General features: G+C 38.3%; 3 protein-coding genes and 1 long non-coding RNA gene across 11 annotated transcripts; 2 read left to right on the top strand and 2 right to left on the bottom strand.

Annotated features, from left to right (window-relative positions):
- Nucleotides 1–35537: 35537 nt before the first annotated feature.
- LOC120509279 (guanine nucleotide-binding protein G(t) subunit alpha-3-like) lies at nt 35538–64403 on the bottom strand. Its single transcript, XM_039723729.1, has 9 exons — nt 64395–64403; nt 61720–61837; nt 54248–54290; nt 50229–50370; nt 45655–45812; nt 41555–41683; nt 36848–36977; nt 36499–36652; nt 35538–35817 (listed from the first exon to the last, which is right to left on the bottom strand). The coding sequence occupies exons 2-9, from the start codon at nt 61835–61837 to the stop codon at nt 35627–35629; spliced, it is 1065 nt and encodes a 354-aa protein (XP_039579663.1). The 5' UTR covers nt 64395–64403; the 3' UTR covers nt 35538–35626.
- Nucleotides 64404–66829: 2426 nt separating this feature from the next.
- LOC120509304 lies at nt 66830–80980 on the top strand. 3 transcript variants are annotated; one of them, XR_005629227.1, is made up of 4 exons: nt 66830–66969; nt 67555–67673; nt 70657–71567; nt 71702–73795. It is a non-coding gene; the product is annotated as an uncharacterized LOC120509304 (long non-coding RNA). The 3 variants fall into 3 exon arrangements; XR_005629228.1 differs by lacking the exons at nt 70657–71567; nt 71702–73795 and adding an exon at nt 76910–80980; XR_005629226.1 differs by lacking the exon at nt 71702–73795 and having other exon boundaries at nt 70657–71677.
- A 21718-nt stretch (nt 80981–102698) lies between these two features.
- On the top strand, nt 102699–138188 carry CD36 (CD36 molecule). Of its 4 annotated transcripts, none has more exons than XM_039723658.1 (14): nt 102699–102808; nt 115289–115525; nt 123095–123255; nt 125243–125387; nt 126558–126740; nt 126881–126972; nt 127412–127458; nt 129767–129836; nt 131476–131663; nt 132482–132600; nt 133872–133945; nt 134657–134711; nt 134913–135077; nt 135783–138188. In XM_039723658.1, exons 2-13 carry the CDS (start codon nt 115406–115408, stop codon nt 135075–135077), a joined length of 1419 nt encoding a protein of 472 aa, XP_039579592.1. In that variant the 5' UTR covers nt 102699–102808; nt 115289–115405; the 3' UTR covers nt 135783–138188. The 4 variants fall into 4 exon arrangements, with proteins under 4 accessions (XP_039579592.1, XP_039579590.1, XP_039579591.1 ...); XM_039723656.1 differs by lacking the exon at nt 102699–102808 and adding an exon at nt 111923–112099 and having other exon boundaries at nt 115292–115525; XM_039723657.1 differs by lacking the exon at nt 102699–102808 and adding an exon at nt 111923–112156.
- A 19584-nt stretch (nt 138189–157772) lies between these two features.
- On the bottom strand, nt 157773–274627 carry SEMA3C (semaphorin 3C). 3 transcript variants are annotated; one of them, XM_039723750.1, is made up of 19 exons: nt 274520–274627; nt 274254–274339; nt 270949–271089; nt 209881–210041; nt 207441–207503; nt 206010–206129; nt 201635–201725; nt 197741–197860; nt 195784–195926; nt 193681–193795; nt 191465–191534; nt 188662–188806; nt 183601–183823; nt 173151–173239; nt 171043–171084; nt 169589–169746; nt 166253–166320; nt 163281–163411; nt 157773–161429 (listed from the first exon to the last, which is right to left on the bottom strand). In XM_039723750.1, exons 3-19 carry the CDS (start codon nt 271049–271051, stop codon nt 161016–161018), a joined length of 2256 nt encoding a protein of 751 aa, XP_039579684.1. In that variant the 5' UTR covers nt 271052–271089; nt 274254–274339; nt 274520–274627; the 3' UTR covers nt 157773–161015. The 3 variants fall into 3 exon arrangements, with proteins under 3 accessions (XP_039579684.1, XP_039579685.1, XP_039579686.1); XM_039723751.1 differs by adding an exon at nt 272329–272489 and having other exon boundaries at nt 274254–274619; XM_039723752.1 differs by having other exon boundaries at nt 270949–271088; nt 274254–274619.
- Between the last annotated feature and the right edge of the window lie 13731 nt (nt 274628–288358).

The following is a 288358-nucleotide window of genomic DNA, read 5'->3' as shown; positions in this document are numbered from 1 at the left end:
ATGGTGTGATGCTTCTGCCCTTGAGCACTCTTTTCCTTCTTTGATGTCTTCTATCTATTTATAAAGTACTCTGAGATTACAAGGATGAAGCACTCCATATAAAGTACAAGGTCATTGTCTGTCTGCATTAAAAAAAGGCAAGATAATTTGTGTTTTAAAAAGAGGGGGAAAGAATTTGGCAAACAAATCAGCTTGCCATGTTTTGTTATAAAATCCAAGAAAAATTGATAAAGCTGACACACTTTTCCATTAAAGCCTAAATTACATACATAGCTTCAGAAAGATTCATCTGGTTTTCTACTCAGAGGAAAAGAATTTGAAAAAATAGAAACTAAATCTTAACAATGAAAAAAAAAATTGCTGAAAGTTGAAATGCATGCAGAATTGTGGGTTCTGGGCTGTAATTACAGTCTAATTCAGGCAAACTGCAATTATACATAAATAATAAGTTGAAGTTTCACTGCCCTGTGGAGATGAAGTACTGAAAGCAATCTCTGTTTAAGGGAAACTTGCTATGCCAAGGTGGAATAAAACATGCTGAAACAACCATTAAAACTGCTTGGTCTGTGCAGCAGACTTTATTTTGTTAAACATGTTGGAAGTGATACACCTAAAAATATCTAATATAATGGTTCTTCTGGCTGGTATAATGGATTTTTAGTTTTAAGGAGCAAACCAACACACAGAAGATAACTCCATGTTCAGTACCATGTGACTTTTTTATGCTGTTTCCAAGGTATGTGAATCCACACATGCAGGTAACCAGGGTGACCACCAAACCACAGCTGAAATGCAAGGAGTAAGTAGATTTATTTCATTACCTTATTAACAACATCAGGTGGCAGAGACACATGGGGACACAGGCTCCATCAGGCTCAGTTCATCCTAGCAATGTGTGGGTGTGAGCCCCTGCCTGCCCCACTGCATCACAGGGCTTCATGAATGTGCAGTTTATCACAAGACTGTGCTTTTCTCATCTCTGAGTTGTTGATTTCTCTCTCTCTCTCCATCAGGAGGCCCAAGTGTGTCCGTGACAGTGTGTTATCTCTACACAGGAATTCCACTTCTGAAAACAGGGAGAGGATGAGCAACACTAGGCATAATAACTGGGGTTTCCCCACTCTGGTATTTTTAGCAATTTCAGCTGCAAGGTCACTTGGGTGAATTTACCTCTTTGACATCCTTGTGCTTTCAACCCTTTCCTCCCAACACTATGTTTTTGTTTTGTGTTTCTAGGCTAGACCACTTCTATGGTGCCCAGGTCCTCTTTGGCTGAGGACAGCTTTGGAATTTAGGAGTCCTACAAGGCCTGGCAGGAGTCTTGACTTGGCTGAGTTTATACAATCAGGCTCTTAACCCCTGCCCTGTGTCACTGAGGTTGGCAGGCTGGGTGCTCTGCACTGGCTGCAGCGAGTCCTTGAGGAGGGCCCCATCCTGAAGTCCATCCCGTGCTGGATTCCATCTGCCAAGAGGTCCATGGAGCTCCTCCTCCTCAGCTCAGTGCATCCACTGGCAAGACCTTTGGGGCAGTCCACCTTCAAAAGGGCTTCAAGCACATTTGAACTACACAGTCCCAATCCAGCAGAGCTGCCAAGCCCATCCTTCACTGCCCGGCTGAATTACGAGTGAGTTCAGCTGTCGTGTTCCTTTGTGCACAGAGGCCAATGAGACTGTCACACTGCCTGCTGTGCCTGGTTAGAAAGAGAAGATTAAAAATGACACTCTTTTTGCTTGTGTCCCACAGATAAGAGGTTTTCCAGTTCCTTTATTCTCAGGAGTTTAGGAGCTGTTTGAGACTGGCTGTTACGAACAAATCCAGTTAGCTGATTATCTGCTGAAAAACCACCCTAATAAATACCAAAGATTTGGGAAAAAAAACCCAAAAAAAACCCCCCAGCCCCAAGCCCTTGTGTTGTCTTTCTTTGTATTTGAATTTAGCCATCACTCCTCTGGCTGACACATATATTACATCAAGTAGCAGAAACGAGTGAATTATTGGACACGGTGTTAATTTATACTTGCCTAACTCTGGGCCCTGCATGAGGGCAGCAATTGCTCTGTACATGGCAGATATTTGATATTGTGTGTGTCCTGCTATTGTGACTCTGTAAAGCTTCTGAGGATTAACTATGAAAGGATGTAGAAATATACTGCCTGAAATGTCAAACACAAAAGTGAAATAAAAAGAAATATATAGGAAAAATGTGCACATTAGTACCTAAACCTTCCGGGGAACCAGATAATGTAGGTTCAATTTCTGATTCCACTATCCGTTTTTTATGCGACCTTGGGCAAATCATTTAACTTCCCTCTCACTATTTCTCTTCTGTAAAACTGAAACCAGGCTTTGTCAAAGGAAGGGGAAAGTGATAAGCCTTATTTCAGCACAGAGATCGTCTCATGTGGACAGTAGAAGTATAAATCCATTTCTTTGAAGAAAATAATTTATATGTTCCTCCTGATCTAGACATACAATATGCAGTGCTTAAATTTTCACTCTTTTCTGTTGTAGATCTCATATCTGGATAAAATAGATTGTACTGAAAACTAACTGCCCACACCTTCCCAAAGCCATTCACTGAAAGCAGATATTTGAAGCATAAAAATAAGCATTCTACTCAATTTCTTCCCCCCATTAAACTGATAGAGTTTTTCTTAGAAGAATTACCTTTGGCAAAACATTAATTTGTTGTAAATCTTCAGAAACTGTAGCAGAAATTGGATCAGAACAGTGTCTTACACATTTCAACAGCAGCCATAATAATATGGAGAAGATTAAGGTATACCTCTTGTCACCAGTAGACTTTTGCTAGACCTCCCTTGAGCTGACAACACTTTTAAATATTTGCATGGCCTATGATTTATATCCTAACTGTGTGCAAGTAAAAAATTACCCTAATTGGTATCAAAAAGTCTTAGTGAATGTATTATTTTGGAAACCATTTATTTTGTTTCATGCTGAACTGAAATAATAAGTTCTGCCTTGAAGAACTGCTTCTGTTCCACAGTTTACATACAGTGAATTTTACAGTGAATAAATATTTAAATCACTCTTTCCTGTGAGCAGAGCTCAAAGGGGAAAACTTGGCCACTCTTTACTGAAGCCAGGAGAGATGTGGTGCTGCTTTCCAGCTCCTGAGGGCTCACAGAGAGCTGAGCTTCATCCTGGTCCCACCATGCTGTGGTCAGGAGATGGCTTTGTGCTTGGATTGCTCTGTAACCTTCTTGCTGTATATTTCAGAATTACCAGGGATCTGACCTGCAAAACAAAATGCCTCAAAGCAGAATCAAATTGATTATAAAGAAAGCAGGTGGTTTTGACTTCTTATAATGTGGCTATCTGGAATATCTGGGTGGGGGTGTTGGGGGGGAAGCATAGGATTATATAATTAAAATTATCAAATATTGTACATACATAAAGGCATTGAACAGGGTTATTTACCTATTTCTGTCACTTCCTAACTTTTCTGTGTCTAACTTGGCATCGTTGGTTGTATCCTTTACTGGTCATGAATCATCTGGGCAGCACATGCTCTCTGAATGAACAGATTTTAAAGACGTCATTATTCATATTTTTGTGAGCAAAACCTCCTCCTCAAACATCAGTATGTACAAAAATCACAGTCATCTGAGTATTCATGGGAAAGGGACTGGAAGGGTATGAAATGCAGAAGTTGTGCTCTATCTTACCTTTCATAAACTCATTCTATCTGTAGTTTCTTATTTGCGAGTCTCAGGTCTGTCTAAATACCTGCTAATTCAGAGAAAGTACAGCTCCACTGTTTTCTCAACACTAATGAAAGAGATATTTTTATGTGTTCATCATAATAAAATATTCTCCAATATTTTTTAACAATGATTCGACAGCCCCTTTCTTTGCAAGAGTTCTTTCTCTTAGAAATTGTCTTTCAATGTGTCCCTGAATTTTTTAGCATTATGCACTGATGTGGTATGGGAATAAGGCTGAATTGAAGGACTTTATTCTAGGAAAATACAGAAGGTATTGTCTCTTTTCTGTCCTGGAACCATTTTAAAAATTCCTTTCACATTTAAGGGTCAAGCCCTGAGGAATACTTAAGGTAATATGCATTATGAATTGCACATGGCATGCTGACCTATTTTTCAATACACTCTATTTATTAGTAGACAAATACCTTTTTTTTCTTTCTTTTTTTTTTTTCATGTAAAGTTTGCATCCAGGCAAAGGATACAGCAGCACTTGGTGATCCAGGACAATGAGTTATTCTGCCAGGTTCTGCCTTGTTAAATTTACACACACCACATCATCTTCTTGACCTCATTTACCTCTCAAGAAGCAAATGCCTGAAGCAAAGGATATTTAGTTTTAAAGCAGTTGTTTTTGCTTCATATGTTTAAAATGATTGAATAAATGTCTCTCTGTAAAAAGGCTTGTGTCCCTGCAATGACTCTTTGGTATATAGAAAACACCAGAAAGTATTATACTCTGCTGGAACAGCAAGCAGGCAACCTTTGACAAAAACATGAGGAGACAACAGATATGTTAGTAACAAACATTCATGTTCTTAACCTTTTGTTTCATTGCTCATAAAGAAAAAAAAAACTTTTTTAAAGGAGTGCATGAATGGCATAGACACAATGGTTTCCTGAAGGCTGTGAGTCTAAATATAGATGTGGGTGCTGGCAGAGGTCTGTTCCCCCTGGAATGCAGATGGTCCACTAAATTCCTTGGAGAAATGCATTGAACTTCTCTGGTCAGAGAGGGTTTGGTTACATGGACAAGGTGCTCAACAGTGTTTCTGTTTGAAAAGGGACTGGTACAAATAAAGAGATAGGTATGGAGCACTGAAGTGCAGGTGAACTGCAAAATAAATGGCATACTTCAAAATAGCTCAGATGACACACAGCTTATTTCCCTCTCTCAAAATGTTACTTCAGTCTCTGCAGCAGCTGGAGGGCTAAAGGCTTCCAGCTCCATCAGAAGAATTTAATCGGTCCAAGACAGGTGGGCATATGTATAAAACAATAGGTACAGAAAAGGTGGTGTCTACAGATGTGGTTTATTTCTATGAAAACACATGTATCTGATTCTGTGTGATTGCAGTGCTACTTCTCAGCTCAAGGCATTGACTGACACTGAGGCTGAGGTGTGACCCCCCTTTTGGAACTGCTTACTAAATGTGTGTAAAATCATGTAGATCCTTCCTTCCTTCCTTCCTTCCTTCCTTCCTTCCTTCCTTCCTTCCTTCCTTCCTTTCTTCCTTCCTTCCCCTCTGTTCCTCCCTCTGCCCTTCCTTCTCCCTGATCACACATTTTGGTTTGTATTCTGAGTGTCTAAGTCTTTCTCCACATTAATGAAAGCCAGAGCATTTAATTAAAAAAAAAAGGAAGAAAAATGAAGTTACACAGAAAAATGAAGTTACACACCCTCCAACGTGAGCCACAGGAACTGGGGCTAAAAAAACAGTGTACCACTTTGTCCAGTTTAAGGGACAAACTTGTGTATAAATCAGATTCACTGGAGAGAGTCACACACACTTTTCAGGAACTGAAAGTGTGTGTGACTCTCTCCAGTGAATTTGATTTATACATAAGTTTGACATTAGTTGTGGAATCAGAATTAAATTGTGTCACATTTTTGACAAGGTCTTTGAGGGCAGAAGAAAATTCCAGAATTTACTCCTAATATTTTTTCTTAAAATTTTTACTTCCTTAAGTATTAATACATCTCTGCTATTACGCCACATAAATTATTCTAGTTTATTGCTGATGCAATAAACTGGTTCTTGGTGTCTGATGCTTAGACATATTTTTTGTGGTTGAAATCTCATGGGCATGCAATGCTTGCCTGAAATCAATAATAATGAGACCCACTGACTCAAGGCTTTTCTATTCCTACTCAGTCTGTGCATCACGTGCTTTTTCTTTGAAGGACTTTCACTCAACAGTTGAGCTGGTGACATACTTCTGTAACAAAATACACCTTGACCACCTCCACACCCATCAGACTGTGGGAATAATCTGGAAGTAAGGTTTCTGTGACTAAGAAGAATTTTTGGGAAACATCAGGTTCTGTCACTGAGAGATGAGTGTATATGTTCAATGTGCTGCCAAAACCTCAGGGTTTCAGCAAAGGACACTTAGTGGGAATTTTGGGACCTCTGATCATTATTAGAAGCATGGCACTTATGCAAACAGCCTGGCTTTGGCCTCAGCCAGCATTCACAGAGCGTTTGCCATCAGAAGCTGTGTGCCTTTGGCAGTGCTCCTGTTCCATGCACACAAACACACTTTGCCAAGTCCTGGCAGCCCCTGCCTTGCTGGCTGCCACCACCTACACACGGAACAGCAGAGATTGCCTCCTCTCTGGGCTGGGCTGCTGAGTCAGGAGTACATTTCCCTCTCCTGCTCCCAAACCCATCCATGGTGCTGTGAACCACTGCTGGGACTTGCTTTCTATGGATGCTGGTGAAGAGGAAACTCTTCTGAGAAAAGTGGTGGTAAAAAGTCACTCAACCTTTGTCCCTCCATCTGAGGCAGATGTTTGTCATCCACACTGTGATCCTTCAGGGGGACACACAAAAGTCATATTACTCTCAGCCATCTCTGGAATGTCCTTCTGCAGTTTGGTGGCCTTTTTTTGCTCCCTGTGTCTTCTCACACATCCTTCTCTTAGAAATTACTGGGTCCAAGTAAAGTGAGAATTAGGTGTTGAGTGCCCCACTTGTCAGCTTTCTTTAGGTCTGCATTCTAGCACAAAATACTGACTATATACTCTGATATTTCTCAACTGCACCCTAATCTACTGCAGGCTAATTCACAGATTTGAGGAGAACAACAAACCACATGCACTCAAATCTAATTCAGTCTTTTTGCTATTTTCATAAAACCAGTGTGTGATTCATGGAATACTAACTACATATTTTCTTTTGCAGCCACTCATTCTATGCTCACTTATGGAAGTAATTTCCACTTAAGACTTGCTTCCACAGCAGTGAATTTTCTGGTTTCCCTGTCTGACCCTTTGTTTGTGGTCTCCCAACACCCACCCATTATAAACACCAGCTTTACAAGCTCAAACACAAGCTCCCCATGAGCCAGCATCCACTCTTCCACAATGGAACAATGAAGAAATCGATATATGTTTATTATTGCATTGATGATCTGTCTTCAAGATTCTTTTTTAATAAATTCTGCACAATTTAGTCTTTTATTGAAGTTCAGCTTCATTACATTTATCACATTTCTTCTAAATATTGTTTCTGTAGAAGGAAGGAAGAAAGTGATGAGATCATCTGTGTAAAAGTATGACACTCTGGGAGTGTCATTATTGCTTTGAGATTAAAAAAAAACCAGAAGGGAACCAACTGTAGGGATGTTTCATATCCCTACAGGTATTTCATCATAGTTTCATTCCATGGGTGTCACAGTTCCCAACATCTTCCCTTCCAGGAATGATCAATTATGAACCTGTCAGTGATATAATGAATTTACTGCATTTCAAGAGCATTTCTAGAGATGAAAAGTTTCTTACCCCTTATGTAATTTTTGGTTTTTCTAGAATAGCTTTTTTTCATGTCTTTTTTCCCAAATTTTTAACCTAAAATTGGTTATTTTAATAGATGGGTGACTTTAAGAAGACATGACATTGTTAATTGTGTAGTAAATTATATTAAAAAGCAAGATTGTTGATAATGATAAGGAGAAAATACTATTTATGTATTCTAAAGGCATACAAATCTTATTTGAAAGTATTAATTAATGATTCTGCTGTTGCTAATATTTAGCCTACAAAGAGATATAATTTTATGCAGTGCACAGGAAGTGATTAAATTAAAGTTATAAAATATTGATGTCCCCGGGCCCTGAGCTGGTACTGTAGGCTAGAAATAAAACATGAAATGTGGAGGCTGATAATTGTAACTCAGATAATTTTACGGTGAGTTTTTTGTCCTTCTCTACGGCTTCCGTTTTTCATCCTGTTTTCCGATGGTTGCCTGAAGAATGTAAACACAAATGTAAAGGTGGTCATGAGTCAGTACGAGAGTGGGCTCCTGTTGTTTACAGAAAGACACTTCCCAAACAGGCAAACATGTCAGCAAGATCTCACAGCCTTGAATCTGTGAGTTTTTTAAGTAAATGGCAGGTAGTGACCAAGTCAGTACTGAAACGATAACAGCAGCAGTGCTCTGGGGGAGGTGACCAAAAACACTCATGATGCAGAAGATGTGTGGAGTAGGTTATGGTAATCACATTGACCTCTCCTGTGCAGTACAGAGATGAAAGTGGCTGTGTCACAATTCAAGGAAACACGATTTCTTTCCCAGCACTCTGATTGCAGCCCCAGCTCAGGGATCAGCTCTGCCCCCAGCACTCTCCCAAAGAGTGGCTGCTTTGGCTGACATTGACTGAAATGAGGCTGGAAAGAAAAGGATGAGAGGATTATTCTAGTCACAGACATGTAACAGTAGACATTTAAATTACTAGGACTCCAGCTCCCTTCCAGAGTCCTTTTTTTGGGTATTGGGATGGTCTTTGTGGATACAAAAAGAGTCAAGATGTGATGCGAGGAACTGGGTTAATCAAGACTTACAGCTCATCTGTATTTCAGAGATACCTATTGCCACTTTCAAATTTAATGGAGTCCAGACTCTTAAAGATCAAGGTATTAATATTTTCCAAAATACAGGTTAAAGATTAAGTCTTATCTTGATTTGTAAAAAAAAATATAGATAACAAAAACTTCACAAACACACTTGGCCTCTTTCAAAATAAGACTTTTTATGACCTTACCTGCAATGTAGATGTGGTGTGTTTATGAAAACCAGATGTGGTGCATGTGTATGTGATGAAACCTTCAGTTGTGAATTTACAGGCACCAGTAAAGGGTGAGCACTTAGTCACTGACATCAACAGTATACTTTTGCAGCTTATTTGAGATTCAGACTTTCATGCTTGTGAGTCTCTACCAACTGAGGATCTTCCATGTTTTATGATTCCATGACTCAGTAATGCCTGTGAGCAATGCTGAGCCTGTTGCACTGTACCTGTAAAAATATGGATGCTTGTACACACAAAATATCTCTTCCTTTACATGCTTTTTCAGTCTCATTTTCAAATTATGTCATATTGCAGAGTGCTTAGAAAGATAGCCAAAATTCTGTTATTACTGTTTGCACCTCATAGTTTTGTTACTGGGGCAACTGGGGACTTTTGCTATGGAAATGCTGTTTTCAGACTTTGAGATATTGGCAGTGCTGCACGGACTTATTTTGATTCTTAAATAATTTTAAGATGACACTGGAATTAATGGGTATGCTTTGAGAGAGGGCTGCAATACCTTGATGTAAAAAGCTAGACTAACTACAGCAGCAAATTAATAAAATGGCAGTAAAATGATCTTCCAAACATTTCAACATAAATAAGACTAACTGTCAGAAGGGAGAAAATCTGCATTGGTAATTTGCTGGACCAAGATTTCAAATGCAAATTGATGTCTTGAAACTGATGGCTCCTGAAAGACAATGTGGACGTTGAAAGAACATGCAGAGTGCCTCCTAGATCAAGACCTGCACTAATCTTTCATGATCCTCTGTTTTATGCTTCATTCCCCCCTTTTTATTTTCCTTTGGTCTGATACTGATTTCTTATACATCATGATGAGTTAAGAACCAAATCTCAAAGCTCAGCTTCTTTCTGATGTGCTTTGATTGTGTGACAGAACAGGAGCAGCAGCTTCAGAGCATCAAAACTGGAGCCCTAACTTGCTGGTATCACTGAAGTCCAGGCAGACCTCCTGCTGTCCTCCTTCAGCTGCTGTTAGAGGTCTGACAGAACAGAACTGTATGTGATCCTCCTGGATCTTACTGGACTGCCAAAGTCTTTCCCAGGATGCTGACTTGGGACCCACAGTGCACTTCTCTGCTGATATTTGCCATTACTCCAACTGCTGTCTACAGAGGCTTCTCCTTCTCCTTTGGAGGAATTAAATATTCTGTACAGAGGAAGGAACAGAGGTGAGGACTTTCACATTTTTTTCCCTGCATCCTTTTCGCATTATGTTCCCACAAAAAAAGGTGTCTTGACTTTAAATACAGATCTGTTCCTAAGACACTGCTCAAACTGAGCTAAGTCATAGGTATTTGAGGGGATAGGAGAAAATAAGGAGCTATCTCATCTCAATTTATTATGAAAAACAATGTGATTAGTATAAACTGAGCTAAGTCATAGGTATTTGAGGGGATAGGAGAAAATAAGGAGCCATCTCATCTCAAATTATTATGAAAAACAATGTGATTATGAAAAACAATGTGATCCTCTTACCCTTGTTGTCTTCAGTTCAACTGCTTCCATGACAGCTGGTTACTCTTGGAGTTCCTGCAAAAACCATACTGGGAAAATAGGCACTTCTATAGCTGCCACCTGGCCTATTTTATCTTCATTAGACTGCTTCAAAAGTGATTCTTTCTCTCCATGAACTAAACAGCCTCAGTGACTGGCTCTGTGCCTGAGATGCCTGCATTTAATGAGAAGAAATCCAGTGTTTCTGACATTTTTTGCCACGTAATGAAGACTCTCCTGATAGAACAGAGACACCAGTACCTGTTTGTCACCCACACTGCCGTGAAGCATTGTGAGCAGGCAGTGGGAGGAAGTGATCACTCTGATCACTCTCCATGCTATTTCTAGACCAAAAAGGCATGCCTTACTAGGAAAGGTGTGCTGGGATTTTTATCTTAGTAAGGATGGATAGGGAGGGGGGAAAGTCACCCAGCAATGCATAAACATAGGATTTGTATCTCTGTCAGCATCTCACCTTCTATGCTCATCAGAAAAACACACATGCAGAGAAGTCAAAATTGTAGAAAATTTAAAACACAGCATGAAAATAAACTGAATGGTAATGAGAATTTCTCAGAAATATGGTTTCCGGAATTAAGATGCCTCTTGTTACCTGTTCTTCCCCATACCTGATGCTGCTCTCTGAAATACCAAATTACACAGTTTCTCACTAGGTTTTCTCTTATATTTGCTTGTTACTCACCAACAAAATCCTGTTTCTGAGTGTAAGTAACAAGAAAAAAAAAAGGTTTCCTTGAGGCTTTTGTTTCACAGCTCTCAAACTGGTCCCAGCTGCATGTGAATCATTCCCTCCTGGCTGGACACAACCCATCCATGGCTTTTTGAGGAAGGTTTTGAATTTCTTTGGGGAAGCAGGTAGGAGAGAGCCTGCCACCTACTATAGGCAGGGATTTTCCTGGGATTTAGTCAACCTGCCAAAAGGTACTTCTAGGTTTTATTTTGTCCAATGTAAAAAGTGCTCCAAAGACTGCAGAGGACTGCTGCACTACCTAATTGACATGGAGTATTTTTCATGGAAGGTCAGAGAAGAATCACTCCCATAGTTTGTTTGCAGGGGCAAATCCTTAATATTAGTGGTCTTGATTCCCAGTAGGCTCTGACCTGGTTGCCACAGTCAAAGGGAATGCTCTTGGCATACTGAAATCATTATGTTTTAATATTATTCCTATTTTCAGAGACGTTTTTTATTCCCAACATTTTTCAATCAGCCCCACATTCCAGTGGACCCCACATTTCATTAGTGGGCCATTGTGAATCAAGTGAAGTTTTTATTCAGTGGAGAATGCCTCTGGTTTTCAAATAACTGTTTCAAAAGCAAGAAGGTGAAATAGAATCTTGGAAAATATGACATTTTACAAAAACCTTTACAATCTTTAGTGTCCTGAAACCTGCAGCCAAAACCTAACTTGACAGAAAAATATATGACTGGCTGATTGATCAATAGCCTGAAGATGCTTTTCCTGAAATTAATTCATCCAGACAGATTCTTCAGGGAATTCTCACTCTATGAGAGTTCCTGGGAGGTAAATTGGATTGATGAATCTTCAAATGCTAGTCTCATTAAAATGAGCTAGTTTAAATTTGTCCTCTGTCTTGTAGTTGCTCTAATTGCCTAGAGACAGTAAATTGAATACCATATCTGAGCATTGGTATGATGCATGTCTGAGATGTAGATAATACAGAACAGATAGCATGGAAAATTCAGTGACTGGCACCCACATGCCAAGGCTAGAAGTACAGAGCTTAATTTAATAAGAATTGTGACAGTAAATTAGTGACAGCAGAGATATTGTTCTGTTTCACATGTAGGAATTCCTGGCCTGCTACCAAAGGACAAATTATTATTCAGGAAGAAGCAACTGAGAAAGGAAATGGTTCTTGTATTTTGTTATTCCTGATTCCCTCAGCATGTAAATGCAGAAGAGGAGAATCCTGCAGCTCCCTCTCCTCTGACTCTTGCTCCAGGCTGGAGTCATTAACATGAGAAGGCAAGAGGAGCCATCAGGGAGCTCAGACACTCAGCCCCTAGATATGCTTAGTGGTGGAGACAGGCAGGAATAGCTATCTGAGCCAAAAGGTTTCTCTGATCAGAAGAACCAGAACACTAAAAGTGAAATCTAACCAGAACTGTGTCTGCTTCTCTTAATCACAGGAAAACATGACCTGAAGCAAGACAGATATTTTCAGTTCTGCATATACACCAGCCATAGGTAACCAGTTATGATGAAAGGAAGTTGAATCTCTGAATCTCAAAGGTAGTCCCCTACTTTAAAAAGTTGTTTGGCTCTGGCTCTTAAGCTTCCCTGATGTATCAGCAACGAATGAGGAATAAAACCCTGTCACATTCAAGTACAAGCCTCAAGGAATGCCCAGATGGGCTTCTCCAAACCAGAAGAGCAGCATGAGGTGAGGGGCTTGGAAGGGCACTAGTGGCTGAAAATAAAACCCCTAAAAGTGAGTTGTGATCAGCTCCTGTTGTACTTCAGTTAGGATTTTAATGGAAGAGAGTTGCTGGCTGTGTGCTGTTTTAGAACCTAGGAGTGCTAATCCTAGGACTTTTTTCAGGGAATTCAAGTCACTCATAAAGGATTTAAAATATTGGATTAGAAGATCTGTAGAGAATATTTTCGTCATGGTACATGTAAGCTCAAAAAGGATGTTGCAATTTCAGGTAAATTCCCACTTGCATTTCCCTAATGACTGAGCATAACCTGTGCACGAGAACTGAGCTGGAAAGCTCTATAGTGAGTGATTCCAGGCAAACTGGGATCCTCTCCCTCTTCTGAACAACCCTCTGGGACTCACTCTCAGAAGTGAATACCTCACTGGATATTTTATTTCAATGTTCCTTTTCAAGCTTTTCCTCAGTGTATAGACTTGGCAGCCTGGAAAGTAAAGAAGTTGAGGGGTGGGAAGGTCTCAGTGAGTGGAGCAGAGGAACCAAACATTGTCTTAAACTCACTTCCTGACAGCCATGGCCACATCGGAGGGTGGGAAGCAGTGACTTCAGTCCTGGTATAAGCATTTAATTCCCATGTGTTCTCAAAGGGTGAATTTTGTTCCTCAGGAGATGTCCTGAGGGAGATCTGGTTATATACATTTCAGTGAGGGTGCAGTGAACAAATGTGAAGTGTTTGGTGTGGTATCCAGACAGCTAACTTTGGAAGCAGATGTGCAGTGGGGACAGTTGGTTTTAAAAATAATTGTGTCAACACCTGCTGTCATTTCTGTACTGCTGCATGTGTAGGGCTTGGACTTACACTTGCCCTTTTTTTTGAGCAGTGCCCTAAAGAGGAAGCTGATGTGCCAAAAGTGTTCACAGTCCCTACCTGCCAAAAGACATAGTCAAAAAGCCTTTTTTATAATTTTTGTCTAATTTTTCTCAGAAAAAAAGAAGCCAAATATAGTAATTTTAATTATTTATGAGATTCTACTATTTTTGGACCCTGAATTTCAAAATGGGTAGCAAAGTAGACATTGTTGGACATATGAAGTGATGATAAAAGGAAATAAATAAGGATTGTCATGAGCCTAAAGTTGAGATTCATCACAAATTGAATTCCTTTGCAATTCATATATACCACACTCCTGATAAGAAAGAGCTATTTCCTCTCTGTTTTTACATATCAGTAACATTCAAACATCAAGCATCTTTCATTTTTCTTGTTCAGCTAACCACTAAAATGGAATATGCTACTCAAGGAATTTGAAAGGATTCACAAAACCACCTGTAGATGTGCTAGGATACAGTACCAAAATACAAATGAACCGTTCCTACGGCAACTACTGTTTGTATCATCTGTCACAACCCATTCAGGGATGCCTGAATCAGATTCTGGTAACAATTATGGCATTTTATATTACAGTAATTTAAAATCCTAATACTTTCTCACCAAGGTTAAAATCACACACTAAGTGAACTATTATCAGGATGTTGCTGTGCTGAGGTGCATTTAAAAGATTGTATCTGTCTGTAGCAAGGATGTTGACAATTCCTTCTAATAGCATTTGGCAATTTATAACTGCTATGTTCTTTCTGAATACCTTCTGTCATATTCATGTAATCAGAGATTTCCAAACAAAATGACTCATAAAGAGCCATAATTAATTGGAAGAAAGCCAGCTATCTAAAACAAACACTACCATTAGCATCTCTGGCAAGCCCAAAAATAGTCTCTAGAGATGCTACTGTCACAGTTAAAAAGGTTTCAAAATGGTATAAAGATGTATGCTACATGTTAAACGAATTATTCTGCCCAGTCCAAGATCTTGAGACCTTGTATTAATGAAATTTAAGATGGACATGAACCTCTGGAGCAAGTCCAGAGGAAGCCATGAAGATGACCAGAAGGCTGGAGCACCTGTTCAAAAGGAAAGGCTGAGACAGTTGGGGTTGTTCAGCCTGGAAAAGAGAAGGCTCCAGGGAGACTTTGAGAAGCCTCCAGTAACTAAAGCAGGGGGCTACGAGAGAGCTGGAGCATCACAGGGCGACAGTTGGGGTTGTTCAGCCTGGAAAAGAGAAGGCTCCAGGGAGACTTTGGAGAAGCCTCCAGTAACTAAAGCAGGGGACTATGAGAGAGCATCACAAGGCTAGGGGGAGTGGCTTCAAAGTGAAAGAGGGATGGTTTAGATTGGATATTAGAAAAAAAATTATTTATTATGAGATTGCCAGAGCACTGGAATGGGTTGCCCAGAGAAATTGTGGATGCCTCATCCCTGGAAGTGTTCAACGCCAGCTTAGAAGGAAGTTTGAGCAACCTGGTCCAGGGAAAGATGTTTCTGCCTGTGGCAGGGGTGTGGAAGGAGATTATCTTTGGGGTCTCTTCCAACCGAAACCGTTCAGTGATTTTATGACTTTATCATTAGAATACCATTTTGTGAAGCTAAGAGGACTGCAACATTGCTTGTTAGCTGTGTAACAGCTGTCTCTGATTTAAGGACCTGGCATTAGAATACCATTTTGTGAAGCTAAGAGGACTACAACATTGTTTGTTAGCTGTAACTAGCTGTCTCTGATTTAAGGACCTGATCACAGGACACAATGCCCAAAGTTCAAATGAAACCCAAGATGTCACCTTAGCTCAGCTGGCAGCTTCAGCTTTGGAGCAAAACAAGAAGGAAGGAATTTTCACTTATCTAACATTTGTCATAATTTCTATGCATATGGGAAGGTCTGGAGTGTGCAAATTCAGTACTCAATATTAGGGTGCAATGCAGAGCCTCTAATCAGCCTTACCCTATTTTCCTGTGGTCTATCTGAATTATGGGAAAGGGTATGTATCTTAGATAAGGACATGAGCATGTTACTGGTATTAACTCAGGAAGAAAAATAGGCTTTCAGCAATCACCATAATATTTTATAGAAGAAACCCACAGGAAAACAGTACAGATCAATGAGATGGAGGGTGCTATTCAAGATTCCTTCAATTGAATCAAACATGCTTCATCAGTAACTTTTCTAATCAATAATGATACCAAAAATGTACATAGTTCATCTTTTATTATAATGGGCCAAATTTCTACTTCATCAGCAAAAGCCAAAAGCAGAAAATCGTGGCTTCCTGGTCCTTTGCCCAACACTGGCTTGTGAGCTGGTCTGGGCAGCCCTGACACTGCTCGTAAGTGCATCTGCTGGCCAGAGTCTCCACTGGGAAATTCAGAGCTGTAGGTAAGCTAAGTGCACAGTTTTCTAACCACATTTCCTCTCTGCCCCTCCTTGTGCCCAGCAGTGACCCTGTCTTTAGAGGAGATAAGAGGGAGTGGCAAAACCTAGTTTAGCCTATTATGCACAGAAGTGAAAAAATCATCTTCATGTGGCTCACTTGTAATTTCCTAAGGGCAAAAGACTTGCAGTCTTTTTTATAGTGTATTTTGTCAGTTAAGATATATTAACACTTTTGTAAGAGAAACAATTAAGACATTACTATAACCCAGTCTTATAAAGAGATACTTTCATGACATGTTTCTTCTTTTTTAAAAACTTTAACACTATTTGCTATATTGAATATAATGCAGAGAAAGGAGAAGGAGCTTTATTTGTAGTGTATATGCTACTTATTTGAAATTTGAATAAATTGATAATTTCTACTCTGTGTGATTGAATCTGAAATTCCTCCCAAACTGTGTGCAACATAACTGAAGGTATGTTTAAGATACTGATGGAAAATATGTTACTTCTCTCCAGTTTTCTGAAATTCCAAAACAAATCAAGTTTTGTGGAAGATATGTAATGTCATTTAGTATGATGCAGAAAGAATTGCATAGAACAGATTGGCTAAAGAAGAAAGCTGAAGGCTAAAGATTATGGGAACACTGTGAAGTGAAACATCCTATCCTCAGTGAATTAAAAATGCACAGGTCTGTGTTGACCTATAGGTGTGCACATTCCTCCTCAGATGCCAAGAGGAAGTGCTAGCAGCAGTCCAGGGTGATGTTGGAGGAGATTGACTGGAAAACCTGTTTTTACCATTGTTCCATTACATTACTGGGAAATGCAACCAAACACCACCCATTTAAAAGAGATGCTGGTCTGAAATGTAAGCATGGCAACCATCAAGGGGGTAAGACTGCTGGGGAAATGTAGATGAGTCATGCTGATTAGCAGTCCTGTAAACAAAGGTTCATTAAAAGTCTGTTTTGTCTCTGTTTGACTGTCAAGCTCTCCTGTAGAACTAAGAAATGGAGTAAAAATCAAAGGGGATTTTAAAATTTGTAAGACTTGTGTTTCATCTATTCCTGTACAGCTTTGAAGATACACTGTTTTGATAATGCAGGCAATAAAAGCAACACAGCTTTACCTCTGTGAACTGCTCCAAGGGAAGAGCTATTCACTATATGTTCACTTTCTCTGCATGCAATAATTTATCAGTGCAGACTCCTTGTTTTCCCAGTCAACTTTAACCATTTCCTTACCTGCCCCCTGCATGCAATAACACTAAACCCCTTCAGTGAAACTGATGCTTGCTCTACAGGCACAAATAGTATGTGTGTGAATTATCTGTACATTGTTATCCAACCCTTTCCAATTCAAAATAAAAACATTTTAGAGTAGGTAGGCAAAATTCCTGCAGCAGCTTCAAGAGTGTTTGACTAGCTAACCTGGGTGGATGTGAAAGTGTCAGTGTCTAGTGTACTAGAGTACACTAACTGCCCCTACTTTGACCTCCAAACTCCTCATTGCAATCCTACACCATTGTCCCCCTCAAATGATGGCATGAAAAGCCACATGAAGATGACTGATTTGCTGAGATTCATTCCCAGCCTGTGCTGTGCTTCCTTCTTGGCAGTAAATTAAAAGTGGCTGAAATCATTGATGGTTTCTATGAGAAGCTCTTAACTTCCATGCTGCAAAAGTTAGAAGTATATTCCATTCACTTCCTGGTTTTATCCTGGGTGATCATACTGTCCTTTTTACCCTGTTCTGCTTTGGAAACCACAGACTTAGTGGTAGTGCCATGTCTAGTTCACTGATCTGTTGGCATTGGAGCTGCCTCCCAATGAGCACAGCTCACTCAGGTTTGCACTGAGCAGGGACCCTCTTGGGGAGTTACTGCTAGAATGTTGTCAGGTGAATGCTCAGGGATCTGTACATTTTCCTTGTGTTAGCAGGGGGAGATGGGCACATGGAGACTGAGAATTCATTAGCTTGCTTATCTTAAATCTAAGATGCATCTCTCTCTCTCTCTCTCCCCTTGTCTCTCTCACTCTCTCTCTTTCTCTATTTCTCTTTCCTGAGATCTTATCTTAAATCTAAGATGCATCTCTCTCTCTCTCTCTCTCTCTTTCTCTTTCCTGAGACCTAAGACATAAAGTGCAGTTCACCCAAAGACATAACTTATTTTAATTTTTAGAAAATTGGGACACATCTTTGTAAGGGACCTTTGAGAGGGAACTGCAGGTCAACATCTCTGCCCAAGGAGTACATGATACTGCTGAGAAATGTAGTGGAATGACGAGGCATCTGTGGACTGAGCAATATTTCCCACTAGCACAAACAATGAAACTACTGTGATGTGTATTACACTGTTACTATCCATCTTCATTACCTTCTGTTGTTTAGGGATCTTCAGGATGACTGACTTGCAACTCTTGCTACACTGGTATCTCCTGCCAGAGTGAAAAACCTCACTGTGTATGAAAAGACATTCCTTCTCCAGTGAGAAATTGTGCTGAAGTGAGTTATCTTTCCAACACAAGAAATGTTACAGGACATATGATGAGTTAATTTTGCTTTGCTCTAGAGGATTTTGCTTAGTCAATGAAAACATTTAGACTGTGACCTTCCTCTGTAGTATATCTTGGTGTTTTGATTCCAGCCTACTGATAAGAATAAAAGGTCTCCATTCTTCCGTAAGAAACAGTTTAAACTCTGCTCTTACCAATAGGAATTTTAAAGAGTGAGAATCTGATTCTTCTTATATCAACTGAACCCCTTTGCATCTGGACTACAGCAAAGTGGAATAATCATTATAGATGTCATCTTTTTCCCTTGCTGAAACTGGTGAAGAATAATAAAGCAGCTACATTCCTGCCCTGAATGAGGAATTCAGCTCTTCAAATGGCCTTTAAATACTGGTACACCTAGCTCCTAATAGTGCCTGTGCCACAGCTTGAAATTTTGGCTGTCTGAAAATTACGCATTAATGAACCTTTGATAAAAACGATCACACAGATCCTGCTGTTGATATTCAAAGAGCCAAAAACATGTCAGGAACTATTTAATGGCAGTAGGTCTTCAATTATTAGGAGAAAATGTTAAATACACTGGGTAAAACTCATCTGGTAGGAAGTCACAGCCATGAAAGGCTATTTTCAATAGTAGAATATAATAAAGATGTAAGACCTAAGTGAAATGTTGCTAGAACTATGATCCCTGATCTCTGTCTCCTGTGGCATCATTCACATCATTGTAGTTATTCTAGTGAAGTGTGCTTTGTTTCATTTTTTTCTTTTAATCTACAAAGGAAAAAAAAACCCTAAGTAAAAACCTCAGTCCTGTAATGAGAAATGAAGTATACAAACCCTTGTGCTCTGAGATCCAAATGTATCAGACTGAAAAGTGAATTCACCTTTAGAAAACCAATTTAAATTCAAATTAAGGCTATATCTTACGAATTTAATATGCAATAGTAGTATTGTTTTCTATTGAAGGCTACTAATCACTCCATGAAGAGTGAAAACAAGACTTTCCAAATGAAAGTGGTCATAAAAGAGAGAAAGCTATTCCACTATTTTTAACAGAAATCTGTTTAGAACTTAGTTAAATATTTATATTAGCTCTACTTAAGTTTTCTTTTTCTTTTCTTTTCTTTTCTTTTCTTTTCTTTTCTTTTCTTTTCTTTTTTTCTTTTTTCTTCTCCTTTTCTTATTTTCTTTTTTTTTCCTTTTTCCCCTTTTCATTTCTTCTTTTATTTTTGTTGTTTAGAAATAATGAATAATGTTAATAGAAAGACATTCCGTTCTATGTACTCCGTAATTCACTCATGAGCACTGGATTCTAGGAAGTGTTCCACAATAGAAAATAAAGTCCATAAAACTATTGTTTATCTTATAAAACCATGCAACAAACAGATAACTGCATATAAAAATATATATTTTCTATTTTCTCAGACGCAGTAATTAATGTTTGATGCATACACTAATGAAATTTTTAATTCATATATATACATATGTATATATGTATATATATATACACACACACGTGTTAATGAGAAACATGATAGTCATAACCCACCAGGCAGATATGGCAGGTATCAATTTGCATTAGATTTTGCTCCTAGTGCTTTCTTGACTCACCATTAGATCAATTCCTTGCCCAGAAACATTTTGTCTTGTATCACTGAGCAGGGGAATGGCACGAGGGATCAGCATAAACGGCAGAGGTTTCACCAGCACAGCAGAGGAGCCTCAGGCATGGAACTTTTCAAACCTGAAATTAGCAGCTGAAGCCTCATTCACTGATTTTTGGCCTGTAGGAAGGACAGCAGAGTCAGTGACTCCTGTGGGATATCTGCTCTGAGAAGGGATGAACTTAGCAAGGCTGGTTCCATTGACTGGAGCAGGCTTCACGCTGGGAACAGAACTGCTGCTCTGGGTCAGACCAGTTCTCTCTAAATTAGAAGCTTGAATCCAATACTGATTTTAACCTTGAGAGAAGGTCAAAGAAGAGATACAAAGGACAACAGCAGGACTAGCATAGCCCATGTCATGCTTTCTTCCAGTCTTTCATATTTGGAAGTGTCTCTAATGAGGCAGATCACAAAGGAGATTGGATCCTCTCCCAGACTTTGATTGTTTGAGTAATTTTTAAAAAAATCATTAAACCCCCCCCCCCCATACTTAAGGATTTTGTTTTTCAGAAAAACAGAGAAATATTGAGTAATTTTTAAAAAAATAATAAACCCCCCCCCCCCATACTTAAGGATTTTGTTTTTGAGAAATACTTTGACTTTTAAGGTATATTCTTCTATGCAGTTGCAGTTGACAGAGTTCTCCCATCCATAAAACAGGCAGAAGACAATTTCAGATCTGGAAACTCTGTGAATAGAAATAATTTGCTGAAGAGTGTGACCTAATTAGCCATGCTAGAGGGGAATTTCAGTAGGTGAATGCTATTCATCATAACAGTCCAAATACAGCTGACTCCCTTCTCCCTTGTGCCCCTCCCACATGACCTCAGGGATGTCTGTGTGACTTTTGATCTCTGAAACACCTGTGTGCTGACATTTTTTATATCACTTAAATGTTCCACTGTTATTTTCAGTTAAAGTTTTGCCAGTTTTGAGAGTGCTTCTGAGGACTCAAATGTTCTTTTTTCCCTTCTTATAAATCAGGCAGAGGAGCAGTTTTCACTTTGCTGTCTGTGACCTGTACTTTTGTGTGTGCATGTGTTTGCTTGTGCAGTTTGGAGGTCATAGAAAATATGAAAAAAAAAGAAAAACTTCTATTATGATGTACTTTTCTCTAGTTCATTCTGTTCCATTGGTACTCAGTATCACACTCTATATAACAATTATTTTGGAAATAATACTTTCAAAGAATTCTGACACAGAATTATGACACTTCTATCTGTTAAAGATAACAATAATCACCTAACAGAGGATTTATTTTTTTTAAGTGTCTTAAACTGAAGTAAGGCTGGTTCACTTTTTCTGTTTCCATTGTTATTCTCTCAAGCTTCAAATAGACAGATAAAACAAACACATAAAAATCCTTTTACTCATAAAGAGCTTTCAAAGTTCTTGAGGAAAGCAAAAAATAATTCATAGAAAGTCCTTGATGCTTACAGAAACCTTTGAAACTTCAGGATTACTGAAACTCTGATAGCTGAAATGGAAAAAAAGAGGGTAAACCTTGAGATCTGCAGAAGTTTGGAAAGTATTTTGTTGCTAAGATGTTACATATTTTTAAATTTTTTATAGAAAAATACTTTGAAATGCTTCAGATAATTTTATGTAAAATATTTTTTTAGGTTACAAAGTTGTTTTTATTATTTACCTGCTTTTGTTTATTTGAAGTGATAGTGTCAGCTGCTTTCTGTCTTGCAAATATAAAGTTAAGCATTTTAACAATGCTTCTAGCACATCAGAGATTATGCCTGCAAATGCATGTTCATCTATGTTTGTACATGTGGGCCATCCCATGAAAATCAGTGGGAAATATGTAAATATTATGCAAAGTTTTTCACCTGTTTCAGCTTTCCTCAGAAATCTATTTCCTTTACCCCCTTTTTATACTAAGGGCTAAGAACAACCTATCAGCAATTTCAGAGCAAATCCAAAATAAATCTTCCAAATCCACTGGAATCATCTGGGATTTACACCAGAGCATTCAGGAAATGGCAGCACTTTGCCAATGCCCATGGCAGGAGGAGCTCACACTCAGGACTGCAAAGAGCTCAGGGAAAATCCAGGAGTGAAGGTGGGCAGCCAGCTGGATGCCAGGTCCTGGGATGGGTTTGTGCCTCCAGCACAACCCTGGGGCTGCTCCTGGTGAGAAAAGGCAGCAGACTGTGCTCACAGCATCCTCTGCCTAAGGAAAATACTGCAGCAGCAAATTTCCCTGCTAAACTGCAGGAAAATAAAACCATCAATAAACTTGAAATATTATGATTCAAGGCCAGCTTCACATTCTTTCTCCCGTCTGGCTATAAAGTGACATCAGCAATGAACTCAGACTTTATAGCTGTTCATTTGTCACCATGCCCAGAATACCCCTCCTAGGCAGTGTGCTTTATGTAGCACAAACTGGATCCCCAGGATGATGGGTGACAACTCGTGATGGGTGACTATCTGACAAGTGATTCAGATAACAGTGTGAGATTGAGAAGAGGAAAAACAGGATCACATCCTAAAAAATTCTGCCCCAAGAAAGAATCCAGCAAATAGTAACAGAGAGAAAAAAATTTGCAGTGATCTAATATTCCTATTATGTTATGATTATCTGCAGAGCTCGAGCTCTGCAGTCTTTCCCTCTTGCTCTAATCTATGTGGGCATTTCTATTATGCCTGTCAGCACAGAGTCTGAATGTCTTCTAAGCAAGAAGAAATAGTAACTCTTTTTCCTCTCATCAACAAAATATGGATTTTATCTCAGCTAGCATGAAGTCTCCTAAAAATGTCAGTGTGCCAAGAAGGGGAGCATGGAAATTTATCATGGATACAACACCTCATTCTCCAGTCTGCTTTCTGCTCTATTTATGCATTGCTTTGAGTCTCTCTGTGACGATGGGAGTGTGCTGATGTCTGTGGTATTTATAGGGTATTTATATAAGGAATGGTTCTTTAAGTATAGCAACAAGGTTAAGTGTGATGTAGCAACTCAAGAAGTGCTTTTGACAGCTGAGTACCCCCTCCCAGAAAAGCATTGTCTGCTTAATTTTTATTGCAAATGCCACTTGAATGTAAGATACTTAGCAATACTGCTTGCAGTACTAGGTCTGTCATACACAGAAAGACAGACACTGACCAGAAGTGACAAAATAATCACAAGTCATTGTGCAACAGATGCTTTAGTCACATTTTATATGATGCAAAAGTAATTTCAAAAATGTTCACAAGAAGTTATGCTGCCTTGAATGTGCTTTGATTTCAGTTTTACCTCCGTCAGCCCCTGCTCTGCTGCTGGCCAGAGTAACAGGGTAGAACCCTCTTACCTCCATTCACATTTCAAAATGAATGAAGCTACCAACAGTTTTGTTTGCATCTTCACTGAGTAGAGAGAGAGACAGAGAGGTAACGTGTAAAGGCCCTTATTATTCCAAGAAAGTATATTTTATGGTCATACTTCATATTAGTAATTCAAACTGTCATACTGTATACTTTAAGAACAAGACAGGAAGGAGCTTATTCACTTTGTGAGTTTTCCTTTTTCTCAGAACAGTCCTTTGAAACCTTATTTGCATTGAAAATAGTTATTGAAAAGCTGAGTGTCATGTCAGGGTTCCTATTCTACTCAGAGGATGTAATTTTGCTTTGAAAATTGGTCTCTCATCTTGAATGAGCAAATAAGCATCCTGGTGGATGCCAATTAGATGAACTTTTGTATCCCGAGTAGAACTGCTGAGAGCAATTTTGATGGACTGAATTTGCATCTGAATATGCTTTCAACTGGATCTAAAACACATTGTAAAATCAGATTGATCTCTCCAGAGTCCCTTCAATGGAAAATATTCCAGTAATGTAATTTTATTTGGAAAGATTCAGAGCAAGACATTTGGATTTCTGTTTAGTTCCTAAGACTTTTCTTTTTCTTTTAACTACCCAAATAACATATCTTAAAAAGTCAGTATAAAAGTATTTCAGTTTTTCTAAAAGTAAACATTGAGAATGGTTCCAACTTTTTGTTTCAGTGCCTTTGAGACTTATCTTCAAGAAAAAAATCTGTAACACTGATTCCTATCAGAAAAAAGTCAAACACTGAAATCCTGAAATTCTTTTGAAAAACAACTTCCATTCTCAGACTTAATCTGTAGAGGGAGAAGCATTGATTGCTTAAAATGTTTCCAGCTGCAATAGTCTAAATCAGGAATTTAAAAATATTTTTGATAGATGCTGCCTTTGCTAATGGCAGCACTGGGTATAATCACTGACAGGAATAGCACTGATTACTGGTATCAGGCAAAAGCACTTCCAGCTCTGTCTGTCTATCCTTCAGAGCCAGCTTCCATATCATCAAGATTCATGCTGTGATCCCAGAGGTGCTGAGATTTGTACCAGGGTTTTTGGGCACTAGAGTGTGTACTAACCTGGACTTTCATTGTCTCCCTGCATCTGAGGCTGATGTTAAGGGAATTCTAAGCAGATTCAGGGAAACTATTTTTGGGAGAAGCTGTGGATCAACATGAGCAGGCAGGATTGGTGTTCACTTTTAAAATCTGTTCCTCTGCATCCTAAATACCCCAGGCTACAGTAAAAGTGCATAATTACTTCATCTTGCCTTTAGACAAATGATATGCCAGTCTTTTGCAGAAAAAATGCTTTTTTCTCAGCTCCATGGAGCTACAGATTGGTGCTATTGATGTACTGCTGTCATTCCTGTTCATCTGGACTCACAAAAAAAAAAAACCTCCAGCTTTTTTTTTCAGAAGCAACTATCAGAGAAGATGAAAGGAGCTGTACTGCCTCTAAAACCCTTTGTGAATTGTTGATTCTGCTTGCATTGAGATCAGCTTCAGCAGTGGTGGGCATTGCAACATAAGGACAGGTAGTGACCAGTGTTCTGTGAAAAGGGATCACACCAATGGAACAAAGGTTATCCAAGACATCACTTTTATGTAGTTCCTCAAGTCTAAAACAAAATCTTGTGTCAGAGTGAGGCATTAATGCCAGCAATCACTAAAGGAAAGACACCTTAGTGAACACAGAGAGAGTCTCCTGTTCTTAAACGTAACAATGGTAAAATTGCTGTGCTTCCCAGAATCAAGGAGAATGAGCAGGAGATGCCTCTCTCCCTTCAGGACTCTCCTCTATGTCAAAGTTATTTTTCTAAGGAATTTCCAACATGACTAACCTTATCCCTGACCTGAAGGGAGCCCTGATGAAGATATTTGGTGGCTGCTTCTGTTTCATGTGTCAGAATAAACACAACTGAGTCAGTCCTTTAAAATCAGCAGCCAGAAGCCAAGGTGGAGGAGTCATTCTGTGGCAGCCTTCTCCTGTGTCAGGCTGCAAAGACCAGCTGAAGGACTGCTCTGCAAGCTGGAGTCTCCTGAGAGTGGCCAGGACAGGAGGAAGGAGAAATATCTTTCCTAAGTTTTTGCTTTTCCTTTTTAAGGGAGATATTTCTTCAGTCACCACCTTTACTATTCCCCTGTGCTCCAGGGCTGTGAGCTGTCTCTTTGTAGCCAAAAGGAGGCTGAATTTATCAGATGCTCTGATAGTCTGATTCAGCCACTAAGCCTGTACTGTGATGAATGTTGCTGTGGGCAGACAATGTAATGGCAGGGAGCTTTTGAAGAGCCTGCAAGGGAGGGAGGAGGGAGAACAGTGTCATCTTGACATCTCAAAAGCCCATCAGTTTCCAGGAAAAAAGATCACCCATATCCGTTCCCCACCCTTCCAGACAAAGCCCTGGCCTGTGTTGCTTTCTGGAGGAGAACCCCACATCCCTCACAGTGGTTACATAAAGACCTGATGCACACAAAGGCAGGCCTGTGTTTATAGTAGCAGCTAAACAAATTCATAAACAATACCTCTCCCAACAGCACAAGTTCATACAAATTCCCAGTCTTCAGAGAGCTGGAAGATAAACATGAATTTGTTTTTTCTTTTAAATAGAAAATTCTACAGCAGATGATGGCTTTACAGCTTTAAATGCCTGCTTCACAATTTTGGGGGATAAAGTTTGAATCCTTATTATAGGTTACTAGAAGCACAAGAAACACTTTGCTACAGCTAAGAAAAGCTTTCAGATGATTATGAGTTTAAAGCTTCAAGTTGTATATGCTGCTGGGTTAGCAGCCTCCTTACTGTGCTGTATTTTTTGTAGCTGTAGAAAATGGCATGTTGCACTTGAATTGTTTGGGAGAAAATATGTATTGCAGACAAATGGAGAGATTGGGAATTCTTACCCCCAGGAGAGCTCTATGAAATTGAATATATCAAAAGCAACCCTTAAACTTTTCATATGCTCATATAAAGATGCTTGCATATATACACATGTACATTTTGGCACATCACTGTTCTGACTTATGGCCAGTGACACAGCTTCATCTTGTGGGCCAAGATTGTTTCTGCCATTTCTTTTCCAGAGAGACCTGGCTGAACATCTTCACCTCCCTTGTAGTCAGCTAGCATGCAGAGAGGTCAAAGTTAGGGTTACATAATTTCCAGAGACCATATAATCAGTGCTAGGTATAGCCAACTATAATAAGATTATTATAGTCGGCAAAGTTATCCAGGTCGTCTTTCGCCTACAAAAAATGGGGGGAAAAAATCCTTTCCAGAAGGTCCAAACGCCTTTGGATTTCTTGTCACAAGGTGTGAGGGGAAACGTTATCCTAGTGCTGTACTTGAGCTTCTTTTTGCTGGTGGTCAGCTGGTGTTGGTGACCTGGCCCTCTCCTCAGACAACAAAAAGGATTACTGGGAAATACTCATACAGATCTTTGGGAAAAAATGAACTGGAGATGTGAATCAGTCTCACTGAAGGCTGCAAGCTTCTCTGGGAAATTCTGTAAGCAAGTTTGTCCCCCAGTACATGGCATTTTTTTCCTCTCATCAAACAAAATTGCCAAAGTATAAGATTCCCCTGCAAATCACTTTCCTCAGAGGAAGAAAGTGAAGCTGGTGACGCCGATCAACCTGGGAAAGGAAAACTCAATGTCAGCAATGCAGAATCTGTCCTATTTATGAGGAACCTTGTGTTTCAGCCTGCCAGATTGAACAGTCATTATTAATCCCATTTCACAGTACTGATTATATTAAAATTTTCTTTTGTATGGTACAGTACTATATAACACTGAAACCTTGGGCAGGTAGAAGATAAACAGGGAGACTAACAAGAAGAATCCATTACTCTATAAGCTGCAAAAATCTGGCTTGTGGCAGCTTCAACCTGAGCAGGAAAAATCCACTTGCTAATAAACTGTCCAGAGAAAGGGAGAAGGAGAGAGAGAACATGCTGAACCTTCTACAAGATGCCAAGTGGAAGTTTTTTCTTGGCTAACATCTTTTCACTCATGACTACTCTCACTCAATTCCAGTTGAAAGCAGCTGCTTCCTTAGAATGGGCTTCAGCTTTTCCAACTTTCCTCTCTCAGCCTCACGTCTGTCAGAATTTGACATAAAAACTTGCAATAAAAATGTGCATGCAAGCCTTGTTTGTTTTTTGTTGGCTATGAAAATATTCTTGCAATAATCTTTAAAGATACCACACATTCTTTTGCCTCAGAAATGTGTTCTCTGTAATACCTTTTTTCAATATTTTCTTTAGGATTCAACTTTTATACTTTTTTTGATTGTATATATAAAATCCAAGATATGTTGCTATTCTCTGCCATTAGGTGGATGCTATTTCATTTTGGCATTCAGTTAATGGAGATGGAAACATTGAATTGCATTCAGGCTTTTGGCAATTTTGCTTATTTTCACAAATTCTATTATATACCATTCTTGTTGCAGAGCCCATTTATGAAGAAAGTAGCATTTCAGATTTCAGTTCTATCAAGTGCTAAATACTCCCAGCAAAGTGCTCGAGTCCTTCCACTGAGGACTCACATAGCAAGGTCCTTTTTGGTATCAGATTCTCCTTCAAAGAGGTGTCTAGATTCCCACTTATGTTTAGAAAAGTCAATCTCTGCAGCAAAACCTTCTCTGCAGGATTTCCTATTTACTCCCCTAGCTCCTTCGGCTGCATGCTGACCCTTGGTAGCTCATGCTCACTTGCTGAACTCTTCCCTCTCACTTTGTAGGGAACTTTACCACTTCACAGGGGAGTGAATTTTGCTTTGAAAGCTGCTTGTCTGTGTCTAAAACCCTTTGCTGTGTAAACTGCAGCACCCAGGTCTGGGTGTCTGTCTGAACTACTGCATATGAGAGCCCCCACCTTATTTTAATCATGGAAAAGCAAAGGCTACCCCTGAATATGCCATATTTTGAAATCAATGAGTCTCTTTGCATTTTGCTTTCTACTTCTTACTCCTTCTCAATCCATCTGTTGGATCTGTACCAGCAGACAGAACCACATGACTTGCACTACAGGATGAAATGACTTTAAATGGCAATGTGGCACTAGTAAAGCAATAACATCTCAGCAGCAGACAGTGTGAGATTAATGTCACCATTAGCCAGTGGATGTTTGATATCTTAACCTCAAGGATTCATTGGGCTTGTAAATCTGTAGGACCTCAGCTGGGTTCTCAGTTGTTACAGATCACAGAAATAATGTAAACAGGCATTTACTGGGGCCTTGTAGAACTGGAAAATCAGTGTTTGCTTGAACAGTCTTCATAAAAAGTAGAAATTGTGTTGTAATATAAACATGAATGTATATTTATATAAACATTGTTTTAGGGAAGAAAATTCAATAAATCTAAATTCAGTAAGCAGAAGTTAAAAGAAACTGCATATTAAATATTGAAAGGAAAAAGAGGCAGCTCCTTCATACTTATGAGCTCAGGGATGCCAAGCAAATATTTGGGGCATAATTCTTCACTGTTGTCAACCTAAACAAAAAAATAAAGGAGAAGAGCAAAATACCTCTACCTGTGCAGCTCCTGAGCTGGGAGAACTGAGCCATGGCAAGCAGATCGCATTCTGAGAGTTTCCCAGGTGCCATTTGTCAGCTGATGCCCAGATACCCCACTGTGTCCCTAAATCAAACAAAACCCACACATCTGGCAGGGCCGAGCCCTGAATGGTGGGGCTACTGCTGCTCTCTGCTGGTGCAGTCAGACTTAGGAAAGCACTGCTGAACAAAAACAACTCTGAGAAAGCAAATGCTGCTGCCTAGAGCTGTGCCAAGAGTGGGCATTCCCCATCAGGTAGGTTCTGACATTTGCAGCCCTTTTCTTTTCTTTCTGGTTTTAATAGATGCTGGTATATCTTCACACCTGACAAGGAAATATTTGGGATCTACCACAATATTCTCTTTCAAAAAACCAAGCTTTTATTTCTTAACTTTGAACCTTTTCTGTTGCAATATGGAAAACAAAGCAAAACAAAATAAAATGAACAAACAAATAGAAACACAACAAAAAAACCCCCCAAACAAACAAACAAAAAACCCAAAAGCAAAACAGAACTGAAAACAAAACCAAAATCAAAACCCCACGACTGTTTTGAAAAGGAGAAAATATTTTAGTCTGAAAACATACCCGTCCGTAATTTAACCCCCTTTCCTCTAAGTCTGGCCACTTTCACCTTCTTCCCATAGTTACTATTCTCTGAAGGCACAAAACTGCTGTACAAGTATTTTCTCTAACTCATATGCCTTTTCAGAGGGGTATTAATTTAGAAATTCAAATTCCTTGTAGTATGAAAAACACTGGCTAAGAATAAGCACTGATAAACAAATGATAGTTTGTTTATTACAAAGAAGACATCTAAAGTATGTTATAAAGATCTAGACTGTCATTTTACTTTCATGAAAGTTCTACTTGCTGTCTCTATTTACCTAATGGCTTCCTTTTTTTTCTGGTGGAATACATTAAAGTAATGATGCCTTAAGTTTTAGCTTTCATATTTTTAGATTCTGTACTGCATTAGTATATAACACTGAACTTCATATAAAGTTTTTGCAAGTTCTCTTCACAGTTTAATTAGACAAACCATCTATTTCCAGCCTGAGAACCAAGGACATCATTGCAGCTTCAGGCTCAAGGAGTATAAACAGTGAATTGAGGAGAGCAATCTAGGAGAATAAGACTTCATAACCTGAAGCTGTAATTGGACAATTAACCCAATATGTAAATGGACCAAAACTTATAAAAGTGTGAAAATTCATGAGTCGGGGTCCATCTTCACTCCATCTTGGGCAGAGCCACAGCTGGGCTTTTGCACTGCCCAAGGTGTATCCTTTAAAGGCCTTTCAATAAATACCTACTTTATTCCTTTAATGCTGTCTCGCTTCTGTTCCAAGTCAGCCTCTTTAGGCATCAGTCTCTTCCCTTGTTTAATTTACATGGGATCAATAATGACCCTGTTGAATAATGTGTCTTGTTGTTTACTGATGCCTTGAGAGGCTGACCTGTGTTAAAGGAATAAAGTAGGTATTTATTAAAAGGCCTTTAAAGGATACACCTTGGGCATTGCAAGAGCCTGGCTGCGGCTCTGCCCAAGATGGACCCAAGATAGATGACCAGTCATGAGCTTTCACACTTTTATAAGTTTTGGTCTATTTAAATATTGAGGTTAATTGTCCAATTACAGCTTCAGGTATAAAGTCCCATCCTCCCAGATTGCTCTCCTCAATTCCCTGCTGTTTATACTTTTTGGGCCTGAAGCTGCAATGGTATTCTTGGTCCTCGGGCTGGAAAAGGATTGTTTTATCTAACTAAACTGTGAGAAGAACTTGCTAACATTTTATATGATGTTCAGAGGCACACATTAAGGCAGTACAGAATCTAAAAAATATGAAAGCTAAAACTTAAGGCATCAAGACAAGAAAATAAACTTGGTCATTTCCGCATGTATACATAAAAATACAGTGGGAATTCTCCAAGACCCAACATAAAAACTAACTAGTAATTGCTGTTTTATTACAAATACAATATACAATGAGCATCGTTTTTAAGCAGAACTCCTAAGCAACATTATGTTGGCTTTTCAGAAATAGCACAAGAAGGTTAAAAAAAAAATCAGAGTAATCATGAGGGACTATATCTCCCATAGTACATCATGTTGTTGATGTTATGCAGAACAACCCACTAACATTTAATTCATGGTGACCTCTGACCTAAATTCAGTTTCATGGCATCTATATTGTGGGTGTAACTTACAGGCCAAATAACTGCCTATTTTACAGGAGAAAAAGTACACTTAAGAAGACATTAAGGCTTCCTTTTTGCAAATCTCTATTTCTAACTAGAATGAACATGATGTCTCCTTAAGCTGCAGCACATTACCACAGCTCCAATCAACACACACAGCTTGTAAAAATATCCTCAGATCTGCTGTGTTCTTTCCCCTCATAAACTAAATAGAGTATCAGTCTATCTCACTCCTCTCTACACATCTTGCTACCACAAAACCACCCACTGAACAGTCCTGTGAGGTAGCAAATTGTAGTTTAGTGTCTTTTGAGTAAGATCTCATGTGAATGCCTCTTGTAGCTGAATAATTTCATTTTACAGCTCCCTGCTCCTGTGTGGACAGGATTTGCACTCAAGGGTAAACAGAGCTAACAGGTTTGATCAATGCCTGTTCAGCACGTAAGTGCCCTTTGATCTTAGGTCTCAGAGGATTCTCATACGTGCTACTTCAGAATTTGTGATTTGCTTTTAATGGGTTGGAATAAGAAGCTTTCACAATGCTCATCCTCAGAGTCTCACTGTCCTGTGATTTATATGCCATTCTTATGCTTTTAAAATGTTACAGAAAAGGACTATATTTATGGAAGGTTTTTTATGATGTCACAGAAAGTGGTTTCAAAACATGTAATGCATCATATAGGTACACATTGTATGAAGGATATGTTAACTTTTCTGAGTGTCTTGCTACTTTCATTCACATTAATCAGATTTATATGTCCCAGTGGATGAAAGTATGAACTGCAGAGACTGTAATTCAATCTGTTAGGACAAATGGCTGACTCAGAGTTGAAAAGGAACATGACCTTTCCTCATCAGTTTTCTCTTAGCACCAATGTAGAAAATCTTCTTGCAATCCTCAGTAAGGAAAAATAAACCTTTGGTGTTTCTTGAGTGGCCTTTCTGGCCATTTTGTCCCCAGTACAGCTGGTGTGTATTGAGGAGGTTTCAGACTGTTGGAGACACCTTTTCTTCATCATTCTCAGCTTATGGCATCAACCCAGTCTCTAGCTAAGGCAAAAATTGCAGTTAGGGTTAGGGATTGGAATGATTTCTATTAAGTGCCTTTTCTAGTGCAGACACATTCTTGGGAAGATTTTTGGAAACCTCTGGCTATCTTTTTTCTGGAAGTCATGTGTCATGTTTCCATCTCATCTCAAAAATTTCTTTTCCTTGGCGAAAAATTTCTGTTTTCAACAACAAAGTGTGTACATAGAGAGAAAAGGATAAAAAGTCACCATGTACTAGACCCACGCGGCAGATATCAGTCTTCACTCTTCTTCCTGTCCTCTACTACAGCCTGTTCACCATAATTCTCCTCACTCCTCACATCTTGGCCCTTCCAGGGAATTCAGGCCAAGTTCAGGTTGCTGCAGGGCTATGCAGGGTCAGGCTTCAGTGCTGGGTGTCAGTGCAGGTTTGGCACTGCTGACCACGGGTGGGTGTCTGGAGCCAGAAATTCAACAACTCCACAAGGTACATTCAGAAACACTTAACAATCTTAAAGGATTAGCCAGGACTGAGAAGAAAGTGATCCTGCTTGCTCTCTGGTGTAACTCAGTCCAAGCAGGGACAGGTGACCTGGATTTCACCCCATGCAGTAAGAGCTGTCACCCTTGGGCCCTTTCCCTGCCTCCCTCTGTGTGTGTCTGCTGGAAAAATTAGAGGCATCACAAGACTGCACTCCTGGGCATGGCTTGGCTGCTGTTCCTGCCTGGCTTGGGGCTGTGGGTGGCAGCAGCAGCCCTTGGAATGGGATTATTTGGGATGTAGGCACAGAGTTAGATGCCAGCAGCGCTGCTGCACACAGCACTGGGTTCAGGCACCCATCCCTGCGGTGTCACCAGGAGATGGAGCTGCAAGCTGGGCTGCAGGAGACCCCAGCACCCTGACCTGTGCTGTGTCCCCAGCTTGTCCCTCAGCGCCCTGGCTCCTGGTGACACTGCCTGCAGCCTCTTCTCTTGGAGGATCACGAACTGAAAGCTCACTCTTGTCACTGGGCACTGGCCTTCCAAACTTCTTCCACATTAGCTGGAAATCCCATCCAAGCAGTCTTACCTGTACGAGCTTTGAGGCTGTGCTGTCAAGCCTGTTTGACTTCTCAGGCATTTGCTTGAAGAATATGTTTGAGATATTCATGGATTTTTTTCTTAAAGACCTTGGCTTTTATTATGCCATCAAGGCATCAGGAACAAATGTTGATGTCACCATAGTTCAAATAATTCATTTCAAATTAGATTTATTGCTGGAAATGAATCCAGAATCCTTACCACTGGAAATATATTGTTTTCAACTAAAACAAGAAATTAATAAAGTGAAGCACTACAAATGAGACAGGAGCAGAAATCCAGGCAATGCAAAATGTATTTTGGCTCTTCACTTCCCACTTCTTTTGGGAGACCTACACACCCTGGTGGCCCTGCTCATGTGGACAGCTTGCAGGTTGCTGCTATTCAGTGCCCAAGTTCCCTGTTCTTATTAGATTAACCAGATCACAGGGAGTCTGTGGTGAACATTAATTTGAAATGTATTAAAAAAAATACAAAGGCAGAAAGAAACCCTTCATCAATGAGTCTATTTTAAAAGTAAGTGTTATTTCAAAGCCAAATTTCAAATTTCATTTGAATATTTTTAGAACTCTGTCAAGCTCTAACTTCAGCTGGAAAATAATTACCACACAGCCACTTGCTCACACACACTCCAAAACCTGCAGTGGGATGGGGAAGTGAATGAGGAAAAGGTAAAGTCCATGTGTTGAGATAGTTTAATAACTGAATAGTATATAGAATAGTTTAATAACTGAATAAAGTAAAATATAATAATAACAATAGCAACAATAGTAACAATAATAATAGTAAGGAGAATGAAAAAGAGAGAGGAATAAAACCTAGGAAAACCAAGGGATGCTCAATGCAGCTGCTCACTGCCTGCCAGGGGTCCCTGAGCAGTGACCAAACCTTCCTGGCCAATCTCCCCCAGTTTCTTTACAGGGAATGATGTTCCATGTTATGGAATATCTCTTTGGCCAATTCAGGCCAGTTGTCCTTGCCATGAATGCATCTTGTGGCATCTCTTACTGGCAGAGCATGAGATGTTTAAAAGTCCTTGATGTAGGATCAGCACCACTGAGCAACATCTAAAGCCTCAATGTGCTATCATTATTCTTACACTAAATGCAAGACTCAGCACTGTGACAGCTGCTAGGAAGAAAATTGACTGTAACCCCGCTGAAACCCAGGAAAAGTCCCATTCTATTTAAAATAGTCAAATATTTCCTATAGTTAGTCACAATAGATCAACAGGAGTTAAGGGAGAGCAGTTCTTCGTTAGCAAGGTCTTTGTGTAGAGAAAGGTGCTCTGTGCCAAAGTTCCAAGGATGTGCTTTTGCCATGGGAACTGGTGGGTTTACATCTGCTCTGCAGCAGTAGAAGTTAGTGCTGCCATTCATGTTGTGTAGCAGGATTATTAATAGCTTTTTAAGAAAAGCTCATCTTTAATTGTAAACCAAAAATGTTTCAGCTTGTGTTTGTGGCTTATGCAGAAACTGACAGTCATTATAATTTATTTTTTTTCTCCTTAGGGATTTACAAAACTTGCCTCCATCTTACTGTGTTTAATTTTTCTCAATCTGGGAATTTTGTCAACTTTGTATGTGTGCAGTTTTGTGCATATGCCCCTCAGCTCTTCTAATGAAACAATATAATTAAATATTCAGATTTGCGCTGCTTTTCATCATACACCATCTAAGTCTGGGAGGTTTGCTTTTGCTGAATAATGGCATGTCACTTTCAGTTGTTTATATAACATGAATACAAAGTAAAATGTAAATTATGTATTGATACTGTTTAAAGCTATAATTTTCTTTAGACCTCATTATAAATTTTTTTCATCCTATCACTGGAAGACACAGGGCATTGAGGTGTTCCCAGTCTCCTGAGAAGTGCTGATTGCTGGTCTAGTGGAAGACATCTCTGCCTGTGGCATGGGGGTTGGAACTAGATGATCTTTAAGGTCTCTTCCAAAGCAAAGAATTCTATGACTCTGTGATCCTGATTTAAATAGGATTGTGACTTTGATTCCAGCAGGGTTTATTAGCAGCTGTCATCTTTGTAGAACAGGAAGATTTTTTTTAAATCTCCCTATGATATCTGGAAGATCCATGTTGGTCTGCAATGCTTAGGCAGAACCCAGAACTCCACTGATACTAACAGGTGCCTAACTGATACAGCTTCTTACCTAGAGGATTTTTTTTTATTCAGTCAGCACATCAGATGAAGAGAAAAAAGTGGACTGAAACTCTGAGCAAGAAAATGAATGGTTAGAAAAGCCCACAGTCTTTCAGATTTTCTTTGATTATTATGTCTGTGACTGCATCAAATACAAATTTGACATTCTGAGTGTCTGTGGCACAGGTCAAGTGACAATATATCTCTTTATCTTGTTTCCTTATGTTCAAGTCTAGAAATTGTTTCTTGATGTAGTTTGCAGCATCTTCAAATGTATTTTGTCCTAGTGGAAAGAAAAGTAAAAGCAAAAGAAGACACATTTCAACTGGTACTTCATCACAACTGCAAAAAGAGAAGAAATAATGTTTTCTGTCTTTTTTTCCCGTTTTCTTTCTATTTGAATTAACTTCATACTTTAGGTATGAAAATTTTGTATCTAAACTGTTTCTTCTCTGTAAATTTCTGACACAGACTTATATATTCTCTTGCATCAGCTGGGAACATCTGGTGGTTTTTTTTAACTTCCAGTAGACACTACTGTGACATACAAGAAAGGACAGACTTCCCTTATGGAATGAGTTCTTAAAATAAGAACAAAAATTTTGGATTCAGTTGAGATGTGTGTGTGGGTGGTAAGATACTGACTTGTACTGAAATATTAGCTGAGTCCATCACAGCCATCTGAAACTTTTTAATTCTCAGCTTTTTCTACCACCAATGGACAGAAATAAGCAATTCCAGGGAGAGAAATGAACTTGCCCAAGGATAATCATGGTGAGTAGGTGAGATGAGTTGAATTCTGGCTGCGTCTGTCTCATACCATTCTTTCATTAAGAGATTCTTAGGTAAGAGGTTTAGTATTTAAAGAATTATATATAGATGTTATGAGTCAAAGTCTCAGTGTTTGATTCATGGCCTACACCAAACATCCAAATGTGTTTTCTCCTGAACACTCCAAACTTACCATTATACTCAGGAAAGCAGATATTCAGGTGAACTTTTGTTATTTTCTCTTGAAAGAGGTCTTTTTTGTTTAGGAACAGCACAATGGAAGTGGCTGCAAAGCACTTATGGTTGCAGATACTGTTGAACAGATGAAGGCTTTCATGCATTCTGTTCTGTTGAGGTGCAAAAGGTAAACATGAGACTGAAAAATCTCATCTCCATTCATCATTTTTACTGACATGTTCTTTACTGGAAAGAACCAGTACAGTGTAATAGCCTTTAAATGGTTCTCAGAGAATGGGAATGTACCATCACACAGTACATTAAATCTTAGAAGCAAAAAGGGTTGTTTGTCTGTTCTGACTCACCACTTCTTTATCTTCCACCAGAACCATGTCATAGGCACTGAGTGCAGCACAGAATATGATGCAAGTAACTCCTTCAAAGCAGTGAATCCACTTTTTTCTTTCCGATCGTTGTCCACCCACATCAAACATCCTTTGCAGAAAAAATAGCATATATACAATGTAAAGCACGCATAAGGATGTAGCCATGCTTTTAATGCACAGAGTTCAAATGGAGATGAATGACACATACCCTGCTTTTCCAAATATTGGTCTGTTTCTACCCCAAAAGGTCAAGAAGTGCTGTGTGTTGTTACTCATGGCTTTGTAGTGCATATAAAATGAAATAAAAAGGCTTAAATACCTGCATGTAGGATTAATACTCAGTACTTACGTGTGGCACTTTGTGTTCACAGAATTCACAGAATCACAAGTTTGGAAGAGACCTGGAAGATCATCAAGTCCAACCCATGCCCTAACACCTCAAATAAACCATGGCACCCAGTGCCATCCATTCTTTTTTAAACACATTCAGGGATGGTGACTCCACCACCTCCCCAGGCAGGCCATTCCAGAACTTTATCCCTCTTTCTGTAAAAAACTTTTTCCTAATATCCAGCCTATATTTCCCTTGATGCAGCCTGAGACTCTGTCCTCTCCTTCTGTCAGTTGCTGCCTGGAGAAAGAGACCAACCCCCACCTGACTGCAACCACTTTTCAGGGAGTTGTAGAGAGCTAAGGTCACCTCTGGGTCTCCTTTTTTCCAGGCTGAACATGCCTGGCTCCCTTGGTCATTCCTCACAGGGTTTGTGTTCCAAGCCTCTCACCAGCCTCATTGCCTCCTTTGGACGCGCTCAAGCATCTCAATGTCCTTCCCAAACTGAGCGGTCCAGAAAAGGAAGTGTTGAGGAAGCGGGGCTCAGTGCAGGACTAAGACTTGCAGGCTAGCATTTATTTAGGCAGAGTTCTGAGACATGGATAGAAGACCCTCAAATTCAGTATCATTTATTACTTCATGGCTTTGCTTGCAGTGAAGTGACATATTGACTGATCAGACACAGGACTGAAGGGCAGACACACATTGACCCTGGCTGTGCGTGAATAGGTGTTGCCTTCATCTCACTGCCCTGGAGTGATCACTGAGCTCATTGCATAATCTGCATCCCACATTTGGAGGGTCTCTTCACCTTCATTAGCTGCTCTTAAGCAGCAATTCCTGGAGAGCAGGAATCCCTTCCTTCGTACAGCGGGAATTTTAGGGCTGTCCTTCCCTGCAATAATTTCCTTCCACTTTTGCCAGGAATTGCTACTACCTTTGGGTAGTAGCATATGAGTTTTGTATGGACTCTCTGTGGGATCCAAAGCCATTTGGGCACTCCTAGCTGGGGCTTACTTAGAGCCCTTAGCCCTAGCTTCCAAAACTCCCACTCACATTTGCAGTTCTTCAGTGATAAGGGCTAGGGCTTTCTTTTCACTGTTTTTCTGAAACAAAAGATGCCAAACTTGAAGATTTTTCAAGTGCATTAGAAAACAAGGAAAACATAAAAAATCAAATGTATCCTGCCCTTAGGTTTTCTGTTTCCTAGTGTATATGATGAGTTTTCTCTGTGCCTCCTGTTGTTGAATTTAATACTGTAAAACCTAATCCCCTGTTGGATTACCCCTTCCTTCAAGAATATGCATTAGATCTCTGGGTCCTGCAGTATCTGAAAATGAAACAATTCTTATAGCAACAAATATAATGGGATTCAGTAAGAAACAATCATGTCAGTAGTAAACAAAGCAAGAATAATTTGTTACTGAAAACATTGTTTTTTGCAGTATCTTAATCCTTTGTTTCCTTCACCATCAGCAGTGTATTTGATGTTAAAAAAGGGTATTTTTTATAATTTTTCATCGTACTTAGGAAAAATTAAAACCCTTTCCAGTGCTCATAATTAACTGTTTCTGAAGCTGTGGAGTAATATTTTTTTTTTTTTTCTGGGACATTTAATATTTTTTTCTTTTATTGGGTGCCAATAAAAGTGAATTATTTTGGAAATCAGGAAGTTGTTGTGGAGGAAGATTTTCATAATAGTAATTACATTCTTCCAAGCATATCTTCACTGAGTTCAGAAGGTCTACTGAAGAGTGGGGTCAGCACAAATAAAGTATCTTGATTTTGTCTCTGATTAGTACTCAAAAGTCACCTATAATTACATGCCTTTCATGATTTGTGGTGTATGACTCTGAAATCTGGGTTATGGCAGGAAAAGAAATAATAAAATCTACAAAATTTAGACTTCAGGAAAGTTTTGTTTCAGTATACGTAATCATGTGAATCAGTATTCACTTCCTGGGAACTTTTAGCATATAGCTCTTTGAATATTCATGAGAAGTCAGTTAAAAAGGACAAGACCAAGGGCCAGAGGCAATGCTTAAGGGCAGATTTTTTTGTACTAACCTTAGTCTGCTTCTCTTTTCTCAGCCCAGAACTTAATGCACTCGTATGTAAACCAAAGTCCGTCCATAAATGGTAGAAAATGAGGTGATCTTGTTTTACCAAGATATTAAAAGTTAGTCTAGATGTCTCTATATTTTCCCAGAACTGCTCTTGAAAAACTTAGCTGCAGATACAGAATTAGCTGTATACTCCTTCAGTGGTACACACAGAGAGGTCTGAAGATTAAAATAAAGCTTGCCTGATTTCAGTCAAACTCTTCCTAGCACACCAATAGAAAGGACACTAGAAGAGGAACCATGCAGATCAGATCTCCTTTGAAAAGCATTTAAATATGTTCTGGGCTATAAGGCAATATTAGTGAAATAAATTGAAGAGCACATGGAAGCTAAATTGCACTAAACCAGCAAAGTTACCACTAAGCAAGGAGCAAATAAAAATCGATGTTTTCTGTGCAACTGTAATTCAGTTCCTGGGAGCAGTACTGGGATTTAGACTTTTACTGCGCAGATACAAAATATTTTCTGTCTCATTCAGTTCAGTAAAGGGACAAGTGTTTAGCAAATTAGGCATCTGTTCATGGGTTTTTTGTTTCCATGCATGGCTTGTGACCTGAAGCCCCATCAGTACATCAGCCAAAACTCACTCTGAATGTGCAAGTGCTCCTCTCTTTTTAGATGTTTCTATGGTACTTATCAAACTTGGTGCAGAGACATCAGGATCCTCCTGCTGTTTGGATTGCTATGGCAATGCAAAGCAGCAGTACCTGGCTGGTTAACAGAGATTTATAATTGTTCTGCACCCCTTTAGCAGCTCAAACCCCTCAGACTCCTTTGTAGTGATTTTGCCTAACATTACTCAACTGCCTGAAACCACCAATGAATTTACTCACAAAACTCTACTCTGATGCACAGCAGAGGGTAAAAACTGTGGGGTTTGTGTTTGTTGTGGCTTTAAGAGCCTTCCTCTTTTTTGCAGACTAAATTTTGTAAACTAAATTTTGCAGACTATATTTTGTAAACTAAATTCCCAGTTGAGCTATATTTCAGCTAGACCCAAACATTAATGCTGATATTCTCATATCAGGGCTGATAGCATCCATGTCAATGAGGATTTCCCTCTGGTGGTTTTCTTTCTCCACCCTGAACTGATTTCTTACATGAACTATGATGCAACTAAAGGCATTCAAATTTCCAATGTACAAAGCTGGATATACATTAATCAGAGAAAAAGAAGATGATGTCCATGATATTGCAGTGTAGCATTTGTGGGCAAATAATGAATTTTCATGAGTGACCAGATTATTGATAGATGATAATTATTTATTTGTAAGACATCTACTTCAGGATCTCATTTTGTAGTGCAATCTCTGTTGTGTTAAAGGATCTGTGTGGTAGCATAGATGGTTTGGGGAATGCTTAATTGGCACATGAGGAGAAAGAAAGAAGCCAAATGAAAAATGTAAAAGTTGTAATCCTCATGCTTTATAAATCTGTCTGTCTCTACAGGCAGTTTCTTGTCTAGACTGCATTCCTCAATATGCACCCCAGCATTTAAATTGAGAATTAAATGGATTTCAGACCACAGAGAAAAACATTATAGAACTCTGAAATGATAATAATTCATTCAAATCCATTTTCATGTGCAATTAGATGTTTTTAATTGGTTCACCAAGCATAAACAGAACTCGAATATCTGAAAGTGCAAAATATTTCAGTCAAATTTCTCAGAGGCATTATTTTCAAAAGTTTTTTTTTCTGAACATTTTTGTTTTCGTCTTAAATGAGCATGAAGATATGCTTGATAATGCTGAAATTTCCAATGGGACAATTTTTTTTTTTTTTGCCAACTGTAGGACATTCCTGTGCTAAAAGCAGTTATAGTTATTTCCATTCTCAAAAGAAGAGTGAAAGGTTGAGAGTGTGTGCAAATTGGTAGACATCAAATGTTTTTTGCATGCTCTTAAGGACATTTAAGTAGGCAAATTTCATAAATGGCACAATTATTCAAATGGCAGGATATAACTAAAGCTTTTTAAACATTTACATATGTAAAAATGCCCTTTTAGAACCTACTATTCTGTGACCTGTTTGTGATGGTCCATTATATGCTCAAAGCTGGAGTACTGATAATAAAATATCTTGCTTTTTCAACTGTGTAAAAATGTTAAATAAGACTAGATTCAATGATAACACAATGATATCACCTGTGTGACAATAAGTCAACACCTGTGATAGAAAATACTTAAGAAAAATAAAACCCAAGAAAACTGTAAAATATGGCTTTCATACCTGAAATTTAAATCCTTGAAAGAAAACTGAGTCTCTATAATCCCAGTTGTCTGCACTCGGGAGTGCAGGACATCTTGTTCAGTAGGGACATAGTCTGGCATTGCCAACCTGTCCAAATCATTGAGGTAACTAGGGAGAGTAAGAAAGAAATGGTTGTTGGTGAATTCAAAAAGTAAAATGTCCATTATACATATTTTAATACAATACTGTTGATTTTATACAACTGTGTTGCACAATTCAGAGCCGTTTTATTTTTTTTAGCTTGTACATAGAAATGTAATTCAATTGCACATAATAAACATCTTTCTGAGATTTGCAGCTAAGGAAAATCCTTATTTTCCTTAGAGGTGCTTGAAAACCACCTTGTCAGCAAAGGGGTTTTGGCCATTTTCTCTCAGCAAGTGGGAATTGCTACCTCAGGGCAAGAACCACAAGCATCCTGCAGAGGCAGATGCCTAAGGAATCACCTCAGCCTGTCAGATGGGTTGCAACGGTATTTTCCTTCCTAAGTGGAAGGGAGGGCATAATATTTTGGAGGAATTCACTTTTAAGGGCTGTTTTCCCATAGACCTCTCAATTTACAACAAGAAGGTACATGGTCATTTAAGAAAAAAAAGATATATATTTTTTAGTCAAAACCAAAAGCTTCAATGAAGCTGAGGATCCCCTGGGTTAGCATTCCGAAGAGCCCTTGAGAAACTGTGGATTATCTGCTTTTACTTCTGGTCTACAGAGATAAAATCGACATTATATGACAACCCAAACCACATCTTTGAAGCATGTTTTTGTCCAACACTTCTCCAGCTTCTTATAGGGGCAGAAAACTTTCTTTAAGTGGCTGGGCAGAGCCTCTGAATCCTGCTGGCTGATCTGTGAATCTGTGCAGAGGGATTATGAGTTGACAAAAGGAAAAGAAAAAGGTGATGCCTGAGTAACTTCCTGCATTTTAGCTACCAATATTCAAATAAAGACCAAAGGCAAAAACAAGAAGCCACAAAATAGATGAAACACTTTCAGGGTCCAGTTGGCACCTTCCTATTTGTAGCCTCTTGTCTCTAGCAAACAAACACAGTGTCTGTAATGGCTGTTATGCTCCAAGACTCTTTTTTTTTCCTCTCTACACTAAGTCTGCCCAGCAAGAAGTTCTGCTGCTCAGTTTAACCAGAATCTTCCAAAAGAAATCTCACAAATCGTCATCCTTGTGTGCAATATTTAATAGATCTGTAATTAAAAAAAATAATAGAAGGATAAAATAAAATAAAATAAAATAAAATAAAATAAAATAAAATAAAATAAAATAAAATAAAATAAAATTTCAAAAAAGCTCGACTCTTTCATTTGGATATTTCCAAGTAATGTTTGGAAATGGGATTTTCTTATTTTAAGTTGAATAAACTGTATCCAGGCTGCAAGGGGTGTTGAATCTAATCTGAGTAATTCAATGTTTTCCCATTATTTGAGGCCAGGAAACAATCTGTTGGGGAAAGGAAAAAAAAGCAATATAGCTCTGTTTCTTTCTGAGCTATGTTTGCCTGAGGCAAACTCATCTGAGCTTGCCTTTGTGGAAGGCAGAAACAAAAGGCGTTTTGATATTTATAAAACATGTAAGCACTAAAATAAACATTGAATATAAAATAAAGTTCTGATAGTTCTTAGCCACAAATGCCTAAATTCAATTCAACACAGACAATTGTAATTGCATTAAAAAATTAGACCAAGTCAATTATCTAGTTAAAGGAGCAGGTGGCAATTTCAGGCTCCTCCTAGAGCCGTAGGCAGCTCCAAGGGGAGACTGCAGACCATCTCCTCACAGGGAAAGGAGGGAATGGAACCTGGTGGGTCAGTAAATGCTCATCTTTCCTTCTCTTGGATGAGGTGACAGGAATCCTACCCTGAGAGGAAAATGACTGAGCTAGCAAGATGCACCATGTACTGCTGGTAGCTGTACAATGACATATAAAGTCAGAATTTATAATCCCAATCTTGCCCCTTCCATACCCATCATTCCATTTTAAAACAGAAATAGTTCCAGGTGAGTCTAAGGGAGAAATTCCAGCCAAATTTGACAAAGAGGGAACTTCTCTATTATTCAGAAGAAATATTTTTTTTTCAATTAAAACACACCAAAGAAAAGCAGTGATCAAACTTCATTAGCATGAATTAATAATGAAAAATCTCAGAGAACATAACATCCAAAAATCAGAGTTTACACAGTATTAATCAAGATTCTATGTAGGAGCTGGTTCCAAGGCACTGAGAAACAGGGTTTGGGGTTTAAAAGAAATTGAACTACAGCATTAGATGGTTGATTGTGGCTGACTTTGAATTGATCATTAGAAGCCCAGCAGTAAGGGCAAACATTAAGTTGATTTTAATGATTCAGAGCCAAAGGCTAGAATTTTAGAAGCATCAGGTACCAAAAGATGAAGGCAGCGAAGCAGCATTTTCAAGAAATTAGCAGAAATGTTCAAGCAGATGAAAAATATCTCACTGTAGCTGTTTTTAATGTAAGTCTAGAAATAAATAATAACTACACAATCTATATTAACCCCCTTAAATCTGTATTAACCTCCTTAAATACTGAAATCTATTTCAAGTTAAAACAGGACACAAACATTAACACTGAAAGGGAATTAATTTAGGTTCTTCTATCCTCTTTGTAGACAACAAAGCTTATTTGCCTGGCAGAAGGAACACAGAAGAGTGTTAGCTGGTAAACAGGGTTTAAATTTTGTTTTAAATTTAAGAGGTAATTTTCCTTTTACTTATTATGACCGGTTTGTTTGTTTGAGTTTTTCGTGGAAATGGCAGTGGAACCTATCAGAAAGGGTTTTGTAGAAAAAAATTGCTCTGTACCATCCTTATAAAAATACAATAGTGCTATAAAATTATGTCAAATCAGGCACAAATCAACATAAGCAATATTTTCTTTGTTTAGGACTCTTGCAAAAGATCTTCATTCTTGTTTGGAAGCTATAAAAAGATGAAGAATTGTTAATATTTTCTCTGCATGTTCCCTGCACTATATCTACAATTATTGAACCACAGATCACTTCAGGTTGTCCCCTGAAGTCCAACATGCAGCCATGCCTTTCTTTTCCTGCCTTGCAGAAGGGACACCCAACACCTTGGAAGACTTCACCCTGCAGGTGCCCTCAGCCTGTAGGAGGAGCTGCAGGAATGTGGAAGCCTCCACCTCCAGGTCTCTGGAGATGGACCTCAGCTGGAACCTCTGCCCTGGGTCTGGCGTCAGACTTGAGCACTCTTCTTGGAAGACTTCACCCTGCAGGTGCCCTCAGCCTGTAGGAGGAGCTGCAGGAATGTGGAAGCCTCCAACTCCTGGTCTCCAGAGATGGACCTCAGCTGGAACAAACCTCTGCCTTGGGTCTGGCATCAGACTTGGGCACTCTCGAAAGACTCTGACCCAGTGACTCTTCCCTTCTCTTGGGCTGGGTGAGAAGGCAGCCAAGCAGGACTGAAGCCAAGCAGGACTGGAGCCAAGCCAGGGGCTCCTGAAAAATCTGAAGTCACTGATACATCTGAGGTAAGAGATATGTCCCAGCTGGATGGTGATCCTTTGTGGAGGTGGGGTTGAGCAGCCCTGGTCAGCCCCCTGCTTGTCTCTCTGGTACCTCCAGGGCTCAGAAAGGGACCTGGGGCTGTCAGGCTGGAGAGCAGCTGCAGCACCACTGGTTCAGCTGGAGTGGTAGTGGCCCAGGGAGCAGGGTTAGTTTAGAGGAAAGTTTTTATAGTTTCCTCCAGACTTATATTTAACATCTTGCAACATATTCAAAGAATCACTCTAGGTAAAACCTAAGCTGTTTCAAGTCACCTTTCCCTCATTTTGTCCATCTTTAAAATACTCAGAGGGAGAATACACTTTGTTTTTGTAAGCACTCAAATAAACCCATGGAAAAAAAATGTTTCTGAAACCTTGTTTTCACTTCTTTCCTCCGGTTAAACATTTCTGATATATTATAAACCTTAGCAACCCACTCATTTTCCCAGGACAACGAGCAATGATTTCCACAGGCTGTTCTGCAAGGGGGACAGGTACTGTAGCAGCAGAAGCCAGCTGCTGAGCAGCTGGTGTCACCTACTATGCCGCGGAGTCGCTGAGCTGGTACTCCGCCGCCCTCACGAAGCAGGCCTGGGTGCCGCCGTCGCGCCACAGCTGCTTGATGAGCTCCACCAGCTCAGAAGACATGCTGCCATCCTCCAGAGCTGTTGCCATGGCACACAGCTTCTTTTCGTCTTCCTAAAGAGAAATTTCAGTAAATATTGTGCAAGCACGCTGTGCCCCTTCACCTCCTTGAAGATGAGCTGGGTTTATAATGAGTTGAAAGGGCAAAATTTCTCATTTTCACTGGTTTTTCCAGGTTGCTGTACTCGCCTGTGCATGTAAACATCTTTTTGCAGGTTCACTTCCCTTTAGGTAGTGCCAGAGTTAGGCTGAAATTGTGATACACAGAGTTTTCATCTTTTATTGTTTTGTTTTGATATGAGGGCTCAGTTTAACCTGGCTGTAGGCATTCACAAATAGTCCAACTTGGATGGAAGGCTTTTATATTAAGAAAGTAGTAGGGTATAATTAAATTAAAAAGGAAATTTAAATTTGAAACATAACTATATCAATGCAGAAATCTATATCTAAAGGTGGTTTTGAATATGTTTGTAAGAAAAAATTTATGGCTTTTGACCCCAGAAAGAAATGTGACAAAGTGATTATAACTTCTGAATGCATTTCCCATATGTGGGGAAGAAGAAACATGTACAGAATAAAATCCCAAATATTTTAAAGATATTATTCTGTAATTTCTTCCTTTTGTAGTCAAATAAAAATATTTTAAATTATCTATTTAATTAAAAATATTTCTTTTCAGTAGTTAACGGCTTAAGAATTTACTGTAAATAAAGAGCATGATTAAAATAGTCATTTGATACACTGCCACAGCAAGGGATAATTATAAAATATAACTCCTTCTTAGTCATAGAAGTAGACAACTCAAGTGACTTGCAATCAATAGTTGCAAAAGCATAAATGGATTCTGACAGACACTGTTTTGGCAGGGAGTATGTTTTATTCAAAACCAGGAAGCATCTTCACAAAAATGTTTAACAAATTTATTTTAGGAATGTGCTATATCTTTATGTCTCATGAGGACTGCAGTTTGTGGAAAATTTATAAAAGTCAGAGACATATCAAAAATTAAACACTGCATTTTTTTATGAAAGAGAAATTGAGTAGGCATAGAGAAGGAAAAAAAAAAAAAAAGAGAAATTGAGTAGGCATGGAGGAAAAAAAAACAAAACCAGGAAATAACCACTAGAAAATTGTCTTCACTGCAAAGAGGGAGGAGGACAGCAGGATAAAAAAAAATAGCCCTTCTACATCAAACAGCACCAGCTCCATTTACACCCCCATCCCCTCCTGCAGTGCTGGGATCAGCAGAAGCGAGTCACTCTCTCGTGTGTGCCCCGCGTTTGTCTCCAGGGTGCACACTTGTTCAGCAGAAAGATAAGAGCTGGAACGTTTTCTGCTTCAAGATATGACATATCACAGAATGATTGCAGCTATCCACCTACTAGGCTGGATTTGTACGTTGAGTGACCTACAATAAGAAGCCTTGAACTCTGAGTCTCTAGATGTTGGGGGTAAATGTTCATTGATTATTACGCAAAAGGGGACAAGTGTGGATTTTTGTGCTTATATAATTGTCCTGATAATAATAATAAGAAGTAGAGGTGAAATATCCTGGGGTGACTTTATGGTGTTTGAACTCTGAGTCTCTAGATGTTGGGGGTAAATGTTCATTGATTATTATGCAAAAGGGGACAAGTGCGGATTTTCGTGCTTATATAATTGTCCTGGTAATAAGAATAATAAGAAGTAGAGGTGAAATCATGTTATTTATGATATTTGTATCTCCATTCATCTGTTTAGCCCAGAAACAAGTTTTGCTCCTTTAAGGCTGGTTCTGAGAGAGAAGGGGGGAGAGAAGTGCAGTGTTTGTTATCAGAAACTGCACTCACTCCTCCACATTCCCATTCCTGGACTGTGTTGCCTGCGGACGGACAGACAGTGGGACAGACCTTTCCTTTGCTTTTAGTTAGTTTTTAGCTAGCTGAGGCAGAGAGGTTCCCTGAACTCTGGTTTTTCTTTTTCTTTTGCACTCACTCCTCCACATTCCCATTCCTGGACTGTGTTGCCTGCGGACGGACGGACAGACAGCGGGACAGACCTTTCCTTTACTTTTAGTTAGTTTTTAGCTAGCTGAGGCAGAGAAGTTCCCTGAACTCTGTTTTTTCTTTTTCTTTGCACTTGTTTAAACCTGCTCTGGACTGAAAACCCAGAAGGGCACCAGCAGCTCACACCTGTGGCCCCCTGGGCTGGGTCTGGTCCATGGCATTTCCCAGCGCTGGGTAGACTGATAACAGAGTTGGTGAGCTGAGCTACAGCCCACCAAGGGGACTTTCTGTGTTTGCCATCTCTGCAGAGCAGCAAGAGCTTTTATTGTTTAATGTTGTTCTTTTTTTGTGCTGGTGAATGCTTTGCCTGTTAAATAAACATTTTTTTTCCCCACTTTTCTCCAAGGAAATATTTTCCTGAACCATTTTGGGGAGGGGCTGCTTGAATCTACTTTCTAGAGGAACCCCTTCAGAGGTTCTCTCCCAGATTTGCCCTAAAGCAGGACAATAATAAAGGAAGATAGCAGCAGATTGAATTATCACATTATCACCCTGATTTGTACAATTTTTGTTTCTCTCTGGCATTTACAAAGACTTCAGATGATTTTCACACTAAAATAGATTGGAATCATGTTTTAGAGAGAAAAAATTACCTCAGTCCCCAGAAAAGATGTTGTTTAAATTAAGTGTTAAGGCCTTTTCCATACCAGTAAGATGTATTTGCAGGCAGACCTGGAACATGGATAAGCACATTGCTTTTGGGACCAAAATAATCCCAGTCCTTGAACTAGATGACTTTGAACAGCTAAATCTGGACCAGAACACACAGCAAAAACAAAGTCCAGCTGAAATCACAGCTTATATCGAAACAACTAAAGCTTATCAATTGCTTGTGATTTTATGGGAAATGTAAGCTAAGTTTTTGGAGGTTTTTGGAAGAAAAGGCAATGTTTAGTGGCAATAAAATAAATGTAACTAAAATTTATATTTTCTCTAAAAATCACATCCATGTTGCTCTCCTGTCATTCTGGGGGAAAAGAAGACAGGCACTGCAAACATTCTATACAACTGTGTTAAACTATGATCTTAGAAGCCTTTTCTGCAATGAGAGCAAGAGTGATCTGACTGTGCTATAAATGACAAACTTACAAAAGTTGTGTTTTCTGCATTTGGTTATGTATAATGCTAAGAAATGGACTGGGCTATTTAAAAAGTTCTCCATGCTGTGAAGTCCCTTGAAAAGGGTATCTGTGAAGCTGGCAGAGAGTGAGCCTGTACAGATACCTCAGAAAATTTGTCAGGGTTGAGAAAAGAGACTGAAATACTGGGGCACAGGGAGAACAAATCTCAGTAACAGGTGGCAAAGTCTGCACCACATGGTGGAGACCATGGGCTGAGCCAGGCAGGACTTGTGGCCAGTGCTGCAAGGTCCAGCTGTAGCCATGGCTTGGGCCATGCAGGGTGGTGGATGGCTCCTTATGCAGTACAGCACATTGACATTGCCCTGTTCTCTGTGTGCTGCTTTTGGGACTTGTTACATTTGTTTGAATGACCTGCATTTGTAGAAAATATTTAATTTCTATTTTGTCAAATGCCAGTAAGAGCTCTAGCAACCTCTGAAGATTTTGCTTATCGTTTTCTAGGTCAAAGTACCACATGTCATTATAATGAAATGTAGACTTCTGGAACAAGTAAAGCTCTTTCGGATAAACAGACGTTACTCCCTCCAAGATAAACCTCTAGGGATTAGGCAGAATTTGCCAAAACTTGAATCAACTGATATTCTGACAGGCATTTGAGAAATTCTCAGCAAGATCTGAATTACAGGCTAAAAGACTAAATACTTGCACAGAGAAGAAAAGTTTTTCCTTTATTTCTGTCCTTGGAAATTCAGCGTGATTGACTGGAGATTACAGGTCTTCTTCCCGTGGATTTGCCTCCATCTGCCTGTGCAGAGGATTTTTGACTGTGTCAGGAATGTTGGACACAACTTCCCAGTGTGTCAGTAGTGTATCCACACAACAGACAGGTCTTTATTCCAGCAGCAATGACAGACTGAAATTGTCCCAACATGTCTACATAACCTTAACTTACATGGCTGAACCCCAAGGTTTGGTCATAAAAAGAAAATATTTTTTACATTTCTCAATAGCAATAAATAAGTGACTAAGCAGCTAAGAAAAGGTTGTGTTTGTTGGGGTTTTTTTTCCTTTTTCTGTTTTTCTTTTTTTTAATGTCTTTGCAACTTGAATGTTTATTTTGTAGCAAACAGAATGGGAGTTTATGCAAAAATTAGGCATCAGTTTTGAGAAAATAAAAGTAAGTGAGGACATTTTGTCACATATAACTCAAATGGAACTCAGTTTCCACTGTCATAAAGAAAATACTGGATCCTCTTTGTTCTACTAGTCTTTACTATTACATTACACACACACACAAAAAAGTGTTCCAATAGCTATTTCAAGAGAAAGGGTGTCATACTCACAATTCTATCAGGGTTTTCATAACTGATTCCTAACTTAGTCATTGCTTTCACAATGGCCAGGATAGACTGCACTGTGTTACTGTAAATGATGTGTCTGAACTCCATGCGTTCCTCGTAGGTGAAGCCATCTTTATGGATGATTCTGGTGGAAAAAAAACCAACAAAAGGCTTATGGGATACATGAAAAAAGTTAGACAAATTAGATCACGCTACATTAGATCTCATTTTGTAGTCAATGTGAGAAAGAACTGAATCCATCTGGCCCTTGGAAAAGCATTTATCAATAGTTGATCTGCCTATTCTGCTAGAACAGGAAAACAGCAGTTTTTGTCTTTGTGAGGTTAGTTGTCTGCACCCAGTTTGAGTGAATAGATGCTGGTTTTTTCTGTGTGGGGGTTAATCTAAAACAAAGTAGGAGTCTAGAACAAGAGCCAGACCCATGCCTGGAGATATAGGGCAAGACATTTCTCTACTTAGATCCCAAACAAGAAAAAAAATAAAATTCTTTGTGCATCAGCTACAGTTTCCAGTTATGACAAGGTCTTATTCTTATTATCTCCAGGCTTTGGAGACTTACATTTTACTCCATAGGGTAAAGAGCCTTAGTAATCAATTTCAGTAATCTTTCTGGCAGAGGAATTAGAATTTCATAATCCTCCTTGACTGGAGAATGGCATATGGTTAAAGTTCTCCAAATCAGTGTGCAGATTATGTCACAGCTCAGAGACTTCTTTTTCCATGAGTTGTGAAAAGGATGAAATCTTCACCCACTTTGGCCTGGTGTGCTCTCAGTGAACAGACTTGGGACTGCTTTGGCTGCTGGAACCAAGGCTCTATTCTTCCTCACCTCAGCTGGTCAGAGGTGAAGGCCATTAAATACAGAATTTCTGGACTGTGGGGTTTGGTGTTTTACCCCATCTTGCCCGAGATACATTCTGGAGAGAGCTACCTAAGTAGCCAAGTCAGCCCTGTCAAAAAACAATTCACTAATATACACACACACAAAACCTAGATGACAACTGATGTGTCTTAACATCTCTCTGATTTATGGGTGTCAGAAAACTCAAAAGTTACATTCCTGTGCTGGTAGGAAAAAAAAATCTCTCTAAAATGTTTTCCCAATCACTTCTTGATCAGGAAACTTCATGAACTCTGTTTTGAAGCCATGCCTTTTTTTTTTATTGCTGTTTTCATCATGAATTTGAAAGAATTCTGCAAGATTCAAAGGAGTCCTATTGAACTTGGGAGAAAGAAAAAACAAAGTGTCATGGAGCAGAGAGCCTCCCCATTTTATGGATGCAATTTTCTGAGGTTTTTATTCACAAAAGCAGGGCTTCTCATCAGATAGGTGGCTTTGATTCAGTCTCAACAGGCACGATGAGTTACCAAATATTTTGCTTCCTGCTTTTAAGTCACTGAATTATTTGTAGAAACTTTATACTGCTAAGTAAGAGCACAGTACAGAGATATGCAACTTGCTTTTAGAAAAGCTAGATAGCACACTAGAAATTATGCAGTTAGAAGCACAGAACTCCAGAGATGGTTTTTTCTTTTTAGTGGCTCTTATAACCATCCTCATCTTTTTATGCCACAAGGGCCTTGCAGCATATCTGTATTTTGAGTATCAGAAGATATTTTTTAAAGCTTAGTGGATGGATATAACTTTGATTAAGTCTAAAAAAAAATGGGATTTATTAAGTATAAAATTATGTTATTAGTTATGAAATTACTATGATTTTGCTGTAAACTTTTTTTTTGCAAAATTATTTATTTTGTAAACATCTATCAGTGTTCTTTAGAACCTGTTATGCATTATTTAAAAAAAATTAACTAATATTGGGAGCTTTAACTGAAAAAAATCCCTTAAAAATCCTTGGTTGTGACAGAAAGATGACACTTTATATGAAAAAATACAATTTTTGTGAACAGTTTTCCTGTAAAAGAATTAATATTTGTGATCAATTTGACAGGTCATAAATGCACAAGTCTTTATATGTAACTCTCAGCTTTGCAGTGTTCTCCTCTTCCTCCATGCTATTAAAGCTTATCAGCATTCCTAAAGTGCTCAGTTCAGAGGAACATCTTTAATCTGCTCCTGCTTGGGGAGACTGAGCACAACACACCTCAATGGCTTGCTGTATAGGGAGGGTCTCCTGCATGGAACTCAAACCAGAAATAAATTTATCTACTATTTAACTGGAAAAAAAAAAAAGGCTAGCAAAGTATTTGGTGGATGGTTCTGAATCTTCTTTATTACAAAATGAGTGGCTTAAATAGTAGAAATTTGTTCTTATGACCTAATTTTTTTTACGTAACTCTTTAAAATGCATTGTTGAATATAATAAATAGGTATTGGTGAAGATAATAAATAGGTAGGGGAACTTAAGCTCAGAATAGTATCACAGATTTCATAAAATAGTTTGTTTGATTTTTGCACAGGAAGAGATTGGTGCTTACAAAGTGCAATCAAATCTAAACAGCTGCAATCCCTGTGTAATTTTTTCTGTATTTTTACAGGTTTAGAAATCAGACCTGGACCTCTCTATGAAAATAAGAATAGACACAACAGCAATATTTTATCAGGTTGTGCAGTAAAGGAGCATTTGCAATCAGTGCAAGTATGGTCCCTTGAACTTTGGTGGATTATTAATTTAAACCAGATACATTAGCATTTTGGTTGCCCTTAAAAGAAAAACGTGTATGAATTTAGTTGTAACCTGTTTTAATATATATGGAAATAATATTGTCAAACTAAATTGTAAATCAGCACACACATGTAGAGAGATTCAACCTTCCTCTGAAGCTAAGGAAAGTGAAGTTCCTGACTTCAATCTGTGAGGGACCTTGTGCACTATGAACAAACAACTACAAATATTCTTGCAATAGGTTTATTATGCACTCATAATATCTCTGTAACCAGATTAGAACAAGGATTTCTGCACATCAGCTTGTACAGCCTGGTTTTTTTCTAGATTGATTATTGTATGAAAACTTTTTGTCTTGATAATTTTCTTACTAAAAGCAATTCTTATATCAGTCCCTACCCATGGTATAGAGGGTAACAGTTGTTCACTGTGCAGGCTGGTGGCTAAATGCATTCTCTCCTGGCCTGTGGGAGACATTTTTAACCTCAACAGGAGCTCTGAAGACCAAGAATGATCTACAGAGGCCATTTTGGGGGAAAAAAACCCAAATGAAACAAAAAAAACACCCCAAAAAAACAACACCAAAAAATAAAAACCACAAAAAAGAAAACAAAAACGAATGAAATAAAAAAACCAAAACCAACCAAACAGAAAAAACCCAAAGAAAAAAGAACCTTACTCCCTCCAAAAAACCCAGGAAGAAACCCCTCTCAGTTCTATGGTACAATGAGAATTCTTTGATATTTACTCTTGAAATACAGTGAAATAAAATGAAATTAATTGGAGAGATGGTTTACACCAAGTGTAAACTGTGGAACTACTTGCTGTAGAATGCTGTGGATGTTGTTAGTTTACATTGGATCAATAAAAGAATTAGGAGTAGACATGAGGGCTGCCATAGGGACAGAGTGGTGCTGTCTCCAGCTCAGGATGGTTTCCAAGCCACAGATCATCAGACGCTGCCAGGGTATCCAGCACAAGTGTGTTGGCTTGGCTGGTCTGATGATTTGCAAACATCCTTCACTGGCATCTGCTGGAGACAGGGCCTGCCAGGTGGTTCAGCCATCACTGCTTGTCTCTTACAGTCGTATTTCCACTACAGCAACTCCCACCAAAGCCAAGGAAGCAGATTCCCTGGTGTCCGTGCATGAGCCCAGTGCATGATTTGTCCATTCAAATTTGACTACCAATCCACCTGTGTGTCTCAGACACTTGGTGATTTTCTTTACAGGGTGTTTGAATGGAAACCTGATTTGAATGATGTTTCTTTGCATTTTATTCAAATAAGCACAAATGTTGTAATAAGACTTTAGCTAGACAGCTTATACTACAAATACCAAATTCAACAGCTAATATGCATATTCAGATACTTACTTCATTTGCTTTACAATAGTGCTCTTTCCTGACTCTCCAGCACCTGCAGAAGGGGAATGTTGAGAAGATATGATTGATAGATGAATAAGAAGTAAGTATTAAAAATAACTCTCTGGAACACAGATTTTTCTATCTATGAAAAGAAGAACAGATGTCTTAGTTTCTCATTGTATTAAGTATGAACCCTTCCGAATGTCCATTTAGATTTAAAAAAAACAAAGTATGGGTTAAAGTATTGATACTGAAAAGGAAAGAGACACTGGAAAAGAAGTGAATATTCAGTCAATTAAAGAAAATTACAGAATTTTTTGTTAGCAAGTAAATAAAAATATGGATAATATTTTGAGTTCATCTCTGGCAGATGGGCAGGAACAAAGTACAGCCTTTGATCGTGTCCCATTATTACCTGATTTGTTGCTGCTCTTTTAATTTGTATTACAACCTTTTATAAGCCAAGTGAGCCAGGTTCATGCCCTTTAGCCACTTCTTTGATCAACTGGAAAACCAGAGTGTAAAGATTTATATGTGGTCTAGCTCATGATGCAGAGGCAGCATATGAGCAAAAGTCTTGACACTGTTTTTTGGTTCCTCTGCCATGTAGATTTCTGCCATGGAGTACTGTGGCTGGAAGTGGGAAACCTGCAGAGCAGTCCACCTGTTCCACCTTGGGAATGATTCTGCAGGAAAACCCCACAGCTGCTGAAGTGGTGCAGGCATTTGCTTACACAGCCAGTACAAGAACTAGGGCATAGGTTTGGCCAGATTATGTACTGCTAATTTGCCCTCTTATCTCATGGAAAGTGAGTAATCACAATGCAAAGTGTTTCCATTGCAAATCAACACAAGTGACTATCACCTTCGGTCAGTGAGAATGATAAGGGTTGGCAAGAGCTGGCAAAAAAGAGATGGATTTTGAAAGCATCTGAAGAGAACTTAGTGAATCCCTGGGACAGGGTTCATAAAATCAGAGAATATGCTGGTCCTCACGAGACCCCTCAAGAATCACACCCTCTGCCTGTGAGCATTGTCTAAACATTTCTTGAACTCTCTAGGCTGGTGCTGTGACCACTGCTCTGGGGAGCTGCTCCAGTGCCCAACCACAGTCAGGGTGAAGATATCCAACCTAAACCTCCCCTGACACAACCTCATGCTCTTTCTTTGAATCCTGCCACTGATCTTGAAGTGATCAGTACTTGACTGTCTGTTTCTCCTCAGGAGGATGTTGAAGACTGCAGTGAGATCTCCCCTCAGTCTCCTCTTCTCCAGGCTGAACAGATCTCAACTTCTCATAATGATTCCTCTCCTGATCCTTCACCATCCATCCTCATGGCCCTCCTTTGGATGCTATCTAATAACTTAACTGTGCACAGGGCTCAAGGTGACAAATATTCTTCATATTTTAAAGAAACTGAAATATTCATCACTAGAATCTTTGCTCTCTTTCCTAGCTGCTGATGCTGTGCCTGAATCCCCCAGGACAGAGCTGGCCCTCCTGGCTGCCAGGGCACTGCTGGCTCATGTTCAGGTTTCCACTGACCAGGACCCCCAGATCCCTTTCCCCAGCAAGGCTTTCCAGGCTCTCATTCTCCAGTCTATGCACAGAACCAGGGTTGCCCCAACCCAGCACTTTCCCTGGTTGAACTTCATGTGGTTGGTGAGTGCCCATCTCTCTAATTTGTTGAGATCTCTCTGCAGGGCCTCTCTGCCCTGGAGGGAATTGACAGCTCATCCAAATTTAGTTTCATTGAGAAACTTCCTTCAAGTCCTGCACCCAAGTGATTGAAGATGATGCTGAAGAGAACCAGGCTGAGGATGGTTGTGGGACCCCAGCAGTGACAGGTCCCCAGCCTGATGTCCCCCCACTCACTGAAACCTTTGTGCCTGGTCCAGGAGCCAGTTGCTCTCCCATCGTGTAATAGGTTATCCAGCTGTGAGCTGGATGTTTTATCTCTTGTGAGAGAAAATATCAAAAGCTCTGCTGAAGTACAAAAAGATTAATCACATATCTTGGTAGATTACCTTGTCCCTCAGGGTATGGTGTCAAATACTTCTGACAAAACCAAAATCCGAGGCCTAGGTTTTTTTACCAAGGACTTCTTAGTAAATAGAACAAACTGATTGCTGACTTTTCAAACACATTCTGTAAAGGTAACAATATTCAAATGACAGGGAATAATATACTCAAATGAATCAAAAGAGACAGTAAACCATACTCAAAGCATTTTCTGAAATCCATCATATAAATCGTAGAAAGTGCAAGAGAAAAGCAAGCCATGCAAAATGGGCTGATGCTGCCATCTGCCACAGTTTGGAAAAAATGCAAATTTGTTGTAGATAATTTATTATCCTTTCAGTGACCTTATGAAGAACTTGGTAAAGCCCTATCTGCAAGGTAGTGTTTGCTACACTTTTTGTAGGGAAGAGAGGAGTCTGTACTGAGAATTTGTACATTCACCTCATGGAAAGATGTCAGGAAACATAATATAGGAATTAACTTGTCTTCCAGATCCGAGAGACACTGTTAAAATACAGTGAGAGATGTCATTTATATATTTTGGATGCAATTTTCTACCTCTGCTCATCTTTAATTTATGACCCAAATAATGCTTTTATCTAAACAACAGGTGACTTTCAGACTTTGGTTTCACCATGCAGTATCATCTTAATTGTAGCAGCACCTTCATGCCCAGAAGTAGGTCAGGAATTATTTGCACCTGTTTTTTTAATTCCTTCCCTTCACCATGTAGCTTCCTTCTTTGGCCAGTCTCTGGTGTGGAAAACCAGGGTTAGGGCTGCATTTCCACCTGCTGCAGTGGATTTCTACTTGCAGAAATACTGGGAAAAGTGCATCACAAAAGACCTTAGAGTGATTACACAGGGAGCTGAAGCCATCTTCTTCAAGCCTAGATTTTCTGAATCATAGACAAGAACTTCAGACAAAGTCTTGTCCTGAAGCTCAGAAAGAACTTAATTAGAGTTTTGAGAAGCTCAGTCAGCTCTGAAGATTTATAGCTCCACCTGACAGGTATCACCGTATTTTAGTCATCACCATATTTTATATTTTGCATATATAAGACCTAACTTAAATTTACTCCTCATTTCTGTCTCCATTCCTTTGACATGGATAACTGCACAGAGAATACTGGCACAAAAGTCTCAGTGAATGCCTGAAACTCTGGCACTGTTCCTGGGAGCAGAAAGATGTCCCCGCTGCTGATAACATTGACACTTCTTCCCAGAGATCACCTCCACCATGCCCCAGGGCACACCACATTCAGTGAGGTGCTGAACTCTGGCAGGCTGTAACCTGCTTCTCTTCTTACTTTGGGTACTCCAGAAATGCATCCCACCATGTCCCAAGCCTACCATGGTTCTGGGCATCCTGGGACTGAAGAGCAGCCACGCAGCAAGGCTGCAAAGGAGCTGTCCCCCTGTCAGCCTGACACAAATCTCCCTCCTGCTCTGGGAGTGCTCAGCCTCTTCCCTGCAGGACACTATGGAATGTAGACAGAGCAGAAATAGAGAAAAAAATGAAGGTGTTTTGAAACCCAGTGAGAATCTCACAAATTCAAGAGGAAACAGAACCCAGGCCCTGATCTGTGATTTGACATTTTTGTTTTTCTATGCAGAATTTGCTTGAATAGTTGTGGAGAGTACAAGCTTTCAAGATTAGCAGCTGCTGAAACATTGAGGAAGGTTTTTCCATATTAAGGTGGCTTTGTGTCTTAGATAAAGAATTATTATCTCTTTACAGTTGTTATTCCTGTGGAAGGAAAGGTTTAGTTTAGAAAATTTTCCAGAATTAAACACAGGGAAATAAAAAACCCTGCTGAATAGTTTGTTTAAAACCTGTCAGAAAACCCACTGACACTGACATAAAACATCAAAAAGCAGGAAAAGAAAATATTCAAATAAGAAAAATATTCAAATAAAATCAGAAAATGTTTCACACCCCTGCCTGGTCTTTGCCTGTGCCATTCAGAAGTCTGGATATTATGAACTAGAATGGAAATCATATCTTCTTGGTCCTCTTATGAGATTCAACAAACTCAGTGTATGACAGAAAACATCTTGTGAAAAGAACAATCTAAGATCTTACCCTCTTGAGAGAATAACATCCTTAAATACTGCCCTACTCTCCAAAAAAGCAAATCAGTATATTCTGATCAGTGGGATTGTTGGGCTGTCTTTGTGCCCAAACCCTGTGTTTTCAGGCTAGGTACTACAGTGACTGTTTCATTTAACTGGTGTTAAGTATCTATACTATAAATTTCTACATTCAGACTACTTACCAGAGACGTCTTATAGTCAGTGGAGAGAAATATTTGCTACAACAATAAATGAAACAGATTCAATTTCTGTTACCCTGAGGCAGATGTTTAAATTAAATTGTACGAGTTGTATCCCAAAAGATGAGGTGAGGATGATCAGTTCTGTTGAGAGTGGCTTTTGTCCTGACACTGAAAACTGTAGATAATGAGACGTGGAATAATACTTTGAAAATAAATAAGTTAAAATTTTAATGATTGTTTAAACTGAAGCTACGTTCTTGTTTCTGTGGAACATCACTGTGAGCATCAGCTATTTTGGCCATGTTTGGAATGTGTGCTGCACTTTGCACACCTATAAATTGAAAACTGGCATCCCACAAAGAAAATGCAAACTACAGGTGATGTGGCAGGCCAGATATAGCCCTGATACAAAGGAAATAAAACTTTCACCTTGGAGTTTGTTCCAGACTCATAAAACAACAACCTGATCTTTTTGAAGTATAAATACGTAAAGACCAGATTCATGGACATGTTGGGGGAAGGGATGGTTTTGGCAGCATGGGAGTGCCTAGAAGAGAGGATTTACAGCTCTTGGCTCCTGGCCAGCTTGTGAGGAACGTCAGAACCTGACATAATTTCCCTCCTCCCCAGTTTATATGTGCCTACCATATAAACTGTAAATCATCTCAGCCCAGTTAGTGTGTTTGTCTGGGTCATAGAATTTGACATAAACAAACATAGTGCCTTGTTTCTGGATATAATTTCTGGATATACTGGCTGTAGGGACATCACACTAGATTTTAAATAATCCTCTCATAAAAGGGTCAAAATGTACTGCTTTTTTTTACATTTTAAGTGTAATGAAAAAAGTGATTACACTGAAAAGTTTATGATATACATCTCTGTTTTTTTCTGAGTATTTTCTACCAATGGGCCTATTGCAAAAAGAAACTATGACATCTGGTCTGAAGTATAAAGGCAACATAAAGTCTGACTGAACAGAAAGCTAGGACTAGGTAGGACTAGGTGGGCTTGAACAAAGCTGCCCTTGATTTATGAACTGTAAAATTGGTATCATTTCTGATATCACTTCAGAGGTGTGTAACAGGTACAAATCTGAACATGGTAGATTTAATCCTTTTCTATCTGGCCATTTCACGTGTCCCTGTGGAAGGATATGGTGTCTATTCTGCACATTGCTTCAGCATCTCTGGCTTCAGTCATTCAAGAGACTCTCTCTGGTGGCACAGTAAGCTCCAGATACACAGTTTATTCACCTCTCATATTTTTAAAGGGAGGAAAATTTAGGTTATTAAGCATTATTTTTTTTTTTTTGTCTCTTCAATATGTTTTTTATGAAGACTTTCTGGTCTGTTGTTCAGGACAAAAAAAGCCTTCCAAAACATTACCCACTGAAAAATTTGAATTTTTATCATGTGTGATGTGAGTAAAGGAAGATATTGCAAAAATCCATAAAGAAGTATTTCAGATCCAAATTATCATCTTGTCTCATGAAAAGAGTGCTTGTGTAGCTAATGAAACTGAACTATGTTCAGGTTTGAACATAGTTGGAAATGAACATAATAGATGTTTTTTCATGTAGCTTGCATTGAATTTCAAAGTATTTTACTAAAAGTATCTCAAAGCTGCTGTTAATAGTGTCAGAAGAAGACTGATTATATACATTAGGAAACATTTAAGACTTAAATCCTTAATACTAAATACATACATATGTTCAGTGGGTGGGCATAAATTTACTTGGTGTCCTGCTGTAAAACAGCCTTCAGTAATACTGTAAGGGCATAAAAGCTTGAAGATAAAACTGCTTAAGTTATAAATTCCTCTTCATCTGGAAAATTCCTCTTTATCGTATACATTACTCTTAAAGGATTTCTTACTTTTTCCTCATGGATAAAGTTGGATAAGGTCAAAGACAGGATGCTGAATTAGATGGATCCTGGCTCTAACTCAGTGTCCCAATTTCTTTTTGTAAGAATAGATAATGATTACTTTAAATTTATGGAATTTTAAATGAAAATATAGTTCTGGGATTTTTTTGACCGACTGAAGCTTTCCTTATTAGGAGCAATATTTTGTATTATTGCCGTACAGAAACTCATAGTATTCCTGACTGGACTGAAAAGCTTTGTAAGCCACAACCCAAATACTGATGTTACATCTAGAGTATCAAACTTCTGCTTTCCTATTATTATTTGAGAAACCTGTATGTTCTTCTCTTATTTATTTTTGAAAAATAATTGTTGGATTTTTAACAGGTATAAATAGGCCTTTTTCATTAGATACAAAACAACAGAGTTGATTTACTTTATCTAATCTAGTTTTGTCTGAATAAATGTCAGATTAAAACCATTTTCAAGAACTGCAATTGCAAGAAAGGCAAAAATAGAAACACTCCAATGATCAAAGATTGTTTTTCTATTCATTGGGAGAAACCACTGTTAACTTTTACAGGAGGCTGTTAGAAGAAAAATATTAGGACAGTGATGGTGTTAATGTGCTCTCAGATATTTCTTGTAAGCTGCAAAGCACCATGGGAAAAAAATAATAAACCTGTATCAAGAAAGAGAATGTATTTTCTTTTGTCATTACAGCTTCTTTCTGCTAATAAATTGATCATAGTGGGGATTAAAAGTAGTAGTTTTTGAGAATATTTATCTGTATTCATCTGAGTACTTTTCATTCCACACTCCATTATACATCAAAAAAAGACATTCTAAATCTCTTTCTGCTTCTTTAAAAAATCGAATGAAACACTTTGGAAGATAAACAATATCAATATATTGTGACACGTGGATTTTTATGTAACCCCTTATCTAACTTAATCCTCCTGCAAATGAATGCATATAGATCGGTGAAAAAAAAGAGATAAGTGTGATGTGTTCTCTGTAAGCTTGTAACATAACATTTATTCTAACAGCAAGTTCTCATTTCTCAAACGTGTTCGAAGTCAAGGATTTATAACATTTAAAATTGAATACATGCAGTGACACAGCCATTTCCAGCACATTCCTTGTGACTTCATGAGTAGCCACAACCAGAAAATATTTTAAACTTATATTACAAAATTGTCTTCTTCAAATAAAATAGTGAGAGGTGAGAAATTCACAGTACTAAAATATAATTCCAGAAAAAACAACCCCTCAATGGGAAAGCATTATGAGCAATTTTTATTCTACTTACCCAACAGTAGTAGTTTGACTGTCCTGGCTTCCCTCTCTGCATCTTCCTGGAGTTTCTTTTCCAGTTCTCTGGATCTCCTGGCTGAGTCCTTGCTCTCTGAACTGGCTCCACTGCCCATCTTGAGATGTTAAAAATTCTCTTTATGCAGCTGATTTACTTCTTATCAGACCAGTTGCTTTCATTCAGAAGGACAACCACCAGGGCTCAAAGAAAATTTTAAAATCCCATTGGACCTCTCTGGTCAGCTTTCAAATCAAATGGTCCTTTTTCACCTGTCACATGACCTGGAGATGCTGTAGTCAAGCATTTACATAGGAACACAAAAAGGAAGTGTTATGATATCATAGAATTAAAATTATCCATTCAATGTCAAACCAAGGCATGCATAGATTTCCCATCTTGTTCAGGGAGGTTTTGTTTCACACACTCCAAAAAAATGTGCAAAATGTCTTGAAATAAGATTAGAAATAACTATAGAGTAAAATTTTCAGCTTGTGAAGCAGTATGCATGCCCTGAAGCAAAAAACCCAGCATTTACAATTTTTGGTTTTCATCTTTCTCAGTGGTCATAGCTCTAAATATATGTGTCCTATATTTTCAAATGACAGAATTTGAATTTACACAGTAAAGATATTTTTGATCGATTATTTTGAATTATTATTTTTGATTTATTAACTTGCATGTGGAATGTTTGCTGTATTTTCATATTATGGCAAGTACATTTGTTTTCTTGGAGTGGTAAAGAACACATTACAGTAATTTGTAATTGTAATAATTTTATGCAGACATTCCTTGAGTAATGTCAGCATCTTTGCCATTGTTAATGCTAACAAAATATATTAATAATTGCTAATAAAAATTATTTTATTAGCAGTTATCAGTTTTGGCTGAAAGCACTACACCTTTTCTTATTTAAGAAAGGACACGGGTCAGATTCTCCTCACAGATATAATACTTTCATCTTAGTTTCTTCATAGTGCAGTCCTATTATAGAAATATTTTATGCGATATGATGGAAAAATTACTTGGCATGTGGTGTCAGCAGTATATTGATAAAATATATCTACTGTAATAGTGTGACAATGAAAAAGTGTAGAATTACTGTCAGAACTAAAAGATAAAAAATACATTTTCTTTGCTCTTTCTCTTAAGATTAAGGATTTAAGTTAGATAAATCTCACCAGAGTGAAAGACTATAATTCATTCTAGAATTATACTTATTCACTTTATGAAGTATTTTGGTTATATGAAAAGCATAAATGTGAAATTATATTATAATTCTCCAATTATTCAGTAACACTAGTAACAATGTTCTAACTTCAGAGTATATATATAAGTAAATATATTCAGAGTAAATATATAAGGTTCAGCATGAAGACAACGTTTAAGGGCAAAATAAGCATGCAGGTTGTTTTGATTTGTGTTAGAAGTATTTTTAGGTCAGAAGATAGATGAGGAAGAGAGAGACAGAGGCAAACTCATCCCTTCCTAGGGAAAAGAAACTTCCCCACAGCAGAGGTGTGTGGACCCCAGAGGCAACAGGAAGGCAACTGCTGCTGGGTGGGGAAGATGAGTGAGCAGAATAAATATCACCAGTGCACTCTGAATTCTGAGCTATTGGTGCTGGAGAGAGCTGTCTTCTGCAAAAAGACAGGTGCTGTTCTCATCCCCTTCAGCACTGACTGACTTCTCAGGCTTAATGTTCAGACCACAAGCTGCAGTAAAGACACAAAGTTGTGTTTTGTCAGTAGATTATTATTCTCGTAACTTTTGTCAGTATATTCTTCTTTTATATTTTTGTCAGTATATTCTTCAGTCAGCAGCACACAAAGTCATGCGGTTTTCAGTCTCTTTGCACTGACTTGCCAGAAATGAACAATCAGTTCTTGTTGATGGCTGAATTTTTGCATATATGCAATGCAAGAAAATTCCCTGTTTTGTTAAGCTTATATTACTACTTTGTTTATTGTTAAAAACAGGTCACCATTAGGTCTTTACACAGCCATAGTAGTGACTGATTTGTTTAAAAAATGAAAATAAGTAACTTTGGAAGTGTGATATCAGTGCCAGGTGTCTGTTTATCAGAACTGTAATCAAGTACAGTGTTCCTGTGGATTTCAGGGGGGTTGAAAAGTAAATATTTCTGAAAACTAACAGAACTAAGCATTAACTGATATGACAAATCATGGAGATAAAAATAATCTCCAAATTACAGGCCTAATTCACTACTGAGTAGTTCTACACATTTACTAGTATAACTCTATTAATTTTGCATTTAATTTTTGTGGCATCAAACTGGAAGAGGATGAGGGTAAACCATTCAGTTTACTGGATGGGTGTAAATGAATCTTTATTTACATAATTTTTTTTCCTACATGGAAAATAATGGAAAATCAATATGCATCCATAATAGAAGTTTCCTAACATTCTCTGGTATTATGACTGTGTACAGGAATTGCCTTTAATAAAGGAGGTGTCTAAATAAAGCAGACTGTAAAGAGAATGTGCATAAATAAAGATAAAACCAACTACTTCATAAACATTCACTGTCTATATTATCCATTTTATTTACTCAGTTCTACCTTCAAGCTCTTAATAGTTTACTGATAAAAGACCCCACAACAATGTGTTTCTATTTCTTTAGTGAGTAAACAGGATTCTGTTTTGCTTTAGACATCCTCCTCCTCCTCTTCCTCCTCATCATCATGAACAATGTTTTGATTGAGAAAATTTCTGCTGATGATTAAACCAGAACAAATAGACAGAGTTCAGTTGATTCTAAAATGCTTTTTTGATGTCTTTTTTTGACGTCTTCTAGGTGCAATAATAAAATTATGGTCTCACATTGCTTCTCTTCTATTGTTTCAACCATCTTTACTTGAATGGAAGGCTTTGAAGGTAAGTCTGGAAAATGCTCCTTTGAAATGAAGTTATGCTTTGTAAAGAATATTAGTTTTGGGGCTGGAGTTGTTTCTGGTGATTCACTCTAGGTGGTGCTGATAATATAGAGTGTTCACTAAAGCATTCTGCAGCTGTACAAGCTCTCAGACTGTCTGAGAGGCTGCTTCAAGTGATCTCTTCAGAATTCATGGATGGAGCATTTAGGATTCCAGTTGCAAATTTTTATTTCATATTAAAGTTGTACTGGTGTGGGATTTTTTTTTTTTTGGCAAATAATGTATATTGTCCTGGTAGTAGGATTCTCAAGTTCTTAGGTTTTCATTTTAATTTTCAGTTTCTTCTGAAAGTACTAAACTTGTCCCAGTCAAAGAAAGAGGAATAGCTTAGGAAATCCATACCTTTTGTCTACTTTCTCTCTAGGTCTTTGCATTTACAATTTGTTCAGACTGGAATTTGGTAATCTTTTTCACTAAAATGAAGGTTTTGTCTTTTCCTTGATAAAATTTAGCTGAATGAGATGGATAAAAAAGGAGGAAGTTTTAGAAAGAATAGATTTCTCTAAATTTAGAAACTTTTTATACAAATCCTTTAGTATACTTCTAAATAAAGAAAGCTTGAAAAGTCTTCAGTACAATGCCTTTTACAATCAGAGGAAACCATTCATCTCTTTTGTCTGGCTAATGAATTCCTTGCAGTGTGCCTCCGAGTTACCCACTGGCAACATTTCAGTGGGAAAAAGGCCCACTGAAATATTGACAAACCCATCCAGACTTTGGTCATTACTGACGTGCAAAGATACCTGCTCAATGACACATATTTTAGCTTTTGAGACCTGTTGAGAGCTTTATCTCTGGCACTGGGCCACAGTCACGGGGTTGATGTGTTTGTGGAGCTGAGGCGGTGTCCCCACACAGGGCTGTGACAATGTCCCCCCTCAGGGCTGTGACAATGTCCCCACACAGGGCTCTGCTGCTGTGTGACCTGTCCAGGCTGGACTGTCACCCGCACAGGGCAGGGCACTGGCACTGCCTGACTGCTGCATGCCAAGGGCCACGTGGATATTGGTCCTCCTGGGAGCTTTGCACAAGAATGTAAGATGGACCCTGAAGAATCTTCATAATTCAGCAATGAAAAGCCCTGGGAAACTTTAATTTTTATCCTATTTCTACTTTGTGCTGAGTGTTGGACTAGAGACCACAGGAGGTCCCTTCTAACAAAAATAGTTCTATTGTTTTGTTAGAGAAATTTAAAATAATTTTACCTTAGTTTTTTTTATAAAACTTCTCTACAAGCCAGTAAGGACTTAGTTTTGCTTCTTTTTTTTACCCTCAATATTAGCAAAAATATAAAGCTTCAAATATTTTCTTTTTATTTGCTCTGTCTCTTCCTAAGCTTTCTGTTTCCCTTTTCTAAAGAGAATATAAATGTGAAAATCTAAGTGAAATCTAAGATTTTTGTGTGATTTCAGCCCCTCACCCCTCAATTTGTCATCTTCTCTCTAGGAAACTTTGCCAAATATTAGAAGGAAAAAGGAAATCTTGGCCCCTAACTCTATATTAGTTCAGTGATGATATTGATGATACTGTAATATTTGCAAAGCCATTTAGTTTTTAAGAAAGGTAAAAGGAATGATGTGGTCATTCATTTTTACTGCTTACAGAGGTGAAAAAAAGGAAGGATAGAAACAATATTACAGATCAAAGAAAATACTTTAAAAACAATAAAGAGTTCCTTAATTTTCCATCCATAAACAGCAATACTTTTCCCTTTTTGTGAAAATCTTAGTCCCACTATGGCACAGGTGAGCTGTTCTGGCTTCAGTACACTCATTATCCTTCCTTCTGTAATTGCAGCTCATGCTGATTCAATGGAATGTGACATTGTGTGAGAAAAGATTACTGAGCACTAGGGGGGACTCACTGGCTGAGTATTGGTCAGGTAAGACCCACGGAGTTCTAAAATGTTTGCCAGTACTTCAGCTGAAACATTTTCTGTGGTATCAGGAAACCTATGCCAATTTTTGACAGCAGATGTGTGGCTGAGCTGCTGTGTTCAGATTAAGAACTGGTCATTCCAAACAGTCTGAAACTTGATATATGTATTTGGCTGACCAGTGGAAAAAAAAAAAAAAAAAAAAAGGCAACATCCAGTGCAAAGCTATAAAAGCCCAAACCCTTCGGTGTCTCTTGAACCAACACTCCTATTCCAGTCTGTGCTTAGAGATACCTGGGATGTGTTTGACAGAGGTGCACTGAGCTTGGCAATGTCCCCTGACTTCCAACATAAGAACAGCAAATATTTCAGGCTCTGATCTTTCTACAAAGATTAACAAATTATCTCTCTGCTATGGTAAGTTTATTTTTTCTGTGGCTTATTGCTGATTCACACAAGAAAATGGAAAAGAGCAGTCAGGAGTTAGTGCATTATAAAATGGTTTGAGGTCTTTGAACTCATGTATTTCCCACTGGTTTGTCCAAGACTCTCTCCTGCTGACTCCTGTAAGAGGTGCACCTGGTATTTTTTGCAGGGGGAGAAAAAAGGAAAAGTAAAAAGGACTCTTAATGGGAAGATGCGTGATGCCTGCTGTCTCTGAAGAAAGGATTAGGTTTCTAGTACATGGTGAACAGTCAACACAATACATTAAAAAAAAAAAGCTTAAAACAATGGGGAAATATTTTGTCAACATCTCACTCTGAACAATTCCAATTCCCACTAGAGCTATATATTGACTCATCAAGTCCCATTGTTCCTTGATAGCCAGAAATAAATGAAGAGTAAAAGCAAACACAATTCTGATTCAACTTGTAGAAACCTTTAAATAACAAATATTTTAACCTTTTCTCTTAGTGTCAAACAAACATGCAACACAAATGATGGGAAAAATAAAGACATTTTTTCCCAGCAGATTAGCATCCCTTCTCATTTATTTGGCAGATTTTTTGCAGCTAGGAAAACTTGTGATTGTGGTGCCCTCATCAGAATGCATGCAGCTCTGCACTGACACTGCTGTGTAGTGGCTGGAAAAAATCTGATTTCTGAATGATGAAAAGGAGGTAAGTGTGTAGTTTCACAGTTTGGAGTGACTTCCAGGATGTCAGCTGAATTGAACTATTCTGTATGGAGGGTGTCCACAAAGTTTCCATAAGAGCTGTTGCCATATTGCAAAAATACCTATAGAAATTAATGTAGAAGAACTTGTTCTGCTGCTGAACTAATGCACTCCATCTGAAGAGAACTGGTTTTTTTTTCTGAATGGATTCTTATATTACAAACTTATGGAAGCTGGCTGACATCTGCTACATGATATTTGTTCTTTCATTCACACTCCAGGACATAATAACTAAATAAGATCCTTATTTTGAGAGGTATTTAGAGAGGATTTTTTAAACACATTTTTAAAATTGTTACATTTTTAAAATATTCATTTCCCTGTGACACTATGCTAAACTCAAATACTTAAAAGGATGGAGCCTGACATCTAAATGTGGTAAAGCAAAACAGAGAGATTTCCTAGGATTCCATAATATTGAAATAATTCTGGGAAAACTATTCTATCTTGCTCAGTAAAGGAAGTAAAGTTATTCATTCAGAGAAACAAAGTTGTCTCTTTTTATCTTTGTGGTTTGTAACCATTTTAGCCTCTGATATACTCCTTACACTGTCTTTCTCCAATTGGTCAGATCTCCCTAACTTTTTAAAGGTCTTTAACTAAAGACCTAAAGTGCTTTCTGTCTTGATAGTATCCTGAAATACTGTGAGATGGTGGCATGATAAACTTCATCCCAAACCATGCAGCATATGGAGGTAATATTGGGAATTTTAACTTTTTGGGAATTTTAAGGCTTAAAAACGATGTTTTAGTATTCTTCCATTGTAATTATGAAGCAGTGTTCTAATTAGACAACTCTAGCTGACACTTTCCCTAGAAAAATATGCATTGTCCTGGGAAGAATTCCAGAGAAAAGGGAAATTATCTCATTCTTTTCAGCTCCCACTCCCCTTACAGAAATTTTAAACAGCTGAGCATTTCTTCCTGAGCTAGGCTGACCTCCACCCCAAAATGTTCCATTCTTAGATAGGGAAGGAAAAACAAAAACAAAATGTTTTTATTACTCTCCTGAATGGATTGAGCACAGATCAAGCTCCCTGGGTATTTGGGAAGGGAGATCCTAAGCACGTATGTTAAGAACTCCTCTGACATTCAATAAGTTGATGGGGAAAATGTAAACCTCTGAAACATCAGCTCACGTAAGAATTGAGGTCAGGATTAGGTACAAAGGAAAGGGAAGAACCTACAAGACTAGGCAGACATTTTGTGAATGCCAGTAATGTCTAAGTGCTGTTCCTTAAGTCACTGACAGGAGTGGGTCTATGCCTTCAACAAAGGGTAAAAAGAAATATAATTGGGTGATTATAAAATGACATGTTGAGACAGGGAATTCCACCATACCTTCAGACAGCAGATTATTCTATGCCTTCAGGGATTAAGTTTTTTGCTTCTCAAAATCAGACAATATTTTCCTGAATTAAATATCCCTCCTGTTTTATTCTCAAAGTTACACATTTAAGCGGACTTACTTTCTAGTCTTTTGAGATCTTTTTTTCTTAGCAGCTACAGATGTTTTGTGAAAACGTCTCTTTAATTTCTTCCCCTTTTAGCATCTTTCATGTCTCAAAATTGGTTTAATCTGAGTCTTCCTGTAACTGAAGTGCAGAGCAGACTCTGCCACTTCTTTGTGCAATGTCTGTTTTCATATTTGCTTGTTTGAGTAATTTTCTCATTAGAGATTCTGCAAGGTCAGGCTGCAGGTGTTTAAGACACTCTAGGATAACTTGAGTTACCCCGTGTTGTATTGTTCAATGTCTGTAATGTTTTGTTTGTTCTGGCAATGGATGTTGTGTTTTTGTATTTATTATTAAATCTGTTGTGGTAGCACTTTCATGAGATGCAGGGTGACATTTCTCAGAAGTCATTGCAGTGCCTGTGTCTTATTTTAACGTGCTGTGCAGGCTGGCAAGCTGTGTTACTGATATCTCACACAACTCTGTCAGGCTATTTATCTGCGTGCCCTCTGCTGCTCCAGAGTCATCCTGATGAAAAGTCACCTCTGGGTTGAGTTGCTGGTCGGATGCCAGGCAGTTCCCTGTGTGATTCCAGCTCACATACCTGCCACAGTCCTGCTGGCTTAGCAGGACTCATGCTTCAGTGTGCTGCCCTGCTTGGGTCTTATATTTCATTTCTACCTGCTCAGTTTTTAAATCTCTCTAAAGCAGAGATTCCGCAGGGCTGGACTCCTGTGTTTGTGATCAAACTTCTCATATGTATGAATTCAATCCCATACTCTGTTCAGATTCCCAATTTGCAGTTAAACCATTCCTTACAGACATGTAAGGTTCAGCAGTGCATGCTGCTTTTCCACGTGACCTGCTCTCATGGATTATGTGGTGGCATGTGACAGAAAGAAACGTCTCCTTACTCAAAATTTGCCCCCTGCCCTCAGTTATATGTTGAACTTATAGGCATCAGCTATATTAGTAAATGCAAGAATGCCTGACAATTTTCCTGGAACTGAATTCTCTATGCTTGTATGTCTTAGGACAGCCTCAATAAAGAATTTGATGTGTTCATGACATTCCCTGAACAGTTTCAACACTTGGCCAGACAAAACTGGCACAGCTAAAGGCAGATTGCTTGCAACCTGTTTGGTTTGAAGAGTGGCAGTTTATTAATAGACTTGAGCTGGACTGTGATAATTGTTCTCAGTTCCTATAGGTGTGAGTCACACCCTCAAGAGCTGACATGACGCTTCTGTTCAGATGCATCATCCTCCTTATTTTACTGTACCATCTATCCCAATCCATGTGCATGGAAGACAACACTCATGTGTGTCCGGAGCAAAAAACTTATTCAGTAAAGTGTTCCTTCAATGTTCTGTGGACATCTGGCAGCTTTTTTCCACTCCTGCTGAAACTCTAAGTACTACCAAGTGAAAAGTAGAGCAACCTATTTTCCTATTTTTCTATTTTTCCCTCCAGTTTGTTGTTCTTCTCTGTCATGTGGAGAATCCTCAAGGTTAACAGCTGGAAAGTCCTGTGCTCAGAGGGGAACAGGCAATGATGTGCTCCCTGCTAATCTGCTGAAACTATTGGCCTGCCTGTAGTCTGTATCCAGAACCTGCATTTTTTGCTCAAGGCTCTGATCAGCATCCTCCCTGTATCATTATCTTGGGAAATAAGCTCCTACACAGTAAGGGTAAATTGTGAAATCATCTCACCAAAGAAGGGTAAGGGAGCTGGGGAAGGGTCTGGGGCACAAGTCTGCTGAGGAGCAGCTGATGGAGCTGGGGGTGATTGCTCTGGAGGAAAGGAGGCTCAGGGCGGAGATTATCACTCTCTACTACTGCCTGAAAGGAAGCTGTAAACAGGAGTTCAGTCTCTTCTCCCTGGTAAAAAGTGTCAGAACAAGAGAAAATAGCCTCAGGCTGAAAAGGTGTATATAAATTTGAATTCCATATGTGCTTACTCATTCACTTCAATAATGAAAAATGTGTTATAAGTTTTTCTAATTACATGGTTTTGAACAAAAATATTGTGCACACATTATCCTGTCAAACAAATCTCAAAATTCTCTACCACATGTGTACTTGTTGACAAACAATAATAAACAAATTATTGTATTAGTTCTTGGTGAACACAATAAAATTCACACCCCTTATATGGCAAATACACACATATATGAGATTGACATAAATTACTCAATAACAGTATGTAAATTCTCTCTCTCTCCTTCTCTTTCTTTCTTTAATTCATCCTTCCTTTCTTTCTTTTCTTTCACCCTACCCCTTTATCCATAACATGCTGTTATGTGCTTATACAGTAGTCCAGGGAGTAACATACCAATTTCCATGTCAATGTGTAACTTACTGATAAACTGAGAGGTTTTGCAGGTTTTGTATATATGTAACAATTTATTGTTCACTTTTATATTATGTATACTCTTTATATCTAATTAAAATCATGACTGGTTAATAATTCTTTTTCTGTCACTGCTGTTACAATCTTGAACTGTATGGTTTTGCAGGTTTTGTATATATGTAACAATTTATTGTTCAATTTTATTTTATGTATACTCTTTATATCTAACTAAAATCATGACTGGTTAATAATTTTTTTCTGTCACTGCTGTTACAATCTTTAAATGTACATTTTCACATGAGTTGCAACTGTCTGCAGATGCCTTACAGTGTGCAAGCCTACATCTGGACAAGCCACCTTCAGTCATTTTTATTGGCAATAAAAAATAATAGACACTTCCACAGTGCAGTTTCTTCTCATACTTGAAGTGTGCAGTGCGGAGGTCTCATCTTTTGCTGCCAAAAACCTTTAGCAAGGATACTAAAACCTCTTTGTCTCGCTTATATTGTCACAAAAGTTCTTCTGAGCATGTTTCTCACCAGAGGAAAATCTTTTGCTTCAGATCCCTCTGGGTTTTTTTCACTGTTCTAAATTCAGCAGCTCTCCAGGGAGACTTCTAATAGTATCCTTCTGCCATGCAAGGAGCTGGTGCAGAAGTTGTGGATGAACTGATTTTCTCAAAGTTGTTGGACAACTGACAATGTCAGCAATGTCCAGAAGGACTCTAAGAGACAAAGGTCAGCTTCCCATTTTAGGAAAACAATGTGTAAAGATCTTGAAATTAGGAGCTTTTCCAGACTTCAGTGCATGAACACGTCTGACTTGTTGCTGGCAGCTGCCTGGCAGAGGTTACTGGAGGCTGCCTGCAGTGGATGGTGGCAGCCACACCAGAGACATCCTGACAAACTCTAAGACCTGCTGGGCAAAAGGTCCACATGAAATTCATGAGTACTCCAAAAAAAAAAAAATTGGAAAATTGAGAAAACATTGTACAATGGCCAAAGCCAGTGATTATTTCTGACATGTTGTAATAGAAGTGAAAAGATGTAGTAATTTTATTGATAAAATCAGTTATTTTGCTAAAATAGTCCAGTGGTGTATCTATGAACACAAACTGAAATGGTGATCAAGGGCAATGGGAGACAGGGAATGTCCCTGTGTTGACAGCTACATTCATCCATTCAACCTTGGGTTTACAAGAGATTCTTTATGTGTAGGATATGTGTTGGGTTTTTTTCCCCTATTTTTCATGCAAGATAACACATTTAATTTCCCATTACCAGATTAATTGTGTAGTTTAACCATTCATGTAGATGTCACTTTTACAAGGACAGTTTTATGTCAGATGTTATATCTAATTTGTAACCAGGAATTGAATCCATCTCTGGGATATATTCTACTCACTTCTTTTTCTTGCAGTCAAAATAATAAACATTTGTTCAGAACTCACATCTTTCAGAATGAAAAAGAAACAGAATAAACCCAAAACCATAAAACCAGGTCAACAGAAATAAAGCAGAAGAGTTTTCTCTAGCAGAAAAAGAAATATAAATGAATTGCACAAGAAGAAAAAAAAGGTTACCATGTATCTGACTACACTGAATTATGATACACTATAGAAAAATCTCTGCTTAACTACAGGCTGAGTTCTGAATTGCTTTGAGTCTGTGTGGGTATACATGGAAATCATATAGGAAAAAAACAGACAAGGCTTTAGGAGGAGGAAAACATTGAAAGCCTCATTTCTTCATATATACTAAGGGCAAGAAGAAAGTGCATACACAGATATCTTCTGAATATGATGCCTGTGTTAGAGTCACAGATCTGGCATAACAGCCACACCTGAAAGGAATTATAGCTGATAATATCCAAGTCAACATTGTCAAGGAGAGCTCTTCCCAAAAACAACATTATATGGCTGAAATACAAGCAGTTTCATAGTACAAGGGAAGGTGCTCAGTTTCATCATATTCTTAGAGAAGCCTCTTAGAGCCAAGTGCAGAATCTCATAATGGAGGCAAAAGTCTTTTCTCCTTGTTACACACTTTTTGGTTGAAAATGTCAAGTGCATTCTAGATAAAAATGTTGTGTACATGCACATTACCACTTTGTAAATAAACACCAGCTGAATGTAATGGGCAATGGACGTCTGTTATGAGCTAATTTTTGCAAGAAATACATAGATTTTTTTTAAAAGTATTTATCTAGTGTAATATATGCAATCTGAAAGTATGACCATAATTTTTTTGTAATAGTTTTGACAGCTTAGATGTATTTTTTCATTTTTAATTGATTAAGAATATGCAAGGAGGTTATGGTGTTTAAGTAACAAACGAAAGACAAGTTGCATTAAGCATTAGAACAAAATGAGCTTATGCAAATATAATGAAAATTAAAAAATTAACAAAACTGTTTTTTTAAAGTTTGGGAGATAAACTAACAGAGAAGTGTGAAAGTGCTCATAATAGTTGAAAAATACAAAAAATGTATTTTGAAGACAATGGAAATCAAATTATCAGGTCAGGAAAAAAAAAGGTCATAATTTAAGACAGGGGAGGTTTCTACTCAATCTTATGAAAACCTTCTACCTGTAGTGGTAGTTTAGCACTGTAAGCGATTATATATGAAGGCTATGGAAATCATAATCATAATAGTCATGTATCAGACACCATTATGGGAAACTAAATCCAGCATATTTAATACAGAGATATACAATGCAACTTGTGAAGCTTTTGAAGTCCTATGTATGATTACATTTCATTTATCTTCTAATTCATGTGAATCCTAGTGTGCCTTTACAATATTTAGCTAGCTCAGTGACTTCTTCTTCCTCAAATAGTCTTTTTGGCTATCTACAAAGACTCGCATGTTTCTGTTTCCTTCCTGAATGACACACTGAAATATTGTGCCATATGCCCTAATGTAGCCCAGATAAGAACATACGTCTACTTACTTTAAAGAAAATTACAAGGATTTAGGAAACTTTGTTTAGGCTGAAGATTTTTTTCTAGAGCCTCCAAATACATGGTCATTCATTGCTTTTGACAGGATCCAGGACTCAAAGGGGAGTCCAGAATAAGCAAAACAGCATTAAAAAAAGAGATAAAAAAGAAAAAGCTATGTATGAAATGAGTCCAGATTAACTGAGGAGTTCCATGTCACCTCAGTACGCAGCTGCTGATTTCACCCAAATTCAAAATGACCATTCAAAATTATTCTGACCATCTGGATCAGCCACCCCAACATGTAGTAGGGCTGCTCTGGACCTGTGAGGTGAGTCAGAGTGCTCAAGCTGGGCAGCAAGGTTCCTGGTGCAATGAGTGGGACTGTCACCCCCAGAGAGTGCCTGAGCTCTCCAAAGAGGTGTCGAGTGTGAAGTTTTGCTTAGAGCACCAACAGAGAATGGTAAGAAGGAGATCATAAGGTAAGATGGCTCTGTAGGCTACTGGTTCACTTTTCTGTAGTGGACAGGCACTCAAGAATGTACATATTTTTGCTTAATATCTTGTACTTGACAACTGGCAAAACCAGAATAAGGATGTTCTCCCCTCTCTTTAGGGAGTTAAACTCACCTTTTAAAGTCTGATTGAGGATGAGAATCAGGTGGAAATATCCATGGCTGCTCTGATCAAGATTATTTGAAAGACTTTATGGCATAAAATATAAATCTGAACCTGATCACATTCAGGGTTAAATCATGCTGGATAGTTAATACTGGGATTCTCCTAATTCATCCCAAAATTCCTAATTGTTCTTCAGGTTTCTCACTGGCACCAAAGTAGGTGATCTGATATTTATCCTGTTTTTTTTTCGAAATAGGAGCACATAAATTTGTGTGAGCCTTATTACCTTAGGAGATATGAATGGATCTTTACTTCAGAAATTCCTAGAATATTTTGGTTTTTTAAGCATGTATTCAAGACTTGGAAAGAGCTATTAAAGTAAGGAAATTGTTTAACTACTTTGAGCTACTTTAACTACTACCTGTTTCCTTCTTTTGTATTTAATAAAAACTAGAACATTGCTTGGATGGCAACAGAAAACACAGGTCTTGGGCTGAAACCTCCTCATATGTAGGGAGATGTGCCCATTTTATTGTTCCTGCTCTTCCTTCCTCTCCATCTCTTATTGTTTCACTGATTGATAATTACAAAGATCCTGCAGAGGGAGTTTTGCAAGAGTGGAGCTGCTCAAACAAGATTTCAGGGAAGTCCTATGTCATGTGTTAGCCAGTCAAAAATTATAATAACAGTCCAGAACTAGATTTTCCAGTTATGGGCTGGCTTGTGCTGCATTGCTGCTCAGCTCTACACAAAAAAAGGCTCAATAACCACTTTAAGTGCTATGGCATCACCAGGCATAAAAGCATGGTTAGTGATGTATGCCAGGGTCCCTAATAACTCAGGAAATGTAGGAGCTGATCCCTTACACTGATGGAAACTAACTGATCAGCAAGACATTTATAAGCATAAATGCATGCCTTCCTTCTAGAAAAGCTTTCAGTAATTCCACTGGCAGTGTTTATAAAGTATATCTCTGTACATATTTCCTATTCAGCCTTGCATGCTGCTTCCACCATCCAGAACCTTTTGCTGCATTGTTTCCTCACTGCTTAGATGCAGTAGAAATGCACACAGTGCTTTGTTCTAATTTTGTATACATTGCTTCCTTTTCTCCTTTCCTCAGCTTCTCTCCCTTAATTTCATGGCGTTACACCAGGAAGTGGAGGGATCCAAAGATAAAGCAGGAGAGGACAGGAGGCTTCCTGAATCCCTGTACTGGTACTGGCTCTGAAATGGGGGACGTGAGGCTTATGAGCATCCAGATAATATGGAGCTGAAGAGCAGTGTAAAAAGGAAATAAGATAGAGAATGAGTCAGTCCACCCTCTGCAGGCTGTGACTCCCTCAGCAGCCCCAGTTATGTGAGTTTCCCTTAAGAAGAAGAAGCAAAAGGAAAGATAAGAGTTTTAGATTACAGTGTCCATGCATGGATAACAGAGAATGCTGGCCATCTTCTGTTTATCTCAGTTACTCAGATCACAGCAGTCCCATCCCATTTCTGCTGGACCATTGCTCATACCCATTCAAATGATTTGAACGTTCAAGTAACCAACAAAAATATGTGGTTAACAGAGAATCAAGATTAGTCTGATCCTGTGGTTTTGATGTTTATCTGTGTTCAGATAGGAAAAAAACCCTAAAAATTTGAGTCAATGTGCTGGCAGTCTAGAAACCCTACCTTCAATCACAGAAGAAGTATTCCTCTGCCAGATGATGCTGTTGAGGAATTCATGGAGTTTAGAATAAACTCATACTAGGTATTGATAAAAAGAACACGAGGAAATAATTCTTTTTTTGTTCAACACTTCACAGGACCTCAGAATAACAATCAAGTCCAATATTTTGGTGTGGTGTGTCGGGCAGCCAAAATAGGAGAAGCCAGCTCTGCAGCATGTGTTCCACTGGAGACCTCCAATGCAGCAGCAGAATTTGGGATTCTATCATCATTCTGGTTATGGATTCTCCACATCCTCCCTAATAGTTTGCTCAGATGTACTCAGCGTGGGGCCCTCCCACTCAGGGACAATGATGAGGACAAAGGTGACTAAATTCTTGACAGGATACACCATTCATGTCCTCTTAAGGACATCCAGGGTTTATGTTTGAATAACATGACGTGAATATAGTGAATATACAACCACACCTCAAGCCACAGCCCACCATTATCATCCCCATCCCCAAACTGCTCAAGTTTGTCTCTCTCCCTTTCTCCAACAAACCCTTTTCCTTACCCCATTTTGCCTCTTAGAGATTTTTGCCTTTGATGTGAGATTTGAAGCAAAACCCAAAAAGGTGTTTGTTAGTACTTTTTAAAGTGGGAATCAGAATTTTACTGGACTTTATAACATATATGAATGAAGATCTGAAATACAAATACTGTTAAAGTAAAATCACACAGTTCATAAAAAGATAGCGATGGGAAAGCAAATTCTCTGTGCAGAATGGCAAGGAGCTAGAGAAATCCCCAAGCCAAATTTTTTCACTCGTTTGGAAAAGTACTGACACAGATATACAAAAAAAACTTCTATAGTAAATACATTTATAAAAAAAGTTTATGTTAGGGTGAAGTAGTCTCCCAAAGAAGAAAAGAGTTATGTCCTCTAATAGAAAACTGAAATTACACGAAAAGTCAGAAGCTACCCTTAGACAGGTAAGTGTAATGTAATCCTCTGGGGGAGATTTCAGAGAAAATAAGATTACACTGTCCTCATCTCATGTTGTGCTGCATCTTCCCTTCTGTATGTTCTATAAAGCATTTAATAGGAAATTAAATTAAACCACAGGATTAATCTTTATTTGTTCTGGAGTCACATTTTTCCTTCATATGTTCTCTCACTGTGTTCCTAGATTCTAGCCTTACCTGGCATAGCAATTCACTCCTTTGAATGTATGCACCAAAGACAGAGCAAATCTTGCAATACTGAATTTTGCTACTCCCAGACCTGGGAGGAGAAGTTGGCTGGGGCTGAGCAGCTCCCCCTACAAGGAGGGAAGAGGAAGGTGGTGGGAAAATGTGTCAAGCTGGGCTTGCTGCTGCTGCTCACTCCCAGGAGACAGGGAAATAAAGGATGGTGTCTGATACCTGGTGCTGGAGGGAGCTGCTCTTCCCCCTCTCCCCAGCACTACACACCAGCCCACTCACCAGGAGAGATAAAACAGCTTTGTAAAGCTGCAGTTATCAGAAACCATGGCAGGGAAGATGTTTGGGGTTTTTTTTCTCAGTCTGATTTTCTAAGCAGATGCCCACATTTCCCATGGGCAAATCAATCATCAATAGGAACAAGTTAATATCCTGTACAGCTGAAGTGTGATTTCTGACTCTGCCTGTTAGAGAGAAGAACAAGGCAGTGTTGTTTTTCAGAACAACATTGACAGAAATGGCTGTGGGCAGCCTCTCAAGCTACCATTGATTTATCTCAAGTATAATATATTTCTGGCAAGACAACTCTCCATTTGAGCTGATTTAACCTTCTTTATGTCAAGGTTTATTGGTATTAGTCCAATCTGTTGAGAGTTTCCTCTTGGGAAACTCATCAGGTATTTCTATAAAAACAGCAAATCATTGTTTTGTTCCATTTGGAACATTTTGTACTGTGGAAGCCCTGCCTAGATCTTGTTCCTGCTGCACCTCGTTTTTAGCAACTGGCTCCCAAAATGTCAAGACACTTTCTCCTTTCTTGGCTGTGCAAATTATATATATTTTAAATTTTTTCCATTTTTCTCCGTATTTTTTTTTTTACTTTTTACTGTTTTTATCTTATTAGACCTTAAGGTCTAGTACCTGAGTTTGAGATTTGTTTATGTTTGAAGAAAGGGGTGTAAGGATTAACAGAGATAAGATAAAAAGCTTATTGGTGTTTGCTCTTGAACACAGGCACATGACTCTGACTGCAGAAGCTGGTAACCAGGAATGGTCACAAGGGCCCTATTTGGTGGACAAACTTATGCCCAGTGTTGATGGTTCAATGCTGTCACTGAAATAAAACACCACTACATATTTTTCAGTTCCACCCCACTCTTAAAACTTCAGTGGATTTTAGTAGTCATGGCCACTGTCACTGTCATGGCTGGTGTCCATAGCCATTCTTTCATGGCTGGCATCCACCCACACTTTCAGAAATGTTTAAAAGTCTTTATAATTGTTGAATACACTTTACATACTGACCTTGATTCTTGGAGGCTGTAAACACAGTCAAGGGCTTCAATTTCTCACAGATGATTATCTGGTGGTTGCCTTGGTGGTGATTCTTTTTATCAGTGAATGCTTCTTATAATTTTTTTTTTTGCCTGTTATGCACAACTGTTAGAGATTTCTCTCTAAAGAGGAATGTATTGGGGGAATTTCCTTTAATAGACTAAACAGCATCTCTGGCTATTCCTTCTTATTAGTATTTTCTAGTTGACATAGTGAATATTTTTATGTACTTCCTGAGATGCTTTATGAAAGTCATAATTTCAAATTCTTCTTGTCTTAATTTTTCATACTACTGCTTCACCTAAGCAGTGGCTACATCTTCTGCTAGCAATATAATTTCATGTTTAGGTATTTAAGTATTTTTGAGAGAGGATGCATGGCTTTTAGAGAAACACAGTTGCCCCAGTTTTTTTATTTTGAGGAACTGCTGTATTACAAACACTATAAAAATTACAAAAGAAATTAATGAACTCTGTTTAAATTATGTATATGTATAATTTCTAGCAAGCTTTGATGTTCTAATTGTATAGAAACTAGAGTTAAACTAATACAGGCTAATACCTATTATCAGCTCACTTCTGATTTATTTGCATAGATTTGTACCATGAAATCCAGTGAAGTAATGAGAAGATCCTGGAAAACATAGATGCTTTCTGTGGGAATTTAATTTCTTATCGATATGCTTTTTGAATGAAAAATGTATGTTTGTGTTTGTCTTCAAAATAATTCTGTAACTTGGATGATATTGTAAATATTGACAGGCAGGCTTGTTAAACTGCCTTCTTTTGAATACATTGTTTAGGAACATTTTAATTTTTAAGTTTCAGGTAACAATTCTTGTATTTAGTCTTTTAATTCTCACCTTACTGAAGTTCTGAAACCTTCTTTAGGAGTAACAGATATTGGAGAGTGTAAGGTTATACTTTTTTCTCCTTTAAAGTTACCAGTTTAAAATGAATGACTTTTCATTACTGTTCCTGTGAATTTTTCTTCTGCTGTGTTGTATCAGCAATGTAGATGCTATGATTTCATGAAAAAAGAAAGAAAGCCCCCAAAAAAACCATTTCAAAACACCAAACCCCCAAACCTAATTCCAGATGTAAAGAAACTTCCCAGTTTTGGTGGTACCTGTATGGGATGTTGACCTTTCAGTTTACAGAATGCTGCTCAGTGGAGCTGCTGCCCTCTGTAAATGTGATGAGATGCATGTGATGCCTCCTTACACTCCCTCTGACTCAGCCTTTTGCTGTCCAGAGTCCTCTGCCCAGCATAACCAGCAGCTTCTCTGTCCTCACTGATTTTTTGTCATTTGCACAACATACCCTGCTAAAGACCCAAACCAAATGGCTCAAAAGACATTGAAAGATTTGGTTTTCTCTTTAGAAGGTGGGAATATGGAACTTTTCCAGGGGGAAACAAAGCTTGGAGAAGGGGATATATTACTGTTTTGGGGTTTTTAGATGCTTTCTCAAGACTGAGACAGAGGCTGTAGTGGTTCTTATGCTTTGTCATTTCATTGTAACCTTTGAAAGCAGTCGTATACAAAAAAAACCCCAAAAAATGAAAAAAAGAATTCCTGTGACCTGTAACGAAAACAAAAAACAAAAAAAAAATTCAAGTCAGGAAAGCAAAGTACAAAAGACAGATCAGTGCCTTTCTAAAATAAAAAATGAGAGTCTGCTATTCTATAATATTCTACTCACTCCAGGGAATTTTTCCCAAATCTGCTCTGTATCAGTGTGGAATATCCTTCTGTGCCTGTAACTGTTAAGGAACAAGAATATCAGTGGGGTTGCTTTCATGATGGAGCAGCAAGAGTAGCAACAGGTATTTAATTATCCTTAACATGCTCATGTATACGTAATGAACACAGTCACAGAGCACTCAGTTGTTTCTGTTTTCTCCCTCATTCTCTGTAACCAAATTCAACAATGAATCTGAGAAATATCCACACTATAGGTGGATATAAGGGGGTTTAAATTCTTTGTAGTTAGTTCCTGCTATCACATGATCTCATAGGTAGTGCTTCAGAGGAGCAGTTATCCTGGTATCCCTGCATTTCCCACAGCTATGGCTCAGCAAACCCCAGGCACATTACTAGAGCACAGGTCCTTCCCCTGATTGCTCAGTGATTAGAAGCCACTTCCTGCTTTACTCAAAAATGTGATTACTCTTCAAGATGCAGGAAGGCTCATATTTAGACACAGTTGGAAACTGCACAATTTTTTTTCCCCTCAGTAAAACAACAAGGACAAACTGTTTATACAAATATTGACACGCTGTTCTCAGCAGCACTACACAAAATGCAGCTGGTCACTGGCAGTTCTGTGCCAGTCCCAGAGGCACAGCTAGACTTAATAAAACCTTTTTCCACAAAGCACTTCACAGACAGCCTACTGCTTTAAAGGCCACAGCAGTCACCTATCACGTTTTCTTGAAAACAATAACCACAGTTCCATTTTGTTGAGAATTTCAGTCAGCGTTCCTTTAAAAAATACTAGTTTTAGAATAAGGGCTACTTGTGCAATTGCTGTGTTACACATTTCAAAATGTCTGACTCAGCAGTAAACTCATTTACAGCCCCACAGTTCCCTGCAAACAGTACTAACTGCAATGACCCACCACAACCCCTGAAAAATTCATGGACATACCTCTGGATCTGTGAAAAGCCTTCGCCAATGGCAGAAGGAAATTCATCATGCTTGGGAAACTGAAGAATTGAGTTCCTTAGCCTCACATATTTGATATTAAATAATTCACTTGAACTTTGCTTTAGAGTATTTCAGTGTATGTAGCAAAACATAATCATCTCTGCCCTCCGTAATGCAAAGAGATCTTTCGGGCCACGTTCCACTATGGCAAACAAGATATCTAAAATCAAACCTTTGCGTATTTTAACTGTGTCACTTTGCAAAGAAAACAGTACGCTGGATTAATAATTTAAAGGGCCTGTTAGAACAGCTGATAATTTTCTGCTGTAGCAGAAAACTGGGAAAATGCTGATGCTAAAAAATTAAAAGCTCTCTCTCTGTTTGCTATCAAGCAGGTGAACAGCTCCAGGCTGCTCATCCTGTTGGTGTCCTGCTCTCAGCCTGACATTTTCTGGCAGCACTTTGTGCTCATTTTTTCCATACGAAATTTTTCAGAATTTTACTCTACAGATAGTTGAATTATATATATATAATTGAATTATATGTATATTTAATCATTCACTTCAATAATGAAAAATGTATTATAAGTATTTCTAAATACATGATTTTGACCAAAAGCTGTGCACACATATTTTTTATACTAGTCTGTCAAAAAATCTCAGAATTCCCTGCCACATGTGAAGTTATTGACCAAGAACAATAAACAATTTTCTTTCTTTTTGGTTCTTCATGAACATAAACCAGAATTCACATCCCTTATATGACAAATACACACACAAGGAGATTTTCAGAAAATATTCAATAGTACAATGTAAATAGCTTTTTTCTTTATAAATTGTATATTCCAACTAGTTTTTTATTATTTTCTACTTATTTTTAATATTTCTCTTCATCTTATATTTATGTAATAAAATATATTTTAAATTTATATACAGTTTTAGTGTGTTTATTTTGATTTTATATAATCAAAATATATTTTATATTACATATATCTTTATATTTTCCTTTGCCATTTATATGATAAAGTAATAGGGATTATGTAATAAAAACAGGCAATATTAGATGTGCACCTTATTTCTTACCAGATCCACTATTCTTGATAAGCTTAGTTAAATATTAATAAATATTTATTTTAGATTCTCATTGCCAAGTTAGTTTCTTCTGGCCTGAGATAAAAGAAGGACACAGACAGCATGTTCTCTGTGCCTCTGTAAAATTTAACAATACCTACTTTTTCTTCATGTCACAATATATTTAGTGTTATCCCACTTGAAAAGGTGGGAGACTGCTGGTCATGCAGTAAAGGGAGGGAGTTTAGAGATTTGCTATCAGTTCTGGCACCAGAAGTTTGGGCTCTGGACTAGGAAATCCTGGTTGGAGCTGTGAACACCCGGTGAGCCTGAGCTGTGATTAAAAAACCAAGCAACCACCCCCATCACACTGCAAGATGCAGAATTCAATGTGAATGTTCTTGGGGATAGAACAATAATTTGGGCTTTACTAAAACACACCTGGTTTTCATCAAAATGTGTCCTCAAATGTGGGCTGCTGGATTAGCACAGAAGTAAAAGTCCAGTGGCATTTGGAGGTGACATGGTCTTGGCTAGATGTCAGTTTTGAAGCAATCCAGTGCAAAGGCATGGGTGAAGGATAATCACTTTTTTCAGACTTGCTCTAAGATAGGACAAATTCACAGCAGAGGACTGATGTGATACATGAAACAGAAAGGAATGAAGGGTGATGAGATTACGACAACACATGGAGACAAATTTAGCCAGCAGCTATGTGCCAAACACGTGAACTGAAATAAATGTGTAGACACACTACACTACCCACAAAGTGGCAAACATGCATTGTAAGACACAGGAGCTTTGCTCAGAACCCTACAAGAAAGGGAGAGAATTAGAAACAGGAGATCTCTCTTATACCAAGTTCTGACTGGTTTTCATGGCTCCCCTGCACTTCTTGTCCTGGCACAGTTGTACAGTTGACAGTCTTGGTATGCTGGGTGCTCCCTTGCAAGAGCTTCTGTTGAGGCAACTAAAAACTGAAGGCTTTTGATCTGTCTGTATGATCTATGCCCTTGCTAACAAAATTCTGACAGAATTAGATGTACCTAAGGTGAGAGCCCCATAAGCTTCAAGTCTGAAGTGAAACGTGGGCAAACAGCCTCAAAATTATTGCAGCAATCCTGATAACAACCTCATGCTTCTGTAGGGGTTTTTAGTAGGAGGGGAAGTTTGTGCACACAATCTAAGAAATCTTTTGATTCTGTTGGTCAAAATGCACCAGTTCCAGTGCACTGTTTTCTTTGACAAGTTAGAGAATCCAGACAAGTCTATGTAAAGGAAATCTCATTCCCTAAATGTAGAATCAATTAGTCTTTATACTATAATATTGCATGAATTTCCTTGATGGTATGAAATTGTATTAGCTTTGACTTTCTGGCAACAAAAAACCTGCTGGTAAATGTGGTTTTGGAGACTAAGGGGAAATGTAGCTGCAGTCTAAAAGTACTTGAGAGGGAATTGTAAAGTGAAAGCCAAAATCTTCTCAATAGAAGCCGATCTATGAAAGCCAGAGGCTTAACAGTTTTGAACAATAGAAAAAGCTTCTTTCTTTACTGGGTGCAGGATAATGCAGCATTGGAAGACTACGGAGAATCTGTCCTATGCTATTTTAAAAGCTGCATGAGAGCTGCAGCTGGTGAAACTCTTGGTTTTAGCAGGAAGTTGGATCTAAGACCTCTGGACATACCACATTCAGCTGACACTTCTGCGAATAGTTTCTCTAGAGAATATTCATTCAGCTCAAGTTCAGATGAATGTCTGTTTACTTGGTTTATCTAAAGATGTTACACTAAAGAAAAGGAGTAGTAATTCACTTCAGGTGTTACGAGATCATCCTATGACTTGCATCTGATTTCAGCTGGCCATTGTTTTATGCACTTTGTGATGTGACCCAAGAACACACTTGCACTTGTACATGCAAATGTAAGGCTCCAACAGTAGTGAGAAAGTATTACAAATTCACAATGGCAACCTCTCCCTGTTCAAACCTTTTTAGGCAGTTACACATGCCTAATGCTGGTGTGGAAGAAATGAAGTGCATCATTATGAATTCTTTTTTATATATTCTTACTTATTTCACTTTAGGTTTGGGGTCTTTTTCTTTTTTTTTTTTTTTTTTTTTTTCCCTATAAATGCTCTCACTTTCAGATAAGAGTTCTTCAGAAAACGCCCCCTCTTCTTTTTTTTTTTTTTTTTTCCCCTATAAATGCTTTCACTTTCAGACTGCTGGGGACTCTCATTTTTACTACATCAAATTTTGCCTCCAGAACGCAGCTGTATTTCACCTGACTAATTATTGCTGAGTCAGTTGAATCCTGAATTCTGGCATACTTGGACTGAAAAATGTGAGCTGGGAGTTTAACCATGACACCATAAGCAGGAGTTTGGCCTTGTGAAAATGATCCTTCAGACAACCACCTACAACATAAACAGGTATGGGGTTTTTGTTTGTATGTTTGGTTTTTTGTTTGTTTTTTTGTTTGTTTTTTTTTTGTTCCCTGGGCAATGAAATGGTGCCCTTTATACGAGCTGTGATAAAAACTACATTTAATCAACAGTGAGTGATGAAGCCTTTAAATGTGCATTTTTAGAACATGGGTTTCCTTCCAGGAGATTTCTAGGAACTCCTTATCGAATTTTTTTGACACTAAAGAAGCCCCACTATTTTGGATTATGTTGCAAACTTAACTACGAGGAGGGGGTTATGCCTTCCAGCTGCCACATGCCATGTTTAGATATTTGGCATAAATATGCGTTTAAAATAATTATGCAACTCCTACACTTTTACCATTCTATTTAATCCCTCTGTTTGTACTGCTTCAGGTCTGCTGTATTAGGGAGCATATCCAGCTGGAAACTAATCAAGGAATAAAAAGGGGCTTAGTTGTAATGATCAAGAAGAAGGAACAGCAGATCAACAGCTGCGATCAACAGCCTGGTGTTTGGTGAGGAATGCTTAAAATACCACAGCAAAAGAAGAAGTGAATGTTCAAGTCTTTTGTAGTGCTGAACTGCTTTTATAGGAGATCTTCTGTTACAAAAGAGAAAGCTCAAGGTTCTCCTTCCTCTGCAGAAACCATTTCCTTCCTAGGAGCTCATTTTTCAGTTCTGACTTGCAGTGGTCTACTGCTAAAGGGACATTCTCATCAGGCAGGAATGGTGTCCAAGCTGACCATCTGACATAAGTTGTCTCACCATTTAATTAAAAAATGCGTGGTCATCGCCATCTAAATGCTTGGAACACACAATTATGTAATGCATATTACCACTCGCTGCTTAGACCGATCCTTTTTGCTCTGGCCTCTTTACATCTATGAGCCTTCAGACTTTATAATTAGAAGTTAACATTCTTATTTTATTCCCTTCAAAGAAACTGGTTGTTTTGACAAACACAAATTCTCCACTGAGCCTTCAGGACAATACGTGATGATAACAACAATTAATTAAACATGCCTTTCCTAAAGATCTCAGAGAAGGTTAAAGGAGGTTTTAAGAAATTAATCCTTAGAACATCACTGTGACTGAGGGAGGATGTATATATATTAAAAATATGAAGCTTTTAGAATAAATCCCTTGTCTAAGGTCCAGAAACAAATCTTGGCTGACTATGGTTTCAGCGTTCAACCAGAATCAATGATCTTAATCATATCAATAGAAATTAATTTAGTTGACCAAGTTCAGTAAACATAGTGGGACTGACTTTGTAATTTGACCATAACTTTTCAGAAAAATAGATAAAGAGTTGGAAATATGCATTCAAGTTTTTCTCTTAGGGCCACAATCTTGATCTTTGAGTACAGATAGCTGTAGAACTGTGTCATGCACAAAGGTGTAGAATTATGCAACGCCAAAAATGATAATCCTATTTATGGTGGCTCTTCCATCAAGTGAGTTTGGGGTGAATCTAACAATATACAGAGAACAAGTTCTTCATGGGAAGATGCTGACTACAATGTGATCTACAAATGTGAATTTAGTGGTTTAGAAAAGTTTGACCTTCTCTGCTGTCAGGAATGTGCTGTAGAACAAGATTTCTGGTCCTGCTAACATTTAAAGGACTCTTGGAGTGAGAAGAGTTTTCTTTGGTTTAATTAGCTGTCATGCATAAGTAACAGAGTGGGTTTGTCCTTCTCTGGTTCTAGAAATGTATATACAACTATTAACCACCACTGTGGCCATTGGCTACTTTCGGACATGGCCCATCTGACTGGAAGCCAACACTAGGTATACCTGGATCCCTAAAAGCAATTTTTGCTTGGTTTAAGCTTGTATTCTTTCGTTGTTAAGTCAGGACATCTAAATTATCATCTCTGGGTGAAGGATTTCCTTGACTGTGTATGTAAGTAGATTTTTCACATGACTCTACACTTGTGGCTTTCCTGTCATGACTCCCACTCATAACGCACAAGCTATTTTTGTGTCTTTTCTGATACTTCCTCTTGCAAATAGTTCTTTGTTCATTTACTCTAGAGACTGTTTAACTGAATCAGTTTACCTTGTATGTGCTTCTAAAGATTAACCTCAAATCTGCCCCCTGAGGATCCCCATGATGTGGTTGGTACAGATTCTCTCCTGTGTTTCAAGTCTTTGTGATACTGTAAATCAAATTTGGAAAGTTGCCGTTGCAGTGACTTAGGAAAAAGTCCCTGTGTCCTGAAAACAGGATTTGAATGTAGCTTAAGCCATGCTGTATGCTTGCTGTACTCTCAATACTGGAATTATTATTTTTTAGCTTTGGAACTTAAGTCCCGTATTTGCTAACAGCACAGGTGAAACAGTCATGTCAGCAGTGCACAGGACTTAAATGTTTTATCTGTTTAATCTAGCAGAAACTCTGGGATGATCCATAAGCACTCAAAGTACATTTTAAAACAAACAGCAAAATAATTTATATTGGTTATGATTTGAAGTCTTTTGGGGATCACAAATATTATATTTTATGTATATGGGTAGTAACAGATAAAAAATTATGAAACAGAACAATTTACATAGTGCCTATGTTAAGCCAGTAAACCTTTCTGACCCACCTCAGAATATGAGGGTTTTGTTTATAAATATCAGTCAATTTTATACAAAAATATTTTTTACTCTCAAAGCCAAGACAAATTAGAATCATTGGCACTGTTTCTGGAGGTAGAAGATTTTCAGCTTCAGTGGTTAAATATTGTTCCTTGATTTACGAAACTTTCTGCTTTAAAACTGTGTCAGAATGACAAAACTCATGAAACTACAGAAAAGTCATTCCATACAAAAGATCTTAGGGATGCCACTTCCTTGCAAATCGTGACATAGGTGATTACTGTGCTCTTCCAAGACTTCCAAGGCTTAAGCATTGCCTTAAAAAGTAACAGGTTGCAGGTTGCCATTTGCGTCTTTAGCTGTAGGCATTGGTGCAGTTTATAAAACATGCAAAGGAAAAATCTCAGAAATTAAAACAAAACCAAAACCCCTCAAGAAAACTGTGGGGATTTTCACCACAGTCCTCCTAAGAGCTGAATCAGGATTGCAGATTCTGCACCATTTGCCAAGACAATGCTTTGAAGGTGGTGAAGGTCCAGAACATGCAGCCTGGGCAGTGTGGAATATTTGGTCCACACCCTGCAATTCTGCATTAGGGAGCATTGTGCTAATTAAACAATATTTTGTGCAAACATGGTGCAACCAACATTTGGGCAAACTAGGAACATTTAAGGGTTTTTCTTAAGGAATAATTGTAGTAAGTACTTATTTTTAATTAGTGGAATTACACTGCTATTTCTTTTCTTTTGTTTTTAACTTTCATTATTATATGTTGTAAGAACCATTTAGGTCATGCATGTTTTAAGAGAAAAAAGAGGATCTTGTGTTCCAGCTCTGTGAACAGAAAGAGAGGGTTTCAGCACTGAAGTAAATGAAATGGAAGACTCTAAAAAGGGATATTATGATGAGGCCCTCACAAGAAAATCCCAATGGTTTTTCCCCTTGGTGAAGGCACAGAGTAAGAGCCCTGGCCTCACTGCCAGCAGTCACAATATCTCAACCTTACCTACACACACACAACACTGCTCTGGTCACTCTGCTTGTTATAACTACATATACATTTATCCTCAGTGCTAGCTAGAAAATTACACCCAAGAGGATTTGGGGAACAAATCCAGTTATTTAGTAGATTCAGTGAGATTAGAAGGGTAGTCAGTTCAGCTTCCCACTGCACTATATAGAAAGCAGAAGAGGATTAATTTCCAAAGATCTGAATTGTTTCTCCTGACTGTCTTTTAAGAGATAAGAGGGAGATAAATTTAGCTGAGCTAGAGATACTTTAGGTACCTTTAACCTGTATTTGGACAGTACAAACATCCAAAAAAAGCCATTCATCTTATTCTAGTATTCTTGATGCTGCAAAATAAAAAGGTACAATAACCAAGCGAGGAATGCTGAGGCTGAGGAGCACTGATTCTCCTATGTCCAGAGTGCTAGAGTTAGTTGGAGTGGTTCAAAATGGTTAAGGAACTGTGAAATGCTACACATGGACAGTCAGTGCTCACAGTCAAGGCAACCCAGGTTACCCCTGCTTCTCTAAATAGACACAGAGACTGTCAGTGAAAACACTGAAAGCTGCTGAGATACAAGGGGGAGCCATGCTTGGTGAATCAGGTAGGAAAAAACCATCAACACCTTGATCCTTTCAGTGTCCCCTGAGCAGCATTATGGCTAAAGGTCTGTCATTCAGGGGTAGGTGGGGAAATGGGAATTGATTCAAATATTGAAATGGGGGTGATCCGTCCAATAATCTCACTTAGGAGGAACTGCCCATGGAGAAGTCCATCTCCTTAGCTGAGAGTTCATAGCTAAACATCCTCAGATGAAAGAGGAATGTATCTAACATATACACCCTTGCTTTGCTTTTCCTCTCTGGGAAAGTTATGCAGCTGTTCCCTTGTTTGTGCTTTGTGTGAAGGACAAATAGTTCACACTAGGAACTATGTGAGATGTTAAAAAAAAAATGTTTCAAGGCCTTGCAGCACTTAGGGGAGTTATGAAGGTATGGAGTTAAGTAGCTTGATAGGGACAATTAAGAAATCAGTGGAAAATCTGGAGCTTAGGGAAGCCTCTCCTAAAACTGAGCCAGTTTTGTAACTTCTTATGTACCTCACACTGTCACTCCCTTCTTCAGTGCTTCTTTTCCCTCTTTGATCCTTCTGATGCTTATTTGACACTTCTGGGATCAGATTAAGAATCAGAGTATTGGGCAACAGGTAGCACAAAGGCAAGAGGACGACAAGTGGGAGAAGATGTTCTAGTGGGAAAGGTCCAGGGGATTTTTACACATCTAGGCACTGAAAGAGCTTCTGGTGGTCCTGTCACCACACTGCATTTTTAATGTCAGTGCTCCATTATCTGCATTCTTCATTTCAAGGCTTGATATCTCAGTTATCTTGGTCAGAAATCCTGCAATCTTTCTTTTTTGGGGGGGAGAACTAAAACTAAGGGAAGCATGACTGTGGGAACTCAGTGATTTGCTGAAGTCAGTGTAAACAGGTAACAAAATACCATACCAGCAAGGAGACAAAGAGGACAAGGGGACTAGTACTGCAATACAAAAGAGGATATGGAAAATATTAGAAAAACATGCTATTGAGCAGAAAATAAGAATTACCTTGGGGAAACACAGATTTCTTTGTAGAAAGAAATCTGAAACTCAGGGGTGATAGAAAAGGCAATATGAATGGTTATTACTAAGAGACAAAACTAATAGCTGGGTACAGGAAGAGATCCTAGTTGCATAGAAGAGGGATCTATTTCAAATTAAAGATATTTTTTACTCTTAAATGGTAAAATAATAGTAGAAAATAGAACAATAGATTGGAAACTAAATTACTGGGAGTTGTTTATAAATCTTAATGGTTGTTGGAATGCTGCCAGAATATTTTTTGAATGCTTCACTCTTTTTTGTATGATTTTTCTCTTCCCCTTCTAAGAAAGTCTAAATAGGAAATCAAATTTAAAATTCATCACAAAAGCCACACTCTCAGAGCTTCAAGATTGTTGACTAATTATAATTGTGTCCCTTAAAAAAAAAAAAAAACCAAAAAAAAACCAAACAAACAAAAAAAAAACCTTTAAAAGTTAAAAAAAAATGATTCCACTATTAAGACACTCCTGTGGCTTGTTTTGGAATTCAAATTCAAATAGATATTCAAACAAGGAGGATACTCAACTTTCATTCAACTGTGTTAATGAAGAAACTTTGTGACTCTTTTAATTAATCCACTCAGTTTGAATATCTCTGACACAGCCTCTGGGGATAGAGATTCCTTATTCACTACATGCATGAAAAGAAATACACCTACGCAACAAATCAACATCAGAGTGCCAAACAGCTAGCAGCAATAAGAACATCTGCAGACAAGACCTATCCTGCCAATTATTTGTATCTCACCATTTTGGCAAGTCAAACTATTCTTCAGACTTCCCCGAGGTGAAATGAGTTGAAATAACAAAAGTAAAAAAATATACCTGCAGATGAAACAAATTGTCTGCAGTGGAACAAGTGAGCAAAAGGGACAAAGCTTTTCTAAAGGTCATCTTGCTATTAACTGTCACCTGTCTACCCCTAGAACCTGTTCCCCAGAAGCATTTCACTCAAAACAGCCAGGAGAGGAACATAACTGAGGAACAGAAAGCTCATTTTGTTCAGTTTCATTGCAGGGGCCAGAATCAGTTGGTTTCCTTGGTATTCGATCTACTTGAGGTCTGTTGCCCATCTTTTGTACAGTTCTTTGTTATTTAAGGATTTTCCTTCTTGTGCTTTTCCACTTTAGTTTCTTCAACAGTATTTGGTGGATGGCTGATTTAAACAACTTTTTCAAAGTGAAGTAACTGACATGCAGGTTTCCTGTTCCCACTCTTGCTTGCTTCTTCTAATAAAACTCTGAGGCATGACTTTCCTTGACAAAATGGAGACATTTATTATTTTTTCCCTGAATCTTACTTAATTCCTTGAGTTATGTCAGAACAGAGTTCATACCACCTCCCAGCTTCAAATTAGCAAAGACATTTTCTATGTGCTAAGACTGATTTCAGACTATGGGGTTAATGCTTGCATGTGGACCTGGAAGACTGAGTGTTCAAAAACATGGTCATACTTCTAAAAAATTCAAAGTATTTAACAATGGAAATACAGTTCTTCTCTATTTCAGCTACTTAAATTTTAGGTGAGAAATTAAGAAACATAAGTAGTCTAAGAAGCTGTTCCTCTTATTCTGACATAGGACCAGATTATTAAAAAAATGTTGATGTTTCCAGGCTCCAGAACAGGCTGTAGGAGTGGGATTCATTATGCTGGCATATACACCTTTAGTGAATAGGATGAACCTAAGCACAGGTGATGGGTGATGCACTCTTGGCAAAAGTACTTTCATTTTGTGCAGGAGTCTGGTTAGGAATGCAGAGCTGGGGCTGGAGAGCAGGGCTCAGATTCTCTCCCATTTCACTTCTCATTCAGTCTCATTTCACTTCTTTGCTATTCAAAACACCACGCAGAGGAACAGCAGAGAGGAAGACAGGACTTAACCATCATACATTCACCTCAAAATGTACTTTACAAAGACAAGAATCCAAGGTTTTAGAATAGCTGTGGAAGACTTCACCTTGTCAGAAGACGATGTGGTTACTAACAGATTACTGACTATTTTTTACCATTTTATCAATCCTTTTCCATGTTCACCTTGCTGTGAGCTTCCTTCCCTCTCAATTTTTTTGTGGAGCTCTTCCTTCCCAGATCTCTGCTTGTAGCAGCCATCTTCTTTCTCTGAAAAACCACTGAGCTTAGGTGTAAAACTTGAGGATTCTTTTATTTTTTGTTTAGTTCAGGTTCTTTAAAGATCCATGCTTGTGTGTGCACATTACTCTAATAGTGTCAAAGTACAGTAGTTTCCCATTGAATTTGTTATATCTTGCTTTGTAATTGGGCCTGTCCTCTGCATATTTCTCTCTTTCTTTCCTCCCTTCCACCTGCAGCCAGCAGCACTTAATTATTGTTGAAATGTGTTCTAGATTTTCACTGCTGCTCATGCAATTTCCTTGATTGTTACTTGTCTCCACCAGGCAGACATCACCAGCTAGAAGAGATCTGCCCAATGATTCTAACTGCAGATCTAATGTTATGATTTATGATTATTATGTTATGATTTTAGAATTTTCAGTTCTTGATAAAATTACTATTTTTTTCACTTTTTAAAGTAGGACAATATTATCTTAATTCTCTAGCTGAATAATTTGGACTGAATTCTAAGCAATGGATTAATACTCTACTGTTTTGATTTATTTCTAAGACCAGAGCTATAATAAAAAGTCTTTGCTTTTGCCTTTTTAACACTTCATGTAAAGCAGAATAAGCTAAAAGGTCTTCACAATGACATGGAATACTCTAAAATGACATCTCTGCATCCTGCCTCTGATAAGGAATTTTTCATTTAATCATTTGTGATTATGATTTTGTAGGCTATGTTTTGGACAGACTTTGAACACTTTTTATTGTGTCTTCTCTCAGATAAATTCCTGGCGCCAGAGAGGATTTCAGGACTTTGCCTCACAATTGATTTTTTTATGCAAATAAAGTGAGGATGTGTGCAAGTGTATTCATTTGGTATGCTGACTGAATTGGGAAAATCCCAACCAGCTGCACTGACTGTTGAACTTACTATTGCAGATTGAAACTTCTATCCCAGTCAAAAAAATAATTTCCTACACAGAAAGACATATATTTCTCAAAAGGTGATTGCATTTATTGTATTAGTTTTGATCTATATAAACAGGTTTTGGATTTTGTTTTGTATAATTTAGCATAGAAATTGCAACTTAAACACCCCAGATAAAAAATTTAGTTTCAGCAATTGCCCAAAGTTCTTGCTGAAGTAAAAAATTACCTCTGCTTCTCTTTACCAATCACATCTGAACACAGAACAGACTCTTCAACCATAGGTCATGTAACTGAGCTTTCAGCTTTCTCCAAACATTAATAAAATACACAGAATAGCAAAACAATCTTATTAAATCAGCTTTCTTTCCCATCAGCTCAGCTTCACTTACTCCAGTGGTTTCCTCCCAGCAGCTATCAGGAAATCAGTCACTGAAAGCAGGTGTGCTGAAGTGGGAGGCAGGGAAGGAAGGTCAGGCTCTGCAGCCATCAGTCAGTCAGTTCAGCCCAAGTTTTTTGTTTAAATAAAGGCATGACTTGGGATAAGAGGAAAAATTACTAATGTGGTAACCTTGGAGCAGAGTAAGATATTTAATACCATTAAGCAGTTCAGATAAGCCTTATTTTAATTAAACAAACAAAATAGGAAGCCTGAAAAAAGTGATGATGACTGTGGCACGTCATGAAAACAGATACTCTTGGAAGCTCTTGTGATACAGCAAAATTTAACCTCAAATCCTGTTGATTGCCTTGTCCCTTAGCAAAAAACCAGTATTTATGATGAAAATCTACATGAATCTATTTATCACACATGAATGCAACCTCACCTTTTCAAGAGCCTTCAATCCATTGTATTGTCAGAAAAAGTATTATGAAGTGCCTTGTGGTAATACATCTATGCTTTTGCTTAATAGAGTATAATTAAATACTTGTTGAAAGCAGTTTTATTGCTATTAGAAGGGCTAATATACTACACTTATACTACTCGACTGCAACATTTGTTTTTCCATCAAGCCTTCAGTTACTGTTGAATTATTCTTTTTAAATAGGCCACTATTAAAGCACCTATGTGGTATGAAGTAACTACTGATTTAGGCAGCATTGTAAGTGTCAGAATCTATAATTGCTAGATGGATGATGAGACACCAAAATAGCAATGCATGAAACAAAGCAATTGAGAAATCCTCTCTTGGACTTGACCTCATCCTAACGACGCATACAAGGTCAGGCCTGTCAGAATGATAATTAAGGGTTGTCTTCCTTGTTTTGTTCACATATTTTCTGTGCAGAGATACCCTGAGACACTGGGGAACCACTACAGGGCATTTTCCTTGTAAGCAATGGGTTTTTTTCCACTTAATTCACTTACTTTTTCAGATTATTTTAAAAGAATAACTGGTTTCTTAGATGCTATTAGTATAGCTGCATATTCCAGAATATTTCCTTACTTTTTCTGTTAGATTATTGCTTGAAAATCAGTGCAGGGTTAGAAGAATCAGAAATGTTAATCCATTAAAATAATGCTGTTTATAGAACACTTCTTATAGCAATTTCCTGCATTTGTGTGTTTAGAAACTGTAGGAAAAGGAGTTCATTTTCGAGGACATTCAGAAGTGGTGTCCAAATGTATTCTGAGTTTAAAAAAAAGAGTTGAAAACAGAACCCACCACTGAAATGTAACAGATCATTAACAAAACCAAAGGAGGAAATTTGCCTCTCCAGGCACTTTTTGGAAGTCTGTAATAATGTATTTTAAGTAAAAATATATGCCTTATTTGAAAACTCCTGAGACAGCACTGACTTGTAATTTTTTTTATGTCTTTATGCAAAAAAGCTGTAAATGGCTTCCATTCTGTGTACAGTTGTTAAATTATTACCAATGTGCCAGAATTCAGGAAAGAAAACATCTTTTAAAAATATTATTTGCCCTCAAGAATTTTGGAGTAATGATGTATTCCAATATTTAAAATGCAGCCATTAGAATTCTCACAAAACTATGATAAATTTTTGCAAAAACTGGACATTTTCAACACACACAAGCCCACCACAGCCCTTGTGAATAACAAATTAACCTTGTTAGCATTAGACTAACTGGATTCAGTGCAATTTTTTTTTCTCCAGTTTTTGCTATAGATCTATTAATGAGAAACTTTTCCTCAGAAATGAAATCTGAGGCGCTCTTGCTAAAGCTTGACCCTACAATTTAGAGTCACACCATCCCAAATATTGTAAGCTTAACAAGGAGATGATGAGCCTGTTAGGTAATGCTGATTTTATAAGAGTCAGAGCTACCTGAAGTATTCCTGATGTTTTATTATTTCATGAGTCCACCATACCATTTTTTTTCCTTTCTATATTGGGATTATATTGCAAGGTTTTGGTAGCCAGGGGGTGAAGGCTGCAAGTGTAGCTTCTCTGAAAAGCTGTCAGAAGTTGTCCCCATATCTGGCACAGCCACCTGTAGCTGGCTCCAAGAGGGACCTGTCACTGTCACCTGGCCAAAGCCAAGCCCATCAGAGATGGTGGTACCATATCTGTGCAACAGATGGGAGGGACAGCAGCGAGAACATGTGAGAGAGAAACTGCAGACATTGAGGTCAGTGCAGAAGAAGGGTGAGGAGGTCCTCCAAATGGTGGAGAAGAGATTTGCTTGCAGCCTGTGATGAAGACCATGGTGAGGCAGGATTTCCTTCTTCACTTTGGAGAAGTTCATGGAGGACTGTCTGCCATGGGAGGGATCCCATGCTGGAGCAGAGGAAGAGTCTGGGGTGTCCTCTTGCAGAGGAAGGAGCTACTGGAAAGATAGCATGTGATGAAATAATCCCATTCCATCCCCCTGTGCTACTGAAGAGGAGGAGGTAGAAGAGTTTGGAGTGAAGCAGGTCCCAGAAGAAAGGTGTGTGTAGGAAATTGGTTTCAGATGTGTTAATTGTTTCTCATTATCCTACTCTACCTAATTGGCAATAAAGTTAATTAATTTCCCTAAGATGAATCTATTTTGTTTCTGACAGTAACTGGTGAGTGATCTTTCCCTGTCCTTATCTCAAAGCATGAGCTTTTTAATGCATTTTCTTCCCCTGTCCAGCTGAGGAGGGGAGTGATAGAGCAACTTGGGCACACAGTGTCCAGCTAGAGTCAACCTAACACATTTCTCTAGCTTTTTCTTTTCTTAGTTATTTTAAGCATCTCTTTTGAACCTTTACTTTTCTCCTACTTTCACTCCACAACATACTCATGCTTGAGAGTTGTTAGTCAATTTGCTGTCAAGTCCCTTGAGGCTGTTCAGATAGTACTTCTCAAGTCCCGTTCTCCATTATTGACATCAGAGTTTCCTTTGCCCTTTTACATACTCCTTGGATTTAAAAATTGCCTCCCAGCTTTCCTACAATTAGGTATTGTTTATAGGTGTCTGGAACAGAATGATTAAAAGTGAGAAGAGAAGCCAAGTATCTTTGGGCTACTGGCCTCTGAGTAGTCATTCTTGGCACTCTTCTTAGAATGGCTTGTGCAATGTCAAGTTCTGTCTCAGTCCCAATATGTTTCTTGCTCTTGTGTTCTTATTTTCTGGCATAGCTGCTATTCTTCCCACAATTACTGCCAGAACCATTAGAGACCCAAAGTGCATGTGTGATTCCAAGTCCTCACAAAGTGCAAGAAGCATTATTGTGACATTTTGTTCAGTGTCTTCCTAATTTAACACAGATCATATTTTGTTACAGCTGCTCAGGAGATCCTGAGCACAAGATACATTTTCAGTCTTCACACCATATTCTGCATTCTGATCTTGATAATAATACAAATATCAGTTGATTTTAAACACAAGTTTTTACTTAGGATCATTTCATTTATTAATTAAAAAGACTGCATATGGCATAGGAAAAAAAAATCAATTAACTGTTTAAGTTTGAAAATGCTGAAAAAAAAAAAAAGAATTTTCATTCAAGATAGAAATATATGAATTCTTACCACTTCTCAGTTCTCAGGGAAACACTGTGCCAAGGAAGAAAGAGCAGTCCCGGCATTCAAGCACCTTAATAAAGGATCCTTTATTTCAGAAGAGTTAACAACCAGGTTGGTGAGGATGACAGCCTTTATATAAAATCTTAAGAGTTTCAAATAGTAAATTAATGAATTAAGGTATTAGTGTTAATAGTATCCTCTGATGGTAGACCTGGTTTTATTTTTAAGAACTCCCAAACAGGTGTTCCCAGGAAGCTGTGCTGAAGAAAACTTGGAAGACAATAAATTGGAAGACAGGACTTGTTCAAAAGGCATAAGACATGTTCAGTCTTACATTTTCATCAGAAGGTGTTTTGCAGACACAGCACTTTTGTCTGGAAAATACAAGTGAGAGGCCAAAGAAATGAAAGCTAATTAAAGTCTCCTGAGATGAAAAACAAATCTTAAGAATCTTTGCAGTAGGAGAGGAGCACTGTGAGGAGCACTCCTCCTTTGCAGAGGAGTAGGTACTGTGAATGTTCTGCTGGGAACAATCCAGCTGATTCTGATGGAAAAAATTCTTACGTATGTTTTAAGAGACAGCAGAGAACTATCCACCTGAGCAATCTAGATTAAAGGGGTTTGGGTTTTTGTTTGTTTGGGCTTTTTTAATGACTACAGCAATTGCTACTTGGCAAGACTTAAATAATCTAAAACAACTTTATTTTTCACTGTGTGAACACTGTATAAACAAACACAACACTCTCATTTTTTTAAGTAAGCAGCAATTTCTTATTTTGAAAGTTTTTTGGCAAATCTAATTTCTCTGTTTTGAGGAACATGGAAATTTCAATTGCAAGGTATCTTATTTTTCAAAGGACAAACAGCAACCTTCTCAAATCAGGGATATAGATTTCAAGGCATCCAGTACAGTTTGTGACTTCTGATTTATTTTAATTTTCAGATTTATGTATGTTAGCATGTTGCAGCATTTGATTTTCAGAAATAGAGCAGAAAAGTTGTTTTCACACATGTTGAGACTAAAATAATGTATGGAAATAAATAGGCTTTATCTCTGAAAATTTAAATAAAACCATGGAGATTCTGCTCTTCCACTGCCTTAAATTTATATAAATTAGTTACTTCAATAATGTAAATACTTCTGGATTCCTGTGACCTGTCATTTTGTCTGGCTTCTACATCTGAATGGCTGTGAGTACGTCCAGACTCAGTCAAAGGGACAACAGCTGTCACTAACTCCAGGCGTGTAGGCAGCAGGCCTAGGCAACAGGACGAGCCAAAATCCTCCTCTGACATTTTGCTTTGTGCCACAGGAGTTTCCAGTCTCACCACTTCGACTTGGCACGGGCTTCCCCCAGGCTCTGCAGGGAATCTCTGGGAGCACTCAATTAATTACCCAAGTAAAGCCGGCAGGGACGGGCTGTCTTTAAACAAGGAAATGCACCACTTGGTAGTTTCTAAGCTCAAACTAATGTTCAACTTTGGAACATGTATAAAAGGTGTAACAGTGCATAAATATCTTTCTACATTTTTATTCATTACTTTGTTAGTCTCTCAGTTGACATTAAGCAGGTAAAGCACTACTTCCAAGGGTTCCAAACTTGATAAACTCTATAAAAATCTATTTGTCATGTCAGAGACTTACCCACTGAACTTTTCATGAACTATTTTGATTTTTCCCTTAGAAAAATAATTTTGCTATCCCACTGTTTTACTTGAAATATCAATTATTCATGTAACATACATGAATAATGCTGTTGTTTCTGAAAAGGAGTGTGACATACCCAATATATCCCATTTTTTTCATTTTATTAGAGATATGTTATGACTGATATAAATGTCAACTATTTGTTTACTGTAATATTTATTAATTAATATGGTCTAGGATAGCATGCTCCTTGCTAAACCTTAATAGTGAACTAATTTATATCTTAGTCACTAATTGATTTTGACTCATAAATGTTTAATTTATGTGATGGCTCCATTATGTGTATCTAAAACCACTTGACACAAACCACTGATTAGAATTCCATCTGCACTCTGTGCTGCACTCCATGAAGCTTAGGTTTCATTGGAAGCACAGAATGTTTGAAAAGTTTTAATTTTTAATCAATTGTGTACTAAATTAATTTTTACTAATTGCAACATGGTGGAATGAAGACCATAAAAATAAATGAGACTAAAAACTTAACGAATTAGGTAGAATATGAAAATTTATGCTGTGATTGTTTAATAAAGGGTCATATGAGCTCTTTGAACTGTGATGAAATTCAACCTGAGTAAAACCTAGGGACGATGCTCATAGGCTGCTTAAACTCTAGTCATTGTATCAAGTCTCACTAACTACAGACACTTTTTCAGGACTAAACTCTTTTCAGAGAAATAAATCCCCAAATCAAATAAGTCTGAATTACAAAAAGAAGATTTAGAACAAGTCAGACAAAGCTTATATTTTTGTTTCTGCTCCCTTCTAAGGCCTCATGAGTTTGAGTAGGAGATATTTCTGAAATCGTGAAACTCCTTCAAAACTGAATTCACTCGATTCACGCCCGGTATACAACATGAATTAAACATGAAGTATGGAAGTGGCATTTAGAGGAGGGATAGCTGTAAAAGTGGGAATCTGTTCATGTATGAATTTGATCCTAAGACAGTGAAGATTACACAGAAATGCAGTAGCCACATCAAAAGGTCTGTAGCACCTCAGAAAGCACCTTGCTTTAATCAGTACACCAAGCGTGGCAACATGCCAAAGAATTAGGTCTGTATTCCTGCTGTGTTCTTCCGGTGAGGAACCTGGATGGTATGAAAAATATGGCTTTGCAAGGAATCACAACACAATTTCAAAGGTAGGCACAAGTCCTCCCAGCCACATGCATTTCAGTGAGCCACACATGGAATTTTCCAAGGAAAAAGGTAGTGTTTTGCAGGGTGCTTGCATGGTGGAAAATGCAATAGGCAAGGCTGCAAGAGGCAAAAACTGCTCAGCTTGCCGCTAAGCTTCAGGTAGATACTTTGAAATTGAAACAAGGCACCAGCATGTTCGTGTGAACATGAAAGCATGTGTAATTTATTTAGATGGTCAAAAATGGAATATTATTGACCTCACAGAGGAGGGCCTTCACATTTTCCTAGGTCAAAGGAAAGTGAATTATCCATAGGAAAATATTCCCTCATGTTTACTATTCAAGAAAATATCTTCTCACAAGCCTCACCAGCTCGAGTCAACATATGCCTGTCATGACAAGAAAAAAAATTATTCCTATTACATGCAGCTGACGAATCAAAATACCAGGATCTGCTGGGTCTAAGTGTCTTTTAGTAGGTTTTTCATAAGACCAATGGTTGGAAGCTGTCTGCCATGAACACTGTTGGGAAGCTGTGTGAAACCATCTCCACTGCAGTTGTTTCTCTTTTAAGATCCATACATGGATCTTTAGCCATGTGTGCATTAGAACCACAGGCACATTAAAGTGTAGTCAGAGGCATCACAGATATTCTTACAGATATTAGCTGATAGGTGTCCATGGTGTTTGTTTGACCAAGATACCAGAGCGCTCCCTTGGGCACACAGACTTCAGAAAATACAATGTTCAGTAAGACCTGGAATGTGTAACTGCTGTTAAAACAATCTCACATGCAGAAGTACAGCAGGAAAAAAAAAGCTTCCTTGCTGCATGAATGTACAATGCTGAATTGAGCACACAAGACTTTTAGAGATATTATTCTGATATGGTTAAGATTTATCTTCTGAGAAGAGGTGGATAAACAGCCTGGATATGAGATTTGGGGAAAGGAGGAGAATTGTGAGCTAGAATTGCAGAGTGAGAAAAGGAATTATGAGAGATAGATTGGCAAAAAACTAACTAGGAAAACACTAATAGAGCAGAGTGCAGAAAGGGCAAAATAATTTCCAGAAACTGGAGGAACTAAGCATTTATGTGTCTGCAATCCTATGGCTGCTGCTACCCAGAAAGTTTTGGGAGTGTCCTGCTGAATCCTCTCCAATACCATTTTGAGAATCTGATAAGTGACTATTGTTACTTTTTGCCTAAAACAGAGAAGCCCGAGTATAATTATGCAGAGGGTGTGTGCTTTGCCACAAACATGCCTGGGGTGTTTCATGTTGTGACGACATGTTTACAATTCTGTAATCTTTATCCTATATAATTTTAAGGATTTTTTTTTGTGCTAAACACTAGCGAGTGCTCTGACCACTCAAATCATAAGAAAGAGATGAATGATACATCCTATTTCCTTTCTAGCTGTTGTGGGTTGGAACAGCACTGCACCTATTTTGGTAGCCCAGTATGCCTGCTTTGCCACTGAGTCTGCCTGGCACTGTATTCAGAAAACTCTGAGTTTTTCCCAGCCTCATCTCAGATCCTCTCCCAGTTCTAGTGCAGGTAAGAGCGGGATACAATTCTCTTCTCTTCTCTTCTCTTCTCTTCTCTTCTCTTCTCTTCTTTTTTTTTCTTTTTTTCTTTCTGTATGGCTGAAGCTGCTCAGTATTCATTTTCTTAGAAGTGGGAGGACTTCAAAAAGAATGTTGAATGGCAGCTGGGCAGAAAATAGATAATGGGTAGAAATACTGAGGGCTTTGCTCTTCTGAGGCTTTAGGAAGGAACACAAACAAGAATTCAGTATTAAGTCACCAAACTTAAATTATTATTCATAATTAGCCTTTTCAGGTAAGACTTCTCTGTGCACCAAAGAGCACTGATAAATATGGTTTTCATTTGCAAACAGCTTTTTTGATTAACTGACGGTGTGAGAAGGTTATATACCTGAACTTCATACAGAGGAAGAAGAAGATAAATAGAAGAAAGAACAAAAAGTATAATGGGAGATTGGGGAAATATAAATGTTAATGACAAGGAACAAGGACAGAATTTATGGAAAGCAGTAAATTCTGGAAGAGCAGGGAAAAAACCTAGGGGATAATCCAAGGAGGGAGGAGACAAACTAGGGGAGATGCTTGGTGGAGGAGTGACTGCTGAGATGATAGGGTGGAGGTGGGAGGAGATTCTCAGAGAAAGAAACAGGGGTAAAAGGAAGCACATGCAGAAAGGAAGGCAGAAGTCTGGCAACAAGCTGGAGGCTGCAGCTGTGAAAGGCACACAGGAAGCAATCAACAGGACTCCAAGAAGATCACAGGTAGAAAAACAGCATTTACAGCATAACAGGATAGGTCAGAAAATATCCAGATTAATGAAAATTTCAGGAAAGTTTTTTAATTCTTAACTTTTCCTTGTCACTTGATTTTCTGTCTAACTTTAGAGAAGCAGAAATTTCATCAGTTAAGAGGTTTATGCCATGGAGTGTCCCTTGAGTTAGTACATATGGAGTTTTATAGCACCAGTCATAATGACTCACCTCCAGGTTCCTGATAATCCTCTGAGACAGCTATTATCTTAAATATGACTTGTCAGAAAGGCTGATAACTGCTGCTATTTGCTTGAACTTTCTCAAATGAGGTCCTCTATAGGCTGTTCAAATAAAAAATACCATGCTTAATTATTAATAATTAAAAAATTTTAGAAAAGTGTCAGCCCTGCTATGATAAAAGGATTTAACAAAGATCCAAAAAGACAGGCAGAGGAGGCAATAGCCCTGCCACTTGGCTCAGATGTTTATTTAGACAACCAAGTTGTGAAGCAAAGCCTGCGGAAATATTATTGAGAGTCCCATGAATTTGGACAGCTGTACTCACAGCTGGGATCCCTCAACCTGACCTGTCTCTATGCTTGGTGTAAATAAATATAATAAACCCAAATCTAAAGAATTATCTCTGATATGACACATATTATTTGGCTTCTAGTACTTTGTGGGGATTAAATGGGATTAGACTGTGTTTGCAAAGAGTTACTGAAAAGTCAATGAAATTTGTTCTGGATTGGCAACAGGACCTGATACATTGCCTCCAAATTCTGGGCTATTGCAAAAGCTGAAGGGACCAGAGGCAAAGGCTGGTCCTGAAAAGATTTCTTAGAACTGGTCTCCCTTGTAAAGCATAAGTGTTGAGAGGGTAAATATCTTGGTTCAGAGGTTTCATAATTCCTTATCACTTGAGACAGCTTACCTACAAGGGAGTTTAAAAGGTCTGTGCAACTTTCTGTTTGTGGCTGATACAAGATCAACTGGGTGGTGGGGCGTTGGGCATCAGGGTTTCTTAGGGGTGCTACAGCAACTCTAATTTTCTCTAAATAAGGAGGTAAGTTTGCAGGCTCTTCTGCACCTCTGCACTTCCTTGTGGGAAGAGTTGTGAGAGCAGCTCTCCCTCCATACAGGTATGTGACCCTGCTCCTGGGCTTGAGGCAGATTCTTAACACACAGCTGGATATTCTATAAACTTCTTGTAAGCGTATTATTGCATCCTATAACTTGCAAAATGCTTCTAACTGCTAGTTCTTGAAAGCAAAGAGAGATGTTATTTGGCCTCTATTTATTGACTGTTCATAAATCCAAGAGAAGTCAATTCACTAAAATTTACAAAGACTATACATACTGGTAATCAAATTATTTCATTTGCATATTGCTAATGTTTCACTGTATATTACAACTAGAAATAAATATAATGAAACTTTAACTGCAAAAAATGTAATAATAATTTACCTGTTAATCATTATCTTGTATATGAAAGTCTATTATATAAGCAACTAATTACATATGTTAAAAATATGAGCAGAGATATCAAGTTTATGGCTGTGTATACCTTTAATATGTGATATAAAATAATATAGGAAAGCTACTGTAATAGTTATTAATCATGGGAGTCTTATCATTATTAATTAGAGGAAAAAAGCATATCTGTGTAGTTTTAAAACTATAATTTATGTGCATATATATAAATATATAAAAAAATATAATGCTGGAACCGAGGGCACAGGGAATATTTCTCTGCCTGTCCTGAGAAGTCCTGACCCCCAGGGGAATACTGCTTTTAACATTTGTTCATGGAGAAAGCCTCCAAGACTTTGGGTTGAATTGGAATCTATGAGTGTGTGAAATATATAGTAGTTTATCACAGGGTGAAAAAAGTAGAGTTTTGGGTTTTTAGTATGGAGTTAGATGACAAGATGGTGGACTTTGGTCATTGTTTTATCTCCTCCTTGTGCTTTATAGTAATGTAGTTTATCACAAGGTGAAAAAAGTAGAGTTTTGAGTTTTTAGTATGGAGTTAGAAGACAAGATGGTGGACTTTGGTCATTGTTTTATCTCCTTCTTGTGCTTCATCTACTCCATTTTCTGCAGTGTCGGTAGCACAGGATGATTGGTTAGAAAGAACCTCAGTGCAGATGTTGTGTGGACAGACAAATAATTAGTTACTGGTAGAAAGGTAGAAATAAAATACATTCTAACAGTTAATTGGACAAAATAGCTTTAAAAGACCTTGAACCTGTGCGTCTTGTGACTTTTGGTGTCTTCTCTTTGTATGCTGAGATGTAGACAGCATGCTGAACTTTTGATAAGAGAAAAATAAACAGCAACCTGAAAACTGAAAAAACCAAAAGTCCCGTTTGTCTTTCATTCATGGCACAGAACTTTTTAGGGGTCTCCCCATCAGGAGGATCCTCAGGCTTGGGGGGAGGAAATGTTCCACAATATAATATATCATAAATTTGCTGATGTAGCATAAGTTAATTTATATATGGAAGTCCTGAGATCATATGCTATTTTAGTGATTTATTTTCTTGACAATTGATGCAATAGGTACAATTACTCAATTATTTTTTTAACTTGGCAAAAATATCCTACTCATAAAAAATGTATAGTCTGTAGTTGCTTAGTTTGTTTTTTTTCTGTCCTCAAGTGAGACTTCAAAAACATGTTTATAATTGGGACAACTAGGAAAATGATCAGAAATGTAAGTGGTTTGGGTTAAATTACTGCATTTTGCAACTACTTTTTTTTCTGTAACTGATAGTTATATGCATATTTCTGTAACATGTTTTCATCTGAAAGAATAATGCCATATCTTATGACTGAAAATTACATGATCTGAGACTTCAGGGTATCTATTAGTTCCCTCATTAATTTACTGCTAGTGAACAGAAATCACTGCTAGTACTTTTTCTAATGCTCTGTTCTTCATAGTGTTAATATTTCTCAATACACTGTGATATTACACAATTTTTCATAATCTCTTTATATCTTCAGTTGCTGCCAAGGAATCTCCTATGGCAAGGCTAATTTTATTTTTCAGTGTTGGGGTTTGGTTTTTTTTGTCTGTGTATGTGAATTATATATGATTCTTTTACTGAGGTGATTAAATATCTTCTCAAAAAATATGAAGAAAAGGGGAAAAAAAATCCTTTTTTGTTTCACAAGAAGTTTTTCTCAATTCCAGCCACTGATTCTGATTCCCTAAGTGAAAGTGGCAGCTGCCCCAGGAGCAGCTTCAGTAAAACTTTCTTCTCCAGCTGGTCTGATGGGGAGCAGAGCTTTCCCCAGCAGTAGGCTGATGGTTTGGCTTTGGTGTTTGAGGCTGGACTGAAGGCCCAGGGAAGAGCTTCTGTACATTGTTCAGACCTAGGACACGTTTCCAGGTCTGGAACATGTAAACTGAAAAATAAGGGTGTCAGTCATTTGACAGGTCTTCAATACTTGAGAAGTCACCAAGAAGTTGACCTTAAACTTAGATCTTCACAACTGGAAAAATTCCCTGTACATATGTTGTTCCTACTTATTACAGAGACAAAATTACAGTGTAGCTTTTAGGGAAAAAATTAACATAAGGACTACCCAGTCGTTCTTTAAAACCACTGACATTGTCTGGGATGATTCACTATGATGACTATTTCTCAACCAGGTATTGCACTAGTGAAAGATTTTAGAATTACTCCATTATTCTGTGACTTCTGATCTAAGGAGAAGAGTTTTGCAAGAAGTGGAATATGTCCAAGTAGGGACAAGATTTGTTAAATTTCTCCAGACTTTCAGAAGACATTTGGTTTAAAATTTTTGTCTCCTGCCATTGGAGCCTCCTCTCTGGTGCCCTCCCTGTGATGTCTAAGACATTTTTTTTTTCTGTAAATGTAAGGTAGCATTACCTTATTACATTTCAGGGCCTGACCCACTTCAAATGTCACAGACCCAGGGGAGTAAAAAAGACTAGGAGGAAGAATCTGCTATTGCAGGACACCCAAGATAAGAAGACGTTAAGAAATCCAGCCTGACAATAATAGAATTGTAAGTTCTACAACTGATGAGCACCAGGTCATCCAAGATAAGAAGCCAGCTCAGCACAACTCAGAAATAATCAAATAATAAACACTGAATATATTAGATAAGCAGAACATATAAAACTAACAGCATATAAAGAGTCCTTATCATTTTTACTCAGGGTGATAGTGGATTTACTTTGTGGATTCACCACACAATACCCATCTTTGTGCAAACATGTAATAACAAAGCCCTTGACTCTGTGTGATTGGCTCACTGCACAATGGGTGATGAATTATAATTTTTGGGGCAACACTAAGGTTTCACTAGCATTAATAGACCAACCCAACCCTTTCAGTAAGAGATTTTCATAGCCCTTCACTGCTCCAGACTCACAAGAAGTCTATGTTATAATATTACAGTTTCTATATTGGATTCTGTTTTGCTAAGTTCCCTCCTATCTATATTCTGAGTTACTCTCACATGAACCCACAGCAGTGGAAGAATCAGAGTGTGGTCTATCCCTGTTGCTATTGGGATTTCTTCACCTAATCCCCCTGTTAGAATCACTTGAAAACAAATTTGAAAAGTGATTTTGAGGACTGAGAAAGGCAGCAGCTAGTGCATGCCACAATCAGTGAAGAAGACCCCAAAAGCAATATATCTAGGGGAAAAACCTGAAGCAATTGCTGGGTTTTCCATCACCCATTTTCCCCTTAAAGAGCTTCATTACAGTTTGACAGAGGAACACATCAGTGGCAGGAGCCAAATATATCACACTGTTTCCACTGTACTGCTGCCAAGTTGGCTTGAGCCACTGGTATTTTAGGATGTTTTTCCATATCGTCAGGACACATTGGGAACCACAAGGGACAGCACCTTAGGACCTAACACTTAACAGAGCTGGGAAAGCTGCAGCTGGGAGTCTCTAGTGGGTAATGAAGGAGCAGTTTGATAAGAGTCTTCCAAGCTCTTGTGAGGAGAAATAAGGTATTAATGCATGTTGGGGAGGATATTTTTTCAGGAGGTTGAACAATGCTTGATATGAGTGGTTGGAGTATGAGTCAGGGCATGCACTGGAAATCCTTGAAGACCAACACACCTGCAGTAAAATCTGTAATGTGAGCTGAGCAAAAAAGTGTGATACCATGTCTGCAATCTTTGTCCAAAATTTCCATTAATGCCAGCTGGTAAATATTTTGAACTTTTCTTCTTGAATTTTCTATTTTTTTTTCATATTCTGTATGCACTTACCAGAATCTTGTGAAAGTGTTTTGGTACCATCAGTATGGTGCATTGATGTGGAGAGGAAATCAAAGACCTTTTTGGGGACTTTGAGTGGAGTTGTTCCAACACTATAATTCTAATCTTTAGATGCCTAACTTAAGTCCATTGTTTAGATGCTTTGCAGTTAAAGGCAAAACATCAGTACCTCTAGAAGATATGCACTCCCTGGAACTGTTCAAAAATAAGTAGCTGTAGCACTTTGTGATGTGGTTTAGTGAACATGGTGGTACTTAGTCAAAGGTTGGAGATCTTTTCCAACCCTAATGATTGTATGATTCTATGATTCTATATAGTCTTATCTCAGAAAAAATTTTGAGTGCTTGAGATGAGTTATGTTCACTCATCTCTAGTGAGAGGAAAAGAAATCAATTTGTCTCTGGATCCGGATGCCTGCTTTTAACTGAATAAGTTTATCGGTAACAAATATTTGTAACTGACTTAAACAAGAAAAAAACCAAAAACATGAAACTGTGCCTTTCCTTTATTTTAGAGCTGTATAGATAAGATAGTAAAAGGAAAAATGAAACAACTAAGATATCTTTGTCCTTCCTTCTCTTACATGAAGTGACCTGACCTATAAAACTCTGTTCTATCCTGTGGCTTTTAGAAAATCAGATTATACACAATAGCAGTCACTGTGAGAACAGATGAGACAGAAATAGTGAATATGGAATTTGGGAATGATATTAGTTCTGTATTATTGTTTTATAATTTGTGTGTTATATATTCATGTTCTTTATGTGCAACACCTGAGGATAGGCCATGTTCACCCTGGGATGGCTCTTGTGAAGTGGAAGTGCAGTGAATTGTAGAAGCTGGTCTGAGTGGATAACTCATGCACTGCTTCTTGTGTACTGTGTGATGATGTGATACACAGAAGGTTTTAATTTCCTTAGGAAATCAGATTATCTTTCATGAATACAAAATATCTCTCCCTATAAAACAATACCTCATAGTATCTCCAGTACACAGAGAGAGGTAGAAGTCTTACCCAACTGTGGCACATTGCATATTTTCCTTTTTCTTCTCCAGATGACTCATTTTCATCACTCTGCTTCTCAGTAGAACTAAGGGCACATGGGTGAACATGAGTGTGTTGAATCAGAAAGCTTATTTGGGGACAAAAGCCATAGGTTCTTTTGTGTGTGTGTGTGTGTATGGTTTGTTTTCTTTTGAGGGGGACAGGTTTAATGATTTAATCTTTCACTACTGAGCAAGGTACAACCCTTCCTGTGGGACTTTCCACTTCCTGTGAAGAAGCCAGAGGGCCACTGAGTGGTGACAACAGGATTTTCAGTAGAGACAATAGAAGCCACATAAAATGATGCTAATAGAATAACCTGGATAAAGAGTAAATTTGTGCATTAACTTACCATGGAAAGCAGGTTTATATAATTTTTCTCAAAACAAGGGAAAGTACCCAAAATCTTATAGAAAATCATGTTTTAGATACTGAGAATATTAGCCTAATCTTTTGCCTAACAAAGTAGATTTTGTTAGGTGTTTTTTAACAGTTAATGTTCTTAAAAAGTTCAGAGGCTGTAAAAGTAGACAGCACTTTCCTGGAGCTTTCTAATTTTCTTCCCAACGTCATCTAACTTATGTTAACATTTCCACATCTGAACAAGAATTAATGTTAACACTAGTTTTTATAAGCTTCATGATAGGCAATTGGAGAAAAGTTCTGAATGTAATAACTGGGAAACACAGGAATATAAACTGATGCTGTGCTATACTGTACAGCAAAGAATTCCTACAGGAATGTGGAAATGTTTATGTAATCATCTTGAAAATTTAAATTGTATGTACCATAAAGGTATGTCTGATAGAATGGACCTTAATATTAAAAAAATAAATAAATAAAGAAAAGGGAGACATAACCTATTTAGGAATCTGAAAGCATATAGGAAAACACCCCAAAGAAAGTGTTTTCCAAAGGGTCACTATGAGATATGTATAAAAGCCATGAATAACACTCATCTCTTCAGCATTTTCTTGTCAGTAGTCTGTTTACTCTAGAAAATGCATGTGGACTTAATTTGGAAATTGCTTCCCATTTTCTGCTTCCTGCAGTTTTCTCTGTGTCTTCATGAGGCATGTGAGTGTCATTTGCTGTTTCTCCTTTTTGACAACTTTTCCTTGTGGGACAGTTTGTCTGTTGTTGCACCACTGGGACTCTGATGAAGTACACAACTCGTTTTTTGTATCCTCCTTCTGCTGCTGTGTGTCTCTTCTTTCTCCTCTGCAGCCTCTGAACTCTGATATGAAGTCAGAGGACACAGCGCCATAAAATACTTAGGGTTTATTTTAGTTTGTTTTTAAGAAACAGAAGTGACTGACATCCAAAAGTTCACAGCTTCTCTCTCAGATTCCTGTCCTTTTAGCTTGTTTCTGCAGTTGAACCAGGCAGTCCTCATTTCACTGCCAAGGACTGCTGCTGGAAGAGATTTTGCCTTTGCAGGATGATAGTGGGATATTGTAAATGGTAACATTAGGTGGTACAGCTCAGCACGCATATGCTGAAGACTGAACATCATTATGTTGGCAGTAGCAGATTCCAACAAAAAACCCCAGCAGATGTTTTCCTCATGAAGGGTGCACACTGACTCCCACACGCTGCAAGCAGAGAAAATGAGCATGGTAGGGAACCTCTCCACAGGCAGCAGTGAAGGAGGATCCCAAACAAGAATATCCTCAGGAGACCATCTGAGGAGGACATGTACAATAGAAACAATTAATAACAATAAAAGTAGTTTATGGCAAGCACAGTGTGGAGGACGGCTTAACTTTCAGCAGTTAAACATCCCTCTTTAGTTAGAAAATCGAGGAACACAAAATTTCTGCACTTTTCAAGGATGAGAAGCTGGAGTTATTTGTGGTCACGAGCTTGCTCTGGCAGCAAGACTTGTACTGAAAACTGCACAAAAAGTTGTTTTCAAGTGACCAGGCTCACTTTCAGTCTTGCCTTCACTACTAGGAGGTAAAAACCTCAAATTTATTAATTTTCATCCACCTTAGATTTACTTAGCAGAAATAGATTAGAAAAAGGCAGATTTTCCTGCAGTAGCTAAGCTTTCAAATAGAGTAACATAAAATAACAGAAAAGCAGTCCATCAAAACAGAGAGAAAATACTAAACCTGTGACTTTCAAACTATTCAGTGCAGTACCATGAAAGTCTGGACCTAAGAATCTATTTTTAGCAATATTTTTTCCCCTCTCAAAATTAAGTCAAATAAAAGTCACTTTCTCTTGCTGTTGCCAGAAGAATCTTTTAAAACAATCCATTCATTGAATTCACCTGAGATAAAGAGGTATTTATAAAATATTTCTGCAAAAGTTTGTCAAACTGTTATTATTTAGTAGTGGTATATGATGGAGTAACATGTTGGTTGATAGAGAGGTCAGTGTAAAAATAAATGTTTGTTAGATACATTCAGAAAAAGAAGCTTTTGGAATGATGTTCATTGAACTTCCAGTAAAATAGGAAAGGCCTTAGCATTTGGCAAGGAAACATTGTATCTGATACCTGAAAAAAAAAATCCTATTCAAAATATTCTGAAATTTCCTGATTTTTCTTACTTGAAAATACACTGTCATGATGAATAAAATACAAATATGCAGATATGAAAGAAGAAGTGACCAGAAACCAAGTAAGTAAGTTACCCTTTTGTCTCCTTGACCTTTGACTCACTTGGATCAAACTTGGATAAAGATTGCAGTCGCTAAGTATCCTACCACGAGATGTAGGTAGTGGCTTTTAGTCAGGCTGCAAAAATAACCCCTTCCCCCAGCAGCAGTACAACTTAACTTTTTCTTCTGGCAAAAAAAAGATAAAGAGGGAACTGACGTCTCTTGGAATATATAAACACTCCCCCCCAGTTCACAGCCTATGTGCTTGGTGGGGAGGTTTAGCTGCTTGTCTGCTGGTAACTTGATGCAAGTCATGTGCTGAGTACTTGTGTGTTCAGCTGAAAAATCAGTCGCCCTTATTCAAGGTGAGTCGTACGATGCAACATTTAAAATCAGAGGGTTTTCCTCAGGAACATTTTAAGGTCAGTTGAGTGGAAGCTCTTGAAAATATTTATTTTTAATGCAAAATTAAATGGAAGGATTTTACAGAGCTGCTTGCAAGAAAAAGTGACATTTTACATGGATTAGTGAAATGCTTTGTTACTATGATAACAGTGGTGTTTTATGTTTAGTAAGGCTGGTTTTCCCAATTGCATTCTGTGTTTTGATATTTAGTATTCTTAAAAATAGTCCTGGAGTTATATGAATTTATAAAAAATGCATATTTTAATGAAAATTTTCCAGCATTCACTACTGCAGTTAAAAAGCTTTAAACTATAATTTCAAAACCATCAAATATATAATGAGATTATTTGTATTTCATAAGTGCTTGCCTTAAGCTGACATGTACAGAAGTCAGTTAAATAGTGAAGAAAGAATTTAATAACATTTTTCATCTTTCCTTCTATATACAGTTCTTTAGAAGTTGTCTTTCAAAGATTTGAATGGACCATTTTCATTGTTATTAATTAATTTTCTGTTAAGGATCTTTGAAACAATATTAAAAAGTACATACTCAGCACTCTGGAATGAGGTGAATAATCTTATTAATCCAGTAGTCAAATCTGAGTCTTCATGATACAATAGCCTCATAGACCATAGCTAATTTTCTTATGGTATTTTCTATTCTGCTTAAGGTATATAATTTTTACTTGAATATAAATTCCCAGAAAATGCATTCTTGGAAATTTCTGCCTTAATCTTCATATTTTGAATTCAGTTCCGATAGATGAGAGTAGTATGTTGACTTCTATATGAATTGAGTGTTATGGAATGAGTGCTCTTCACTCACAGTTGTGTAATTTGTAATTTGAATTGCATAAATTGGGATGTCTAGACTGCTATTACATTGGTTTTGGTGGGAGAAGGGTGAATATTTTTCAATTTGCAGAAGCTTGGAATAGACACAAGCTGTTAGCAGACACTTGCTTTCTAGCTGTTTATTGTTAGTGCTCATAAGAGATGCCTAGTCTGCCAAAAAAAAAAATCACTTGAAAAGCTTGTAGAAACTTAGGTGGAATGTATTTTGGTGAAATGTGTATTGTTGTGGAGTTTGAAAATCTTCAGTATGTAAGTCAAGAAAAAAAGTGTGATGATATCTAAAAAGCCCCCCTTAAATATTTCTGAAAGTACTAATTTTCATTTTAAATTTTAAAATGTTTCTGGACTGGAAAAAAAAAATCTTCTAGTACTGGGAGAAAAATCAAATGGAGTTAGCAACTTTTCAGAATTTGATTTAATTGAGGATCTCTGCTTTTCCTCAGATTTGCTACAATATGTAAAAGCAATCAGATTTTCAAATGCCCACACCACCTTCCCAATTAGTTGCCTTTTACCATTCTGTCTTTGCCAAACTGAAGATCCTGATCTCAGCCTAGCTACAGCCATAAGAGATTTGCTCTTAGGGATTTTCACTTCAAAGTTCCTCAAGTGTAATAAATTTCTAACTTAAATATGCTTTGAAATTTGTGGTTAAACACATCCACTACATCAAAAAGCCTTTAATGGCTTTGGAGTGGGAACCACATGGAATGACCTGCTGGCAGGTGGATGGACAGGCTGACTTTTCTAGTAAGGATAGTAGGGATATTTTCCCAAGGCTGCAAACAGTCTTTTGGTCATTCTGCTTGAAAATATCCAAGGAGAAATTCTTAACATACCAAATGATCTCAAATGTAGAGAAATAGACATTATTAAAGGCAAGGGAGCCATGACCTCCTCAAGAGGGTTTCCAATGCAGTTAAAGGGAGGGGTCTGGTGCCAGGTAGAGATGTGACATCACTGTGACTTTGGGATGACAAGGGAGTGGCCCGCTGACCATGGTACCTAATCTGTTAGGGCATGTTGTACATCCTTTATGTGATAAAAGGATCACGTAACTGATTAGGGAAACAGAACACACACTGTTCCTATAGCTGCTTTACTGTTTAGGAATTAATGAAGTCCTTCTGGTACTATCAGTCTTCATGAGCAAACTGATTGAGTTGTCTTCCACTTCATCTTTCTGTTTTTCTGTTTTCCTCCTCTCTATTCTGTTTTTCTGTTTTCCTTCTCTCTATGTTTGACCTTGAATGTGTAATTAACTCTTGAAACTGAAACTGTGATTAACTATTACCTGCATTAAAATTGATTTAGAGATGTTCACAACATGTCAATAAACAGAAATTAGTAAGAATAAAAAGGACATGGACAGTGAAAAACAGAAAACTGTTTCTAAAACAGAAAAGGGCAGATTTTCTGTTAACTGGAGGTCTAAAGCAAATAACCAATTTGCAAATATTTTGTATTTGATTAATTCATAATCATAAAGAATAAATTGCAAATTAGGCAGCTCTTTGTCTCAATTATTCATAAACAATAAAAAAATCTGAAAAAATATCACTGGAAGCTTACATTTTACTACTTCAGCATTAGTAACATTATGATTTTCTTTACAACCCCTTTCACTAGGGGCCAGTTTGTAAGACATATTATCATATATGACTCGCAAATCTTATTTTCCAATGACTACTCACAGACACTTTTCTTCTGAGACTGAATAATCTTGAAATTACAGGTATTACCTCTTTCAAGGATCGAGCTCTAGTCTTTAAGAACTGTGATTGAGGACTTTCTTACTGGCACAGGGCAGAAAGAGCCAGGGGAGCTGATGCCAGAGCAGTGTAACTCCTGCTTCTTCCTGAAGCGGGAGCCGTGGCCATGGCAGGCTGAGATAAAAGCAGAGCTATCTATAGCCTCCTTCTTTGGCAGAGGGAGATTTAAAGATGTCTACATCAGGAAAAATGTCATATGAATAATAACAATGTCAGCTTGCCCTAATGCAACAGAGCCAAAAAAAAAAAAAAAAAAAAGACTAATGAAAAAAACTCACCAGTTTGTTTAGGCACCTGGAATGAAGATAATGATATGTAATAAGCAACTGGCAATAAGCCAAAAGTACCTGCAACTTTGTTTGTTTGTTTAGTCTGTTTGGGGTTTTTTTGTGGTTTATTTTTGCCAGCGGCTGGCCGCTGCCTGACTGTTTTTGCCTTGTTATCTTCCTACCTGCTTCATCTCATGTACTTTGTACTTCGAGCTTTGGAATTTGATTTTTGTTCACTTTCTGCTTATATTAGCAGCTTCTCTGAGGAAGATCAGTGCGTTTGTTCAGACCAAGAAGAGAGGAAAAACCATCAAGCCTTACAACAAAAATATTTGTACACTGTTTACCTGTACCCTAAGAAGAAAGAGGAATGGGCTGTAACAGGAACTGTGGGCTCCTCACTGGGGCCATCATCGGTGGTGTACTGGCTATCTTCGGAGGAATTCTAATACCAGTTGGAGATAATCTTATAGGCAGAGCAGTACAAAAGGTACTTTTTTTTTTTTTAGCACTTCCCCAGGACATATGGTTTGTGGTTATTGAATACTCATTATTTTTAAATCATATGTTCTGGTTCTGTTTCTTTCCTTTTTTTTCATTTCTTTGTAAAACATAGTTTTTATAAATTAGGTGCTCAAAACTTCCTGGGATATACATGCAACAGCAACATTTTAAAAATATATATTAAGTATATTTCCACGTTCACTTGTTTGCTCTTTCTTGTGCTTCACATTAGAAGCTAAAAATACTATGTTTTCAGAATTCGATTTAGAAGTAAGTGGGTTTTATTTTTATTGTATTTATGATATTTTCATGTTTCTTTATTTTTCCTTTTTTTAAATTTTATTTTCATACTTTGATATTCAGTCTATGCAGTTACATTTATATATTGCAAGTAATCTAAACCGTCTTCTGCTGCAGAATCTAATCCTACACTTCATGTATTCACCTCACATTTTGATTGTATGATCCAAGTCAATGTTCTCCACATGTCTGGAGAATCTAATAAAGTGCATCTCTCCGTTTTGAGTGTGAGGATTGAAGTAGAATGTTGTAGACTTAGCAGATGCAGGTTTTTTCTGAATTTTAGATTATTTTCTGTCCCTCAAACCTAGATTTTTATGTAAAGTAAACAAAAATATATAATTTGTTAGATCTTTGGTGAAAAGTGTACATAACTGGGGGTTAAAATCATGGAGTAATGTGGAATAGAAGCCCTGGCATGTCCACTATGGTGACACAAAATCTCCTCAGGGTCACTGCACCCGGGGTTGGTTCTCTGGTGGTTAAAAATCTGAAAATCTTAAGATCTTTGGCTATTGCTTAGTGCTGGTATTTATCTGCTGTGGTGCTGAAGATTGTGGACACCTTGGAGACTTTATCCAAAGGCTCATCTGGAAGAGTAGCCTTAGCCCAATAGCTGTTGTAGTCAATTGAGGAGGTGGATACATGAACTGACAGGAAATGCTGAACTGACTCTTGAGACCCTAGCTATATTATAATATTGTTTAAATAAATTTGAAAAAAATGGCTCCTATAAAATATCTTAATTTTTTCAGGTAATCCAATGAAAACCAACCTGTAGAGGGATTTTCCAATTGTTATTGTATTTTTCAAGAATTTAAAGAATTTTAAGGTTTATAGAGAATAAAAAAGAAACTAATTAGATAATGCCTCAACCACCTTGCAATATTTTACAAAAAAAGTAACAAACAATTTTAATTGTTTGCCATTTTGAGGAAATAACAGGTTTTCTAGAAAGCATGTAAATTTAAAAATCTCTATCTCCTTATATCAAATACTTACTTATATTAATCCTGAGTGTTGTCTCATACCATTCAATATTTTGAAAGTAAATTACAAATACTGTCAGTGTTATGTGTTCATCCATTTACTAGCAGTAATGAACCAGTTACACAGCATGGTTTGCAAATGTCTACATATTCAATTATACCTGCATGAGTCTGTAGTGGTAGCATGAGAGGGAGTAATTTCCCCTCAACCACTTTTTAATTTTCTTCATTGTGATCATGTTTCAGATGCTTGTACCTATTTCAAGGCAGCTTGTTTGATGTATATATACATATATTTAAAATGTACTAGTAATCACATAAAACATAAAAGAGGACATTTGTAGAGGCTTTATTTACTTAAGTAAATGGATATGTTTTTTCCTAAGCACAAGTCATACCAGACTATTGTCTTTCTGTTTAATATGTTGACTATTAAGAGACTCCATAAGACTTTAAGACAATTCCATTTCAGACAAGACAGGCCCAGGTGCAACAGCTGAAACATGTGATCAGTTCTGCAGATGCTCCAGAGGGACTTGAATTTAATTAATTCTTATTGTGCTCTGTTGATGAAAGGTCTGTCAATAAAAACAAATTTGTTATTCACTGCAGTTTTATTTAAGATAAATATAGAGTTGACTGCAAAGGAAACACAGAGAGTGCTCAAAATACCTTTTTTTCTGAACTATTTTGCTTTTGGAAATGTAATTTTTGTGGAAAATCTTTGGTAGAAACAGATAAGCTTCCATGACAAATATGTTCAGAATTTCTTAAGAACAGTGGCTATAGGACAGGAAAAGAACAAAGAGTGAGATGTTCTTTCATATATGGCCTGTAAGCATTTATATGGAGCAGATTGCCTAGGGAAGTGTTGTAGTCACCTGCCCTGGCAATGTTCAAAAAATTAGTAGATATGGCACTTCAAGATGTGGTTTAGTGAGCACTGCAGTCAGAGTTTGAACTGGATGATCTTGGAGAGCTTTTCCAACTTTATTGAATCTATGTTATTTCCATTTGTACTCATATGAGGAAAAATCTCAAAGATGTCCTCACCCACTGGGTGAAAACAAAACTTAATGTGCCATATTTCTAATGAAAGGCAAGAAATTGTTTCAGACACAAACAGTAAAGGCAAAATCTTGTCTTAAATTCTTCACAGTCAAAGTTTGAAAAAACCCCCCTAGTTTTTCATCTGGCTATCAATCTCAGAAAAAATTCTAGTTTATTGCACAGTAGTAGGATCAATTCTATATTTTTGGAGGAAATGCAAGTTGCTATCAAATGTTATTGCTGAATTAGAATAATAAATGTTGAATAGTTTTAGGAAATTCCATAATATAGCAAGACAAATTGTCCTAAATTAACTTGTTATCAAGGTTTAGTCAAATAACATTACAGTCAATTTACTCTAAAGCAAGATGACTCAAGTCCAGATAAACTTCTCTAGCATCTCCCAATGAATTGGAGGAATTTTAATTTCAAAATCCATGCAATCAATAGGGTTTTTGGTCCTTTTATGCTAGCAGCAGAAGTCTAACCATGCTTCTCTTAAGCTTCCCTTAAGCACACATCTTTACCAGCCTCATTTCTCCTTTATTGCAGTCATTGAGAGATTAGCCAGAGTAAACACAGCAGGGTATATTGTGCTGGAAGGCTGTAAACTGTTTTTGAAGCAAAATTAAAGCATCTGCAAGTGTACAGAAAATCTCAGGCGCCCTTAGGAGCCGGACAGAGACTCTGAGTCTCCTGGCTGTTATCTCCTGATGGGTGGGTGCTGTGCTCCACCCATGAGCAGTCCATGAGTGGACAAACCAAACAAAGTTCATGTAACACAAAACACCCAGATGTCACATCTTCATTTATTCCAATTTATTATCAGGCATCTGTGCTTCAAATCAGAGCACATGGCTATGCTTTCTAGCCTCAGAATGAGACTTATATCTCTAATAATTTGGATAAGTTGTTTCAACTCTGGTGTCCAGCAGAGGACAGAGTTTAGAACAAAATAGTGTATATGTGTGTGTGTGTGTATCTGTACGTATATGTATATATATATGTATATGTACGTGTGCGTGTGTGTGTATATATATATATGTTCTGAATTGTTTTCAAGGCTTTTTAAAGAAACTGTCACTTGAAGAGTGCACTCAAAATGACACCAGCAGCAGCAGCAGCACCTTGGCAGGGATCCACAAAAGGAGATCAGTGCTAAACTATTTCAGCTCTGATACTATTCATAGAAAGGTGCCTTTGATTTCAGGACCAAAGGGCAAAAGTCCTGTCCTAATTTCTAACGAACACTGAATCTGTCCAGAGGGGAAAGAACTTTTCATGAGGTCTTAGGGGTTTAGAAAATTGATCTTAGTATAGTTATGAGTGAAACGTGGAAGTTTCAGAGTTGTCTACAGAGAAATACTTTGCTCAAGACTATAAAATACACCTTTTTAACTGACTCTACACATTTCAGTTGAACATTATCATGTCTGTTGTCATTAATACCAGATATAATCGTGTCTCAAATAACATTAAAAAAAAAAAAGAAAGGAAATGAGTATTCAAAACAACAAATCAGAAAGATTTTATCTGATATTGTTGGAAAAATATTTTGACATGGGTCAATTTTTACTTTTTGCCTTTCCCTCCTTAAAACAATATTATCTTTTTAGGCAAATGTCCCATCACTTCAGTTATGGGTTTTTTTCCCAGCTAGGCTTAACCACTCAAAGATTGTGGTAGTGGATTCATTTGCTAGAAAAGCCTTTATCACCACTTCTTTAAGATCTTCTGCTTTCTACCTGAGTGCATATGCTCAGGAGCTGAACAGAAGCCACGTGACAATACTCAATATATTGAACTCCTGATTAATTGATAGTACAAAATGGTGAATGATTTGCCACAATGCCTCAGTGCTGTACTGGGTTAGTCTCTGTTATTTTTAGGAAAATGGCCTTCAGTTGTATCTATTATTACATTTATTCATTTGTCTCTACATATCTGTGATCTGTGATTGGCCAGATTGTATCTCCTCAGCTACTGGAGGCATTGGAAACACCTCTAATTAAAAACTGTCTTTGTGACATTCATGTGCCTTCTTTAAACAAACTAATGAAGATAAAGCAAGTGCTGGCTCTCAGCAGAACACAAATGATCTAACCATACATACTCCCACACTATCAATTTTAAGCTTTATTGAGTCTCAGAATTCTGTTACCAAGGTCTGAAAAGAAATAAAAGTTATGATCTAAAAAAGCCTGAGTAGAAAGGCTAGTAATAATCTAACAATCATCATTTAACAAGTAATAGGAGTCATTCTTCCAGCTGCAAAATGGGAGAAGATTATTTGCTTTTCTTGAACTTTACTTTTTCAGTTTTACAGAATTGTATTGCTTGTTTCCCCCAGTTTATGTAGGCAGGGAAACATACACAATTTTGTTACAGTCCAAAGTATTTGTGACACTTCTCACTTCCCTGAAAATGACATTGTTTGTGCATCTGGCCAGATTTGTCCATCTGGCCAGATTCTTTGTCAAGACAGAAACTTTGTCTTAAATGTTGTGTTTCTTCATCAAAAATCACGATGGCTTCATTTACTTTGAATCAATGATATACAGCAAGTTTCTAATGCTGACTCTCAGCATTTCTTGAATTTATGTATTGCTAGTTGACCCACCTCTAGTGGGGAGAAATTGTCAGAAAGAAAAAGGGTCAAAGTTCCCATTGGTTTCACTCAATCTTGCGCAGCTGGGTTGTGGTATGAGCTTGGCTTTGTAGCAATCACAGTTGTGTAGTTGCTTTTGCTGACAGTAGTTAACTATTGCATTAACTATTGCATTAAATATTGAGATATTAGAGCTGCTGCAGATGGACTAGGAAGCTGAGAGGTGTTTTCTACTATCAGGTAATATTTTGGGATAGATCAGCAGTGATCAAACAGCAAAAACAAAGGGCTTGCTGGTGTGAGGGTGTTAGTTTGAAGACATGAAAAAGAGCTCCAGATTTTTATTCCACTTTAACCTACCATTTGCACTCTCAAAGTATGGGACAGAATCATACACACCTATTTTGTGGGAGAAATGTTATTAACAATAATGGCTAAATGCCACTGAAAGTAATGGTCTTGTTATCTACCTTCCCCCTCCTTCTTTTGTCCTGCTGCTTCCCATGTTCTAATGCCAATTCCCTCTACACAGACCCCTGAGCCAAATGGCTAACGGGTAGAAAGGTAACACAGAAAGCAAAAAAATAAGGGAGTTAAGTTACTCCTGTCTAGCAGGCAGAAACAGCTCCCTGAGGCATAAGAGGTGGTGCAATAGATAGATCAGGAACTGTGGCCTGCCGGACCCAGTTGACCCTTTCACTGCCAGATCAGTTGCACCCTTGAAGAGTTCCCCAAGGGTGCCCACAGTGGCATTAGTGTCACAGTGAATGGTGGGCTGCAAATCCACACTTTGTGACCTGGCAGAGTGCAGTGGCAGAGCTGGCATATCATCTGCACTACTCCAACCCCTGGCAGAGGGCTGTGAGGAGAAGGGAAGTGGATGGAAGGGAGGAATTTTAAAATTTAAGTAACACCACCTGATGATCTGTTAAACAGTTCTATTGTCACAAGGTTGAAACGTCTCTATTCTCTGTTCCTGAGTATTGTCTTCTAGACAGATTAGTTTGTCTTCTTGACCATATTTGTGCTACTTATTTAACAATTTGCCCACTCCAGTTACTCAGTGGGCGGTCAAATCCTGGCATCTGTCCCTGTCTCAGGACCCTGCTGAGTACAGATCACAGGCAGACTGAGTTGCACTTTTTATATCATCCTGTTTCTCGCAAATTCTTGGAGCAATTCTCTGTGAAAACTGGGAAGGAGATTTCTGAACCATGTACGCTTTTCCCTCTTCATCCAGGAGGTGGTCTGCCCCATGCTGGGCCATGGCTGGGACAGTCTTTGACCTTCTTAGGCTTGGGTGCAAGGCCTCAAGATGATATCACACTTGCTGCAGCAAGGTTTCTTTCCCCTCTCACACAAATGCACATAAATTATAGCAGACATTCAGGCAGCAAACTCAGTGCTCTACAGCATCAGCAAGGTGTTTGCAACTCCACCATACAAAGGCTTTTCACAGACAGAACCCTGACAGTGTTACAAGTCTCCAAGATGAGATATTTATTTCTAACTGCAGGAGCCAGTAACTGGCAGTATCTATTTGTTTACCTGGTGATTGCCAAGTGAACTTTAGAGCACAAACTTAAACTAGAAAAAAAATTAGAAATTTTGATTTAAAATATCTTTCCTTGCTCTCTAGAGAAATTAGGGTCTTTTAATATCTGGACTCCATGAGTTGTGCAAATTAGCTAATTCATCTTCAATCACTCACATAAATCTTTTATGTTGGAGACACATAGTCTAGATTCTTCTTCTTATTGAAAAACATTTTCATGAATCTTTACCACCAAGGGGAAAAATTACATTATCCCAAGGTTTGCGAAAATCTCATAGAAGAAGCTTCATACAGACCAGGCAAAGCAGGCATTCCCCTGATTACACACTTTAAAACTCCTTCTCACTGTACAGTCCTGAGGTCTGAATTGCCATTTGCCACATGGCTGAGCAGCACAGACTTAAAGCTGTTGATTCCTCTAGAGGGGTTCCAGATTTAATTTTTTATCCCTTTCTCCTTAGATCTGGGAAAATTTTGTAATAAAATGTTATCAGAATTAGAGAGATTTCTTAGAAAGTCTTGGTTTTGGTAACAAAAAAATTTCTGTCAAAGAAACAGTCCTTCAAGAGCACTATATGATTTCTCTGGGTGCAAAATTATCTAGAGCCTGAAAAGTGCTCAGACAAAACTCTCATTTCCTCTCTAGGGCTATTTGCAATATATGAGAAGCAGTTTATGGATTCTGTAACCTGCTGGGTGTCATTCAGTCACCAAAGATTTTCCCTTTATATATGACCAGTGGTTTTGGCAAGTGTTAGAGAACTAAGGGAATGCCCCTCCACAGCAACAGGAAAGCTTTGCTACTGACTGCATCAGCAATTGTATCACCTTTGTGCTCATTTGTTTTAGGGGGACTCACTTTTGCTCTCACTGAGCAGGAATGTCAAGCTGCCTCAGATGTTGGCCAGCTGGCCTGTACATCTCATGCTGATGCTAAAATGGCGGTTTTTTTTCTGTTTGCTTTGAAATCTTCAACAATCACATAAAAAGTAAACGCAACTTCTCACTTGTTTCTTTTGTGGATAATTTTAAATTTGATTTTTGTACTTTTAGGAAGCTGTCATTGTCAATGGTACCACTGCTTTTAAAAATTGGCTTGTGCCAGGAAGCTCAGTTTACAGGGAATTTTGGATTTTCCATGTGTTAAATCCTTCAGAAGTTATGGAGGAGGGGGCTCGACCAAATCTTGAACAAAGAGGACCTTACACATACAGGTAAGAAAAGACCCTTTAATATGTGACATCATATCTACTGAGATAAAATTTATTTTTGAAATTCCACTTCGTACTTCAGTTAGACATGACAAAAATGCCTAATTTGCCTAGACTCAGCAATCCCAAACATTTTCTGGATTGTGTCTAACATAATGAAAACAAAAATAGAGATGAGTAACAGGATGTGAAGCTGCTTGCTCTTGAGTAAAAACAATAATTCATCACCCACAATCACACAGAGATGGTTGTGTTCCTTCCTGTTCAGTTTTCACCAGCTTTATAACAGGAGAAAATGTGCCAGATGCCCCAAAACCAAGAGATTGTTTTATCATCCATGCATCAGTAATAATTTATTTTAATAATGTGGTTTGGTTTTGTTTTTTCTCCTCTATGGCTTTTTTAATCAATAACTTTTCTTTTTTTTCAAATTTTGCTTGGAAAAACATTAATCTTTCTGAGTGGACTAGCTAGGACATAGATACAGGAAGGTTTTATTATATGTTTAATGTTAAATCTGACATTGACATAGGACTAGCTGATGCTTCCTGAGTTATTAAGCCAAATATTTGCTATCACTGGCACCCGTGTTAGGAAATTGCTTTCCTATGATGATTGGATATTTCTTTCTTGATAACTTTCAGGATGTATTTTATATTCACAAGGTAGCTTTCCATTTCAGCATCTTCAGCCAAAGTGCCTTTATGCCAGCCAGAACACTGACTTATTTCTCAATAGAAAGAGGTAACTTTTGTTTCACAGAGTACCTGGGAAGGCAGAGGAAAAGGTTACATAGGAATCAGGAAAAAGATGGTTAAGAAATACTGCAGAAGGTGAAACAGAAACATTTTACTCTGGTGCAGCTGATGATGCCTTTTTTTCTCAAGGACAAATTTCAGCCAGAAGCCTAAATAAGACTAATGAAAGGATGACTATGAAATGAAGGCTCCTCTCACTGCTGCACTCATGCCTTCCTAGGATATTTAGTCTACCTGAGTAACTGTGGCATGGAGTCTCTCTCTCTCTCAATCTCCCTTTAAATAGTTAAACATTTATTACAGTGTAGAACAACTTGAAGAAAACATTAATTAGAAAAAAAAAATCTCCCAACTTTCAGGTAGGTGCTCTACACATTAGGCCAATAATTAAAATTACATATATGAAAACCAATTCTAAGAAGCCAAGATCCAGGTGCTCTTCAGATAAGACCCACCTGCACTGTCTACATCTGTATGATGGGGAAATGTTCTCTGTACCTTTACACCCCTACACTTGTGCTGGAAGATCTGACTCTGAAGTATCCTGAAGATCCCTTCTGGGGTGGAGCTGTGATAAGCTCTCTGGACCTACAGCACAGACTGTTATTTGATCCCTGCTGGCTGCTGTCCCCACAGAGGGGTCAGCAAGAGTGTGGGACAGGAAGAGTGGAGCTAAAGCTAGGACTGCAGCAGAAATTGGTACCTTAGAGATCTGCTGGCAGGGCATGACCAGCAGAACATCAGTGGGACTGAAAGATTGCTTATAAACCTCTACATCATATTAAATATTATCAAAGTAACATTATGGGTTTAACCTGTTTCATTGCAAGGCATGTCTACCAGATTAAATATCTGAGTTTTTATGTCTGTGTCACCCCCTTCTAATTACATGCAACCTTGAGATAGCTTATGAAATATGACAAATCATAATTCATTAAAAATTATAAGGACATAAAAATACAAAGAAATACTAGATTTTATTTTAATATCAAGAAAGACTATTCCATTTATCAATAAGGAAATATTTCCAAAGGAACAATATTTGCAGAAAATTGAATTTTAAATGTAATCACTTGAAAAGTTTATAAACCTTTTATTGTTTATAAAATGTTCAACATTAATTTTACTAAAATGTTCATCAACTTTTCAAAAACCTTCAGTCAGGCATGTTTATGTGTTTTCTCAAAAGTCAAATATTAAAATTATTCTCTGTTTATGTTTTGTATTTCTAGGGTGAGATATTTACCCAAAGAAAATGTCACGGAAGGTGAAAATGGCACAATAACATACATGTTGCCTAACATTGCTAATTTTGAACCTGATATGTCTGTTGGGACAGAAAATGACACCTTGACCATCCTCAACCTCGCTGTTGTGGTAAGTCAAGGAAAAAAGCCATAATGTCCAGATACAAATGTTGAGGGAATAGGGGAGAAGTTCATAGACTCATAGAATAGTTTGGGTTGGAAGGCACATTCAAATACCACCTAGTTCCAGCCCTCCTGTTGTGGGGGAGTGTGTTCAAAGCTCAAAAAACATTCTCTTAGCTAATTTTAACATGGGAATAAATCAAGAGTTTGTGGATGGGTTCACTTTGTGTGTGAGTATGAACATGTTCATGCACAGCATGAAGAATCAAGAGTTTGTGGATGGGTTCACTTTGTGTGTATGAACATGTTCATGCACAGCATGAACAGTACAGGGTGGATTTGCCATGCTGTTTCCATAATACCCTCAGGTCTGCTTGGCAGGGTAGGCTGTATTGATTCTAACACCCAGTGTCTGCATGGCCTCACCCCCACAGAGCCTGGGCCCCATAGTGCAGTCCTGGAGCTTTCCTGTCCTACTGAGCATTTAGGTATTCAAAGAATACAGGGATCTTCACCTAGAGTGCTGCTAGACCCTTTTTAGTCCAGGTGTTTTTGTCTTACCACAGGCTGAGAATGTTTGCCTTTGACAAATATTTACAGTTTTCATACTTATATTCAGCCCTAGTTGTGTTGCACCATCTTTCTGGTGTTTGCATGAATGCTCAGGATTGCTGTGAGAAGGTGTCTGCAAGGGGCAGAGTATGAAGAATGTTGGTGCAAACATAAAATAGAACCATAGGAGCAGTCACAGAATCACAGAAGAGCCCATGTTGGAAGGCACTTCAGGGGATCATCTGATCACAGCTTTTGTGAAGTCATTACTTGCAGCTATTCAGAAGCTCATCTGGAAATGGTCCTGGGCAACTGGCTCTCAATGGTCCTGCTTGAGCAGGGGTTGGACCAGACAGTCTCCAGGCTGTTCTGTCATTCTGTGATTAGGGCTGATCTAGTGAACTCGTGTAATCAATCGAGAAAAAAATTTCTGCTTTTGTGTTACTTATGGCCAGTAATTGTTTTGTTAAGAAGTGTCAGTTTTATGTAGAAACTTAAATTCAAGGGAGTTGTAAATCTGGGAACTGGCTTTGGCAGACATTTCTTGGAGTCAGTCTCTGTGATTTTAATTCAAAGCACATGCAGAATTTTATATTAAACATTGATTTTTTTTTTGCCATTGTAGGCTGTACCTTCCTTGTACCCAAGCACCCTAATGCAATCAGTAATAAACACTTGGGTTAAATCATCCCATGCAGCCATACTGCAGAACAGAACAGTCAAAGAAATACTGTGGGGATACACAGATCCCTTCCTAGACAGTATCCCCTTTCCTGGTGTGAAGTCATTTGTGGGAGTCTTCTACCCGGTAAGTGAAACCAATGAGGAGGCAATGCCTTCAGTTATCATACTGTGAATAAAACTTAAGTAAGCTGCTCTGAGGAAGAAAATGTTGTAAATTTGTTCAGTATTTCTAACTGTTATTTCTTCTTGTTGCATCTTTTACAGTATAATGGGACAGTTGATGGACCTTACAGTGTGTATACTGGGACAGAAGATATTACGAAAACAGCAATAATTGAAAGCTATAAAAATGAAAGGTATCATAACATTGTAGAGTAAAAAAAAAATATACACATTTTCAAGATATGGCTTGTAACTCTTGATTCACTAGGAGCTATAGATAAACAGAAAAAACTTCAATGATTCAAAGGATCAAGCCTTGTGATTAGCAAAACCATCACTTTCTTTCAGATATCAATAGTTCTGTTAGGAGCTTGGACTTAAGACAGTTATTGATTCTTTGATACAAGTATTTACTTCTGTTTTGCATTCTTAAGTAGATAGATTCCTTTTAACCTCTTCTAAACCTCTTCTAATGGATCCTGTAATTTATCTGAATTAACGAACATCTCTATCCTTTGACTTTGCTAATGGGTCAAGATATCCAGGAACAGTTACATTTGGTAATGCAGGTAATCAAAGTACTTACATGGCAGAATCTACCACATGCAGTATGACTTTTATTTTATCTTACAGGACTCTTTCGTACTGGAAAGGTCACTGTGATATGGTTAATGGCACAGGTGAGCCTATTAAAGCTTTTTAAAATTTCAACACTTTTCTTGATATTTCAAGGGAATAATGAGATACAATATTTAAATTAACTACCCTGGGATTTGCCAGTTCTGTATTCTCTATATTAAGTATCTATATATATGCAGACATACTACTACTATGATATATGCATATGTGTGTATTTATAAAAAAAAATATGAACCATTTATTACTGCACATTTTATCTATACATGCACACAGCCTCTACATCTAGAGTAAATGTGGAAGAGAAACAAAATTATCCAGTTCGCTTGTTTCTACTAATTATTTTCATAGAACAATATAATTAAGATTCTTTTTCTTTGCTATAGTAATTGAAAATTATCTTGGCATTTTAATAATGCACATTCATTTACACTGTTGAAAATTTAATTAAATGCACCAGAATGGATATCCTGATATATGAAAAGAAATTGAGGCAACAAAGGAGGAGTCTGTCAGATGAATGGCTTGTAGAGTACTAGAAAATGAAAAGGGATGAAGAAGAAAAGTAGTTTAGACTGGGATGAACAGACTATAAACAAATATTTTTGAATTTTCTTTTGGAATGCACTGGTAAACAGCTGAGTTGTTTAAGATACATTTGCTCAAGGTGCTATTTTTCTTTTTGATTAGTGAAAGCATTGCTGTGAGGACACCACAACCTGTAGAGCTGAGGCTGGCAGGTGTCTTGGTGGAGGCTTTTGTAGAAAGCTCCAGACCTTCAGTAAATGAAGGCTTTTGTGTTGGATTGTTTTGTTTGGATTTTTTTCTCTCCATTTTCCATTCTGCTTTACCTGGCATAGATTATTTTCCTTTTAACGCAGACTGTGCAACAAGGTATTTTGAAATATTTAAAATATATCACAAGAATCTGATTTTCCAAAACTCTGTGCACCATGAAGGATTAGTTCCTTTTTAAACCATGTAATTAATTTTATAAGAAACAATATTTTCTTACATTCTAGGACTTCCTCTCTTTCTTATGGGTCCTGGCATATTTTTTTTAGCCAGGGTCAGCTTTTTGTTTATTCTTCTTCTGTAACTGATGGAATAAACATATGCTTCTAACTAATTAAGTGTTGCAGCACAGTGAAAATGAGCTTTTACTTGTGAGCAAAGATTGCTTCACAGTTCACAAGGTCATTCAGTGTGACATTGCTGTATTTGGATGCAACAGATTAAAAAATCTTGTAAGTATGAGAATTCTACCTTATCTTGTAAGCTTTTACTCAAAAGCTCAACATGTATAGCATAAGAAAATACACAGATAAAAATATAAACCAGTATACTTGTATGGGGCTTGACATGACTCCATGATTGCCAACCTTACAAGAATGCCAAGATTTAGAAACAGAGTGTGTGTTTGGGATGACTTTGAATGTTTGAAAAGAAAGTGCTTCTGTCAGCAGTGGGCGAGCAGCAGTATGTAATTTAGCCCTCGTGCTCTTGCCAGCTGGATTCAAAGATATCGCCAATATTTGCAATTGTTTGGTTATGGCTGCTGCCTAAGAAACTAAACAGAAATTGTCACAAAAACCAACAAATGTATTGGTTAAAGGTTTGTTACAACACCTTAATTGGTAAAATGACAGAGGCGGCTCTTACGTAACTCTGTGTGCTTGCAATGCAGAAATACAAATCTGAGTGTCTGCACTCTTTAAGAGCAAGTGGAGGGAAACAACACCAAAGTGCTGCTCCTCTGACTTATTTTGCATATCTACCATGGAGTGAGAAGGATTGTGCTCTAGAAGTGGCTTCCTCCTCTCCATTAGGTGTAGAAGGACCTCAGCTTAGAGACCCACTTAAACAATCTTTAGTGGAAAAGGTTTAGTGTTTATTATTAAATAGACAGTGTTGAAGTCTAAGCTGTGTTTCTTGTAAACACTGAGTCACAATTTCAGGTGACTCAAGCATCTACAGAAAGGTTCAGGTCTATAAACCTAGGTGCATAAACCTCGAAGCAATGGCAACAGATTTTTGGCTTCATACTAAGCAGCTTTGTTGGGGTTTTTTAAAATGGGCTCTGTTTTAAATGGGCTCGATCATATAGCTTCAAACCTGGGAACGAAGAAAAAGCTGCTATATCTTGGCTCGCTTTCAAAAACAATTACATGTTATCTGTGAAGTGCCTGTCAATGTGCAATAACTTACATAAACATTTTCCCCACAAATGACTCCTATTGTTTACTTTTGTCACAGCTTTACAGGAAAGTAACAACCGAGTATTGAGCTAGAAATTAAATCATGTCTTCTAAGCAAAACTGCTTTCAAAATCTTGTTTTATTTTATTCACAGATGGAGCATCCTTCCCACCGTTTATTAAGAAGGATCAGGTACTACGCTTCTTCTCCTCCGACATTTGCAGGTAGGCTGCTCCCTTCCTGGGGTGTGTTCACAACCAAGTGTGCCTCTGAGTGCTTTTTGTTTTCAGAGGGTGGCTGCCGTGGCTGTGCTTGGGCTCAGGTCAGCCAGGCACTGCAACATAAACTTTTCATCTATAACACAAGTTGTGAGTTGTGCTCATGATTCAGAGCCTGATTCTACCACTTTTAGGTCAAGTAGCAAGCTAATGCAATGTACTTTATTTCAGCCAGTTACAGATGTATATTCAGGAAAATGTGACATTGTGAGCTGTTAGAAGTCTTTAAAAGACACTGAGGGCCACAGGGTTCAAAGTCATTAACTTCTTCTAAGACCAGGATCCAGCCTTTTTGGTCTGAGAAGGCAACAGGTACAGCAGGGTCTGGTTAGATCCATCTTTGACATGTCTCGAAAAAATCATTTATGCACAACAGTGTTTACTGTCATTCAATAGATACTTAAAATTGTTTTCTCACAGGATATTTTTACATATTTTATTTTTATGTATTTACAAACAAATAAGCCTGCTTAATACATCCCATGCTGATGACTTTTAAGCCTGCTGCTTCTGCTGGGCTATCCAGTATCCCCAGGTTCTCCAGTGGGATCACTAAAAGAAATGTAAAAGATTTAAAGTGCATCACAGTGTATTTACTTTGGGAGTTTCAAACCCTTTATTTATTTTGCTGCCTGGAAACAGATGCTTCCTTTTTACTAGGTTTAAAGTGGGTCATTTTCTTTGCAGAGTCTTTTTTTTTTTAAAGAACACTGTTTTTACATGAAGTTAAAGGGGGTTTTTTGTGAAGCAATTTTATCCACAAACTGGAAAACATTTCCCAATTCATAGAAAATAGAATTCTGTGCAGGGGAGAAATGATAAAATTCTTTGGATTGATTGCACACACAGTATGAGAGATCCCTCCGGCCATTTAATTCTCACAATTCATGAACAGTAAAAGAAAATAACAATTGTCAAAAGCTCCTGCAGAAGCAGGGTCAGGAAAAACTGTTCTGTCCATATTGCAAAACCCTTTTTTTGTTTGGCTGCAATACCAAGTGTTGGTGTCCTAGTCACATTACCATGTAGCAACCATACCTCTGTATCAGCTGATACTGGATTAGCAAAAAGAAGCTTAAGTAGTATTCTGATTCATATGCAACAAAATAAGGTTATATGCAAGATGTTATCTGTGTTATAAAGCTTAGATTACCATAAGGTCAGCAAAAAACCATATCAGAGATGCTTTATATGGATAAACATCTCTACTGTAGTCCAGAAGCTTTCAAAAACCTCGCAATGACTGCGGGTGTAGCTGTGTGTAGGGGAAAGAGATCTCAATTATTTTGTTAGTTTTGTCTATATTGTTTATCAGTAGTATTTGAAATTTTGTCTGTTGTTTTGTGTATTTTCATGTTCAACACTGAGCTTGTATGTCCTTTAGTGAAAGTGTGGGATATTCTCCATTGCAGAGAAACACCCCAAAATTTGCTGAACAGTGTGGCAGGAGCCTGGACATTGGGTCCTTGGGGGAGTTGTTTCTTTTGAGAGAGAGGCAGTGGGGGAGATCCTTCAGGAGCATTGCCACGAATTCAGACTTTTAATCCAAAAGGCTGAAACACTTTTTCTCCTCTTTTGTGTTCAGATCAATCTATGGAGTTTTCCACAGCCAGCAGGTTGTGAAGGGAATCACACTGTATCGTTTCGTAGTTCCTCGTGAAGCATTTGCTGCACCAACTGAAGTTGCAGACAATTACTGCTTCTGCACAGAACGAGAAATATCAGAGAACTGCACCATAGCTGGACTCCTGGACATCAGTGCCTGCAAAGCAAGTATGGTGGTGACACAGTACTGCCACACGAGCCATTTAACTGGGGACAAGACACTTGTCCTGTAGCTGGGGTGTTACTCTGATATCCAGGATGTTTGTCTGTGAATTCTCCCACAGGTTGCTTGTGAGACCCCTCACATTTCCTCTTTTCCCAAAATGAAGACTCTGATATTTCTGTATTTTGCATGCTGTTATGCAGAGTTGGGATACCATAGATTGTGTACTGAAACTGAAGGAATGTGTGTGGAGAAAGGAAAGGAGGGACACTGTGTAAAAGCCAGAGATAGTTCAGCACCTTGTGTCTGTGGCAATTCACACACACTGCAGGGGTGGGTATGTCCACAACTGTGTGTATGTACACAGACCATAGTGTGGTGTCGGTAAAATAAATATATACCGAGTCTGCATTTGGTGCAGAGCAAACTGTGAGAGGTCCCTTCAGGTCGATACAAGATCATGAAGGTGGGCAGGGACAGTGACAGTCATGTCCTCACCTCAGCATGAAACCGGGAGCACTGCCAGCTCCACAGTGTAGACACAAGACAAGCAGGATTTGCAACTGCAGTTTATTTTGCTGTGCAAATTTTCCTCATGATAACAAATAAGTTGCAAAAATGCTCAAATTTTGGATTTTTTTTGGTTTGGGGCTTTCGGGTTTTTTTTTTTTTTTTTTGGGAGGGTGGTGGGGTTAGACCATAAACATTTTTATCAGGATTGTACATCTATGTAGCAAAACTATGTTTGGAAAATGACCTGTGAAGATGAGTGCAAAAGCAAGGCTTAATGATTCAAGAGAGTTTCTTTTTTTTTTTTTAATAGAAAGACCAGTATATATCTCTCTTCCTCATTTCCTTCATGCAAGTGGATCTGTATTGAGTAACGTGGAAGGTCTGAGCCCAAATGAAAAAGAACACGAGACATATCTAGACATAGAGCCTGTAAGTCCAAGTATTTAGTACTTGTACCTTGGGAAACTTGCAATGTTTAAATTTAATAGTAGAGTGTGCCATTTACCAGAGGGACAAGCAGAAGATGCAATATTTTCATGCTTGCTTTTCTAAGGTCTGCTCTCAAAGTGGTATGTTTCAGCAGGGGAAATTTAGAGCAGAACTTTCTCTCATTCTGACCTTCAAGGTTTGGAAAATCTGTTTTGATTTTTACTTATTGAGAACAAGGGATTGAATAGATTCTGAAAAGGGTGAAATATGTTGTAGCTTTTCTATGATCTTCAGGTACTTTGAGAAAATTATATTCTATGAAACTTTTCTTTCCTCTACACTTAGTTTAAAAAATATATATTTATTTAACTATTTTTTTGATAATTACTATCTCAATTGAAACTAAATAAACATAGATGAGTTTATTTTGTATTGCTAGATCTCTGAAGAGTCTGATTTAAATAGACCTAATTTAAATCTTTGTGGCTTGACTTGTCCAGCAGATCTCCCAAACAGAATGAATTTATTTTGACTTCTTAAAAATTTACTTCTATTTCTGTTTCAGTGATTCAGATCTTTAAGGGCACTTACCAAAGTTTTCTGAATTGTATGATGAACTCAAAGGTTCCAAAATTCTATTTTGCTCTTACTTTGAACAAAAAATAAAATTAATAATTTCTCACTAAAATTAGGCAATTAAGCTATGTAACTTCAGTGAGGAGAAATGAAGTTAAATCTTTGTTTCACCTTATTTGAAATAGAGACATCAATGAGATTTTCCTAAATATTTCACAAAATTTTCAAGAATCACAGCCTTTTTTTTTGTGAAAGACAGAGAGTAGAAGAAATATGTGAAGAAAATTTTTGACCTTTGTATACATCTGTTTGTCCTGTTATGAAAGGTTTGTTTTCAGCCCTATGCAAGTTAAATATCTTTCATTTTGAAAAATAAAATTTAGCTGATTTTTGGTGGAAAAAAAACACTGAGACATCTCTTTATATTAAATATGTCATGACTGATTTAGCAGTTTTTAACTTGTCTTCATGTTTAAATGTAAATTACAAAAGTAACTATGGTAAAGCCACAAAATTATAACTTCTTTGAGAAATGAGAAAGCCTTAGAACATTACCATTTCATAAAAATTAATCCTTGAAAACATAAGGATAAAATAATCCCAAAGTGCATTTTGACGCAGTCCATATATAGACTTTGGCATCTAATTAATAAGTTTAAATTAATATCTTGTTGGATGTTTTTCACTGATTTTAGGTGACTGGTTTTACACTACGATTTGCAAAAAGGCTGCAAGTAAACCTCCTTGTGAGGCCTTCAACAAGAATTGAGTAAGTGCTACTTCTTTATTTTGTTTTTAAAGGTTCTTTTAAGTGGGCTGATAGGTCTGTGGGAGCATCAGTAGAAATGTCTTGGAGAAGAAGGAATGAAAATACTTCCCCAAAGCTTGTTCAGAGTAAATCTTCCTGAGCAGGACACTCCCAGGTGTTTTAACACAGATTTGACTTCCCTACAGAAGCTTACAAGGCAAAATTTTCTTTAAAATAACATTCTTATAAAACCCAAATGGGGCCATGAGGATGAACAAAAAGACAAACTGTATTTTCTGTACTAAATCCAATGAGAAAGAGAATTTACGAATTCCCTGTCACTAGATGGTTTTATCACAATGGTAAATGTGTTTCTAGTTGTTTTGTTTTCCTCTTCATTGGCCCAAATGTACATGGATAAACATTTTGTACATATGATGGATAAGTATCTTGTACATATGAGCACCACACAGATCTTTATCCCTCTCTGTGTCTGACTGCCTATATACAGAAGATTAGACAGGAAATGATGGTTGCCCAATATGTAAAATGGCTGCCATTAATTGTAGTTTTGGTTTTTTGGTTTTGTTTTTTTTCCACTCCAAAAGTATATTTAAGAGGTACATCTTGAAGACAGAAATATAGTTAGAGAAGAAAAATAAAAGTTTAAGTAGTGAGTGGGCTTATGTAGCAAACTTAAAGTAACATGCTGTACTTTTTTTCTCATTTCAGACCTTTAAAAAAAGTTAAAAAACCCTATGTGTTCCCTGTTCTTTGGCTAAATGAGGTTAGTATATTTTAATATTCTTTAATTTGAAATAAACAAACAAATGAAAAAAAAAACCAACCCACCTAACTTTTTCAGTCTTGGTGCCCTGAATCTGGGCAATTAAACTCATGCTGTGATTTGCACCACACAAAGAGTATATTCAGCAAGTAAGGTCTTGCATATGTACCTTTCATTGATGTTTTTCTTGCACTGTTTCAGTCTGCTGTTATTGGGGATGAGAAAGCAGAAATGTTCAGAACTAAAATTTCCGGTCGGCTCCAGCTGCTGAAAATGCTGCAGATGGCATTAATGATCGGAGGCTCCGTGCTGTTCGTGGCCTTCTTGGGGTCCTATTTCATATGCAGGTCAAAGAAATTAAAATAAGTAAGTAAGGCTTTAACACTCAGTCCTCAAAGTGACTTCTCCTTAGGGTTTCAAGAGTTCAGAATCATTACCTGTTTTGCTGTTCTTATTTTTTTACATGCTGGAAAATTCAGTATTTGTTCTGTAGGAAATCATCCAGATAATTGGCCTAATATTTTCAAGTTCTCTTCCCATCCTAAATCTTTCAGGACGCTCTTAACTCAGGGGAGGTCATCGGGAACTGCATCAGAAGAGCAACATTTTTGTTTGTTGTGATTTCTTTAAAATTGACATTTTGTCCAAGAGTGTTAAACTGCTGAGAAGTGTCCTCCAGCACCTTTCTGAGACAGTGGCCACACAGATGCAGATTGCTGTGTTCTCCCAGGACATGCCCCTGTCTGAGGTTCAGAGATCACTGTAAATCACACTTTCTACTGAGTGCTGGTTTTTCACTTCTTTCTCTCAGTGGTGCATCGCTGTAAGGTTAGTCTGAGCACCTCCTGGACATACCTAGCCCACAAAGGCAAATATACTCCCATCAGGACAGACTCGCCAAGGGGTGGATTAATGTGCTCATACCTGGGGAAGCAAACACATTTTTAGAGTTATTTAAAAGAAGTGCAGAGACATGAACATTATGATGGAAAGTATGCTGTACTAAAGAGGTATTCTTAAGCTGAAGACTAGCCTCACCATATGTTGAATTCTGATTTTATTTCACAACAGGTGAAAAGACTTCAGAGGCAGTCAGTGTTTAATTGAAATTTCAGCTAAGCAGCTTGTTAAAATTCAGAGACAAAAGGCACAGTCAATCCATGTGCTATGGAATTCAACATGTTTTTCCATTTTGAGAAGACCAGCTTACTAACCCAAATAAGCTGACTTTTTGAAGGTCCACACTTCTGACACCACTAAAGAGGCCACTGTGGAAACAACGTTATCAAAAGACTTTATTTAAAACTTGTTATACATTTTAAATTGCATTCAAGCAGACTGAAGTTGAGGTGCAGTTGGATTTTAGTCCGCCTTCTGCCATTTATGCAACTTGCTACTCATTTTCTTCTGGATTTGCAAGAAAAATGAAAGCTGCTTGCTGATGTTCCGTCTCTGAGCACAGGCTGGGAATGACAACAATTTGGAGCTCATGCTGTGCTCTAGATGCTCTCATTGCAATATTTCTCTCTGTTCCTTCAAGGAATAGAAGCTGCTGCAATAGAACTGCTCTCTGTCCTCTGTTCAGGGATGTGAATTGCATTGAATGTGAAGTTTATTATGTGAAGTTACTAACTGTAATACATGAAGTTTATAAGAGACTTACTAAAATACGTGGTTCATACATTTTATGTGGAGATGGCTCATAGATACATCACAGTCATTCATAGGTTGATGGAGCTCATTGGCATTTGGCTCCACAGCTGTTTATCAATCTGAACCACTCCCTAACTCCCAACCTGCTCCACTGCTCTTCCTGTTGTCTCCTGTGAGCTTTTATTTCTGCTTCCTGTTTGAACACCAGCCGCTGCACTGCCCTAAGCCCACTTGGCCCAAGGCCTCCCTTGGAGAATGATCTGATCTGTCACCTGACAGGCCAACAGAAAATATTCCAAATGCTTCAGAGACAGGAAAGACCGAGATAATGATTTTTGATCAAACATCACAGGGTTCCACTTGCTATAGAAGCACATAAATGAAAACAGGTAGCCCCAATTACTTACTGCTAAACCACCTGCCACAAGGAAATTTGTGCAACCATTTGTTTAATGAGGTGCATCAGCTTGTAGACAGGTAGCAAACACTTACATCTCCATAAATACTTGACTTTTGAATTTGATCTGAATGCTGTGTTTTATTCTGAGAGTAAATGGGGCAAATACAGAGTGGGGTCTCTTTCCATGGATTCAATAAATTCAGAACAAGAGCCTACGTTCAGCATTTTCTAAGATTTCTTTTTGGATCTTTTACCCCCTTGTTTAAGAGCTGCAAAGAAAAAGGGAAATCAAACATGGCCAGCCTCTCACATCCTGCTGTTTGGAAACAATGCTACAATGGACTTTAAACCAGAAAGGTTCAACTTGCTGATAAAGTACAATCTCTTTGGCTGGGTATCTTTAGTAAGGTGTTCTTACCTTTGGAAATAAAGGGAAAATCCAGCTGACTATAATGCTGGTGTTTTATTCCATTGTTCCTCGTGGACAAAGTTTTGTAGCTATCAGTAGAGCTGATGAGTCACATAAATCCCAAGACATTATTCTTGAAAGTGAGGTCTGTGAGGTACATGGCTGCACCCTCCTTCCAGCTGTGAGCTGGAACTGCCAGCTCCCAGGGCAGCTGGTGTGACCCTGGGGGAAAGGGCTGCTCTCAGCCCGTGTATTTAATTACTCATGGTGCCGACTAGTCAATGAAAAACACCTTTTTTCTCATATTCACATTGTTGCTGGTGTCATATGTGATGCTCTGTTCCCATATTAGTCTGGGGACAGTTTGACACAAGCTGAAGCTACCCCTAGAGTCCTATGGACTGGTCAAAAAAGTATGAGAGCAGCTGAATTCATTAAGCCACATCTCTGAGATAAACACAGCTCTGCTGTGGTTCAAGATCTGACACCAACTTTTTATAACAAAATGTCTTTTGTGTCAGGATCTAACATGAAAGAAGTGCTCCTGTAGTTTTTGATATGCTAACATTTCAACTTGATTTTATTTGACTTCAAGTACAATGTAAGTAAGTTAGTGTTTGCTTTACTAGTGTTATTTAGTGCTATGTGGTGCTCCAGCAGAAGTGATCCAGCAAGTCTGGCCATGATTTTAAATGTCTCAGGGCCAAATTTTATATGGTTTGTCCATAAGCATAATCTCACTGATCTCAATGCAGGTTTGGGCTTTTAAGCTATGTCCAGCACCTAGACTGCACTTGAATTGTAATTTGTAGTTACTTCATCCAAAGCATCAGTTACAGTTGTTGCTAATTCATGATACTAAGGCTCATGTTAAGTATTTGCATTTGTTCAAACCGTGCAGGGTAAACTTTCATTAGAAACATTAATGAAAATGCAAATAAAATAAAGCTCAAGTATTTTTTTCTGATATCCTTATGTTTAATTGTAAATAAAGCCTTCTGTGTTGAATAATGAAGTTCTTGTGTCTCTTTTCTTGGTATTTTGGGTATGTTTTCTTTTTCTAGAAAACTACATTTGGAAATGGATGAATAACTGAGGCTATGGCTAACCTTGTTAAATCATTTTACTCAGGCACACTGCAGCTTCCTAGAAGGGCATGTTGCTGCGTGCTACATTAGAAATACCAGTGGCATACAGCATTCATTGTCTCTGTTGGTCAGAACACCAATGCTGTGCATTTGATCCCTGTGTGGGCAATTCACTAAAGAGATGGATTCAATGATCCTTGTGGGTCCCTTCCACCTCAGTATATTCTGATTCTGTGATTTATGTTCTGGATCACAAAAAGAAGGCTTTGTGGAACAAGGTAAGTACCAGCACATCTAAACTGAAGCAATTCTAAAACAAACCAAGGAATCCAAGCTCGGAGAGAGGCCTGTTTTCAAATCCCTTGGAGCTGGATGTGTTGGCAGGATGGTGTTAGCACATCCATTACACATTACAACACCGTTTCCTGGCCCTGCTGGCCCAGCAGGTTGGGTGTCAGGCAGGACTGGCTATGCCCATTCCTCACGTTCCCCGCCCACCCCAGGTCCTTATGTGTGAAAATTGCTCGTGAAAGTCAGATCTGACCAAAGATCTAACAGCCCACACACTTACAGCCAGAGCAGGTGTGCCAGCTCCTAATCTCTAATTGTAATTATGCATTATAAGCATGTGTTAAAACCTGTTCTTCCCACCTAGCCTACCACTGTCTGTTAAGGTAATACAAACATGCTACTATACCTTGAAAAAGAAAGAAAATTAATGCCTTCTATGTTCTTTTAACTGTGAAAGTAGGGAAGGGCTTGTTTTAGTCACAGGTCTACACATCAGCATAACAAAGAAATAAGTTTAATAACTAATAAAATATGCTTACAGCTTCTTTTTTTTTTTTTTTCTCAGTAGCCATATAAAAACAGAAACCAGAAAGACAAATGATGTACATACCAAATGCAAACTGCATTTATAAGTAAATGCTATTAATTTTCCATTCTCTGTTCCCTCTTTGCCTATCAGCTGGCCCCGATGCTCAGTGGTTTCACTCTCTCCCGGCAGTACCCGAAGTAGGAAGGGATTTACAGCCCACCCGGGCAACGCCAGGCTGAGACCTTCTTTACTTCTATTTTTAAAGAGAAAACAAATGCTTTGCAGCAGGCGCCACCCAAAGGCCATCCAGGTTTTCACAAGTTCTCTTCACCTCACCATAGGCAGTAAAAAATTATGCTGGCTGTAAGGAAGTTTTGCTACCTCTGCGAGTTAACATCACCAGATAGAATTACAACACTTTTAAAGCAGTATAACAAAAAGTCCACCATAAGTGTCTGCTAGATGACAGATTTTTGAATGCAGCTCTAAGACAAATTTAAATGACCATTAATATTCTGTAGTGTTTTACTAAGACCAGGGTTTCCTTTAAGTTATACAAATGGGTGTTTTTACAGAATACATAGTTGATATCAGTAAGCCCACCCCAAGTTTCCAGGACTCTGCTTCTTGCCCAGCATCCTTTGTGCAGCACCAAGGGTGTGTGGATGAATCAGGAGTTACACAGAGCTCTGTGTGTGCTCTTTCATGTGACTTAGATTTGCAATTTCAGTTTTACCAGAAGATCTGTGCATAGGACTGGGGAAGTCACATTTTGCCCTCACTTTGCCCTCATAATTTTTCCAGCTGAAAGCCTCCATGTGAATGCTTCTGAAGTTAAATTTCTTGATTGATACTTTCATGATAGGAGCTAAACCCAGCAACAGAAGGTAAAAGCCTGCTGGAGGTGCAGGTACTCTTGGGGACAGACATTTCCTGTGTTTTTACTAGAAACATGGAAATATTTCCTTTTCCATGCATTCACTCCACAGGTGTAACTATCTTTGTGCTGGTCAAACACTGGGTCTGTTTTGTAAAATCAGAAGTTATTGCTACAATGGACGCACCCCCTCCACAAACACACACGGTGTTGTGGTGGGAGCTGCGTTTTATTCTGCAGTCTTGACAAGCTCAGCTGGCTTGTCTTCAGCAGGAGAAAATGAAGAACACTATTGACATTCACAGAGTCACCCTGACAGAAAACAAGAAGAAAAAGGTTACCAGAAGCCACTAATTATTTCCATTTTTCCTATGAGTAGTGTGAATGCATTAAGAAAGCACTTCTGGCAAAGCATATTAGCACTTCTGGCAACTTCTCAGTGCAGTTAAGAGATTAATTCAGGAAACTATTCCAGCAGACACCTAATCTCTTCCAGACATCAGACAAAGATTTTCCTGAGCACCCAGGAGCATCACCTGCTTTGCTGAATGCATGCACATATATGTCATCTTAGTACAGTCCTGAACAAGTCTAATAGACTTACATGCAGTAAGAATAAGTTAATTTTATGTGGTTTGTCCATTTGCATGAGTTATGGTCAGAGTTATCAGCCAGAATGTGGAATGTGTGCATTCGAAAAGCTTCTGTGAATTCTGATGTGAATCCATTTGGACTACACTAACTTAGATGAATATGCTATGGTTGAGGTTATTCTTTCACATGAAGCTATAGTCCTAGAGGAAGATGGTTTTTAATCCACAAAGATGAAGGAGATTTTAGCTTTGTTTGGATACTGGTTGAGAGGTAGAGGACTCTTTTTGCTATTTTTAGTTCTTACTGCACTACAATGAGAAGTAGTCAAAAACCTAGAGCCAGAAACTCTTGACCTCCCTTTCTATCCTGGTGCAAAACCTCTTAACGCAAGTGCTAAATGCATCTTCTCCTCAAGGAAGGAGAAAGCTGGATCAGTTTTTGGAGTTTAGATTATCTATTTCTTAGAACACCAGATTTTATGAATCCACATGAAAAGCCAGATTTTATCCTGTGTATCACCTGAATTCCTGTCTAGAGCCAAGCATTCCCTAGGCATTGTTGGAGAACCAACTATCAAATCATTTAAGTACTTTTGTTAAAGGCTGCTTTCACCCCAAAGGAGGTGTTCTGTCTGGAATTCCTGAGTGAAGAGGCTGGTGGCCCCTGAAATTTTACACAAAAATAAAGCAAGGCAAATATACACAGATATTTTCACATGGCAACACCTCATGCCACTGTGAAAACTTTCAAGAGTGTATTTAACTCAAACTCATCTGGTAAGAGAGTCCTGCAAGCCTTACTTCACAGCTTCAGGAACATGAATGGTCAGCAGCCCTAGCTGTGGTGGTAGAGCCTAGATCACTTCACATCAAAGCCTCCCAAATAGCAAACAAAGGCCATTATTCCATGAAATCTAATATTTCATTATTCACTAAAAGCTGAAATTTGAATCTTATTAATATTCTCACAAAGGATTGAGACACAAAAAGTCAAACAGATATCTGAGTATAAATCTATGAGTGGTTCTACCTTGCATTAGTACATTTGATTTTGTGTTTCAATCTTTCTAATGCAACATACAGAGGAGGCAATTTAGGCAACTACCTCTGATCAATCAGATCTGACAGAGACCTGTTACATAGTTTTATGAGTGCTTACATTTTTGACAAGAGGTTAAATTCACCTATTTGGCCATCAACTCTAGAAGACCAGAAGTTCTCAGTATTGCACAAAAGATTCTGAAATTTGTTTACAGGCAGTATGTATTTATTTTCATGTATTCCATGAAATATGTATTTGTGGTGTCCATAGCTCATAGTATACAGAAAGTGCAACAGCAAGTCTTCTGAAACAAAACCCAAAGAAGTATAGGAGGTGGTGGGACTACAAGAAATTACAGAGCTCCCTTCAGATGAATATCTTTTTCAGGAATTCTTTTCCAGTAAAGCATTGCCTGTAAATACTGTTTTCCAAGTAAATGCTGTTATATGTTATCTTGCTATTGTGCCATTGTGCTAAAAGAGCTGGCTGATATGTGCTTCAGTCTGGAACAGATTTTGCAGCTTGAATTGGTTGCTGAGCCTTGTGTGTGTACATTACTGGGAAATGCTAATTCTCTGTTTCAGCAACTCATCTACTGTGCTCTACCTTCTCCCTAATATAAGGCTTTAAAGTAAAAATTGCAAAGTAGGAATGAAATGCAGAGGTAGCGAAGAATGAAGGGCATCTCAAATGTAATGGGAATGGCTTTGGACAAAACCCAACTGGACAGCCATATCAGCAATCCTTGAGTGCCTCCTTGCAAAGTGATGAGGGTAACAGCACTCTGGAACACTAGGATAGGGAGAATAGCTGCAGATGTAGGTAGGGGTCTGTAGGCTGATAACTATAAAGTGAAAGGCAGGGTGAAGAGCTTCACAAGAAGAACTAGAAAGCTGATCACAGAAAGCCTTGGGCACTGCACAGGTTGGGGCACCATGAACCTTGTATCACTGGTGAGTTTGCAGCCCACCAGCCCCAAACTGCTCACTGCTGATACTCTAGCAAGTGTGAGTGTGTGCCTAACATGTGCAAACCAACCAGGAAAAGCAGGAATGCTCAGAACAGTCTAAGTTGTCTATCAGTATAAATGCAATAGATCTCAGGATATTTTTTATTAGTATCTGCTAATTTTTTCTAAAGCAGATACTAATTTTTTATTAGTATCTGCTTTAGGAAGTCATGGGTCTTCCATCAAGTTCATATCATACCACTTATTACTCATGGATACCTCAAATATCCTGAAGGATGTCCTGTGAGGAGTCTTGCTAGGTAATTTTACAATCTTTTTCTATATCTGCATTTTTCAGGACTTTTAACACAGTTATTCAGCTGAAAACCAGGAAGAAAGAGAAGTCATGAGTGCAGGAGGCCACAAAATTCATGTAGGAAATTAGTCACTGATATGTCTAGTTTTGGCAGAGTCCTTCTGAGAAAACTGGCCCAGTCCTCCCTTGAGGAGCAGCTAAGTTACATTATCCACTGGTATGGGACCATGTATTTAAAATTTAAATCCTTTCCTGTTCTTTATTCACACCTTAGCCCTTTTATGGTAACTCCCATAAACCTCTTTCTAAGCAGAAGAAATTAATTGGAAGAATACCCAACTCAATAATTCAGGAGCAGTTTTCTATTAACTTCTCTTGCTAATCTCTTCTAAGTTTTTTTTTGTTTTATTTTCCACAGTCACTTCTTGGATATTCCAAAACAGTGTTTTGGAATATATGCTCTCTTGCAGCCTGAAACCCTGAATGCCATAAAAAAAGGTATATTTTACTGTTTTGAAATGATTATTTTTGTCCCCCATGTCAGACAGAGCCTGATGGCCACAAGGTAGACACACTGCCAAGGCCCAACATCAACGATAGTGATAGTGACTCTAGGACAACATAGCAAAGAAGGAGGGAAAGTTGCTGTGCAGAAGAAATTGCATCTGCAGAGAGGAGTGAGAATATCTGAGAGAAACAGCCCTGCAGGCTCCCAGGTCAATGCAGAAGGAGGGGCAGGAGGTGCTCCAGGTGCCAGAGCAGATTCCCCTGCAGCCCCTGGGCAGCTCCTGGTGGGGCAGCTGTGCCCCTGCAGCCCAGGGAGCTCCATGGGGGAGCAGAAATCCACCTGCAGTGTAGAAGAACTCATGCCAGAGCACATGGATGCCCCCAAAAGGCTGTGGCACTGTGGGAAGCCCACAGTGCAGCAGATTTGTGACCCTGTGCCACGCTGTAGCATGGTGTTCCTGAAGGACTTCAGCCCACGGAGGGGCACATGCTGGAGCAGTTCATGAAGAACTGCAGCCTGGGGGAAGGACCCACACTGGAGAACTTCATGGAGTGCTATCTCCCATGGGATGGAGACCACCCTGGAGCAGGAGAAGACTGTGGAGTCCTTCCCCCAAGGAGGAAGAGGCAGCAGAGGCAATATGTGAGGAACTGACCACAACCTCCACTCCCTGTCCCCCTCTGCTACTTGCAGGATGGAAGTAGAGCAGCAGAGGCAATATGTGAGGAACTGACCACAACCTCCACTCCCTGTGGTATCCTCTGCTACTTGCAGGATAGAAGTTGGGAATAAAGATATGGTCAGCAAGAGGGGAAGGGTGTGGGGACAGGTATTTTTAAGATTTGGGCTTATTTCTTATTTCCCTACTCTGATTTAATTGGCAATACATTAAACATGTTTCCCCACTTTAGGTTTGTTTTGCACAGGATAGTAACTGGTGACTGATCTCTCCCTATCCTTATCTTGACCCTCAAGCCTATAATTTTCCATATTTCCTCTCCCCTGCCCAGCTGGGCAGGATAGGGATAGACTGGCTTTGGTAGGCATGTGACATCCAGCCACAGTGGTCCACATGCATCCATGCAGCAAAGCCTGGGAATGCCACAGACCCAGCAGAAAGTGGCAGAGACCAATGCTTTACAACTCTCTGCATTACAGTTAGCAGAGTGGGAGTAATTTGCAAACTGTGGAGCACTCCCAAATGCAAACAGTGAAAAATTTTGAATAAGAAATGAGAGTTCCATATTTGCATTCTATTTTCAAGGAAATACTGAGCTGAAAGAGGAAACACTGTGCAAGTGTGCAACATCTGCAGCTTGTCCTTTCTGTATTTACAGGAAGGGAATACCAAGGACTCTTCCCTGAATTCTCCTACATCCAGGAAAAGAACAAGAAAGAGCTGAGAGTTTCAAATTTCTCCTACTGTGCCCTCACAAAATTGATTCATCCTCCTTCAGAAAAAGAAGGAAGGAGCCTGGGGAGTTCTAATAAGACTTTCTTTATGCCATTCCATAATGATCGGCCAACCCAACACTTCTGAAGCCTCTGCTTCTTTTTCCATTTGTTTAGTCCTGGGAATCTCAACTTCCCGGTTTCATCATGCAGTTTCAGCGATGCTCACTAGATGGCAATGGAATATCTAGGCAGCCCCAAGTTCTCCAAATATCCTGGAATATCCTGAGCAGAACAGCTCACCCTGCACCGGGTTTTGGGTGGATACACTTGGGTGTAGCCTTCAGCTGAGGTCCCTTTTATTTCACATTAATCCAGAGCATAAAAAATATGCATCACATCACTGCCTCACACAGTGTGAATGGTTGCAGCGTTTCCATGAGACAGATATTACAGAGCCCTTACCATACTATCAGGGCATCAGCTCATACTCTTCCCTCTTTTCTCCAGCCAAAAAACTTACCTGCTCTGATTTTTCCTGCTTCCTGGGGCTGTAAGGACACCTGACCATGATCACAAGCATTTTATCTCAGTTTTGCTAGAGATACTGTTGTGTCTAGAAATGGCTCTGTATGGATTTATGTAATTTTGTATTTAACATATTTGCTAAAATATGGCTACAATATCCCTCTCAGATATTCTGTTGTAAATCAAAGCTCTAACCATTAAATGATATATAGCCTTTTCTGCAGAACATGTTTGGTTGCAGAGCAAGGAGGTTGTGTTTCTATTTTTTGTATATGGGAAGAACAAACATATTTACAAAAAAAAATAAATGGCTAGATAGTTAAAGGTTGGGAAAAAATATGATAACAATATCCAGTTAATAAGATGCCCATGATATCAGTCATGAATGACTGGAATAAAATAAAATAAAATAAAATAAAATAAAATAAAATAAAATAAAATATAATATAATAAATAATAAAAAAAACCAAACTATGTACATTGCAAACTTTACTTTTAGTCTGCCTTCAAAACTGTGTCTAGAGAATGTTCTGTAGGGTTTTCAGGGTAAGCAGTCTATGAGCCATTTCTGACCCTTGTTGTCAAAGCAACAGTTAAAGCCCTGGTGAGAAGCAACACCTCAGCAAGCTGTGCAGGTCTAGTTGAAATTATAACTAGACTACTGTTCACCTGTGCCCACTATTTATGGAAATAATGTATTTTTCTATCCCTCTTTGTGTATTTTTTAAACCTAACATTTATGTACTTCACAGAGTTATGGAGATAGGATACCAGTCTCCTTTATTTATAAAATTAGTTTTTGTCACACCTGCCTTTCACTGAAGAAAAATTAATTTTAAATATCTTTACCCATACAAGCTGAACTTGGCACAGAGATTATCCTGTGGGGAACCTGGCACCAACCACAGTGAAGGCTTTTGTGATGTTGTGCACTAAATTATTTAGAAACTTGTATCCATTATCCAAATTAGGTCCACAAATGAGCTTTGCAGCAAGTCTTCCCTGACGGAAGCTCAGCACTTGGTAGTTTATCTCCCTGGTGAAGACTGAGCCTTCATGCTGGGTGCATGGAGGGCAGGGAGAGCATTCCCAGGTCTGAGGAGGTAGTGGAAGCGTTTTAAAATGACAGATTTACAATGTGCATTAAACTTTCTCCATTACTGACTTTGCCAAAGGAGATTTCATGGGCAGCTGCCATGGTGTGAATTCATCTCCAGCTGCTGGCTCCCGAGGGAGCACACACAGCTGCTGATGTACAAAATACTCTTTTTGAGGCTTCTGTCCCATTTCTCTGCCTCCTTCAGCTCTCAGCAGTGGCTGCCATGGGATCCTCCAGCCAGGCATTGACCACCAGCAAAAAAGACATATTGTGAAGCAGAAGCAGAAGTCACTGCACACATGACATAATTACTGCATACCCTCATAAACAAGAACAAAAAGTAAAATTGCTTCAACTTGTATGAGGCTGAACTCTCCATCTCACTGTCTGCAAACACACCCATGACATCCTGGTTTACATCACACTCTCCTCACCCATTTTTTGAATTGATAACCACCCATTGCTTTGATAAAAAAGCTCCCTGCAAAACCATACCTGGAATCCCAATTAATCAGGATTGGACATTCAAAGTCAGATGGCAGTGAGATAACAGAAACACATTTGGAAAGAAAAAATGTATTCTGTCCCTTTAATTAGGTGTGGTCTCACACTTCTGAGCAACTTTAACATCATAAATAAACAAAATTAAACTGAATTCAGTAGAGGAAAATGTGCACACATATGGTTTTTGACATGATGTATATTTTCCCTGCATAATGCAGCCCCACACACAATACTGATAATGTCTTTAAGTTCCCACCAGCCCCTCTGCTTAAAAAACCCTTGGTTTCAGTGAAAATATGTGTGTCCAGGGCTTTTCCACATGGAGTATTAGGGGTTTATTCAGTGTGTGCCAACAGTGTAGCTAGAGCATGGGGCAATATTTCAGCACAGAAAGCTGCAGAGTCTGAGATGGGCAGCCTCGTGCTGGCAGTCTGACTGCAAAAATCACAGCCATTTCCTGGTGTCATCAGTTTCTGAACATTACAGGATTAGGAAAAGGATTGGAAAAGAGTTACGGGTGTCTTGGCAGGACTGAGGTGTTTTATAACTGTGCTACCAAAGGATAAAAACCCTCTACACATTTTCCAGGCCACGGTCCCTGCTCTTGGTTGCTGCAGGTGGGACTCAGAGGGGGACTTCCCTCAGGCTTCAGTTCTGTCTTCTGCAGCTAAAACCTCCACGGGCAGGGTATTAACACCCAAATGTTCATACAGATCCAAGTCAGCTACCCCTGGACCCCTGGAACTCAGGCCCAAGGCACAGTTTGCTCTGGTTGTAATGAGCCATGAAAATGGAGCCCAAGGCAATGGATCATAATGCCTACAGACACCCACCCAGCCCGAAGAGCAGCTGAGGAGTAGAACCCAAACCTACCTACAATGGATGCCATTTAAACAGCACAGGCTTGGATGGCAAACCAGCCATTAACTGCTGCATGTGACGACCTACTCTGCCTTCAAGTAGATGGCCCACTCCAGCTCCCAAAAATCCAATTGAAATTCTTCCTTTAGTGCAGCCAGTGTCAGTTCAAGATATTTACCTTACTGATAGGTTTCTTGCAAATAAAAATTCATCCACTTTGTCTATTGCAGAGATTTTGCTGCAAATGAGAAGCAGCAAGAATTTAGCAAAGTTCCAAATAATGACTCCCAGTAAAAGATTTTGCTCTTTCTTTTATGCATTTTTCTACTGAAAATCAGTGGTTTGTATCAGTGTTTGAAAATCAGTCAAAAGTTAATAACTGTACCAGCTTTAAGCATCTGGAGAAATCATAGTCCAAAAGAAATTGTATGCTTTATGTATTGTTTAGCTCTGGTGTGGTCACTTGATTCCTGAGGAATGAACACATTCTGTGTATGTAGGACAAACTCTTCACCCTAAGAATGCAATCTAGCAAACACCAGCTGTCTAGGGTTTTAGCCAACAGAACAGGAGAACAAATAATGATTAAAAAAAAAGATAGAAAGCTGTATTTACAGCTGCATTAACACTTAATAACATGAACTTTCAGACTCAAGAACAAAACTGACCTTTAAGAGTAGCAAACTTGGAATATAAATGCAAAACATGGCCTGATTCTGAAAGCTCTGATATAAAGCAGGTTTTATTCTTACAGTACTTGTCAAGCTTTGGACTTGGAACCACAGAGCTCTTTGCTTGCAGAGCATTTCCAGGCAGACAATAAATCTGGCTGGTTTGTGCAGTTTGATATGACAGCATGGCTCGTGCAATTCTTTTAAGTAATGAAAATACGCCCTATACTGCAAGATTGTGTCACAGATAAAGGAGATCCCTCTTGCATTGTTTTTCTTTTTCACAAGGATGCTAAGGGTATTGAAATGCTCCAGGCTCTTACACATATGGTCACTTATTGATTGACTCTGCAGATCCTGTTACAGCAAATGACATTATATGCTCTCCTCCCTAATTACTTAATGAAATCCCCTTGGGCTGCAACAATTTCCATATCAAAGTGGGTGGTTCATGCATAAATATAATGACTGGAGCTGAAGCAATTCTTTTAAAAGCAGTGGCATAAGGCCAAAGGCCATTTCCTACAATTAAATTAGGTAATTTAAAATCAAGTTTGATCAGGTGCTGTGGTCACAGAGGTGTGCTGGGTAGTCTGAGTTACTTTTCAGAAAGAACATTAAGTTTGAGTGTCTCTCCTGTTGCAGTGGTCTGGAAGCTAGATAAGGTGGAGGAAGCAGCTCCTGGGAGCAGATCCCCAGGAACAGAGAGGTCAATGATCATTCATGTGTTATCTGCTGAGCAGCTTAGTTACTGCTGCAGCCTTTCAGCTGTCCTGCCCTGTGACTCCTGCTGCTTCCCTGCCTTGCTGACCTACAAGGAGGCCATCACTTGTGTTATCTGACCAGGGTCAAGAGCAGAGGCCTGGCCTGGGACTGTCACACTGCAATGTGAAAGAAGTAGCTCCATTCACAATATTTGCTGTGTTTAGGGCTGCCCAGAACTAGAGAGAAAGTTTTTGTTTTTTGCCCAGCACTAGAGAGAAAGTTCATGGAATTAATCTTTTGTGTTGCTCATGGGACCTATCTTCAGGAGAACTGTCTCTTCAATAAGTCACATCTCTCTCTCTGGGTGCCTAAATCAAAACTCCCACTTGACCTACTTTCTGGCCACAATCAGATAAGTGTCATCTGCCCACAGGTGAGCACAGCAGTCACCTAACTTCAAAACTCCCACTTGACCTACTTTTGGCCACAATCAGATAAGTGTCATCTGCCCACAGGTCACCTAAGCTGTTAGAACTTTTGAGGCTATCCACAGCAGGTATTATTCTGATGAAAAAGTATTAATCTCCAGCTGTTCTCAGATGATGTACAAGCCCAGATAAACACATCCAGAGGAAGAATCTTCTCTTGCTCCCATTTCAATCACAGGTCATGGCCTAACTCAAATGCTAATTGCCAGAAGAGATTTTATTTGCTTGTCTCAACCAGTTTGAGATGAGCTCTTTTGTTGCATCTTGAGCAGGGGTATCTAAGTATCTCGTGCCACTGTTGTTTGGCTTTGCATGAAAACAAAAGGAAAAAAGAAACCTCACAAGCTTTAGTAGCAAAGTGTTCAGGACTGTCACCTGACAAACCAACACTCTGTTCTCTTTGAGCATTTAAACCTCCCTCTTGTTCTGATTGCTCTGAAATCCAGCCCAGAGCTTTCTTCTAGTTCATACTACACAGAGCAGCCCAATGCTGTGTCCTGAGACTTACTCAACACTTGCTCAGGAAGGAGGACTGACAGCAGCAAATTCTGAATGAATGGATCAGTGAGATCTGAATTCATGTGACACGTCCTTCTGCAATAATTTGAAACTTACACCTGTAGAAAGTGTGTTAATGTTTATTTGAAAGCCCTTTGACCTCATCGAGGTATTGTTTCCCTCAGTGTGCTGGGCAATAAACAGCTGTACCAATATTACCTTAACAGAAAAGTGTTTTCTCTGTGTCAGTTCTCTTCTTTTTCTGTGTTTTCTCCAGTACAGGGGTTGCAAAAAAGTTCTCTTTGTAAATTCAGATTTAAAACTGGAGGTGAAAGGGAACCTGCTGCTATTTTATAAACATGGAGCTACATCCATGGCAGTGGCTGAGCTCTGGTCAGCTTGCTCATGTGCCTGGAAATCACCGTGCAGAGGTAGGATGCTCCTGCAGGCTTTACAGCACCCAGCTAGCACACACCAGCAAAGGTCCAAATCATCCTCCCAAAGCTAGTCATAAAACATCAGCAGTTGTTTGCCTTCAAGCAGAATATGAGGACTGTATAGATATACATTGTGTTTACTTGCTATATCTCCTTTTTCATCAGCTTGAACCCATTTTTTATCTTTGTGGAAAGGCCAGTATGCAATGTGGGGTGATAAGAGAAGCTGAAAAAAATTGGAGGTTAAATGTCCTTTGAGACTTGCATTTTCATTTTAGCTGTTGCTATGTGTGTGTAGCTGTCCACAGACCAGAGTGTGAGATCTGGAATGACATACTCCTTTTGAATTGCAACCAATTTTCTGACCAGCCAAATGAAAATATAAATTCAGGCTGTGCTCAACTGTGTCTGCAGCTCTGCCATATTAATTAAATTACATATGGACCCAAGTGAGTTACAGGCAAACAAGCAAAGAAAAACACAGAACCACCCTGCAAAGACAGTTAGAGAGATCAAAGGTCAAGATTTGTGGCAGCAAGAAAAATTAAGCTGCACAACTGGTAGAAATGCCTTTATTAAGGAAGGCAAACCTTCAGAGGTACAAAGCCCTATTACATGGCCAAGCAGCTGTTACCTACAGCAATAGAAGGCATTTTTAAATTTACATTTCAAAAAATTTCATCTTTAAAACCAAAACACTATTTAGTTAGAAGTGCACTGTTAATAGTTTCTAGTCCAGGACTGAACTGCAGAACTGGCTCATTTTACAATTTTTAAGTATGGAGGCACATTGTAAACCCAAGTTTTAAGCAGTCTCTGATCAGCAGTAAGAAGAATGTAAGCCATATGCTTGCTAATGTTCTAGCACCATCTAGCCAGCTTTAAAAGCAACTTCAAGGCAGAAAACAGGTCCCAAATGGCACAAGTCATCAGAGTGACAGTAATGGTGTTGTTGGAGTTGATGGACTAAACAGCACAGTCACAGGACAGCCAGGGTGACAAATTCATCCATGTGTCTTCATTTGATTTAGGACTGTATTCGTTCCTGAAAAAACGTGGTTATCCCTACAAGCGAGAACACCTAGTGAAGAAATGGTGTTGTTGGAGTTGATGGACTAAACAGCACAGTCACAGGACAGCCAAGGTGACAAATTCATCCATGTGTCTCCGTTTGTTTAGGACTGTATTCATTCCTGAAAAAACGTGTTATCCCTACAAGCAAGAACACCTAGTGAAGAAACTGTTTAGCAACCTTACTAATCACCCAGAGGAGAGGAAATAATCCAGGGCTTTGGGGTGTGGAGATGATGGAGAGGAATAAAATTATTGCAGTTATGACAGAGATTTGTCAAAAAAATCAGCGTCAGTGCATTTTAATTTCTACATAATGCCAGAATGTGTAGGAGATAATTTAATTCTTATTCGGGGTTTGATTTTTTCTTAATGTTACTGAGACCATTTTTGTCCTTTTTTTTCCCCATATATTCTGAATATTTTCTCATGACTCTGTGCGTTTGCAATAATCTAAATTTGTGTATGGTATGTTTGATTTTTTCTTAATGTTACTGAGACCATTTTTGTCCTTTTTTTTGTCCCACATATATTCTGAATATTTTCTCATTACTGTGTGTTTGCAATAATCTAAATTTGTGTATTGTAACTATGACCATAGTAACCTGAAATAAATAACACAGAAAATAAATGTCTTCTCAATGATTTGGAATGAATTTATGAAGAGAGTTTATAGATCACCCTTGACCAGGTGGTGAGAAAGATTTCCAATTCAGAAGACCCTGGACACAAGAAAAGGAGACTGAGCCTGGTTCTTAGAACGCTAAATCCCACAGGCCTTATTCAGCCCTCTCATCCAAGCTCAGTAACGTCAGTAGGAATTTTCACTAGAGCCTGGCTTAAGGAACTGAGAAAGGGACTGCATTGGACTGGGCTGCAATTTAATAAGACTTCAAGGAAATGTTTGCTGGATCTTTCCTAGGATCTGTGGATAGGAATTGCTAGATTATGAATGCATTAGCCAAGGAGTTTATGACATTGCTTAAGACTCAGGGCATATTAGCATGAACTGCCTTGACTTAAACTCTGGTACTTTCATGAGATATATATTTTCTGCTTTTTTTCCCAGTATCTAAATTTCAAGTTGAAAGTATATTGCATCTTTAGTAAAATACAGGTGAGCAGCATGCTGTAAACATTTAAGAAACTATTTTTCCTATCTTACATCTGAAAAAGGTCACTGCCAAGAATTATTTTAAAGTCAGAGTTCCTGCTTGCTGCATGTGCCCTTCTTTGGGATGCTGGCATGACCCAACTCTGTGCAACTTAGTGCCCTGTCCTCATAGTGGGACTCAAAATAATGGCCTAGGCCCAATGGTTGCTTTGCAAAATTCTGATGATGAAAAGCAGCCGTGAATTGACTTAATCAAGCAGTTAAATGCTGTTTATGACTGTCTCAGCTTTCTGGGACAGCACAGAGTAGCTGGAGCAAGTCGAAGGAGAGGCCCAGAGCTGCAAGACTGAGGCAAAGGAAGGGGGACTGCAGCATTTCCTTCTCTTCCTGCACGGACAAGTAAGGCAAAATCTGGTGTAAACAGAGCCCGGGGGATGCAGCATCTGGCATGGCATGACACTGTCTGCCACACTCAGCTCTGCCTTCACAGCCAGGAACAGCTCAGTCAACAGCAGTTACTTCAGAGGTTTCCCTCAGAGGGAGATTTATTCTTGGCACCCCAACCTGAGTGCTCTCAAAGCAGGAAAGCTTGTACCATTTCCAAGATTTCTGCTGGCTGAATTTACAGTTGGCTGGAGGATACAGGGGAAGTTTCTGTTCAGCTTATATGGTTTTCGCCATCGTGTCGTTAGCTCCTTTCAAAATAACAGCTTGCCTTCTTGACAGGAACGAATAAACTGGCAAGGCAATTCTTTCTTTGTTAATCTCTAGCTGGTCTCCAGCAACACTAGCAAATGAACTGTCTCTAACTCCATGTGGGGCTCCTTGGCTGTGTGTGCTGCACCACAACAGCCCCTCTGCAGGGAGGGGGATGACTAGCTCTCTCCAGAGGGCCAGGTGGTAACCAAATGGCACCAAATATTATTCCTTACTTCTGGAGCACTGGATAGCTCAGCAGGCATGGTATTCTCTGCTTTAACCATTTCCTCATAGCTCAGACATCTCTAGCTGGAAGGCACAGCACAGGACAGATCCATGCATAGGAGAAAACCATTTATAGATAAATATCGTTAATCTTTCTAATTCTTAAAAATCTTACAAAGGGAATAAAACTTGTAAGCTCCTTATTGTCTCATACATGTGAAGGAGGAACCTGGATTTGTTGCTGTAATAATAAAAGTGATCTTTCTCTTCTGTGGCAAAAGTTTTACCCCTCCAAAGAACACAGTCTTATGGACAATTTTTGTGCTCTCTAGTTTGGATAGCTTGGACTAATTATCTTCATTATTAACCTGAGTTACAACATAATTTCTCCTACAGGTAATTTAACTGAAGGTGTTTAAGACTGGCAATCTGAAAAATAGATCTGTATAATATAATCTACTGATATTTTACATCTATATCCTTAACTATATCTCAAGTTCCCCAAAACAAAGTCCTTTAGCTAGGATATTTTTATTGTCAGGTATGGAATAATGAAAACTCTGCAAATTGAACGTAGTGCTGAAAATAATAGAACAAAATATTATTTTAATGTTTCTTGAGTGTGAACATTTACATGTAGATAGTAGTTTAGTTCCAATCTTTCTTCTTAAGCTCAAAGGCTGCAAACACCTTGGAGGAGTTTAATTCTTTTTATATTTTGTTTGCTGACACTACAAAGCAAAAAAAAACTTGATGAAACAAATAAAGTGCAGCATCTTTTGAAAATTATAAAAGGTAATATATTTCGGAGTATTGGTGTAAGAAAGGGTTATAATGAAAAGAGTTAAAATAAAGTGGGACTATTAGCATGAGTTTAGCTGAGGAAAAGAAAAGGAATAAAGAAGAGTCCATAGAGAGAAGGAAGAATAGAACCCTAGAGGAAGAAGAGCTTTTGAAGGAGGAAATGGCCTAATTTTTAACCAAAATTAAGGGGGGCATAAAAGCTCTTCCGAGGTCTCAACCAGAATCTCATTGTGAGCAGTGAAAGGACCTTAGTCTTAGTTAGCTTTAACGTATGGGAAAATTGGACTTTCTAGGCTAATATAAAAATTATATTTGTCCATCATATAACAGCATGCAGCAGTGAGGAAGTGTTCACAGTGTTCATGTAAAGACCATGGCATATTCCATTGCTCTATTTATCTCTGGAGTCCTCTCCTTCTCTCTGTGTCATTTTTAGCAAAGCCTTACAAATACTACAAGTTTTTTTTCCAATATTGCATCAAATAATGAAATTTCTTAGGCAGATATCATATTACATCAAACTGTATGTAATACAGCTTTTACTGAGGTTTTATTATACAAAAAGCCTGAAAGGATGCCCTGGACATGATGTCCTAAGTTGTCAGTTTGAAAAAAAGTAAAAACTGCATGGCTCTTAGGGGCCTTGAAATGCAGACAGGGAGAGCAGATACTGGAAAAAGGACTACTGCAAAGAGCCAAGGAGCAACAACTATCCAAAGGGTTGTGAACCCAAGGTTAAGCAAACGCATTTTTCTTACTCCTTCCCCACACTGCATGTTGCTGTACAAGCTAGAAAACAATCCTTTTTATCCACTTTTGTTTACCACAGAAAACAATGATGACCATTTTTTAATTTGGATTTTTTTCCCCCCCCTAAAATCCTTCGGAAAAAAAAAATATGGCTCTATAAAATGTTGGATATGTTGAAATCCCTTTGCCTAAACTGCCTTGAATATGGAGCTCAGCAAACATTCAGGTTCATTTATAAGGCCAGCATATGAGGCTGTTTGTTTATCAGGCATTCAAATCAGGAATAATGAAGCTGATAGAGTGCTAAGAATACACAAATGCTGTTTGCTTTGTAAAGCTGTATATGGAATTCAATAATGAATCCTGGGATATAGGACAGTCTATCACTGTAGAGTAATTATTTGTTGACTGCTGAGCCAGCTGTGTTGAATTTGCTTCTTGGTGTGTTCAGAATGCCAAGGCATCTTTAAATCTCACTCTTTAGTTTAGATTAGACATGTTAAATGGCGGCACATTTTTTATTACTCACACTGTGCCAGTGTCCTGATGCTAAAAGGAAGTTCTTAGTACAAGGTAAGTTGGAAAGGAGAGTGAATAGAAGAGCTTTTGTTGACTAATTACTTGTCTTTAAAATGCTGTCAGAGATGGTAATGGCAATACCTACAAGCTGTTGATGTCTTGGGACTGTGAGGACTGATTCTGCCCACGCAGAAACAGAAGAGGACACACATTAATGTTAAAGCAATGTAAGTACTGCATGGAAAGCAAAGCTCCTCTCTATGCAGGTAGGTGTGTGTATATCTGGGAATCTGGGACCTACTGGTAAGTGTCTGTGTGTGGTTGCACTTGGGCTCACAGCACATGAACTCATTGCGGGTGCATAAGAAGGGCTCAGCAAGCCTATTGCAGTGTAAAGAACAAAGCAGCACTGGTTTCCTGAGACCTAGTCCATTGCTTCAGGGAAAAGCCACAATGCACAACCTGTTTTTTTTATGGACTGCACAAAAGAATTACATCTGTTGACTTATTCTGGAGAGAAAAATTAATTCCAGAGGCAACAATAATCTGTTGCACAAAAAGCTGTAGCATTGGGAGCCACAGCAATGTTGGCAGCCCCTCCTGTGCAGGCAACATTTTTCACTGGTCACCTCTGGGCTTCTGTGGCTGCCTGGAGGAGGCTGTGCTTGACACTGCTCAGTTTTGTGAGGAAATGCTTGAGTTCTGCATCCTGCACTTACTCAGAGGGAAACCTCTTGCCACCAGAAGGGAGACCTTAGAAAAAGCAGTAGAAGAAAAATTTCTTTCCCAATGAACAAAAGTGATATAACAGACATTTGAAAGTCAAGGGAGAAGCGTCAGACCCCTAGAGTTCTCACATCTGATGTCCAGAGAACTCCCAGGTCTTGTTTTGCCACAGCTCGGAGCTAAGGAATCAAAACCTTAAGAGCTGAACCCGGCAGGAGAGGGCAAAAAAGAGTCAGGAAAGATCGGCAAAAGACAACTGAGCAGGATGGACAGAGGATCAGGCCTGGGAAAGTTTTCTCAGAGTGTAAAACTCTGTAAATGTCCATCTGTTTTGGAGCCTTACCCAAACAGTTCCTACAGCATGTGAGAGTGCTTGAAAACTCAGCTTCTGACCCAGACTGGTCTGAGTGCTGAGCAGGTAACTATCCAACATCAGCAGATCCAGGAACCAGCCAGTATGGAAATCCTGTGGTGAGGTCATCTTATCCACTCACACCCTATAAAGCCTTGCAGCAACCTATCTATCTGGGAAAGCAAAATCCGGGTTTAACGATCCAGAACCTTGTTGTGAAGGTCAGTATTTGTGACATTTAATTTTCAATTATTATCCCAAGGAACTGATGAGGACCTGTGCTTTCTTGTTAAAACCCATCTGGAAAAACAGCCAGTAAGAGAGCAGCAGTAACAGTGCTCGGATGATAAGTGCAGGAAAAAGGAGCATACTGTAGGTGTCAGGCCAGTTACTTCACTCCAAGTACCAGCCAGGAAACTGGGAGAGTGCTGTGACTCCCTGTGGTGCAGCCCCAGTAGCCTGTCCTCCCTGCAGAGAATGCCAGGAGTCTCAGCTGAAAGAATCAGGATTTCACAGAATGTGTGGTTTTTTTGGGGTTTTTTTTGGTTTTTTTTTCCCCTCAGTTTAATAAAAGAAAAAAGCATTTACACTTCACTCCCCTTTTTTAGTCAGACCTTTCTGATTTACTTTATACTCTTAGGACAAAACAAACTTTTTTTCTTCTCTTTTTAAACAATGAATAAAAGAAAAGTAACCTGCTTTTATGCAAGGTGCTTATTTATGTGGGATAATCTCCAAAAGAATTAATCTCTGACTCCTCATGAGTTCCTTGTTGTCTCTGTGACTAGGGCATCAGTGCAGAGCAGGGCTCAGAACTGGCCAGCTACAATACCTGATGCTCCAAATATTTTCTTGAACTTATTTGGAAAATCTAGGGAATTACTTTTCAGGTTCTTTTCTTAATAAGGAAAAAAAAAAAAAAGTTCCTTTTTTAATGCACATCCATAAGGGGGAACCAACAGATTTTTAAATGTTGCAACACACTTTATTTTGTTGGGCATTTTAGATACTCAATTAAATAGCACTATGTTAAACTACATTTTGTTCTTTCTTACACACTATATGATGCATATTCACTGTCATGACAGCTTCATCGTGCTAGGAACTTATACACATACCTACAATTTTAAAACCAAGATTCTCTTAATAAAACACGCATATCTACAGAAACAACAATTGCAAAGAACACATTGTTAGGTCAAGATTTCAGCAAACTTTACAAACTACACAAAATAAAAAAGGCAAAAAAAAAATACCAGTACACAGTGAAGTTCTTGGCAGAGAACGTATCTTTACATTTGGTGAAGTTATACCTAGAAGTCATTTTGCTTTTGCATTTTTTTAAGGAATAAAATTATATACATTATTTAGAAATCCTCCAAATAGGAAGTATTAAATAGCACAAATAATATTACAGTCTTAAGTTTTGGTGTTACCTACAGTAGAGGGGCTACTTTAAAGAAAAATTGCAGTTTGTCTATTCTGTACACTTAAGGCCAAACACTCAGCTGGTATCAACCCCAGTAGCTGTAAGGACAACAAGGAAGGTACATTAGTTTATAGCAGCTGAGCATCTGGTTCCTGACTTCTCTATACATGCGGGAAGGATCCTAAAGCATGGAAGCTTGGACCAGTTATGCACTGACAGAAGCTTATTATATTTATATACTGGAGTTCTCATGCAGCAGGAAAAATGTTAGTTTAAGTATAATCCCTTAAATAGTCATACCATAATAATGGTATATGAAGCAGCTTTAAAAATATTATTTTATAATCATATTAAACTCTGAGCTATGCTGATTGTTTTAATGGAATCCTTTATTGCCAAATTCTATTAGAAAACAGTGTAACTGTAATTTCTGAGGCCTAATGGGGGACTATTAAAATATCACTGTACCTAACCACTTAAAGGGCAATTTGTACCCTGAAATACCTATTAATCACTGTATTCCATCTGGAAGCAATTATGATTCTCACAATAGACATTAGTATCACACTAAGTCTGCAGTGAATCTGCTGGGGAGATAGGAAGAGCATGGCAGCATACAGAGAATATGCACTAGTGTCATTCCAGGAGGTAGTTCTGTATCATGGCACTCGATTTTTGGTTTGTCACTTACACACCTCAGAAGTCAGTCATATTCAGGGTTAAAAAAAAAAAAAAGTGCCACAATCCTCCAGAACCTTCTTTGCTAGCTCTTTGGGCCAAATTCAATCTCATGGAGGTCAGAAAAAGTTTCCTGATGGTTTCCATATGAAGGACCTTAGTTATTAATGCCTAAATATTGCAGAAATACACATTGAGGACTTGAGTAAGGAGAGCACTTAAGTAGACGGCAATATATGAGCAGGCTGGCACTGCCATGCTAGCAGTAAGCACACAAATTAAATTCAGAGAGATCCCACCAGCATCAAAGGGATTTAGAGACTGTTTAAATGGTGTCATTAGGGCTCATTTCCCAGCTGTCCTTCATGAGGTGATGATAAAGTGACAATCCAGCTAATGGCAGATAAATACCAGTGTTACCTCCACTGCATTAAACTGAATTCACACAGGCACAAACCCAGAAGTGTTTCCCCATGCCCTGTAGAGTTAATTCTAGAGTATTCCAATGGAACTAGAATTATAACTTAACATTTTAACTCAGAATTATAACATTATAACTCAGAATTATAACTCAGATTTGAGCTGAACCTCAGTTTATATTTTTGCATAATGCCATAAATAATTGTGATTTTTCTAGGGGACTCATACATTTTTAATCCCTGTTACTGTTTTGAACAGACTCAGTGGCTTCCAGGACACTCTTACATAGTAAAAGCATTGATGATCTGTCCTTCTTTACAGCATTTTCATTGCTCAAAAAAAAAAAAGTGATTGCTTTTCCTAGGATTGGTGCACACTCACCAATTTTCAATAAAACTTGCTTCATTAGACCTGACAGCTGCTTCTTAAACAAAAGATTTCTGTTTGAACACACCTCTCAAGTTATAGTTTTTGGTTTTTGACCCAACCCATTTTTCAGTTTTATTTTTCCCTCTTTCCTTCTTTTTTCTTCTTTTCTTTTCCTGATCTTCTTTTTAGCAGAGAACTGAAAATAGGAGCAAATTGGGAAATAACATGGAAAAGAATAAGGGTACAAAAACTGGAAAATGGGAATGGTTTAATTAGAAAATTCTAGTTAAAATATTTGCAACTTTGAGAAAAAAGTTGAAAAAATAATGTTTTAAAAATTTCAAAGACACTTATGACTTGTTTCCACATTGCAGACCAGCTCCAATTTAATCATGGAACAGAATAAAGATAATCTATATTTTTCATTTCTGAAAAAGCACTATATGGTATATCTACATTCTGTCCTTTGAAAAGAAATTGGAGTGTAATCCTTTGAAAAGTAGCTAAAATACCTAAGTCACTTAGGTGTTTTTCAAAATTATATGTATAATGAACATTCTCATGTTAACATTTGTGCCACTTATAAAGCTATGTAGTGTTATAGGACTCCCTATTTTAATAAAAATCAATATGAGCAGAGATATTTTAACTTACATTCCAGAACTCATTAATTTATTACAACTCATACTATGCACAATAATCAGTGCTTACTCTGATAAAGTATAAATTCTTTGTTTTTCTTCTGTTTGTTCCTTCATTTGACCTCTGAGCAAATGAAACATTTCTACTACGCTTTACTTGCTTCCTAGCTGCATGCATTCACATGATTTGATCGATGAGTGAAAGCTGTAAACCCAATATTGAGCAGTAAACAAGAAGAAACTCATGCTCTTAAATACAGTGCAAGGAAATCTTAGTACCATCCTACTCTAAAAATGCATCTTAACCCAGATTCTTTCACCACCAGTCTAGTTGGTACAGTTCCAGAGTTGCAAGACAATGCACTGATTTTGTAAAAATTGCTATTCAGCTGTAATTAAATACTGAGATGTTAAAGGTGAATCTGGTTTAAGATGAATACCCAGTGCTGTTTCTAGGACAGAGCCCAGCCTAGAGTCACTAAGCATCTAGGAAAGAAAATGCTGAGTTATTTTCTTAGGTTACACTGCATTTAATTGGGAGAAAGATCTTTTATGAGTCTTCCTGTATTTTCATTTAATTTTTTATCAGATTTGCACAAATTTGTTCACAATAGACAAATATAAGCCCCCTACACTGAGGACAAAAATATCTATTACTATAAAATTAAATTAAGATCCAGGTAATTGATTTCTTCTATTTCTACTTTTTCTGCTATTGATAAGAGCCTTTAGTTTGCTGTAGTCCCCTCTCATCTTCTGGGATTCTTCCCTCTGCTGACCTGCCTGCCTGCTGTCTTTGCAGTACTGGTTAATCATCTGCATCTCGGAGTGGCTGAAAGCCCCCACAAAGTCCTTGGGGTGGAACTGCAGGGCTCGCACCGAGCTGGCCCAGGTCCAAGGGGACCACTTGTCAGTCATGACAGCCACCATCTCTGAATCCAGCACCTTGAAATTGATCTTTGCCAAGGTCTGCTTGAAGCTGTTCTCCGTGGCGATGCAGTGGTAAAGCCCCCGGTCGCTGTCCTGCACAGAGCGAATCAGGAGCCCGTGCTCAGTAGCTATGATCCTCTCGTTCAGCTTCACCTAGAGAGCAAAAAGGCAGAAGGAGCCTTTTAGGGAAGGTTATGGAACGACAGAGTATTGGAGCTTCTGGTAAGCTTCACTTCAAACATGACTTTCTTAAAGTTACTTTATTTTTATATGATTATCTTCAAGAGACCACTTTTAAAACAGAGCATACCTCAAAGAAGGCAAGTGCTGCTAAAGAAAATGACTTAAATGATTTTATTTCTTATGTTAGAATAATTTGATCAGGATGTAGGCAAAGATAAAAATCTGGAAACCACATGAAATAGAAGTTTCCATAATGTTCAAATAGTAGAGTTGAAGGGATGAACTTTTATTTGCCCTGCTGCACTCCTGAGAATGTCTCTTTCAGCATCAAGAGACTGCTGCTGAGACTCAGTGGAAGAAAGGTGCAGGACCAGGGAGGCTAATTTGGCATTGAACTCAAGGTGGCTTCTCATTAAATATTTTGACTTTGAGCAGGTTCCTGTTGAAGAACTCTATCTGCTCTGCAGAGTCTGTAGCCTATAAAAATTATCACCACCGTGGTCTCAAGTGGGACTTGGCTCAATGTTAACCAAGAGCACAGGTACTTTCTTTTCTGGCTTCAGACTCTGCACTGTCCCAGGAGATGATCACATCACCTGAAAGAAGCAAGTTACCAGAGCTTGTTATCATCCAATTATAAATGAATGTGCAGATGTCCCTTTGCATATCAGTATTAAGTAAAAATTGCTAGTTCAATCCATTATGAAAGGAAACCACTGCTGGTATTTTTCTGAATGGTTTTTCTATTTTGCTACTGTGCTTTGCATTATACTTGGTTCTCTTGGGAACTAATTTACTTATTATGGTGTTCTGCTATTGTAAACTTTTGTAGACATTGTGGAAGATTTCCAGGCATCTGAGAGCTTGAAAACTAATTAACACTTTTATTGCTTTATTCACCCTGTTGTACCATGAAACTGCATTGATTCTAATATATTTACTGAACATAAGAACAAAAAAAGGGAGATGTTCTGCTGAAGCAATGGGTTAAAGAATTGTACCTATTGCCAGAACATGGCTTTGAATAGTTAGAAAACTCAGTGAGACATTTGTAATTCCCCTCTGTTTTTGTAAAATGGCCTGATAGGAGAATAATACTTTACAGTATTTATAACCTATCAACAGACACCACATTACTTAAAAGTTCCTTTTGAAAGATGTTTCTTTTTATTCATATAGTAAGTGCCTTGGATTTGCAATGGATTTTTTCCCCTTTTATATTACTTAAGGAAGGAACATTCCCCATAAACAATCATACTGTATATTACGGTGCTGAAACTCGAGAGCCTTAGAGAGTGCAGTAATGGAAAATGTGATTGCACCATGGTGAGGAAATGCTTTTGTCAATACGTGTTCTTAGCCTGGACTAGTTTCTTGCTAAAGAAACCTTTCACATTTCTCCTACTTTTGCCTTTTATCTCTTCAATAGCACAGAGGAGCTACTGCATACTGACTTCTTCCTGAACTTTATACAAGTTCTTGCTTTTATGCCTATTTCCTTAGATCAATAAGAAGTTCTGAGTGCTGCAAACCTTCAGTTTGCAATCAGTAAGGTATGAAACAAAGATTTTTTTAAAAATTTTTGGTAGCTGTTCTGATCTGACAGAAGTCTGTGGGGCTGAGGATGAAGTCTCAGCTGTACTGAGTCTGCTCTTATTCATATGAGCAAATGATGGTCACTGTCCTGCATCCACACAAATTCTCCAGCTTCACTGCAGCCAGACTGCCTGATAAAAACACAAACTGTTCCCTCCCTTTATCTGGGGAGGGAATGTCATGCTGACTGAGGATGCTCCCAGAGCTCCTGTTCACATTACTCACCTCTTTCCTCCTGTCATTGTCTTTCTGTAGCAGCCATTTAATAGAAGCCTGAGGAGATTTAGGTGTGCATTCCAGAAAAGTGGTGTTGTTTTTTACTCCATACTGAACTATTTCTGCAGCATTTCTGTATGCTAGAAAGAAAGAAACAAAAAGGGAACAGGTCAGGATACTGTGAATGGTGATTTGATTAACAAAACATGTAACTCTATGCAATATAGATTAAATGAAGTATGCCTAATTCTGATACTGGCCAAAATTAAATAATTTGTAGGAAAAATTTTCAAATAAATTACATGGAATGTGAAGAAGCACATTCAGTTTCAAATACCAATGTTTTCCGAGTGACATGGTCTGTTCTGAGAAATTAGGACACCTATAGGCTGATAAATTTTGCTGATGGGATAACTGAGCTCAGGGATATTTTTCTGTGAAATTATCTCATTCTCTATTACTCCAAAAGAGAATGAAGCATCTAATGTATTTCTTCACACTTCACCATTTATGATCTGGGAGAATATGGTTGTATGACCAAAATAAAGTATCATGACCTAAAGAAGGCTCCAGCTACTCCAGCTGAGCGAGCAGCCCAGGGAGGAGAGAGGGGGCAGGCTGGGCTCCCTCTGCTCTGCTTCTCTTCCAACACATGGAAGGGACTTGGCTCTCAACCTGAAATGTGATGAATATGTAGACAGGCCAGCAACAGAGAGAAGGACAGATTTATAGCACTCCAGCAACACCTGGGCAAGTGCTGAGCATATGTCATCACTTGGACTTCTTGTGTCCCTTTATAGTCTCCATAGATGAATAATTGGCAGTCACCAGTAGGAACTTCTGGATGCTTATTGCTTGGTCCAAATCATAATATTTGTCCTCAAAACAAAGCACCTCCAGATTGAAAAGCTTGTCTCATATATGAAATACAATTTTTTTTTTTTTTTGAGAAAGGAGCAATGGAAATTATTGAAATAATATGAGAACTGCAAATACCTAGAGGTCTGCATGTCTAAAATCTGATTCTGTTCTTGCACAGTCCTAAGACTGGCTTTTCTCAGACCCTACTTTATCTCCCATTCTTTTCAGTTTCTTTCATCAACTGGTATGTGAAACTGAAATTCATTCTTCTGAAGGAAGGAGACTTTGCCTGGTTCAAGTCCTTCAGCACATTTAGGAAGCTGTAACAAAATTCTAACTTTTAGGAGAATAATGTGGAAATACTTAATATTTAAAATGCATTTCTGTAATGGCTATAAGGGCTAACACAAACATAACAATATTAAACAGACATGAAACGAAAACATACAAGATTGCTTAGTTCTTGATGATTTATTTAAAAATAACAATGTGCCAAAAATGTTAAGTTTATATGTGCTTAGAGGTCTACCGTGTTAAAAGACTTGGATTCAGCATTCTGGTTCTCTACGAGTTTGGAAATTTCCTTGGCTTTGCTTGGCTCTCTGCTCCTTTGTCCTTTAGGTAGATTTCATTTTTTTTCCCCAAACACAGTCATTTTGCTATAAATGGCTGTAATTATATTTTGCAAGTGTCTAAATTGCTCTTTCTTTTCATCTTTTTTTTTCTGGGGAAACAACTGCCATCCACCTACCCTATATCCCACTGCTGCCACCGAAACTTCCTTTACAAAGATGCTAAAATACATAAACCTATAAATACAACCACATTACAAAAGTGGCTGAAAACAAGAAACTTGTTTCACAAGACTGTCAAGGTTGAAACAATTATCCCCCCTCAGGCCAGAATGCAGACAGTTGACATTCTCACATTTTCCACATGGAAGAAGGAGACACCCACCCTTGGGACAGACAATGGGTGGGAGGTCTCAGCACATGCCTGCAGGGGAAGACAGGAAGCTCAAGTTGCTTCAACATGGATCTCTCAGAGTTCAGGTGTATTCTCTAACACTGGGGTCTTCTCTTGGAATTATCAGCTCAAGCTGTTCAGCTTCATATAAATTACCTAATACTGACTCATTTAAGCAGAGGGATCTACACCCAACTGACTGCAGTGGTCTTTTCTGATCTAGGAGATTCTTCCAACAACCAGTGGAGACTATTTCAGTAGAATTATTATTAACAGAACCTTTCACATGTAACTCTTGAAGCATTGTTCTTTGATTAAAAAAATCAATAAAAAAATTTACAATCAGCTCTATTACCTGGTCACCAGGTGGTAGAGATGAGAACATATTTCAAAATTCAGGCACATAATAGAGGTGAAAGGAGCATAATTTTCTGTGTGCCCTTGGTCTGATGGCATATATTGCCACTGCCTAGCTCAGACATGCGTGGGGTTCAAGAGGATTGAGCTGCCTCTATTTATGCGTTTACTCCTATGACTTTGGGCATATTTGACTGATGTCCATCTATCTGGAGAAAGTGCTGGCTGGGAGGGCAAAGCCTTGGCTCCCCTGGCCACCCTCATCATGCCAGGCTGACTAAACAGTTGGAAATAAGAGACTCCATAAAGAAATTTAGAATAAGTTTATTTTCCCCTACGTAAAGAGAGAAGGGAATAATCATAAATCAAAAGACAGGCTGGCCTAGATCCTGCTGTTTGCTCAAAGGTGACCCCAAAAGTCAGTATGGGATCAAATATTCAGAAAAATTTGGAGGTCCAAAGCTTAAATGAATGAAAATGCATTAATAAAGACTGAAGGGAAACCAAGGTAGAAAAGTCCTCAAATTAACTTTACTTTTCTCTAGTCAACAGTGTCAGCTACTCAATTCAAATATGCTGAACTATGTACTTCATGGCTCAACATTTTATCATATATGTGCAAGTTTCATATAATTGCAAGGAAACATGCTTTAGCATCCAAAATCAAAACAAAACTCACACTTGGAAAATAATTATGCTTTACCAGTAAACCATATTGATAATGTCAGTTATAATGAATCATATAAAGGAAAACCATGCGTTCTTTATATAGCAGGAGGATCTCTAAATTACAGTACCTTTCAGGTTGAAACCACGGCACTGAGTCAGAGGGTTTCCATGCCTCACGTCTTGTCTACGGCTCCTCCTGCAAGATTTTGTAAAAACAAAATATTATTCCAAGATAGCTACACCGAAAAGAACCACTTTTTTATTTCTGGATTTGTTGTGTCTTGGTCTTTTTTACTAGATCAAATGTTAGGGATAGTTCATGACCTACTGTGAGTGTGCTTTACTCTTGGCAGGCCTGTTGGTGTGAAGATACTGTTTAAGTGAAGCAGCATCTGTTGAAGCTTATAAAGCAGGTGCAGTTTTTGTAGATAAAGCAGTTGTGCAGTGGAGGTTTAGGGATGGAAGGATCAGAGGTGACAAATGAAAAAGACCTCTGTTCACTCACAACATCCAGCATTCAAAGCCAGAACCCCCAGCTGGAACTCTTCATAAAGGCAAGCAGCTAACAATGAGATGCATAAGATTCATACTGCACATATCTGACACACCAACACAAAATTATGACAAAGGGCATGTTCCCACCTCGATTTTAGCAAGCACTTTAGATTTGGTGCCTGTACCACCTTTGCAGCAGAGAGACCGAAGTATTCACGCAGAATGGTGGAGAGCTAAGATTCTAATTTGTCTTCTACTTGAAGGGATATGCCTATTTCCAAAATATAATAAGTTTCACCAAGTATCAGGATACTTCTAAATAGGGAATTTTTTATATAATCTGGATGACAGATGTAAAATCATGATTCTTTAGCAAACTGGGGAGCTTACTGGGAATGCTGGATTTCAGTCTTCCACAGCTAGCAAGTCAAAGCTCACAGAATTCAGTGCATGAAATGCTGATGCACATTTTTAAAAAAATTATTAATATATATTATTTTCATTGCTAAATATTGTGTAAAGTAGTTCAGTATTTATCAAGTTCAAGAAAAAAATATATTGGTGATAGATTGTTGCAAATGGACACTGTTGGGATATTAAACAGCTGTATTCTGAACCATGCGCTAAGGAATTGAGGATCAGAAATTATAAAAAGCCTCTGGAGCTCCAGTACTACTGAGGGAAGGGTGACACATCTATGGCCACATTATACCAGGTAGTGCACAAACACAGAGAGAGTGCCCATAATCCCCTGTCACCCGATCCCTCACTGCATCGTTTGAAAAGGAAATATTTGAACAGTGATGTTTCAAAGGAGTAATTACTGAAATTCCAAGTATAGTTTTTATGTTTACCATCAAAAATATTTCATTTTATGCCTTGGGGTCTTAACCCCTGTGAACTATTTACATGAGTCAAGGGAGGCCATGAAGAATTTCTGAGTGAATATCAGTTCTAGTGCTACCATGAGCTGCTCCACACTGTCAGAGATGGCATGTTGCTTGCATTAAACAGGTCTGAGAATCAGAACTTGACATTTAGATATTAATTTTTTTTTAAAGTGGTAGTTAGAAAATAAAGGTAATACTATAAGGTGTTTTGGGGTAAATTGATGTTGCATGAGGAACTGCAGTAATTCACAAGAGACAGAAGTGTCAAAAGAAGCAAATAAGCAAATGCATACAGCAGAAACTACTGTCTAGACAATGGGATTTGGCTCTAGTTACCAATGTTTTCTCCTTCATAATTTGCCTTGTTAGATAAAGAGACAACTCATTTCCTTCACATATGAAAACCAGACTTTTTTCCATACAGTTAGAGGTGTTTATTTTGGTTTGACATAAGGAGCAAATTGCAAACAAAATATCAGCATGAAAGCAAGCCCCAGTGGAAATAACCCTGGGTGGGTGTATGTAATGGGGATGGCAAACTGGAAACTGCACAGGCTGGGTGTACCTGACTGCTCCTTGTACCTTTTGGCAGCTATGTTACTGTAGGAGTTAGGTAGCCTGAGACTTGCGGATTTTTCTTTTCTTTCCTCCCCCATATTCTGACCTTTGTTCCGTGGAAGAAAACAATGAGTTTGCAGACTGGTGGTCTGAATATTCTCACTGAAAGCAGTTAACCCCATGTACTCTATCAAGTGCTATGTGGCCAGTTTGGGCTTTACCTTGTAATCTCATGTAAGGAATGAGTCAAGAAAGCTTTGCAATAACAAAAGCAATTGTCCAGAGGATGATATTATTATCAGCAGATCCAAGCTTTGCCTGTTTCTGTCAACTGTCTGCCTCTATGAGGGAACAGGAATAAAACCCAGTGACTGTATGTGGCCCTCTGCATCTGCAGCTCAGGTGCAGACACTGAGCACAGTCACAGGTTTAGGTTGCATATCAAGAAAAGTTCTTCACCCAGGAAGTGGCTGGGCACTGGAACAGGCTCCCCAGGGAAGTGGTCACAGCACCAAGCCTTGATGAAGTGTTTGGGTTATGCTCTCAGGCACATGGTGTGATTCCTGGCGTGTCCTGTGCAAGGCCAGGAGTTGCACTCAATGGTCCTGATGGTCCTTTCCATCTCAGCATATTTCATGAATCTATGATTCTAGAATATGCAATCTAAACCTCTTCTGGCACAACTTGAGGCTGTTTCCTCTTGTCCTTTTACTTGTCACCTGGGAGAAGAGTCCAACCCCTGCAGGCTACAACCTCCTTCCAGGTAGTTGTAGAGAGCATATCTCTGAAAGATTTGTCCCCTCTGCAGTAACACTTCATTGTGTATTCTGTAGCTTTGTTTGTATATGAAGTGAAATCTTATTAAGACAAGAGCTCACTACAGCCTTCTGCTATTAAATATTTCCCCAGGGAGAAGGAAAGAGACTTCTGTTTTGCATAAGATTATGAGATGGACGATTAGTTCTGTTGCAAATTAAACAGAAATTGCTTTCCTGTCTGCTTTAATAAACCTCATGTCAAAAAACCCAAATCCACAGACACTACATGGAAATCACATTTGCCTAAAATTTTCCTGAAAATAATTCTTCTCACTTAGAAGCAAATGAGGAACAAAAAAATATAAATGAGTTTATTCCTCAGACAGCCTGAGAGATCTTTTGCTGTATTTAGGGCTATCATAATTACATCCATAGTAAGTAATTGAATTTAAATGAAGGGAACAAATGTCTCACTGATTTTGTGTGCGTGAGACAGAAAGATTAATATTTATGATTAAGAACCCTTTTTTTCCTTTTCTTTTTTTTTTTCCATCCATTACTTTAAATATGAAAAGCCAAGCTCTTTACCATACACTCTTGCAGCATACAGTCCTAGGTGATGAATAACTCCAAGCACAACAGCTATGGGGGTATTGTTTGTACATGCTCATGAAAGGAATGACATCCCACTTCTCCATCACACCACAACCATGAAAATGAAAGGCATTTTCCCTTGCAAACTTCACTGGGCTGCTTAGCTCACCTTTTTCCTGTGGGATAAAACCTGGAGCAGGAGTTGCCATCCCAGGCACAGTATGGATCTCGGGCTAGGCAGCAGTCAGCACAGGCGGTCCCGTAGATGTGGCAGCGATGCAAGGAGACCTGAGTGACCCCTTCATCTGAGCTCACGTACAACTGTTGCTGCAGGAGGAAATGGGAAGATTTAGCTCAGATGTGGAGGAGTTTCACCCAAGACCTGGCTAACACACCCAGAAAAGCCTTTCAATTAATTCTGGAATTAACTCAAGACCAAGAGGGGAGCCAAAATACATATAAAGTCAAGATCAACAGAAATCTCCCAGGTGAACAGGCCTATGTTATTTCCATCTTCCTGCTAGAAAACACCTAGAAACACTGGGGAATGTTAATGGTTCTTTGGACATTGAGTGTCATTGTTCTGTTCTGGGGCAGACAGGCTGACTTAATATTGCTCAGACTTGAGAACTTGGTTCTTATTCAGTGAGGATTATTGGCTCAAGCCTTTGAACTAAGTATTTTCTCTGCACACAGTCACATTAATAAATATTATGCAGAGTTCCTAGTTGGATCCTCCAGTGCATACATTTCCAAGATGTAAAACCTAGAGATTTTGCTGAGGCTTATGGCCAGATTCTGATAGCCTTATATACCTGGAAACATAAGCCAAGAGAACTTTCGCAATAAATCAGAGCTTTTGCAAGAGAAGTTCAAAGGGTGTAGATCATTACCAAAACCTGGGCCAAAACTCTTGTTTTACTCAAAAAACAATTAATCATTCTAAAAAATATAAATTAATATTGAACAAAAAACCCTTGAAATTCCTTTGATGTTCTTGTCATAAGAATGAAAAAGTGTACTGAAATCGACTTAGTGAGTATTTACTTAGTAGTAGCTTTGTAAAATATTGAGCAACATCTTGCTTGAGAAACTATAGAATACACATTTTTAGCTTTTGTGTTAAGCATTTCAGCAGAAATCCGCTCAGCTGTTTTCATTATTCTTATTGCCATTGTTTATTACTACTAAACAAACATGCACAATTGCACCACAGACCCAACAGCCCCAACTCTGCCTTTTTACACTGATCAGACAGACTTCCAAGGAAAAATTTCTATTTGGGACTTTAGAGAAAAAAAACAGTGAGGGTGAATTTCCTCTCTTAGTATTTTTTTTTGATTCCTTAATTGTAAATCAAAATAAGAAACCTGACACTTTCAGTTAATTAGAAATGATGTATAATGAACAGAAATTAATTTATCTTAGTGCAAGGCCAAGAAATTATTTTATCTTAGTGCAAGAGCATATAAACAGCTTGTGCAAACATCAGTCAAGTTTTCTGTACTCAGTATGGAAAATTTTCCTATATTTAGTGTGCTTCACAAAAACTGATATTCTAACATCTAAGTCAATTTGCTTCTCAGTTAATAAGCACAAAGCAGGCATTCCATTTTGCCTTACCTTTTTAGATGAAATCTTCATTGTTGTTATAGGAGAATTACTCTGAAAGACAGAGTTACAAATCATTGTCAAGAACTCTTTCCCAAAAGTAACATTTAAAAGTCACTAAAACCTAAGTAATATCTAAGAAAACAATACATTTTTATATCCTGGAAAGAGAGCACTCACTCCTACTAAGTACTGCTATTTTCAGAACTAAACAAATGATATAAACATATAAACAATTAATGTCTCACAAAATTTATTGCTGAAACTCAACCACATTATTATTGCATGTATCTAAAAGGTTTTTGTACACTTATAATTAACCTGCATCTGTGCTATCTCAGAAATGGAAGAGCTACTCTAACTTTGTAATAGGAAATATTTTTTCTTTAATGATGATGATAAGGGAAAATAATGAAATAGCTCATGAATATTTACCACATGATCCAGATAAGAATACAAAATCCTTCTCTTACAAATTATCTACAGTGCATGCAGTTTGGATATATATTCAGATTGTCAATTACTAGATTCTTTTAAAATGGCATGAGTGTTCCTGAATGTTTCTTTCCCAGAGACAGTACTGTATACTACTGTGTGTCATCATAGCAGTCTATTAATATCTGTGTCCAAACCAAATATTAAAGAGCTGGAAAAGGAATTGTTACTTTCCTTGCCTTAAGTCATTATGTTCATCCAAACAAGTGATAAAATCAATGGTAATAAAAATGTTCATCATTTTTTTACGGTTCAGCATTTGCTCAGTCACAAAGGAAAGCCATAACAGTGGGCTTGGATTAATTGCAGATGACCACAACACAGCAGGGAGGACAGGACCAGAAAATCTGGCTGCGAATCATGTGAATTTGCAAAGGTTTGGAGAAAAGAGTTGCTTCATGAAGTGTTTGGAGTCTGCATGTCAAATGCAACATTGGATCTGATGCCACATTCTCCTTTCCTTGTTTACTCTGGAAGAGGATTGCTTTGCTACCCTTGATATAAACTAGCACAGGGCCCCTGATTTCATCCCTGCTCTCTTGGAGAGACTCATCTAAACACCATGATGCCAAACAGATTGTAACAGCAGAAGTTATGATATCATGGTTTTTGGGGTTCAGGATAAAAAGGTCTGTGCACAGAAGCCCATAAACTAGGTTTAGGCTGAGGATGCCTCTCAGCCCACCTATCTTTGTGATGTATTAATTTATGTTTCAGTAAATGGAACCTGCACTATCTTGGTGAAGAGTTTAAAGTAATATCACTCACATATTTCTTTTTAGCAGGAAGTCTTCAATGAAAGCCTAGGAATACTAGCTATGCCTTTGTAAGTGTTAACACAGATGCCTTTATGAATGTTCCTTTTCTTAAGGAAACCATTAATGCTGCCTCAATAAAGAAGCTTAAATTTTCCTTTTTGTATTTTGTCAATTAAATGGAGAAGTTTATAGACACATAATAGCACTTGCCCTGAGACTACTGTTTAATGAACAGCCCATCCAAATATTTGAGAGGGATTTTTCAACACAAGGGTGAACATTCTCTTTAGGTTATTACAACTGTTACATGCCAGAGTGATTGACAGAGGCTATTCCTTTATCTCCCTGTAGTTTTTGTATTTCTTTTCAGCTGATGTTCTTTTAAACTTGTAGTTTCCTTGACTTCAGAGGCATGTGACTTTGAAGAATGGGAGTTAAGCAAAAACAACACAAATTTGATTTCATTTTGCAACTGAGAACTAGGAAGATCTTCAGATAATGAAAGTACAGAAATCTGAAATTCCAACCATACACAGCAACAGCCTCTACAGTGATGCCAATGATAAAAGTCTCCTTCTGGAAGCCATTATAATATGACCTCCTAAAAAACTGGTTATCAAAATCCTTGTAGCCAGTATATCAACATAAAAAATAGGCAATTGAAATATAGGAGAAGAAAAGGGCTTCAGCTAGCTCTAGCCTTCATAACAATCAACATTTTGTAATCTTTATGAAGTTATCAAACTGACAGCATGCACATTTACTTGATCTATTACCAAATCACAGTTGCCCTTGCCAAAGTCTGTTAGAACAAAGTGTTTGTGTGAACATACACACTGGAAAAACAAAAGAAGGAGAAAGCCAAACCTGAAAAACCTCCATCTCCTCCAAAATGAGTTCTCCACTTGCAGAGAAGTTGGTGGGTAGGACAACAACTTTTTGTACAGTTCCTTGATCTGCAATAGGTGAGAACAAGTGAGACCATGTAACATGGAGAGGGAGAAAAAAAAAAGCAGATTGATCTTCATTAATTATAAAAGGAAACCATCGAAGCAAGAACTGTGATACAGAGAAAGGTAAGAAATGTTCAGGAATTTCTACAGTTTGGAGTCAGTAAGAATGATGAGATGATTCCTTATGCAGGAATAGTATCACGGAAGTATTCTCATATATGAACATAAGTCATGATAAAGTTGGAGTTATTACCATTACTGTTACCATTCTATACAAAAAGATCAATCAAAATCAGTATATTCTGTTGCTGTACAGACACAGAGGCAGAATTTATTCTAATGATCTTAAAGTAAAACACAATATAAACAGGTAAAAGGGAGCTACTGCAGGATTTGATAGATTCATATTTGATAATAAAATGCTAGGACAACTGATGACATGAAAGGTAAACCTTCCAAAGAATAACTATCTAGACGTAAACACAGTTAGATGGAAACTTTTTTAAAATTAAATTAAAACAATAATCAAGTACATTATATATTGGTAGAAGTTAATATTTTGCTCTGTAAGATGAAAAGAAAAAGCAAGGTGAAGATATTTTAGCTATTCTATCATGGTTTCCCTCTCAAAATACAGTTCCAAGCCTCACAAATCCACTCAGAACAAAGGAGTAAGTAGAAATGTGGCAATGACAGTGTTTTTGCAGGGTAGATGTGATGAGTGAGACCAAAGGGGATTTTGTGATTAGTTTTCCAAATTTCTTATGTGGAAAGAATATCTGTGAAGGCTCTTACAGGCTGAGATAGACACTGAAGTATTTCTGATGTGGCAGAAAAGACAGACTGTGGGATAATCACAAGAATGAGCACTTTAACTTGGAAAAAGCACATAGAATTCCTCTTACCTGAAAGACCTAGAAACTAGACTGAGTAGAATTAATCTATCTGCTCAATACTGATTCTGAGGAATGAAAACAATGATACAGGTTCTGGTTCAGCCTTCAAAATTTTTAAGAGCAATGTAGAGTTGTGCAGTTGACAGAACATTAGCATAGTACAAAACAGGCAAGTACCTACATTTATGAGGAAATTTCAGTTTCCTGTTTGACAATTCATAATGAAGGCAATGTAAGCTGGAAAAGTTCAATTTTATTTTTGCTTTAAGCTCAGTGACTAAATTCTATAGCTAGAACTGCAGGGTAAGATGATTACTATAAGTAATTTACATCCCCTTATTTCACTCAAGGAAGCCAGACACTACTACCACCACTACTACTACTACTACTACTACTTGTTGTTGCTATTATTATTTTAAAAAAAGGTTTAAAGGCAGAATATTGATATTTAATCACTTGCCCACACACAGAGAGCACATTGCAGTACTTTGTCTTTAAAAATAAGAAGGAAAAGAGAAACTGAAAGCTGACAAGACTTTAAAATGTGTAGCTATCAATGGTACATGCTCAGGGCATGTTAGGCATGAATTTTTCATGAGAATTTTCCACGGAAACATTTATTCTCATTATACAATGGCATGATAGAACAGTTCCTTCTGAAGAAACTTCACTGAAACAAAATCTTGTGATAGCACAGCTGTGGTCTAGCTTGGGTGCCAGTATTAGCTAAGCTATGAGAACCTGAGAGAGATTTACTAACTGCCAGGACCCACAGAAGTGTTAAACTGCTGCAGATGCCTCCCTCAGAGGAAAGGAGAAAGGGCTTGTGTGTATTTCTTCTCCTGCTTAAGGGAATAACCCACTCACACATGTACATGGCTTCAGTCCAGTCTACCTCTGCTTCTCTGCATTCTTTTATCAATTCTCTCTCTCTAACACTAGACTCTACCTTACAAAATAATCAGAAGTGCAGGAAGGAATTGCAGCCATTTGTGGTGTTTTTCTGAAGCTGCCTGCAAAGTGTCAAGTACCTGTAACCCTGACATACAGGGCACTAAGCATGTTGACAGTGACCTTACCTGCAAAGGAATGTAAGGCTGCTGAGCCCCTGAAGAACCGGTTTATGTCAATGATCCATTAGCACATGCCACACATTTAAAATTCCTACATTGTCTTGAGTCCTCAAACATTGCCCCAGACTGAAATCAGAACCTGAGGGGAGATTTTATCCTGGGCATGGGCACAGAAAATACCGATAACGCCTGACGCCAAGTCCTTGTTCCTAATAACCTCTCCTATTTGTAAAGCAGGCTCCTATGTACCTTTTTGTCACACCCCAGAAGAACACACAGAGTGAAGGACTGTTTACCTTTGTATTAATTTCCTTTGACTCAGTATTTTGCCATTTACTTTGACTCAGTATTGTACCATGATGGACAAATCCTTGTACAAAGGAATGTTCCATTGTTTTAAAGGAGACTTAATACAATTTTTAAAATAAATATTGAAGTAGGCAATAGAAAGCTATTGATTAAATAAAATTTCTTAGAGCAAGGCTTTCCATTAGTCTGTACATATATATCTCTGTACACCTATCTATAAATACTTCCAATAATACACAGCTTATAGGCTATAGTTCTCCCATTGCTTCTAAAAATGGTGTTGCTACTGTAGCTCAGCCTTTTCCTTAATAAATGAAAAGCAAATGTTTGTCCCCAAACCCCACTTTTTATTTCTTCCTCAGCACCACTGCTGTCTCCACTATAAACACAAACTTGTATCCGACAAATCAAGTCACATGTGTTCACATAGAAAGCTTATGGTATACTTGAGTTTTGTCAAAAATCTCATTTGATTATTTCTGCTAATAGCAAAAAAGTGAACTAAATTCCCTTGGTCAGAGGAAAGGATGAAGCACTGTGCACTGCAAGACATCTATGCAAAGCAGTGCCTGAGCTATTTCTGAGTATATTTCACAATAAATAATATTTTATGCTCTAAATCAGGCATAAGAGATCATCAAACAATTGCAGGTGAAATTTTTTTCAAGTTCGGTCATTGTATGAAATTAGAAGGTAGTCCTCTAAAATTCATAAAATTGAACAATGTGGTTTCCTTTGCCATTTACTTGTTCCTTCCAGAAATCCACTTGAAAACAATTCTCCATGCTATGATTTTACATAGTCATGAAAAAGCTATTATGTCTCCAGAATATCAATCTAGAAATGAAAAGGCAGATTTTTGCTCACCACTTTCCCAACTCTTCACTGGGAGCTGTTTGCAGCCTTGCATCAGCTCAGCAGTCTGATGGGGGAGTGAGTCAAGGGGGGAGATGGACAAACAAAAGAGAATCTCCCTCAAGCTGACAGCAAGAGGACAGGAGTGACTCAAAATGCTTTTCCATTTAAAACTGTTTAACAAATGCAGGTGTCCCAGCTTGACATTAAAGACAAAGACACTGAGATCACATTCCCTCTGAGAGGACTGAGAAAGTGGGAACAGAAAGGGAGGAAAGTGCAGGCTAAAAAAAGGTGTAGAATGTATTCAGAGTGGGAAATAAATGAAGAAGTAAGGCACTCCAATAAATGGAATAAAAGCATAAGAGGCAAATAATCATAATCATAATTATAATAATATTTCTTGAAATGCAAGACATGATTCTGGACTGCCATTAATCACCTAAGCTTCATCAGTACGAGTTAGACTGTGCCTGATTACATTAATTCCTGGTCAGCCTGACCATGAGCAATGGAAAAAGCAAAACTTAATGAAAAGACATGAAAAATACAGAGGTTTATGGCTAAATCAGAAACTCATTCTCTGAATTTTGACTAGTTTTTATTTCCCCAGTTCTAAGTGAACACTGCAGCTGTCAGTAATGTGAGCCTCAAAGAGAGCTGGGAACCACTTACCCCTGAGCCACATCACACGGACAAAGTGAACTACAAATAAAACCCCCAAATTTTCCACATCCTAAAAAAGTGACTGCAATAGGCACCAGCTTCTACTGTGATATGAGTTTTGAGAGGCTTCCTTCAGTAATCCCCACCCCTGATGTATGTTACACTGCTGGAGACCCTCTAAAAACTTTTTCTCCATGTTTTACCTGTCAGCCTAGTGGCAGCTAATTATTTCTGGTCTCTTATCTGAGTTGAACCTGATGTATACAAATAACCTTACAAAGAAAAAAGAAAGCAAAAAGTTCATAGAATGTTTGAAATCTGTCTGTTTGAGAAAATGTTGAGGCTCAGCAGAGCACCTGAGAGGGTGGCAGGTTAGCAGTCAGGGCTGACAGCCACGTTCCCACGCTCTGTGTCTGCTGTAACTCAGAGCTCCCACCATGGCCACTAACCTCTCTGTGCTTAGTTCACTCATCTGTCAAATGGGGGCAATTTTTTTCCAGCTCATAATATCTCTGTGAAACTTCATAAAATGCAAGCTGCATCAAAGCACAAAAAGACAGATACAAATGCTCACACTTGAGGGTGAAGTTTTTGTATAGCCCCAGCTCAGTCAATCTTTTGGGACACAGTGTGAGCTTGCTTGAATAAAACCTGAACAAGGGAAATGAAGCAGGTAGAGGTACACCCTCTTAACTTACATATCACCTTAGAAGTCTGTGAAAAAGCTTTGGATGAACAGGTCAACAAAAGGTTATGAATGATTCAGGCACTATGACCAAGAGGAAGAAGGAAATTGTGTCTGACGCCTGTTGTGCCACTGTTGTGTAACATCATCTCCCTGAGCTCACAGTCACAAAGCTGCAGCCAGGAAAACGATGGGAGGCAAGCTTGCTCTTTTGACCAGATTATCTCTCGATTACAATCTGTAGATCATTTGGCTATTGCATTACTGGAGGCTACTGCTGTCAGCTAGGGTTAGTTTTCCAAAAAGACAGCCATCATACAACACCATGAAAATGAGTATTACAAACTTAGCTCTGGAGGCACTTCATGCATCTAGACTTTGAAAACAAATGTTTCATCAGAGAAGAAAATATAATGAGAAACATCGATCAGCCTCATGCCACATCAGATGCATGTGGCTGACATTAATCATCTCAATAAGCCACATTGAAGTCTGTAGTGTCTTTTTATGACAGTAACTTAGATCTCTTTCCAGAAAAACATATCGTATCTTGATAGCAAGAAACTGAAAAAAATCCCATTGGTGCCCATAGCTGTTTAATGTACCCAAGTTTGACCCAGACATTTAAATATTTTCGTAACACCAAGAGAAATAAAAAACCTCTGTGAATAATCTTTTGGTTGTGCAATCTGTGTGTACTTTGACCAAAGGCTTTCATGCTGCAAGCAGTAGGTGGCATGCTTAATAAATGCATATTAATCTCACAAATATGTTCTCCTGGTGGTTTACTGCTGTCTTAAAATTCGTAGAAAACGATCTACCAAAGGATGAACACAAAATATTGAAAGCTCAGGTTCTTTAAATATAAGTGAAACAAGTAAAAAATTTTCAGTGGAACCCTAGAGTGAATCTAAAAAACTCAGGACTGAGTCATGTCCCATCACAGAAATGGAATAATTGAACAGAACTCTAATCCCAAATTCTTGAACCGAATATATTATTTCTCATTGCAGAGGGAAAAAATACCATCAGCATTGCTCTAGTCAAATATGCAAATGAGTGATTATATTCCTTCTAAGTAAATTATCTCTTGTGTTTCTGTTAGGGAAGACAAGGTAGGTAGACAGCACTCTTCTCTGGCAGCACTGCTCTCTGCCAGTCCAGACTTGCTCCTTACTCCAAGTCAGCTCCCGCCAGTCAGGGGTGAAGAGATGTCTTAGGGGAGTCCTAACAAATCTAGCAAGTTTTGTGAAGTGCTTTGGGAGTCTTCCTGTTTAAAAGCATAGGAAAAGCGGGAGATTGTAATAATTCGAAAAGCATGGAATGCCACACGAACTATGTCTGTCCCTGGGATTTATTTTGTTTGCTATGCAGGTAAGCAAGGGAGAAAAAACAGTGCATTAACTCTGGGTATGGAGCAGGCCCTAGGAGCAGAGCACTTCTGTCTGGGGGAGCAAAGGGAACACTGCATTTAGTCCACAACCAAGATGAAAAAACTACAGAGCTGCCTATGCCCTCCTGTGCCATGGCTACAGGATGAAAACCACTGGGGTTGTCGGAGCTCTGTACTTCTGTTATCCTTCACTTGCATTCAGGAACTGATTTATTACTAAGGCTATAGAGGAGGAAGAGAGGAAAAGCTAAACATTTTGTGTGCTTTGCATCTGGCAAGACATAAAACACTCTGATTTCAAGCATGAGACAGGTCACTGACAGTGACAGACATGGCTGGAAACATCTCAGTTCAGCAGCAGTAACTCATCATTTGAGCTGAGTGTAATTGTCACCAGGTGTCAAGTCCCATTGTCTCTGGCTGTGGGGCTCCAGGCTCCCAAGGAAATTATCACATGAAATTCTCCTGTACAATGTGGTTTTTGCATTTGCTGGGATGAACTGACACCAAAGCAAATCCCCTCTGCATTCCTTTTGACACTTAATATCTCTATCAAATCCTCCTGAGTCTCACAGAAAGCAGAGAATAAAGACAACAAGTTTCTCCTCTCAGTGGCCGAAACTTGATCACTTTTATTTTAAAGGGCAGAGAAATGCAGTAACTCGCATTGCAATGATTTCTTTGGAGGAAGGCCTTGGAAGGTATTAATGTCCTGTGCCCTGCTCAGGAAGAATAATGCCTGCCCTCCATCTCACTAGAAAGCAGAAAATGATCCTTGTCCCCAGTGTAATGAAGACGATAAAGCAATGAATACAAAGTATCAAGAGCTGCACTTTCTGCATCTGATCCATAATGGGTCCTGTGCTGGTACACAGAGGAGATTGACATAAGAACAACCTGAGCTATGTTTAATTTTTAACAGCTCACGTATGTATATGAGGCCACATTGATCACCTAAAAACAGTCAGATGGTCATCAAAAGATAAAATGAAATTACCTATGTTTACCTCTTGCAGAGTTATTAAAATGCTTACTATCAAATTGTGATTTCAAGCACATTTCAGCTTTTCAATAGTTTTCCAGCTTAGGTATCACTGCTACATTAGCAATCTATATGGTCTGGGAACTTATGTCTCAATATTTTCCACTAAGCTTTTGTAGAATTTGCTTCCAAATAACATTTGGTGCTTACAGAGCATTTTAAAACAATAGCACCACAACACATGGGGAAAAGAAATAAAATACTCATTTGAAAGGTCTGCACTAGCCTACCAATTTATTACTTTGACTAAATATAGTGATTTGTCAAGGAAGAAAACTAACAGTGAAGTAAAACCTCTCTTTTACCAAGTTTTCTTTCACAATTGTATAACAAGAGCAGGGATGCTCTCTATCAACATTTCCAATGTTTCTAGAGTAGAAGACTTCTGCAGGAAAGGAGAAAAAATATCCTGACAGCTCACTAAGTCGAAAAATGTATCTGCATTAATTCAACTAAAGAGAAAACGTGGGTTTATGTTAGTGGTGGGAGAGGGAAAGGAGAAGAACCCACCTTGTAGAAAACCCTCTCCTAATTAGGTTAATTTAGTATTTTCCAAGAGCTGCAGATAGGAGAGAGTCAAGAAAACCTTAAAACTAATTTATCAATTTCCAGCCAAGAAAACAAAAATACCCAGATCAAAAACTTATTAAATTCTTTGAATAATTCATTGCCCTGACTATGCCTTATCATAAAATAAGCATTTGCTCTGCATCAGATGGATACTTGGTAAAAGTTTGGTGGAAAAACACAGAATCATAGAGTTATTCAGGTTGGGAAAGAACTGAAGGAATACCAGCTGGGACCAGGTACAAGCTGGATGTAACTCCATTCCCCTCCACTCTCTGGGCCCAGCTGCCCAGCCAGTTTTATCCCCAGTGAACAGTGCTCCCATCCAGGCCACAATCAGTCAGTTTCTCCAGGAGAATGCTGTGGGAAATGGTGTCAAAGGCTTCAGTAAAGTCCAGGTAGACAACACCCAGAGCCTTTCCCTCACCCCTGTGTGGGTCACTCGGTGACAGAAGGAGCTCAGGCTGATCAAGCAGGACCTGCCTTTCACAAACCCATGCTGGCTGGGTCTGATCCCTGGTTGTCCTGCACGTGCCGCGTGATGGCACTCAAGATGATCTGCTCCATCAGCTTCCCCAGCCATGAGGTCTGACTGACAGGTCTGTAGTTCCCCACATCCTCCTTGTGGCCTTCTTGTGGATGGGCATCACATAACTTGCAGTCAGCTGAGTTCCCCCCCAGTTAGCCAGGACTGCTGCTAAATGATGGAAAGTGGCTCGGTGAGCACTCTGCCAGCTCCCTCAGAATCCTTGGGTGGATCTCATCCAGCCTCAAGGACTCGTGTGTGTCTAAGTGGTGTAACAGGTCACTGACCATTTCTCCTTGGATTATAGAAGCTTCATTCTGCTTCTTATTCCTGTCTTCCAACTCAAGGGCTGGGGGCCTGAAGAATTAGTCTTGCTACTAAAGACTGAGGCAAAGAAGGCATTAAGTACTTCAGCCTTTTTACTGTTTCCAGTAAAGGATGGAAATTCTCCCTAACTCTCTTTTTGTTGCTGATGTATTTATAGAAAGATTTTTTTATTGCCTTTTACAGCAGCAACCAGATTGAGTTCTTGCTGGGCTTTAGCCCTTCTCATTTTCTCCATCCATAACCTCACATGAATTAAGTGGTCTTGTTTTCCTTTCACTTAACTTCAGAAACATGTAGCCTGTAGGAGACATCTGCTGCAGTCCCACACTCAAAGCAAGCCCTGTTAGAGCAGGCTGCTCAATGCTGTGTTTGTTGGGTTTTGAACCTTTTGAATCTCTAAAGATGGAGAATTCATAACCTCTTTGGATGCTTTTTCCACTGTTTGATCATGGTGATGGCAAAACCTTTTTCCTTTATATCTATTAGCACTGTCCCACACTGCAACTTGTGTGAAATCCCTCATCTTGGCACTGAGCAACTTTAGAAGAGTCCCCATCTGTTTTTTTTTCCCCACTAGGTAGCTGCACCCACCCATCTGATAGTTGTCAACAGCATTAAGATCTCCCCATTGCTTTCTCTGAATAAAACCATTTTCTCAGCTTTTTCTCATACATCACATCATACAGTCCCTCAACTGATCTTGCTCCATTAGGTCAATTTTTTCTTTGCACTGGTGAGCCCACAGCTGGGCACAACACTTCCAACAGGAGCCAAACACAGGAAAAAAATCCTCTCCATCAACCTGTTGGTTGGGTACACTTCTGCACATACAGCACAGTGTGCAGTTGGCCTCCTTTGGCACACAGGCACCCTGCTGATTTTGATAGTTGAAGAGGTTTTTTTAAGGCGAGTGAAGAGAGTTACTTTTAATCCTTTCCCTATAGAAGCCTGACATTCTTAAGAGATTTTTTAGCACCCACTTCCTAAATCTAATATAACAATATGGTTAGTCCCAGCCCCATGTGAGTTTGTTGGCAGACACAGTTATTCTACAAGCAGAAAACAATCAGGGCACCAATAATATGTGAATCATAAAAGCAATGCAAGCCTTTTCTGTAATCATTTTCTGATGTTGAGACATATATTTGTTCTCCTAGAGTTCTTTTCCTTTGTTCTACTTGAAAGTATAAAAAAGGAAAGAAGATTAGCCTTTGTGCCTATTGACCTCTAATGCCCTGTTAAACCAGTGGGAGTTTCAGATGTGAGTGAGTCCTAGGGTCTAGTCAGAGTACCACTCTACTTGTCTACTTCAATCTAAAGGGTGTGATTCATATCAGAATATTTTAAAAAATCTAAATTGATCAGTACAAGAATCACTTAACCTGTTCCCTACAGACTTCAGACACATAACACCAGACTCAATTTTGATGTAAGTGAAAAAAATACAGGTTATATTAGACAGAAATTATTTTAGAATACTTGGATCAAGTTCTCTGTGTCCACTACTGCTAGGATTCCAACCATTTGTTTATTTTTCTCTGCTAAGTACTTCCATATTACTACTGTTTTCTGGAGGAGTTGTTTCTGCCTTTGCAACATCTTGATCAGATCTTTTCTTCAGAAGTAGCTTACACAGCATATATTAAATAATGATGAAGAGAGTATAAAAAAATTATAAAGCTAGATTTTGATATTTTTTCTTGTGTTAAAGATCATCAAAATCTAATGTCAAATCATACTGCAGACAAACCACATTCAAGAGAAGCATTATAATTTAGATCCAATAAAATATATACCGGTGGTGTTTTTTGCCTCAAAACTAAGATCAATACATTGTATCTCTTGCATGTATTGTCTACAGTAAAAAGAAAAATACCCAGAAGGTGAAGAGGATTCATGGATTCATGGATTTCTATAACATTTCTGTCGATTGCAAACAATTAAACAAATATTTCTGAAAGCTATAAATTGTAAAAATCAGAGTTGATTGCAGATGAGATTGCAACACAGGAAAATGAATCCTACCTGTTCCAAGAAACAGGACGTGGTATCTCCCATCAGCAGCATTCACTCGATCCACAGCAATCTTGGTATACTTGTAGTCAGCTCCTATCCGGATGATTAATGGCCTCTTGTGTATGGGGTAAATGGGATTAAACATCAAAGGGTGATTCCTAATGAAGGTCACAACATCGTCTGGAAACTCTTTGGTTGTCCGCACATTGGGTGTGAAGGCTCCTCCTGGACACTGCAAGAAACATGCACAGTAATGATGAACAGTACTTACCATCTTTCAGAGAGTTTTCATCCCCAGATCATTTACAAATATGGACAGATAGCTGACAAGGGAAATTCCAAAAAAAACCACTTCAGAATTGGGCCAAAACTTACTATATTACAGTAAGGGGAATGAAGTGTTGAATAGCTACACTTTTAACTCTCATCACTTCTGATAAAACAAACCAAACTGTATTTTTGCACTTTCAAAATCCAGCTTGATGGCAAAGATCTGTACTTCTGAACCTATTTCTACATGTTATATACTTCTACACTGCCTGTTGAAAAAAAAACAAAAATCCAAGAGATTGGTACGGGAGGATACCAAACTTCTTCATCTATTTTTTTACACAATTAGTACAAAGACAAAAGACAAAATCTGATACTTAATTGCAATTTGGCCAATATCCCTCTTGTTGTTTTGTTGATTGTAAGATGATGAAAGGGCCTGTGACTCATCTTCATTTGAAAAAGAAATAATATGGAGTTGATGAGGGAGCCCCATAACAACTTATTTATATATGAAAAGGTTTTCTATACATTCCCCTATGCCTTAGAAGCAACTGAAGTCCATGAATACTTTGGATGCTTCTTTAAATATAATGAAGAACCATCCAAATAATCATCCCTGAGGCATTCTGGGCCTCATGAGAAAACAAAAACCATCTTAGAAAACTCTTTACTGAGTTTGAAACTCAAAGGAGACTGTGAAGAAATTGGAGCTATGGCAGTAATTGGTACAAAATTCTTGATGTAATTATGTTAATTTACTTGATTTTTTTTTTCAGCTATAACTACCTCGCTTCTTATTGCTGCTCCTGAACTTTCATTTTTTCCTCTTACCATATTTTTGAACTGTAAAACTCTCCTCAGAGTACTGGAGATATTCAAAAGTGTTTCAACACACTATTTTTTTCCAGTTGGAAAATTATTTGTTCAATAAAAAGCACTTGATGGAAATTTGTTTATTTTGATGAGGGCCATTCTTACATCTAGGATGGAATTTCTGGTCAAAACCACAGACACAAAATTGCCAGTAGCTTAGGGAGAGATTTACCTCACCTGCCTTCTACTCTCTTAAAGTCAGGCATTTATTCTTAGGTTTCCTCTGTAGTCAGTAATTCAGACTGAACACCCTGCTTTTAGATGGCTAAAATTACATAAAATGAATCATATTCTGAGAGACTTGGAATCTGTCTGGGGATATGTGAGTCATGTGTCCAACCTACCTGATGAGATGCAATGTTAGCATTTGGGTTTTCACCTCCCAGGGCATCCCCGTAACCACAGGCGGGAGTGCCTGTTCTACCCTCACTGCTAAAAGCTGTTCCATATTGTGCACCCCATACTATTCATTGGGCATACCAGGAAACAAGTAGAGAGGGGACTTCAGACTAATCACAGGCTTTGGAGTCATCTTCCGGCTCAATTAGGAGTTAATTATTTATACAAAGTAGAACAGCTCTGGTAGGAACTCTTCAAAAGAAACTGCTCTGGCATCAGTTCCCTCCAGGAAGAACAACCAGAACTCAGTTCAGACATGGATTGTTTCTCTCATCTGACATCCTTGCTGATTTATTTTTCTGGGCTCATATTTATCCTAAGGATTTTGTTTTGGCTCTCATTAGAAATGATGCTCTATGTTAGTGCTTTAAGATTGCTCACAAAGTTGAATTCTTATTATCTTGCTTGCTCTATCCTCCCAGCATATTCATCCACATTCCAGAAAATGTATGGAACTATCTGTTAAGATTAGCAATAAATGCTTAAAAAAGAACTGCATTCATCATTAGCAAGATTATTCTACTTGGTAGTGCTCCGCCAGACCTCAGTTCCTTTCAAGAGGGATTCTGTTTCACAAACAGTTCAACTTAAACTTTCCTGTCTCACATGGCTCAATTAGGAGTCTTTCTCTGATACTTTCAACTCTTCCATTATTGACTTGGAGTCATAAGACTTTTGTCTGTGACTTCTTGCAAAAATGTCAGTGCTATGATTCACACCAGCATGACCCTAAAAACTTACATTATATCATTGTTCCGAGCAAAGCTTTAACAAACATCTTTAATCAATTAATGTTTTTGGTAAACCAGTGACAAGCAGAAGATGATACTGAAGAAACACATAAACTCTCCCTTTCCTGGAAGGATTAATGGGCATCCTTCACAGCTCACTCAAGAACTTGTCTACACAATTTTATGTTTACACTTGATTATCAGAATTCTTCAATTTACAGCATATTCTCCAATATGCTGTAGGTACAAAAACTATTTCTGTAAACTCTGAAAAATGGAAACTACCCTCCAACATCACTGAGTTTAGCAGCAAGCTGCGTATTTCTTTTTCCATAAGTAAGTTTTGCTTGTGGAGAAATAAGAAACCACTGGTATTTAGTGAAGGCCAGCCAAACACTGCCGAGTTGATCATGGCCAAAAGAACGTATTGCTTCATTTAATCCTACTGAAGCTGCACCAAAGCCTTTCCATTGTTTATCCAGTGTACTGCAACATGATGAACTTTCACTTCCACCCAGAGGTTTAGTATGAATATCTTTTTAGGCAACTGCAAAGTAGGATTTTCCATGTCACATAAAAGGCACCCCTGTCTAGCCCAGCATCCCAGAAGTTACAAAAAAAGTACATTCCAGAGAAAAGAAGATCAAGCCCCACAGACTGCAAACTTGGCTAATCATTTTAACTCTTTGAGCACAAATTCTGAGCAGCAAAAAATCCCCATGTCCTGATTTTTGCAAATGCTTTGATATAAGTGAAAAATAAACTTTGTGGCACACATTGAAAAGGGGAATTTTTTTTGGCAGTGAAATAAAAGCAAAGCCAAAGAAATTTCATCTTATAAAATATGACTTAGGGATACTGTGTTGTGGCTGAATCATGAGGAAGCACAAAAGCCAGTGATCCAAAAATGAGCAATGGTCATCTAAAGGAATCTCTATGAGCTATAATCTATCCAAAAATGAGCAATGGTCATCTAAAGGAATCTCTATGAGCTATAATCTAAGAATTTATTTTCAAATTCAGAGCTCATCAGCATATCTGGAAAGTGTACATAATTTCTGTCACCATGTTAAATCCAAATCTGATTTTTTTTCCCCCCTTTCTGTTGTGTTGCCCAATTTCTTTAGGCCCATCTGGAATACCTCAGAAGCCTCCATGAGGTGAACCATGAAAAACATGGCAGTGGTTGAGGAAACACATACAAACAAAACACTCTGAAGCATCAAGAAACTTTGAAATGTGAGTAATCACAAGAGTGTGAAACTTTCTTTTTAAATGGGTCTTTTTTTAAAGCCTCAGTGCACTCCTGAGATTAGAGCTGTATAATTAATTGCAAGGAAAGACTAATGCTAGCATTAGACCTTAGTGGAAGGTCAGGTATTGATTAGTTAATTCTAGAGATCTGGGAATGTAAAGACCTGACTCTTACAGCCAGCAACAACTGCACTAAAATGCCACGAAGAATTGTGTGAGCAGGCATACTATTCCATGTATGTGAGCTATTCCATGTATGAGAGAGAAAGAGAGAAAAAGAACAAGATTTTGCAGCATAAAGACAAATCAAACTGAAATAGTGGTGTGGTTAAAGGTTCTCACAGGGACTGGGAAAATGAAAATTTAATTTCCTGTGATGAATGAAAGAGCACCAAAGTGTTAATCTAAAAAAAATATAACTATATAATATAAATTATGATTCTCTGCATATTTATTTTGTTCTGATACTTGAGAAAATGTAAGACTTCATAGAAGTCAACACACACCCACACTACCATACTTCATTTAGCAAATATGAATTTAGAGACGATTCTAGAGAAAGTTCATACAGTCTTCATTAAAGCTTGAAATATCAGATGTTATATTTCTGCTAAATATAAATTTTTAAAAGTAAGTAAATAAATAAAGAAAAAAGTGCATTAACAGCAATTTGTATACGTCATGAAGTTGAAAAGTAAGAAAAATCAACAGTTTTGTTTAAAATATTTAATGAGATACTTTTACACAACTTGGAAACAGCTAGCTCTAATTGTGTACAGAATTTATTGGAAGATTACCCTTGATACACTGAAAGAAATTCCTGAAAGCAAGGCGTATAAAAAAACATTCTTACGAGGAAGACAATGGTGAACTGAATGGCAAGAAAATGCTTTTATTTCTAGGTCTTTCTTATAAGATTCAGAACCTGGCATGGTATGACTTAGTCATACCAAGTGACAAGTCCCAGAAACCTTGTTCTCTAAATCCCCTACTACATCTCCTAAGCATCTGAGTAGATGTGCAAGACTCTGGAGAACTAAAGAAAATTCATACAAACAAAAGACAGACTTACAGACATTTGTATCCAGGCTGTGGAACACACTAACAATGCTGTCTTTGCGGAAAATTCATACAAACAAAAGACAGACTTACAGACATTTGTATCCAGGCTGTGGAACACTCTAATGCTGTCTTTGCATGCTTGTTTATTTAGCTACATTTTGCTCAAATGTACCCACAAAATGGAAATGTGCATGCAAACGAGGGAACTATCACTTAATGAACTAATTCTTATTACATTTGAAACATAAAGAGAAAGAACAATTAACATTTTACATGACTTTTAATTCTTTCTAGAAAACTTCCAGACACTACTTGATTTGCAGTTGGATTTACAGGCAACTGAAAAGCAAATAAAATCGTCCTGAATTGTAACTGTCACAGCCACATACAGACTTTTCTCCTGGAATAAATAATATTTATTTATGCATTAAACAAAGACAAGCAGTTGGCAAGACTGAATAAACATCTTTGTACTTACGGTGCCAGGTCGTGGGTATGGAATTCTGCCCTGATATGGAATCAGCTGGTGGTTTGGGCCCTCCTTGTGTGCAAATGGTCCATTGAACACAGTCTGGATGTCAGACAGATGATACACACACACGGCTGAGCCTTTAAATATGGAGCTGGAAGACATGAGAAAGTTAGCATTGCAATCTACCAACTTTTTTACAGCTTTTCCATAATTTTGCATGGTCTAATGATGAAAGATACCTCTAACATAATATTTATTATTAAACGTTTTACAATTTATTGCTTTTATATGGATTTAAAACATTTTAAATCAACTAATCTAGCTGCCCAATATGCACCACTACTTCTTAAAACTTAGCACCTTTCTGAACAGTGAACTGAAAAAAGAGAGAACCAGGCATTACCCTACTGGTGCAATAAGAAGATTTCCTAATGCTAAATATAGAAGAAATATAATCTGGCTCCAGTTAAATCAATGGCAAAAATATTGCTGACTTCAGTGAGGCAGGAGTTTTATAAACTTTGTACCGCCAAGCTCAGCACAGGTTTCCAGAACTCCTACCAGTATATTAACCACAAGATCTCCATAAGCCTCTTAAAATACATGGCTAAAATATGAATCAAAACATCCAGAGCAATTACAATTGTTTGGATTATTATAATCAGTTTCCAGCTTTTTTTTTTGCAAAAAATGGGGACAAGATGTGGCTGTAAAGGAATTACTCCTATACAGTCCTCAAATCCACCCATAAAACTGGTATTATGAAGACCCAAGTTTGAAGGCTCCTGAGGGGAACCCATGGATTCACCTAAGAAAAGACCATGTTCTTCCCACTGCTCTAGATTCAGCCACAGGTCCAGGTAGCACAAGCCCTGAATGGTCTCCATCACCTCGTGATGATGAAGGGCACTAGGGGAAAAATTTCCAGACTGATATTAAGGCTGACTACAGTGATTAAACTCCCTCATTTTTCCTCTCGCTGCATGCAAGGTTTGTGGTATTTATTTTTAAAAAATGGAAACTCCAGACAGTCTGAAATGTGCCTAGTGTTAACTGCAGGATGAAGATAATCCAAGTAAGTGTTTTCAACTGAAGAAGAAAAAAACACTCCAGAAAAAATCCTGGAAACATTACACATAGTGTTTAAACAATAAAAGTGAAATCCATATTGCTCTTAGCTATATATGGATTAGCAGAATGAACCTTTTAGATGGATTATGATATTTGTGGAAATTTTACTAGGTATTAATAGATTTTGAGAAATGTATTTCCAGATGTTTTATTACAGATTTACAGCATATTATGACACTAAAATAATTTAGCTCAGTATTACTCAGTTTCCTTCTGCATGATTTAGATAAAAATACTAGTAGTTATTACTTCCTGTGATGTTTCTCTCTTGGTACTGTTATAAATTGAAGTCTCCAGAGATGAAGATACAGGAAGTATTAAGGAGTAAAAATCCTTATGGTTCTGTATTTAACTAGGTAACATATTCAACCTATAGTTGAACAAAAATAAAGCAAGAATAGACTAATGCATGTGTAAAAACTACAGTAGAGAGAGCAAATAGCTTGAGAGCCAGGAAAAAATGAAGGTTTCTCTTTTTTGTCACCTTATATATTGCTGTGATTCAAACCTTATTTTCACTGACAAGTACCAGGATTAGGCAGAAGTGTTTCCAGTTCAGTCATGTTGCATCCCCAACCTAATGATAAGTGTGTTTTTACTACTAAACATAAGCTCATCCTTTTCTCTTTTTGTGATGTAAGAATTATAGATAGCACCTAAGTTTACAACTTATGTAATGGGTTTTTCCCCAATTAAATATCATAGAATCATATTCCCCTCTCATATTTACACATTTGAGTAAGCAGACCCCTATATCCCAGTGAAAAAAGTTTTGTAGAAAAAAAAATCAGAAAGGATTTTTTTACTAAGAATTGCCATTAAAGGAATTATTAATAATAAATTACATAATTTTCTAATTTGATCAAATAAATGAAAATTAAAAAGAAATCCCTGAGAAGACTTCTTTGAACATAATAAATAACAGCTAAATAATAAAGGGTAGCATATCAGAAATCAGGGGGTAGTAATCAATTTTGCTCTGTGTTAACATTCTGCAGTGAGGACAAGAGGAAAAATAAAAAAGATAAAGGTAGAGGTGAAAGCATCTGTTGGTCCACCTGTCAGTCTATATTTGTGGAGAGTTTCAGCATAGTGAGCCATATCTAGTGCTTCCACCACCTTAAGAGCTCAGTAAATGCTTTCTAAACCAGACAGTAAGTGAATTCAACTGACTGGAAACAGGGAGCTGCAAGGAGGTGACCAAATGCCACGCAGGCTTGTCCTTCTGTAGCCAACTGAAGGCAATATGTTTATCTGCCATCTCTGTGATCATCAGCCAGCTGAGATGCTGGAAATGATTTGTATGAATTCATGGAAGATATCCTGGTTAGATCGTTCAGGGTGCTGGATGTTCTTCAGGAGGTGTTAAGTACTCTCAGATGCCACATGAGTTCACTGCATTGAAGTCATTTAGCTTTCCACTGCTGAGCAGTGACAAGTGGCCCTCCACGGAAATGTTTTCCCAGTAGCAGCTGAAAGTATGTCAGGAAGCAGTTTGCTCTGAGAAGCACAGCTCTGACATGGATACCAACAGCAAGGATACTGAGACTCCTGCATGCACACCATGGGCACAGCATACGAAATTGCCCAGCACAGCCTCATCCACAAAACACCAGTTTCAGTTTTCATACAGAAAATTTGGCAGTTCAGGCAATTTTTTGCAAATCTCCATGTTTACCTTGATGTTGTAAAAATTCCATACACGAGTGTTGTTCTGGGGTTATCGGTCTCTAGAAGAAACACATCCTCTGTAAGAAAGAGAAAGAAAAACATTTTGAATAGTAAGAAAAACTTTATTTTCCAGTTTAATTGATGATTTTATTCCTTCTAAACTCAACAGTAGTTTTATCACAGACTTGAATGGGAAAAAGGGGACTTAACCACGTGAAAAGATAATATATTCATAAATCTAGCATTTGAACATTCAGAAGCAAATTTGGAAATTAACTCCACGTCCTCTAGCCTTATGGAGACAGAAGGCAAAGATTTGCAAATACATTCAGGATTTATGTCACACATTTTTCTCAGCTGTATCTTGTTTCAGCAGGTTGTTAAGCAGTAGGAAAACATTAAAGTTACAGTAGGTTAAAGACAAAGAGTTCCCATAGATGGATGTAATCAAAACCAGGGAAATTAGGTGTTTTATTGTCCAGAATGCACTGGAGTGCCCTCACTAGAGCATTTTCAACATGACATGAATGTCAGACAGCTTTGCAGTAAAGACTGTGAGAGATGTAGAACTCCTGCCTCCTGTTGTGTAGGGATCTATTGACTGCACTGTGCAAAACTGAACCTACTCACTGAAATGAATTTACCCACTATTACCTCTGATCTGCTGATATTTTTTACACTTCAGTGAAAACTACTTTAATCTCTGACAGTATCTCCTTACAAATGTTTTTAATAACTATAATCATGCTACCACTTAAACTTAATTTACAACTCAAAAAAGACTGAACTGTGTGAGCTTTTTATCACAGAATATGTTCTTTAGCTTTCCATTAATTTATGTGGCTCTTTCATTTAACCTGCTGAATTTTTTAAATATTCTTTTCAATATGTCAAAAGCAAAAGACTTCACCATGCAGAACTGGAAGTGTTATATTCTCCTGAATTATACATGAACACAGAAGCATGTGTTTGCTTTCTCCCCGTTTTCTGAATTTCCAGCTGTGACTGTATTCTTCCTCTTTGCTAGGGAATTGTGCTGGGAAGCCATGCTGAGAGCATTGTCTCCTATTCACCATGGCCCTACATATCGTCATACAAGAAACTAAAAACAATTATCCTACTGCTTTGTTGAAGAGGAGGGGGTTGGTAAATCACAGTTCTGAAAGATGAGCTGCTGTGGCAGTGCTGAGGCACTGCAAACTTCAGAAAATCAATCCTCCAAGCACCTTGCACATTCCAAGCTAGAGGAAGTTAGGATCTGTTCCTTGGCCCAATCAGGTTCCACTGAAACCTTGAACTAAAGCAAGTGCACCAAATAGTTGTAAACATATAAGCCCAAAAAGACTCCAAACCTCATTTGCCATGGTGGGAATCAGGAATAGTAATCAAGAAAAGAAAGAGAGAATAAAATGGAGAGAAGATCAGAACCAGAGACACACTCAGTGCAGGGCACATTAGCTGCTTATAATATTTATATTTATAGTAAAGCACATACCAAATCTTCAAGTACATGAATTTAGAACTATCATTTTGTTCATTTCAGCTACAGAAAACATAGAATTTGAAACTTTCTGGTAATGTTGTTTGGCATGTAGGTATCAAGCTGGGCATTTTTAATTCCTTCATGAAAAGAAACTTCTTGTGATTGCTGTATAGATTGTGCATTAAATATTTACAGTATTTCACATCTTGAAATAAAAATTTACATGACTGAATGATTCCTGAAAAATAATATTTATGGATAGTGCTATTGCTGGTGCCACTAACAGGATTTATTAGCATTATCTTGAATTACCAAATTGAGGACTCTACCCCGTGATGAAAAAATAGAAAAAATGCATTATGGAAAAGCTGTATGTTACATAGTGCTATAAGAAACAGTTTCAAAGGGATGTTAAAAACCCTCTATTGTAATCCAAGATAGTAGCAAAACAGTAAGAAAGTCACTTAGATGTTTCCTTCCAAGTATTAGTTCTTTACATCCATTATTGGTTTACATAGTCAAGATTAATTACCTTAATTACCTTATAATTATGCAGAGAGACTTAAGAAGAATTTATTGGTTTTGCTGTCATAAAACTGCAAGGGGAATTTTGTCATGGACTTCTAGTGCTATGATATCACTGTTAACAACTTGACTAAGAAACTAAATGAAAATCAGTCATTAAATATGCACAAGGCATAGCATTTAGATGAAATGGTAAGGAATGTTTTTTGTGATACCTAATTCATCGAAGTACGTTTCTGTTCCATCTTCATCCATTACTGAGCACACAAGTCTTGCTTTCAAAAATGTTGTCCACTTGTTCACGAGACTGCGCTGACCACCTGTGTCATTCTGGAAAGGAATATTATTTTCAGAAAAGGAGAAATAAAACACAGATAACATTTTACTGGGTTTTCTCACATTTTTCTCAGGATAATTCATTATCTAGATAATTATCTGGTAAATTTAATATTACAAATCGATAGGCCTAAGCCAAATCCCCTCATCTAAGCATTCTATATGCACAACAAACCAAGAACTAGTTTTCTGAGTGGACTTTCTCTGCTGGGCTAGCAGAGTTGGAGGGTTGGGCAGAAGATTTTGTGCATCAGCAGTGTATACTGTTATGACTGGAAGTGACTGTGGAGCTCTGCATCACTCATTGACCCCCAGGATAAAGTCCATGCTATCTCTAAAAGGTCTCATGGTTCTATGGAGGGATGTTTCTTCTAGTCCTGAGAGCAGCATAGCTGCACCTGACCCAGTAAGCCACACCAGCACATGAGGTGATGATGTTAAAGAGTATTCAGAAATGATGGCTAGTGTGGATTAAGCTAGTTATGCACTGTTGCAAGTCCTGCTAGCTTGGGCAAGAGATGGCTTGGTCACAGCTCACTCATGGATCTTTCCAATTTTCCATGGTTCAGGGTGGGAACTGTAACTGCCAAACCAGGTGATGCAGCCCTGAGGTGACAGATCCTGACCAACTGTGCTGGTAAATGCCTTGTGTCCTCCAAACTACATAACATGATGTCACCCAAGGAAAGAGAAAAACCAAAATGTAGAAGCTACTGAAATGGGGTTTCAATGAAGTGCTGTGCATGTTTCACTGATGCTGTTGGAGTTGGTAATACAACATTTTGGGTGACTTATAAGGAGTCTTTTCAGGGGGTAATATATGTTGCCAGTCTTTAAGGTGTTAATACATGAATATGATGATATTGTATGTATACAAGTATAAAAATATGACTGGCTCAAATTTATTTTAATTCACCTTGGGATTCTGCCACTGGCTTCAGTGTTAAGTCTAAAAAGGCTTAGGCCCTTCAAAATAATTTGGGCTTCATCATAACAGTAACAAATTTAATACAGCTGTAATTGTGTGAATTGTCTTCTTGCAAAACACCCAAATTGCCTTCAGGCACTCTCACTAAAATACAGAGAATGGAGATTATAAAAGAGATCACATGCCTCAGCATATTGCCAGTGAAGGACAAACACCTTCAAGCCCAGGCACAACAACATCACAAAGCATCAAATACCATAGAAAACACAACTGAAAGACAGGGAATATATAAACACTCACAATGAACTTCCTGAAGCCTTCCAAAAGAAGGAATGAATAGGCTACCAGCAATTGTGCATTTATAATTCTTGTCTCATTAAAAAAAAAATTGATTTCACCAGAGATATTAATAGCAGGTTCAATCATTTTTTCATCTACAGTTGATTAGAGATACAAAAAAACTGAAACAGAGACAATGAGAAGTGCTGTGAAAAAGAATTAATTATTCCCCAGGAATAGCCACTGAATTTAAATTTCCTGTGCACACTTTTAAAGTTAGGCTCACACATGCATCAATGCAAGCAAGTAGACAAAACAGATGCCATAAAAATGAAAACAGCATTTTAAAGTTAAATCCACCAATTTAAAAGCTTGCTATTTCTGATGTGCTTTAACTATTTTGAGTGTGTATGTGTGAAAGCCTTCACTGCCTAAAGTTCATTTTTATTAAGAAAACAATGTCTTATTGTGTGTCTTATTTGTGCTAGGGACAGCAAGGTTGAAAACTCAACACTGGAAACTATTCTGACTCAGTCAGAGAAATACATAAATCCCTGAACCTCTACATTTTCACAGTCTTACACGTATAGTCAGATACATATAACCTGTACAGACCCTAGCTGCGAGCTCAGTAACTGCTCTTCTTAATGATGAATGGTGACACAGAAACAGGAAATTCTGTCAAATCAAAGGCTTTTCAAACATTTAGTATTTTAGATTATCATGTCACACTAGCAGCTTATCCCAGCAACCTAGTAAACAAAATAGTTCTTACAGGGCATACTCTTGCAATCATTGAATGAATTTGCTTTGTGCTGCCGCTGTTGTCTGTGAGTCTTTCTTTGAAGAAGAAGTAGATTTTGGCATCATTGGGGTCAGTGCCATCTGGGATAACATGAGCATCCACAAAAATAGGCTCTGAAATGAAGAAGTTTACCAAAAGGATGAAACCAAAACATGTATCAGTATAAGCAACAAATGATTTGACATTTACTGACTGCTTCAAGGAAGTGCTGAATACACCAAATATCAGCAGGTAAATGGCTCCACGCTGCCAGCCATATGTGCTTGCATCCTCAAATTTTATTTCACGTCCTCAAACTTTATTTCACAGCTCCTCACAAGAGGAGCAGTCCAGAAACAATGGTATTAGATTACTGCAGAGACTCAAGGACTTCAAGGAAGAAGGAAGAATCAGTGTGTTATCTGGGGCACCTAAGGAAAGTCTCATTGATACAAAACATAAAAGTAAGCTGGAAGAGTTTAAGAATATAACAAATAAGGTTCACAGATAAGAGAGGAAAACAATTTGTATAACCCAGAAAAGGAAAGGAGAGTAGGCAAATGCTTGAGCAGCATTTGACTTCATATCAGAGGCTGGTAAACATAATCAAATGCACATGCCAAACACTACAAAGGAGAATAGGGAGAGAACAAAATAATTTATAACTTTAACAGCAAACAAATAATGGACAACCAGGAGCCCTCAGAATACCCCTTTTGACTGAAGAAGTGGCCCTTCTCCCTGCACGAAGGCTGTGTCTTTTCAATGATCATGCAAGATTGCTTGTTAAGTGCAGTATAAAGGTTGAAACAATCTGATACAAAGGTTGAATGTCTGACAGAAAACTCAATTTGAACTGCAGTATTTTTCTGTTCACATAAGTCTATTCTCAATTAATACAACAAAAGTCATGACTCTGGCTCTAAAAGAACATAGAGATAAATTGCACCTGTTTTGAACAGGTAGATTTTCCAGAAATTAGGCATTTTTAAATTTTCTTTTTCTCTAATTCATTTGAGGATGCACATGTTAGGGTGCACAGGTAAATGTAAGAATGTATAACAAACAAAAAAGAAAAATTTAGAGAGCAGACGTAGTTTCCCTTTCATAGTGAAATGAATTTGTGAATGAAATCTTGCGATTTCATTGTAGTCACAGCCAGACAGGAATAATAAGTCACCATAAAAAATATTAAGACAAAACCACAGTAACTTCAACACACCTAAAGGTTTTTTAAAACTGTAACTGCTGCATTAGTTGCTCTATAATCTTTCACAGCTACCTCTGCTCAGAGGGTTGACTACCATTTTAATTTACATTGGTTTCATTGGAAGGAGTCTTCTTACCAGTAAAGACAGGGAGAATTATCACAGTGATGTCAGTGACTCAAAGAGTTATTTGATTCCACTCAGAAATGAGTTTTTCTGCTGTGTTTAGATAACCAATTTCTCACCACTGAAATAAGTGGCAATGATCCTCACTGACTTTTCTGATAGTGAGACACTCTTCTGCACACATTTTGAATGCAAGTGGTGGTGAATCTTCTGTGCAGATTGGTCACCTTTAATTAACTGAAGCTGGTGGCTTGGAATCAAACACTGATTTAAGGCAATATCTGATTCATCAGAGGTGAAGGCACTTTTCTAGAAATCAGACTGTCTCCAATTGCCATAGGAAAGGTTTTCATACACTTGCCCTCAAAGAGCTTGGTACAGCTTTTATGTAAAAAAGGCCCTCAGGTAGGGTGGCCTAGGTATTTGGTTCATGCAGAGATCCCTCTACATCTGTGCATTGTCTATAATTTGTATTTACACATTTCTTCATGGTTCAGCTTCATAAATTAAATTCAGAGGCAAGCTCTTTAAAAGATAAGGTCTTTGTTTTAAGCAAAGGAAATCAGAATCTCTGTGACACGCAATAAAACTCTGGTAAATTAGAGGCATCTCACCACTCAGCCACTTGGAATTGTGCTGGTCAGTCCTCACTGCATTCCTCCTGGTCAGACTGCGAAAAATGGCCGCATCCGTCCCCATGAAATCAATATACATTCCTGAAAAAAGCTCTTCATCTGGAAAGAATTGAAATATAGGGAGAATTGTTATGGCTTTTGGGAAAAAAAAAGAAGTTTATTTTAAATTCATCAGCTCTATTTACACAGTGGTCTATACAGATAAATAGTGGGTCATGGGAACGAGGTTTTCTCTGATTTACAAAGACTCAAACTAGAATGCATGAAAGTAATCAGATTTTTCTTAGAGACTTTATGGAACTGTACCATTAAATGCCACAGCAGAGCTGCATACAGGGGAAACCATTCTTGATAGGAAGTTTAGTTGCCCCATTTGCAGCTAAGGACCACTGGAGAATAAGGCTAGTGTTATGAAAAAGTAACACATTCAATATTTAAACATGCACTTAGAAGAATTTTTTTTTTTTACGAAAGTGGTTGAAGTGACTGGGTTGAATTTATTGCTGCTGTAAACTGGCACAACATCTATTGCAGTCAGTGGATCAGTGCCAATTTTTACCAGCAGCATTGTTATGGCTGCCCCAGGCAGCCTCAAGCTGACTTCAGTATTACAGAAGCCAGACAATCATATCATTAAACTTTACTCAGAGTAATATGGAGCAACAGTTGTCTCCTGTTGTGTACTTGGTTCTAAGTAGAAGATCATTATGCTTGAGCAGAATGAGACATGCAACTCCTACATTAAGAGAACTATGAGCTTCTGCTCCCTGTGCAGGGCTTAAAACTCAGCCCATCAGTCAGGGTGCCTATCTGTGTTTGTTTCAGTCTCTGTCTGTGTGCATAAACATATGTATATACAATTACAATTATAATTACATATACTATCATTTTCTACTCTGTGAATAACCAAGCAATTTCCACTGACTAATGACAATGAAACCCCAGAGTAGAAAACAGTAGCTAAAATAAACTCTAACTCTCAGAGTGGGAGTGGTGGCTGAATACATTCCAGTACAGCTGGGTCCCTTGATTGATGTTTTTGTCTCTACTCCTGGACGACCCATACAGTGTGGTCAAGCTGGCAAGAGTCACAGGCTCAGAAATACTTGAGTCTATTTTCATGCTCTGTGTGTATGTGTGTGTGTTCATAATCAGCATGGAAGCCTATTGAGAAGCTCATGTGAGGATCAGAACTCTGGGGACTTTGCTTTTCTGCTGCTAACTGGAGCCTGAACTGAACCCTGGCAGGGCATCCAGCAGCCACTCTTCTGCTCTCACCTCTCCCCATGATGACAAGATTCTTAGACAGGGGATTTAAGCAATGCATTTGCTGCATGTTGCTGAAACATTTACTTCTAGAGCAGGTATTGACAGAACGATGTTAGATCTGGACAAATTCATAAATTATTTGGTACATTCACCTCCTTGCCACAATTCATCATCAGAACTTTATTCTTACTATGAAAGAAAGAGAGATCAGGTTTTTGGTTCTCACTAAATGTTATGTACAGTCCTGTGCATATACACATACACATGCAGTTCAGCAACAGTACTACACTATGTAATTTTAATCCTATTATATATCAACAGTATTACTTATGTCTTAAGCATTCCTAGTGTTTGTTTGCTAATCATGTATCAGGGGAGATCCATCAGTTCCACTTCCTTCTGGTAAAATCCTTAAATTCCACACAGTATTTGGTCTGCACAACACAATGAGTTCACTCTACTTCACTTTGTTACTGGGGGGAATTACTGAATTGATGAGGTATGAGATATTTTCTAAATATCTCATAGTTGTGGTAGGGAGAAAGACATGCATCCTGCACACTAGTACTGCCAAGCTGCTTCAAAGCACTTTTTTTATTGCTTTGATGCAAATGCATCTCTGTGCAATGGCAAACTGTACAAAGTTCAAATTTATTTTTATAGCACCACTTTGTTCTGAAGAGTGAATCAGCTTTCCTGCTGTATTCTAGGCCGGTGATGCCCAAAATGGTCAAGAAATTGCATCTATATTTAAAAATGGTTATTTTATTCTGGAAGAGTTAGTTGGTTTGGTGGCATTTACTGTCTTCTGAAGGAAAGGGAGGGAATTCCTCATGCAGAAAGCTAAAAGGTGAGTCTAGTAAATCGGCTCAGTCCCCTCACTACAACATGGCTGAGACTTAGAAAATGTTCATGTTTCTATCATGGATACTAAGGCCAAATTCACTAGAGGTTAAGCCTTTGGAAGTGACTGGACTCTGCAACACAAAGTATAAAACTCAAACTAGCGACTCTTTTTAAAAGGAATTTGACCTTCATGGAATAATTTAAACTTTGTAGATGAACTGTGCTATGAAAGATAAGTCAGACTCTAGGGAAGGTCTCCTTGGTGACACAACAGAGACCAAGGAAGATAACAAAAAATCTATTAAGATGAACAAAGCTTCCACAGATCTACTGTAGGAAAAAATCAGCTTACTGTACAAACAGTAATTCAATTCAAATACAAACAATAATTGCTCTTTAATGTTGCTACATGAAATCCAGAAAGAACAAGGAAAGGAAACAGTCACTTCACTTAATAATACCAGAATGGCAATGAGTAGCAGTGGACTTATCTATCACTGACTTTGAACAAACATCTTCTTTACACAGTGAGTGCCTGTAAACACTGTTCCTAGATCACTGTTGAGATAAAGATGTAAGTGAAGCCAAGGTTCAGACAGATGTCTAAGTAGCATTTACCTGTTCTCCAAAGGTGTTCAATTCACATCTCTGTGAATAGATATACTTATCCTTTGTACTAAATATATATGCAATGTGGAATCAAAAAAAGAAAAAAACCCCAATTTATATTTTGAACAGGCCATGTAGGACAGTCTGTATTACACTTTCCTTAAGATCTACAAGACTTTAAAGGAAGTATCTCACACAATATGTAATTGATGTAATTGATTTCAGAGGAAGCTGAATGGCAGAAACACAGCACATTGTTCCCTGGTAAACTTTGGGTGAAATACAGAGTACATGTGTGCAATAAGTTTTATTTACTAAGAAAGTCCCAAAAATCTGTGCAACAGTTACCTTCATAGCCAAAAATACAGCAAGGAGCAGACACATGTTGAAAAATCAGGGCTTTGGCACTAGAAGTGTGTGAACATAATGTAAATGCGAAAGGTCAGGTTACACTGAGTATGTATTTCCAGCTCTTCCTGGTTGAAAAAATGAAAAGTATCTTTTACAGATGACTTAGGCTGCACAGAGTGTATTCCCCCTTTGAGTTTTCTCGTAGGTGTGCAACAAGCACAGCAGAAACCTTTTATTGTTTCACATTGTGTCCTTTCAGATTCAAGAAAATGACAAAATTTTTTGGGTATAAAGCCAATTGAAGAATGAAGAGTTTTACAATAGTTGGTGGGCTCTACAGCAGCGATGACAACAGAAATGAAATTCAAAGCATCTGAAGTCTTCAGGCTTTATTTCCCTGGCTACTCTGAGATATTACAAATAATTAAATACGACACAAGTGCTGTATAGGATGAACAAGGTCAGAAACCATTCAAATATAAATGCCAGACAGGGTAATGTAAAGCTGAAACTATTCATGAGAAAAATGTATAATCTGGAAAAGGGAGAACCTTTTGTTTCCTGTGTCTCTCTCCCCCTTTCAATAACTTATACTTGCATTTCATTTGTTCACCCACCTTAAACTCCACACAAGCCTTGAAACATGGATGGACCAATCCTTGTGCCCATCAGCCAGACAAAGGTACTGCTCCTGGGAGGCTGAATTCTGTGTCCAGCTCCCTTGGGATATTCCATCAACCCACCCTCCACATGACCAGATGGGTTTGGACCCCAGCAGCCTGGAGTATCTTTACTTACTGATCATAACAGACACCGTGTTCACGTTAGGGTTGAAAGAACAGCGTCCCTTTCCTGACTCACACTTGGAGTCGATCTTGAAGATTTGTTCCTGCAAAGCAGATTTGTGTGTCACTTCTCATGTCAGAAACCATTACACCTAAACCAGTTTTTATGCCTGGCTTTTATGCCTGGCTCTTCACAGCATTAGCAATGCTCTGTTAACAGTGCTTCATTGGGCATTTTTACTGTACTATTGGTAGTTTAAGACTTCTATTCAGAATTCCATCATCTTGTTAGATAACACTGACATACAGTTATTATCAAGACTTGCTATAAATTCAAGACACTGAATCAAAAAAAAATGTTCCCTCTGTCTCTGTTAAGGATAGGTTGACTGATCTCTGCAATAATATCTGTGGAGATTGCTTCTGTGGTTTTGAAGTTATTTATAATTTATTTTCTGAATATACTGGTGTACTTATAACTGTCTAGGACATTATAATAAAGCTACTAGAACAATAATACATATAAAATAAAAATCTCTTATGACAACTGTCATTAGATTATAGCATAAATCATTTGGTTGTTACTGAGTTATTAGACCTCCAAAAACCCCCCAAATGACACTTATTTTCTTCAATGCCATCTCTTGGATTACATGTAGAGCTCCAAATCCACAGTGATAGATGATTTATCTACACCCCTTACTGTGGCCTGAAATGTCCTGATTTTTTTTTTTTTTTTAAGAAAACATGGTACAAGGATTTGTTTCTATGTTATGTACTTTATGAACAGGAAATACATTTAGCAGAGTAGAAGCAATTTGGACTACAGCTTAAAATACAAACAATCTGAATATCTTTAAAAATCTGCCCATTTTGGTGCAACTCTTCACTTCTTGGTTCCCAGCAATACTAGCAGTGTGCTCAGAAAGAAATTACTCAGGCCCAAGCTCATTCCTTAAATACTGCAGTCAGTAATGGCAGATATAAGCTGACCCAACACACACTGAGTCCCCACACTGTATACCAAACAGCTTGTTCTTAGGCTCCTACAACAAACTTCCAATCTTCAATAAAATGGCCAAAATATACAATTGCAAAAAAAAAAAAAAAAAAACCAAACCAAAACAAACAAAAAAAATCCAAAAAACAACAATAAATAACCACACTTAAACATATCAAAAGAAAAACGTAGTTGACAAAAATTCCAAAGAAAGGCTTCTATGAGGTAGATGCCAACAATTAGTAATTTGAGAAAGGACAGCAACTCTGTATTCCCTTTAACAGTTAATGTAAATCACAGGAGAGTGGGGATGCCACACAAGTCCCCAGGCAGCCATTTGGCACCAGAGAATTGAAGATTACACCAAGTTCAAATGCACAGCTGCAGCAGGAAGTTTTCATATGATTGTTCCCTCTCTTTCCCCCTTCTTCTGTTTTCCCTAATTTAATCTCAGAGATCTTATCTATTGTTCCAGTAATAAGCTCTCTAAACATTGTTAAAATATAAGCATGTAGTTTCTAATATGATCTTGGGTGGTTTCTTTGTTGTTTTTTTTTCACTTCTAGATTATATGCAGCTTGAGTCTAATCCATGTTTACTATATTAAACCACTGTTTACCAATTCAAAATGCCCATTACTCCTCTACTAAACTAGCTCCAGGATTACACCTGATTTTCATATATATTAAACTACTATTTAGTCTATAATTATTTCACATAGGTATTACACTTCCTTCTGTTTGCATTTACTTTGACATTAGAATATATTTTGGGTGACTAAGGGAGTAATTACCAAACACCAAAGTATTAAGTGTGCCAAAGAAGAAAATTAATTGTTTTATAACCTCTGTTTCAGGGAAAAGGGCAAAATTTTGCCTCATCAATGAGGCAAAACCCCCATTTTTTTGTGAGCTTATGTGAGATCCTGGAAACAGAACAGCTAAACAGGCCCAGTTCTTACGATTTTTGGATATGATTCTGTCAGGCTTTGAAGCTTCTAGAGAAAAACAGATGTGCTTTCTAAAATATTCATTTTGCACGTGCAAAAGCAACCTTTTGTGCATTGAAAACTGTACCAAATTGAAGGTGAAATGATACAAGCAGAGGAAAAAAAGAATTTTCACTAGTCCCATCAGCATTGCATAGTTCCTCATACTGCTCCATCAATTAGTCATGCACAGATATATGCAATGAGTTCAGAAGGAAATTCTTGGGTTTAAACTGTTATGCTATTGTTGGCCTGTACAGTAATGGCTTTGAGCATGAAGTGCCTACAGTCAAGTGTCTCTCAGACTCCAGACGTCTGAAACAGCAGTTTATTTAATCAATTGATCATAGGCATGCAGCTACACAGACAGGCTAAGTGAAGCTGGTTCTGCCTTTCCAAGTCATGTATCTTTACTTTTCATTTAAGAAATTTAACATCTTGCATCATCTGGAGATGTCATTTCCTGCCCTCCCCTCTGTCCCCAGTCTCATTTACAAACAGTCTAAAATAATGAGATTCAAACTTCTCTGGACTGCAATACCAGTACTTAAGATGATAAAGAGTATTACATTAATTAAAGACAAATGAGATCACCGTTCATGTTTTAAATGATTTTTCAAGAAATAGAATAATGCTGGGGAAAGGCGATCCCTGTTTCATAATACATCAAAATAAGTCAATGCAGAATTTTTTCACCAGAAGGATGGATTTACTTAGTTCTGCTTGCTTCTGCTTTTTAATCCAGGCCTATAATCTCTACTTTTAGAGAATTTAATAGGACTGAAAGTGCAGTGATTCCAAGTGCATGCTCTGCTAAGGAAGCTGGAGCCAGGTAGGGATCTACCAAGAGTCACTGAGATCATACTATGCAAACTGACCTGGCCAAACACTGACTAATCACCTCCCTGGCAACCTCTGCAGCAATCTTGGGTCTTGGCCAGAATTCTTATCCCACTCCCAATTAAATCAGTGATGAATTTCTCAGTGTCTTCCCGAGAAGCCAGCCCAACTTTTAAAGCTGCCCTCACATGGCAAAACTCCAGGTACACACTCTGATCTTCCTTCCCAACACATCTGCTTCCACATTGTTCTGGAAAATATACTGCACACCCCTGTGCCTGCAGACATGAATCTGACCCAAAAGCTACTGAGATGCTGCCTCCTACTTAAGTGTCTTTCTTTTTTCTTTCTGACTGCTTAATTTATTACCTTTTAGATTTGCACATAAACAAACATTTCACTTTCAAATCAGGAAACTTGGACCATATACTTCTGAAACATCTGGTACTTAGACTGAAAATACACTCAATGAAACTGAATATAGAAAAACTGGAGACCTATCTAGAAAAAGTATGATCTTACAGTGAAGGGAAACTTTTCAACTTCATCTGGGCACCATCTAGTGGGGCAAAACTTTTGCAGTAGATAAAGTTCCTGTGCTGGGATTGCAACTATATGGTGTTAAGCTGAATTCCAGCAAACTTAACCTGAGTAGCTAGCCAAATTAATGGCTTCTCCAAGAAACCAGTAACACATGGAAATTATAAAAAGTAGACTTTGTATTTCACTTTTCATCTAACTGGCTATTTCCTTTCAAGTATTTGTTGGGCATTTTTCCACCAAATGGTAGGAATGAATTCACCAGCCAATGTCAAATAAAAAGTACTATCAAGTGTATCCCAGCATTTGGTATTGTCCATTGACTGTGGACAACCATCATATATTGGACATATATATATACATATATATATGACAAATATTGTCCATATATTGGACAAATATATCAATGTTGAACAACCATCATATTTGAGGCATGGTTTTGCTTCCAGCTGATATCAGGTCAGAAAACTGCAGACCTTCGCTCTTTTGCTATTTTGTCACCGTGATATTTTTATGAAAAATCCTTTTGCTAGGATTTTCTCCTGGGAAGCTGAGAAGCCTCAGAAAAGAAATGCAAACAATAACTATCTGATGGCTGTGGAATGTGGTCTGGAGATGGTTTACTAATAGGTGCATCTTTGATTGGTTTCATGTGAGTTGTTTTTACTTGATGACCAATCATGGTCCAGCTGTGTCGGACTCTCTGTCACGAATTTTTATTATTCACTCCTCTTCTAGCCTTCTGACGAAATCCTTTCCTCCATTCTTTTAGTATAGCTTTAGTATAGCATTTTTAATATAATACAATATCATAATATGATAAATCAGCCTTCTAAGAAATATGGAGTCAGATTCATCTCTTCCCTCGTCCTGGGACCCCCGAACACATCCACACTATTTAACATCGGGTGAAGGAACCTACTGGCACCACTGATTCCTGCATCTTCAAAACTTTGAGGTTTTGCTTCACACCAGCAGGGTGGGCCACAAAGTGAGTGGGCAGAATGAAAGGAGAGTTACCTCAGACCTGCGTCCCCTGTTGACGTAGACGCAGACGGGGCTGAAGGCGCCGCTGCCGCAGACGTACAGGTGGGTGCGGTTGTACGACTGGATCACGCGCACGAAGTTCCCACAGCCGTGCTGCAGGGAACACAGAGAACAGTCACTCCACGGGGGCAAATGTTAGGAGATGTTGGGAACTCTAGAGAGTAGACACGACATATAATTTTAATAGCATCATGGAAACAGCTACTGAGGCTGTTGGTCTCTGGATTTGGACAGCTGTTTCTTTTCATGTCATTTTGCCTACTCTGGGAACTGGGCTCTCTCTGATTGAGCACCACAGATGAGTTATAGAGGAGTACACATAGCTCTCCTACTTCCACACAGCAATCCAATTTTCATTCACATATTTCTCCTGCATGAGAAGAAGCAGGACCTCTACAGGAAACCAAAGTGTAACCTTAGGAAGTTTCCTTGAAGGGCTCCTCTGAAACAGTTTCTTTTTCTCCCTGATTTGTTCCACATAAATGGAGATAATTAAAAAGAAAACAAGTCCAAATATAAGATTTTGCTATTTGTATAAACAATTTATTTCCAAAACTTTAAACTGAGGTTTGCAGTCAATTGTTGCTTTGTATGGAAGACCTCCAGTAACATCTTCAAATCAGCATGAAAATTAAACCAGAATGTTAAGGGCCACACAGTTCACAGCATTGGATTTACATTTTTTCTAACTCTTTCATTTTTTCCTGTGATGAAGTGTTAATGCACTTTAGGTTGAAAATAGGTTTTTTTAATGAATACATTTTCTTACCCAGATCCCAGAACTGATTTCATATTCAACCATCCAAACCTCACTCAAGACATATGCATATGTTTTATGAGCATAGGGTTGGAAACTGCCATCAGTCATCTTCATGAAAATCAGTAGAGTTAATCCTTGTTTAGCAGACTGCACTGGTTTATTTACTTTTAAAGGCATTCGCATTTTTGGTTCAGCAGGAGCCAGCACCATACAATATCATCTGAAAACTGGTGCACAACTGAGGTTTTCAGACTGCAGGCAGTGGGTACCACAAACCCTCACAGTGTGCTCCTGGGGGGTGCAGCCAGCCAGAGAACTTCCACACTGCAAAGAGCAGCTCAACAGGCTGTGCAACATCACCCCAGGACATACCTGGAAAAGCACCATTACCTACTTTGATTAGTAACAACCAAAAAAGGGAGGAAATGGACACTGCATATCTTCTCCCATCTGTCAGAGTCTGAAGGTGCATTCTGTTTACATCGCCTGATTTTCCAGAATTTCACTTCATAGATTGGCTTGCAAAACATTTCAAAAGAAAACCAAACACTTCTTTCATTTTGCTTTGGCTGCACTCAAGGTGCTCTCACTTTATTGCCAAGTACCTAATTTGTGTGTTTGAGTGCATGTGGATTATAACTTACTGTAGGATCCTTGCCAGCCATTTTGCACTCTTCAACCTTGTTTGCTGATGCTGGCCAGAAAATCTGTAAGGAAAGAAATATTGTTCAAGTACTATATTTATTACATAATTTTAAAAATAAATTTCACTGCCTAATGTACACTAATAGATTAATATCTAGATATAATTTACACTTTGATTATAAGGAAAAAAGGATTTTTGTTGATAAATAAAACTATCTTTTTCTTAGAATGCACTAAACAAAATCAAGGGCCAGGTCTTTGGCTGATATATATTAAGTTTATTAAAAATTTTTAACACAAATTAATCAATTTAGATTCGTTTCTTCTAAATAAGAGAGATTTTTCACCACTATTGCCTAAATCACTACCCATCTTCACTTTTTTACTTTTACTGAACTTATAGAAACTATTCACACTAGAAACCAGAAGAATAAACTATTGAAAGAAGGGTTCTTTTTTCAATTTTATCATCAAAGGTTTGCCTAGATTATGGAAAAAACCTACCTGAAATCTCAAGATTTCACATTGATTTCTTTCAGACAGATTTTCAAGAAATACCTCAATATCTGAGTGCCTATCTGTTTATCTCAAACTGTAAATATTTTGAGCTTCTTCCATTATTTATTTTGATTTTGAAATAGGAAAGATATCCATTACAGATTTATCCCCAGAAATCTAGTAAGTGACAGAGCCTGATAACATTTAGCCTCAAGATATTATAAACAATATCATTAAAAGATCTCTGTGTATATATGTACACATATACATATATGTGTAGAATTGTGGATTTGAATGTATATGTATATAGGATTTCTACAGATATATGAGATCAGCAAAGTGAATCTGTTGTTAAATAAACAAATGGAAAGACTGTGTGGAATTGCAGAGATTCATTCTGAGCCTAATACTGGGTGATCACATTCACTGCCAGAAACCTTTGTGTATTTTTCCTTTCTGTTGATTTTCTTTTATTCTTTATTCTCCAGGCCTACATAAGCTGTTGAAATGCCTCACAGCTTTATACTGCAGAAAATATTTCATGTAACAGAGCCCCTCCTACCTAACCAAACTCAGCACAGGAATAAACCCAACCTGGCAAAGACAGGAGGGAGAGTGCCATGCTGGGGCACAGCTCCTGCCAGACCAGGGTGGCTGGATCAGTTTGAGACGGAAATTAGCAAAAAGGTCACAGAAGGTATTTCAGATCCTAGAAGGCAGCCCCATTTCAGAAGGAGATTTGGGTACCATTAGGAGGAGGGAAGGCTGCATTCACACCATTGAACGAAAGGCATTTAATTTAAATGTGTAAGTTAGAATGAGCCTCCTTGGGCTCCCTGAACAATCAATTCAGGTGGACAGGCATGTCCAGAGGGTGATTCAGAGCAAAGCCTAATTTAACTGTGCTCAATCACTCTCTGGCAGGGCCCCTCTCTCTCCCCTGACACATTAAAAGCCTCGTCTCTTAAGGAAGGCATTCATCTTCCCTGCTGCAAGCCGGTATTGCTGCCTCTCAGCCCTTCTGAGGTACAGTAATAAAGCCCACAGATTAAAGGACTGCATGGATTTGGTGGCAAGGCCTTTATGGCACACTTTCAGGCAGGGCAGTAGCTGTGATAGTCTAAAGAGAGGCAAGACCAAGCCTGTAGACATGTAATAGCTCAACAGCCAAGCTTCTGGGCACACAAGAACATCTGCAGGTCACCCATTTCAAAAGGAGAGTGGCTGAATTTCAGCTGGCTTTGGAGACAAGAGAGGCATCTGTAAGCATTTAATAACATTATTTTCACACAGAGATTGCCAAATACTGTTTGGTGAGGAACACAAAGTCCTTGGAAAACACCATCTCCGTAAGTGAGATGCCAGAATACAGGTGGTGTCAAGGGGTAGATGTGCATCATGGTGCCCAAAAACCCAAATAAAGTGTCTCAGCTACCCAACTGAAGGGCAAAGGCTGACACAGACATAACAGAAGATTGGAATATAGTTCAGTAATTAGGGTCCAGAGCACAAAACATAAAAAATGTAGTGTAAGATTAAGGACAACTCTGCCCTTGGTGTTTTTTTTTTTTGTTTTTTTTTTTTCCATATGGCCAGAGAATGATAGTGTGTATATTCTTCTTCCTTGAGGATTCTTCTCAAAATGCATCTCTGAACCATCTTCTCTTGGAGAGAGGTGGAATGTGTTAAACCACACAGATTTTCCTTGTGAGGCCAAGCTGAATATTGCTTCAAAATGAGCAAATAGGTCAGTTTTAAACAGTGTTTGAGGAACAGTGTATAGTTTCATCTGCATTACACATAAAACAAGGGCTAAAAATTCAATAAGGTGTGGGCATGGACTTAGTGTAAAATAATCAAATATTTGGGGTTTTTTTTGTCTTAAAAGGAAAGGCATGGAGTAAGGCAACCTCAGATTCTCAGAATAAAACTTGAACTTACACTGAGGGGGTCTTGGCTTATATTGTTAATATTCAGAGACAGAATATGATCTTTACTCCCCACATAGATCCGATCCTGATCTTCATCCATCAATAATATCCTGTAATCCAGGGGGCTGTGGGATATCCTGTGATACTCAGAGGTCTTAGTTTCTTGCAGCTCTGAAATAGTAAAAACAGTAGCATAGTAAAGCAGATCACTCATGTTTCTTGCTTCTCAGCTGCAATTCTTTCTAAATAAAGACATCTTTAGGCACAAATGTGGTCAGAGAGGGAAGAAAAAGCCTCATTGAACACTAGATAATAATACAATGGCTGAGGTAAAACAAAGTTTCTTTTCCCAGTTTGAATACAATTATTTTGTACATTAAGTAGATAGACATAGCTCATAAAAATCAGGCAGTGCTGTTATTCATTCATCTAATTAATTCCTATTTTAATGGATATTATTATTTACAGCTTTGGCTTTTAAGGAACATAATTTATTAAATTAATCAATGTGTTCAATACATTCTGAAGTTTATGACTGCGGAAAACCCACAAGATCAATGAGAACTACATAAGAACATTTTAGTTCCTTTTCCTAACAGGAGGCTTCACTAAGAAAAGGTTTTTTATCATTTTCAAGGTCAAATTTCACTTTGTTCTTCATCATCATGTGTGGCTTACTTAAAAGAAAAAAATATTCAGTCAAGCCTAAATGTGTCTGTTCATTCAGTTGTTTGTTTACAGGTTTGGACCAAACTAACAGAACTGTAGAAGGAGCTCAATTTTTCTACATAAAACTTTTTTCAATAAAGTGAAGTGAAAACATGCTTTGATCTCAGCAGTGCAGGATCAGGCCTGTTACAGGAATAGCATAAGCAACTGCAATATAAGTATCACTTGCTGCCTTCAAGAAAGCTCAGCCTTCCCATCTTTGCTTGGCCAATATATTTTGGCCTCCAGTCAGATTGTTTTACTTTTCAGTAATTACAGAAGGGAGATTTCTCAAGAGCTGAGAGTGGAAAAATAAAACCTTAATAATCAATTTGTCTTTGTTAAAATATTTAACATATAATTATGCTTTCTTTCCTCATGAATATTAGGATTAAACTGTATTCCCTGTGACTCTAAAAGGGTGGCAAATAGACAGTACTTACAAAAATTAGCTCTGCTATAATGTATATTCATAAATGTAAAATCTGAGCCCACAGTTCTCAGCTGCAAACTTCATCTGGGACAATATGGCTTGTCACTGTTGCTAAAGGATTTTTAAAAGCAAAGTTTTTTGCTTACTCATTCCCTATGGAAAACAGTAAATGTCTTATACAAAATTAGTTGTCTGAAGCTATTGATATTTTATAAAACAAAACTCTCAAAACAGAAAAATTTCTGTATATGTGCTCTATTAAAAAAATGAACCAAAAGAAGCGTGCCTAAAGTATGCACCTTCTGCAAAACACATATTTAGCTGAAAGCAGTTTTTTTAAATTATGTGGAGAGCCATTTTTAATAGGAGGAAAAAGTTGAAGTCCTAGGATTCATGCCTGTCTAGTAGAGATCTAGTGATTGAAAGAACTTATCAGAATATAATTTGCACTGATAAATATGATACATAAGCTCTACCATCCCTGGATTTCCACCCTAGCAGGTCTTCTTTCAGCAAGCCTAGGATGGTCTGTCAAGCTTTTAATTTAGGATCCCCGGTGGGAGAGTGCAAGAAATAATATGCTTTCCTCCTCTTTCCTGCTGGCATAAGGATTCAGTCTCAGAAGGCTGTTTATGGGGAAGTTGAGAGCAAAAGCAGAGATTTGGTGTCTGTGCTCCAGAAACAGGCAGGGAGTAAAGAACAGCAATCCATTCACACACAGCACCACAGAGATGGGCACAAACACAGCTTTCCAGGAAGACAGGCTCCATCTCCCCAGGGAACCTCTGCTGCCCAAACTGGCATGGATTTCACGTAGCCTTAGTGATGTGGAAGTCAGCAATAGAATGCTGTTTTATTTTACGTTCTCCTGGGGTGTGGGGTGCACAAATCACACGCCTTGTGTACATCTAGCAGCAAGCTCAAGTTAGCCTCTGATTATGGAGGCTGTAAAACTCTCTTAAGCCTCATTAAACCTTGAGTTTGTGCCAAGAAATATGCCAGCCTATGCCAAATGTGAAACTGCAATGTAAAATCTCACTTTCTAGGAACTGGAATGAAACCAATTTTCTTTTTTTTTTCTTTTTTTTTTTTTTAATTTTTAATAGAATTAAGTATTTAAGTGGAACAATGTTTTTGCTTTATAGCATCAGATGGAAATGGTCCCCATTTGCCCACAGGTCATGTTTAAACAGGTGAAAAAGTAATTTGGACATATAGACCGAATGCATAATGTTGCTACCATTGAATGGAATGTTTATGTATTTTAAGAATGTGAGTGGTATTTGCAGTTACCAAAAATCATTAAAAAACCCCAAAACAAAAATAATTCAGCCAGAAGAAAAGGTCTGCTTTATTTTAGTTTAAATATTTTCCTTTCTACTTTGTATTTACAAATCTCTCTCTTTTGTAACATTTTAGCAGAAAGGACTGGGAAAGATTTAGTTAAATGATATCAGATTTCATAAGAATCACACTATTTTAGTTATTGTTTTCTTGACTTTATTTTTAATTTTTTCAGTGTAAAGACATGGAAGAAAGAAATGAACACATAATTTTTAAAGTTTACACAGTACTTGTCGAAATAGTCTGCTATAATACTGCAAGTCTGAGAACACCAGTGACTACTTTTTCAATTTCATGTACAGAAAGAGAATAAGTAAAACCAGGATATTTCTTTTCAAAACCTCAGAATGAATCACCTTTGCACTGTCAATATTCCTTTTCTTTGAAGATGTATGCATTGATTCCTTCTGCTTAAGGGGCTGAGATAAGGGAGCTACTGAAGCACTTTGCCACTGCTGGTGCAGTGTTCAAACCAAAACCCATCCCTCAGCCATTCTCAAGCAATCCCATTATGAATGGGGACACAGCCATCTCACCAAAGTCACAAGTACCCCCATGTGCTACTAGTCAGTCCCTGGTGTCCCTTAACCACACAGGGCCCAAAAAGGCTCAGATGGACCTCTGACCTTTCCTTTATCTCTTGTTCAGGAGAGTTTTTACTCTTTTCTTTAATGCTGTTACAATGAAATCTGGCTTTTTGTATAGGAGGTAATAACTTCATAAGAACCAGAAATCAGAGATGTCCACATTTGCTTGCTCCTGAATCCATCTGAAAGGAGTTTAATTGTATTTTTATTTTAAAAAAAAGAGCAAGTGAAAGGGGAGAAAATATATTTACAAGTGCTCATAAAATCACATGCTAACTAATTAACAAGATCATTTGAACAAGAGAGAAGAATGGAGTTCAGATAGTACAGGCTGAAACAGAACGCTCTTTTTGCCCAAAGCTAAAATGCATAATCTAGAAGGAAATTTAATTGCTGCATTTGGAATGAGAGTAAATAACAAGGAAATGTCAATGATATCTAAATATGATCTGGTTTAAATATACACCCTGAATACTTGTGGGTGTATTTGCTACGTGAGTTGAGAGTGAAATTTAAACACAACTGGACCGAGATAGTGAAGTCTTTTTTAAAGGAAAATCAGAGTACCAAGGTGAAGTCTTTGGAGAATCAGGCCCAGAGGTAGCTCTAGTTTGTCTGAAGAACAATTTGTCACCTTGAGCAGCTCAACATATACATTAGGAGCAGTAAAACACTCAATAGCTCTTTGTGAAGGGGACCATGTGTTGATAGGAAAAGACATACCAGTTAACAGTTGACCTTACGCAGAGCATTCACATATGTCAGTAGATGGGTCTTTTTTCTTTTTCTTTTTTTTAACAATTTGTAAGATAGAAAAAGCTCCTGAAATCCTGGTAACTCACAGACTTTAAAAAAAATCACAATCGAGTATTGACTGCTTTGTAAAAAGTTGTACCAAAAGGGAAATAATTCATGACAGAGTGCTGTTTTATTAAAATTACCAAAATCCGTAACAGAATTTTTCATCTTTTATTTAGTACTTTGAAGGAAAAAGGAGGGGCAGATCCTCTGAGGTGTGGGCAGCTGCCAGTTTTGTGCAGAAGGAATGTGCTTTCTAAGCAAAAGCAAACACACGAGAAGAGAAAGCCACTTACTCGTGTGTGGCAAAATGTATTAACATGGCTTTGTGGCACACTTATCAACCCAAGACACCCCACGACCTTCCATGCCTCTTTATTGAAGCTTCAAATTATGAAGAAGAGATATGATTTCATTTTCACAGATACTGTCATGTGAAATCATACCACATTCCACAACAGAAAACCCACTCCAAAACAAAGAGGAAAAATGTGTCAATGTTTTCCAAACTGCAGTTACACAGCTATCCTAAGTCTTGCCAAAGATTCCAGTACTGAGATTCCTTCATTGAGCGTTATGCAAGACCACCCACATCCTCCAACCATCTAGCCTCACTAAGCTGTAGACACTTCTGGGCATAACAACTTCAGGTTATTTCTCCATTTACCTCACTGTAAACCTTGAATAACTCCTCTGAAGTCTGTATAGGCATTTCAATATAAACACTGAAAAGTAGACTTCCTTTTTTAGCACGTAAAGTGAAGATATAATTTTATATAAATGCAATTTGCACACTTTATTTCAGAAGATGCTACAAATACTGCCATTCTACAGAACTTTCCAGAAGATATCCTATTGTTCAAATATTACCTTGTTCTTTTCTGTTCATTATTATCCTGTCCCGGCCTTGTTCTCAGTTTTGGTCCCAAAACAAAAGGGATAACTTTGGCAAGCATGGAGAGCCATAAAGACAGGCCAACTGGGTTTAAGATTACTGCAGCTGAGTTATCCATGTCAGATGGGAGCCAGTCTCCTCCAAGAGTTGTGTGTAACAAGCTTGTGTACAACAGCTCTGCAGCATGAAAGCCGCTCTCCAAGAGCTGCATACTTCAAAGTCTGCACAGTTACACAGAATTTACCCTTTGGTTGCTTTCCAAAACCCATGGAGAGAGAGGGCCCTTGCCATACAGCCCAAAGACTGCAGAAGCTCAGCCTGGGTGCACACAATGGCTCTGCCACTGGCACCAGGGATGTTTTTGTTTTCCAGATGCAGGAGTGAGAAGCTTTTGGTTGCCAAGTATGACATTATTTTTGAGACAGAGTGAGGAAAAAAAAGCCGCACCCCTGGAGAAGTCAGACAGATTCCACATAGTTTTACTTCTTCTGGGAGAAGTATATCTCTTCATTGTAAACTCTTGTGTTTTCTCCTCTTTTTTTTTTTTCTAGTGAGCCACTAATCACACCACTGTAAGAAAGGCTGCACTTCTTCCTGGGATGCTCAGGCACACAGAGAAATGTTCCAAGCAGCGATCAGACTAACTGGACAGCTAAACCCCTGACTGTATGCAGACACTGAAAATCTCTAAAACAAATTTACAGAGAGATAGGAAAAAATGGAAGAAAGTAAATTATTGTAATTGTCTGCCTCCCAAAAAATAATTAAGATTGAAGCTTGTGATAGTCTCCAAGTCAGAACTGGGCAACAACATGAGATCTGGGAACTGTTTTTCCCAATCATATATCTTCATCTCATTTGCCACTAATGGGTTGGCCACTGGGAGAACAACGTCTGAGTTGACTTCTCTTAGTTTTGCATTTCATTCAGGCTATTTCTTTTGTGATAAAAGCAAATCTTTTAAGGCTTAGCTTTAAGTACCTGACTATTTACTCCCTACAAACAGACAGGTCAGATGATGTCAGCTGAGACATTTTTGAATACTGGGAAGGGAAAGAGAGGAACAGGGAGAATGTAAGTAAGGTTGGATCAAAGGTAGGTTGTTTTATTGCTAGAATTGTCTTTGTAAATTTATCTTTCTGGTCAATCTAAGTGAGTGCTTTGCAGATGTACCCAGATAGTCTGAAGAAAGTGAAGACAGAATTTGGCTTTTGCAAAACTGGCAGCTACTGGGGAGATACATCCTCACTGACATACCAACAATCGTAAAAACAAATTGTAGTGAAGATCTACCAAATGTTTCAGAATAATCAACACCTGAAATAACAAAAGTATGATAGCAGTCTCCCAACTTCTTTTCAGACTGAAAAAGCCCTTAGCATCAGCTCACATGCAGTCTTTTTCTCTCTGAGCATATTTTCACTAAGCTGCCAAATTATTTATTACCAGAGCTAATAAAAACTCATTGAGAAAACACAGCTCATCCACTGAAAAATTTCATTATGGTTTCTCTAATAAAGTAAGAACCCACTTCACTCTGGCAAGGCAGAGGAACACTTTCCATTATATTCCTTTCTCTCCCTCAAAGAGCAACCTCCCCAGAGATTCAGCAAATCTCTCTATGTCTACAATTGACATTATTGCCCTTGCTGCAATAATCCTTGCCTTTATTGATGTTACCAACTGCACTGCAACTTTAGCCATGCTACTTTATCCACAGAACTCCTTAAAATATATTTTTCCTATCTTCACTACTCACTTCTCACCACTACTCTGTACAAAATAGGGCAATTTAGTATATGCAGGCTTGGTTACAGTTTCATTATTATTATTATCAATTTAATCAAATTAGGATTAGCTATCAGGCAAACATCAGGCATAAAGAGATCAAGCTAAATCCCAGTGCTTAGATTTCATTAATTCTTGATTAAAATAATGTAAAATTTACCCAGTTATGAGCTGAAGAAACTTTGGAAGGTGGTATTTCTCATTCAAAAGAATTACAGTAATAAATTTGTTTCAGTTGACTGCTGAACTAAAGGGTAGTGTTTTTATATACAAAAAAATTGGATTTAGTGGGATACTCATAAAAACAGCCAAGTTGCCCATAGCAAAGCCAAGCAAAGAAGTATGTGGTGTGGTGGGTATCACACACAAATAGGTAAACCACTGCTCCTTTTTTGGTGTGCTTTCTTGTTTCCTCAGTATCAGTAAGTCAATGGAATGCATATACGTGGTGTCTTCATATTCTTGTCTATATATCAGATAATCATCTCTGTATACCAAGTCAAGATAGTTAGCAAGCTCTGCTTTACATCTGGGAAGGATAAAAGAAACACTTATTCTCACTCGACTATGTGAGAAAACAAAGCAGCTGGAGGTCAACAAATGGCATCCCCTGCTCAGTGAACCTTCCATGAACCCCTAGTTCAACACGATGCCAGAAGGGTCATTATATGGGAGATAACAAATTTCACCAAAAGCCACAGCCATGCTCGATTCCACAGTCATGTCACAACTGCATTTATCCAAATTTTTATTCCTATTTACAGAAATTTTAGAATAATAGAATACTTTCCCACAATACTGCTAATTCCTTTTCCTCTATTTATTTGTTGTTCTCTATGCTTTAGTAGAGTACCCAGTGTACTGCCCCTTGTAGCCTAATCTGAGCTCTTGTATTTAATTTTATTTTACAGCTGCAAGGCCACCCAAACTTTTCCATTGAAAGGAAGCAAGCTGCTTTCTGGACGTGGGTATTTAGGATGCTTTCTGAAGCCAAGGAAAGTTTGGTTTGGGAGAAAAGCAAAGGTCAAGCCTATCTTTAAATGTTTGAGCAGTTGGTTCTTTTTTTTCTCTTGAAATAGATTTTTCTGGTGTATTAAATGCATTCAATCCCATTGGAGGAACAACCATGTGATTTCATCAGATGGCACATTAGTGTTTTGGGGTTTTTTTTCCAAATTACTGTTATGACCCAACCTGCTTCATTGAATATGGGGTTTGGCCACACCCCCCAGAAGATTTCAGCGGTTAGATACAACTGGAAATTATTAATTTCATCATCACATTTTTCTGCCCATGTTGCTGAATATCTTGGACTGTTATGACTTTCATATTAAATACAGTATTTTTTTCAATATTAAATTAATTAGGACATGGGGTGAGTTTTGTTTAAATGTCAACTTTAAAAAAAAATATTTCCAAGCATGTGTGCAACGAAAATTATTTTACTTAAACTAAGTTTTTTTCTGTATGGATTTGGCTCTGCCACTGCTAGGTGTCATTTATGGGATGTGTGGGATGTGGCTGTCCCTACTGCTGGCTCCTGGGAGCAGGAGTGCTCCAAGCCTGCAGGCAGCCATGCTCAGTGGGCAGCACAATTGCTGCTTAAACACACAGAACACAAACATTTTTCACTTTTTCGCACCATGAAGACTGACACAAAGAGTGAATTTAGGAGCACATTCCAGAGCTGCATGCTACCATCAATCTTCAAGTGATCACCAGCTGGTATTTGGGTGCACAATAAAAGTCATGTTCAGTGGGCTGAGCACAGCCTGGTGGATTAGAGTCCTCTCAGCTCTAAATCCTGTTCTGTGGTATTTTGCTTTTTGACTTTAGACATGTCACATAAACTCTCTGACCTACATGTGTAAAGTGAAGGTAGCAGTTTGGTACTTATTTGACCAGGTTGTTTTTTGGATTGCCCTTTGTAATGTACAAAAAAGCCTTTGAAATGAAAATGAAATAGCTGGAGGAAGTTATTTCAAATGTAATTCATACGCAAAAGGAGATATTTTTTGTTTGTTTGTTTGTTTGAAGTCCAGATGCTTCAGACTTAAGAAGCTCGCCAAAACTCTGGTTTGGATTTAAGAGATAATTTTTATACTTTTCTGTTTATATTTAATCTGAATGGAAAGCCATTAAAATAAATAAACCTTCTGCAGTCACTCACTCCATGTTTAAACTAGATTTGCCATATTTATTCATCAAGATGACCATTTAGAACTTGGCCAAAAGTGGGGAAAAAGTATAAGAATTCTCTTGTTTGCATTCACACAGATAGGAAAAAAAGAACAGATAAAACCTACTTGTTTATATTCAACTTTCAGTTATGAAACAGCTCATGATTACAACACTATCTCTTTCAGATAACAGAACTGAGCAATTAATATTTTTGGATGTGCTGAGCAACAGCAAGGAGAAAAAAAGAAGACAAATCTTTGTATCCAGGTAAAAAGGCAGAGGAGCCAAGATGAGTAACACACTTGCTAAAATACTGTGTCAGCCTCCCACAGGTCCAGTATAGAAACTGGAGGTTCAAACAAGGAAGGACTCAATCAGCAAACCAAACCTGAAGGGTGTTTAATTCCTGACAGATTAAAATTGGCACACTGCAGGCACAGGACAGGAAGTGGCAACAGGATAGAAATCAACCACAGTCATTCCCTTATCTCTACAGCAAACTACTCACTGTAGCAGAGGATGGTGCAAGTGCCCTCAGCATATAACTCTGTGCTCTTAATCATTAAACAAAAATTGCATTAATTTAAAGGCAAAAATCATAGATTGTGTCTCTTCTGTATGCCCTGTACTTCTATTTTGGAAGCACAAGCAAAATAATATGGCTATTCATTTAAAGTGTAATGTGCAAATAGGTGCAATATGTCTAATGTGCAATAGAACAAAGGAGATTTGTTTCATGATCAGAACAGGGAACTAACTATATGTCAGAACTCCTGGGCACTTGCTCTCTGACCTTGAACAAATCTCTCACCCTCCATTTATGTCAGTTTAACCATCTGCTATATGTTTATAACAACACTTACCTGTCTCTCAGAATTACTATCAAGTTCAGTTAATGTATGTTTGTTAAAAAAAAAAAAAAGTTAAAGGCATTTCAATGTTCAAGGTAGTATTCTAATTCAAGTTCCTGCTAACTGCTTAGGCTTATTGCATAATACATTTAAATCACTCTATTTTACAGGTACACATGCCTTAGTGTTTCTCTTTTGTATAAAGCAAGGCTGCCTAATGCACAATCCCTTTTAGCTCCATTAAACAGATGTCATGAATTTGATTGCTGTAGAAAGAAAATATCTACAATGTGATTGTGACAAAGCAAATAGAGACAGTTTTGAATAGCTTTTAATCAGAATTTGTTTACTAAAGGCATGCTAACTTCAGTAGATTTGGCTGTGAGGAGGAATGCCAAATAGTGACCTTTTGAACTCACACTGAATGAAAAATATTTTCAACAGGTTTAAGTCCTTTAGCTGGTGTTTATTAAATAGGGCTTTCACTATCATACAAGACATATTTTGACTAGTTCCTTTAAATAGCCTCACCTTCATAGCATTTCACAGTATATTTTCATATTTATATTTTTACAAACTGTTTATCAGTTATAAAAACTAACATTTATTCTAATAACGTCTAGCTTTGTTAAATGATCTCTCATAGCTGCTCATCTTGCTTAGCTCTGTTTGCTGTTCCATGCTGGGTTACTGGGTAATTTACTGGCACTGAATGTTCCTAGAAGAAGGGGTCTCTTACATCAGATGCATATTTAGTGCAGAATAAATAATTTAAACTTATTTTTATGTATTTTTGATGGCAATCTATTATAACGCCTAAATATTATCACTGAAGACACTACAATCTAGTGATACTGATCTTCCTTTTCCATTTGTGCTACGAAAGTTATCAAATCTACTCTTGCTCTGTGAGTATCATTAGCCTGAGAATTAAAACACTTTACACAAGACTGGAATTTATTGTCACTGACCAGTGTCTGTTGACCTGATTTTTCACTGCAACCCTCTGAACATTCAAGTCTCAACATCAACAAAACAAACCAAGAACCACTGGCATAAAATATAGTATTACAGCATTAAGAATCAATTCTGAACTTTCCAAACAACTGTCAGAAATGAAGTCTCCAAATTTATCATATTTTCCAGTTGGCTGTAGGTAAAATTTAAAAAAATGTTAAAATATAATGTCAGGGTGAGAAATGACCTAGAAGTTCAGATGCTTGGACTCTAGTCCTGGTATTATAAACTAACCTAGAGCACGAACAATTATCTTCAAAAATGTCATCCTCAGTTTGGCAACAGGAGTCAGACTCTCCTGGAACAGGAACCCTAAGGCAGAACTGAGGAAAGCACAAATATCCAGCTACTTTTGAGAAGATTTCAGGAAATTACCCTTCTGTCTTTTTTTTACAGCTATCATAGACAATTTGGTGCAGGTTGGTAAGGCCTGACTTTGCATATCAGGCTCACCAAAGAACTTAGGCAGAGAAATGATTTTGTTCTGCATGCCAATGCAGCCTACCTGATGCAAAGAGAAACTAAAAACTCTGCAGGGTTCTCCGCATAGTACAGTTTACATCTGTGAAAATATCTGAATGTGAGCTTGGCTAAATTTTCCTGAATTAATGTTCTGAATTTAGGGTCTTCATTCCCACCTAGATGCCAGCTTAGGTGCCTAAATTCATGGTTATACTTCCTTGCCATACCGCACTTCCTTTACTCCAGCTTTGGTCATAACTACTTTCATGTCTTTCCTCTACAGTTAAATTCTGTACAGCAATGCCACTTTATGTTCCAAAATAGGTCCTCCAAAAGAATTCTCAACACATTTCATAACAAAGGAAATATGCTGGAATCTGGGGAACTATGCTGTCCCTTTATTACTTCATTCTGTTTCCCATTTGCCACAAGAAAGAGATCATGCAGATATGAGACTGATATGCTCAGAGGTCTAACTCCTAAGTCTAGTCACAAGAGGCAAAGTAGGCTGTCCCAGACTTGTCACTGGCTACCAATGGCCTGTCCCTTTACCATGACAAATCAGTGCATGCTTGTCTAGAAATAGAACAACGCAGAGAAAATAATTAATGATTTACAGCTTCTGAGATAAAGTACAAGCAGAGAAGTCCATCCTTCAGCGCTCCTTGTACCAAACAAAATGGTCACAAATCCTGCACTGCCAGAAAATGCATCAAGTTCTTCAGGCTTAAAACACTGATGCCTTGTGAAGGCTGACCTAGAACAGAGACTAGACAGAGTTAAAGAATAAAGTAGGTATTTATTAGGATGCCTCAATGTATCCACCATGGACAGCACAGGAGCCCAGCCGGGGCAACACCCAAGACGAACCCAAAATGGTCACAAAATGGACAGCTGGTCATGGGGTCTCTCACTTTTTTATAAGTTCTGGTCCATTTGCGTATTGGTGTTAATTGTCCAATGACAGCTCTAGCCCACAAAGTCCCATCCTTCTTGTTTTTCTCTTTTCAGTCCACGTTGTTTATGCTCTTGGGCCTGAAATTTGGATCATTTGTCCTTGGTCCCCAGGTAGAGAAGGAATTGTTTTATCTCCCTACTGTGTGAAGACAGCTCACCATCCCCTAATAGGAAGCTCAGAACTACAGACTAAAGCAGTGCAGAATGGGAAAAATATAAAAGCTAAAACCTGAGGCATCAGCATGATGATGATGAGGGCAGTGTACCTCAGCCTTGGGCATGAGAAAATGGAAACCTTAACAATCAGTGACTACTCTGGGGAGAAACATTCTGGTGAATGAGGGAGCAAGAACAGTAACTCAAGAACCAAAGTCATCCAAACTAACCTAATTTTCTCCTTATTGATTTCAACCTTCTTCTGTAGGTTCCTGTTTTGTTTTTCTCTAATGACCACAAAAGAAGTCTGAATAATTAATTCAGACTAGATATCAAATATTTACATGATGACATAAGAATTTCCTGAATGTTATAAATTTGAACTTCCTCAATATGACAAAAATGCAAGTTTGCCTCACCTGGTACAAGGCACAAGTGTACCAGACAGTAAAAACAAAAAAAATCTGAAAACAGTTAACTGAAGGATTTGTTTGTTTCAATGATTGGTTTTGGGCCACTGAAATAAAAAAGATTCTTATTTTAAAAATAATTCTCTTTAACTGTAGTGAACTGAAATATAATTGTATCAAAAACCTCCAAGCAGGACAAAAATCACACAGACAGGACTGTGACAAATTCTTGGATTTATCATTTTAGAAAGTAAGTGACATGAGGAGAGGAAGGAAGGGAGGATAATAAAATATCTGCAATTTGAATACATTTGCATTAATTTCCTGATAACATTAGGTACTGTCTAGTACCTGCCCTTTGCACACTAAGTCAAAGCAAACCTGCATTTTTTGTCCTGAAAACACTATTCATGGAAGCAATCAGAAGGTGGCTTTTCATAGATTCCAAAAAATAATCATGTAAGTAAATGTTTGCTGGTTCTGTCAGGCTGCACATATTTAGATGCTGTTCACAGATAAATGATCACTGTCCAGATCATGTGATTAATACTGGTTTTCTCCTTCAGTTCTGCTTCCCTTTCTCCTGCTCTCTAATGAGGTAAAGGACTATCCTTTCAGCTAGTATGAACTTCTGCATACCAAGTGAGATGGTAGAGAGCCCAGGTCCAAGTGATAACGTTTCTTTTTTTAAAATTATAAATGCTGCTGCTAAAAGACAGTTTTTGTTCTATGTCTTGGCCCCCAAATTGTTCACACACTGCAAAAATTCTGCTTCAAGTAGCTGATACCAAAGATCCCTATAGTTGTTCATATAGGTCATTTTAAATATCTTGCAGTTATTTATAACTACTGTATTGCTGTAATTAAAATAAGACCTATCAATTACATTAATTAATAATGTTCGTGTGTGAATGTCTGCCTAGCAAGTGAGTATAGAGTGCAATTTGTTTGAACTGTTTTCTCTGCTGCAATGGTACTGTTACTCAGGAAATATTAGTACTTAGCTAGATTTAACTGAACAAAGAAAACTATGTCAATGGCCTTGGGGAAAAATTCTAATCAGAAATGAGCAAGTAGTTAAATAAGCTTGCCTCCATACTGAAGAAAAAATAAGAATAGAAAAGGCATAAAATAACTGTTGATGATTAGATATGAGGACATAAAAATATATCTGGAATAGATAAAATATTGAAATATTCCCAGAATCTCATCTCTTTTGCTATACTGGTGCTGTTTAGGTTTTGCCTTTTTTTTCTATGTTCTCTGTATTCTTCACGCATATATTTGTAGCTCTGTAGTCTACTATTAGTGACTAGTTTTCCCAGTACTTTTCCATGGCATTTTCTTAATCAGAAAGACAAAACAAATACCAGAGCCCCAAGCCCTGGGAGGTACAAGGTTCTCTGCTATCTTGGCTCTTCCTGGGAACCAAGGCTGAGACCAACTCTTCCAGATATGTTCTCATGGACAAAGTAAAACTAGTGTTGAAGGGGGGCTCCAGAGAAGGGGCATGACCTGGGGGGAACTGCATCACCACTTGTCCTCCTAATTGTGCTTTTTATCAATTATGCTAATTACCTACAAAAAATGCACTCACCCCTGGGCAGGGGTGGGCTTTTGTGGACATCCTTCCATAACTGCTTCTGAAGGCCTTCAAATAAAGACCCCCTTTTATACTACCTCCTTACTAAAATTATCTCAAGTTTCATTTCCATGTTGGGCAAAAGGCATCACTATGTCAAGGTAAAGAGCACTTAATTATTGTGGGTGTGTATGTCAGCATATCCTACTGTGATAAGGGCTATGTTATTTCTGATTCCATCTCATGACACAGATGATGATGCTCTTACTTTTTTTGTCTCAGTTTGTGAATTCATTAAATCAACACATTTTTCCTATGTCCTTCCACTGAAAGACATTACTGTGAGTAGTTTATAAAAGTCAAAAAAGAGATCACAGCTGGAATCAGGTTGTAGCTGGCATCAACCAGGTTCTTCGTACTGAAACAACATATTTCTTGTAACAAACACCTCTTAGATTAACATGAGCTCTGATATTGAACAGATGCAGAACCATAGGTGCACCATTACATCTGTCTACTTCTCCTTCTGGCTTTGGTTTGTCTTGTTTATTTGGATTATGAACTTCTCAAGACAGGGCCACAGACAGCAGCTTCTGCATGCCTGTGCAGAAGGACAGGGGTGGCATACTACATAACTTCAGTTTACTACAATATCAGTTAAAAAACAAAAAAAGTTTTATAGTGGCTTAAATACTTTGGAAAGTATTATAAACACCTCCTCATTTTTAATTAGTTTTTAAAAAGTGCTTCTGGCAGAAAGATTTTATGTCCCCAGTTTGCATTTGGAACTGACTGAGCATTGTTCTTACTGGAAACTTTGGTTGCCTCCTGTCTGCTTCATCTGCTGGGAGGTCCAGGGTAAGTATATTGTCATTGCTATTGAGCCACTCAACCGTAGTAACAACCCAAACCAATGCCAAATCCTCTCTGGCTGTTAGGATTGCAAGTAACCCAAGCATCATCTTCTGGAGCAAATCAGTGGGCAAGGAAAACACAGGAAAGTGATATGTAACAACTGGCTCTGAATATTAAGCAAGGAAGGTCATTAGAAAGCAAAAAATATCTTGTATGGCAGCACAAACCACAGCCCCGAAGTCAGGATTGCCACTAAGTAACAACAGACCTGTAAACATTCTAGGGGGAGGAAAACAAGGGTATTCTTCCAAAAACAAATGCCTCCATCACCCTTTCTGACTCAGGGAAACATAAGCAATTAAAAGTGGCTCAAGAGTTCCATGTTAAGGATTCCAGGTTAACTGAAGGCAGGGCGTGGCTTGCACTAGTCTCTTTTTTGCATTACTAAAGCTGAACTCCAAAGAGGTGTGAGTTTGTACATCAGCTGATTGGACAGGCTGGGCAGAGTCAGACAGTCTGCTGCAGGCATCTGAGGCACTGAATTTAGGAGATCAATTTGTAGAAGCTCTGTATATTCTCACTGAGAGGGAAAATCAGATGGTTAAAGAAAGAGGGGAAGTAGCTTAGATTCTCTAAAGATTGTAGAAGCTCTGTATATTCTCACTGAGAGGGAAAATCAGATGGTTAAAGGGGAAGTAGCTTAGATTCTCCAAAGCTCCATCTGAAGCTGCCATGATTTATTGAGGTGAAGCAGAACCCAAAGAGATAACTTTACAGATGTCAGTTTGCTTGATCAGCCTAAGGTCATACCTAATGGTGACAATTCCCCAAGAAATCTCAGAACAGGTGGAAACTGTAACTCCTTGGACAAAAACATTGTGGGCATTTTTCAAAACACCAGGCCCATAGGTCAGTGGTTATGTATGTTTTCTTCCAAGTATTTAAAAATGCTGCAGGGTCATCCAAGCCTCTTTCAGGATTCATTGGCAATGTAAAGGGAACAAACTGTAACTTCAGTTAATAAAAATTCCAACTTCTTTTTAATGTTTTCTTCCAAGTATTTAAAAATGCTGCAGGGTCATCCAAGTCTCTTTCAGGAATCATTGGCAATGTAAAGGTAACAAACTGTTAACTTCAGTTAATAAAACTTCCAACTTCCTTTTATGCCCTTTCAAAGAGATAATCACTTTGAGAGACGATCCCACCTCTCTAGATCTTTCCCTCTGCAGTCACATCTTTTGCAATCAATGGAATTCACAAGATTCCACTGAAAGACCGGTGGCCATATTTTCCATAGGACAAGGCTAGACAGAAATAAAGCAGGAACTTCTAAAAAATTTTAAAAGTTACAAGAACAAAATAGGGGCAAGTTTTAATCTGATACAGTTGTAATGTGGTCTCCCTAGGAAAATATTAAGCACTTTGAGTTTAACTGAAAACATACAAGAATTTCCACTAGGACTTCTCAGGAATGCAAACTAAGCATCTTTAAATGCTCAGCTGGACCAGTTTTTAATTTCAGGTAAAAAAGAAAGTGAAGAAAGACAAACATTTTCGAGGGAAAAGAGAAAGCAAGGAAATTAAAATATTGGGTTATTTATTACAAATGAAAATAGTTATTTCAAAGTTTTAAAATACATAGCAGAGTCTTACTGGAAGACAGGAAGCTAAATCTTAACTGGTTGTACAGAAACACTGGGCTGCCACAATAATGTACTGCTATCCCAGCAGAGGAAATAATCAATGAGAAGTATTTGTTATGGAAAAAAAAACCAAAAAAAACCCTAAGAAACCCAAACCAGAAAGAGAGCAAGAAGAGAAGAAAATACCATTCTAGAAATAAGATTGTCAATACAGCTGAAAATTGGTTTGCACACAGTCTTCTTCTTCCTACCTCAATGTAATACCTCAATATATGACAATGCCTGGACATGCTTAAAAGCAGCCAACCTCATGAGTCCCTCTAGGTTAGGGATACAAAGAGAGATTATAGGAAGATACTTACCATAAACCAAAGATGCTAATGTATTTATCTGATAATTTATTTTTCAGCATCAATTTACTTCAGATTGAAAGTAAAATTGCAACTCTACACAGCAGAAACATAGGGGTGAACACAAGCATCTGTCAGATATAGTCAGACCTTTGTAAACAACTAGAAGAAAAATCAGAAATAAGCGTGATAGCAACTCGCCAAAAGTCATCCAAGACCATAACTGGGCAGGGCACTTACTGCCAAGGCAAACTTTCACATCCTGTTAGATCAGAGGTAGCACCTTGGCTTTTCATTACTCAGAGGAACAAATAATTTGGGAACAGTCACCCCTAAGGAGGTTGTATGAGGCAGAGACAGGATCCCTTCTCAGAGCTCTAGTGCAACTTGACTGCTCTGAAGCCTTTCCAGTGGCCCTGGAGGGACCAAGAGCTCTGGCTGTGTATTTGCATGGGTAGGAAGTTAGCTGCACATGCTTGAGGAGAAAAATGCAGAACCCCCTACTTTAAACAGCCATTAATGGTTTGTGGCTTAACTAAAAATAACAATGGCTGCAAACACCATCTGAATTTGTTTTTTCTTTACGGGTTCAAATTATTCTGTGCAGTGACCAAGACATTTAATGAGATTGAGTCCCATGAGGTTCACATTTTACTGGCCTGGGAGGATGAGTTGGTTGTTCATCCCTGGAAAACTTGTCAGAAGGAAGTTTTTATTATAAAGCCCACGCTAATAAACTTCACTCCTTGCCTCCCACGTTAGAGAAAATTGAGTTAAGAGATCATTCAGTCCATCTGCCTCTCCTACCTCCTAAACATGCCTCCCTTGGTTTTTAAGCTGTATATTTCACGTAGTTAACTGTTACTAACAATGTTAATAACATCCTAGTTTCTGAGGAAATTTCTGAGGAACAACAGAAAGTTTTATGTAGGCAAAAGGAAGCACTTTTCTCCTGCGAACTTAAAGGAAAAGAAAATTCCCAAACAGAGATACTCTGGAGATAAATAAGCATGTAATCTAGCAGTGGACTTTTCAGCACAGAATAGCCTCGAAGCAGGGCATATGAAACAGCAAAGGCTTTTTACTTCCACACCTTTTCACGGACATTGAAGTGCACTAACAACTCTTCCAGCTTGTCTTATCTGACATTTGTCACTCTATACTTCATATGCTGAAGGTATATGAAGCTATTTGTTATTTCTGTTTCCTACTAGCAAGGGATTTATGTCACTGCATTAGAATGCTATTACAATGAATAAACTCATCACCACTCTGAAAACAAATAAAATAGGGAGAACAGGAAGAAAAAAGAAAACCCAGATGCGCAACCAGGGAGAAAAAAGTTCTGAAGTTCCCTAAAAAAATATATGTTTTGGCCATGTACAAGTATCTTGGCGAGCCAATGTCCCAAATGTAAGGGCTTTGGTCCAAAAAGTAGAAGAATTTTTGAAACAGCCGCTGACATGTCCAATAGCAGAGATGTGCTTCAAAGCAAATTCAGACCGTGAAAAGGAATGTATGTTTGCCACCATGTGATCAGAAGGAAGCAGCAGGATCTGCTGGTCTCCACTTAACCATGCCATTCTCATCCATGTCATCACAGGAAGATGCAAATTTTCATTACTGTTATAAATATCACTGCCTTGAGGAATATTACAGAAGTCAAAAGTTCAGAGAAGTTTTTTTAACAAACAAACAAATACAGTTGGCAGAAAAGTGCTTGAAGCAATCTGAATAGTGAGACAAATACAATCGTTTTTTGCCAAACATTGGCCTACACAGTAGGAGTATATCTAAACCTGGTTCAAGTTAATTTCTGCTAAAGGAGCTCAGGAGTTGAAGATTTAAGAAAACAAAATCACTGGTAATACGAAGACCATAAAACAATCATGAAAATTAGCAAACTATTTCTGCCTTATAATAACAGAAGATTACTCTATATGAAATAAAACAATAAAATTTTCACTATTGCTCTAAAATAAGGCCAGTTGCTAAGACTCCAAGAAAATTGAATTTCTTCCTTGAAATCCTAGTCAATGTTGATTCCCACTGTTCTATTAGAAGAAGAGCTAAAGTCTCATAGGAAATGTGGCAGCACCTCCAGTTTATTTGTTAGTACTTTGATACTTCCTGAAGCCCTGTAATTTTGAGTTACTTTTTCAGATTCTCTCTTTGCCATGAACTTAAGCATGATGTCAGGCACAGAGATAGTCGATGATGAACACTGAGTCTGACACAGGGCTTGGTCCAAGCCCATTAGAGACCTCCCATGTTTCTGTTGCTGGACACTGCAGGCTCCACAGGCGGGGTCGTGTGAACGGGAGCATCCCCCACGTCAGGGCACTCGCAGAGGGCGGGCAGGACACGCCAGCTGGGGCTGCAGCCAAGGACTTCTGCAAGGGAGGAGGCTTTCCAGAATGTACTCCTGAGCTCCTCCTAGCCTGACCTCTCTGCCCCAAGAGCCCATTTTCCCAGTGCAGCAGCCAGCCAGTGTGTCCTGGCACACACTGCTCCTGAAAACTGTGACATCCAAGGAAGTGATGTGAGGATGACCACGTGAATGGATCATCTGCATAAAGCATCTGCCTTATCAGGTATAGTATTGGTGGCAACAGAAAAACTTTATAGAAAAAAAATGCAAGCCAATAGGTCATAAAGACAGTAAACTGATGCACACTTAATTAAACTAAATCCAGGAAAAAGAAATCAGTCAGAAAGGACTGAGTACAGTCAGCATGAGAGTTGGCCTTCAAACTTATTTTGTTTATCACTGGCAAATGATATCTTGACTTTACTGAGGCTCTTCTCATCCCTGTAGCTGACTGAACTGTAAAAACAAGCCACATGTGATAAAAGTTTCCCAGCACAAATGTTTCACAGAAGCTTCATTTGTTGCCTAACACTATGCAGGGAAATAATAAATCCTAGTTAGAATACACCAGTGTTTATGGACTCATAATATATTTGTATCTGTTACAACTAGGATTAAGTTGTATAAGCTATACCTGCAGGCTAAAAAGTAGCAGTTTTAATTAATTTCTTAAGCCATATGAAGTACAACAATTCTATTCATCCAGTCTGTCTGGATACCAATAATTGCCTAACAGCAAATGTAGCTATGAGACAATGCAAGCATTCAAATTGCAAAATGTACACATAGCAATTATGTAATATGTTTAGAATAATGAAACAAGTGCTCATAGTGAAAAAAAAGGTGATAGAATATAGCATATAAAAATAAAAAATGCATGATTGCATTTGGTAAACAAACTTCTTTTCTCAAAAAATTATTTCCTTCTCCCTCAATGGAAGCACACAGCCTCACACCCCTTGTCCAGAAAGAGCTCTACTCCTGCTTGCTACACACAGCCAGGGAAAAAGCAATGGAATTGCTTACTTTTTAGAGGTTTTCATCTTGAGTAGGAGTGGCCCACTTCATCAGACAGAAGGACATTTCTGTGACTAGGACAGTTGCTTTGGCATTAAACTTTCTATCTTTTGTTTTGACTCTTACTTAGGAGGAGACTAGGATGTGAACTATTTATTTGCATACTATTAATTTATTTTTAGTATAGTTCCATGAGAAAATCTGGTGGAAGATCAGAAACTGGACCATAATAAACCATGTCTCCAAATAAAGAGGTTTGTGCTCTCAGCCTTCTAACACCATTTTGAGTATTAGATGTACAAATTTAGGTCAAGCAATTTAAAAAATAGTAGGTATCACAGCTAGAAAAAGACCAAAAATGCAGTAATACTGTCCCAGGGATCTCAAACCACTTTACCTAACCCTCAGAACACAGCCCAAAGAGTGAACACAGTAGAGAGAACACATCTCTCAACAACCAACTCCAGGTTAAAGGGAACAGCTCTTTCACACCACACAGCAAACAACACTCAAGCTCAACACTGAAATCAAAAAAGATGGTAGGTCAATCACAAAAGTCAGAGGCTTAGACTTTACACAACTATATATGGGCTCACATTTTATGTCTGAGTCTTCAAACTTTAGTAACTTGATTTCTGTTTAACATTTCACCTACGGGACAGCCCTTCTAAAGGACAAAGAACCCAGCTGTAATCTGGCTGTACTGATGGTCAGCCACTGAACCACCAGCCAAACTGCAGCTGGGTGTGCCTGGGTACCAATCCAGCTCCCATCAACTTCACAGGCTCAACAGCTGGCAGGATCCCTGGGCAAACCACAGCAGCTGCAAAACCTATGTGCAGTGATATGTCAAGGTATGCCCAAAACATGAATCCTCACAAAGTTAGAAACCTGAATGTTTAGAAAAGGGTTTTTTGTTTTTTTTTTTTTTTGCTCTTTTAAAGCTGTAGTTCAGTGAAACAAAGCATACTCATCAGTCTTGAAAAATAGCATGTCCTTGAAAAACCTTTTAAACCATCAATTGGAAAAAATGATGACAGAGAAGTAACATACTTGTTATTATTCACTTCTCCTTTGTAAAGAATTAGACCCAAAATAGCAAGTTAAACCTCCCCAGCTACTGAGCACAGAGAGCCCACAATAATCTTGGGAATATTATTTCTCAGTGTAAGCAAAAAAGACAAAGAGAAAACTGCACAAAGAAGATAGGAAGTCTATTGTTGTGCACTTGACTACATTGAAAATGTGCTACATTCATATCTTGAGCTTCTTTAATACTTCATCAACACTGAGGAATATTGAATGATTTAATGACCACATGATTTTTTTTTTCTGTCACTTCCATGTAGCTGACTAAAGCTGTATTGCCTGGCAGTAAAATCACATATAACTGGCCTGCAGAAATTGAAAACCTAATTGCTACCTGCCAGTCCTCACTGATAACTCACAATACTTGCTAATTAACTGCACAGAAAAGGCCAAAGAAGGAAGGATCAGAAATGAGATTCCTGTGGTGAGGTCCTTCGTATGACTCAGTCTAACCAAAAGAACTTACATCTGGACAAAATTAACACTCGTGCTGGAGATTCTTTGAACTCTGAGATAGTGGCCAAAGTGGCCTGGACACAGCTCTATGCATGTGTGTACAGACACACGACTCACTCAGGCTGCCAGCCCAGTCTTCTGCAGGGACAGCCACCAAGCCATAGGAGGAGGAACTGTGTCACAGCTGTTTGTGCTACACTTGGGACTTCAACCACAGGCAGAGTGAAAGCATGAAACGTGATTAAGTGGAAGATGCATACGTGGAAACAAAAAAGGAAAAAAAAAAAGAGGACATTTGATCATTGAGAGCACATTAAACAGTGAAGAGAACTGAGCTTTCAGATGCAAAACACATGGCTAAGGCTCGTAATTTACAATACAGGAGTCTAAAAATGTAAAGAATCTCCTTATAGCCACCAGGTTATGCATTTGAATTCCAACATGAAAATTTACCCTGTTGCTATTTTTCTTTAGAGCATTGATTCTGTTAACTCTTGTATACACTCGTTGACTCGGAATTGCCACGACCACATACATCAAGGGAAAGTATGTTCTTAAAACAGTTTCCACCAGTTGCATAAATATTCTCTCACTGATTTTAAAATTTGCTGGTTGACACCATCTAGAACTTCAATTAAATGCTAAATGTAAAAGACTCTCTTCAGTATCAGTGGAATAAAGCCAGAACAATGTAACATTACTGCAAAATTGGCATGGTTTCATAGTAACTCTATATAGCTTTCTAAATCCAAAATTTAGGTTTGCAACCAGCAAAAGACTTACTGTTAAAGTGCTGGAACACATTTGTCGCTTCCCATAAAAGTGTGCAAAGGAAGGACATATGGGACACGTGCTCGGATTTCTTGTTTCTGTACCCTTTCTTCAAAATATTCTTGCAAAATATGCCACCAACAGCACGTGTGTGCCTGATGCCAAGTGCCTGAAGGGTCACATTGGGCTTGCTTCACAGGATACAATGATTATATCATGGTGGCGTTGACACACAGCCACGTCCAAACAGCTGCTAAAGAGATGACAGGATACCATCTGTCAGGAAAAGCCATGCCCAGCTGCTGTCTAAGCTGAAGATTACTTTGCTGACATGATGCAGATGGCATGAAAGGCTTCATTACCAGGTTAGTTAACCAAGTCAAGAAATCCAATGTTATAATAGCAAAAGCCTTTCTCTAGCTATGACAACGCCTGAAGTAAGTGTTGTGCACACCAGGACACAGCAGAAGGCACTGCAGCCCCCAGACAGAAGATAAAAGCCAGTGAGATACCAAAAGATCTGACAGCCTCTGTTCTAAGGCTGCTAACACTCTCTGCCAGGACAACCGGCTCTTCTTTGTTTTTATAAACAAACCACGGCTGTGCACTAAGTTTATCCTCCTCCAAGGCTCCCCCGTGATGCAGAGGCTTATCACAGAGCTCAAGCAGGGACACCAGGGTTCCTCTGTCCAGAGGGCACCTCCAGCACTGGCCCATGGTGCAAACTTAATTCCACAAGAGAAGAGATCTCATCCAAAATCCATGAGAGAACATTCTTATAGATAGCTTTGTCAGCCAGGTGAGAAAGGAAAAGGTTTTGATGTCTGGAATATTACCTTTCTCTTTCCTACTATTGAATTGGAATTAATTTTTTTCATTGCTTTGCATCTCCAAAGCCTTCAAAGAGCACACTTGCTGATATCAACAAGCCCCACTGCTTCTCTTTCTGCTGCTTCCAAGAAAAAAAAATGTTTGCTGTAAGCAAAAAGATGCTAAAGTTCCCCTTTGAGTATGTTTATAGCTTTATATTACTCTGATCTTGTTCTCCTCGTGATTCACATTCCATATCTGCTGATTGGAATAATTACACAGATTTCACTGTTGTAATGTGAAAAATATGAGAGGAATTTTCCATCTAAAAGGTTTAGCAATCCACGTACTTTCAGTAAGATTTGTCCTGTCAGGCCATAATTGCTTCTGAGTGCCCCACCCTCTAGAAGTTTTAGAAAACTAATAATGTCATTTCAAAATATGGGCATGCAGTACACTGTGTTTCACAAATATGTATGGTCCTGTAGCCTCTGCCAAAATTTACAAAATTAAAAAGATAAGAAGTAATGCCAAATGCAGAAAAGGAACTTTGTTTTAATTATGTACTTAGTTTACAATTAGCAAACACAGTAATTCCATTTAAGGTTGCAAACTGAGGATGCAGAACTCATAAAAAGCACAATAGTAAAAGAGCTGGATGTGTAGTATCATCTTTTCATGCTTTTTCCTTTCTTAGGGAAGAGTTTTTAAATTACAAAGGATATAGGGACAGTATCAAAATGGCTGCCTTACAACTGGTAATTATCTAGAAGTCTTTCTCTAAAAATTACAGTAGGACTATACAAAATACTAAGTAAATAATTTGTAAACTGTCCCCTCTCTTCATATGCTGCATTGCTTTAAACAAGTTGTGCACAAGCATACATGAACTCACTTTATAAGGGATCAGCAAAGTGAAATTTAGAACTGAATTCCCTTTAGATGTTTAAATATAGCATAAGTGCATCATCCTTAGGATGAAAGTAAATAATGGAAATGAAGTCTTGATTATGCACTCTCTGTGGACTGCACCGACCCAGACTTTGCACTAGTGAATCCCTGTTGAAATTACTCTAAGTCCAGGCATATACAATAATAAATGATGCTCTTCTTCTGCCTTACATGCCTATGGTAAACATAATACAAGTCAAATTTGTAAGTGCCTTTATTCTCATAATGTATCTGTGACATGGCATCGTTGCTGATCCTCTGATGGGAAATCACAGACAGAAGAACAGGTACTGCTCAAAGCTTGTTAGGCAGAAGGAAGGTGAACTTGCATCTGCAGGAGGCACCCCAGCTGCTTGGTCAGCCTTCTGCCAAAACAGATCTAGGCAAAATTGGCAGAAATGTAATCAAACCTTGATCAGGATATGCAACTTTCAGAAAAGCAGCAGCAGTGCTGTATCCTGCTGATGTCTGTGTCTAAAGGAGTAGTGTAGATCTCTTGGACTTGGACAATCAAGACGTCTCTATCCTTCAGTTTACCTATTGCATCATGTGCCTTGCAAAGCTTTTGATGCTTTCTTCTTGAAAAACATTAAAATATTATTACCAAATATCATTAGCAATATTATTAGCTAAATACTGTTACTGTTGCTACCATACAAGTTTTTTAGTCAGTAGAACAGGTCTAAATATCTTGCAAACAACCACTGTGTTGAAATTCTTCACATACTTTTGTTGTAGGCTGACTCAGTCCCTCTAAGTGTAGTGGTTTTGTACAGCCTTCTTTACAGAAAATAAAAAAATGTTCATCTGCTTGCAGGAAAATACATTTTATAATTTCCAAACCAGTTTTGTTTCCTTTTGAAGGTAATTATGAAATCATAAAACATATAATAATCTTTCTACTAAGTTTTATATAAAAGCTAGAACTACTGCTTCATTCACATATTAAAAACATACTGCTTGTAGTGCTAGTCTCAGTGAAACCACTCCTTTCTTTTCTAACACTGCTGTACTAACAACAAAATCAATCAGAGGTGAGAAAATGCACTGCACACCCAGGACTCAGTGCATCGAAATCCAGACAGTGTTGGTTGTTGTCTCTACAACATCCTTAAATGTTGGAGTGAAAAGCTGCCAGTAGCCATTCCTCCTTTCCTTTCCTTTTTTTTTTTTTTAATTTTTCCTTGGTTTTTTTGGTTTTTTTTTTTCTTTTTGGTTTCCTCTGCATTTTACAAAGAAGCAGCAGCTCCAAGAACAACTTTCTGGCAGGGTGCTGTACATGCTGACTTGGAAACTCATCTTTGACTCTAATCCAAACCAGCAGGCTGTGAACAAAACCAGTCTCTGAAGTGCAGCAAACATTTCTCTCCACCTCCCTAGTCTACTGAGACACTGCACCATCAAAGATTTTATTGTCTCAGCAGGTGGTAACCTCACAGTTACCTACAATTTCAATTACAGTCAAATGAGGCACTGTTATTTAAAGGAACAATTTTTTTGTTAAATGGTATGAAAAGTGAACGCTTACAAAGCTGAATCAAGTCATTTAGCAGAGGAGCTGGTGTGACAGAGAAGAAAGCACACCCAGTGAACGCTTACAAAGCTGAATCAAGTCATTTAGACAGCAGAGGAGCTGGTGTGGCAGAGCAGAAAGCACACCTGCAGTCAGTCATGGATGCATTTTAGAAAGATTTCACCTTATAGCTAGAGAACAGAACAGTTATGCACACAAATGTTGAAGACATATTTGATTCAACCCTGCTGTAATGAAAACAATCATGAACCCTAAAGGCCATTGTTGACTTCCAGTAAATCAGTTTCAAACACTTGCACAACCAGATGATCAGTGTTATGTCCTTACATGCATGCTGTATCACCTTCTTACACATTCTGCATTAGTGCCAAGTAAGTTTCCTTTCCAGAAAATTATGTCGATTCCTTAAATTCTGTGTTGATAGAGTTTCGTACATATCTCTGTGCTTAAAAGTCAGGAAGACAGAAATCATCACTTATCCTATCCCTAAGAGAATACTATGCAGTATATCACTATATTATAATGTTTATGCTGTTTTTAAAAGCATCAACCCACCTGGAAGTACAAGGCCTGTAACCTGCTGCATTTCTGGTGCAAAAATAATTTCTGACATAATCTAGAAATCTTCAACTACTGATGTGAAAAACTTGAGTTTTTCTGAAGCACAGCAGAGGACTAAGATACCAAAAAAATTATGGTGCTTTATAGAGCTTAAACATTCTCAATATAGAAGCCTCTGGATTACAGATTCTCCCATTTACTCGTGATGGGTAACTTCAGTCTGGCACCCACATCCATAATTGCAAGGCTTCAGAGCTTCCCTACATTTCAGTACTTTTTAGCAGTGCATTCAATTCTCAGTTCCAGGGTCACATCCTGGACCAACACAGTGTTATCAGAACTATGGCTTCTGTTTCAAACAGTTTAATAAATGCATTCCTCTGAGGTTCCTAACATTTAATAATGGAAATAGTATTTTACGGCTGGAATCTCACCAGAAAGCAGATACTGCAATACACTCAACATACCAAATATTCATCTTTCCTTGTGGGAATAGTTGATAAAACATGCTAACAGGCAAGTGGGTTTGTCATACGTGTGAGGTAAGGTTGACCTTCACAAATGTGATTGATCAAAAAAATGCAGTTAGAGCTTACACTGGGTATACCTCCCCTTTGTGCAGATCCAGCACTGCTTTTAACTCACTAATGTTTTAACCACATGAAGCACTTACCTTACACTTCTACTAGCTAAAGCCACATAATTATTATTAGTTCCCTGTGCCCTTTCTTTTTCTTTATCAACACAGAGAATCACATCAATCTGACACTTCTACTAGCTAAAGCCACATAATTATTATTAGTTCCCTGTGCTGTTTCTTTTCCTTTATCAACATAGAGAATCACATCAATCTAACATGATAAACACATCTAGCTTTCAGTTCTGCTGTGTTTCCCTCAGGTGTAGCAGCAGGGACAGCTCAGTCCAAGCAAAACATTCATGTTGAACCTCAAACAAAAGGCAAACAAACCCTAAGTACAAACTGTCAAAAGATCAAGTTCTGACCTCAGCCCAAAGCTCGCAAATCCTTCCTGTCCTTCCTTTCTAATGCTGCCCAATGAGGAATGGAAGCTCACCTTGGCTCATTCTTTCAAAATCAGCTTCATCAGTTGTTTACTCACTCCTCTGGATCCTGAGTGGATATCATTAATTCAAACCAATCTTGCCCTAAAAAGTTGTAATTTTTCACTTTGACATATGGGTGCAGTAACACTTTCACACAAATATATTCTGTATATATGTGAGTTGGGTTGGCTTAATGCCTCTAGAAGTATTGTAGCATTTCTCTTCAAGTCTTGGCAGATCTAGGCTAGGCTAGCTCAGCTCTTGGCAGGGGAGGTCACTTGGGCACTATTTGCATGTGCAAATCAAATACAAACAGTTGCTAAATACCAGCCACATTTCTGTGGCCTTTCAAGACAACTTCACTGAACCAAACAATTTTTTCTGTTGTACATTCATATGTTTGATGCAATTGTGTAGTATAGGTTCACAAATTGTTGTATAATAAAACTATTTATAACTATTGCGGTCTTTTTTTTTGTAAATGTAGAATGCTTTGAAATACTACCAAAATGCCACTCCAGCTATTGCATTGATCCCAGTTAAGGGTGAACAGGGATGAATAACACAAAACTAAGCTATTTCTCTTCACACTTGCCAGATGGAAATGCGATTCATCCACTTATTTTATGGTAAACTTTACAGAAGACCATATTCACTATGTAGCAAAATGAGGCTGCTTGTTTATGAATTTGCAGAATACTAATACATACCACAGGATCCAAAATCTGATAATGTTACTCATTTTAGGAAGGATTGAAGAATACATGGGAATTAATGAACTTCAGAAGAAGCCAGGGTGTAAAATATCTATTTTTTCCTTTACATGCTGCACTCTCTTCCTCTCCTGCCCTTTATCACTTCATTTTTACTCACTCCCAAAGCCCTGTGGCTCCATCCTCACCAGCCTCTGCTTCTTCCCTATCCCTCTGGGTGCTGGTGTCTGCTGCCTTTGCTGAATGTGCCCAGAGAGCTCCCACGTCACTTTACCTTGTTTGCAGCGCTGAGGGTGCACTGACACACTTTTACAAATGCATCCATGGTAGTTCAATACTAAAGTTCATTTAATATTGATGACCAAAGGTATTCCAGAAGCAGCAAGCAGCAACTAAAGGTGAGCACACACTTGAGATCACAAAGAACATTCTAATGCACAAAAGCAAGTAAAAAAACCACAAAACCAAGAGAATTGCCATGTCAAAACCTACTGGCAGTAACAGTGCTGTCATACATTTTGATTAACATTTTTCCTTTCTGGCATACATGGTTCATTCCAGTAACTTGGGCTGTATTTTCTTTGAGCATACCACACCATTCTGTTTAAATTTCTTACTCAGTCAAAGTTAGGGTAGGAACATGAAGCATCCCTAGAAGGATTCCAGAAGTATTAATAGACATTTTCATACAGGAGACTCAACTTAGCAAAGTATGATATCGGAGAAAAAAACAGAAAAGCTTGAAAAATTATGAAAGAGGAAACATGAATGAAAAATGTGGGAAATGCCAGGCTTGTAACACTATGTACCACAACCCAAATGATGGCATCACTCAGAGATGGCAGCCATCCCAGAGCTGAATCAGGAAATATGCAATTTTGCCAAGACAACTGAAAAGTGGATTTTGAAGCAACCTTTAGCCTATTAAAAATATGTCTTCTTTCCACTGAAGCTGGTGGCAAAATATTGTATGATTTTATGGATCCCAGACAGTACATTTAGATTTACTCATTTTTGTTTTGAAAAATGAAATCTGTACTGGAGCCAAAATTTATCACCACTATTACCATTTTGGAGGAAAGGATTTATTTCTAAGTTTGGGTGGATACTGACCTCTAGACATTTCATTTCTTAATAAGCAGTCTATAATTCCTAGCATACTGTAATGGAAAGACCACGAAAATGAGATAACCCTATTAGGGAAATATATAGAATACATGAAATATACAGAAATGTGTGAAATAAACCAGTAATGTCAAACATTAAATTATTAAATGCTGATATATGGAAAAATATATAGTTCATTACCACCAAACACCAACATCTTTTTCTTCTAAAAAAACTACTGGAGAAATAAATTTTCATTTAAAAAATGTTAAAGGTTGTGGATTACTGCAAATTACTTGACTAATTTACATTTCAGAAAAGGCAAGAATTGTATATTTTATTTATTACAACATAGACATGAAAGCTAAAGTAGTGGACCAAATCAAAATGGAGAAGTAGAGTCGGTAAAGATCACAATGTTATCATACTATCCTGCTAAACTGAAGAAGGAACAATACATGTAGACAAGTTCACAATGGTTTTTTTGTGACAAATGCGTAATTCTCTGCAGACCATCACTCCCACTCTTCCAATACAACTTCTGTTTAAGTCTGCCCAGTGAAGTTTTTCTTTTGAATCGCAACTACAAACTAAGTCAGTAGCTGCCTGTCTTGTCCTCCAGGATCTGGGGAACAACTGATAAACCCTGTGGATGTGAAGGTTTTGAGGACTCTTATCAAGTTCCCTTCTCCCACACCATGAGTCTTCTTCTTTCCAGACTAAACAAACCCAGTTATTTCAAGCTTTCCTTGCAGGTCATATCTTTTATACCTCTTATCAGCCCTGCTGCTGTCCTCCAGACTCCTTTCACTTTGTCTGCATCTTTGCTAAATGCAGTGACCAAAACTGCACTCATCAGTGTGAAGTAATTGTCTCCTGCTCCTGACATGGACATTTCCACCAATTTATCTGAAACACTTATGCTGTTCATTTCTTAGTCTGCAAGGTAGACTAAATCCAGTTCTAACTCCAGTTCTCTGATGTTGCTGCACGATTTTCTTCCTTTTGTTATGTGACTATTTAATTTTCTCTCCTTAACTGCATACACAGACTTTGCAGTTCTCCATGTTTAATTTAATTTATTGATTTCAGACCACTTTTCAATTAAGTGAAATTATTTTCAGCTCTGATATTATCCTCCAAAATCTTGAAATTCCTTTCTGCCTACTCTCATGTTCAAATGTGGAAATTCTATTCCATCATCCAAACTGCTGCTAAAAAATGTGTAATAGAAATAGATTCCAGACATTCACTTTGTAATCACACTAGAGCAGTCTTTCCAGTTTAACAGCAAAACAGTATTCTTAAATTATTTTCCACCCACTAAGAATACATTAAATTAATCTACACCTTAATTCCATAGTTTACTTTAATGAATTTGAAATGGGACAATGTCAAGTCAAGTTGTAACAGATGCACTTTCTCACATCCATAAAAGCAAATACTCTATCAAAGAAGGAATTCGGACCAGACTAAAAACTACTTTAGTCCCTATAAATCTACTTTGTTTAATTCAATCCACACCTCTATCTTTCCAATGCATTTAAACTGAATTCTACAGCATTTTATCCAATTTGGAAGCTTTTTGGTTACCATATTATTGACTTGACAGTACTTTTTAAAAGTATTTACCTCTGTTTACCTCTTTGCAAAGAGCAGCCTCATAACTGCTGATCCACCATGCTCTGACCCACTTGGACATTATCAGCCTTGAAGGGCTCTTGAAAAGAATCACTAATGCTGCACTTAGAAAGTCAGAGAAAGTCCCTATTATGTGAGTAACACTGAAGACACAAGTCTGTAGCGTTGAACAGTGATAAGAGGGACCTGCCTTTGCTCGGTAGCTCCTTCCCAACCACAAACTGAGGGCAGGTTAAGGATGGAAATTTCCAGGATGCATGATTACTACTAAATGGTTTGGATGCAGATTCCCTGTTTTGGAGGCAAAGGTAATTTTCAGTGGAGAGCTGGGCTGTTTCATACCCCGTGGCATCAGTACCCAGGAAAGCTCCTAGAAAGTTGTATTTGTTATTACAACCATAGCCTTGGAACTGAGGAACTGACACTTCCCTTAAATTTGTCTAATCAGCCACACATTTGAAATTATTAGCTTGGATTATTAGCTTGGATAAATACCCTTTAACTTGTTCTTGTTGAATTATGAACAGTGTTTCTCTCTTCCTCCATACTAAACTTTAAACCTGTAACTGCAATATGTTTATTTACTCCCTTTTCAGTCAGCTACAGAATATATATACACATATATATAGCACTGTGCCACTGCCACTTCAGTGGGAGAGGACTGAACAGCCTCAAAAATAATATATGGTTTATGATTTTTACGAACATGAGTGTGATTGCAGAATTTCAGCAGAAGATGAAGGAAGCACTCAGAATGCTTTCAAAACACTGTTGTTAAGTTTTTTATTAATTCATTTACCTATACTTTGAAACAAAACTAATGCTACAAATTTAAGCACTCAGGAGATGCAAACTGCCTGAAAAAAATCTAATTTGACCCCTGTGTTATTGTGAATTATAATACCATGAATTGTGACATGTTTCTATAATTGTATCAGCACATTTTTCCTTAGTACTCCAATTAGCTCCTTTGGTGCATTGAATAACTTTGAAGCAATTTTTTCTTTTTTTCCATCTTCATTCCTCAGTTCTAAGAATCATCTGACCTCTCCTGAAAAGAATATTTTTAATTCTGATAGAGTTTCTCAGTGCTGCTCAAATTAGCATCTGAGTGTCTTTAGAAATCTTAACTAAATTACTACTATAAAATATCTAGTAGGTTATACATGGAAAATGGAAAGTTTAAGTGTTTGGCACTACACAGTCAAACAGAAATCTCAGCCCTGCTGAAAGCACTTTGTGACCATCTGAAAACACTAATTAACTGACTGCTCTAGAATTATCAATGAAAACTGTGTAACAGGCAAGGACAAGGGATCCTCTGAAACACTGAGTTGAGATGTTTCTCTTCCACTTTGCACCTTCTCAGACCTTCATAAATTCTAAAGATAAAAGACCTACAAAAAACTGGAATGGTAATTTCACAATACACGATCACAAAGCAGCTGAGTTAAATTTAGGCTGGCTATTTTGTAGTCTTTTAGTGATTGACTTGATCCTTCAGTAATGCTCTCTTCACACGGTTGGTTTTTTTTGAAGACTTGTAATGAGTCTGATTCTCACCCATGCTCAACCATGAGTTCTATTTCTAGGCTCATGTGAAGGGAGAGCTCTGTGAATAGCTGACCTTACAAATGGAAATGCATCACATTTCACAAGCTCTTATGCTTTCTGATATTTGATAATATAGTTTGTCAGTTTTTCACTTTTTATCAAACCTGGGATCCTATCAGAGAATGCAGACAGGCTCCCTCTGAGGAAAGAGACTCCACAGTTCTGTTTAGGTCATGGGAATCTTCCAACTGACTTTGAGAGACAGTGAATCAGATTTTTTAAAAGATGCCAGAAGTGAGGTTTTCTCTGTATTTTCAAGGGCTTCAGACCACTGTTCAGACAAAAGGAAATATGCTAATGTGTATACTGAATTGTTGCACTGGGTTTAGTCTGCCAGGTTGATGTCTGTATGTCTGTAGGAGTTCTTGACCTCCTCATGCATTGCAAGAGGGATTCCACAGCTCAGAGCTAAGGTAACTAAAATCTTTGAAGTAGGCTATAAACATGCATATGCACACATAATCTGGTTGTTTTGTTTCTTGCTAGAGGAAATTTTCAATGTATTTATAATGTCCTTTGATGCACACTGTAAATTTGCAAACAAGAGGCCACACGTCCTTTCGATGAAACTTCACTTATAAATAAATATATGTAAAATATATTTTACATATATTTTATGACTCTTCCAGCTGCTGGAAGAGTTTGGAAGAGTTTGAAATATATAAAGAGTTAACCCTACATCATGAAAATACAGCTTAGCTAGATTTTAAAGGCTCAACAAGAAAAGCTCTTGCTCCCACAAGTTACAAAGGGTTGCTAAATAGCTCTTTTTAACTTACTTATTTAAGCTAGAAACACCATGTCTGAACATGAGATTAAGATATATACAGCGTTATGTGTTGCAACTCTTTTTAAATAAGCCCCCATAAACCATGCATGTAAGAATTAAACAAACACAATTATGAGTTACTTTCGTTTCCCCTGCACAAAATTTCACTCAGTTCTAGAGCTGAACTTGAGCAATGCTGTGGATGTGAATTATTCAGACAAGTCATCTTATCCTAAATAATAGAAAAGGAGTGGAAAGGATTCCCTCAAGATTTCTTGTATTAGATGGAAGCAAATCAAGAGAGGCAACTTATCTTGAAAAGGCATTGATGGAAATGAGAAGTAGGTTTCATAAAACAGGCTATGTACCACAAGATAAAGTCTGGAATTCTGGATGTCTTGCTGGTCACCATTAAAAACGAGAGGACAGAAGTCTTGGCTGACTTGATGAACTTGTATTTTCTAGCCAAAACCCTGCTCCTGTCTTTGATAACTCACATGTTTTAGGTGAAAAACCACACTGGGGTCATCCCAAGCAAGTGAAAGAAATGAGACTGAGCATTACCTTACAGTTCATGAAAAGGGAGCTTGTACACATCTACAACAATGCACGTGTCTGCAGTTTCCTCTGTGTTTGGCACTGAAGACTGTCTGCAACTGCTCTGAAAAGGCAGTGATACACTGCACTGGAAGTGTTTTTTAACTGCTCTGAAAGACTCTAGGTGTCAGCAGCAGTGGTGCAAATAACCCTTCTGTGGAAGCAAGCTGGACATCACCAACAGCCCTGTGAATGGCTTTGCAATGGCACACAACAGACAAAATAGTGGCTTCAACTAACTTTGATACACATGACCTGTCACTATTTGTCTCCATAACAAACTGCCAAAAAAAATGAAGGCAGGATTCTTTTATAAAACTCCTGATTTTAGGTCTTTCTCCTTTCAAAATATGCCTTAAATCCAGGCCTTGATGATTTTTAGGTGGTTTTGCCAAAATCCATCTGAATTTCACAGATTTACAATTCTGGTTTTCTGTGGATTTCTTCTAGTTTATTGAAATCCAGAGGGCTTGAAGTTTATGCATGAAAAAAACCCCAAACAGTTTAAACTATATTGTTTCATTCCAGCTGATAGGGTAGTGATAGTCTTTACAAATATGAAAACATCGTGCAGAAATAACCTCATGGACTAGTGTACAACATTGCACTCCTTGTAGGATCTCCAGTGTAGCAACTATTGACAGGCTACTCATCAGTGAGCAAATTACCATTGTGATCAGCTTTTACAGACATTCATCTTTTGCTGCTCCAAACATTTGAATGAGACTAGGCAACCCTTTCATCTAAATGAGCTGCTGTTGCACAGAGTACCATTAGCTTATATAAACCTGCTGCTGTAAGCATCTATTACCAGAGCCTGGTAGTGACATATTGATTTTCAAGCTGGAACTAGTTCCCTTGAGACTAGAGAGCATATGGCTGTTTGTTAGACCTGCTGGGTAAAACATGTTGATGGCTAGAAGGAAAAGGATGGAAAAAAGTAGGTGTTAGTCTTTGCAATTTTTTAAGTTATTGATTTAATTATTAAAATAAGAATAATAATTCAGTCTTAGCAACTGCCTCATTTTTTAAAATCAAATGAGCTTCAGAATTGGGTCTTCCACTGTGTTTATTATGGGCAGGCATTAACTCATGATCATTGGACTTACAATCAATAGTAAATATCAAGTTGAAACTATTAGATTCTGATGCAAAGCAAAGTACTGAAAGGCAGCACCAGACACTATTGGTATATGTGTAACTGAGATCATAACCAAACACCTGTTGTACAGAGTCTGGCCAGACAGCTGGACAGCCGTGCAATCTAGAAGAGTCTTCCTGTGAAATGCCTAATGGGCTTTATGTCAGAACACAAAGAAAGCTGGTTTAGCTCACACCAAAAGTCTGTACCATGTCTACCCCGAAATAGCTACAAGGGTAGAATATAATGGAAATTATTTTTCAAATGAGATTCCGTCTTTTCCCCACGTGAATTAGATCAGTACTTAGTGTACTAAACTTCTATGTTTAGCAGTATAAAAAGTCACATTTATTGAAACTTTTTGGTTTGGACTTACAAATTATATTAAGTGGCAAAGTTCAATATATCAAATATATTCCAGCTGAGGCACTCATAAAAGAAGTGCAGAGCAGGAGGAGGCACAGTAGAAGAGCAGCACACCCAAAGCCCTTCACAGGTAACCCTAAATGTGCATAGGAGGAGGGTGGGTGGTCACAGAGGGGAGGCAAAACCCTTTTGTGAGAAGACAGCAGGCACTGTGCTGTTCCTCAAAATCCTGCCCTCCCCACAAATATCTTCAAAATACTGCTGTAATAACAAATCACGAGATAATTATGTTTCTGGGCTGTTACATGAATCCTAAATCCCCTGACAAGCGAATGAGTCCCTCATGGGAAATACTCAGGAGCATTACAGAAAGAAAAGGTGGAACTCTTGATGCAACAGGAAATTTTTATTTGTTTTTAACATGATTTAACAGTTCTTCCTTCCATGGAAGCTGTAAATGGTCTACTGAGGTTAACTAAATTAGACTGCATGACAGAATAACCAAAGCTTTTCATTACTTCTTTTCTGGAGGATAGAAATAAAAAAAAAATAGTTCTTTCCCACTTTAATTCAGCTCAGCACTTTCTTGACAGGTCTGCTCATTCTGTTTTCTGAATTGGTTGGCAGGTCTTCCTGCCATCACTCCCTACTCTTCTCCTCCAACCTCCATCTCCCTCTGTTGCTGATTAGAGCTTGCCACTGCAGCACTGGTGGTGCTAAAACTTGCTCAGCCCACATTATTCCAGGATCAATTCCTGAAATAATTATATTCTTAAAAGCTTTACTTTATTAGGAGCCTGAAAACATATTTTAATAATTTTTTTAAAAATGCTGAGGGTTTCTAGGGAGCATGTTGCATCCCATGAGGAAACTGAAACAAACTAACCTGCAGCTGGAAGCTTTATCCTCTTAAATTCAGTGGAGGACTGTCAAAGTTTTACTAACATTGTCAGGCCAGAAGGTTAGTAAGCAAGCACTCAAGTGCTCCACATCTCCTGAACTTTTCCTAAATACTTCTGGCACATCTTTAACTGTAAAGTTCAGAGACTTCCAAAAATACCCTGCTGAGACACAGCTGCCCGCTGGCAGTGGCATCTCTGCCGGGGAAGGCTGCTCTGCTCCCTGCATGGGGGACGGCCACGACCCTGGCCAGGCTCGCAGGGCAGCTCTGTCATCTGGGCAAGAAGTCAAGAGAGATCAACCCTGGCATGGGCAGCAGCCCTGCAGAGCAGAGCTGGGAATGGTGTCCGGCTGGGAAGCCGTGCTGCTCTCATGGAGATCACAGCTCGTGGAGACGCACAGGTTGGACAGGAATGGTCAGATTTACACAGTGACCAGCCCAGGAAAATACAATCCCCTACTCAGACACGGCTGAGTCATAAAGTGTGAGAAGCACGGGATCACATCAGGCTCAGGAAGAATGATCACTGGAGTTGCTGTAGCATTACTACACAAAACTCTGCATTTAACTATGTAAAGTAGTAACAGAGACAAGGAGAGAAAATGACATAAAATACAGCTGAAGATTAGAAGGACCGGTTTCCCTGATTTTCAGTTCTGATGCCTAACACACATGGAAAAGTGGTAGCAGAGTCTTATTTTCCTATCAGACTTATAGATTTTGATGCTATTTCTGTAGTTTACTCAGTGGCTCTCCTACACAGAGCCTCCTGAAATGGTTAATATTGCACAACATTCTCATCCAGGTTTTTTGGCTTTTATGAAAAACCTCTTTGCAGTAGACAATGACAAAACGCTTTAATATCCAAGGACAAATTCTAATGATCCCAGTGAAAATATAAGCATTTTGGATTTTATTTAATATTTTTTCTGATGCTGCTTTCAAATTTTTTCATACCTTCAAGGAAGCGATAAAGTTAATGGGCTCAAAAGGCACTGCCTACATTCATTACATTAATTTACTCTAATTAAAGAACAGTAGCACCAAATTATTTAAACACCATTAATTGAACACCATTCCCTCTTGCATACCTAAAAGTTCTGCACTTTACATCTGTCTGCTGCCTGGCACACAGACATTTATCCATAATGAAAGCAAGAGAACAAACAAGAATTTCGTCTTATTTTGCATATATCATATATTATAATCCTTTGAAGCCTATGCAAGTTAAAACTGCCTTCAGGAATCTTATGCACCTTTAAAAAAAAACAAACCAAAAAAAAAAAAAACAACGAAAACCACAACAACAACAAATCACCCAACCCGTACAAGTCCAACTTTCTTTGTTTGTTATACTTACCTATGTGCTATTTTGTACAGACACAATTGTTATAAAAATAATATCTTAGAAATGACAAGCTTTTCCAGAGCATCATGGTGAGTCTTACTTGTTTTCCACTGTTCTTTTACAAAAGTCCACTCATGCACCCTAAGCACTTGTTTCTCTACATCCCTTTTATACTCCATCCCAAGAAATCGGGTCAGCTAAACTTTTTCTTCTTAAACTGAAAATTCCTCAATTTCTGTTACATAGTAAACAAGAGGCATAAGGAGATGATTTGACATGCATATTGCACAACAGCAGTAAAGACTCCACTGCTGAACTACAGTTCCATCTCCTTTCAGGGCATGCTGAAGCTGCTTTCTGCAGAGTATGTCCTGATGCTGAGAGAGCCTAGGAGGCAGCAGACTGCAAAGTTGTGCAATAAGGACTGCTGGCACTGGTGACAACTGTCTGACTAAACAATGCTGCACCAAGCCTGAGGATCACACAAAACTCCAGACCTAAACATCCTTCTCGGTTAAGTGTGAGGCTGTTCAGAGCACAACTTTATATGCAAGTCAAAATCCTGCTTTCAAATGAAGCCTTCAGCAGAAGAGATGCAACTACTCACTTGAAGCATGTACAAAGAAAGTATTTAGCACTGGCAGCCAGATCTTCTATGAACAAATTGGTGAAATCTGCTTACACTGCAATATTTCAACACCATCAACATACTGACAAATATCAGTTACATAGTTAGACTAACAGGTCTGTTTTTTCATCATGAAGCTTCTATTCCAGTATTGCTGCATTTTGTCTGAATCTCTGTAAGCAGCAGCCTGCTCTGACACCTAAGTGCTGCAGGGGGAAATGGGGAGACAAATTCCTGAGATAAGGAGCCTAATGAAGCATCCCCACCTGCTTTTACCAGCAATCCAACTCCACATGGGCCTCCCCCAACACCTGACAGGGCAATCCTGTCTCAGGTAGCAATTAGGAAATTGTCTGAGTGACCTTCAGGTACTATTTCCTTTTACAGGTAAAACTTGGAATTTCCATCTCCAGTCAAGCTGACACTGGCAAAATCTAGGACGAAAACCTCTGGAAAAACATACTCTCTAATTCATGCTGCCTTTCTACTGCACACATGTCCTTAGAAGACAAGAATAGACTTGTGCCTGAATAAATTAAAAAGTTGAGAGCGCAGCCCTTTGCATTTGTGCAGCTGGTGAGTCAACAACAAAATGACAAGTTTCAGGAAACAGCATCCACATAAGCATGTAAATAGAGTTGTCCAAAGTCTTGGCTCCATTACTTCACTAGTTCTGTTTCACTGCTGTTATGTGAGTGAGCCTATGGACTTGGCTCAATGAACTTCTACCATTTCAAATCTAATCCCTTAATACACAATTAGGAAGGTGATGCATATTCACCAACTTCAAGGGAGTCAGTCTGGATTTGCACACATTAAATTACCATTAGAACAATGGAAGCACATGCACCTGCAAGAAATAAATTAAAAATGCTCTGACTTGTATTTAGCATCACTTTGAACACTACCTGGAAGAATCTCATCAGAGAACAGCCCTTAACCACTTTAAGTTTATCCACAGAATAATGAACTTTCTCTCCAAGTTTTTCAGTATTACTAATGTGAAGGACAACTGGCACAAGTTCAGATCAGTGTAAGTATTCAAGAGACTAATGAGCGTGAATTATGAAGGAGCATTAAGAAAACTTGAACAAGCAAACAAACAAACCAAGCATGGCCATCAAGGTAAAAAAAAATATTGTAAAGCAACACAGCAACAGTTTCTGTGTGAGTACTCTGTGCTCAAACTGATTAGGATTAGTATGGTGCACAGAAGTATAATTCACTGTTACAAAATGGAAAACAAAAGCTCACAGTTAGAAAATAATTCTTGCTCCTGAAATAAAAGCTCAGGAAAAAGTTTCTGTATTTAAGGCATTCATTACTGAACAAGAGAAAGCACTACAAAAATGTGCTGGAGCAAACATTTTTTCAATAAAATGAGGTGAATAAGAAGGTTAAGATTTCTAGTATTTCTGGTTTTCACATTTCCTACATTTGAAACACATCTTTTCATTATGACTGAACTTAAATATTTATTTGGTCTTTTTTTTAAGTCAGGGGTCTCAGACCTTTTGTGCCTGTGTGTGTGTTTACCCATGTAGATAAAGGGACAGAATACTGTGTGTACATGTGTACACTAGGAAAAGAGAGAGATTTTGATACCTTCCTTACCTGAGGCAGAAAATACAAAGTACTCTGAATTCACTAATATCTTGAATAGATATCTATCCTGTTGCTTGAGGGAATGAGACATAAAAGCTCCAAGAAACAAGTGAAGTTAATGAAACAAAGCCAAATTCTCTGCTGCTGTAATTTCATTAAAGGTAAATGCAGCTGCCCCCACATACACAGCTGAGAAGTCTTCTTGAATGACGAAGAGAGAAAAGGGAGTCAGTCCAAATGTGTGGTTTCAAACTGTATTTTTCACTGTCAGCACAAATTTTAATTGCAACACAAGGCAATTTCTATTCATTACACACTTCAGCACTGCGTTCTAAGTACATATTGCCCTGCATTTCATTGGTTTTAAATTAGTATCACCAAGATTGTTCTGATACATATATTGACTACAATGTAGGCCTTATTTTGAAGAAATGTATAATTTTCACTATGACTCATTTTATTGCTTTTTTTCCCCTTAACTTTCATAAAAATAATTCAGAAAACTTAATTCAGAGTTTTCATCATTTTAAAGTTGCTTTCAGTGCAGTAGTTTCTTTCAAGTCGTAAAGTAAATCGTACTTAAAAAGTACCAAATGACAATTTAATTAAACTTATAAAGTTTTAAAGGAGTTATTCACCAGGGCTGAAACCCATTCCAGGACACAGGCATGTCTGCATGTCTGTATGGAACTTTTGGGGATCACTAGCAACACAAGTGACAGATTTGTTCACTCACAACAGCAAGAATTTAAAACCTTCATGCACTTCTGGCAACACACACAAAATTAACTTGGTTAAGGCATCTGTGAGCCAGTCTAAAGCCAGGACAAAGTGTTACCAATGTCTCCAAATTATATGTTTCCCAGCATTCAGCTTTGGAGATGGAGAACAACTGATCTATGAGACCTAATCTGTGCAGAAGACAATCAAAGAGAAGATTTTGGGGGCAGGTGGCTAATGCCTCTTCAGCAGGCTGCAGGAATCATTTGGTGGATGTGAAGGACAGAACAGTGGCTGACCATGGCTCCAGTGTTCCACCATCCAGAAGATGCCACTAAAGAACAATTTCTCTGTTTTACAGAGCTAACAGTTACTATAAAATAAAGTAGCAATTACGAAAACAAGACATTACACTTACAACTCTGATCTAATCTGAGCCCCTTAAGCTTCCCAGTCAAATTCAGCTCATTCTGCATTTTATTTTTTTTTTTGTGTATAATGGCATAGGCTAAAGAGAGGAGTGCAAAGTAAAACTTAATTAACTTTGCTTATGTCTCCTACTTACAACATTACTTAAGAAACATGGGCTGGAATTGGAACTTCCATCTCTTTGCTTCCAAATTAATATGGAAATTAAAACTTTTCTCTCTCTTTCTTTATTATATGCAGGAAATAAAGTAGTGTCTGCTCAGTACTTTGAATGTAAACTATGCAAGTATTTCTCTTCAGGCAATGATCCTCTGGGCAGATTCCAGGCTAACAGTTATACCTCCCTGCAGACCTGAATAAGACAACCAAACATCAAGGCTTGTGTCTTATTCCTGTCCTCAAAGATTCTCCCCTAGATACTTCCAGGTAATGTTTAAAGAAGCCTGATGATTTTTAGAGCATTTGTTTGACAAGGTTACTTCACCTCCCAGTCTGTGGTGCCCAACTCTCAAGAACAAGCACAGACACAAAGACACAGTGCCTTTGCAGTCCAGTCCAGGAGACAGTCTCATAATGTTTTTGCCAGACATTTCAACACATCATTTTGTATTAGTCCTCACTTTGTAATATTGTATCCACACAGTCAGTATCTTGTACATTGTGCATTCCAGTGTACAAAATTTAGCAGGTAGATTATAAGTTCATCCCATATATATTTGTCAAAGGTTTTCAGGTAATGACATCAGAGACCTTTGTATGGGATTGTGCCATTGCACATTAGCCACTACACGTTTGCTACTGAGTGAGGAGAACTTATATTCTCAAATCACAGCCTATCAGTTACCATAGGTATCTGTCACTCACCTGCAATGATCCATTCTTTTTTTCCTGGAACAACAAAATCTGGGAATGTGTAAATATGTAAATACAAGGATTCTTGGCTGAGAATTTCATGTTGCTACAGAAGGCTAATGAAATTCATTCAAACACAGAATGCATTCATTCTTGTTGATTTTAAGCTGATCTACTAGTGCATCTACCTAAGAATACTCTGAACACATATTCTAGTTACTGCTCTTATTTCTTGCTCTAAGGGAAATACTTTATGGGCTTTTTTTTTTTTTTTAATTTAATGAGAGATATGTGTGCTTCCAGTGAGTGCTTAAATGCTCTGAAACAGCCACGGTATGTGTCTGCTAGGCTTATACAGTATGTAAACCAGACTACGAAAAGGGATGGCATTCCTAACCAGTGGTTAAAGGCACAAAAGAGCCATGGGAACCTTGCTCTGGCCTTTATTTTTGGCTTAGTAAAACAAACCCTAATTCTTTATTGGTCAAATTACTATCTGTTACAGTTTGAACTTTCCTCAAGCCTTACTCTCCTAATGAAGTTTAATCTGCCTCTGGCTTGAAGCAAGAGAGCATTGTGTGTTCATGTGTAGGCAGTGTGAATGCGGTTTTGCAGAAAAGGAAGTCTCCTGAATGTTTGGGGGCTAAAATCAATGGAAAATGGAAACCAGCCTATTGCCCTTGTTTTTCCAGCTGTCAAATTTTACTCTTATAAAGCAGACAGTATTTCTTTACAACCTCATTAGTTTTTCCTAAGCAAACTGACAATACCATTCACTGTTCTGTGACTGGAACCTCCATAATTTATGCAATTCTTCTGTGAGAAATACTCGGAACACTTGTGTGTAGAAAAACGAACCTTTCAGCAATGTGTTCAGGGGCCCAAGCATCTCTTATACCTTATTTTACATTTTAACTTGGACAGGGAACTAGATACAGAAGGGAGAAAACACAAATCAAATCAGAGGAGACAGCAAGTGTGAAAAATTGTAAGAGCAATGCATATTTTAGCCTAGCAAAATAGTATGTAGTATCTTAAGGAGCTTGGAAATAAATAACAACAGGTTTTATAGAAAGAGAAGGACATTATAGACATTGGTTTTCCAAAATCCTTCTATTCAAAATCCTACTATTTTAAAAGCAGACAAATTGAGGATGGGGAGGGTCCTTTGTTACATGAAGCCATCTATGACTTCACAAGTGACCTTTATGTTAGACTTGTGTGTGAAGACTTCAGATCAGTAGCTTTCTGACCCATTCTTTTCTCATGTGAGGAAACTTCTTAGATGTGGTGCATTGGTTAAGATTCACTAGGTTGAGCTATGAACAGGCATCAACATCAGACTAGAAAAAATAACTTTGTACCTATTGCAAGCTATGGATACTGACTGCATGATCCAACCCAACCTGGCAAGGCTGGCATTTGGGTTTTACTTTTTCCCTTCCACTAAAGATTTGATATGCTGGGAGAAATGGTCCTAGTCTCATCTTGATTGCAATTAATCTTCTTCTTTTTATTATGGAAAAAAAGGCAGCTTTAATCAACTACATATGAGACATATTTAATTGGCTGCAGAAGCGACAGTAATGAATTATTGTTTCTCATCCACCCCCATGTTTTTCTCACTGACAAACACAAGCATTAGCACTCTCTTGAAAATGAGAGTATTCTCCTTTTGATTTTGCCTTCTCTACTGTAGTGTAACATTCTCTCAATTATGAAAATTAAATATTCTCAAATGTGAAAATATTAGCAGACTTTACAAGACAGAACAACTACAGAGAAGGTTTGTTTCTTCAACCTTTGTCTGAACTTGTAAATTACTGACTTCTTTTTGTGGTAGTCACTTGACATGCCTCATTTCAGTTGCTGCCAGTTGTCATAAGACAGTAAAGTACACAAAAATATTCAATTTTTTCTTCCACCAGACAAACCTCAAAAAATAGCTTGGGTGCAGTTGTGTTGGATAGCGGCTAAAGAGAAAAGCAGGAAAAAAGAAAACTGTAAACCAACTCAGTCTCCATAAATAATACAAAGTGGTAATTACTGGTATGGGCAGTGAGGAAGGGACAGTAGCAAACGTGTGTCCTTTTCATCATTGCCAAGAGGAGTAGCAAGGCCTGTCCCAAGACATGTAAATGCCACCTTGTTAATGCAAAACCACATCCATGGCCCTGAAACCTCTGAGCTGGATGAATGCTTCATGCTGCAGTTTGGACATATTTTTAAAAAAGTAAAAACATAGAAACTGATTTTAATTTATTCTCTTTTCATTCTACCATTCATTAGGAAATTGAATACTCTCTCACAATGAAAGACATCATTGAACCAGTGTTCAGCATTATATTGCTGTGTTGTTCATAACTGCACACCCTCTTTTAGGGTGGAGAATGATTAAATGTAGATTTCTAATTGAAATACTGCAACCACTGGAAAATATGATCATGATCCAAAGTTCGGTAACATCACTGGAGTTCAGAAGGGGTTTTTTTTGTCCACACAGAGAAGTATCTTTTTAACTGTTTTTTTTTGTTTTGCCAAAACCAAATGGAAACACGTAAGACAGAGAAAGACTGCTGCAATACAAATGATATCCTGGGCATAAACTCTGTGGACCATTTTGAAATTAAATTGCATCTGACACGAATATGGATTTTTTTTTCTTTAAGTTTTGTGCCATAAGGTTTTGTAATACATGGTTCTGTAATATAACCTTACTTTAATTTGTGTGTAACATCCATAAAATTGAAGTTGGAATGAAAGATTAAAGAAACATTTAAAGAAACATTCTTCCCATCCTTTTCCTCCCAAAGAGTTTCCATTGTTTTTGACATTTTGGCTTGCTTCTGTCTGAGGGCCCATTCTGCCTAGACTATCCAGGTTATGCTGGAGGAACAGCTCCCAGTTTCAACCCTGACTTGACAGTAAAAAACTGAAAAAAAACCCCACCATCACCACCTCTCCCACCCACAAAAAAAAAAAAAAAAAAAAAAAAAAAATTGAAATAAAAAAGCGTGCATGACTCAGTCCTGCTGTATTTTGGGTCACCAGTACACATCACTATATAGCTAAAACCACACCAGGAGATTGTTCTATCTTGCCTGTGCTTAAATACTAGGGTACCATTTCTCTAGGGTGGGATATGCACATGGAAGCAAAAAATCTTAATCCTGTTAGCACCATTTACATTGATTATGGCCTACAAGCAGAGCAGCACTAAACCTGTTATTCCCTTTACCTTGCTTTCAGCCTCTTTCTTCACATACAGGAGAAGACAAGGCAGAGGAGGTGTGACAGCTGGGCAAACAGAGACAGAATATTTTGCAATGAACTGTGACCCCCAAATCCTAAGCAGTATTTGTGGAAAAGAACAATCTTGTTAGTACTTTCTATCAATGAAGAAATAATCAAAGGAATTTTTTTTCCTAACTTAATTTTGAAATAAAATACTTTTATTTGCTCTTCAAAAAAAAAAAATCCTTAGCTTATCTAGTCTTTTTTATTATTGGCATTTATTATAGTAGATAACAGCTGCTGAAACCTTCAGTCACAGAGCTTTTGAAAGCTGATTGAGCATCAAGTTAATATTTTCAATAGCTCAGGGATCTGAACCCATATCCTCAGGATTAAGGCAGATCAAATGGAAATGAATATCTCTTTTCAGACAAAATCCACCTATCCTTTACCACACAGAAAATGAATTTGTCTGCTGAGAATCTAAAGAAGTGAACCGAGATTTATTCTATTTTATTCTTCATATTCTTCATATTCTTCACAAGAGATTTTGGTATTGCCCACTGACACAATGCTTTGACTTCCCCCAGTGACAAGAATTAATGCACAAAATGTAAATTAATATGGAACTAATAAACAGACTTTTCCTTTTAAACTGTATATAGAAATTGATTTATGGGAAGGAATCAAAGGGTATCTTCAGAAATTATAGAGAAGTTCCTCTGCGAATGGCTGGCAGGTGATTTCCTCATCATTAAACTCAGCTTCAAGAAACATTCAACAACTGCCATGGGCATTCACATTTGTTCACATTCTCTGGAAAAAAAACCCTCAACAGTTGACTGTAACAACACCAAGGCAAACAAAATCCTCCTTTTTTCTTCCCCAAATGGACACCAAAATGACTTAATAGTCAGTAAGTATATACAAAGAGAGCTATGTGATTCTTACAGTTTTAAATTGGCTGAATCATGAATTATTGTAACAGACACAGAGTCAGACTCTGCTTATTTTATATGCAGAGATGATCTTGCAGAGGGGTGAAGAGATGGTGAGTAGATACTGAAGGGAGCAACTCACCATTAGAATGACAGGGTAACTTTCCAAGACTAAAAATAAGCCAAAGAAAAAATACAAGTTGCTGGACCACATGGCTTCCATGGAGAGATGAGAGAACTGAGTTTCTTCAGTTTAAAAAAAAATGAAAAGAGGAAATCCTAGAATCAGCCATGGACTGGTTTGGGTTGGAAAGAACCTTAAATATCTTCTAATTCCAACCCCCTTGTCATAGGCAGGGACACCTTCCACTAAACCAGGTTGTTCAAAGCCTCATCCAATCTGGGTTGGAACACCTTCAGGGATGGGGAATTACTCTTCTTACTTACATGCAAAATGACCTGCTGGAATGCTACTGGAAGATTGATGTTAAAGGGTGGGATTTACACCACTGTAGTTATTAAATACTTAAGTGGACATGTCTCAAAGCAACCTGATCTAACCAGATCTGCTTTGGGCATGATGTTGGCTGGAGTCCCTTCCAAGCCACAAGATTTCATGATTCCACATCAGACAGCAACAATAGAGGGACTTTAAAAAATAATGCCAGTCAGAGACCAATATAGGCTTGCAAAGAGGCTAAAGAAATCTTCCCTAAGTCTGTACAGACTAATAATCAATACAATTCTAATGAATTTGTCAAATATTCAAAATATTGCAGCATAAACTGCAGACAGAAAAAGCTTGAGCTCAGAAGTATGTATCATGTTACTGATTTTTTTCTGTGCTGGTTGTATATGTGTGTGCACACACACCATCAAAGAGCAGAGCTTGAGCATGCAAATTCAGCCACATAAATGAAAGAAAATACAACAAATTTATGATGCTATGTATTCATAACAGAATGTGGTCAGGTAATTTAGAATTTTTAACTGGACATGCCATTTTATCTTATTTTAGCAAACAGTTTTTGCTATACACCTACAATGCATCAGATAACATAGAATTTTCCTACAAGTAGACAGGTACACCTCACCCAACACAGCGTGTACTGTAGCAATCTGCTTTATCTGTTCTATGTACACACAAAGATCCAAACTTGGAGAATAAACAAGACCTAGTATCTGTTCTGAGACCAAATGTATACCATGAAATAGGGTCAGAAATGTTACTTCTATAATTTAATCTTTATTCTGATTTGGTAATAAAAGAGTTCAATATAATTTAATAAATAAATAAATAAAAAAAAATATATAATTTATTTAAACCTGTAAATTTAGCTACCTACATCATGCTCCATCATAACGTACTGATTTAATCATTGTATTATAAACAAGCTCAGTTTAAAAAGAAGGCAATCTCTTTTTCTTAAACAAGAGAAAAGAGGAGATTTTGAGCAGAAAATACACATAGAATCATATGACATTGTCCTCATATAATTCCATGTAATGCTGCATATCTAGGATTTTTGACATTCCTTAGAAGATGAATCGTTATATTTTACCATTCAGCCAAATCAGACTGACCCATGATTTTCCCCTCCACACCAGGGAAATCTATTCTATTTCTTACTGTAAGAAAACAATTTACACAACATGCAAATTGTTTCAGTCTTGAAAACACACACTTCAGACACAATAATTTGCAGGAAAAAAATCCTAAATAAAAAGTCCTTATGCTGAGTGTTTATGGCTTTCACTGTGGGCAAAAGGCAGAGGATGCCAGGTCATTTGGGTCAAATTTTTGACCTTTTTGAGAGAAGCTAACTTTCTTCTTCAGAACTACTTTAATAGATAAGCTGTACTGGTAACTCTGCCAAAATAGATACCAACATCTTAACACTCACACCTGCTGATCTCTGATAAAATCACAGAAGCACAAAACATGCCGGTTGGAAAAGACATCTGAAGGTTGTGTCAGCCAAAATCCCACTCAAAACAGGAATACCTACTGAGGTGAGGTGGGTTTGCACAGGACCTTATCTAGCTGAGCTTCAAATACCTGGAGCAGCGCCGAGTCTGTTGCCTTCTTGTATAACCTGTGTCAATGTCTCAGTATGCTTATAGTAAAAACAAAACAAAACAAGCAAAAAAGAAAAATGGGAGAACAGAAGAAAAAAAAGTCCTATCATCTAAGCAGATGTCACTGTGTACTGCTGGGAAGAGTCTGACTCTCCCCATCAGACCCTAGGAAGCTCTGCTCACCATGTGTTCCAGCACCCACAGCAGCCCTGTGGCCCTACTTCACCAGAATCTTTTATGCTGGGAGGGTCCAAAACTGAACAACCTCTTTCCCCAATCTTTCATCTACACAAATCAAAACAAATAAATTGGCATGACTTCAGCAAACTTTCACACATAAATGACAATGTAGCCCAGAACTATGCTCCGTTCTTATGTGAAAAATAGTATTTTGCCTCCCAAAGCAACATAAAGGGAACACACGTGTACTTTCTTCAACACAAATCTGATCTGGTATTAGATTTGAAGTCAGCCTCAAAGGAACTGGAAGCAGACATTAAGGCTGCATGTTCTCATGCTACGCGAGCTGGGATGCAGTATTTTGTGCCCCTTTCACCTCCAGGTGCTTCCTATGTCACCCCCTCACTCTCCACTGATAAATATTTGCTTTCTTTAAAGTGCCTTTTAGAGAAAAATTGTCCCACAATCTCTTAGTCCTCTCTTAACACACTTCCACATAGAACTTAAACCTATCAGCTAAGAATTAGACCTATTTTGAGCAAAACCCACTTTAAGCTGCTCAGCAAACAGGTTGGGGCTGTCACAGACACAGTGCTGAAAAAATAAGCAAAGGGAACAGTAAACAGTGAGTGGCCACCTTGTTTATTCAGAGTGCTGTGGTTTATTGATGTTACACACAATCTCAAGTTTAGCTGATCTTAGAGGTTGCATGTTTTCTCTCACACCCAACCCAATCTGAAAGCGATCTCCAGCTGGCTAGGGAAGCTTTCACTAGCCATAAGCAAGCCATAAACCCCTTCCCATGCCACTGTCCCCTTGTGCAAAAGAAAATAACCTTAAAGCAAAGGTCTGTCACAGTCATCACAGAGAGTGAAAAGAATCAACTCAGCTGCTTGCCTCTTGGAAAAATCCAGGCAGAATTCTTCCACCTCTTTAAGAACAAGCGAGGAAGTGAGCATACAAGGAGCAGGACAGGCTGCTTCATAACCAGCATTCAATGCTTGACCCCAGTACCAATCCTAACACCAATACCAAAATCCCAGTACCCCTAAAAATGCACTGGCTATAAGCAAAAATATAATAACAAAAATAATAATAATATTAGTAATAGCAATAATAATGGTGAGGGGTCTCATCACTGGACTGCAGTGCTGCATATAACTGGAATGTTTTTATGAAGGGAAGTTCTTTGGCAATGACTCTCTGAGAATCTGGAATAAAATATACCTTTTTATTTTTTTAATAGCAAATGGAAATTAAGTCATCATTTTGTAGATTCCTGTATCTGAAAAAAAAATCCAATTCAAGAAAGATTGGCTGGTTGGGTTTTCCTAATTAATTCTATGAGATTGTCTCCCCCATCCAACACATCTCTGTAAATTACCACAGTAGGTATGAAACCTGCCCCTTTATTGATTCAGCTGGCACAGGCTTGCTCTATAAAACCCTCCTCCAAGCCCCTGCATCAGGGTGGTCGTTCTGCTGTCCCCAGCTGCTGGGGAGATGCTGAATTCCTGTGCTTGCCCTTCTTCCTCAGAGCCTGCTCTAACTAGTCCAGGGGCATATATACTCAAAAATGCATCAAGACTCATTTTCTTTCTCTTCAATAAGTAAGCAGCATACTGGTGCTTCATGAACCCACTGCTCACCTTCTGGGTGCTGGGGAGGATGAATTCATCAGCTATAGAAGCACATACTGTGCAAGCAGATTCTCCCATGTCTCAAAGAAAAGAGTGTGACCAGATAAAAAAATTCTGTGGTTTATTGGACCTGGCTGGTGGGCCAAGCAATGTCAGTCAAGTTCCTAAGTCTACTCCTAGCTTCACTTTCTGAGCACTGATTGTGCACAGGGGAATACCTCACAGCATCTGAAAGCTTCAAATTATTTTTGCAATTTTATGCAGCTTAGCCTTTCAGCTATGGTGTGAAATTTAGAACATATTTACCTGAGATCAGGAAACAGTAGAGAGGAAGCTTGAAAAAATGGAATAAAAAATACTGAAAAATGATTCTTTACCTACTTTTCAAAATTTTGTCTAAAAAGTCTTACATTTGCAAGTATCCATAAGTAAAACAATGTTACTGCTGGAGAAACAAAAGGCTGACACTCTTCTCATTTTAAAGGGATTTACCAAAGCTACAAAGATGGTAAATTATTAAATAAGAGGTAATGGCTTTACAGGCATTTTCATATTTAATAGTTATGTACACACTGTTTTAGTTCCTTAATGCAAACCACAATAAAACACCTCATGGGGGCTTTAAACTCTTTTGTCTTTGCTGTAGGTTTGTCTGCTTTAGGTAAAAAAAAAAATTAAAAAAAATTATAGTGCATTATTTTCAACAGTGGCAGGAAGTGGGTTTTTAGTCGAATCAGCTTAAAAAATTCCAGCTGTGTTCACGCTGAAGCCATCACAAAGTCTAAGCCTGGGATCACTTCTCCATGCCAACTAAAGCCTTTTCAGGCCTCAAGAAGTAAATTTTTGAAAAAATGCCAAGCCTCTCCTTGAAAATAACATCTTAATTGGTTGATATTAAAAAACCCCAGAAAGTGCCATTCTGAAAATTCAAGTGCTCACATTTTTGTGTTCTAATTTGATATTTGCCTTGTAAGAGCACTCAACATACTCACACAGAGACTGTCTCAGAAAACTGCAATGAGAGGCATGCAGGCTGGCTGGCTGCTGCAGACAAGGAGGAGCTCCTAAGGGCTACAGAAAGTACGTGCAATGTGTATCCTGTGCTGCTGTAATGCACCAGAAAGGCCAAAGAGGTGGGTGACAGAGCTGGACCCAAGGAAAAGAGTTTCATTCCCTGACTGGCTATGGCTCAGAGGATATCTCAGAGGATAAGGAAAATCCACCCTCCTGAGAACAGTAGTTGTTCTCAGGACTTTCTGTATCAGTGTTAGGTTTAAACCAAGTAAAATGCTTGGGATCAACAAACAGAAAATGAAAGCTTCAAACTGATGTATTTGTAACACTGTTCTGAATACATATGCCTTTTTTCATTAAAAATAATGAAAATATTTCATTATTTCAATATTAATGAACACATCCACTGTTACTGTCTTCCCCTTTCTCTTTCCCGTAGCACTCAACTGTAGTGTGCATCTCTACCCCGGTACTTCTGCTGTTCAAAACTTTGCATCCTGAGAAGAAAAGAAAATTAAGTTCATCATTCTCAGCCAATTGAGCTAAAAAAGGGATCAGACACTTGCCTTGCATATTTCTCTTATGCCTGTAAATCTAACTCTGGAGCTCCTTTAAGCTGGGAGACTGAGAGATCTAGCCTGGTTTACACAGATGTTAAAAGAAGACAAATGTTTGTCCAATTTAATTGATTCTGAGCTGGCATAAATTGATTTACTCTGCACAACTCAAAGCTTTTGAAAATAAATATATTTTCATTAAGAATGGCAAAGAGAAATGTTATTAAGCAACAGAAAAGAACTGTTAAGCAACAGAAACAACAACAACAAATGATAAGGAGAACATGTAACTGAGAAAGCCAATTACTCTCAGGGAGGGATTTACCAGCTCTTATATTTTTCAGTTCCATTTCAAAGCAATATCAGAACTGTGAAATTGCAAAGGCAATTCTAAAAGGAGACAAGAGTTGAGACAATAGTTGAAAGTGAATTTTAATACATCACACATTTACCGTGTAATTCTTAAAACCATTTTTTAAAATTTTTGGAATGCCATTCTGACCTTCTTACTGGCTGAAAGCAGTGTCTGTAATTAAAAGAATTTGGATTCAGCTTAATTTTGTGTTCTCTAAAAAAAAAATAGAAGCAACTGCCAATACACATATTTTTTCCATGAAGAAACTTGGCAGTCCCAGCTGGTTGTGATGTCTCCTCATCCACATTTTAGAAGATAATTCTGGTGAGGTAATAATTTATTCCAGAGCAGTGTGCAAGATTAGGCAGAACAGTTCAAAAGTCTGGGTATTTATTCCATTCTATCACTAAAAATTGCATTTCACAAAATCATATTTGCATTTGAAATTTTTACTGGAAATAAAACATTCTCATAAAAATAGCATGTATTTCATAGAAAGTATTTACTTACAGCTCCCAAATAAACATTTAAAAAACCCAAACAAAACCAAAACCATTCTTCCTTCCTCAGTATGTCATTACAATGTCATTAAAAATTACATATAGCACTTGGGAGATGGTGGCTAAATCACAAATAGGAGCTCAGCCCTGAAAGTTGCTCACAGACCAGTCTCTAACCTCATGGTGATTGGAGTGCCTTCACACACCAGATATGAGATTCACTTCTCCCAACAACACACAGAGCTCCCAATAAATCCTGCATTTCTTACAACTCCCTGACAGCACTCACTGGAGCTCTATGCTGGTGAAATGCTTTCCAGAGACTTTTTTTCTATCAAGGTGATTTGATGGTGAGTTACAGATTTTTTTTTTGCTTTTTCTTTCCTGATAATGATGAAATGACATGGCCTAATTTCTTGTAGGTAAGATGTAAGACATGTATTCAAAATAATTAATAAATAATAAATAAGCCTTCTAAGATTATAAATTAAAACTATGTGTACTATGTTTCTGAAAAAAAAAAAAAAGAGTCTTCGTATCATCTGGGGTATTAGTTGTGGTAATTGAGGAGCCTTTGTAGCACTCACTTTTGCATAACTGATTTGCTGGGTTAGAGTAGTAGCTGGAAATATCCCAAATACTGCTGTACAAAGGAGCAGGAAACAAAACCTCCACCAACCTTAGACATAAAAGAACCAAGAAACTTCTCCTTAAGAAGGAATAGCTAGCTTACATTCACAAAGATAAGAAAAAGAACTAAACTCTCTAAAGGGCTGATGGTCCCAGCTCCAGAGTGGTTTCATGGGAAAGGCAGAGCAATCATTCCCTATCTTCTTTTCATTGTTATAACTGAGTTTTAGCTCCAAGTAAATCACTACCAGGACTTCTGCTTCCTGGAAGAAGCTGTGTCAGTGGCAGATGAAGAAACAATGAAAATGCAACTGTACCAAGTTTGCATTGAATAAGGTTGGAGATACAACGCAAAGGGAGAAATGGTGTAAATCCTCTGTTAATCACAATCATTCTCTCCATTCCTGGAAATACACATTTATCTCGATTCCCAGTAACAGAGATACAACATCACCTTGATTCACTCAGGTAATGGAGCACGTTTTACTCAGCTGCATCCCTGAGACCCCACCTCTGTAATCAACTGAACAGGGAAAAACATACAGCCTTCTTTCAACCTGGTGTCTGCTGAGCCAGGGATGTCTGAATGTAAGATGACACAAGAGTAGCTGAGGAGCTGCACCATGAATCAGTAAACCGTGTCTCTAAGACAAAGACCTTAATGACACAAGAGTAGCTGAGGAGCTGCACCATGAATCAGTGTCTCTAAGACAAAGACCTTGCTCTGAGAAACTGCCTAGTCTTTTTATTAAGGAGTGTTACTGAGAACTCTGAAAAGTCAGCATGAAAAAGAACAAAATGCACATGTTGAGGGAACAGCCAGTTCAAATAGCGTAAGTTCTTGGTCTACATATTTATTCATGGCAGGATCTCAGTCAACGCACTTCAATAAAATGAGCAATTATTGTGAGTCACGTCACTAATTACATCTGGTACACACAAAGCCTTGTGCAGCCCTACATATCAAAGTGTACTGTGAGCTCATCCAGTATGGAAAGGGCTCACAGAGGAGCTCTTGTTACTGGCACCCAAACACTCTGGAAAAAAATGGGGTATTAGAAATGTCTATGCCATTTCTCTCTCATCACAGTTTTTGAAACATAAAAAGAAGATGTGTTGTAGAATAATGGCAATATAACTGCCTACGTAGGGACTTCAGCATTTGCCTTGGACAGGCAATGCAAGAAAGAATTGTAATGACAGAGCAATGGAATTGGCCAAGATAAGCTGCTTTCGTCTATGACAAGCAGAGAGCGCCAAGACGTGAAGAATCTGTCAAAATGTTCTAAGATAAAGTTTGATTTTTTCATACCAAAATAAAGAAAAAACCAAACAAAACCACAGCTGGTTCAGATACAGGTCAAGTTGCCCAAGTTCAGGAACATAAAGAGATTAAAGGAAGTAAGTAATCTCTTAGATAACAGATCTACTTATTAGTGTGCAAGAAAAAAACAAGTCTTCACAAATTTTTGTCAAATTCAGATGAGTTCCTCATCCAAGAGTAGGATCAAATTTGTAGGCTGATAATTTGTTGCGTGGTAATTAACTACCCTTGTTAATCATCAGGCACCTTTGTTGCCTGATAATTAACCACCTTGAAGACATACTTATTTGTGCTTTCCCATGAGGGTGCCACTTACAGTAATTTTAGAGCACAAACACAGAACTGGACCAAACACCACCTGTGACTTCAGCTTTATTGCAAGACCATTTTCATAACTGAAGTCAAATCACATAGCACAATTTAACTAAATACAGAAACAATAAATTATCCTCTCCTGTACACTCAGGACATTGTCACCAATGAAGTCAACTCAAAGACACTGGCACTGAACAAGAGCATGAAAATAAGCAGATCCAATGTCATTTGGCATGTAGGACCTTTAACCATAGAACTCTAGAAAGAATACAGAGGTTAAATAATGCTTCCTTTAACATTTGATTTTTTTTTTTTTACATTTAACTCAAAGCTGATTCAAGCAATTCTATTTCAATACAAGATTTATTGCAATAAGCCTCTGTTCATATAACAGGGAATAAAGAAGCACAAACAAAAAAGGCACAGAAAAAAAATACAGAGTAAGCAGAAGTGTAAAAATTACCTTCAAAGACTACAATTTGTAACAACCAAAGCTGTGAATTCAAAACCCCATCCAGAATATTGACCACAGTTCTGTTGTCCCCAAAATAAGAAACCACTGGAGCAAATACAGAGGAGGCCACAAATTTGATAAGGGAACTGGAGCACCTCCCATACCAGGATAGGCTGAGACAGGTGGGGCTGTTCAGCCTGGAGAAGAGGAGGTTTGGAGACCTCACAGCAACCCTCCAGTATCTGAAGGGGCTACAGAGAAGCCAGGGAAGGGCTCTTTGTCAGGAGTGATGGGACAAGGGGTAATGGGCACAAACTGAAAGAGGGGCAAATTTAGGTTAGATATCAGGAAGAATTTTTGTACTCTGAGAGTGGTTAGACACTGAAACAGGTTGCCAGGGAGATTGTGGATACCCCAAGCCTGGCAGAGCTCGTGTAAAAATTACCTTCAAAGACTACAATTTGTAACAACCAAAGCTGTGAATTCAAAACCCCATCCAGAATATTGACCACAGTTCTGTTGTCCCCAAAATAAGAAACCACTGGAGCAAATACAGAGGAGGCCACAAATTTGATAAGGGAACTGGAGCACCTCCCATACCAGGATAGGCTGAGACAGTTGGGGCTGTTCAGCCTGGAGAAGAGGAGGTTTGGAGACCTCACAGCAACCCTCCAGTATCTGAAGGGGCTACAGAGAAGCCAGGCTCTTTGTCAGGAGTGATGGGACAAGGAGAAATGGGCATAAACTGAAAGAGGGGCAAATTTAGGATATCAGCAAGAATTTTTGTATTCTGAGAGTGGTTAGACACTGAAACAAGTTGCCAGGGGGATTGTGGATGCCCCAAGCCTGGCAGTGTTCAAGGGCAGCTTGGATAAAGCCTTGAGCAACCTGGTCTAGTGGGAGGTATCCCTGCCCATGTCAGGGGATGTCGGGACCAGATCCACTAAGATTAATTCCAACCCTTAATATTATGTGATTCTATAACAAACTGTAAAAAACCGATTTTTACTACTAAAGATAAAAAGGAATTTTATTTTTAGTTGGATGTATTCAGATAAAGTTTTTTAGCTCTCCAGTGAGAGACAATTAAATTGGAAAAAATTTCACAGTGTTGATGCTCAACACTATAAATTAACATTATTTAAGATACATGAAGCTGTGAGAGCCCCAAATCAGTTAATTTTGAGAAAATATTACCCACAATTTGCTGAAAATCAAGCAGATATATGAACAGTCAAGGTAAGTTCTGCATGTAAACAAAATTAAACCATGGATCTCTTCTTTCTCTCTCTTTTCCTTTTTTTTTCCTCATTTAATGCTTTACTTTTTACGTCTACTTAATTTCATAAATAGCTTTCATTCCATGGACACCAAAAAAGATCCAATCAACTATATGAGTGTAAACCTTTGCCTACTAGACTGTCATCAGCACAAAGTCTCCCAAATAATAAATGAACTTTTTATTAACTGTGGTAACATTAACATTACAATGAGGGATTGTTTAAAAACAAGTTGTACTGCTGTTGCTCAAGAGCTCAAGGAAAATGGTTCTCAGTTCCTTTATTTTTCCTTGAGGGTAACCACAGGGGTTGCATTAAATCTTTTAAAATATGTTGACAGTTGAATAAGTGCTGCTGTTGCTCTGGTGACATTTTATGAACTTTAATTGTCATTAATGAATCTGACTGATACTTTCTTAAAATTCCTTTACATGTTCTAGTATTTTTATAACAAAGAGAAGAACAAAACTGTCTGCAAATTAGCCTTGATCCACTTCTCATATGGAATTTTTCACAGCAGACAATAGGAGAATCTGCATGGGAAATATCTGCTAGACCAGAAACACAAGGCAGGAATGCATTAAACGTTCCCAGTAAATTGTGAAATTATCACTTCATTGTGTATCACCGTATAAATTTAAATCCCAAAGAAGGTTTGTTTGAGTGTATTTTAAAAAAATAAGCACTCTACCTGCTTCAATCAATTCAGAATTTGATGTTAGAACAATATGGCTCAGAATTTTAGGGCTGCAGCAAAACCCAAAAAGTAAATGTGAGTTGGAATGAAACAAAGTCTGACACTAACCTAGAGTCTAGTACCTCCTTCCTTATTCTGATAATACTCCCACTGATTTCAGAAAGGAGTATTTTCTGTCTTTCTGTGAAGACTGAAGGATACAGCTCCCAATTATCTGTTCAGGAACGTGCAGTGACAAGAAGGAATGCATGGAGCTTGAGAAACAGCAGGCACCACACTTGATAGTTCATAAACAGATAAGGTAAGTCTTTTGCTATGAAGAGAAAATAAACTATGGTGCTTTAAATTGTGATCAGTGATTTAAGTAGATTAGAAAATATCTATTCCAGGGAAGGAGCAAGAAGAGGCAGGAGGAGGGGGAATAGTATACTAACAGTGTAGAGAGACGTCCTTTGCTTCCCCCATCCCAGGCTCCCTCACTCCTGCATGCCCAACAGGAACACAGCAGATGATTCCCAACACTGATGCACCTGCTGCACCACAGGCTTCACATCCTTTCAATTTCAGAATCAGAAAAGCCTGGGGCCATCTTTTTTTCTTCAGTTGCAGTGGCTCTTCACGTGCAGACATTGTACAAGTACCAGTGGTTTGAGCCATCACCCTTGAACAGGACAACTGGGTCAGACGAAATCGCTCCAGGCACACCAAGCGCCCCTTTGCCTGATTCTCCTTAGGCCCAGTCCCCTGTACAGCCACATTCACCTGAGCAAAGCAGCAGTTCAGCTGCAGCCTGACCTTTCCTTTCAGCTGAGTAAATGGCTATACAAGGTGCAAGCAATAGGAATCAGGCCTCGGGGTTCTGTACAGCACCACAATTTTCAAGACACTCAGGGTGCAGACAGCAGTAAGTTCCACACTCACGTCATAGGCACACTTAACAACCTCAGCTAAGTCATGAACTACATTTTAATTAGACAAGGGGCCAGGCTTTTGATTTCAGAAATAGAAGTTAGGGTTGCAGTCCTTCATCCATTGAAGTTAATTGCAAAATCCCTATTATCAGGCTCTTGAGGTATTACCCAGGCGCACTTTTTAATTACATTTGATTCTTAATGAAGTAGATGGCAAAGAGAAAAGCAGCCCATGATTCAAATGATTCGCATTTTTATCTTTCCTGATGAAAAACTGAATAGGTCAAGATACTTGCTGGATTTTCCCATGAGAAATGCTGCAATGTGAATAAGCTCAATTGACTCGATCCTGAAGGAGCAGGTTAGCTTTGAAAAGCATCACTCATTTTCTCCTCCTGTACACACTCTACCCCCAAAACTTATGCAATGTAATTGTAGACACCGAGCCAAACCCAATTCAGAACCTGAAAAATATCACATAAGTATCCTAAGCTTGAATGACTTGTCTTTATTGTCTAATGTCATTTAAAACATAAGGAGTCCTAATTATGGTTTTATTTTCAAACTATGCACTTTAAAAGAGTGACAATTCTCCATAAAAACTGACAGCTTCTCAGGGCAAAGAGACTGCCAAATAACTTGGTATTTCTACATGATTTAAAAACAAGAAGTTATGAAGCAGCTTATGAAGAAAGAGTGTTATGACACTTAGCTAGAGAACAATGCAAAGGTTCAACTTTTTCTATTACATCTCTACTCAAGTAAGTAAGCAAAGATTTATAGGACAGAAGTTCATACTACAGGTGGGGCCATTACCTTGGTATACACAACAATCTGCAAACTCTTTCCACATAATGAAAGTTGTTTCTTACCATCTGGAAATCAGGTTTAAAAATAAAACTTCAGTTTATATATTACACAAAAAGCTTAGTTTTTTATTTCAGACATACTTCTCATTGTAAAAACACATAATTCATTTTTTACTTTTATGACTTCAAAAGACCCAATAAAAATTTAGGACCTAAAAATGTAATTTCTTTTTTAAAGGTTGGCTGTTAAGTATTAGGGAGAGTAAAAAGTCAGTTTTAAGAAAATCAAATAGCATGGTAAGGCTGTCTAACCAAGGCAGCCAAGGAGAGTTATAGCAGGAACTAGTGAGGCAAGGCTGTGTCCCCAGAGCTGGCACAGGGGACAGAGCTCTTGAGGCCCAAGAACTTGACCAGACAAAGGGGTCACTGCAGCATAAAGCTGTCATAGCCCCTTCTAAAGGAAGGAGGGACAACCTCCTTTCAGGAACACAGAAACTAAGGTTTTAATTCAGTATTTTTTTTTAATTCCTAGGTTTGGGGTCTTCTGCCCTATGGCTACTTCACTGTTTCAGCCTTGCAGGATACCTGTGATGAAACAAAAGCTCTTGAGTTTCTGTTAAAACCATTTGCCTCTCTTTATAATTTTTCCCACTCACAAGGTTGAATACCACAAAACATGAACACTTCCTACTTCATGGTCATACCAGAGATCAAGGGAAGCTTAGATTACTTTCAAGGCCACCAAGGAGATGATGTGGCAATCTAAATCAGCCTGTTCTGCATAACTGTGGCAAACCTGCAATGTAACACACAACCACAGCCAAACTTGCTTCTGTATTGAGTTGTGCCAAAACAGTGCCATCTCCACCAAAACCAGTGCAGACTTTAAACAAGGAAAAGAAATTCCTATCCCTACTTCTTCATTTGAATTCCCTCTTGGAACTCAATTCCTACTAGTGCTTTTACAGGAGCCATGCTATTTCACACCTATTAACTACTGTATTCATCAGTTTAGAGCCCTTATTCTATAATATAATTATTCAAACTCTGGTTAGTATTTGCAAAGATCTAACTTGGCAGTCTCCTTCAGGATGTCCCATGTTTACATAGTTATTGATCACTGTAGCAAGCAGAAGTTTGAGATACTTACTAGCTCTGACTATTTTTAAAGCAATTCTTAAAGATTGTTCAGAGCACACAGAATATTCCCAAGGCAGTGGCAGGGCATCCCTGCACTAATAACCACAGAAGCCATTCTAATGCAAGCAGTATTGGTGCAGGAAGTAGCAAGCCCTCATGCCTCAAAGACAATCACAGAAAAGGCAGAGGGCTGGAGAAACTCAATGTCTCTATAATTAGTGACAGAAAGTTTCAGCACAGGTTTAACAGACACTGTAAGCTGAAGAACACACACATTCTAAAGTGGTGGCTAAAAACAGCATTTAAGACTAGAAGAATAAGTTACTTTAATATTAAAAGCAATAGTGGCATAATTACAGCAATGAGATACTGCTCAGCACTTCAGAAGTAAAAGAAACTCTTTTGAAAATGATAATTTTCATTGCTGGTTTACAGTATGAAGGCATCAGTGATTGCTACAGGCTATGTACATCCTACACAGAGCACAAAGTGCACAAGGAATGGTAATTTTCCAGAGGACTCTGTGCCTGGCTAACTATTTTGGTAAAACTTCAGGCAGCCTCATTTTCAGAATATAAAGTGTTTCAGTTGACTGAAAAGGAAAGCAACTCAAATCATTAATAATCTCCACCACATGTAACGTGTCATATTTTTTTCCAAGCAAATTACAGATAAGAAATAAGCCTTTAGTTGTTAGTAAGTCATAATAATCCAAAATAAAGATAAAAGTCCACTAACTATTAATTATATATTAAATATGCATCTATAGCAATAGGTAGACAGGCAAGAGAATCAAATTTAGACTGACAGGTGCCTCAGGAACAAACCAAAATTTGTAATTGTGGACACAGATCAAAATGCCAGATTCTACTCAGTTATTGAATTTAAGGAGAAGAAGAAAATGTTCAATCATAATATTTGTTTAAGAATGTTTATCTTCTTTCTTACCATTGAAAGTTAGGAACACCCTTGCTTGAGGCTGGGAAGATCCTTTTACACTGCTAAAGTAAATAAATATCCCAATCAACATGTTCAATGCAAGAAATTCCATCTCTTCAGATTTGCAACTTAATATCCAAGAAATGAAACCTGAAAAAGAGATATATCACATTACTCTTCTCATACAATCTTGTGGAGCAAAAAAAAAAAGTATGGAAAGATTGTGTTGGAGCCTCTTCCAGCTGAAGCCATAATTACTGATGTGAAGGAGGTACAGCACTTCTGTTTTTGCTCTTGTGCCAGCAGTCTCCTCTGCTGGCACAAGAGGAACTCTCTGCCTGTTAGCAGAAATCAAGAGAGCCCAACTTCTGGCTAGGGCAGACTACAGCACAGTTTATTTAAAATGAAGACAATTCCACCTGCTGGAAATATAATTATACTAAATGTCAAGGCAGAGCAAAGCAAGGACAGGAGATAAAGTTTCACGAATAAAAATCTGGCTGATATTTTTAGACATCTCTCTCTCATGTTAAGCGGGGAAGAGGTTTGGGTTTGGGGTTTTTTTTTTCCCTTTTCTTTAAACATCTGAAATCAAAGTTGCTTGGAAATGAGCTTTAAGTTTTAGTAAGCTGAGCTCTCTAACCACCCTCAAGTTTTTCTTTAAAGAAATTCTGTCAGTGTATGTCATTAATTACAAAACTGTGAAACCAAAAGTATTTCAACACACTTGAAACTGTTAGTCAACGTTTGCTTTTTGGGCTAGCTCCTTTCAGGATACGCACCTGCTCTCATTGATTTCTACAGGGCACTAAGAATCCCAGAGCTGGACAATGATACCACACTTGATATATCTGCTACTCCTCCTGCACACCTGCTGACCCTTCATTTTATAGAAGTTAACTGCTGAGAAGCCTGAACATCTCAAAGAATCAGAAAACACTTCAGAACTCTGCATCTTTTCCTATTTCAGAAGGACTTGAGGTCACTGGAATCACTGGGGGAAAGTGGCTTTTCTAATGGACTTTAGACCAGATCCAAAAAGCCCAGCCACCATTAGAAGCTGAACAGTGAATATCTGTATCACATCTGCTACTAAACTGCATCTCTCCCAAAAACTATGAAGTCCAAATTTCATTTCACCTATTGTAACAACATTGTCAGCTCAGCTGCAAAATTGAGAATACATAATACCATCATTTAAGGCCCACTTTACTTCACTACTTTTATATTTCTTTTTGATGTAAATAGCCCCTCTACTAGACACCACTTATTAGTTAATCACTCAGGTGATATACTTGATTGGCAACTGGAAGCACTTGGAAAGACACAACCCATACAGCTAGAAGATCTTTAAAGGCTATACATTTATTTTATGAAGAGACTTGTTACCTGTGCAGTCAGCTTGCCGTTCTTCACCTCAGCTCTGCTCCAGCACCACAGTCCCTCCAGTGGAAGCTAATATTTCTACAGCCTCGTTCACGCTGTCCCTCTGAGGCTCACACCTGTCCTTAAAGGACCGGCTGTAACCACCCCAGCACGGCAGGAATGAGCTGTCAGGCAGGGATGACTTTAGGTCAGCACTAGCTTGGGCTGGATCCACACCACCGACTTCGCGGTAAAAGCCCCGTATCTCGTTACCACCTCTGTCATTCCCTATCCGCACACCTGTCCTTAAAGGACCGGCTGTAACCACCCCAGCACGGCAGGAATGAGCTGTCAGGCAGGGATGACTTTAGGTCAGCACTAGCTTGGGCTGGATCCACACCACCGACCTCTGTCATTCCCTATCCACTCACTGTAAATCGCTTGGAAAGGCTTCTCTTTGCATGAGGACTTCTCATCAAGTTGGGGGTGGGAAGAAGAGCGTGCATTAAAGTGCAGAGCTCTGCAGCCCACACTCTGAACTCTCTCCTTCATTATTTGCTCTGAGTACTGAGAAATGCACGGAGATCAAGTAATTCTACAACTCTGCTAATTGACAAAAACAACCTTGTCAGAAATTTGCCAGCTACAGATCGGGTCTGTAGGAAAAACATATCCATTCTGGCCCAGTTCCAAATTATCTCTAAGGGTCTGTTAACTAATAAAATGATAGTTGCAGAGTTTTTGCCAAGAATAATTTTTAAACAGGCTGCAAGAACTCTAGTACTAATGTTGCTTTGTGGGCTTTAAATTTAAAACCTCATGACTTGCCTATAGGATATCCTTTAACTTACCCTCTTCTAAGAGAGAAATGGCATTAAATCTCAATAAAATTTCTTTGTCAGGCCAAAATAAATAGCAAATCATACAGAACATGTGATTTAACAGATGCAATGGGATAAGTATTTTACAGTAGTAGCACTATTCTTTCCTTCCAATATAGATAAAAAGTCAAAGAGGAACAAGAGTGCGGCTTTCTTTCTTCCTTTAAATACTGTAGGAAACAATAATAGAAAAAAAAACCCTTTCAGCTCTTTTTCCCTCCCACTCTCGTGCCTCCTGCCAATTCTAGTGTAATCAGTTAGAGGAGTGAAACATTGCTGCATTTCATTGCTCAAATTGCAGATCTTCACCGTTAACACAGAAGTGACAGGCAAATATAAGATTCAAGTGCTGAGCAGCATGGTTCCTACCCAGCTGTTAGACACATAAATAATAAATGCATATAGTGCCAAAAAGGTACCTCAGGGTGTCTGACATGTGAGTTACCTAATGGAAATAGGTTTAATTTCAGAGATTTACAGAGCTGGTAACTGACAGCTCATTGCAGGTTTCACTCTTGCTTTGGGCTTATATCCCAGCTCTGAATTTATCTCAGTAAGTCATGCTACTATATTCAGCACGTCCAGTGCACATGATCTCTGCTGACAACACACAGACCTAAAGCCTTGCAAGTACTTTAAAAGAATCCTACAGGACAGACAAAAAGCAGTGTCTAATTGCATTTCTGTTCTTACATTCCAGTCTAACTGTAAACAAACAGAGAAACCGCTACGAAAGTGAAGTAGTGAAGTTTCCCTGCCACGGAGGTCGCTGGCAGCATGTTGCATGGCTTCTGTAAAGTACAGTATCGCTTTGCTAGGAAGTGCTGTGCAGGTGTCATCTGCTACAGCCTGGGTCCTACCCCTAAATCCTGTACTGAAAATCACTTGGCAGAGGAAAGAAAATAAATTAAGGAGGAAAAAAAAAAGACAAAAAAAACCCTGCCAAACACGGACTATGCCAATCTGGAAAACATTGGTTTAACTATCTGTGAACAGCAGCAAATTCCAACAATCAGAGACATTTCACATCTATTACAGAAAAGACAGAGAACTTTAAGTTATGCTTACCCGGCTACTGGAAGCAGCAGTAATAGTAATTTCTATCTGGTTTCTTTAGACTCCACTCCTGCTACCAGAACATTTTAATTCCAAACCTGGCTCACGGCAGCGGGGAAAAAATAAATTAAAAGGGAAAGAAAAAAAAAAAAAAAAAGGAAAAAAAAAGTCTCTCCTCGTGGTGGTTGCAAAGATACTCCCGGCTCCTCCGTACAATAATCCTGGCAGTGGACTCCTGAGGCTCAGGGAGCGCTTCTCCCCTGCGCGCAACCACGCACCTAGGAGTGAATGGAGCGGCCGCGCGGTGCCGGCGCTGGTTTCCAGTTACAGGCGCTGCCCTGCCCTGGCCGCCGCTCCGGCGAGGCGAGGCTCAGCGGCCGCCGGTGCATCATTAGCTGAGCAAATAGGGGCTGGAGCTCATAAATAATGGCGAGGCCACACCCCGCCCTGCGCGCCGCCGGCTGCCGCCCGGCCCGGCCGCCCGCCCCGGGCAGCGCCGCGGGGCGCAGGGAGCGCGCAGGGAGCGCGTAGGGAGCGCAAGGGACGCGCAGGGAGCGCGCAGGGAGTGCGGGGCGCAGGGAGCGGAAGGGACGCGCAGGGAGCGCGCAGGGAGTGCGGGGCGCAGGGAGCGCGCAGGGAGTGCGGGGCGCAGGGGGCGCGCAGGGAGCGGAAGGGACGCGCAGGGAGCGCGCTCGGCCCCGCGGGGCTCGGCCGGCGCAGCCCCCGGCCCATCGCGCACGGAGCGCGCCCGCCGCGGGAGCCGAACTCGCCGGGAAAGTTTCTGCCCCGCCGGGAGGGTCGTGCCGGGGCTGCCAGCGCGCTGCTCGGGCCGGGGCAGCTCCGGGGGGAGGCGGCGGGGCCGGGGCAGAGCGGCCCCGGGCGGGGAGCGGAGCTGGGCCCCGGCGCGGCCGCGGGCGGAGGATGCGGGAGAGGTCGGTAGGTGTCACTGTGAAGGGGGAATGAGAGCGGCTGCCGTGGCGGGGAACCGGGTACAGGCAGACCCCTCGGAGGAGGCTCTTCCCCCCCACTACCCTCGAACTGTTCCCTATATTTAAAACTTTAAAAGCGAAGAGTAAGAGAAGCGTTAGAACAGTGGTTAGATTGAGCCCCCTGAGTGATTCAGGTGTTTTACCCCAGCTTTCAGCAGCTTTTTTTTTGCGAACATTGTGAGCTGTATTTGCTCAAGGTCAGTTTTCCCCAAGATACGCTGAGCAGTCTTTCCCGTTTGGTGAGATTTGTGCTCTTACAACAGCGGGCCAGCACTGAAAATTTTACCCAAGGTGTTGACTTTGTTAAAAAGTCCGAGGATTTTCCCAGCAACATCACTTGGGTTTTGGCTTAGGTTTTCCTAAACTGTCTTGCAAGCATATTCTGTGCTGCTCTGACCTGCTGTCTGCAAACTTTTTTTGGATCAAGATTTTCACTTTTGTAGAGAGAGATGGGCTCTGATCCGGTCGAGGCAGTGTGGGTCACTCAGCAGTGTACTGTCACAGCAGGACTTTGAGGGAGCACATCTTGTGGTGCACTTGGAGACATCTCCCACAGCCAGAAATATGTTAACCAGTAAACAAGTACCCACAATGAATGTGCACATGCTCGAGTCAGAGTTTTGCTTCCAACTACTACACACTTTAACCATACTAACCAAAGCAGTCAGTAATACTGGTGGTATTCTAGCCAGAGACCAGGGAGTAGCCTGAATACAGCACTCTGACTAAACAAATTTTGTCTATACATGTGTATATCTTTATGGCTCCTGTCTATTGGCTACCTTGTGTAAAGGCTCTTATGCACAAGTGAGGGTCACAGGTATTTCAAAGACGGTGTATCCCCCAGGCTTCAGTGCCAGGCTAGCAAAGTTTGTGCTTTCTTCAAGCAAGAAATTCCAATATTGTGTGGCGCTTACCATCCCAGAGGATACAAAAGTATGGGATGGTCTGTCCTCTGAAATGAAGTCAGATTTGCAGCTGATGCCAGAAAATACATGGCCCCAGAATTTTTGAAATCTTGATCCACTTCAGATCATGTCTTGAAGATTAATTCACTGATGCCTTTAGATGAACCAAACTCTTGACATCACAAGTCCTTAAAAACATTGGTGCTCTTCCAGTTCTCCTCCTTAACACAAATAAACTACATAGAAATGTGTGAACACTTGCTGTCCCAGAGAGCAGTTTAAACTAAGCCCATGGGCAGGCAGTGTGGTTGTGAACATGATGCTGCTCATCCTTGAACTGTGGTGATGTTCAAATGCCTCAGTCTGACAGCAGCACCCTGGCAAAAGGAGAAGTCACTTTTTTGCTTTGGAAAATCCCCACAACTAAGTGCAATTAGAGATTGTCATGCCAAGCAACAGAAGTGAATCAGCCAATCCAGTGTTCTCCCTCTTGCTGTGATCTACACAGGGTGATTCAAAGCAAAATACACAGAAAACCGCAGAACAAATACGAAACTATTTTTCTTTTAGCAGGTTTTGGGGAGATGTGTGATAGATGGTGATACCAGTCAGAGAAAAAAAGAATGTTACGATGAAATACCAACACTAGAATTTATGATGATTCTGTCTTCCCCAGATGTTTTTCCTTTAATAGAAAAAGTCTACATTTTTTGCCTTTATAGTACTGATTTTCTAGGTAAAAGCACAAACACATACTCCTCAAAATAAAGAAAAAAGAGAACAAAAAGAATATGCTCAAGCATGAATCAACATCAGCGTTAGTTACAGTCACTTGTGTTTGTCAGGTATTTTGTGTTTGTATGGACACTGCAGGGCCATCTGGCTAGCTGCACTTCTTCCTCAAATGTGCTAGCTACATTGGAGATAAAAAGGTAAAATGGAACACTGAGGAAAATTATGGGGCTTTCCAGCACTCCCTCATGGACTTTGGGCTTATAAAATAGCAAATGAACTACAAAGAGAGAAATGCAAAACTTTAATCTGTGAGATACCATCACACTCATATCTGATAGGCAAGGCCAGAGAATGCTAATTTTAAAAAGCAAATTGAAACAAGAACAAGCTTGCCATATTGATTTATTTGTATTTAACATGTGCATATGTGCAGGTCAGAGCACGATAATTAACTTTAAAAAGCAGTTTGAACTTCACAGCTGGGCTAAGAGAAATGGTTAAAGTTTTACTTTAGGTGTTTTGTAATAGCATGCGTTAGCTTCAAGCAAAACTCATGGAATGGAAATTACTTCTCCCGATTATGAGGTGGGGTTTCAGCATTAACTGGCATGAATCAGCCCTGTGAGTTCAATGAAAAGTATGCAAGACACTTGTTTTCCAGGCTGTGTATTTTACAGCCTAACATGGGGATGAGGACAAGTAAGTTGGACTGTGCTTTGCAACTGGTTTTTAATCATTCCTCTATTACACAAAGCATATGATGTGTTGTACAATTTGCTTCTGGTTCTGATTTCTTGCATGTGAGATTTATAACCAAGGGCAGTGATTCCGGTCACATCACGTATGGGAGGACAGAGTCAGGCCCTCGCTCAGCTTTGGATTTGGAGCAGTTCTGACTCTTCCAATGTGATCTGAGCAAGCAAATACCCCTGGCCAAAACAAATAGAGCTGATTTTGTTGTATCTGTGCATGGTGTTTGCTTCTTACCCAAACAAGTCATCTTAATGGACCCAGGTCTAGCTTTAGACCTAAACATGAATTATAGCCAGTAATAAGAAAGACAAGAGTGGATTTGGATTTTAACATATGGGCTTGGGCGCTGGCCTTTTTTTGTTTTGATTTGATTTGGTTTGTTTTGTTTCCCCTCCCTTAGATTTTAAGCTCCTGAAGAAGTGAACATATTGTAAGAGGCATCAGGACTGGAAGGAATGCAGGTTTAAAAGAAGGCAGGAAACTAAGAAGTATAAAGAGGAGAAAGGAACCTTCTGAGAGGCAGTTGGATAGTTAAAGGTGGCATAGTGGAATAGAATCAAATAATTTCAATGGATTGGCAACAACTAGCCAATGTGAAGATCAATAGGCTTAATAATCAGATTCTGCTTTGAACACAAGCACGACTAAGACGAAGATCAAGTGCCAGCTATTATAAAGAAAAAATGTAGTAAAGGCATAATAAAGTGACCATCAAATGGAATTCATTCCTTCCTTAAAAATCAAAGGAATGCTGTATACAGTAAATGTTCAGATTCCAAGTGATGAGAGAAAATGCTATTAACGTCTATTTTCTCTGCCCTCATTTATGAGTGTCAAATCACCTTAAAGAAATGCAGGATCATTAGGTAATCCAATTAATTCATCACTGTTTATTTTCTTTCTTACAGTTAGAAGAACTAGGGAAAGTGTGAAATATATCAGCACTTTTTTGTGGGAAAGCTATTAGGTGTTTGTTTTGATGGTGTATTCATATGAGCAGCAATTTACATTCTTTTTCACAACCAAAGAAATCACCTTAAAGAAATGCAGGATCATTAGGTAATCCAATTAATTCATCACTGTTTATTTTCTTTCTTACAGTTAGAAGAACTAGGGAAAGTGTGAAATATATCAGCACTTTTTTGTGGGAAAGCTATTAGGTGTTTGTTTTGATGGTGTACTCATATGAGCAGCAATTTACATTCTTTTTCAAAACCAACAGTTCAAAGATTCAAGAGATAATAAGGATCAAGCTCCTGGTGATACCACTGTGTGAACAGAAGTGGCATTAGGTCCTTGGACATAGTGTGCCCCAGTTTGTCAATGGCCTTGTTTAGGTGGGTCACTGAACAGAAGTGGCATTAGGTCCTTGGACATAGTATGCCCCAGCTTGTCAATGGCCTTGTTCAGGTGTCAGACTGGTCATAAGAGTGAAGCTTCTTCACCAAGGTCACAGCCTTATAGAACTGCTGGCATGTAACTAACAATGACCTGTCAAACTGAATTGATCAGTTTGCTTCTTAATGCTTAAGGTTCTGTGAAAGTCCATTTAAAGGAGATAATTCATCTTTTCAGAGCTTAAGGAAAATTAGGTGCTTAGGATCAGGATTGGTGTAACCATGTAATGAAGTACTACTACCTGGATGGGAACAGGGGAAAGCATTATGCTCTTAGCTTGATCAGAGTCCAGTTGTCCCATTTAATAAACCCTTCTCTGAGTGGCTTCCCTGGAAGTCAGTGAGCCAGCACTTCATAGTAACTCTGCCCTTGAAGAGACTGTGATTTGGGTAAGGTCATAATCAAATAAGTCCTTCTGTGCCTGTACAAAAGATGTCAGCATGTTCCTGGTATGCTACCAGGCCTTCATGCTTCCTCTTTTTAGTATGGCAACCACATTATTGCTGTTTGTAGGAGAAAGACAGTGTTGTAGTCAGATTTTCCACTTTATAGCTGCTATGACTAAGTGAGGTCAGTAATAGAACCAGAGTCACTGTTCTTGCACAAAGCTGCATTTGAGTTTTTAAGAAATCAAACAAGAAATCATTATTTTGCAAGTTGATGAGTAAGAATATGTATAATGAAGACTTGAAGGAAGGAAAGAGCTGTTGATGCACCAAGGATGGCTCCAGGCCAAGCAAGCTGCAAATAGAAAAAAGCATGAATGCATAGAGGAGGCAACAGTATGTAATAAGTGCATTGGAAGTACTTAGAATGAAGATCATATGGTGCAAAGAGTTCTATAAAAACACAGAGAAATAAAGCAGCAGCAGTTATGGAGCTTTTTATCCAAACAGATAAATAGAAACAGGAGGGGAGGGAAGGCAAGGGATTACCACAGGGTAGAAGGGGCAGTGACATAGCCCTGAGTGTCATGGCCATTTCCAGCACATGCCACTCTACAGCCTGCTACTTGATCTATTGCTGCATCTGCAGGGCTCACAGCACTCAAGGGAGTCCTCTCATGCTATTGGAAGAAAGTTTTGGAAAGCTATCTTTTTGTCATTGATTCAGCTTTTGTAATGTTTGTAGAGCCTTGTGTGAATTACTTTTTTTTTTTTTTAATAAATACAAAAATAAAAGAAGGCTTATGATTTTTTCCCTATTCATTGTAGATTTGAAACACACTCCTACAAGCCTGATTATAGAAACCCCCCCGTCTGGTCCCCGATAATACACCAGCACAGTCCTATTTCCCACCATGCTTCATATTCAAATCAAGAAAAATTACTTCCTACCTTACAGTCTTATATTTGTTTTTTCCCCTGTAAGCAGAGACTAAGCTTTACTGATGGTGTTCACCATCTAATTGCTGACAACATATTCTTGCATTCTGCAAGCTGTTCCTTTAGAAGAAGAGCAGGACTATTCTGTGTATGCCTAGTCCTTCCCTAAGCATGTCCTCTTGGCCACTGTCCCATTTACTCTCCCTAAGGAAATGTTTGCCGTGCAGAAGACATAAAAGAACTTGTGTCTCCAGATGAAAGAAGAGCAAAACTACTTAAAAAGTCTATCATTTAAAGAATACCTGCCAAGCAGAGCATTGACTGAAGCAATCTGAATAATGCCTGCTGTCCCCTGGAGATGACAAGGGTCTGTGCATATGGGACCAGAGAATGCTGAGGGATGGAATCAGCCTCAGAGATATCTCCTCTCCTACAAATCAAGCCTGATCCTTCTGCCTTATGCCCTAGCTCTCAGTGGAGCTGGCATTTTAAACCAGCTCTCTCAAGTAACCCAGTATGACCAATTCTTCCATTTTCTTGAGGAAACCAAAGAAGTATTGGCTATTTTAATGTAAATCCAATGTGAGAAGCTATAGCATGCAAGTTGTAATTCTTTACCACAGCACTAAGGAATGTATTTTTGCTTCCAGCAGACAGATCCCCATTTCTCAAACAATCTGTCGTGTTGTCTGCTGTGAGGCAAGGTTTGGCTCTGGAATCAGCATGGTACAGCTGGGGTTGTGCTGTTGTTTAGGTGCAATGCTGACATTTTTGTCCTTTGTTGTACAGATACCATGGCCCTACCAAGCTCCTAAAGAAGATAAAATTGAAGCTGTGCTTTTAATCTTGTTCTGTGCTGTATTCTTGACCGTGTGAAATCTCAGGAAGTATGGCCTTCTAAGTGCTAAGGTCAAACCTTTGTCACAGGTGCCTCCAAATGCTCGTGATTCCATGTGTTTTACTTTTTTCACTCTCAGTGCAATGGATGTTTTGAGAGGCTCTAAAAAATGCTTTTTGCAGTGTATTAAGTGGTCATACTTCAGTCATCAAAACCTTTCTTGAAAGCTACCCCATGGTATGAGCACTGTTCTTTAGAACATGTTGCCTAAAAAGTCTGAGCAAACTCTTGGCTGGTGAAGGCAACGTGGGTTCAGTGGGGTTTAAGGGAGTCTGCTGAGTTCTTTGTATGGCTTTTGGGCCTCGGGACAACCAGGATATGGGTTAATTTAAAATAACATTAAATCATCCATTTAGAATCAAATTTTATTAGTTAAAAAAGTACTTAGAAGCAGTCATAGACTCTGACCTATGTATTTATTGGCTGTTATGGATTGGAAATACACTTTATTGCTATTGTTTTATTAGTTGCCTACTCAAAGTTAGCTCAGTATTGATAGAAGCACTCAATGGACCCAAAATACAGTGTCATATCTCACATTATGAACCAAGCCTCAGAATTTGCTATCATACTGAAAAGTTTCTGTTGCTCTAAATTAGTTCTTGGCTTTTTATTGAGAGAACTACAATTTAAAGTGAGCCTATGCTTATTTTTTTTTCTTCAGCAACATAAACATTCCACTAAATATTTGTCTTTTTTATATGAATGTCTTCAGAACATCTGTTAATTGAATCTTTATTTGAATCTATTAGCAGTAGTTTGTTTTAAGCCAAAAAGACTAAAAAAATTAAAATAGATTGTCTGGATGGCAGCCAGTATCTTCTCCAAAGTTACACCTTTTTAACTTAAATTCAATTTATTGTTTTCCCATTATTCAAAGTCAGTTAGGAGTAAAAAATTCAAAAGACAAACACTGTATTGATACAAAATATTTATTAAAAACATTATTATTTGGCGTTTTGCCATTTCTGACATTTAAAACATTTACTTGTACAACTTCAAATTTATCTTCATGTATTTCTAAAGTATTGTGAAATTGGAGATAAACGTTTTCAGTAATACTTCAATGCACTCTTGCCTATTTATTCCTTGCAGTTTACTTATATTACAAACTTCCACAAATCAGTTAAATCCGTTGTTGCCAATATCTATAAATATATGTATAATACATGCCTTCTCTTGTATTTCTCTTTATGCACATTCAATTTAATTTAGCAGTTGCCAAAGACCACTCATTAAAATGTTCCAAAAATGGGTTCTTTATCCTAATTGTTAAAAAACTGCTTTTAATACAGGTTTTTCCTCTCAAATATTAGAGAACAGGAGGAAGCATAAAGAAGGAAAAGTTAGTGTAACACATTATGTCTATAATATCAGGCACAGCATAATTTACTTTATTTTTTTTTTTTCTTTCCAGGATAGGTGTTGTTTTTAGGGGTTTTTTGTTTGTTTTGTTGTTGTTTTTTGGTTTTGTGGTTTTTTTTTTTCCTGGACATCAGTTTATCCTGTAAGTGATTGTAGACCAAGGAAATTTTTGTAAATCTCTAAATTTTGCCATAAGAGGGCATTATTCATGCACTTAGACTAGAAAATGCATCTCAATATAGACACAAACGTTATAGGAGATGGTAATTATCCACACTCATGATCCAGCGAAGTAAAGAATATTAATATTTCTGTAATTAGGAATACTTTAAAGAAGTTACTGGGACAGGGTTCGTTCACTGTCCTGTGTTCTTTTCCTAGATAGTCTGAAGATGCAAGAGGAGACCAAAGAGGCAAAGTACTGCTTTTGCAGTCAGTCTGGAAATTACCACCTAAGACAACAATACCAAAGGTGGTTTCTCAACTATGGACACAATTCAGCAAGTATGCCAAGGCAAGGTTAGCATTAAGCACTTGTTCATGCCCTCCAGGAAAATGGAAGTTAAGGAGTTAGAGCATCTGTAAGACAAAGGACATGAATCCTTAAGTTCCTGCTGTGAGTAAAAAAAAAAAAACAAACAAAAAAAATGGAAAAGTACTTAATCCTGAGCCTCTAACATTTTTTATGAGTGATGTCAGTTGTGAGAATGGGAGGAATACAGAGATGTGCCATATCAAATATGGGTCTGAGAAACCTTTGGGATGGAAAAGAATTGTCTTTTCTCCGCTCCCCACCAAAAAATTCAGAGTAGAAGTTAGATCTTAAAATATAATATAATGGCTTCTGCTAATGTTGATGAATGTTGGATTGTTTCCCAGAAAATAGAAAATCTTCATTCTGGAACAAGAAACAAACAGAAAATACACTCTAAGTGGAGTTTTCAGAGCCCTGAAAGACTGTCACCGTGCAAGCTGCATTTGTGCTCTGGAATGGAGATGGACTCAGGACTGCACACACTGGGTGTCCTGTGCAGGGATTGTCAATATCTCACCCTGTGCCTCTTCTGTCAGGCACTGAAAGTGTCTCTAGACAAGGATTTTCTTGTGTCATCCTCATCCACCCAATCACCAATGCATCCTTTCAGTTCTGAGTCTCTCAGAACATCATTTTCTGATTTAAAATTATTTAGCATCACAAAGGATGTATTTCATTGTCCCGTTTCCTGGAATAATGTACTATATCACATGATCACTACCTTTAAATCCTTTTCATTGACAGCTATAAGGAAAAACAATGTGACAAGCAGAATACAAATTGCTTTCAGATATGTTTTGGGTATTCTCCAGCTTGTCAATTCTCTTTTTTTTTCCATTGGTGTATACCAGAAATGTGCAGAGATCCAGCAGTAATATGTTATTTGCAGAAACCGGTAATTGAAATGTAGAACTGAATTTGGTCATTTTGTCATCTGTGCACTTTTATGAAGACCTATTAATTACTATCAAAAGAATCTTGTAAGGGAAAGACTTATGTGCTTTGAATTTCAATCCACTTCATCACTGCATGGACATTACATTAAGATTTGAAAAACCAGAACTGCAGCTGGCACAAAAGATATTATTCTGATCAAGACAGTAAATTCACTGAGTTATGAACTTACAAATAATTTGTGTTAACACCTGCATATTTTTAAAAAAACTCAATATACTCCCCAAGGCAATAATATTTCAGTGTCAGTAATGGAATCCCTGCTGTTAGAGATGAAAATCATATCAATTAAATTCTGCATCTGCAACCTCAGATTTTTTAACTTTTTTCTCCCTTCTGCTTTAGGGAAAATGACAGGAGTTTTGTAAAATTCATCAGACAACAAATACTTGGAATGATGGACTGGAGCCCAGATAAATTCCAACATGCGAGCTGGTGTCTTTATTTGGAACAGGTTGAAATCATACTGCTCCGTGACTGGCTGGTTTTGGGAGTGCTGTCCTTGTTCCACTTGTGGAATGACTAGTGGAGCTGCTTGTGTGGATTTACATACATGTCTGAACAAAACTGTGTGATTTTTATTTGTCATACATACAAGCAGCTGCTCCTCCAAAATTCTTCCTGCATTTTTTTCCTGATATTTGTTGATACTGCTGTAATTCTAATTGTTAGCTACATGCTTGAAGATCAAAACAATAAATGACAAATGGAACTCAGCTGGAGATGGGTGTCCACTATTGTTTGTACCTGTTTGGGAGCAGGGAGCTTCTGCCAGGTAATCTCTTTTATACTGCTAGCAGGTTTACATTATCTTTTAATGGTAATAATTGTAATAAAGTGGCAGTGTGCCTCTTCTGTAGTTTTAATTCCCTATCAGAAACACTGTGCATCCTGGGAACACGAATTAGTTACAGATTTCAGGGGGTTTCAGTGTTTTTCCAGTACACATTTAAAGGTTTTTTTTTCCCAGTACCTTTAAACTCACAACTGCTTTGTGAAATGTTATTTTAGTCATTTTATTGAAATTGTCTTGGAAACGGGCAGTTTCATGTATGAAACTTTCATGTATGAAAGAGCTGTTACTACTTTCTCAGAAGAAAATATTTTTCATCACTTCAAGAGTCTCTGATTTCCATAGGCCAGCAGAGACACTTTCCTTCAGTCTCTTCTGTGTCATTGATCTAAAGGAAAGCCTTAGCCTTCTACAGGCTTCAGACTTGTACCCAGGTGTCCCATTCTCCTGTTTCTGCCTGGTTGATGGAACTAGTTTTATTCAGTCTGGGTCTGGTAATAAAAAAAAAAGTGAGACTGTAAAGTATCTTCTATTCACTGTTGTGGTTCTGGACTAAAAGCAAGCAAACAACAAACAAACAAACAAACTTTTCACCAGCCCACACCCGTGCAAAAACCTGATGCAAATGTACAACTCTTTAAGTTTCTTCTGTGATCCTGATGGTTAATTCCTGTGTGTCACAACTTCACCTCCCTGCCCATGTGCCTTGGCTTTACCTGCCACAGAAAAGGAGACAAGGAGACTCCCTCACTACATGTTTTCTCCAGCTTCTCTATTTGAATGGGGATCTTTCCAGAAAGGATCTGTCTCTCAATGCCTTTTTCACCTAATGCTATATTGCCTTTAGGTGTTTTTTGAAAGCTAATCCATTATGACTCAAGGAAAACTGAAAAGCTCTTAAGAAGCCATCAGCAACGTTCACCAGAGCATACCTGTTTTTGATGTCATACAAATCTACTTGGTCAGAGACAGTGTCCCACATTTGCTGTATTTGTGTGAGACATCTTTTCAAATCCAGAGAAGGCATGAAAGTAGCAACCTGGCTAAACTTGGAAGGAGTCACTGCAGGAAAAAAAAAGATTTATCAAGAGTATTTTCTATCATATTTCAAACTCTGTCTGCAAGCATTCAAAGTACAATTCTGATATGCAAAAATCCCCAAATCTTTTAAAGTGCAAGTAGATATTTTTGAGCCATCTCAAACAGCCTCATTCATGCTTATCTTCATCTTTGGGTGATGACTGGTTAAAATATTTTTGAATAATGAAGGCATTGTCAAAAATCAAGCCTATTCACAAAAGGTACTTGAAAAGAAAATTATGCTCAAGTTGTTGAATACATTTTTCATTCTGAATAGTTTGTCAGACTATTTGCATCTTAGGGAGGATGTTGATTTCCTAGGTGGTTTTAAAATACATGTCACTTTGTAAATATTTAAAGATGCTAATTTTATATTCTTATCATAGAAACTACTTTTGGACAACAATCTTTTAAAGCATCTTTGTTAATGAGGAGGTATTTTGAAATCTCTGCTGACTACTTCACACCTTGTTTGGTGGTTTACACAGGTGCAGGGTGATGTAAGTCAAAAGAGAGTGATTTAACTTTTAAGGGAGTTTTTATGATCCCTTTATACAATTGTAATACATGAGATACATGTGATTTCCATAAATGGAGTTAGTAATTTTTATGGCACAGAAACAGAGAATTTGTATACAGATCATCTGCTTTCAGTGAGCAGCTCCCCTCACCCGCACACAGTCTAAACAAAAGCCATTTTTTTATGGAATGTTTTAGGATGAGGGAATCAAACAAATTCGGGTTTGTTTTGGTTTTTTTTGTTTTTTTTTTTTTTAATCAGCTAGATTCCTTTTAAAGTTTATATCATGGAATCAAACAAATTCGGGTTTGTTTTGGTTTTTTTGGTTTTTTTTTTTATCAGCTAGATTCCTTTTAAAGGTTATATCATCTTAGCTGCTATTAATAAAAAATAAACTGTAAATAACAGCATTGAAGGGAATTCAGAGTAAAAGTTCACTTTCTGAAAAAAATCACAAACATAATATCTAGTTATCATCACAAGCTCCAGAGAATTAGAATTAAAGTATGTTTTATTAGCATTTGCAGATCTAAAAAGCACATCAAGATCAAATGACCAATAAAGCTTTCAATTTTAAATCTGCAATCAAAAGAATTACAAATCCTTTGGTACTTAAAATATACAGAGAATCCCAGACACTAAAGTGTTTTATTCTTTCAATACCATGCCCCTTTTCTTTAAGGTCAACATTTTATTTAGAAATTTCTCTCTGAAGGTGAAACAAAATCTCTGAAACTATCAAAGCTGTTGCCCTACATTGGTAAACTTGTACTCTATGCAAAACAGCTGAAAGTGTTTTTTTATTTCTTCAAGTCTGCCTAAGTTGTAGGTTTTATCAGACCATCATGTAAACATTTGTCTATCTGTTGGGATTGCTTAAATTAAAAAAATTATACTATATATTATATCATCGTATCATACTATATGATAATATATCATACATAATATAATCTGTCATAAAGGAGTGCATGGGTTTCTTTGTAAATTGTATCCATGTCAGCACAGTACTACTCACCTGCAGTCACTGGAATTATCATGTTGACAACTTTTGTCACATAAAAAGTGAATTTAACTAAAGTGCAGAGTCACGGCATGATTTAGGTTTGCAAGGATTTAATCTCATTCAATCCCCTTTAAACGTGAGAGTAACTCCCTAGTTAAATGCGGCCTCAAAGTAGGATCACATTGCTCCTTATCCCATCAGCTCTTGAAAACCTCCAAGGACTGATGTTCAGTCACCTGGCAGCCTGCTCGGAGAGGTGCTACCCTTGTAGCAAAGATTTTTTTCCTCTTGTCTGAACTGGAGTTTCTTATTGCACTTTTGGTCCATCCTTTCCTTGATCACCCCTTGTCCTTCCACTGTCTCCAGGATGAATAGTCTGGCCCTGTTTTTGCAACTCCCTTTTAAATAGTCAAGCCTGCCATTTGACCCACTTTGTCTGCTCTATTTTCTAGTCCTGTTTGCTCTTGCTTGCCTTTAAGCCTGGATTTAGGTGTCAGACTTTGATCAGTTCTGGTCATGGCTAGGGTCTGTGAAGCAAAGCTTAGGACAGTGTGTGGGGCAGGGGAAAACAAGATTTTCTCTTTAATATACAAACAGCAATGGGATATTTCTGAATCCAAGACTAAGTGGGCATGAAGCAGGAGAGAAAGAGCAAATAGAGTTTCACAATCTGTGCACAGGAAGGCAGCTGCAGCAGATAGTTAAACTTTCTGAGAGTAATTTTAAAATATGTCTTTGAATTTAAAATTGAAGGCTGCTGTTCATTGCACAAGAGTATGTACGAGTACTCCATGAATGGATACCTCAATGGCGATCTGGCCAACTTTGTGTTAGGGAGGTGAACTGATGAATATATACCAT

The sequence above is a fragment of the Passer montanus genome, unplaced genomic scaffold (genome assembly GCF_014805655.1).
Source record: "Passer montanus isolate IOZ18808 unplaced genomic scaffold, ASM1480565v1 scaffold50, whole genome shotgun sequence".
Taxonomy (NCBI): domain Eukaryota; kingdom Metazoa; phylum Chordata; class Aves; order Passeriformes; family Passeridae; genus Passer; species Passer montanus.
The sequence above is the reverse complement of the archived record's forward strand: the minus strand, read 5'-3'. Positions and strand labels throughout refer to the sequence as shown.

What these genes read in the sequence shown, in the direction of transcription:
- LOC120509279 (XM_039723729.1), bottom strand. Translation starts at nt 61,837, where the DNA reads ATGGGCAGTGGAGCCAGTTCAGAGAGCAAGGACTCAGCCAGGAGATCC. An exon ending in ACTATTGTAAAGCAAATGAA is followed by an intron (nt 50,371 to 54,247) that starts GTAAGTATCTGA and finishes TTTTTCCACCAG; the next exon opens with AATCATCCATAAAGATGGCT. An exon ending in TTCAAGGATTTAAATTTCAG is followed by an intron (nt 36,978 to 41,554) that starts GTATGAAAGCCA and finishes TTTTCTGCAAAG; the next exon opens with GATGTTTGATGTGGGTGGAC.
- SEMA3C (XM_039723750.1), bottom strand. Translation starts at nt 271,051, where the DNA reads ATGGAATTTCTTGCATTGAACATGTTGATTGGGATATTTATTTACTTT. An exon ending in AACGTACTTCGATGAATTAG is followed by an intron (nt 191,535 to 193,680) that starts GTATCACAAAAA and finishes TCTTTCTTACAG; the next exon opens with AGGATGTGTTTCTTCTAGAG. An exon ending in CCGTGGTTTCAACCTGAAAG is followed by an intron (nt 163,412 to 166,252) that starts GTACTGTAATTT and finishes CTTTCTTTCTAG; the next exon opens with CATACAGAAATGCTGCAGAA.
- CD36 (XM_039723658.1), top strand. Translation starts at nt 115,406, where the DNA reads ATGGGCTGTAACAGGAACTGTGGGCTCCTCACTGGGGCCATCATCGGT. An exon ending in TTGTGGGAGTCTTCTACCCG is followed by an intron (nt 126,741 to 126,880) that starts GTAAGTGAAACC and finishes CATCTTTTACAG; the next exon opens with TATAATGGGACAGTTGATGG. An exon ending in GAAAGCTATAAAAATGAAAG is followed by an intron (nt 126,973 to 127,411) that starts GTATCATAACAT and finishes TTTATCTTACAG; the next exon opens with GACTCTTTCGTACTGGAAAG.